This window comes from Bradysia coprophila, chromosome IV, assembly GCF_014529535.1.
Source record: "Bradysia coprophila strain Holo2 chromosome IV, BU_Bcop_v1, whole genome shotgun sequence".
NCBI classification, from domain to species: Eukaryota; Metazoa; Arthropoda; class Insecta; order Diptera; family Sciaridae; genus Bradysia; species Bradysia coprophila.
The window spans coordinates 4,072,501-4,360,858 of NC_050738.1; the positions used below are offsets into that span (position 1 = coordinate 4,072,501).

General features: G+C 35.2%; 20 protein-coding genes, 1 long non-coding RNA gene and 1 other non-coding gene across 48 annotated transcripts; 15 read left to right on the plus strand and 7 right to left on the minus strand.

Annotated features, from left to right (window-relative positions):
* The first annotated feature begins 8,615 nt into the window (after positions 1 to 8,615).
* LOC119085871 (putative sugar lactone lactonase YvrE) lies at positions 8,616 to 10,395 on the plus strand. Its single transcript, XM_037196381.1, has 4 exons — positions 8,616 to 8,745; positions 8,811 to 9,408; positions 9,834 to 9,963; positions 10,031 to 10,395. The coding sequence occupies exons 1-4, from the start codon at positions 8,701 to 8,703 to the stop codon at positions 10,251 to 10,253; spliced, it is 996 nt and encodes a 331-aa protein (XP_037052276.1). The 5' UTR covers positions 8,616 to 8,700; the 3' UTR covers positions 10,254 to 10,395.
* A 1,668-nt stretch (positions 10,396 to 12,063) lies between these two features.
* LOC119085872 lies at positions 12,064 to 22,341 on the plus strand. Its single transcript, XR_005089358.1, has 3 exons — positions 12,064 to 12,099; positions 17,334 to 17,336; positions 22,330 to 22,341. It is a non-coding gene; the product is annotated as an uncharacterized LOC119085872 (long non-coding RNA).
* A 16,202-nt stretch (positions 22,342 to 38,543) lies between these two features.
* LOC119065989 (glucose dehydrogenase [FAD, quinone]-like) lies at positions 38,544 to 40,928 on the plus strand. The gene is made up of 9 exons (XM_037168195.1): positions 38,544 to 38,634; positions 38,702 to 38,898; positions 38,966 to 39,164; positions 39,226 to 39,351; positions 39,412 to 39,536; positions 39,605 to 39,775; positions 39,894 to 40,338; positions 40,398 to 40,626; positions 40,682 to 40,928. Exons 1-9 carry the CDS (start codon positions 38,544 to 38,546, stop codon positions 40,830 to 40,832), a joined length of 1,734 nt encoding a protein of 577 aa, XP_037024090.1. The 3' UTR covers positions 40,833 to 40,928.
* Positions 40,929 to 44,693: 3,765 nt separating this feature from the next.
* On the plus strand, positions 44,694 to 46,747 carry LOC119085873 (1,5-anhydro-D-fructose reductase-like). The gene is made up of 5 exons (XM_037196382.1): positions 44,694 to 44,797; positions 44,876 to 44,986; positions 45,663 to 45,830; positions 45,896 to 46,447; positions 46,513 to 46,747. Exons 1-5 carry the CDS (start codon positions 44,765 to 44,767, stop codon positions 46,708 to 46,710), a joined length of 1,062 nt encoding a protein of 353 aa, XP_037052277.1. The 5' UTR covers positions 44,694 to 44,764; the 3' UTR covers positions 46,711 to 46,747.
* A 47,932-nt stretch (positions 46,748 to 94,679) lies between these two features.
* LOC119085874 lies at positions 94,680 to 101,308 on the minus strand. 3 transcript variants are annotated; one of them, XM_037196383.1, is made up of 4 exons: positions 100,998 to 101,308; positions 100,709 to 100,904; positions 95,217 to 95,273; positions 94,680 to 95,135 (listed from the first exon to the last, which is right to left on the minus strand). In XM_037196383.1, the coding sequence occupies exons 1-4, from the start codon at positions 101,199 to 101,201 to the stop codon at positions 94,861 to 94,863; spliced, it is 732 nt and encodes a 243-aa protein (XP_037052278.1). In that variant the 5' UTR covers positions 101,202 to 101,308; the 3' UTR covers positions 94,680 to 94,860. The 3 variants fall into 3 exon arrangements, with proteins under 3 accessions (XP_037052278.1, XP_037052281.1, XP_037052279.1); XM_037196386.1 differs by lacking the exons at positions 94,680 to 95,135; positions 95,217 to 95,273 and adding exons at positions 98,990 to 99,508; positions 99,584 to 99,625; XM_037196384.1 differs by lacking the exons at positions 94,680 to 95,135; positions 95,217 to 95,273 and adding exons at positions 99,800 to 100,201; positions 100,273 to 100,314.
* On the plus strand, positions 97,048 to 97,120 carry Trnav-gac. The gene has a single exon. It is a non-coding gene; the product is annotated as a tRNA-Val (tRNA).
* A 4,507-nt stretch (positions 101,309 to 105,815) lies between the features above and the next one.
* LOC119085876 (probable RNA methyltransferase CG11342) lies at positions 105,816 to 106,679 on the plus strand. Its single transcript, XM_037196388.1, has one exon. It carries the CDS (start codon positions 105,887 to 105,889, stop codon positions 106,646 to 106,648), a length of 762 nt encoding a protein of 253 aa, XP_037052283.1. The 5' UTR covers positions 105,816 to 105,886; the 3' UTR covers positions 106,649 to 106,679.
* A 439-nt stretch (positions 106,680 to 107,118) lies between these two features.
* On the minus strand, positions 107,119 to 108,872 carry LOC119085875 (nuclear fragile X mental retardation-interacting protein 1). The gene is made up of 2 exons (XM_037196387.1): positions 108,633 to 108,872; positions 107,119 to 108,576 (listed from the first exon to the last, which is right to left on the minus strand). Exons 1-2 carry the CDS (start codon positions 108,766 to 108,768, stop codon positions 107,144 to 107,146), a joined length of 1,569 nt encoding a protein of 522 aa, XP_037052282.1. The 5' UTR covers positions 108,769 to 108,872; the 3' UTR covers positions 107,119 to 107,143.
* A 6,762-nt stretch (positions 108,873 to 115,634) lies between these two features.
* Positions 115,635 to 116,645, plus strand: LOC119085877 (chromatin complexes subunit BAP18). 2 transcript variants are annotated; one of them, XM_037196389.1, is made up of 4 exons: positions 115,635 to 115,764; positions 115,882 to 115,973; positions 116,046 to 116,147; positions 116,232 to 116,645. In XM_037196389.1, exons 1-4 carry the CDS (start codon positions 115,747 to 115,749, stop codon positions 116,557 to 116,559), a joined length of 540 nt encoding a protein of 179 aa, XP_037052284.1. In that variant the 5' UTR covers positions 115,635 to 115,746; the 3' UTR covers positions 116,560 to 116,645. The 2 variants fall into 2 exon arrangements, with proteins under 2 accessions (XP_037052284.1, XP_037052285.1); XM_037196390.1 differs by lacking the exon at positions 116,046 to 116,147.
* On the minus strand, positions 116,633 to 117,319 carry LOC119085879 (mediator of RNA polymerase II transcription subunit 11). Its single transcript, XM_037196391.1, has 2 exons — positions 117,108 to 117,319; positions 116,633 to 117,047 (listed from the first exon to the last, which is right to left on the minus strand). The coding sequence occupies exons 1-2, from the start codon at positions 117,184 to 117,186 to the stop codon at positions 116,683 to 116,685; spliced, it is 444 nt and encodes a 147-aa protein (XP_037052286.1). The 5' UTR covers positions 117,187 to 117,319; the 3' UTR covers positions 116,633 to 116,682.
* A 5,339-nt stretch (positions 117,320 to 122,658) lies between these two features.
* Positions 122,659 to 129,158, plus strand: LOC119085882 (UDP-glucosyltransferase 2-like). Of its 2 annotated transcripts, XM_037196395.1 has the most exons (11): positions 122,659 to 122,817; positions 122,883 to 123,106; positions 123,182 to 123,347; positions 123,825 to 123,950; positions 127,694 to 127,816; positions 127,873 to 127,908; positions 127,966 to 128,017; positions 128,081 to 128,399; positions 128,459 to 128,487; positions 128,623 to 128,729; positions 128,784 to 129,158. In XM_037196395.1, exons 1-11 carry the CDS (start codon positions 122,705 to 122,707, stop codon positions 129,058 to 129,060), a joined length of 1,572 nt encoding a protein of 523 aa, XP_037052290.1. In that variant the 5' UTR covers positions 122,659 to 122,704; the 3' UTR covers positions 129,061 to 129,158. The 2 variants fall into 2 exon arrangements, with proteins under 2 accessions (XP_037052290.1, XP_037052291.1); XM_037196396.1 differs by lacking the exon at positions 127,694 to 127,816.
* A 2,752-nt stretch (positions 129,159 to 131,910) lies between these two features.
* On the plus strand, positions 131,911 to 135,676 carry LOC119085883. The gene is made up of 3 exons (XM_037196398.1): positions 131,911 to 132,134; positions 132,206 to 133,206; positions 135,434 to 135,676. Exons 1-2 carry the CDS (start codon positions 132,076 to 132,078, stop codon positions 133,188 to 133,190), a joined length of 1,044 nt encoding a protein of 347 aa, XP_037052293.1. The 5' UTR covers positions 131,911 to 132,075; the 3' UTR covers positions 133,191 to 133,206; positions 135,434 to 135,676.
* On the minus strand, positions 135,646 to 136,697 carry LOC119085885. Its single transcript, XM_037196401.1, has 2 exons — positions 135,835 to 136,697; positions 135,646 to 135,766 (listed from the first exon to the last, which is right to left on the minus strand). Exons 1-2 carry the CDS (start codon positions 136,512 to 136,514, stop codon positions 135,712 to 135,714), a joined length of 735 nt encoding a protein of 244 aa, XP_037052296.1. The 5' UTR covers positions 136,515 to 136,697; the 3' UTR covers positions 135,646 to 135,711.
* A 1,698-nt stretch (positions 136,698 to 138,395) lies between these two features.
* LOC119085884 lies at positions 138,396 to 139,545 on the plus strand. 2 transcript variants are annotated; one of them, XM_037196399.1, is made up of 2 exons: positions 138,396 to 139,093; positions 139,199 to 139,545. In XM_037196399.1, exons 1-2 carry the CDS (start codon positions 138,478 to 138,480, stop codon positions 139,480 to 139,482), a joined length of 900 nt encoding a protein of 299 aa, XP_037052294.1. In that variant the 5' UTR covers positions 138,396 to 138,477; the 3' UTR covers positions 139,483 to 139,545. The 2 variants fall into 2 exon arrangements, with proteins under 2 accessions (XP_037052294.1, XP_037052295.1); XM_037196400.1 differs by having other exon boundaries at positions 138,400 to 139,093; positions 139,287 to 139,536.
* A 3,735-nt stretch (positions 139,546 to 143,280) lies between these two features.
* LOC119085880 (rho guanine nucleotide exchange factor 7) lies at positions 143,281 to 158,860 on the minus strand. 3 transcript variants are annotated; one of them, XM_037196394.1, is made up of 10 exons: positions 158,591 to 158,850; positions 153,048 to 153,238; positions 152,835 to 152,982; positions 152,569 to 152,769; positions 152,313 to 152,511; positions 152,027 to 152,248; positions 151,725 to 151,967; positions 146,809 to 147,010; positions 146,543 to 146,746; positions 143,281 to 144,187 (listed from the first exon to the last, which is right to left on the minus strand). In XM_037196394.1, the coding sequence occupies exons 2-10, from the start codon at positions 153,223 to 153,225 to the stop codon at positions 143,511 to 143,513; spliced, it is 2,274 nt and encodes a 757-aa protein (XP_037052289.1). In that variant the 5' UTR covers positions 153,226 to 153,238; positions 158,591 to 158,850; the 3' UTR covers positions 143,281 to 143,510. The 3 variants fall into 3 exon arrangements, with proteins under 3 accessions (XP_037052289.1, XP_037052287.1, XP_037052288.1); XM_037196392.1 differs by lacking the exon at positions 143,281 to 144,187 and adding an exon at positions 149,725 to 151,588 and having other exon boundaries at positions 146,608 to 146,746; positions 158,591 to 158,860; XM_037196393.1 differs by lacking the exons at positions 143,281 to 144,187; positions 158,591 to 158,850 and adding exons at positions 149,725 to 151,588; positions 156,385 to 156,686 and having other exon boundaries at positions 146,608 to 146,746.
* Positions 158,861 to 160,218: 1,358 nt separating this feature from the next.
* LOC119085886 lies at positions 160,219 to 163,756 on the plus strand. Its single transcript, XM_037196402.1, has 12 exons — positions 160,219 to 160,487; positions 160,550 to 160,690; positions 160,756 to 161,029; positions 161,090 to 161,192; positions 161,633 to 161,773; positions 161,834 to 161,909; positions 161,968 to 162,155; positions 162,226 to 162,310; positions 162,370 to 162,429; positions 162,766 to 162,957; positions 163,025 to 163,323; positions 163,387 to 163,756. Exons 1-12 carry the CDS (start codon positions 160,365 to 160,367, stop codon positions 163,679 to 163,681), a joined length of 1,977 nt encoding a protein of 658 aa, XP_037052297.1. The 5' UTR covers positions 160,219 to 160,364; the 3' UTR covers positions 163,682 to 163,756.
* A 1,828-nt stretch (positions 163,757 to 165,584) lies between these two features.
* LOC119085887 (sodium/hydrogen exchanger 3) lies at positions 165,585 to 211,348 on the plus strand. Of its 19 annotated transcripts, none has more exons than XM_037196404.1 (24): positions 165,585 to 166,154; positions 184,179 to 184,857; positions 185,150 to 185,336; positions 189,624 to 189,686; positions 189,750 to 189,913; positions 189,970 to 190,006; positions 190,076 to 190,390; positions 190,713 to 190,851; positions 191,044 to 191,193; positions 191,297 to 191,364; positions 191,504 to 191,587; positions 192,739 to 193,073; positions 193,142 to 193,326; positions 194,311 to 194,446; positions 194,671 to 194,685; positions 196,971 to 197,027; positions 197,259 to 197,342; positions 198,495 to 198,651; positions 200,155 to 200,265; positions 202,348 to 202,542; positions 203,810 to 203,887; positions 203,959 to 204,126; positions 205,675 to 206,017; positions 208,400 to 208,687. In XM_037196404.1, exons 2-24 carry the CDS (start codon positions 184,357 to 184,359, stop codon positions 208,632 to 208,634), a joined length of 3,807 nt encoding a protein of 1,268 aa, XP_037052299.1. In that variant the 5' UTR covers positions 165,585 to 166,154; positions 184,179 to 184,356; the 3' UTR covers positions 208,635 to 208,687. The 19 variants fall into 19 exon arrangements, with proteins under 19 accessions (XP_037052299.1, XP_037052311.1, XP_037052298.1 ...); XM_037196416.1 differs by lacking the exons at positions 165,585 to 166,154; positions 208,400 to 208,687 and adding exons at positions 170,168 to 170,581; positions 210,083 to 211,348; XM_037196403.1 differs by lacking the exon at positions 165,585 to 166,154 and adding an exon at positions 170,168 to 170,581.
* Positions 211,349 to 216,285: 4,937 nt separating this feature from the next.
* On the minus strand, positions 216,286 to 241,103 carry LOC119085888. The gene is made up of 11 exons (XM_037196424.1): positions 240,351 to 241,103; positions 237,511 to 237,664; positions 236,473 to 237,066; positions 228,956 to 229,059; positions 221,633 to 221,886; positions 220,631 to 221,540; positions 220,432 to 220,553; positions 220,250 to 220,313; positions 218,489 to 218,665; positions 216,758 to 216,941; positions 216,286 to 216,698 (listed from the first exon to the last, which is right to left on the minus strand). The coding sequence occupies exons 1-11, from the start codon at positions 240,445 to 240,447 to the stop codon at positions 216,656 to 216,658; spliced, it is 2,703 nt and encodes a 900-aa protein (XP_037052319.1). The 5' UTR covers positions 240,448 to 241,103; the 3' UTR covers positions 216,286 to 216,655.
* A 6,126-nt stretch (positions 241,104 to 247,229) lies between these two features.
* Positions 247,230 to 249,590, plus strand: LOC119085889 (ran GTPase-activating protein). Its single transcript, XM_037196425.1, has 6 exons — positions 247,230 to 247,478; positions 247,543 to 247,865; positions 247,938 to 248,390; positions 248,452 to 248,559; positions 248,677 to 249,144; positions 249,222 to 249,590. Exons 1-6 carry the CDS (start codon positions 247,373 to 247,375, stop codon positions 249,543 to 249,545), a joined length of 1,782 nt encoding a protein of 593 aa, XP_037052320.1. The 5' UTR covers positions 247,230 to 247,372; the 3' UTR covers positions 249,546 to 249,590.
* Positions 249,591 to 249,678: 88 nt separating this feature from the next.
* LOC119085890 (cilia- and flagella-associated protein 299-like) lies at positions 249,679 to 251,917 on the plus strand. Of its 2 annotated transcripts, XR_005089359.1 has the most exons (5): positions 249,679 to 250,026; positions 250,868 to 251,045; positions 251,107 to 251,276; positions 251,342 to 251,634; positions 251,725 to 251,917. XR_005089359.1 is itself a non-coding variant. In XM_037196427.1 (4 exons), exons 1-4 carry the CDS (start codon positions 249,890 to 249,892, stop codon positions 251,565 to 251,567), a joined length of 711 nt encoding a protein of 236 aa, XP_037052322.1. In that variant the 5' UTR covers positions 249,679 to 249,889; the 3' UTR covers positions 251,568 to 251,717. The 2 variants fall into 2 exon arrangements, 1 of the variants encoding a protein (XP_037052322.1); XM_037196427.1 differs by lacking the exon at positions 251,725 to 251,917 and having other exon boundaries at positions 251,342 to 251,717.
* A 5,769-nt stretch (positions 251,918 to 257,686) lies between these two features.
* On the plus strand, positions 257,687 to 259,624 carry LOC119085891. The gene is made up of 4 exons (XM_037196428.1): positions 257,687 to 257,868; positions 257,931 to 259,103; positions 259,171 to 259,282; positions 259,338 to 259,624. Exons 1-2 carry the CDS (start codon positions 257,704 to 257,706, stop codon positions 258,810 to 258,812), a joined length of 1,047 nt encoding a protein of 348 aa, XP_037052323.1. The 5' UTR covers positions 257,687 to 257,703; the 3' UTR covers positions 258,813 to 259,103; positions 259,171 to 259,282; positions 259,338 to 259,624.
* A 10,766-nt stretch (positions 259,625 to 270,390) lies between these two features.
* LOC119085892 (cilia- and flagella-associated protein 299-like) lies at positions 270,391 to 271,995 on the minus strand. The gene is made up of 4 exons (XM_037196429.1): positions 271,618 to 271,995; positions 271,073 to 271,250; positions 270,847 to 271,016; positions 270,391 to 270,789 (listed from the first exon to the last, which is right to left on the minus strand). Exons 1-4 carry the CDS (start codon positions 271,752 to 271,754, stop codon positions 270,564 to 270,566), a joined length of 711 nt encoding a protein of 236 aa, XP_037052324.1. The 5' UTR covers positions 271,755 to 271,995; the 3' UTR covers positions 270,391 to 270,563.
* Positions 271,996 to 288,358: the final 16,363 nt, after the last annotated feature.

Here is a 288,358-nt window from a genome sequence, read left to right on the forward strand (position 1 = left end):
CTTCGAAAGAACCAGAAACGCAGATCAAAGGTTCTCTGCTCCCTGCTAGCCGGCCCTATTTCGACTACCTTTCAAGGGAACTTCACAGTCTTCAGAAATCGTTAAAAATGCGTTCTCCATCGAGAGTTAGTAGATCTTCATTTTAAAGCTCACAATACTCGAAGGCAATAAACTTAAGGCTGGCATAGTCACAAAAACAGATCAGGTGACTTCACCCCCCAACTCCGAGTTTTTTTTTAAGTTTTAGGAGTACACTACACGACTGAAATACAAATGACTTGCGTTTCTCTTTGTGAAATTGTCCTTAACCACTCGGTCAATGTTGCAAAATACTATGAACAAGTTTCAGGGGTAGACACTTTTGGATAAGAAAATGTCTGATAATTTTTGGACATCGACAATCGCGTTTCCAGGGCAAGTTTACTTCTTTTATATGAGGGGCTTTCTTGACAATGTTAGGTTGATTGATTGATTGATTGATTTATTTATTTAGCATTATGCTACTCAAATTACTCAAACATTAGTTGACAATGTTAGTTTGAGCTTTGTTGACAATGTTAGGTTAAAATTTGTTGAAAATGTTGGGTAAGTAAATAAAAATGATTTCCCAGATTTTCTAAAGATTTTCAACTTATTCTTTTCCGACTAACAAAGAATTTTCTATGTTTATGTAAGACCAAAATTTGCTAAAATTCCTTCTTTTCCATTATTATCAATTTCATCTGTTACTGACAATGTCGAGAAAAGAGTCGTGACATGCGTTTTCTTATAATAGGTGAAACGTAAACTATTGAAGTAAAAGATTTTTTATCAATCATTAGGCAATATACTTTGAACAAAAGAAGTACCAGATTTAACAATAAAACCGTTTTTGGAATCTTAAACGATCTCTTGCACCATTTTTTGAAAAATTATTCTAAGTTTTTCGACTAGTCACGTTTCCGCTACACGGTTAATTATTACATTTGGTGTGTCTCATAGTTTCTCTTACTCCACGGTCTGTCCTTAATGTAAGTATCTCGTTCTGTACAACCCCCAAATTTTTCACCACTTCAAGAAATCTCTGATTAGTCATTTCTTGTAATTTTTTATCTGCATAAAAAACCAAAAGAAAAGAAAAATCCAATCTCCCTTCACATTCATTCCATTGTAATAAATTCACAGTCTACTGAATTTCACAACAAATATTCATTACATCATCCCCACAAACAGTGAGCGAGAGCGTCCCAGGATAACGCATGTTATAATGTCTCAAAAAATCTATAATTAAACTCACACCGCTTATAAATGATACCGATTATGTTAATTACAAAAATACTCCACCAGTAATACAACGTTTGCCGGTGTGTAGCCATTGTTTCCACTAATTCATCTGGAAATATTTTCATGTTGGACCAATCAGGTTATTTTAATGCAATGTTGTTTTCCGTCTATATTTTTGCCTCCCTCTTGTTCTATTATCTTGCCTGTCCACCGACCCGCCAACTTCCATTTCCACCCACTAAACTCGAACCATTTTCGACGGTTATAAATTCAAATGAGCTGGAGGGTGTTTTGTTTGGGTGCTAGATATTTTCGGTATTAGAGAAAACACCATTCTCTCCATCCATTTACATTATATAAATAATATGCAAATTTTGAATTGTTATGGAGGTATAATAAGTGCTAAAGTCAGGCAATAATTTATGTTTATAATAAATAAAATAAAGTACCCGGGTCGGTTTTTGTGTATTTCATAATGTTTTAGATACCTCTATGTGTATAACAGAGTGTGTATTTGGATTGTGTTTATATACGAATACACATTTGTTATGTTCTATGTTATAGATAATGTCAGTGATCATTTTTATTAATGAAACACGTTAAACTCTAATGTATATAATTGGGAAATGAGTTTAGTTCATTTTAATAAATTAGGTAATTTATTTCGGAACACAATATATACCAGACGTGTGTTGTATTATTATACACTCCACACAGACATCGCAGCATTAAAACATTTTAGGGAAATAATTTCCTTGAAGAATTCTCTGCATATTTTTATTAATGTTCCCCGACATAAAAATAGACATTTTTCGCTTTACAATAAAATTTGTAACAAAGTGCAACCGAGAGTGAGTCAGTCCATGCCATCTCTGGGTAATAATTTATTTATTTGTCAGTTAACAATGCAAGGTTTAAATGATGTAATTAAAATGAAGGAATTTCAAAAATAAATTTGGGTGAATGCACTTTACTACAAAATATATCGAATTGGGGACATAACGAGCATAAATTCATAATTGGTTATATATATGCATCGCTTACACAAATCCCTGATTCAATTTCAGAAAAATTCACTTGATGTTACAGTTAGTTATAATGACTACATAGCTAGTGTTTGGTCATCCGCAAGTCATAAGCCATTACTAAAGAATTCTTTGTCAGGTGTCAAGGTGTCGCGAAGATACGAACGTGGATTAGGTGGTATAAGCTACCACTCCTTAACCCTATGTACCCGGGTGGTATACCTGTCATACCACTCGCATTTTTGCCAACATGCTGTGTTAACACAAAAACGTTTTCACGCTTCTTCAAAAAAATAATTTTATTCACAAATGAACCAGTATTGAAACAATTCTAAGAACCTACATTTAAATTGAGGTCGGATCTGACTACATCTGATTATTTAACCTTATAGAAACTGTAGACTTATTTCAATGTAATCAAAAAATCAGTCAAAAAACCCTTAAAGGGTAAATGTGACGCAAGTCTCTTATTTTACTTACAAAATAACTGATATCGCTGAGGGTGACGCATTGTGCGTCGTACGCAAAAGTTTTATCGACAAAAAATTGACTCAAAAAATTTGTGAAAGAAAATTTTACAAAAAGAAATTTGCGCCACAAGTGGCAGATGATTCGGTTTTCTTCCGTTTAAATTCTTTCAGTACATTTTTCAACCATTTTCCTAACAATACGTTCCTCAACATCTGCCACTTGTGACGCAAATTAATTTCTGGGCCCATAACCTATTGTCAAAGAATAAGTGAAACGATGTGTGTTCGATGATTCTACAAAGAGAAGTGAAACATTTATTCAATACTAAACAGTGATAGTACATTCGTTACTAATACACCCACAACATGTGGTCCTAGCTGTACAATAGTCCAGTTGTGCTGTACCTCTTTACAACACATTATTAGCCTATAACCAAAATTTCAGGAAAATCTATAGAAACGTTTAGGAGTTGCTGGATCCACTTTTTCATAGGAACTAACTAACGTAGGCGATTTGCATTATCTGAAAATTCGAGATTTTGCTTATTTTCATACAAACATCAATATTTCGAAGTTCAATATCTCGATCAATTTTAAAGCTGCAATAACGTGTGATAGCTCGTTGAACTCGTATGGATTCCTAGATATCCTACAGATATCCTAGTTTGGGGTCGTTGTAGTTAAGGGGGAGAAGTCAAAAAGTTGCTGTAAATATGCTCCGCCGTCCTCAAAAAATTGTTGTTAAAACATTTTTGGTGGTGGACCTGCGTCCTGCCCGCTTACTAACGTGCGGGCATTATCTGTTCCTATATTAGTTATACATTGTGTGCCACTCAGAAATTATTTGGATCAATAAAGATTTTAATTTAAAAAAAAAATTGTTCCTAATGTTTTATGCAAAATCTACTACATCATTCGTTCTGGCATACATTTTAGTATGTAAGACCAATTCAACCGAGTAGCTTTGCACATTTTTGTCGTAGTTGTTGATAACAGATGCTTCGATTTGATCGACCATGCATTGTTTTAGGGTGGGTCGTATTTTCATTTTGTTTTTATTTTAAAAGGCCTGGCCCCAGGCTGTACTTAGAATTGACCAAGGAATCCGAAATAGCAAAAAAAAAAATTCAAAAATTAATTTTTCCCTTGCCTCTAGCCTGATTTTGATTTTCGGGGTAGTAGCATGAAATTGCACACATTGTTGGCTGATATCTCGCGCATTTGGGAACAGAAGGCATTACTCCTAACTGTAGCTAATAGCTGAGGAGTCCAGCTATAAAATACCATAAGAACGTTGTTGACCTTCGCCTTCACTCGAGCAGAGTAACTCTGTCAGTGCTCCTGACTAAAACTTTTCGACAAAAAATTTCAACTTTATTTGCAAATAAAATCGACAAATCATGACATAATACGTCGTGTGAGGTATGTCTGAACAGGTAATCTCATAGAGAATCCATTGCAGAGAAGCTTGTTGAAAACGGTTTGAAAAAACTCACAGGAGCTCTGTTTTTGAAACCCAAATTTGGCAATTTTTTGTTAGAATGACTGACTGATCCCAGTAATTCATATTCTTGAAATATTTGCACGGTATCAAGTTTACATTAAACCTACGTTTCTTCTCATTCATTTTTTTTCCACCGTCACTAAACAATGCACGTAACAAATCACTCTAAACCATTTAATCGTTATGCCAGCAATTGTAGAGTTATCGTTGATAAAAATAAACAAAATTAACATAAAAATCTTTTACTTAACGCATCAAACAAAATCCTAAAATCCTAACCTACACCTATATGGGTGACAACACTATTGAAAGAAATTATACAACCAATTAGTTTATCTATTTTTAGAGCCCATGGCTCACTTTTCATGCATTTATTTGCTACATTCTACACAACATTATGAACAAAATAGTGACGATACTAACATGATATAATATACGAGATATACATATGTGTATAGAGATAGATAGATAGATAGATAGATAGATGCAGGCAAGCACGCCATATACTACACGGCATTCTGTTCACAATGAGTTACCGTATACTAAACAGTGCATATGGAAATGGATGGATACATTGTATACGACGCATTATACATATATGTATATAAATGCAACAAAAAAAAAGAACTGAAACCAGCGAGTAAATTATTATAATATCACCATCAGACGTAAAGCGGCTGTGAAAATATTTTTATTAGAATTATTGAAAATTTTATTTTTCGTGAAATTTTTGGTTGGTATTTTAATGGATCCTTTAAATAGACTTTGGGGAGAGATCGAGTAAATCACATCCATATAACATAATTTAACCGGTGATTTATTGGATTTTCCGATTTCATTGACATTGCGGTGGAACAATGTAATTTGAAGGGATCACAGTTGATTGGAATGGTTGAATAGGAAAAATTCATACGGGTACCAAACGAATCACAATTGAATGATAAAATCTGTTACTTCTGTTGTTGAAAGTAGCGTCTAGTTTTTGATTTATAAAATCTTTTACTTCGCTTAGTTTAACTACCATTTTTCTATATAATAAGACTGTACATAGACTGTACATTGTTTAGCAATTCTGAAACAAGATGACAGATTAGATGATTAGATTAGATTAGATGGGAGGGTGTAAGCCCAGCACCTAAGCCTCAGATGGGCCTGTTGTGCTATTGTACAAGTCTCTTGATCATATGGACTGTGATTTTACATCATATCTCTCCCGACTTAGATTGTTCACAAATCGACCGTGTGTTAACGTCCCATACGTTGTGAATTCTCCAAGCCGTGGGTGGTATGCGAATACCACAACCATCACTAATTGACCTGTACATTTTCCCAAAGATGGCGCTATCAACATTGTCATGTTGTAGCTCTTTCTACTATTGACATTATGTCGATATGGTTTCTTTTATGGAGAAAGCGAATGTTGGGTTTTTTGATATTTCCGACTTTGTTACGGTTACGGCTATTAGTTTTAGGTAATAGCAAGTGTCTAATCACCATAGGCCATGAGTTGCCTCTTCGTATAAATCGCCATGCCACCATGTGACTGAACTCGTTCTGGCGTTGCAGGTTGTAGCGTTTGAATGATTCGTATTTCGTCATATCCCTTGACATCCATACAACGTATCAATCAATAGATCTGTTAAACCTCGCGGTCATTTTGGAGTACAAGATAGTTTCTGTATCTTGGGATTGTACCACAGCAAATTTGTAAAAATTTGCTATGTGGTTTTGGGGTGTCAAATGAGAACCCGAAGCGTTTGTACCTTACCTGCACTAAAATTGACTGCCAGATGCCATACGGCAATGTGTCATTTTCGTACATTAATCGAGCACGTAATTTAGCATTAGCTTCTGGTAGAGTCGATTGTTAATCCGTAAACCGACGCCACGAAGCACATGTTAAATAACAAAGGAAATAACACAATTGTTGATATCGCACAATGAGGCGAGAACGACTTTATTGATCAAAGAGAAAATGACCTACGAGAACAACACTTTGACTTCGTTAATAAAACCTTTAAAATAATTTCACCATTTAAACATTACAGCAAAATAAAAACACCAAAGCCGTAAAAGTTGGCACAGAAATTAGACAAAATCGAAAATGAATTCACACACAGCCACACAAAAGAAACACTTTTAGAGAGCAACGCATAAACACGTCCGTTCTCTGTGACTGCCGTTGTCCAACCCAAAACAAGATGACAAGTAACAAACGAAAGGCTCGAACTGTTCGACTATTAATTTTAAAATATCATGCCAACACGTTAGTTAGCGGACGTAACGCAAGTCATCTACTACAAAAATTAATAAAAAATCTTAGGAACTAAAGAAAATATTCACACCAATCCTTGGATCCAATGACTCCCAAACTTGGATACTTCTATTTTGTGTTATAGCTGGACGAGCTATAACATGTCAAAATCGGTTAACGTTGGGCCGAGACATTGATTTTTTTTTGTTTTTTTGCATGAACTTAAATTTGCTACGATCGTGTTTAGTTAGTTAGTTTCCTGATCTCACTAGCTCCTAAACGTTTCCATTGATTTTCTTGAAATTTTCTTGGAATGTAGGTCTACGATGTCATCTGGACCAAAATTTCCATTTGGACGAAAAATAATCTATTCCGTGAAATTGGAGCTAGTGCTCATCCGTTTACCTACCAATTCTCCTCGTTGAAATTTGTTTTAAGGCCCGTCATTGGGAAATGACAGGACAGTTTCTCGAAAATGTACGTAAAATTTTATCACAAAAATTCACCGAAAAAATTCAAAGAAACTCACCTCTTATGCTTTCCATTGTATTCGGGCATAGTCTCTTATGGTGCCAAGGCATATTTGATCACTAAAACACTTTTTACTCGATGTAAAAACAAAAAGTTTTTTTTTGTTTTGTCGAGACAAAAACACAGAAAATATTTCGACACAACTGTGACACTCCGCTACTATAAGTACTAGAATTAATGTTTGCTGTGTTCACTTCGGCGGTAAAATATTTTCATTCAAAGAAGTGTCGGACGTTTAAAACCAATCATCAAACGGTTGACAAAGGGTAGCGTATACATTAATGCTCATCGACCATTTTTTAAAGCTTTACGAGAGCTCAGCGGACATTCTTTCAACGATGGGAGAGCATTTATTCAAAATGTAGCCTCTCGTAAGACTGCGCTGAACGTAAATAAATGTTCGTTCCTCTTTAGTAAGCTAAGAAGACTTTGCGAAGTCTAATTATGCCACCTCTTTGAATAAAAATATTGGCTGAGTTATAATAATTCTCCGCTGAGCTTTAACAAACCTCCGCTGAGCTCTAATAATTCTCCGCTAGGCTTCAGGAAGTGTCCGTTGGGCCTAAGCAAGTTGCAGGAAGGCTTAATGGAGCGAATAAAACACTCAGGGGAGATCTGCCAAAGCTAAGTGGAGTCTTATTAATTCATAGCAACAATTATTAGGTATCCGCTGTTGCTTACTGAGTGTTCGCTTAGCTTCATTGCCTTACTACAACGTGCTAAGGTCTGACGGACTCTTACTGAAGCCTAGCGGAGAATTATTAGATCTCATTAGAGGTTTGTCAAAGCTCAGCGGAGAATTATTAGAGCTCAGCGGAAGTTTGTTAAAGCTCAGCGGACTATTATTCGACCTCAGCCGATATTTTTATTCAAAGAGTTGGCATAATTAGACTCAGCGAAGTTTTGTTAGCTTACTAAAGAAGTGGCAGAGGTTACAATTTTAATAAATGTCTACCATCGTTGAAGTGTCGTTGAAGTGAACACAGCAAACATTCATTCTAGTCCTTATAATAGCGGAGTGTCACAGTTGTGTCGAAATATTTTCTGTGTTTTTGTCGCGACAAAACCAAAAACAAAATTTTGTTTTTGCATCGAGTAAAAAGTGTTTTAGTGTTTAAATATGCCTTGGGGACCTTAAGAGACGGTGCACGAATACAATGGAAAGCATCATGGGTGAGTTTCTTTGAATCTTTTCGGTGAATTTTTGTGATCAAATTTTCCATACATTTTCGGGAAACTGTCCTGTCATTTCCCAATGACGGGCCTTAACTAAGGAAAATTAATTGTTACAGTTAAAATAAATTTTTTTTTTTAATTTTAGGGGTTCTTTGAGACAAGAAGCTGAGCTTTCGAAAAAAAACTTTCAACAATAGCGCTTGTTATGCCGTTTTTCGGCGGCTAAAATTTGGCGGCACTCATGTCTGTGTCGAACCTCCAATTCCTCTTGGAGCAGGCACACAACATTTGCGTCACACAAAGTACAAATTAAAAATTACACATAGGCTGGTAGAACAATTGTCTAAATAAAGAGATACAATTTAAACAGTTCAGTTCAAAGCAGTTCAAAGCCACATCGCGACAAGTAATCGACTTAAAACATTCTGAATTTTGAAAAAACGCAATTAGTTGTCGACAGTCGTTTGTGTGTTTAACATGATTATATTAGCGATTTTAACAATTTTTTTCATTTTCGCTCAGGTATGTGTATTAACATCTCAGGCAATTCTTTGTGTATTGTCTTTTCGATTTTTTGTTTTCGTTAGGCCAACTCAAACCCCTCGGTATACATAAACGAAATTCCCGTCATACCGCCATTTAAAGTCGGCTTCGGTGGAGTTTGGGATCCTCGCGTCTCATCCACCTACTTTGTGGACCACTACTCAAATAACTGTTACCGTTATTCGTGGATCGAAGACCGTATGTACAAGGCCACCGTTGAAACAAACTTCACAATTTCCTTTTTATTTCCTTCGAGAGAGGCTGTTAACCAATTTCTCGTTGGAGCCGGTAACACGATCATTCTTGTCGAATGGGACGGCGCATCCGAGACGGCTAAGCTTGTGAAAGTTGTATGTGAAGTTGAAGCGAATACGGGAAATATTATGAATCATGCCGTTGCGAGTCAGTTCGGAGAACTTATTTTTGGTACGTTCGCACCAAAGTTGTGCGGGGCAAATGTTACACAAGGTGTGTACCAGCTCGAGCGGAACAAAAACCAGTCCGTTGTCAAAACGCTGTTTACGGACGTGAAAGTAACCAGTGGCGTAGCAATTGATGAGAAACTCAGCGTCTTATATCACTTGGACGGATGTTTGCAGGAGCTAACTGCTTACGATCGAAATGTTATTACAGGCGATTTGTGTAAGTTACTTATAAAGCTTATCAGTCAAAACTCCAATAAGGTTCTCTATACAAATGTTCAATAACAAATTGTGTATGCCTTACATGCCACACAATGACAGCTACCCACCTCAATAATCCAAAAGTCCAGAAGGGATCCCGAGGAAACGGCAAAAACTTGAAAATTCCTTGAATTCTTCGGTAGGCGGTGGAATCGTAACACTGTTAATTATACTGCAATTTGGCTATACAATAAAACTGACCCTTGCTCCAATAACACACGCTGAGTTGCCTCACGTGAATCCCAATGAGTCTGTGAAACTTTGCTAACACTCCTATTACAGACAAAAGCTAGCATACCATCTCATATCTACGAATATAGTCGTGTCGAACCGCATTACCACAAACAGTAAATTCGTTTGACCAAAAATAATAATTTCTTTCAGCCAATAAAAGAGTTGTCATTAAGTTTAATTTTCCGAGCTACACATTAATGGTTGGTCTAATCATTGACAGTGATGGTCACCTATACACTGGCCTCTATGGAGGATCGGCTTTAGTATGGATCAACACGAAGTAAGACTATACTAAAACGATAAATTAAACTCTTCTGAATTCCTTTAATCTGCTACGAAATTTGTAGAAGTCGCACTTATCGGCTAATCGAAACACCAACTCCATTCGTTGGTGATCCGGGATTTAGTGGACGAGACAACAATAAACTGACGGTGGCTACCGGAACCGCAACTCCTTACTTTTCGACAGGACAATTAAATATGACGATTGATACTCCGCTTGCTGGCAGTGTGTTGAGAATAAATGGGCTTGGAACTAGAAGCAGTGGAACGAGATTACCAGCAACGTAAACCGCATTTCGAATTTGTTGAACAAAAAAATTTTGCAAATGAAATCTTTGCTTGAAATGTATGTATAGTCACTAACAGTTTCACTAACGGTTGCAAACCAATTTATCCAGACCTGCTAGTCTGAGCATCCAATTTTGAGCATAACACTTTAACACTAGAAACAGGTTGTCTCACTCACCAAAAAAAATATGTTCAGCCCATCCTAAGACTTTCTTTTCCAAAATATTCTTAACGGTTTTTATTAGTCCTTTCCTCAATGTGTTCTCTCTGTAAGTTAGGTGTAGAAGTACTCCGAGGAATTTGACTTTTTCTGTCAGATGAGGTAAGGTAAGGTAGGTTCAACCGTTTATAAACGGAAACGGGAAGCGTATCACGATATAGTCGTTAAGTCTGTGACTTCGTTTGTCTTTTTGGTACAAAATCTTTTACTTCACTAGTTTTATAAAAAGGATTTTGCTGTTATAGAAGAAAACACTGACACATCGTTCATTTTTGTCGCTTTGGTCGATAACAAATGTCTGGTCGTTTCTAAAACTTGTATTTCCGTCTGCTTTAGTGTTCTTACAATCAAATAATCTCCTGCTCTTGCCGCAGTTTGATACTTTTCTCGCAGAACTGACGAACAAATTTCTACAATGAGTCGATCTAAAGTCTTAAAATGATAAAAAGACGAGATAAGGTTTTAAGAATGGATTTTACTCAGGAGGTCATTGCTTATTTTGTCATCGAATATCAAGTGAAATGACCGCCTGCCTGTTGTGTCTTAGTAGCTACAAATCATTTGCATGCAAAAAAGAAGCGTCAACAACATGAGTAGGCAATTCAAAGAAAAGCAACACGTTCTTGTATCGGTCCACCAAATTCTATTGATTTCAATGTTTACTCATATATTTACTACTTCTTACGTTATCATAAGGGATAAGAATTAAATTCAAAGAACTCTGCAGTGGAAACCAATTTAATTCGCAGTCTATCCTACAGTCAGATCAGTTAAACATAAAAAAAATGTTTTTGAAAATGATTTCAATTAGTCATAATGAAGAGATCAACTTTATTTCACAGTTTGAATCGATGAAATTAAGTTAAAGATTGAAACGGTCATGTAAATCCATGTGTGGTATTTAAAATACCAAGTGTTGAAATTGGTCATGTTCAATTCAATATGGTGAAAGAGCCCAGTAATAAACAAAGATTTTTTTTTCTCTCTACAAATTTTTTTTAGAAAAAAGAAACTCAGTTTTTCCATAGCTAAATATTTTTTTTTTTGTATTACCGTTCATATAGATATATTTATTGAGATCATTCATTTTTACAATGAAAAAAAAGTAAAATAATCAGTGAACCGATTGAAATTTTGTTGAGATTCGTATTCAATATTTTACAATTTTTTTTTCTTCCTATTTTTTTGAATAAAAAATGTGTTGTACGTAGTACGTATACACATTTTCGATTACACACAAAGTTATATTGACTTCAGTCGATAAAAACATTATAAAATTTGTTTATGAATTAAATGACCGGAAATTAAAAAATTCGTTACAGTTTTTGTGACGTAAAAATACTTTTATTAAAAGTTGGTTACATGAAGAAACAACGAGAAAAAATTATATTTTATTACTATTCATTGTGTATGGCCATATTCTAAGTTTATAACAATTACGGCTCAATTTATAGACAATTTTTTTTGATACAGCCGAAGATCAATCTGCTTTGAATTCTTCTATTCAATGTACGCAACTTTCTGAGCGAACGTACACAGCCAACAGACTGATGAATTGAAATAGCTACACAAAGCGATGCGAAAGAGACCTAATTCAAATCTGTCTATTGTTCTTCTGTCAAGTTTGTTCCTAAAAAAATGTTTGGCTGCAGTCAGCCTTTAGCCAGTCACATTCTGTATAAATATTTCGCAAGAATCGGAGTCAATCCCTCACCAATTTGCGGACTATGCATCGAATCAGAACAAACTTCTGACCATCTCTAGACGTGCACAAATCTCTCAACCTTCAGACAAACCAATGACGAAGAATTTTTTGCTACGATCTATTGGCCCTTTCGTAGTAATCAATGAAACTATTTCCTTTACTGTTGGAAATTAAATCAATATAAAAAAATAAACATTCAGATATTCATCTGTTATCAATAACGATGACAAAAATAATGACAAGCTCTGGGTAATACGAGCCTTTATATAGTAAAATGCATGTTAAAAAAAATTGAAGTAGAAGATTTTCAACAGATTAAAATTACTTTGATCAATGGAAGTTATAGACCCGAAAATAATACTGGTCATATGCTTGCCGTCTGTAACAGGTTAACTGTAGCTGCACATAGTGACACGGAAAGGACCTAATTTAAAGTTGTCTTCTGTTCTTCTGTCAAGTTTGAAAAGATAACAATAAAAATTTGAGTAGGACTCTTTGCAATCGGTCTAGTGTGTGTATAGTTTGAGTAACTGTTAGCTCAGATTGCCAGATAGTGCGTAGTAGTTGTACCACTGTGGTACTACCACACCAGAATCGTTTCCATTATCCACACCATTATCCTTTTTGAAAAATGTACTACAGCAATAACTACCACGAACGTGGTAAAATAAAAAATATATTTGGTTGCAGCAGTATGCCAGTCTCTGACCAACTGAGCAGTTTATGAAAGTTTTCGTAAACTGTTGCCTTTTCTCAGAGCTGATCAAACTGCCACATCTGGTGAAAATATAACACCAAAAATAAAATACGAAACACACAAATGTAGGCTACAATTTTATCTGAGAAATCAGGCCTTGTCTTTACCACTTATTCATTTATAAGGTTAAATATTGTGGATTTTTAGTTTTCTTCAGTAAGTATTCCAATTTATTTTGAATGCTCAAGAAATACAAGTAAAAAAAATTGATAAATTTTCGGAAATTTTAGTGAATTTAAGGAATTTAATTCACTTAAAATAGCCCCTGATGTGAAAGTGTAACCTAATCATCAGCCGATCTCAACTATTCCCGACATGCGCTTATAATGCTTAGGAACGATAAACTCATCGCTTTAAGATCATTAAATTTGTTACTTCTGTTGTTCAACGTATCGCCTAGTTTTTGATCAAAAATCTATTACTTCATTCGTGTTAACATTATTTTAACTATGTGAGACCTGATCCATTGCAATCGACAGCCGATGCTTAGCCCTTTCTATAAGGTTGTTTGTTCCATATTAATATTGAAAATATCTGAGTATGTAAAGTGGTAGCAAATGTGATAAAAAACTAACTCGGCCGTGGAAGGTTTTATTGTATTTATCCGTTCCATGTAATTGTTTCTATATATGTTAATCGATACACGCTGTACACATTTATTACGTAAATAAGTTCATTTCCTTATGTTTCGGTAAAGAATAACCATCATCGATTTTCATTTACCTTTCATGAAAATAAACTGAGTGCTTTATACGCCGGCTTACATCATTTTTTTTTACTTAAAACTTCTTTTTTCTGCATTTTGTTTTTAAAATAAATAACCTCATTCTCCATTATGTAATAGAAAACACAATATTCCCCCGAAGAAAATAAAACTCTCCAACGAAGCTACTAATTGCCTTTATAATCTTCGACCAATTATTATTACATCTCAAATATACTTATTCGCTCAAAAGATAAATGAAGTGCCGCTGGTGTTTATGCTACATTGGAATTGTAAACGGTTGATTAATAAAAATAATCAATTTCAACTAAAGGAGGAAAATTATTTTTCTGTATATTTTCTCTGGTTTATGAATTTGCAATCAATCTTTTCAAATTTTATTTTTTAAATATACATCTGGCAGGAAGTTTCATTTATAAATTTTCGAATTTGATGAAAACTTTATGATTTACACAACCAGTAAAAATATTTGGTAGCTTTTTTGATTTGAAAGGTTTAAGATTTGTTTTTCCAATTTTATACCTAACGGAATTTGGTTATAATAAAAGATGGCGGAAATTTATTTATTTTTTAATTAAAATGTAGGTTGGCCGATTTATCCACAAGTCGAGGCGAGAATATATTGATATTTGTAGAAGATCAATGAAAATCGTTTTTAGTAAGCTGCGTGGCAATACAAGTAAAAGGACCATTACAACACGCACGCACAACTGTAGACCCTCGTTAAAATCAAAGAAATCAAAGATTTTTTGCGCCTGCATAACTCTAGATACTAGAACTTACCCATTCAATGCCTACCATCGTTTCTTCTTTTCGAATTCCACCTAAATACTAATTTTGAACAAGTTCAAAAGTTGTCTATTGATGGGTATGGATATCTAATATTACAAATTAGTTTGGAAGGTATCGTTTGGCTGGTATACCAACTATGACATTTAGGTTGACATTTCAATCGAAAACAATTGGCAAAATGTACTTACTGACGGAATAAAACTTTTTTCATCAATCAGTCTGATATTAATATACTTAAATCGTCTCAGTTGTACATTTCTAGAAACGGCTGGCATAGCACCATATAATCATTAAATCTACTACTTCTTCTTCATCTGAAGTATTAATGATACAAAATCTACTACTTCTCACATTTTAACATATATTTTGCTGTAACAGGTCCTGCCGTCAACACATGCCTTAATATGGTGATTGAGTTTGATTTTACAATTTCCTATAAATCTACTTTCATCGCAATGTTCATGTATTTCCCTTATAAGATCATGATTGTTTCAGTTCGCCTTACACATTTTTCTTGTTTTTGCACTCGAATTTCATTTTGAAGTGATTTAATTTCAAGCTCTTCGCAATTGACCTTTATTGTTATCTAGATTTATCACTCTCAATTTAAATTCTTACGAAAGAAGTAGGAGTTTTTGCTCTGATTTGTAGTAAAACAATTCCTAAAAATCCAGCGGCCAGCATTTCATCGAATAAGTCTTTGACAAATTTATCAAAAAAATGTCCTATAATATGTTGCATACTGTTAATGTTAAGTCGTTTAGACAACCGCATTGATTTTTAAAACTTCTTCTCCACTCGGAACCCTATCGTCAAATAAAAAATGAAAACAAAACAACAAACCGTTTTCCCCTGGTACTGTACCAATACAACCGAATCGAATCAATCCGTTCACCAACACAAGGACAGTGAAAGGGGAAATTGTAGCGCTAAAATTGCACACATTTACACCGAAATTCTCTATTATTGAATGGGTCTTGCGCACAAATGAATCGGTGTATAGATTTCACATACTAAAGAAAATCTATACTCATTCCGAATGTGTAGTTTTTATATGGATATACATGACATGTGTTGAAATTAATCATACACACAATTATACGAGAAAGAGCACCTATAAATACAGCTGCTAGTTCAGATATATATACAAACATTTTTCATCAATTTTTGAGTTATAAGATTTTCTTATTTATATGTATATATAGCCATATTATTGATTTGTTTTCATTGTTTTCGTTTTTAGTTTTATATGTATAAACGGCATATCATCAACATATCATCAGAGTATATCGTTTGTTCACATCACACAAAAAAAACAGGGGATACATTTTAACTATATATTCTCTTGCTGTTTCGCACAGCACAAATATGATATAAGAAATGACGAACTTCAAAAAATATTATAGTAATATTCATGCTACACTCTTTGGTTTGACGATATGTATAAACAGGCGATATGTAATAAACAGGCGGGGCGTGTTATTATTATATTCATAAATATATTTTGAGTGGAAAATATTCATCGAAATATATTTTGTTATATGTGTCTCAAAAGGCGGAGCTATAAATAAATCTTTTATGCTCTAGAATTTATTATGATTTATGATTTGGAAGTTACATTTTGTGTATATGTTCGGTTTTTGTATTCAATAATTTATATGTTTTTGGGGTGGTTTTTTCTGAGGGGGTTTCGGGACAAGGAAAATTTCACTTATAATGAATAAATGGATTCTGCGCTGTCGACGATGGTGTATGGCATCATAAAGTGTGCTCTTATATATAGAGCATTTTCATATCATAAAAGGATATTTTCCAGGAAAATTGTATATAATAGTCGTTTTTGACATATAAAGGGATAAGGTGTGGCAGTACATAGAGAACGTTTTACCCAAAAAAAATAAAAGAAAAGAAAAAAATGTTCAGCTTTTATGAAATTTATAAATAAAATCTCACAGATTCGACGAGATTTTTGTTTCTTCTTCTCCTACATCTTATATTTTTAATACAACAGAATAAATTGAATCCTCTTTTATTGAGCACATGTATTTGGTAAGAAGATACCTTCGCACACTTAAAAATTACCCACCACATATTCATCTTAACATCTTTTAATTTAGTTGAACTGATACCTAGAGAGAGTAGACCGCACCATTTATTTTTACGGAAATTTATTGCTTCAATTTATAGTGTTTAGAAAAACCGAAAATGTGTGTAATTGAAGTTACAAAAGAAAAACAAATTATGTTTGTTTCGGAACATGGTGTCGGAAAAAAAAGAGAGCAACACACACATTACAATATTGAGTCATTTAATACGATTTACAAGACCAATTATATAATGTGTTGTGGTTGTCAACACGTTATCGGTTTAGTTGTAAAATATGTGAATGCTTTATAGTTTAGCTTGTACCGCTTTATGTTAAACAAAAAAAAACTTGGTGGTACTCTCTCTATACACTTTTTATATACTGCACAGATTGTATTTGGTGGAATTTATATTTTTCATCAATTTATTGCTAGCCTCAATAATTAGTTAGCAACGTTTCCGAAAGTTTTTCGTTCCTGACTGCTAGAGAATCGTTTAACATCGCATTCGTTTCAAATGTCAATCATTACTATAGAACTCCCGCTGCCAATAATTTCATTTTACGTTTTAGCTTAATTAAGGAGTGTTATGCACTAACCGCCACAAAAAGACATTTCGCAAATAATTTTTTTTCGGTTCATACATATCTCCACTCAATTGCTGATGATGAAGTAATAGATTTTCACGTTTCAGTTGGGAATTATTTATTGTATCAACTTTCGAAAAAAAACTTACAACGTTTAAAGATGACTACCGTCTTATGAAGTGAGTGATTAGTTAGCTACCGTTTAATAGAGGACGTTCGATAGACAATTTCGAAATAATCCCATGAGTGATTTACCCCTCGAGTTAATGATTGTCGTAACCAAAGTCTTAACTGGTATCGAATTATTTGAGGAGAATTTTTACCATGTAAAGCACTTGCGAATTTGTATGTCAGGAAAGAGTAAACAAAGATTCTTTGTTGATCAAATCAACATCTTGTAAAAAAACTCGAAGGTATTTGTCAGATTCCACTAGTGATAGAATTGAATGCGTAGAGCGAGGCGTAGAGACTACAATTATTTTCTACTTCGGTTCTCTTACCTCGAGTAAACTGCTCCAAACTTTATCGCTGAGTCTAGTGGAGTGACTCCAACAACAAATCGAAAGTACTCTTTACAAATGTTTAGTCATATGTTGCCGACAACGGCACCATAACCATAAGCGATGAGCGCTGATTATTGTTTTTCATATAGCAAAATGAATGTTAAAGCAAATGAAGTAAAAGATTTTGTATCAAACACAAAAAAAAGTAGCAGATCATATCGTGACACCATTGGCGCTTGTAAAAGGTTAAATTGACAACTTTTACCACAAAGGCCTTCTTCCAAAATGTACTTTTCTTACAATGACACTCGCTTCAGTTTTAGAGACTCAGTTTTTGAAATGACTTTTCACAATTACGAAAGTTAAACAACACGAATTTAACGGACGGGTCGCCGGCTGTCTGCAAAGCATATATTTAAAAAAATTATTTTTGAACTTTTTTTTGAACAACAAAAAATGAAATAATTTTTTCTGAATTTATGAAGCAGCAAAGTGTTTGCTCATAAATTTTGAAATAATACCAACAAAACAATAAAACCATGACCAATATATAAATCACACACAAAAAAAATGTTCTGTCACTCAGTACTTAACTTTTTGACAAACAAAAAATTAAAATATTTTCTGTTTTTATTCCCGGTATATATGATGTGACAATTTATATGAAAATTCTGTTCGAGAAAAATTAACGAAAATGTCTGAACGCTCCAACTGTGTCATGTGTGCCAAGAAAACGTCGTTATTGTCAGTTTTGATTATAACATTGTGTTTATAACACTTTATTTTATGGATTACTTTAATATTAGAGAGTTAATATTTAGTTTAAGTAATTTATGTTGATTTGTTCAGCTTTATGGGTAGAGGTCGGTACTCATTTCATTTTTTTCTCTCGATATTAATGTACGACAACAAATGTTCTTATGTTTTACAATCGAATAAAACGTTTCATTCAGTAAAATGGGGAACGGCCAGAAAGATATTTACAGTCATTCATTTGAAGCGGTGGTATAAAATTCACAAGAACACCACCTCGGACACCGCAGTAATTTGCTGTGAATAAAATCTGAATCTCAAGTAATTTATCCACGACCTGTGATACTGGGTCCAGTCCTATGTCCTAACTCCTATGGAAAATACGTGGTGGCAGAATACTTATTTCAGTATAAATCAATCAATCAATTTATTTAGTGTCTATGTCTAGCTAATATAAACGACAATACATCAAAAATATAAATAACATAATCACAGCAATAATATCATCAGGAACATAGGCTAAAATATAAAAATAGTCAGACATTCATCGAAAATAAATTAATAAATAAATAAATAAAACAAGCAAACTTTGTCGTAAAATCACAGGCAACTGTTATTGACAATGACGACAAAAGAAGCGATGAACTCTCGTTAGTGCATTCTTATATAGAAGAACGAATGGCGCAATTATTGAAGTAAAAGATTTTATGGAGAACACCGTGTGATACTTTGAACAAAGAAGCTAATAGATTTTATGATTTTTTTTTCGACACGTTTGTCCTTTATGAACGGATAAAAGTTAAGTAAATTGGAACGAGAAACCAAATATTAGCTGTGAAGTCCAAGCTTAAAAATATTCGAACAGCTAATTAAAACTAGAACCAACTGGAACAAATAGAGTAAATTTTGAAAAAATCAAATGAATTTAAACTAAATTTACTCTTTTAGTTTATGCGATTCGGAGCAAGGGTTGTCGATACCATTGAACATTTACTGATAGACGGGTGGTCATTGTTTTTTCCGCTGCTGCAACATTTTGGAAAATCTCAGATTTTATACTGAGTCATTAGACTTCAGGAGAATGAAAAAGCAACCTCTCTGTTAGATGAGAATCTGTTATCGACAGCGACTACAAAAATAAAAATCTTTTTTGAAAAAGTAAAATCATTAAAGCAGGCAAAATGTGCTTCTTTGAAAGGAAAAATTAATTTGTGGGTGAAAACTTAACCCACTTGGAGAAACCTGTGCAGAGCAGATATGAATCTATACAATCTGCAAATGGGATAAGTTATCACCCACTACGACTTCACTATACCCAGCGAGCTTTGTATTTCAATCACTATGCATCCTAGATTACGCTAGGCCAACCAGGTAAGTGGTAAAGGACAATCACACAAGGAGCTGACCCTCAATTGGCGTACAGTCCGACTAATTACAACATTTAGGTTCAGAGTACACATTAAAAAGATCCCCTGAGAGATTCACCAACATCATAGCAGTATTTTCGATGATGATTGCTGAATTGTAAATGGTGACGTGAAAAATCTCCAGGTGTATTTTCGTTGCAGCGGCGATAAGTTATCTCCCACAAACCAATTTTTAATTTAAAAGAAGCTCATTTTGCGTGTTGCAATAGTTTTACTTTTTCAAAAAAAGATTTTGATTCAGAGAAATCATCGAAAAACGAGGGCTACAAATTTGCAGAAGGTGTACCGCTCTTAAGAGGCATCGATGCTTTGTTGAAAAGGAAACATTTGGGTAAATACTGGATTTTAGTTTACTTTTGATGATATCTTTCCACCAGAATTCATTTTCAAACATGTACGACCGCAATAACAACCACGAATGTTTTAGATTTCAAAAGAAAATAGATTTGATTGTAGCAGTTTGACCAGTCCTGAGAAAACTGAGCAGTTTATGAAATTTCGGTAAACTGCTCACTTTTCAAAGCTATAGTCAAACCAAGGTAAATATATATTTACCTTGAGTCAAACGACTACAACCAAAACTAATTTTTATTATTAAAGCTAACATATTCCTGGTCGTTCTTGCGGTCGTACATTTAAAAAAAAGAATTCTGGTGAAAAGATATAATCAAAAAGGCAGTACGATACACGCAAATGTAGGCTACATTTTTAGCTAAGTACCGAAGTTTCTTAAAACGAAGTAATAGACTTGAGAATTATATTTGCTGGCTGTACAAAGTTAGGGTTCACTTCGCCAGCGGCAGCTAAACATTTTAATCAATATATCTCAATGTTTCCAAGGCGTGGTGAACTATCAGTAATTTAGATGCATATTGTGAAACACGTAACAAATAGACTCAGGAACGAATTCGGACTGCCATATGAAAGAAAAAACCAACCTCAAATATAAAGGCAATACACAACAGCAAACATAAATGTTATACATCCAACTAGCCAACCAATTTAAAGCATATCTTCTTCGTTCTTCCCTTGAAAATGCATTTTTATAATCGAAATTGATTAAATCGGATGATACAAAACAACCATTTTACGAAAAACAAAACACAAAAAAATAATAAATAATTTACAAGCCAAAGTTAAATTTTGTATATTTTTGCCACTAAAACATGATGTATATAAACGAGAGAGAGAGAGAGAGAGAAATAATAAAAAAAAATCGAGAACTGCATAAATACAATTTGGCAAACATATTTTATACTTAATCCATAAATAAAACCGAAAAACGTCAATTTTAATGAATACACCCTCGTTAATGGAATCAGATAAAATTTTATAAAATAAATATTTGTCGACCACAGTATATGAGAACAAATATCATCGGTTGTTGTTGTTTTGTTTATTTTTTTTGGTGGAAGTTGTTATTTCTACCTTGACATACTAATACAGTTTAGAATTTCGTTAAGTTGCATGCAGATTATCTGCGATCTAACAATTCATAAGAATACATGAAAGAGTTTTGTACTCTTGAACAATAAACTGAGACACTGAAATTGGTGCAGGCGAATACTAATGTTAATTCTAATATTCGCTTGTTCATCTGTTAACGACAGCAACAACAAAAATAACCAACGACTTCTTGTGTATTCGTCTTAATAACAGAATGTAATCTTTGAACTAAGGAAGTACAAGATTTAATGACATGCTCTTCGGTGAAAAATGGAACTGTTGTCATAACGAATAAGAACTTCATATTTCATTATTGTTTCATTTCATTTATTGTTTGAATTATCATTTAATCGTTAATTGAAACACAATGCATCGGCAGGAGTCGAATCATTAGAGTATCCAACGCACTTCAAGCAAAAGTGATACTCTAAATAGGGTACTGAAACTTGACAGTGCTTCATACAAAATTTTACACTGTAAAAAAAGTGGGGATAAAATTTCATACAAAAAGTACTCTATTTGGCAGCTGTCATAAATAGCACTTTTGCTTGAAGTGCGTTGGAGTATCACATCACGAATCAGTAAATCTACCAGTTCTGATGTGATGCTCAGCTTTCGAGTTAACCAAATATTGTGATGGCTTAGATATCTGTTGGTTAACTATTCAACAAATGTAGAAACATTGCACTCAGTATCTATAGAAGAATCAAAACCCATGTGTATATTTGGGACTTATGCAAAAAACTTTCATTTGTCTACACATGCGTATGTGCAAAAACCCGCTTTGCTATGTTCGCTTTATGGTAGCTTCACCATAGAACTGGCCACGAGTAAGGAAGTTTGGTGTTGAGTTCAAATTACATTTCAACTATGATTAGCTAGACTTTTTCGTGAGCAATTTGGTATAGTGTTCGATAGAGCACTGTATCGTGTACCACTGTCGGCATGGCCTGATGAGAAATGGTATTTTTGAACTGCATATTAATGCAAAACGTCGAAAGACGTATCAAATGTTCTCACATATCGAAACAGTGGTCGAAACGTCTTATCGCCCTCACTTGGAAGGGCTGACATTTAGGGTTTAGCAAAATGTCAGTATTCGGCACATTTCAAGTGAATGCGATCACTATCAGTTCTGTTGATTAGCGTTTGAGGAAATCTTGTACTTCATTTATGTGTATATTAATTCCGCTTACAAGACATTATTGTCTTTGTCGACCAGCTGGAGATGTTGCTGATTCTGCACAAGTTTTACGTTTAATAAATGTAGTACGGTAAACTAACATTTGGTGAAAGAAGAGGAAATTCCTTCTTTCGTAACATGTTTCTTAATGAATGTTATGTGCACTACTCACACACTGTTTCCAAACGCTTTACGTTTTGTATTTCCAACTTCACATGTAGACAGGAAAATTATCCCATTTTAACACTAGTCGGGTACATACAAGGATGAACTTCAGCAATGAAACTAGGCCCTTCAATACAGGCCCTAAGATTGGGGAATTCATTTGGGAATTTTGGGAATTTTTGGGAATTTTGGGAATTTTGGGAATTTTTGGGAATTTTGGGAATTTTTGGGAATTTTGGGAATTTTTGGGAATTTTGGGAATTTTGGGAATTTTTGAGAATTTTTGAGAATTTTGGGAATTAATTCCCCAATCTTAATGAGATATTTACTTTTTTCTTACTACAATCGCTAAACCGAACTGGTGTGCATACGTTATTTTGCACCAGCTGGTCACATACAATTCCAAATGGGACCAGCTGGTGCAAAATAACGCATGCACACCAGTTCGGTTTAGCGATTGTAGTTCAAACAAAATCACTTCTGTTGGTCATTATTATTATTTGCTGAAATAACCATAAACGACACGAAAATAAAGGGTGTAAACATCTTTAAGTTATAAGACCCGGAGCAAGTCTTAATCAGATTAGTCGATATTTTCTGAATTAAATTTCTTGTGACTTGTATGACTTGTGTGATTCGATATATTTTTACTAAACCAAAACCAATATCAGCAACCCTTTTTCACTGAAAGTAAAGATATGGTAGAGATATGAAAAAAAATCGAATTCTGATGTTGTTATCAGTGTTCGACCAATTGTGCTTATATACATGTGTTGCACCTTCACTAACATTTATAAGAAAGTCTTTAAGACTACATCCTAGAGAGGTCCCGCTCTGAAGATGATCGCACGCGAAAAAGAATTGCAACTGAGTTGCCAGACTAATAACGAACTAGTGACACCTCGAGTGACAGTCTGCGTTAATTTGCTGGTGAAACAATTTAATTTTATAACTATCGAATAATACTGAAATAACATACATCCGATGAAACTAAAATTTTGTTCGATCTAAAATTGGGTGGTTGGGTGGTCTCCGTTGCGATGCAAAAATTAAGATTTGCACAATTTAGTTTGGTTAATAATAATGTTGACCTAAAAAACGAGAAAGTAGCTATTTTTTCGCCTCATGCTTTTGTTTCGGGGAGAAAAACGTTAAATCAAACCTTACAGACATGAAAAACGTTGTGTTAGCCTCGGGGAGAAAATGGGAAATTCCAACACGGGCGAATTGCGGCCATCGCTTCGCTCAAGTCGAAAGCTTCGAATTAGTTGGAATTTCCTATTTTCTTCTCGTGGTTAACAAATAACTAGTTCAACCTTTTCAACCTTTTTCGATTTCATTTTTATCGCTCATGACAAAATATGATTTTCGCCTTCAGCTCTGTCTGGAAACTTCTCACACGCTAAAGAAGACTTTTAGTCATAGGTACGAAATGTACTATTTCAAATAAAAAAAGACGGGGATTAAGACGGTTGGAATGAAAAAAAAAACTACAATTTTCTCACCAATCATTAGGGCTCGCTGGTAAAGATACACTGAGTTCAATAAAAATCATAAGATTGGATTAATGTGAACAGAAATTGTGTAGCAATTTTTCGCAATCGAACTTCTTCGTTTGCATTTGTAAAAAATATTGAAAAAGCTTTGTTCTCTCTTTTGATTGAACGGCTGTGAGGGGTTGATAGGAAAACTCAATTTGTATAATTTTTCAACTAAAATCTTTCTTTTCCAAATTTCTTTATCTTGGGAACTATTTTAACAAGTGAGCAGTCTTTTTTAACAATTGACAGGTAAAATGCGAATCTTCAGTCTAATTTAATTTAAGACCAGTAAACTATTGACTGATCTATGTTTTTGACACACGATATAGAAAGAAGTGTACCTTAGTTATGCCAAAGGGCCTTGAGCGAGTTTAAGACGAATCGACACATAGCTAAACTATAGCCTAAATTTGTGCAAAAAATAGTAATTTATGCAACCTCGAAAAGAAGTTGCTCGCTTCGCTCGTTTCATAGCCACATCGTGTGACGAAAATTACCTCGTTTCGCAACATGTTGCATACAACATTTTCTGCAAACAGCTGCGAAAAGTGAACTTTCGAAATGCAAACTTGCCACAAATTTTTTTACAACAAAATTCGTAAATTTTTCAATTACTTTAATCATAGAAGCTCTGCTATTCAAGTAACCATTCACAGTCAATGTGTAAATAGAAAAATTCAGTATCGCGTTACTTGTGTATTAATTCGCACAATTTTGGTGAAAATTGTTTTTTTTTTAAAGTAATTTAGTGAATCTGTGCAATGAATCCGGTTCGGTTTTGTTGAAATTCTTAAAGCGACATTATAATGGTTCAGCAGATGATATTTACTTGGCAGCATAATAGTGATGAAAAGTAGTTTCTTTTAGTCACTTGTGATGAAAATTAAAGACACCAGGTAACCAGCGAAAAAAAGACCATGCATACGTTACCCAAATCGAGGCATTAGAAAGTTCACTTTTCGCAACAAGTGACGAAAAATAGGACCTTCCGTTCAAGGCTGCATACTTTGGGGACGTCACGCAGTTTGCCATTTTATTAGATAATACACACCACATCTGATGATTTTATGTACAGAAATTCACCACATCATCAAGACGACGAGAATCATCACAAAAGGTGAATTTTTGTATGAAATCGGTCATTTTATCATCAACTGTGGTGTGTATCCCGCGTATCTGCATCTGCGTGACCTCCCCAAAGTATACAGCCTTGCTTCCGTTGCCTTTATTGCGAAAAAAGTTGTATACAACTCTGAGATAAATGATTTTTTAGGCACACGATGTGTATTGTCACACTTGACCTGCGGTCTCGAGTGACAATCACATCATTGCCTAAAAAAGCATTTATCCCTCGATTGTATAAATTACTATTTCGCAGCGCCGTTACAGAAATTCCTATTTTTAAATATTGTGTTGATTAATTTTTTACAAAATGTTTTTTTTTTCTCATAAATTGGTTTTTGAATGCGAACCATCGATTTCCTATCAAAACTACGCATTATCTTGACGAATTCATAAAATTTAAGCACAGCCCCAAATTTAAATTATCGAAAAAAGTTGAACCACACCGTGGCTAACAATGACTTAAATATGCAGCATGTTTTAATCATCAATCCATAGGACATCGTGACAAAGGCAAATTAGCGCCATTCGAAAACTTAGTTCCTAAATCTTTCTATTCAAAGTATTAATTTTATTTATTTGCACTACAATTGCTAAAAGTTTCTTATATACAGAATGAGCAGAGCACCAGCTGAATACCACCAGCTGGTGTACAAACAAAAACACTTTGTATTGTATACAATTCAAAGACAACCTACACACAGTGCATTTTTACGTTAACGTCATCTACGCGCACATAACACGTATGAATGAAGTAAACACATTGTTAAGAATGTGTTTTGATTGTTTATCATACAATAAGTGTGTGTTAGTACATCCAGCTGGTGATATTCAGCTGGTGCTCATTCTGCATATATGAAACTTTTAACAATTGTACATATTCTCATTTTCTCAAAATGAGAGAAACGAAGAAAAAGATAATATGTAGCAAATAAGTGAAAATGGGAACATGAACACAATATTGTGCATGACAAACAGCCTGTAAATATTTTTCATTTTTACAGGCTGTACAGTAACCTAGAGTAGGTGATTTTTGTGAATTCTTGGGAATTTTGGGAATTTTTGGGAATTTTGGGAATTTTTGGGAATTTTTGGGAATTTTGGGAATTTTTGGGAACTTTGGGAATTTTGGGAATTAATTCCCCAATCTTAGGGCCTGACTTCAATAACCGATACAAAAGTGTTTCAGAAACGAAGGCGAAGCGATGTGCTCTGGGATGTCGAAACTAACGCAGTGATAGCAGATTTCGTTCTTGTGTCGGGCCGATAATGAGGGAGTTTTGAGATTTTTCTCGGGCTTTCGACCCATTACTTGAAAAATTTTTGAGTATCTGTTTTGGACGATTGATTTTAGGCAATTTCCCTAGTTGTAGCCCGAACGAAGTGAAAACAGATACACAAATAACTATTTTAGTTCCAAGTTTGCCTCGGGTAATTAGTTGCTGTGGATGCTTTTCTTGGTAAGCATTAAACAATACTTTAAAGTTGTGAAGTCTCGACTTCAAGTGTCCGAATTGTAACTACAAAACTTGTAATTATTAAAGAAACATCTACCTAATTTGGAACACCGAAGATTCTATTTCGGAATATGGCAAATTAAGACGTATTCCTAAATAGAACCTTTCCAATATTAGGCTACTTGCATACTATATAAAGCAATACGTTTTGAACGATTTATTGAAAATTCATCAATAAAGGAATAATTTCTGTGAGCACGACCCATACTGCAACGATTACTTCAATTTTTTTGTGTTTTAACGGTTCAACATCGGATATAATCCCAAACAAAGTCTTAATATTTATAAAAAAAATATATTCAAAGATATCCATCTGAAATTGGCATTACAAACGGATGAGATGTAAGCAGAAAAAAATTGCATTTCAACAACAAAAAATTTGGCTTAATTTAAACCACATCAACAATAGCAGTACGACATATTACTTAACAAAATGTGAAGTGATTCGGAAGAGATGAAAAAATACTGATTGGTTCCCGAAACTTAAAAAAAAGGGATGACAACCCTTAATAACACACAACGGCCGACAACCGAACCGACACAGTGTATTACACATTATTTTCATATAAACTAAATTTTGATTTCTATTTTTATAATTTTTATTAAGCCTTCAGACATGGATGGTAGGTCTATATATAAGGGATATTGGTGCATGTGTATGGCAAATTAAAACTTCCATTCCCATATTATGCTGTGGAAAAAATGACAAATCGTATGACAAATAAATGCAATGACAAAAAAACAGTTTTGTCACATTATAAAAGGACATATGTAATAATATTGAGTACAATGGAAAATATATTTTTTGTGCAAGGCTCTTAGCTCATTGGAGTGGAATTTTTTTTTTCTGATTGTTAAGTAGAAAAATAAATAATAAATGATATTAAATATTATAAATACGGGCACAATAGATAAGGTAAGCTACTTCAAATGTTCCGCAGGGGAATTTTTATTCCATTTGCAGTTACAATTTACAATAATATGTGACTCCAGATAATTTTGAGGGACAATTTTTCTCTGCTATTATATATGGAATATCATACAGCGGGTACGCAGCCAACTCAATAATAATAGCTCGGCTCTATTCCTCTGAAATAACAAGCAGTAATGACGCAAATTTGTATTGAGCCAAGGTATCCCTGTCGTTAGTACGTCATCAGCTTATGTCAAAGTAAAGTGAATTTTGTGATGATATGAATTAACTGTCACCAAGATGATAACAATTTATTCACAAATTATGTACAAAGAAATGCTAACTGTTCGCTATTGGAGAGGATTGACCCCAATTTTTAAGTTTTTTAAGTCGACGTTTCTTCCTGGCCAAAAATGAGCCGTCATCGTTTTAGGATGAAAAGTCGATAAAAACAATGTCTTGGCCAAAAAAATGTTACTAAGCTTTACAATTCACGATTACACTCCTTCTACCGGCTGTGTCGGTTCTGTTAGTATTTCTATGATGTAATCGTTACTGTAGCTACACATAGTGAAAGATACCTAATTCAAATTTTTCTTTTTTTTTCCTGTCAAACTTGACAGAAGAACAAAAGAAAATTAATTAATTAGGTCTCTTTCGCGTTTCAATATGTAGCTAGAGTTACTATACTTTGACAGAAGCCGGCGACACACTAATGGCGTGGATTATCATTGAGTTGGCTCCGTACGCTCACAACACTCTTTGTTTCCTATAAAATTGGCAAAATATTCGCTATAGGTTATCGTCAAAATATTTATTTAAAATAAAAATTGTTCAACTCAACAAAGCACAGAACACGACTACTGTCAATTTTATTCATGGAATTCGACGATAAAAGTTAAAAATATCCATTTTTATTAATAAAAAAAAGAGAACCGACCGAAAATCATCTGCCCAATAAAGCATGGTAATTGTATTTTTATTTATAAAAGACAGGCACAGCACAACAACATGTAATAACCAGAGCAATAACACATGTTTGTATAGTGGCCCCTATTAAAATATCTTTTTTTTGATTACTTTTTTTTGTCGTTTAATATCTCGTTTGTTTACGTTAAATTATTTTCACGTGAATGAGTATGTCCCTAGCAAATGGATTCATATTTTGTTGTGTGCATGTTTCGTATATATAATTCTTCAATAAAATAAGAGAAAAAAATACTAAAAATGGATTAAAAACTGATCAGAAAGTTTTTGTAGATGAAAGTATTAGAGTGATTGCGCAAATGATGTGACGAACGACAAAGCTGGGAGTTATACCATGTATTGATCTTAATTTATCTAATTCCGGACTTTGATAGCACCTAGTACAAAGTACGTTTACGACAAATTACCAATTTTTGGATGCGTTTCAGTAAAATAAATTTTCTTAAAAAAGAGCGTATGAACTTTGTATTTCCATACTATAGCTGTATCTTGGAAGGTAAATGCTTTTAATGTCTCATTGGAAATCGTGAGAACGCCATTCATTCACAAAACTCATCTGTTATCTACAATAAGTTATTGTCAATAACAGATACAATAACAACAAACATCAACGATTAGGCCTGACCAGTGATTTCTTATATACAGCAAGGTTTATGTTAAAACAAATGAAGTAGAAGATTTTGCAACAAAAACTAGGTGACACTTTAAGCAAAGAAGTCCTAAACTTAATGATTTTTTCGCAATTTTATTCCATTTTTGAAATATAAGTATCTAGAAAGTGTTTCATTATATGAATGTAACTTCGGCCACTGACTCGAGTAAAGTTATAAAAATGTTTCTTTATGTTTCTTTACTTACTAAACTTCTTCTTAAACTAAACTTTTCTCCATCAAAAGTATCATGCAATAATGACGTCAATACTTTTTAGTGCTGTCAGCGAATTTAAGCCATCGATAACTCGACAAAACTGCATGCTATGCAGTCAAATGTGTATCCTGCTCTCTAATTAGAGGCCCTTCTAAGGGATGGAGCACATATTTGACTTAATACAATGAATAACTGTCAACTTGTCGATGAATTCAATTTACTGGCAGCACTGAAAAATTTGAAAGTCAGTATTGAAGAAAATGTATTAATTAATTGTAATTTGCGAAAATGATTCATTTGGGGAATGTAAATATCATAAGCTTGTGACATTTGGCCCATATATTAAATGTCAAACGTTTACGAAATTGTCTTACTTACGAACTTTAGTAGAATTTGTCGCTTTGCGATAAAAATTAAATTCTCTTTTCGATTGCGCTTTAGGCTAGGCATTTGATTAGTCAAAAAAACACCTACAATATTTGTTAGAACACGTTAAGTGTTGCCCATGGTGCATGGGCCATGGAAACCCACAAACCCTTCCTAAGTTATCACGAAAACACTCGGATCATAATAGCACTAGAAGACCAAATTTTAAAATTATGATCATGAAAACGTAATGGAAAAGAAGTTACGTAGCTCGATTTCCTATGTTTGACTTCACTCGACATACAATCGGAGTATCTCGGTGGTCAACACTAAAGGTTTTTCATAATATCAATTCGAAATACAAACCGAAATACATTTTAATATTTATAATCTTGTCCTCAATTTGTTCAATGAAAAAAATTGTTTGATTTGGGTCGAATCGATGTAAGGAAAAGTTTACACGATACTAATACAACAAAATGTGAAATGTCCTTCTCAGGAACTGGTCAACAAACCTCTATACACCACAAATTCATCTATCAATAATATACCTAAATCTAAAACAAAAATCTAATAAAAGCTTTTGTCGAACAAGATATTTATTCCTTGAAAATGAATAAAAAATCAATATCGTTATGTGTATGTGTAGAATATGTCAAGACTAAATATGTGTCGTGTCGAGTCGATAATTCAGAACTCGTTTCTTTTTAATCAAAATTTAATCGAATGACATTCACAGTCTTTAGACTTTCGAACATAAATAATAATATGCAACGAAAAGATCATTGGATTGGACTATGTTTTAATTGCAATTGACATAACGGCATCGCCGGGTTTTTTTACGTTACGCGTTAGCAACGGACTAGAAGAACATTTAAGTACTACCCGAAAATCATTGCTAAACAATAGAAAAACTCAAATCAGAAAAATTCAAAAAAGCTCCCGAAACCACAAAGCCCAAAAACCTTCAACAGAAGGTTTAAACAATTCAAAGACAAACTTCAAGATCACTAGCAAAAGACCAACTGAAATGCCTCAAGAAATCATAAACTCAGGATAAATCATTCCCTAAAAATTTAAAAAAATTCTTTTAACATTAATAAAAACGGAATCAAAATAAAAATAAAATAAAAGCTAACAGCAAAAATCACCGGAAAATCAAAATAACAATAACCAGTGAAACAAACATAAACGAAAAACAAAAACGAAAACAATCATAAAAATAAAAGAGACAGAATAAAACTTAACTGAGTATTTCAACTCATCCCTTACCCTCAAACCATTTCACGTTAAGTGAGTCATGATAGAAAAGCTATCGAAACAGAAGCTGTTTCGGCATCAAGTTGTAGCAGTGGCCCAAGGTGAGCGTGGTCCGACCATCATCAGTTGATTATGCTACAACTTTTCGCAATACAGCCATGAAAACCTACAATTGAACTAGTAGCAGGGACAAAATTTCATGAATTATCATGAACGGCATGATAAAAGGAAAAGTAACATGAAACAAACCCATCGCAAACAACATTAATACACGTCAGCAAGTAAAATCATAACAAAATCAAAAAAATCAAATAATAGTGCTGTTGACCGGAGCACAATAAAAAACAAAAATAAAAATAAAAATAAAACAAAACTTTCGTCTCACAGATCACAAGAATCACTAAATACCTTGTTTTTCTCCATCTCGATTCGCTCACCGCAAGCTTCTTTGCTATTTAAACTACAGCGCACATAGTCTCGAGACAAAGCTTTCATGATTTTATTGATAGAAGGACAATTCCCGGTTAACAAAGATGATAAAAGAGAAACTTAACGGAAAACTACAAAGCAGCTACATCATCCGAAACACCAGAACCACGAAGAAATTCCAAGTCCAGAAAAATCCACCGTGATACTTCAGTGTTCCATCGATTATGGAACGACTTTAACACTTCATAAGCATCATTGAAGACATGATCAGGAAAACTCTGCACATGAAGGCCCAGCAAACTTGAAGATCGCATTAAATATCTCCTAACCGATTCTTTAACGTTGAGTCCATCCAGAGTTGACAAAATTACGTTGAACGGACAAACACTACAGTGTACCTTGAAGACCGAATTCTTTAAAGACGGATGCTCCAACGGGTCCTTAAGTCGCGAGAAGAGAACTCTCTTGTTATTGGCTGCTGGTGCGGGTGCCAACTTATACTTTAGGCCATCTTTTTGCATGGTTGCTTGTAGCGTAGAAAAAATCGGTGAAGAAAAACATAAGGACAAGCAATGTAACCATAATTCAGCTCATCGCCCCGATGATGCGGTGCAACATTCCAAGGGTTGAAATGAACACTTTCTATTATAAACAATTCAGGGTAACTGCTGTTGGTCACAACGGTAACGATAACTTCCCTAGCATAAGCAATGAACTCAGGAGACGTTAAGAAAAATGCTCTTTTGATCATTTCAAAAACAACATTCCTTTTGACGGACCAAGGATGGTACGAATGAAAATTAAGCGTCGAAAAACTGCTGAAATTCCTCTTTAGCCATCTAGTGGAGAGCGTTCCATTTTCATTACGTTTAACAGTGCAATCCAAAAAGTCCACCGCATTAGATCCATTTTCAACTGTTATTGTCAAATCCATTTTAGCATCATGAGAAATTTGATTCATGACAGCTAGAAAGGACAGCGCCGGGTTTTTTTACGTTACGATTTAGCAACGGACTAAATGCAACAGTAGACCTCACCCACAGCGTGAGGCTATTAGACTAAAAACATTGAAATGATTTTTGAAAAGACTTGAATGAACAAAATAACAGAGCTGAAATGCCTACAAAGAGGTACTGAAAGGAGCTGAAATGCCTATAAATTTAAGAAGCTGAAATGCCTTTAAATTTAAGCTACTTAAGCTGAAATGCCTACAAATAAACTCTTAAGAATTCAGAGTCAAAACGTTTAAATAAAAATAAAAACAAAAAGTTAAACAGGTAAACAAGAATTCACAGGTAAAATGTCTACAAATTCAGAGGCAAAACATCTACAAATTCAAAGGCAAAATGTCTACAAATCCAAAGGCAGAATTTCTACAAACCGAGAGAGCCAACAGTTAAAATTCTTACAAATTCAAAAACCAACAGAGCAAAAAAGCTCTTCCCTTACCCTCATGGATCACGTAACGTGAAAGTAATGAAGCCAAGACGCTGTTTCGACCTCAGGATTCAGTGGCGGTCTGAGGCTAGCGTGATCCAGCCATCATCAGTTGTTTCCACTGATCCCTTCCCAAGACAGCCTTGAGTTTGCAACGTTGAACGAGTTGCTGACAAACTCACTAAAAATTGCCATCTACTGATGGAAAGTTCGGAAATATGTGGGAAAACTGCTCAGAAAATCAACCCAAAAAACGCAGCGAAAACAAACATTCAAGTAAAAATCACAAATTCAGACAAAATCAAAACAATGAATTAAGCTCACGTATACACATGCCATAGGTCAGTCATCTCAATTCATTCTTCGTCAGCTGTTTCACAGCCATACACAGGAACCGCATACCGAAGACTTGTACCGCTCTATCAAATCTCCACTTTCACAGCAAACGCCCAAATGAGCCCTCATAAAAACACCAGAGCTGAACAACAATTATAAAAAAGTCTGGAAACACCACGATGAGCACTGATCGACCACCAAAACCGACGGAACTGCGTTGCTACTGACAACATGACAATTCATTTTCATAATGCACCTCCGATCAATCCAAAAGAATGCAGCTCAGTAATTTCATCGTCATCAACCACCCAATTGAGAATTGATCGTACATATGAATATGACGTCTGGAATTCAACTAGCCCCTTATACTGTTGATCGAAGATCTCGTGTAGATCAAACCGTTGCGTCCTTATCCAGGACGTTTGGAAATCAATAAACACTAAAAACCTCCACTGCTGAAAAAAGGCTACATGGGCAAATAGTCTCAGTAAGGTTTATAACAGATAGAAAGGGCAGCGCCGGGTTTTTTTACGTTACGAATTTTAATACTCGTATCCTGATTAGTGGATAGAATTTCGATAATTTTCCTCCGATGTGAAAAAGAAATTTCAATTGCGAATGGCTGACCGAAAAGAAAACACCGAGGACTTACGTTGAGGGTCATGCTAACACTTCTTTAAGTGTTAGTGAAGTGCTTAGGTGATCTTCTCTTTCGATTTTGTTTTCATTTGTTCATTTTGTTAGCATTAACAAACGTCTGGGGTCACCAGTGCGGGAAACGAAATGAAACAATCGGTTAGATCAATTACTGAATTTATTGATCGCGTAAATTGGTATCAGAGATGCTCACGTCGAGACATCCCGTCGATGACTTGATATAATATGAATGTGTGAATGATGACATGCGGTGTGAGTGATGAGCGATGTAAACGAACCGCCGCGAAGGAATCTCGAGCCGGTTTGGTAATTTTCCTTTCACGGAAGTAATATAGTGAATCACGCCGGCGCAAAATTCCTAGCATATGAAAGAAGTTTCGCGTCGTATGGACTCGAAATTTCTGGCAGCCGCTCTACCAGCGTTTACATAGTTCTGTCGTGACACTTATACAAAGAAGGTTTTTCAACCCAGCCACTGAGAATTCAATATGACAAGCGGAGGTCCGGAGTTGCACGTTAAAAAAAGAGTTGCAAATGAGTTGGAAATTGAGTGATTTGCCCTCGTTTGCAACTCGGTGATATTTTTAGGCACACGATGTGTATTATCCGAGGGGGGAAACTACGCGAACAAATCTTGTCCTATCTATTTGCTATTGGTGACTATTGGCTCACTATTTCCTTCTATTTACCCACTCCTTCTATTGGCGCACTTTTTCCTTCAAAAAGTTTCTGTAAATATATATGTTTCTAAGTAACTAAATTTTTTATTTTATTTTTTGTAGTATAGGACTTGCGTTGCGCCCGCTTACTAACGTGCGGGCATGATTAGCCTTCTTACGAGACCATAGGTCCATAGGAAATCAGATGAGCAAAATTTAGATTTAAAATATTCTGATAACGCCCACAATAAAACACTAATAATAGAGTCGACGATTGATATTAGATTCTAAAATTAAATGTCTTCGTTTCTTGCGTATCACACAGATTTTGTACTACAGTTAGTTCATTAATAAAGTACACACTTTGAAGTCTTTTTAAAATTATTAAATGTCAAATAGTAGAGGGTTTGATTAAATGGCGAATTAACAGTTTTGAAATTTGAATTGTTTTTTCGACGGTTAGAGGCTTTTGCATGTTGAGTTTCTCCATATTTTTTGCAAATAGCATTTTACAGGCACGGAAAAATGTAAATGTGGGATTAAAAGACTTAGTTTAATGCAAGGTTCTGAAAGAACCTTAATCAATATCATGGTCTAAGAAATTCCTACCATCAAAATATTAAATCTTTGATGAGTACGTTTGTAGTTGCCAGCGTGTTTCGAAGAGCATTCCTTAGGATCTCGACGCACTTATGTTGTCAAACAATCCGTTCACGAATGAACAACGGAAGCTTATTGTTAAACGGAGAGATATAAAAGGTGTATTCGTTAAAACAAGTCGGACAATTTTCTTGAAAAAGTCGGACAAAATCGGACATATTTTCGCTAAAAAGTCGGACTAAATCGGACATTTTCTAAGGAAAAGTACCTGTATTTTTTCAATAAAGTACAAAATCGGACAATTCCTCGTCGATAAATCGCAAAGTATACTGAAGCAAAGCACCCAGCAGGGTAATAGAGGTTTTTACACGTCAAATACCAATAATACCATTAGCAGCCTAAATGGTAATTTTGCAATGACATTATGAAAAAAAAGGTATGGAAATATTAGCTACTTTATTTTTTTCTATTACCCTGCGATTTGCGGTGATTTGACTGAAGGTAATGCAAATGCTCAGCGGATCACAAATTTTACGGAACCTAGGTTTCGGGTGAATATAAGATATAAGACGCGTTCTGTTGCTTGCGTGACGTTTGGAGTTTTTGTGTTGAGTATAAAGATGCAGCCTGGGGCCAACATTGTAAAAATTATGTTCACCCGAAAGTAGGGTTCCGTGAGTTTTTGTGGATTTGCATTAAGTACCTTCAGTATGTTTATATACTTTGGATAAATCGTACTTATAAATTGAATTTAGAGGCGTCGGGAATGAAGTTCATCTAAAAGATAAAAAACACCTCTAGCGAGTTTGCTTCTATTTTGGATTTCTGTCTAAACTTTATGGACATTTAGATGCATGTCACTTCCTGAAGTCTTATCACTCAATCATGGTTCAACAACCTCCCTGTCGTCCTACAACTTACAACTTAGATGTTATAAGTCAAAAGGAATATAAATAACTTATAAATTCGATTGTCTGTTGATTGTAAGTTAACGTATACAAAATTGTAAATATGTGAGTCAACCTCTATGGTACCTCTGAGGGATTCTTTTGAATAACAGCCTACCGAAATCGGACGCATTTTCCAGTGGACTCTTTTATGTATGCCTAGAAAGGTATTCGATCCTAGAAGCCAAAACCTCTTTCGAAAAAATTCTTCGAAGTTTGTGTGGCTGGTGAAAGGTGATCAAAAATCGAAAACTTGCACTTTTCTTACCAAAATTTCTCCAGTTGCACGAGCAGTACAGGGTTTATGTGGTTTGGATGCATCTACGATGAAATATGGACACTTAAACATTTCAACTTCTATTTCATCGTACATGCATCCAAACCACATAAGGACCCTATTTGGCCCAAAAGCACATAAAATTACCTTTCTGATGACACCCCACACGACACTGTACGGTTCGTGTAAATGGAGAATTTTCTGTAAGAACAGTGTAAGTCTTCGGTTGAAAACATAACCTGCACATATTTCAGTGGATGAATTTTAAAACCAATAAGTCCCTATTCGGATCAATAGTACGTGTGATTACCTTTCTAATGACACCCCAAACGACCCCGTACGGCTCGTGTAACTGGAGAAATTTTTGTAAGAAAAGTGCAAGTTTTCGATTTTTGATCACCTTTCACCAGCCACACAAGCTTCGAAGAATTTTTTTGAAAGTGGTTTTGGCTTCTAGGGTCGAAAACCTTTCTAGGCACATATAAAAGAGACCACTGAAAAATGCGTCCGATATCGGTAGGCTGTTTTTAAAAGAATCCCTCTCTATGTAGTCAACATAACAAGTGAATACAGTAATATATTTATTGCCTTAATTTTATAGTTACATGTACAATGCAATGACATATTTGTCAATGTGAAAATGTGTAAACAACTAAATGCGAGCGGAGCGAGCGAATTTTTTCGAGTTTGCATCAGAAGCATTTAATGTTACTAACAAATTTTATCTTGAAGAAAAAGTCTCATAAATTTTTATTTTTGAAGAGAAGTCGGACAAAGTTGGACAATTTTTAATGAAAAAGTCGGACAAGTCAGACAAATCGTACAAAGTCGGACAAATGTTGAAAAAGTCGGACAAATCGTACATGTGGGACGTCTGTTTATCACAGAGGTGCAAACAACGTTTTTCTCAAAAAAGCAACGAAAGTTTCACATTTCGTAACTGAGTTGAGAAAAACCTTTTTAGTTGAACGAAAACAAATAATTTTATTGATTGTTTCTGATCACATGAACTGAACAGAGTAGAAAATTTCTCCGAAATCGAATTTTTATATTTTATAGCGACAAGAAATTATTGACAATGAAACGCGACTAAATTATTTTATTTTTTTAATTAATTTTTCGTATCATTTGACTATGGATGTTTGAATTCGAAACCAACAGCAATGTTTTAATGTGCATCTTCTGCACACGCATATTTCTGTAATCTCTTTAATATATTTAGATGTTCACAAAAATATTTACACTAATTACAGTTTGTTCATGTCATTTTTACACAGTTTTAGACATGTCAGAGTTTTAAGTGTACCCAGTCAATTAAGTTCTTCCCAAATTATGAATTTTTGGCGAAAAATTTAAAATTTCTATCGCGAATTCAAATATTGCGCAATTTGGGAAGAACTTAATTGACTGGGTACATTAAAAACTCTGACATATTGACAATCTTTAGAAACTGTGTAAAAATGAAATGAACAAACTGTAATGTAATCGAATTTAAAAATCACGAAAGAACTGCAAAATAATTATAAAAGTAACATTCTCACATGAAAACAGAATCTAATTGACAAAAGTATAATGAAAGCACAAATAATACTACGCGACCAGCAATTCTGACATTTGAAATTTGGCTGCTCATTAACGTGCCATTGAAAAATGTAACCAGCAGCTTCAATTCAAATGCATTTTCATTCACGATTTTACTTTAAATTTCAAAAATAAATAAAAAGTATATTGTTTGTATGTCAAGAAAGAACACCCAAAATCAAAAGTGTCAGAACGACAGAAAAAAAAATCTAAATGCAAATTCACTATTTGACAGATTAAGTGTGACACGTCTTAAAAAGCAAAAACTGTAACATTGATTTTTGTACGAACTGTATGCGAAAAAATTTGTGCGTGGGGCGTTGGCTACTCGTGTCGAATCAGTCGACATTAGTTACTGGTCATAGTCAATTGAAATTGCATTCTCAGAATGAATCTTTTATTTTTCTTATTTGAATCCATTCCCTGGCTCATTCAATTTTATGCAGAAATGTATCAAGAAACCGATTTTAAAAATACAATGCTCGAGCTGGAAAATGAACACAATGTGCCAATTGTTAAAACTTATGATTTTATTGTTGGTAAGCACACACACTTCGTGGATCATTATTTAATTGGAAACCACAGCTAAATCTGCTTTTATTTTAGTTGGCGGTGGATCAGCAGGTAGTGTGTTAGCTGGAAGATTATCAGAAAGATTCGATGTACTACTTCTGGAAGCAGGCGGCACACCACCACCCGCTGTAGATGTTCCTCTATTCGCATCAGTCATCTCACAGAGTCCATCTATCAACTACGATTTCACGTCTGTTCCACAAACTAACGCATCTTTATGTCGCAACGGAGTAATATCGTTTGAGTTATATCACCCATTTTGTACGATGATGAAATGGTTCTCTGTAATTTCCTAAGATAATACGAAAAACCACTGGAAAAATGCTCGGTGGTTCTGGTTCACACAACGTCATGATACATTCAAGAGGTAGTCCAAAGGACTATGACAACTGGGCATCGCTATTAAATGATGACAGTTTCAACTATACAAATGTGCTCAAGTATTTTAGGAGAATGGAAACCTTCATTGGATATAAATTTGGGGATGAAGGCGATGGTAGTAGAGTTACGATAATAAGATTATTGGTTCAGCATAATCAATGTATTGATTCTAACAGAGTATTATGGGAACGATGGACCGATCGTAGTAGACACACACATCATCCCTATGCTTGATTTATGGCTACTGGCTGGACAGGAACTAGGATATCCTACTGGTGACTCAAACGGGTTCCAACGTGAAAGTTAGTTTGCATTGACTACGTGTTTAATTGACCTTGTTCACTCACATTAGCCGGTTAAAGGTTTTGCGCCCTTCAACATAGCAGTCAATAACGGGAGACGATCTAGTTCGTATGCAGAGTATATTCGACCGCATGAAGAGTTAAGGAGCACATTGACAGTGCATCGATATGCAAACGTTTCACAGGTATTCGTTTGAAGATCCTTCAGATTGTGAATCGTAAGTTTTTTTTTTAAAATGATTCGCTTGTGTAGATCTTGCTGAACGATAAAAGGGAAGCATATGGAGTGACTTACATACGGAACAGATTCCCACAAATGGCCCTTGCACGAAACGAAATTATTTTGAGTGCTGGTGCATTTTCCTCCCCCTTGCTGTTGATGAAATCGGGAATCGGTCCAGAGAGCATTTTAAATGAGGCAGAGGTAGGCGAATAGTCAAGACCTTGCGTATGAAGCTACGTAACTCATGTCTATTTTTACTAGTTATATGAGTCAATGAAGAGGTATTGAATCAACTCAAGCTTAAATGCTTTCATTTCAGATACCTGTGAAAGTGCCACTGGAAGCCGTAGGAAAACATTTACAAGACCACACCATGTTCCCGTTGTTCGGGTTTTCAACCAATGATTCGTCGGCTTTCCAAAAAATTGATTCTTCTGAAATCGAGAAAATTATGACAGATTTCCATAATGGAAAAGGACCTTTGACCACAACTGGAGTAGGCTGTCATTCTTTCATAGTGTCATCAAAAGCAGATCCGCACTGGCCTAATTTTAGAATCGATTTGACTGTGGGAATGTTGGCCCAATTGGCCGAAACAAAGCCCACTGTGGGATTTATCGTTGTTCTTAGTAGACCGAAAAGTATTGGCTCCTTAACGATGGACACAGACAAATATAGAGCAGGGATAAGAGACGATGAACAATTGGCTATAATCGATTACAACATACTGACGCATCCAGACGATATCGATGTGATCTTAGAAGGTAAATGATGGAATTTTTCCGTTAATTTGTTCAGTGTTATCATGCCAAGATTCCGGTAGGCATCCGATTGGTTTTCAATATTATCGAGACGCAAGCTTTCAGAAGCATCAACGTGACTTTTATCGGTCAGCCTGATCCTGCATGCAACCAATTTAAATTTTTATCTGACGATTACTGGAAGTGCAAAATTCAGCAAGATGGAAATAGCTGGACTCATATGGCTGGAACGTGTAGCCTAGGGCCTGACACCGGTCATTCCAACACATCTGTCGTGGACACGAAATTTAGGTTTGAAAATTTTGCTGGTAGTGAATGACCTAAGTCTGCTATAATATGAATTTAGGGTACGCGGTGTTTCTAATTTGAGAGTAATCGATGCTTCCGTTATTCCTGAAATTACCAACTCAAACGTAAATGCACCAATTATGATGTTGGCCGAGAAGGCAGCTGAAGAAATTATGAATTCCTATTCTGACCCGAATGGAACTGGATAACTGATCGACAACAGGCGATTATTGCTGTTATCCTTTATTGCTTTGTGTTTGACTTTCAACTATTAAAAATCAGGAACTACATTTCAGAATGAGGCTGAAGAGAATATTAATTTTGTTTTTGAACATTAGAAGCGCTGGAATCTTTGTTGAAAAGGAAAATATTTTACTCACTGCACCCCGACATGAGTCATAATGACTCAGTCATTACTTCACTGACGTGACCGTTAGAGCTCGGGCTTAGTGAGTAAAATAACTAACGTAACGTAACGAACGTAACTGGAACTATATTTTACCTCTTGTGGTTGCTGTACTAGTAAGAAGTATGCACTTCCGCTGTATGTGTACCAACAGCCCCTTGTCTATTCAATGCATGCCTTAAATTCAAATATGTACCAAAAAGCTTCAAAATTGCGCAAGTAATTATGCTAAGAAAACCAGATAAACCGCCAGAAAAAGTAACCTCGTACAGGCCGATCTCACTGCTACCCACAATCTCAAAAATATTCGAGAAGTTGCTGATAAAACGACTAAAACCTTTGGTGAAAATCCCCGATTTTCAATTCGGTTTTAGAAACAACCATTCAACAATTGAACAAATTCATAGACTCACTACTAAAATTGAGAGTGCATTCGAAAAAAAGGAGTACTGCCCGGCAGCATTCCTGGATGTATCACAGGCATTTGATAAAGTGTGGCACAAAGGACTCACATATAAAATGAGCACACTCTTTCCAGGCAACTACTGTCAACTGCTTGAATCATACCTATCGGAGAGAACGTTCAGAGTAAAAGACGAAGAAACCTATTCAAACTTCTATCCAATACTAGCAGGAGTACCACAAGGAAGTGTATTGGCACCTTTCTTATACACTATATATACTGCTGACATACCTGTAACCACAAACTCTTTCATTGGAACCTTCGCAGACGACACAGCGATCATGGCAACAGATACATCGCAGTCGGAGGCAGTTAAACATTTACAAAATGCTTTGGATAAAATAAATCAGTGGACCATCGATTGGAAAATAAAACTCAATGAGTCAAAATCTAATCACGTCACTTTCGCATTGCGTCACATAAACAGCAATCTCCGCATTTACCTCAATGGAATTCCCATTCCGCAGGCAGAGTCAGCTAAATATCTAGGATTAAACCTGGACAACAAACTAAACTGGAAACATCATGTGAAGCAAAAAGCTGAGCAAATCAAACACAAAACGAGACAAATGTACTGGTTAGTCGGATACAACTCTAAACTTAACCTGTATTGTAAAAGATTGATTTACAAATCAATTTTCGGACCTATCTGGATGTACGGCTCTACTCTTTGGGGCTGTGCTAAAAAATCAAACACAGATATCATCCAAACAAGTCAAAACAACTTTCTTCGCATGATCACCAACGCATATCGTTACGTGACAAACAAAGAAATTCACAAAGATTTAAAAATACAATGGGTTGCCGATGTAATTCGGGAAAACGCCATCAAACACGAAAAAAGACTGCTTCACCACACCAACGTAGAAGCCTATTACTAGATATAACAAATGAAATAAGGAGGCTGAAACGTGTTAAACCCCACGAACTGACATGAAGGATGAAAACAGCACACCGCATAGGGACTCGACCATTGGGTCGTAAAACCCACACAAGTCTTACTTTCTTCTAATTACGCAAGTAAAAGGAAGATAGTACAACTCAACCCTAGTAATAAATTAACAAATAGTTAAGATTGTACTGTTCATACCAATAAAGGTGTTTTTGAAAAAAAAAAAAGTCTATTGCAGTAAAATGTATATCACCAATAAACCAATACACACGCTATGTTCGACTCATAAACATGGTCCTTCGAATCCAGATGCAGAACTGGTTTGAAAGGAGAACATTAAGATCGATACGTTGACTAGCAAATAAAAGTGAATAAAACTTTTCCAGCCTAATGCCGCTGGCTTCCTACAAGTTCGATCTACCAATTGCACTGATAACTAACAGTTTCGTCGGAAAGTTGTTGTTGATCGTTTTGTCAGTAATTAGACAATTATTCTTACGCAATTCTACTCGACTAAATTTTATAGGATTTGGTTCAAGTAACCAAATAGCTAGAACAGTTTAGAATTTCCCAGCTGCAGATAATGATCAAGTCTTTCTTTCGGTGTACGAGAAATTTCCTATCTAATTGCCTTACGAAAGGTCAAAACATGATATTTGTAATTCTACAAATACATTAGAAATTAATGGAGAAAAAATCGTTCTGCATAATTCACGCACTATGCAGGTCCAACATGCAACAATGCCACTTCACATACATCATAATTTATATGGTGTTTAAGTAGAGCGAGATGGAAAATCAACTCGGGGTATGCTGTCATCAATAATACAAAAGAATCTGACAGAAGACCCGAGATGGAACAATAGGTTGTTATTTCGCCATCTCTCTCACTTAAACACTCTATAATTATTTGATGATTCGATTGTTTTCTTCCGCACAGATTAGAAGTATCAAATACAAAACAACAACAAAACCCACAAATTTTTGACCTATATTGACAAAAAATAAAGAAAGATGGCTACTGGCCGCACAGAATACAATTATAAGGAGCATCGGCATCCAAAATGCTGGTTTCCTCTTGGAATTTACATTTTCATAGAAAAGCGACCGCATCAAGAGTAACATTGACATTTTCGATTTTGAATTGAGCCAAAGGGAAATGGAAATTATCGACAGTCTCAACGCCAATAATCGTTTGGTGAGCTTCAATCATTCCATTCATGACAAAAACTACCCGTTTGGAATTGAAATTGAATTTTAAGTTTTTTATAATTGGAAATTGTGGAAATAGACCATGCCTTAAGAACCATACGTGTCTTGTAGCTTTTACAACCGTATTTATTCCATGGACGATTTTACAACCATTCGAGAAAGTTTAAGATGAAATTGGCGTAAGGTTAGTAATATTCAGCTTGAAAACAAATGATCGGTCTTCTTAACCTGAGTACGATACAATTAAATGCTTCTTCGTTGCTTTGTGTTACTTTGAAGTTTAATGTAATCTGGTAGAACGTTTTTAGCCCCGTACGAATTACTGGGGACTATTAGGATTAATATGCCGTTTGTAACACTCGGTCATAGATGACGAATCTGGATTTTTCTTTCGTCTGTACAAATAAGAAAAAAAAAATTGAAAAATTTCGCTAAAGAAAATGACATTGGTGAAATTCTATTATAGGAATTGACGATACCAATCAAGGAAAAGTTTATTGAAATCGGATCAGTGGACCTTGGAGCCATAGGAGTGAGTGAGAGGCTGCCCGAATCTAAGTGTTTTTTTTTGCATATAAATCGAGTAAATTTCATCCGATTTTCCTAATTTTTGTTTTACTTGAGACTTGCATACCGAATAGAATGTTGTTAAAAACGTTTTAAATTTGGGTCCATGTATTAATTAATTGCAGTCTAAGTCACATTTTGAAAATATTTCACGTTTCGTACTAGATTGTCGGACACACTAGGGTTACGGCTGTGGTATGATAACAAAGGTACTAGGGTTACAAATGCACTAGGGACGGACTAACTAAGGATACGGCCTCACTAGGGTTATGGACGCATTATGGGCTAAAGCCGCACTGCGATTGTGGACGAATCAGAATTACGGGTATGCTCAAAACAAACGAGACATTGAAAACGGAATGGTGTATTTTGTCGTGCGGGCTGACACGTCTACGCATCTGTGATACACATACTCTTACACATTACTAATACTTTTCTAAGATTCCAGTTTCTTAATTTTTTTTGTATTCAACTATCATGTAAGATTAATTACAAACAGAACCAGTAATTCAGTTTGAGTTTGTCCAGTGTATAACACAATCTAGAACCTTGTCAAGACTATTTGTATGAAGTCTGATAATTTGTTCAAAACTTAACAAAAATGTTTTATCTCAATTTGGCTGTGCTGTTGCTAGTATGTATAAGAAAAAAAAACTTTTGCGGATGAAGTCTTTAATATTGTTGCTAAACATTCATTGTTTTCATCTATTAGTGTGTCGGTGCAGTGACACTCTTCAAGGTTGAATCCAATCCAAAAGCCATTCCGACCATACGGTTGAGTGATGGTTACGAAATACCTGCAATTGGATTGGGTACAGCAAGAGTAAGTATAAAATTGCTATAGCAAATACGTGTTACAAATCAGAGTCTAAGAAAGAAAGTACGGAACTCGACTGAGGAAATAAACTTGACCATTTGCAACGCACCATGCAGACGCGTATCTAGATTACGGATACCACACTCGGACAGTGTGTCATACTTCGACTTACACTGATAGCAAAAATTGAAATCTTCATATATCTGTCACTTTCAGATACTTGTCATATCACGTTTTTTTTGGTGTTTGTGCATGGGGCGTTGCCATTTGCTGTCTACATTATGATAATGTTGCTATCATCATTCACCTAAACTTGTACTTGAAAAGTTTCGTGTTGTAAGCTGAAACAATTATTATCTATCAATTTCGGTCTGTCCAGACTGTGGAACATTAAAGTAGGGTGTGCATTTTTTGAGTATCTAGTGTTATAGTGAAGGCTGTGGACTGTAAAAAAATAAATATCTTGATTGATCTTCTAAGAATCTATTTAAACGTTTTACAGACGGCATCGCCAAATCTTCCTGTGACCTAAGTATTTCCGATACAATCTTTTACGCCATAAGTTTTGATATAGATTTTGCTGCACATGAACCAGTGCTGACAGTTGATTTGTAGTCGCTATTGGTAGCAAACGTACATCATGCGTTAATAATTTGTTACTGTTTCGTCTCTATTAATTTAGGCTAAAGAAAATGACTGCGAGCAAGCTGTCAAAGATGCCATTGATGCTGGATATCGTCACATAGACACAGCGTTTGTTTATGAAAATGAAAAAGAAGTTGGTAATGGAGTACGTGCAAAAATTGATGAAGGAGTGATCAAGAGGGAAGATATTTTCATCACTACAAAGGTATACTTTCTGTAGCTTCAAGTATTTTGTGGAATGCAAGTGAAAATTCCGTTTCCAATCTTCAGTTGTGGAATACATTCCACGATCCAGCCGACGTTCCACTTGCATTCCAGAAATCGTTTGATAATCTGAATCTGACTTACATCGATCTCTATCTACTGCACTGGCCGATGGCCAATGCCAAAATCAACAAAGACGGTTCGAACACACCACCAAAAGATATTGAGGATGTGAACATTCATCCAATGTTGGACAATGGAACGTATGTCGAAGCTGATATTGACTATTTGGATACATGGGGTGCCATGGAAAAGCTAATGGCCAATTATAAAATCCGTAGCATTGGCATTTCGAATTTCAACAGTCAACAGATCGACCGTTTATTGTCTGTGGCAACAATAAAACCAGTTGTGAATCAAGTGGAATGTCATGTTAATCTCAATCAGCATAAATTGCTAAAATTTTGTGCCTCACGTAATATCACCGTAACAGCGTATTCACCGCTGGGTCGACCGAATGACATGGGTCGAGCTAATGTAGCAAATAATTATCCGAAAGTATCCGAAATTGCAGCAGCTCATAACAAATTGCCGAATCAAGTTATCCTACGATATACGGTATGAATTTCAAGCGAACAGAAATTGTACGAGAATTCGTATTTATCTTCTTCGATATTTTTCAGTACCAAAATGGAGCCATTGTCATTCCGAAATCGACGAACAAAGACCGCATCAAGAGTAACATTGACATTTTCGATTTTGAATTGAGCCAAAGGGAAATGGAAATTATCGACAGTCTCAACACCAATGATCGTTTGATCAGCTTCAACGAATCCATTTATGATAAAAACTACCCGTTTGGAATTGAAATTGAATTTTAAAGTTTTTATAATTGGAAATTGTGGAAATAAACCATGGCCTAAGAACCATTTTTAACATTCAGAATTGTATGCAGACGGTAAGGACAAAGTATTTGCCTATGGTCATAGATGGCAAATCTGCAAAACAAATTTTTGTTCGTCCATATGTATGAGTACACGTGGTTTAGGTCGGTCGGCCATGCCTGAGCTGCCGCCTAAGTATTTTAAGGTTTTTCGAGTATATCTACGGAAGAATAAATTTTGTAAGTGTAAATGAAACGGAAAGTTATAGGTATTGACGATATCAATCGAGTAAAATTCATCCGATTTTGCTAGGTCACTCATTGAGTCACAGTAGAGAAATCATTAAGTCTTGTTATTGACGTCATATTTGTATAGCGCGTTTACGATACAATCTTATTTGGACAAATCATAGACAATTCTACCATAAAAAAGTGCTTCAAAAGTTCCGCACTACATGCTATCGAACATCCAATGAAAGCAGGGGGGTACTCACTCATTTATTTTATATAATCTTCTGATGTTTTTGAGATGTTCTCATCAATAGATTGAATATTTAGAAAACATCTTTGTCAATAATGTGAGTGATGGATTGAAGATTATACTGTGTTTTAGTTGGAAGTGGCAGCGCCCGGTTTTTTTACGTTACGCTTTAGCAACGGACTAGATGCAACAGTAGAACTCACCCACAGCGCGAAGCTATTAAAATAATCTAACTAAGTCATAAGAGAAAAATGATGAGAAACAGAACAGAGCTCTTCGCTCTACCCTTGCCCATGGGTCGCGTGCAGCGAAATTGCAGACAAAAATTACTGTTTCGACCTCAAGTGCTAACGGCGGTCAAAGACTAGAGAGGACTAGTCTTCTTCAGTCGTTTCCGTTAGACGCTTCCCGAGACAGTAGTAAATTTTCGGTTGAACAAGCGTTAGAAAATTTACGGAAAATTGCGGACCAAACTTGAATGCTACTTCGAAGGTCCCCAGAACGTAGCAAGAATCATAAAAATCCATTCAACATTCAAACAAACTCACCCTACCACATCCAAAAACATGAAAATTACACAAACACACGATCCTGACCTCATTCGACAGCTCACGTTTAGATTCATTCAGATTCACTCCTCCGCCATTCACTTCATGAACGCGTTTGAAATTTCGTTCGACCATCCTCAGTTCACCTTCATGCCCAGAAACAAATAAACACACTATTTACACTAACTTACACACTAATTTTCACACTAATCCTCATATCAACTTCCACAACACTTTCAGCACACAAAACAGAAACTAATCAAAGGATTGACACTACGACAAGATTGACACTACGAAAATTCACTGGCAACTCTGAATAAATTGAAAACAGTGCGTAGATCAAATCGTTGCGTCCTCATGCAGCACGTTTGGAATCACTAAAATAATTACCACAGAAAATTTAATTTTCCGTCCGTTGAAAATTATAATTTTCTTCGATTGAAAACTCAAGTAAATTGAAGATCCTGTGTAGATCAAATCGTTGCGTCCTCATGCAGGACGTTTGGAATCACGTATTTCCGAACTTTCCATCAGTAGATGGCAATTTTTAGTGAGTTTGTCAGCAACTCGTTCAACGTTGCAAACTCACGGCTGTCTTGGGAAGGGATCAGTGGAAACAACTGATGATGGCTGGATCACGCTAGCCTCAGACCGCCACTGAATCCCGAGGTCGAAACAGCGTCTTGGCTTCATTACTTTCACTTTACGTGATCCATGAGGGTAAGGGAAGAGCTTTCTTGCTCTGTTGGTTTTTGAATTTGTAAGAATTTTAACTGTTGACTCTTTCGATTTGTAGAAATTCTGCCTTTGGATTTGTAGATGTTTTGCCTTTGAATTTGTAGATGTTTCACCTTTGAATTTGTAGACATTTTGCCTGTGAATTCTTGTTTACCTGTTTCACTTTTTGTTTTTATTTTTATTTAAACGTTTTGACTGTGAATTCTTAAGAGTTTATTTGTAGGCATTTCAGCTTAAAGTTGCTTAAATTTACAGGCATTTCAGCTTCTTGGATTTGTAGGCATTACGCAACCCTTTTAGTACCTTAAATTTGTAGGCATTTCAGCTGTGTTAATTTGATTTTTCGAGTCTTCAAAGATCTTTTCAAAATTTTTTAGTCTAATAGCCTCGCGCTGTGGGTGAGTTCTACTGTTGCATTTAGTCCGTTGCTAAATCGTAACGTAAAAAAACCCGGCGCTGCCCTTTCTATCTATTTTCTGTGGTAATTATTTTAGTGATTCCAAACGTGCTGCATGAGGACGCAACGTTTTTGATCTACACAGGATCTTCAATTTACTTGAGTTTTCAATCGAAGAAAATTATAATTTTCAACGGATCGAAAATTAAATTTTCTGTGGTGGTTATTTTAGTGATTCCAAACGTCCTGTATGAGGACGCAACGTTTTGATCTACACAGGATCTTCAATTTACACAAGTTTCAATCGAAGAAAATTATAATTTTCAACGGATCGAAAATTAAATTTTCTGTGGTGATTGTTTTAGTGATTCCAAACATCCTGTATGAGGACGCAACGGTTTGATCTGTGCAGTGTTTTCAATTTATACGGGGTTGCCAGTGAATTTTCGTAGTGTCAGTCTTGTTGTAGTGTCAATCTTTCGATTTGTTTCTGTTTTGTGTGCTGAAAGTGTGGAAGTTGATGTGAGGATTAGTGTGTAAGTTAGTGTAAATAGTGTGTTTGTTTGTTCTGGGCATGAAGGCGAACTGAGGATGGTCGAACGAGATTTCAAACGCGTTCATGAAGTGAATGGCGGAATAATGAATCTGAATTAATCTGAACGTGAGCTGTCAAATGAGGTCAGGATCGTATGTTTATGTAATTTGCTTGTTTTTTGGATGTGGTAGGGTGAGTTTGTTTGAATTTTGAATGAATTTTTATGATTCTTGCTACGTTCTGGGGACCTTCAAAGTAGCATTCAAGTTTGATCCGCAATTTCCATCGGAAGATGGCATGATTACATTGTAAATTTTCTAACGCTTGTTCAACCGAAAATTTACTACTGTCTCGGGAAGAGTCTAACGGAAACGACTGATGAAGACTAGCCCTCTCTAGTCTTTGACCGCCGTGAGCACTTGAGGTCGAAACAGTATTTTTTGTCTGCAATTTCGCTGCACGCGACCCATGGGCAAGGGAAGAGTGAAGAGCTGTGTTCGATTTTTCGTTTTTTCTCTCATGACTTAATTAGATTATTTTAATAGCTTCGCGCTGTGGGTGAGTTCTACTGTTGCGTATAGTCGTTGCTAAAGCGTAACGTAAAAAAACCGGGCGCTGTCACTTCCGAATGCCACTTCCAAATGTAGACATTTTGCCTGTGAATTCTTGTTTACCTGTTTCACTTTTTGTTTTTATTTTTATTTAAACGTTTTGACTCTGAATTCTTAAGAGTTTATTTGTAGGCATTTCAGCTTAAGTAGCTTAAATTTATAGGCATTTCAGCTCCTTTCAGTACCTCTTTGTAGGCATTTCAGCTCTGTTATTTTGTTCATTCAAGTCTTTTCAAAAATCATTTCAATGTTTTTAGTCTAATAGCCTCGCGCTGTGGGTGAGGTCTACTGTTGCATTTAGTCCGTTGCTAGGCATGGGCGATAATGAAAATGATTATCGATAATTATCAATTAACGATAATCGATAATTATCGACTTTTTTTATCGAAAATTATCAAAAAAATATCGATAATCGATAATTATTGATATTTTGATAATTATCAAGATATCGATAATTCGATATATCGATATTTCGGTCCGAAAATCCGATATTTATCGATATATTCCGATATATCGGTATATTATCATGAATTTTCAGATAAATATCAAAATATCGATATTTCGATAATTATCGAATTTCGATATTTTGATAATTATCGATAATTATTAAATTATCGATAATATCAATCGAAAGAAATTATCGATAATCGATTAATCATATCGTTGAACGCCTCCCATCTCTATCCGTTGCTAAATCGTAACGTAAAAAAACCCGGCGCTGCCCTTTCTATCTTTCGTTTCATTTCAATCAGTGTCTATTATCTATTATAAATTGAAAAAAAAACGACAAATTAATCAGAAACAATGTATCGAGACTCAATATATATCCACGCCATGCCTTTGCCGTATAAAATGTGTTTGAGCCAACTATCAAAATATTTTGACTAAATAATTTCTATTTATATAAAAATATATCACTCCCAAAATGTTAATAGAACAATATAAAATAATTTAAGAGTGCCATTATGAAAGTTGAATCGATGCCAAAAATTCTTCTATTATAAATGCGAATCGGTCAATAACAATGATGAATGCTTGATATAAATAAATTTGAATCTCTATCCAAATCGTTATAGTGCATTCACTTAGTTAAGTTATATAGTCGTATTAAGATATTATTTAAAATAGCTGCTCTTTCTCACTCAAACACTCAGACAACAATAGTATAATAGGAGGAAAATCGTTGGCTGATAGCTTTAAATACAACCGACATTTTTGAAATGAAAAATCGAAGTCTCGTGAGTTATTTAGATTTTAAATTAATTGCAAGTGTTCGATGCATCAAAGTGATGAAAAAAAATAATTGCATATCGTCGTTGACATAAATTGCAGCTAATTATAAATATAGACCCAGACAATGAATCTCAATTGATATCATTATTGTAGTCGACATCAGTAGCTTTCCGTATCAGGGCTATAGGAGGAAATGTATTGAATCTCCAATCAGGTCAACTACAAGTTAAACATGAAGTAGATCTGTTGCAGCTTAGAGTAAAAACGATTTTTGACAAGCCGAAAACAAACAGGAGAATCCAAATGATGCCGTTTTGACAGTTGAAATAACCTTGGAACAGACCGGTTGACCTGTTCAGAGCTATTCGTGAAACGTTTCTATCTTTCTCGTTCTAACTACTTTGAATGATAATTGTCTCGATCGCACTTATGGAAATTAAAAGTCGCGGAGTTACATCAAACATTCTATTCTACAGGACTTTTCCGTAAATTTTGTAAACTTCGACTCAGCTCTATCTAACAATATTGTTGGATCGATAAGACGGTGACTTAGTAATTCATCAGTCGTAAATCGTCGAGCAAATAAATATTTGTCAACTTTATATTTGTTATCAATATCAAAATGTTTATTGAAAGCGCTGAAGTAAAAGATTTTCAGTCTGATTAAAATGTTTCAATTTGATAATACAGTCAAAGGCAGTCAATTTTCAGCATAAATTTGCTTCAGCTGTTTTTCAGCTGATCCACACATACAATCAAAACTGGTTTTCCTTGTTCATACGGTTGAAGCTGCTACACGCACGCGCATGATAGTGGTAAAACCGCATAAAGACGTATAAACGGTTGTGATTGTTTGTATGGATCAGCTGAAAAACAGCTGAAGCTAATTTATGCTGAAAATTGACTGCCTTCGACTGTAGATTTGAAATCATAATTATACTGATGAAATACTTGTCACAGGCTATCCTAGCTTCTGCTAACAATAAAAGATATTTGAATATTAACCTGTCACAGTCGGCAAGCATTTAAATAATTTTACTATCTGATCTAATACTTCATTTGATCGAAGATTTTCAGAAATTGATTTCAGAAATCTTTTACTTCATTTGTTTTGAACATGCTTTTTGCTATATAGGACCTCATTAGTCAGAGCTTGTAGTTTATTATTGCAGCTGTCGGTGTCGATAACAGATGACAGTCAGAAAGTCAGCATGTAGTGAAATCATTCTCATGCATTCATAGAAATGTTACCTTCACTTCACATGTTAGTACGACAGCAGGCAGTGTATTAAATATCAATTCAATAAAAATATTCAGTTTAACAATTACTTACTTCTACCATTGTTTAAAGAAAATGTCAATTTCGGAAAATGTATGCAAATTTTCCGATTTGTAACGTGGACACTTCACTTCCCAAATGTTTCGTAAATTTTCACTAATTGGAACAAATTAATACTTAGTTTGAACAAGATGTAATTTTTCTTCTTTTCATCAGAACTAGGTATGGAATAAATTATTTTATATTTTGGTGAATCTCCACTTACAAAACACGTTCTAATATTTTCCGAATTTTGTTACACAATTTTTAATATTCTTGAACAACATTCAACAATATTCTTGAACACAACGATCAACAGTTAACATTCACATTTTTTAATGCATACTGACTTTTTATCAGTCAATTTAAGTTCACCTAAATACTCGGATTCTTAGAAATAGTTTAGATTATGGAGAAATTAAAATATTATTTATAATAACATAACGACATCTAGGCCTTCTACGTTCATTGTTTTGCGAATAATAGTTATTTGCATCATATCAGAAGAGGAGAAAGTAATAAATATTATGACAAATCGGTCGAGGCTTGCCGAGACGGTTTGTCACAAAGTATATAAACATACTGAAGGTAATGCAAATGCTGAGCGGATCACAAATTTTACGGAACCCAAGTTTCGGGTGAATATAAGACTTGTTATGTTGCTTGCGTGACGATTGGAGTTTTAATGTTGGTAGAAATGTGTTGTTCTGCATACAATTTTTTGTGTTGAGTATAAAGATGCAACCTAACAAAGTGAATTTAACTGGTGGCCAACATTGTAAAAATTATATTCACCCGAAAGTAGGGTTCCGTGAGTTTTTGTGGATTTGCATTACCTTCAGTATGTTTATATACTTTGGGTTTGTCATACGTGCATATTCTTTTTTATCGCAAAAGCGAAAACGAGACAACAAGATATGCGAATGACACTTTGACAATTTACAGAAGTATAATGTTTGTTTATATATCCTAGGTGAATAACTTTTTAGGGGAATCACACCGCGTATGCGATAAAAAAAAATTTCGTATGAATTTTGTTGAATTGAGTCGAATCCGAGGCAGCAGACATACGAAACAGTATTTAAGGGAATTCACGAAGCTGAAATAAGCAGAAATATACGCTGTATATTCCGTATATCTTGTATATCTCGTATATTTCTGTATATTTCTGTATATCTCGCTTATTTTGACAACTGTCAACAGAAAAATAATTCAATTTCAACTCGACGGATTTTGCTCAAACAAACTGCCATTGCGTAGCGCGCGATCTCAGGAACCTGGAAACGTAATTAGTTTTTCAATCGGTCTAATATTTACCGAGCGATAAGACTTTGGAAAAGTTTTTTTTTGATACTGATCACATCATGATTTCAAAGTCTTATCGCTCGGTAAATATTAAACCGATTGAAAAACTAATTACGTTTCCAGGTTCCTGAGATCGCGCGCTAAGCAATGGCAGTTTGTTTGAGCAAAATCCATCGAGTTGAAATTGAATTATTTTTCTGTTGACAGTTGTCAAAATAAGCGAGATATACAGAAATATACGAGATATACAAGATATACGGAATATACAGCGTATATTTCTGCTTATTTCAGCTTCGTGAATTCCCTTATTATCTGTCTAGAACGATAATCTCGAGCTTATCCCTCTAGGGAGTTTTTGTTTATCTCGATATATCTGTTCTCGACAGATAAAATATGATATGCACCTATTGCCAGACTGTTATTTTGACGTGTAGGCATTATGACCCACGCCTTTGGCTAGGGCAATAATGTCCTACACGTCAAAATAGCAATCTTGGCAACAGGTGCATAATATATATTACATGACTAGGGAAAGTGTGATATTTGTTGATCCAAGGCGAAGCCGAGGTCAATAAACACACGAAAACGAGACTTTTCACTTTTTATCCCGAGTTATGTAATGGATTTAACATGCTACGGGCGTCGAAAGAAGTGCTTGAAACATGAAAAGTACGATTTTAGACGCAGGTAGCATGTAAATGATATTTTTCATTTTTAAGTGTCCACATGGAAAACCGATGCCATCAGCTCAAAGACAGGCCCGGACTGGCCATACGGTGAATTCGGGGGATTCCCCATGGGCCTTTTGGATTTTTGTATGAGAATTTTTAATTTTAAAATTGAGTTGCATGGAGCCCCCGATGGGCTTTTTCGATCCAGTTCGGTACTGCTCAAAGAGAGTGTATATAGAGAAAATAGAAGTTTCGAAGGTTCGAAAAACGTATACTTACCTCTTAAAAGACAATGGGTATACGTTTTTCGTACTTTTAAGAGACTTTTCCTTTCACCAAGGAGGATATTTAAAAAAAAATCCTTAAGAGGCATCGGTGCTTTACTGAAAAACATACATTAGGGCGATTTTTAAATACTTTCGATGATATCTTTCCATCAGAATCCGTTTTGAAAAATGTACGATCGAAATTCCGACCACGAATGTGGTAGCTTTCAACAGAAAATACTTTTGGTCGTAGCAGTTTGACCGACTCTGAGAAAAGTGAGCAGTTTATGAAAATTTCGTTAAACTGCTCACTTTTCTCAGAGCCTGGTCAAACGACTACAACCAAAACTAATTTTTATTTAAAGCTAACACATTCGTGGTCGGAATTGCGGTCGTACATTTTTGAAAGAGGATTTTTATGGAGAAATGAAATATAAGGCACACAAATGTAGGCTACAATTTTAGCTTAATACCAGTGCCTCTAAATAATCGATTTTAATTCAATGGGTTTGTCCAGCTCTTTTGAAGTATCTACACCCTCGCGTGATAAAATTTTTAGACTTTATGTAGAGTTAAAAATTTACAGTCTTGGATTTTCAGGTGTTACTTTGCCGAGATTTTAAACTTTTCATTAGATATTTCCATCTTAAGCTTCTATCAGTCCTATGTAATGTACGTACTGGATAGTTATTCATTTGTAATCCGCAGTGTCACAAAAAATATGCGAAACGCTCAAGTTGTTCGATCTTAAATTGCAAAAAATATTATTCTGACTGATGGAAACCTATAGGGAAAAGAATACAGCGTGTATGTGTTCAACTGTTCACTATTAATTTTCCTTATTATTCAAAATTTCAATAGATGTGGTGCGACTCTCAGTGATCGTTTCGTATTTATTGTATTGAATTAAATATTTGTTACAAACAGATCCCCATAATATACCGTATGATGAATGGAAATAAATATAATTCGTAAATAACACAAAACTACAACAAAATAAATATATTTTCATACTTTTTTTATATACAATTTAAATGTCAGTTTCCCTTTGCGGGTTCAACAGTTCAAATCAATTTCGATTCAAATGTAATTTCTCGATTTACAAGCTGTTTTAGTTGTCAGTCATTCAACGTCTGCGTGAAACGGAGTATTAAAAGTTATCGTAAAGACTTATAGGCATATTCATACACTGGATATGTATGTATATAAGTATATAATAGGAGGATATATCGCCGATGTGTAATACATATAATTTTCATCTCTATGCTTTTTAATGCTCTTGAGTATTTTATGAATATTTTATAGCATTCTGTGTTGTAGTAGCAATTTACATTTGACTCGGAATAATTGTACGAAGTGAAATAAGAGGTTTTTTTTTCGACAAACATTCAAACTTTTTGCGAGCATTGTCTGAATTAACTTAAAAATTATTGTTGACTGAAGAGTCTAAAGAAACGTGAAATTAGATCTACCAGGCTTCGTACATACGTTTTTGTACTAGTGACGGAAACTTCGATAAATTTTTCCACAGCGGTTACACGTTTGTGTATTCAGCGAGCACTAAAGTGGTAGCAAATGATGTAAACTGCAATGGTACGATGAAGAAACTGTATCCATTCTGTATGTCTTTTAGCTGCAAATGATCACTTTTACCAATTAAAGTTTTGATCAGCCTGTGCAATACGAGATGAAAGTGTGCATCGTCCACTTATATCACGATATCATTGAATCTGCTACTTCTATTTCTTAAACATTTTTCTGTAGCATCTATTTCTTCATTAGTTTTAACATAACTTTTGTTTTATAATATGGCACTAAACACGGCGCATTGCTTTTTCCGTTGTTATTAATAACAGATGAGTAGGGAAATCACTAACGAAATTTGACGATTTTTTGAACCACGGTCTTAAAGTGTCACATGCAAAATTGAATACAGTTTTAGGGGTTTCTCATTTCATCAAAATTTGTATACTAAATTAAAATCAAAACTAAGATCAATTGTCCAGAATAAGTACTATGTGTTCAACTATTAGCGGTAGTAATTTCTTTCGATTATGATTTCGATTCTACCGCTTTTCTAGAAGATTTCTCGAGATGGATATACGTGGCACTGTTGCGTCCGCATCTCCTAAATGGCCAGAATATTTGCTGTGTAGATTTGGAGGGAGTAATTCTTCAAATGTTCCCTTTACCAACCATATTTTGTTTATAGAAACAAACCAGACAGATGGAAAGACTATCGAAAACCCCATTCTGAAACATCAATATATTCGTTCATTCAGTTTATTTATTATTGACCTAATAAGAAAAGATTTTCCTAGACATTGTGTAGTCTCGACGACCTTCATAAAGCATAATACTGTTTGTAACCAACAATGTTAAACTTTATATAGAATATAGAAGCATCAGAAAGAAAACAACTTTGTGTTAACATCGGCTTATTATATTATTTTTTGTTCAAAAAACGAAGAAGGAAAAAACCAAAAAACCCACGCCATATACAGAAACCATAGCTCGACACAATACCACCGGCAAATCAATCTCGATCTAACGAGCGAGCGCATACTGTAACCATACTCACATGCATAAGTATCCACTGACTATAGAAGCCGATATTTTTCATTTTTTTTTATTTTGTGTATAAAACCTATACAAATATCCATAAGCACACCTGCATCTCATATGTTAAACAAAAATATAAAATAAAATCAAAAATTGTTATTTATGTATCCTTAAACGCTTTTAACACATTATAATAATCTTTTGTTTTTCGGAATTAATTCATTTGATTTTCAGTGATACCGGCAGAACCTTTTTCCCAAAAATATTTTTTAGTTCTACGTTGTTGTAGGGTAAAGTCGACAGAAATGATCACAGAATTGAAAACGATTGGGATTTATTTAGGACGAAATTTTACTTCGAATCTGGAATCTCAAATGTCAAAATTACCGAACGTAAACGTAAAAGTTGTATGATTGTGACACCAATGGACTTTTGTTTGTTGAGGCAGTTTTACATAATATGTAGCCCAAACCACAAATAGTCTGATCACACCATTCTTTACCCTAAAAATAACAGAACTCTTCCTTTTTGTCACCGAATCCAACGAATAATAATAAAATTGTGAGAATCGAAAAAGAAAATGATTAAAAATTGTCTTCAGAGTTTATTCATTCATGTATCAAAGTTATAGTTATAGTTAACGTGGGCTCAATGGACGTAGATTTATTACCACAAAACATGAATGGACTTAGAATCCGAGTCAAGCACTACGTTTGTTCATTATGAGTAAAATAACAACTATCAGGTTGTCATATATGAGGAAAATATTTAATTTTAGCTTTTTGTTGTCAAAGTAAATATTGATGGGCTGTTTATTTATGCATTTTTTATTCATTTTACTCTAACGCTTTCAACATAGCTCCGGTCTCAGCCTATCAATTAGGTGCGATGACAGTCTAGGTTAAGTGATTGTTTTAAATTGCCGGCTAGTTATTTGATAGTCGAAAGCATTTCTCATTTAACTCTGACATCACAAACTAGAATATTGTTGTTTGTTTACATGTTAAACACTATTGGCGATTTGCCTCTTCGAATTCTCGCTATGAAAAATGATTTTCAAAAAAAAAAACAATTGAATTAAAAATGAAGAGGGAAGAAAACGTCTATTTTCTATGCAGCGTTGCGAAATGGTTATTGTTTACCAAGGGGAGAAAATAGGACATCCCAACAAGAGCGAATTGCTCCTGTGAACTTTCGCTCTTGTTGAAATTTCCTATTTTCTCGTCTTGGAAAACAAATAACCATTCACAACGCAGGCAGGAAAATAGTCATTTTTCAACCTCAGCTTAACCTTCGGAATCTTTGGTGTGTAAAACAATGTGTTTACCTCGAGAAAAAGTAGTAAATGTCATTTTTTCGGGTTATTAACAAGAACCTCGAAATGAAATTGTCAACTTTTTCCGCTCGGTGAACAAACAACTACTTTATCCGTGCGTGGTGTGGATAGACGTTTTTATCCCCGAAACAAACACATCGACTTATGTCAATATATTTCTAAACCAAAACAAGTGACAGTTCCCAATAGAAAAAAAAACTCTCGTTCACCCCATGGAAACAAGAGTTGAAAAAAATAAAAAAATGTATCACCTGACCTAGCATCGAGAGAGCGTCACCAAAACGTCATCTTAAAAATAGGATTCTGCATGCCACACGGATGAAAAATTATATTGATCTATGCTCACGGTGGATGTGTTCTTGACTAAATTCCAAATCGTTAAATTTGGTACTCATTTGGTACTCATTGTAAATTAATTATTATTATACGAAACAATAAACGAAAATATACCATGTGGTATAACATTACTAATGTTCCCTGTTTATCTTTACATGAAACTGCCGTAGATGTAATGACAGATTACGAGGTGAGATTGACTCACTAACACAGACGAAAAAATAAACGATGACCCAAACGCTGTGTATAGAAAAAATACATGTTAAAAATAATGAAGTACAAGATTTTGACGGATTGTGTATCAATCTAATGAAACGTATGTACATGAACCAATGGAAGTAGTAGACTCCAGCTGATGATATATGCTCACTGTACGTAAAAGGCCAAGAATAAACGAAAAATAACAATATATTAATTGCTAATTGTAGTAAGACATCAATGTTAAAATAATAATTATTAAACAACGAAAAAAGTGAGAAACCACAATTTCATAACAGTTTCCGAAACGTAACATCCATTCAAAATCATAAAAACGTCTTTTATTATTCTTTTCTTCTACAAAACCATAAAAGAGGCTAATAATAAAAATTGTAAAATGTAGTTTATAGAAAATTTATTATTTTTTTCAAAAAAAAAATCCGAACTTTTTACTGTCGATAATTAATCAATTTTAATTAGTACTTTTATACATATTTATCTTGCATCAAATTTTAATGTGGTTTCTTCCAAAAAATTGAAAATATAATTTTTTATTATACACAAAGAATATAAAAAGTCTTTTTTTCTCTCCTTTCCGAACAAATATACATAATTTTATTGTGGCTGAATATTTGTTTTTGTGTGATGTAAAATTTAACGAACATCCTATTGAAGAATGTGATAAAATTGATTTCGTTCAGATAGGTGCTAATTAAATTAAAAAAATAAACCAATTAATATTTGGAGTTTGATGAAAATGATTTCATTGTCTATCGACCTTATATTAAATGCTTCAATTAACAGTATTTTCTTGTACCAAGACAGTAAAAGTGGATTTATTCAGAGCCAGTCGAAGAACAAACAACGTTTTGTACACACACTGATAAAAAAATTTCGTCAACATACGTCCAGTATGTATGAAATGGCTTGGAGACAGCTTCATTTCTGCCTTACTTCGGATATGTATATTCAAACGTCTTACATGTATACCGTACATGTTCGACGTATAAACATACTTGTGACACGAATAGTCACGAGCAGTATGTATTTGATTATACGTCGGATATGTACGACGTACATGTATATCGTACATGTTCGACATATAAACATACTAGTGACATACTAGTGACACTTTACTGAAAGTCATGGGTCTTACGGATGGTAAACACTAGAAAATGTTTGTCACAAGATGTTCACTACTATGATTGAAAATTGATGAATTTATGACCCAAAAATCGTAGATACATGAAAATGTCTGTCACACTTTGTTTATTTCTTTATAGCTTGAGAAATTCTCAACGGATTTCCAAAACCTTTTTTTTATTGGACGAGGAATGCAATTCCTGAGGCTAGCTTCGAAGAGAAACTTTAACGTAATTTCAACGAGTGTTAGCACGACAGCAGACAATATGACTTAAGCATCGCTCGTTTGAAAATCGAAGACATAGTTCGATTACTTTATTCTGAAAATTTGTTTTATTTTATTTTAGGATATTTCTGTAACAATTGCAAAAATCGATTGAGAAAATCAGTCAGTCAAGGGACCTGACCACCCAAAAGGTGGGGCCAAGTTTTTATAAAAATTCAATTTATCTATCTCAGGGTATGTGATAATTTCGCAAATGTTGAATTATTTATAAAAGTTGCTTCAAATGATAGCAAAAATTTAATGCGTAAATGGATTTTTTATGTAAATTAATTGACATAGTTTATGTTTCCTGATTTCCTGCCCGTGGAGCGACATTGTCATTTTCGTTTTAATATAAGTTTTTTTTTGTCGTAATCCATTTCTGAACAAGAGAAATATTCAAACTGTTTGTGTATATATTTATGACACGTTTTTTTTCTTCAGCTAAACAATTTCGACCTGAACCGAAAAATTGTAATTTTAATATTAATGTCCACATAAATACAATTTTTATTGAATAAATGCTCAATCGTGTCCCCGCAATGTCATAATATTTATGCTAATTTTCAAATAATTTTTGTTTAAAGCACATTTTTGTCATAATTTTCATGAAATATCACCAATTTCATGCTGACTTGAGCACAATAAATATTGAATTTATCAAAATAATATTAATATTATATTAGCGTATGAATAACATAATTGTCGGTTTGGCTTGGTATTACAGTTAAACGTATACAATGCGTCAATAAACCATTGGCACACCTGTCGTTCGGACCATTCATTCTTTTGTAGGTGGATATGTGGAATATTATAATGAAATGATCGAAATGTGTTGCTGCATTCAACAAAAAAAAATTCAAAAGTGAAAGGAAACCAATACGAGACTTTCGTTCTGGAAATCAAGAATATTTCCAGTTCCGGTTTTTGTTTTCCTAAATAGTCTGACTGAAATTGATACCATGAACAGAGGAAATCGGACTCTATCAACACTGTTGAACATTGATGCACAGCACTCCAGTTTGAAGCAGAAACGTAGAAATAATTTAGAGTCTTATGACTCCGCGTTTCTTTCATACAGACAGGAGAAACGTTTAGTTTATGTGAGTTAAAACCCTCATTCATGCAATTTTGTATGTGTAAAAATCGGAGTTTTCCGACACCTCACATAAAAGTGTTAATGCTTGCAGAGTGCTATGGTGATACACAATTTGAGACGGCTTTCTGATTGTTCTGATTGTAGTTTTTTGTACTCTTTTGTAGTTTTATATTTTTTCCAACTAGAATTTGTGAATGCGAAGTATTTCAACAGGAATAAGTAAACATAGGACCTTATCATACTCTCGTCATGTTGTCACGTCACTGTCATTTATCTAGAATAAAAACTACGATAAAGCAGGAATCGATACATGAGATGGACAATCGAGGCTTGCCGATAATCTTATAATATCACCTGCTGCTGTCAACAGAGACAATAGTAAGATATCACATCGCTCTTATGTCAGAATGATTGTTAAAACTAATGAAGTAAAAGATTTGAAACTATTGAAAATTCTGAGAAAAAGATTCGATAATTAAACTGATGATGTACGATAGTCGTCTGTAATTACACTTTGAAGCTGGTAACTGCCAGTTGAAGGAATTTCCGTAAAATTGCTAAAATTGCTAAGGTTCTCTATTAAAGTTATGAAAACTACAGTGTCAATAGAGACGGGGAATTATAAAATCCAACGTGTGCGATAATTTACCAGTATACGATTCGTATTGCATACAACGTTTTATTCAATGAAGAAAATCGAATAAGTACCGAAGATATTCTTCGTGTGATTTCGTGTGACGTGACTTTACAAATCCTTGCAAATCCTTTATCGCACTAGTGCGATAGAATCCATCATTCCACATTCAATATTGACCTCGCATAATTCACAGCGAGCGAATTGCAAGTAGAAATACTAATTATTAGTCACTCTGACCACCTTGTAGACACCTCAGTCGAGCCTCAATATTTATCATTACATTTATTAATCAAAATGTGAATATCCGAAAAGTATTTACCTGACTCATTAAATTTGGCACACACAAAAAAAAATGTCCAGCCTCTCCCAAGTGTGGTAACAGCGAAAAAAATCTGCATTTTTTTTCGTAATTTGATATTGTGAGAAAATTTTAACATTTTAATGCTATAATCAGTTCTGATAGCAATCATAAATAACGACAAAAATGGATAAAAAGAACCAAAACGAATATCGTCTCTACCTTATAGATTCTCACGAATATCATAACTCCTATAAATATTCTCCCGTGTCTCAACACATCTCATAACATAATAATCGTCAGCCACGGCCATTGATCGACCAAAATGATTAAATATCCATATATCCAAAGTGATATTTCTTTTTTGTTTTGTTTTAATATTAATTATGATTTAAAGACTCGTTTCATATTTTATCGTATGGCGTATAGTGTGTGGTGATGGTTTTTCTTGGAAACCTCAAAAACAAACAAATATATAAAATAAAAAATATTTGTGAGAAATATAAAAATTATTGAAGACATCGTAAATAATTGAATATAAAAACAAAGACCGGGGAGATATTTTAAATTGTTTATTAAAGATTTAATTAGGTAGTTTTTAACGATTTTTTTTTCTCTCCTTCATCTTCAGTTTTTATTAATAAATAACAAAATTATAAATATCTTTTATGGGACTAGCCAGTTTCAACTGAAATGCTTCTGATTTTTTTAGTCAAGAAAGAATATGAAAAGTTTTTGGTATTTTTTGGGCAGTAAACTGGTATTTTTTTGTGTTGCTGTTAAGGTTTGCCGAATTAAATGGACATAATTAATAATGGAAATTTATAATAATTTAACGAGCCAACTTAAATGGCAATAATGTTGTCATCATTAGTATGATGAGCAAAAAAGAAACGTTTGCAATGCTTAATGTTTGGAACATTAAATGCTTGCGTATTGCCTTTTCAGACTTTATGTCCATGTCCATTAAATGGATTACCTTCACAAGGTATATGTATTGTTCAAGAGAATGAAGCAAACGTTTTCAAATGAACCAACGACAAGGATTTTTATCAAGACTACGTAATATTACTATTGGAAACGAAGAGAGTAATATCCAAATCTATTTGGAAAATCTAATAATTTATCCTTGTTGTTTGAAATTCTCCTCAAATCGAGTCTTTTACTTGCCAGTCCGAGAGTTGTACAAAGCACGTGTCTATCACAATTTATTCAAATCGAGTCTTTTACTTGCCAGACTGGGAAGAAAAAACCTCTACTTGAATGAACTTTTGGACCGCCGCTAGTTCTCGAGGTCGAAACAGTTACTTTTTCTCAATTTATTCACGTAACGTAGGCATTGGACATTTTATTTTTAGTTTCGTTTTGGTATAGGCATTTCAGATGCGGGATAAAAATAGAGATCACCGATGAATGGTTAAAGTTCTGTCCCCTTGATGTTAAGAACAAATGCAGGAACGAGGGCATTTCTCGTTTTTCAGTTTCAGTTTTTTTTAATCTTTCTAAAGTATTCTTGTTTTCTATGGGTTGATGACGACAATTTGTGATAAACACATGTTCCGAGACATGTTCTGTACAACTCTTGGACTGACAAGTAAAAGACTCGATTTGAATGTGATAGACACATGTTTTGCATATCTCTTGGACTGGCAAGTATAAGACTCGATTTAAAATAGCACATTTCATAATTCTTTTGAGTAAAGGCAAATCATCTGTTGTCGACAACGACGACAAATATAAGCAATAAATAAGCTTTAGCAAGTGTCTCTTTATGTAGGAAATGCATCTTTAAACAATCGAAGTAAAAGATTTTTGTATCATTCATTTGACAAAGGACGATACTTCAGTTACACGAAGTAAAAGATTAAATTTCTCGTTGAATGGATTCTTATTTAAATTCTTCAAGTTGTGAGTTCCTAATCATCTCTTATTATATTATATTTCTCCGCAAAAAATAGCACCCAGGCTTTACGAAAAAAAATCAGAAGTTTAATACAATCGCATGCAGAGACATAAAGGTGTTATTTTCTGTTGTATTGTATCTAATCCTAAATAGGGATGCTACATTCTCTATCCTTCAATGTGTAAGGTTCGAGTAGAGGCTACGTGTTGTTTCCAACTAGGGTAAAACTACCAATACAAGTCCCTGCTACAATACGAGCCTTATCTTATATTTTGTTTCTTAGATTATACATTTAGAAAGAGCAAGTATATTACGGTTAACTGTCAATAACCACACACAATTTATTACTTCTATTGTTTATAAGTATTTTAATTTACTCGACGTAAAATCTTGTACTTCAATAGTTTAATCATACTATATAAAAGAACGTAAACCAGAAGTCATTGATAATTATAGTCGCCGTGGTCGGTAACAGATGATTATAAAATTGTAAATCGGATGTTTAACTGTAACGATATTGTATCGCAATGATCACAGAATCTTAAGAGGAATCTACACATGGTTAAATTGTTGCCTACATTTCGGGGCAAAATTATTATTATTTTAAAAAGAATGCGAGTCCAAAATTATCATCAAAATAATAATAATTTTGCCCCGAAATGTAGGCAACAATTTAGCCATGATTCGTCTTAAAGTCACTCTATCGAAATATCAGTTTTGACAATATTCATTACGAAATCTTGAGTTTAACTACCAAGATCAAAGTCACTTAATTCCTAATATCAGCTAAGATTTAAATAAAATTAGAATTTTAACAGGAAAATATGAATTCGATCAATACTCCAAATACAGAAATGCTAATTATACACAACACTAACTACAACTACTGAACAGTGTTCACGTGATTGAAAAATGTAAAACAAACGGCATGTTTCCAGGAGACATGTTATAATGCATTCTGCCTCATTATAAGAATATTGTCACATAGACATAAATTCAATTCGTTGAGTTTCTTTTCTGCAATTTTTTTTGTGTTTCTTTTCTTTTTCATATTATTTTTCAATCGAAATGAACGAAAAAGAAGTGATTATCAGCTCTTAACAATCTCGTATTTGTTGAATTTTGACTTCTGTTCTGTTCAACCAAAACATATTTAGTGATTTTCTATAAGTTTCAAGTTATTGGTTTAGTTATTCCTCCGGTATAATGTTTTGTATATGCGCGCGAGATCGCATAATAAAAATTTTTGAATATTTTTCAATGGGCCAACAAATCAAAGTGTCACTTACAAATACAAGCCGTGAGATCGAGCGGTGATTTTTGCCGAAAAATTTTTATATCGCAAATATTTATGAAAACGAAAAATATGTTTGGGCCGTTGTTTTATTGTATTAAAATAATAACAAAATTTGTAACTTGATGGTTTGGGATATTATATCGCGCTCTGAAAAGTCTTGTTTTGGCTGCAAAGATTTAATTTTTCGTATTTATTTTTATACATTTTATCCCACAAAACCTTTTGTCTTATTTTTCCAAACGACATTTCTTTTGGCCATGCGGTGCATTATATGGTGTGTATGTGGTATGTGTTCCTTTTTATATTCATCGTGTACGATATATAAATATATATCGGCATGCTCATTCCGTATAACCATAGTCCTACAATCGCGATGATGCTCAGGTGTTTGAAGCGAGAATAAGAAATATTTCGGTATACAATCACAAAAACATGTGCACAATTTTTCGCAAATATTTCTCGCTGAATTTATTACGGCATATTGGCATTTAGAAATAGTTATAAACCGAACCATGTGAAATTGGAAGTGATATGTGGATCGGGAAAAGACAAAAGCAAAAGAAAGAGAACCCGAAATTTATCATTCACACAAAACGAATTGTGTTGATTGGAAAAATTATTCTTTTTTAAATTTTACAATTTAGATGCGTGTCTGCGTACGGCACGTTTTACGTTTCGGTACAGGTCTTACCCCTTAACGTAATTACTGTAATGCATAAAATTCAGTAAAAAAATAATAAAATAAAATCGTACGCTCGATCACGTCTCGCAATGATATACAAACTCTCTGTAAAACTATTAATGAAAATTGTGTTAAATCCACTTGTTCTTCATTTCTCGCCTATAATATGCAAAATAGCAAAACGTTATGCCGAGATTTCGCCCAACTCCCATATGACTATAAATTTAAACATAAAGTCGTTTACCATCTTCATCTCCATATATTGAATAATGCCCATATATACATAAAAGCCTCTCCCGCTTCTGGTAATCTGAACGTTACATGTTCGCGTTATTCACGTTTATTCGCATATATATATATATATATACGTACACAATATATACATTCAATTCCATTTTCCCATCTACAGTGTACTGTTTGTACGTAAATACGCAATCACAATAACCTCTCTCTTTATGCCTATACCTAATGTTACGTTATGTGAGAAATGTATACCCGAAAAGCGGGTGAAATAATAATATAATAATCCTCTGAAATGGCTCTTTGACCCTTAAAATGAATCGTCTTTATCAAAAGCGATATTTACATATATGAATCGCATAACTTGATGCTGAACGCGGGGGTGTCATAATCCATGCGACACAAAAAAGTATTCAATTAGGTTTTAAATTGAAGCATTTTATTGCTACGTATGTTATGCATAGGGTAAGGGATTTACATTGTGTGTGGGACAATATTTTTTCTTTGAATGGCTTCCTTTAGTAGAGGGTTAATGTATGAAATTGATGATTCTTAAAAATGATTATGTTACCAATTTTCTTTAAATTCTTGGTGTACTTGGTGTGTTAGTTACTTTTTGATCATTTGCCGCAATTTCCTATATCACAAAAGATTCATCGACACTTCTTCAGATCTATCAGAGTAATATTTTCAATGTACTAGGCCGAGATCATGCACGGACTATTGATCTATTACTTCAATGTTGATATAATTTTCCAATTAACAATTTCTGATCTCTTAGCTACAGAGATGACAAAAGTAAATTACTTTGGGTAATAAAATGTATGTTAAAACCAATGAAGTACTAGACCTTGAAATAACTTTTATCAAACTAAATAACAGATTCGATAATTATACTAGTGATATGATAGTCTATAAAATGCTTAACCAAACACTCCGCTGATAAGCTGACAAAGACTGAAGTAAAATAACTTATATCAACTACAGACGATACGTAAAAGGAAGTAGCAGATTCAAGAGTTTATATGGCGACATATCTGTCATGTCTAAACTATTAATGCTAGAATCTGAATTCAGACTCATTAAGACAATCACATAAGCTTTGTTTTACTGGTGCACGAACAACTAGCGAAAATTGCTTGCTAATCTAGACATCTCTTGGTGTTTTCCTATTAATGCAAGTGACTCTCTTCTCATTTAAAGTTCTTCATAAAGTCTTTAAATTGGAACCAACGTCATTTAAATTTTCAGCATCTATTTCTTAAGCCTACACAAGTGCTACGTACAACGTATTTACTTTCATATTTCACAGCACATTTGAAATAAATACACGAAAAACCTTACCATTCATGCTCCTGTTTATGCTCAATTGAAAACATATTTTTCTTTGTCACGTGTGGCTTTCGTTCCAATATAAACAAAAGAAATATCTTCAAATCGTTTTGTTATTTTTAGACAGAATCAGAAGTTAATACTCGAAGATTTTGATATTAAATGATCTCTGGTTATAGATTGTAATGTGTATATGTCTTGCATTTTGTATCGATGACATGTTTATGATATTTTTAATATCTGCCACGTGTCTGCATTTACTTCATAATCATCAGCACAATATGCTTGCGTGTACCATTCTTATACTCACTTTTTAGCCCTCTGAGTCACAATGTTTATGTCTGATACATAATATTCCTCCCTCATTTTATAAAAATAATGTTTAACTTGCACACACATTTATTATTTCCTTTTCACTACGACTATAACGATGCGTATGATGTCAAATCATAATGTTTATGTTATTTTGGAAATTATGTTTTGTTATGATATGACACCCATTCGGAATAATATTTCCTCTCTCTTCAATAAATATATTAAAGAATGGAAAAGCAGTGAAAATATACAGTAAATGTGATGATGAATTGAAATACAACCGGATGCATTTTCCAAGGGAGTGACTTTGAACGGAATTCCGATGACTATACTCATTTTTCCAGATATAGCGGTTATTTGACTGTAATATGTCAGAAATTGATTTGTGGAGAACGTCTGGCAATTTTGTTCTTTTTTGATTTTCTTATTTGAAAAATAAGTCGAATCGGAATTTTGATGTTCAATTACTGCAGTCGGGACACGAAAGGGAATGTGGGTTTTCTACAGTTGGCGTCGTTGAAATTGAGGCATCAATTTGATTCAGCTGGTTCACTAACACAAACAAAACTGCTCTTTATACGGGTTAAATACTGTACCTTGAATTGAATTTCTTGAAAATTCTTGAAATTCTCGAAATGAATTTTCACAAACTTTAAGAATTTTAAATCTTCTAAAGTGTTCATTTCTTAATTTTGTCATCTTGTCGTTAGTAGATGTTTCAGTTACTAGTCTTTCTAGATTTTCACAAATATCGCAAATAAAACTTAAAACATAGTGACGACACTCCCCCGAAATCCTCGCGTTGAATATCCTGCTTAAAATCCACAAAATTTAATTAAACACAATTTTCCACTCAAAAGCAATATTACGTCAAGTTATGACTTACACCATGGAACATCAAATATCAATTTAATTTCATGAAGTTACACACAGTTACCCATATGTTAAGCATATTATTATAAGAATATAATTTTACGCATTATAATGTCGTTATCGTGTTATATGTATACCTTGTACAATGTAAACGCAACCCCTTTTTATTCAGTACTTGAGCATTATGTTCCACATTAGAATATTGCATGTAATGTTTTTGAGCATATCCAATAAGCAGTTATGGTTGTCATGTTACGACATCATTGAATTTATTTATTGTCACCCCCTACAAATATGGTCTAATTGATAAGTGCAATAATGCGAATTCTGTACAGTTGAAGACATATTGTTATTAATCATGAATAATTGATAATTTCAATTCAAATATTTCACTTAATTTATGTTAATTCTAAGCTCTTTTGGCATACTTCTTAATGTACATTTCGATCAATAGTAGATTACGAATACTTAAGGTTCAGTGATAGAAGCTACAGTAGGTACTATTTACTCGCTGCAACGATCTGAAATTATTTTAAAAAGCAACATTATTTACAATTGAACACATAGATTAGGAGATACTACCGCATGAAGTGGACACACATCTGAGGGTAGTCGGTATTTTAGCCCTTCTGTGATAAGGGAAATCTTTACTTGTGACTATAATGGGTATCAAAACTCTGGTTGGGTTAAGGTGATGATTTAAAAGTTGCGTCTATAAAAGTACTGCTTCTTGCATAAACACTGAATTGACAGGTGTCGAATTCGGAGACTTTAGTGATAGGAGCCACCGCTTAGGATGGTTTGCATTGTATGTTTTAAGTTAAAACTTTTAACTCATCAGCCTTGCGTGCTAGAAAGAGCGCCGTGATAAAGGTCAACTTACATTAAAGGGTTATGCCACATTTTGAATCTTTTACTTCAATAGTTGGTGCAAAGCATTTTGAGTTCATCGCTAATTTTTGTCAATAACACTCATGACTAGCAGTTTCTAAAATGATGGTCTCATTCTTTTTCAATACGCTACTGAAGCAGCACCACTTTTGTTGTCCATTGAGGATGATTATGAACGTACTTACGTGTAGAGCTAGATCTATACTTTACGAACAATAAATTGGAAAACGAATTTAATTTTCTTTTCTGCTTTTTTTTGTTCTCTCTGTATAATACGTATATATATGGCTAGCACCCCAAACAAATTGCAATCATAAATCACGACTTAATAAAAATCCAGCTTTTAATTTATATTTTTTTGCATGAAAATAAATCCACCTCTTACATGTTAAGAAACATTTTTCCGAACAAAAAGAAATTTATTGTTTTGCTTTGATTTAGTATTATTTGATGTGTTATAAATTTGCAGAATTGTTCCAACCATTTGGAGTGAGCTGCAGTTTTTTTGTGTGCATTCAAACTATAATCCTATTCGATTCTAGTTATTGGACGCGATTCGTTTTTTTTTAAAGTCAAAGGCTTATGGGGATACTATGTTAAACTAAGCTATATTGCTACGGACATTGTAGTATATGTAGTAGCACAGTTCATATGAAATTCCAAAATGGTAAAATTCAAACTAGTTATACTATACGCCACCAATCACTACGTATTGTTAGCTGGAAAAGACCCACATAAAAATGACAAACCCAACTAAGAAGGAGAGGGTGGCAAAATTTTCATTGATTTTTTTTTAATGCCAAAACATGTTGACTGACAAATCGAGACAATATTCTGAGCGTCTGAACGATGTTCATTAATTTTCATGCCTTTTCGTCGAATCTCTTGTTAAAAGGTATAATCCTTTCGGTAAATCATATCTGATAAAAAGCGTAAAAGTCAACGTTCGCTATATTTTATGTATCGTGGAAACTTATGTGTACTGTGTACTGTGCCGTATAAATGTGTAATACACATAAAGTGTAGGGTACCGTTTTATATGATTTTTTATAATGTTGTGTTAAAACTCGTGTACATATTTTCGACTCTGCGCCAAAAACCGTTACATGCTTTTCAGATTACAAAGCACCATTTTGTATAATTTTTCCATTAATTTTCTTTATCCCTTATGAAAGTTCTCACATCACCGAGTTGAATCTATTATATTACAGAAAACGTTTTTCAACGATAAAAATAAAATTTTCTCGTTTTCTCGTTTTGTTATTTATTAAATTTTGTGTTTCGCCTTTTTGCTTTTTTTTTTTTGGTGTGTTGGATGTATATACAGCGGGAGAGGAGAGATGTATTACATTTAACAGGAAAATTTGTTGGCTAGATAAAGTTTCGCTGGTGCTTATGTTTAGGATTAATATTTTATCTGATTGTTGATAACAGCCGTATAATACTTTACACGTTTCAAAGGTAGTACACACATGCAGAGGCGATGCAATTAAATGTGGTAAATATATGGAAATTGGAATTTCATATAATATTTCCAGAGAGAGACAGAGAAGGGGGGATGGGAAAGATCTCGGGGAAAACAGAATGGTTTATGTTTTGTATTTATTATTTTCTTCTGCCGTATAACGTCATAGGGTTGGGTATACATAAGACATGTTATAGTACCCATAATCCCTAATACGGATTGAAAGTCTACATATACGTATACGTATCTCGTCTCACTTATATATCAATGTATCAATACAATTTTTTATTTTGTTTCTCTTCCAATTTTATCGTAACAAAAATTTTCTCTGCCATAAAATCACATAAACATCCCTTGCATACTAAATATTTTATCTTATATTCTTGTAGGAGGGACCTAAAATAGTAATATCGAAACGCAAGAAGGATAAAAATATATAAAAAAAAACAATATCAATAAAAAGCATTACTATATAGAAACGAAAGACAACACGCCATGTTTATCTCCATAAAATAAAAATGAATAAAAACAACCGAAGTCGAAAGAAAAATGTCTTTTAATATAAAACCCTCCACTTTGTATTTCGATATCGTCTTTTCTTAAATTTTGCTATTTGTAGGCATTGAACGATAATCGCAAAAACAATACAATTTGATTTTATGGCTTTACTCTCACACCGAATGATTGGTAACGGGGAAAAAAGTAGTTGTGGAGTTGTGTAGATTTTCTATTCCTTTTCGGTTATTGGTTTGTCTGGATATTTATTGAAAATGGAAGACTTTTTGTTTTGGAGTCGATGATAACGTACTTAAGTATATAGAAATTATGGCCTCGTCAATAGCATTCGTGCAGATATACCTGAGTCGACAGTATTGTACTTACTTTTAAAGTGTATGAAAACTTATGTTATAAAAGCTCTTTGGTCGTACAATTACCGAAAGAGACAAACAATTATCATCTAGCTATTCAGCCAGGGTCTTCGAACTTATGACTGAACATAATGTGTTTTTGAAGGTGACTGCTCTGAAAATCAATTAAACTACCCTTTGTAACACCTTCACGTTAAAAATATCTGAAAACTTCATTACTTGTAAAAACTACTTCACGAGCGAAGTAAATTCGTCGTTAACAAAGGTTTTGCAAAAATAAAATACTCTGAGAATTTTCAATGATTTTCTGAGGACGTAGATACTATGACTTGCAAAGGATTTTCTTGACAAATCATACGGCTATTCATCTGTAATCGATAATGCCGACAAAAATAATGACAAGCTCTGGGTAATGTGGTATTGCATATAGTAAAATACTTTTAAAAAAAATGAAGTACAAGATTTGAAATCAACAAATTTAAAATACGTTGATCGATGGAAGTACTAGACCCAATAATAATACTGATCATATGTTTGCTGTCTGTAATAGGTTAACTCTTTCATGGGGCACATGGGATACATAAACAAATCTAATGGATTTTTAAGAATCCAAGTGGTGGTATAAGAATGAAAGAAGCTGACAACATCCCATGAAAGAGTTAATACTTGGAAATTTTATATCCCTGCAAAAGGATTTCGCTTGCTAATTACTCGTAGCATATCGCTCTATCATTTTCATTAAAAATATCCCATGTTCACGACCTTCACAAAGTAAAGTTGTTCAGCCCCACCGTGCTCTACTAATATCAATAAGGAAAATTCATGTGCACGATATATCAGGTATGGACATTTTCAAGCTCACCGTGAAATAACAAGTGAAGATGTACTTGAAGTACTTCTCATGAAGATTCCGAAATTCGCATGCCCGCGACATTTACATTTGTCAACCTCCTAAAAGATACGGTAACATCACTAATGCATATGTGATAAAAAAAACTGTAACCTAAGTTCCTAAAAACATTGGTCAGAGATTCGGTATCGCTGCTCTTCAAACACAATGACGATCTAGGCTACATCTTCTTCCTAAGTCTATGTAACATTTTTGAGGAAAATTACTAAAAACCATATTCATGTTATAGAACACGTCGTTCTGCCATTAGCTGTTTTGTATTGAATAAGTTGATATTATTTGGTTCATATGTCTCGATCTATCAATGGTAGAGAGGTTTATAAGGTATACAAAATACAATGGAAAAGTCATTGAACACTTATTGATATGTCTCACAGTTTTAGTTCTTATTGACTCTTCCATGAAACAGAACCGATTAAATATCATCGAAAACCTCAAACACATGCACTATCTATACAATCTAAGTTAAAGAAAAACTTTTCTTTTGATTTCAACCTCTCGAAAGAAATTCAATACAAGATTCGACTCATGATTGATAAATAATATCACGTTCTTTGAAGATTTTTGCTATCTCATCAGTAGTTTTTCTTGAAAATCTTCCAATTTCCTCCCCCAATCGAATAATATTACCCCAATTGATTGGTTGGTACTGCATATTTATTTATATACATAAAACATATTCAATGTATGTATGTACACTTATACGAACGTTAGATAGATAGATAGAAATGTGGTAAAACGAAATATTATGTGAAATTGTAGACTATGAAGTTAGGATCACGTATACATGACATGAGATTCTAACAATAAAATATATATTGGCCAAACGTGCACGATATAAATATTCTATATGACTGTTCACTGGAGCAGTATTCATATAGCATTGTGTATAAAGAAATGTATGTTTAAGTAGTCCTCCTTTTCTTGGTAGAATATTTCAATTCAATTCTTCTGCCTCATTCGAACATTTATTGTTGATTGCTTAGACTAATCATACCTAGGCATTAAATTTGTGGTCCCGACAGGAAATACGTATAATATTTTATAAAGTGTTTGCTTCGGACATTTAGCACAGTTTTAGCTGTGGTTATTGTTTTAGTGTCAAGTTAGTACAGTTGATCTGTGGGACGTCAATAAATTACCACACGTGCGTTACTGTTATATCCAAGTAAAAAATCTTATAGTGTAAGTTTTGGCTGTCAAATTAGCGTAAAACTTTTTACTACCTGTCCCATGCGAAAATTGATCATTACATAGCAATTTGCCCCCTGCGAAAAAGATCCATTACATGGTGGACTATTTTCGGTTATTTTTTTAGATTTTCTATATGGAATGCAACTTTTGCATGGGGCTGGGGCAGTTAGTCAACCAGAATACATTGGATGCTGATGCGTCCTTCTCTACTTCGGAAACAACTTTGTGATACTCACAACTTCTCTTATGTGTTTTTGATCGACTTTCTTCGACAACTGTTTTTCGACAAGTGTAGTTGTATACCTCGCACTTGTCGGAAAGACAGTTACCGAAGCTTGTTGCTCAAAAAGACACTTGTGAGTTCGATTCTATCACAAAATTGTTCCTTCATTAAATGAACTACTCTCGTAGCATCTAATGTCACCTGCTTTAAATGTGTCTACTAGAATGAACGAAATTGTTACCGCCTAGAAGTGTCAGTGAAAAACTTTATGTAAAATTGTACAAAATGTGAATCTCACCTTATACAAACTGGTGTCGGAACCACCTTAGACTGTCAATGCGTAGACGTAAGACTGAAGCTAAAAAGTAAATCGATATTACGTATGTATGACATACACAAAATACACCAACACATTGATACTTCGATCGAATGTCTAGCAAAATTTGAAAAGTAATCCATACGAATCAACGTTGGCGCCGATTTTCTGGTCCCACAAATTTATGGTACTTACGAACACGAATGAACATTTCGTATTTACTTTCGCTTCAGCGCTCGAACAAAATTTTTGTATGAAGAGCCAGTCTATAACTATTTAGTCTAAGGGAACCACATTTTATCGTACGAAATACCAGTATGATTAGTCTAAGGTTGATTGCTTATGGTCTGCCTCTATTATGCATAGATTTTCCAAATACTTTTTTTAATGTAATATTTTGCGTTTCGTTGCCGGTAAAATTCTATACAATTCCATTAGCTCCTTAGTCCTTAGGGCGAATAATGTACTGTGCACGTTCAACAGGTGACACTACTTTCTATGTTCAAATACTTAAATATCGGACATAAGTATGACATTTGAATCTTAAATCATGTCACGAATCATTATCGATGAAAGCCTCTGTGCAAGTACTTCCGCCGTTTGGACTCTCCATTTGCTTAAGCCAAAAGCAAAACTCCGTCCATTTGTTGAACGAACTGACCCGTAAATGGATAACTAAACGGTTTGACTACGTATTGGTATATTTAGTGCGTACATGCCTTTGTTGAATTCACATTTGAAAAATGATGAAGTAGTAGATCTTGTATCAATATCTAAGCGATGTTAAAAACAAATGATGAAACAGATGTAACGATTAAATGTATACACGAAACGCTTGTTATCTAGATATAAATACTGGTAGAGCTTTTATGGGATGATATTTGTTTTGTGTAGTCGATGTTTTTGATCAATTATCACTATTTTAATCGATACACCGTTGACTTGGAAAACATTTTCCGACAATATTCTTTTATAAACCACCTTCAGTAATGCCTTCGGCTGGCTCAACACAATACTTTTACAAGCAAATTTCTCCCGATTTTCATTTTCTGCAAAACTTTTTTCGCATCGTCGACTTTATTTAAACCAAACCAACATGCCGAAGAAGCGTACAGACTTATTTAAATATCCTAAACAAAACCAAACAATTCGAAAGGTACTCGAGTTTGAGATTGAGATCGCATACGAGAGTATGGCTTGGAGTGTATATGTGTATACGATATAAGCAATAAAACTATCAAAGTAGCTTCAAAAGGATAGCATTGACTATAACCAAGAATGACCATACTTGAGAACTAACTTGAGCTTCTGTATGTATTAAATCTTCTTTAGAGCAAAAGTTTTTTTTTTTATAGAATGCATGTTTGCTTAAGAGCCTCTGTAAACTTTATGGATGTGTTGTGAATTATCCTTTAGACAACTTGTTTGAAATTGAGTGTTTATTTTCTTCTGTTTGTTGGTTCAAAACCTACTTAAGCATTTTCAAACGTTCTTACGAAGTTGCTGTTTGAAAATTATTTTTTGAATTTTCTTTGTGATGGTAGTTGTAAATCCGCATACACAATAACATTCCCATTCGAAATATAGACGTAGAGAATGTGTGTGTATATTCCATTCCCTCTTGACATTTTCTTTGAGTTTTCAATTCAAAATGATTATTAAAAGCGAATTGCTAGCTGTCAGATTCAAATTCATATGGATCGGCAGACAAGCTATTTAAAACGCCCTTAGGCGAAAGATTTTTTTTTCTGTTATTCTGGAAATTTTCTTTACTTGTTTCTTGACAATTTAGTTATTTTTAAAACGAATACTGACAAACACAGTCACGTACGGTGCCATTTCATCTTTATTATGCATGAAGAAATTACAGAAGAAAAATTGAAGTTGTTGAACATGTCTAAGTTCCATGTTTGTTGTCATGTTTTCTTGGATGAAACACAACGAACATCGAATTTTGTTTTTGTCTTTTGTTGTATATTGCAATTCGGCTATATTGACACAAAAAATGTCTTTAATTATATTTAAAAATGAGAGAGTGGGTACCAAATCATTTTTCCTGGCCGTTAAGGGATGGTAACAAGAATTATTTTGAACATAAAATAATTGTGGTTGTACACAATACCTACGACTATGTACACAAAAAGTATGTTATGTACAAATCCCGTCATGATTTTTCAATTCAAACAATTGAATACGCGCCGAGGCAAAAAAAAATTGTTGTGGAAAAGTTCGAAGACCTATCGCGTGAACCAAGGACAACCCAATATTTATCTGAAAGTATTAGTGTAGCATTACAAAATTACAATGCTGGTTGCGTGATGGTGCTACCAGAATCAAAATCTCTGGACGAAATATTTTGACTATCATTCAAAAAAATATTTGTAAACATAGCGATAGTAATGTCCTTAACCTGGCCTTAACACCTTAAAGGCATTGTTCAACTACTTGAATAAAAGTTAGGAACAACGTCCTAACTAATAAGCAACCCTGTGAATGCCGCTCATAGTGTCTTACTGAATCAACTTCTTTCCATTGTGACTTCTGGTGTTAATTAGTCTGCTAGCGTCATTTCAAATGATAAGCTTAAGACAAGATATCGAAAAAATATTTGTGCAATTCACTTTCCACTTATTTATACAGGGCCGGATTAGCATTTACAGCGCCCTGGGCAACGAGCCTTGCAGCGCCGCATGAAAAATTTATTAAAGAAATTGTTTCGGAAACAATGTTTCCTACATTGTCAACCAAATCAAATAAAATGTTTTCAACATTTCCTCAAGAATATTATTTTCTAAGTAATGTGTAGTTAGAAATGGCGAGCGAGGCGAGGTGGCAAGCTTATGATAACATATAACCATATATGAATGAGAGATATATGATATAACCAGAGTTTTCGTGATTAATTCGCAAAACTTTCCTACAAACAAAAATCAAGTAAAGTTATAAAAAGGATTCGCTCGTATTTTTCGGGATTTTAAGTTTGAAGTTTGTAGAATGAATCCGAAACAATTTTTTCTTGAAATTCTTCTTGAAGAACAAATCAAATCAAACAAATTTATTTAGCAAATAGCTATTTTCAAATACAAAGTTCCATAATCACAGACATTGAAAAATGAACACTACATTTCAAATTTACATCACAATTCTATAGTTTCATTCAGGTGTTCTTTCAATTTACACTCGAATGTCCTCTCATTATTCTCACTTTTCACTTCCCTTGGAAGATCGTTAGAACATGAACGCGTTGTGAGGAAAAACCAAGAAAAAAACGTGAATTTTTGACACAATATTTGTGATACTGTTACAGTTTCATTATATTGCGAGATTTACTCTACTTGGTAAGGCAACGCACTGCTCCTAGCATGAACACTACTTTGACAAACGTCGAATTTGGAGGCTTTTGTGATGAGAGCTACCGCTTAAGATTGATTGTATTGTGTGTTTGAACTCACACAACTAAAACAAGTCACCTATCTTCACGAAAGAAACGCAGTGCCTACTGTGACTTCATCAGCCTCCAAATATTCCTTATGTTCATGCTAGGAGCAGTGCGTTGGGTAAGGTCATGATTCGGAAAAAACGACTTGCGTTGAAGCAATTTCAAGGATCTAGGACTCGGGATCCCAAAAGTATTGAAGTTTAGGGCACTCTAGAATGATCCTTTGTCTTCACCCTGAAAGTGTTAGATCTTGAAATTTAGGTAATTGGCCTTGGATTTCGACAAAAAAAATCGCGAATATATGCCATGAACAATTTTCAATGGGCGGAAACGGATTTGTTCTGCAGCTTTTCCAGCTGCTTTATTTGTTCCAAACTCCCGTTGTCCAGCGATCATGAGCAGGTTTCAGCTCATGAGGAATTTACAAAATTTTCGAAAATTCCTCATGAGCTAAAAGCTTTCCATCATCCGACTATCACCGGCGGCTGACGAAAATGAAGCAATGGAATGGTTATTGAAAATTATTTATAGTGTCTTCAGCCAGAAGCCTCAAAGTTCAACTTTTCTAAAGCAGGACCATCATAAAAACGCTTTAAATAACCAAATACGAACAGCCTTGGGTTAGTCGATGTGCGTGTATTATTCAAAAATATCAAGTTAGATGTATATATGCATTTCTTGTAGCTCACATTTACCCCAAGAATGTAATGTACAGACGCAAGCGAAGCGAGCGCGAATTTTTTTTAATATTCTTAAAACAGCAATACAACGAGAAAAAATCAAATTTTTTTTAATCGACGTTGATTTGTTCATGACTTATGTTGAACGTGAAATGATTACACTGTCGAAAAAATTTAATTTCTCAGCGCCTCTATTTTCCCAGCGCCCTGGGCCGGGCCCACTTTGCCCATGGGTTAATCCGGCTCTGTATTTATAGTAAATGACAAGCGACTGGATGAATTCATTTTGATAGAATCCATGTTTAACGAAATGTCGACATAAAATTGATCCGAACCGAACAATTCGACAACATCCAATAATATTGGAGCATTCGTAAGACATTCGATATATAGAATATTGATATTATACAATAAAAAGAAGACAACCCCTCTGTAAACCGAAAAAAAGAGGAAGAAAAAAAGTATAAAAATATATGACCATCATATTGAACTCCCAGACACGTGACGTGAATCCAAGAAAGTCTTAAAATAGATACAAAACTGAAATACAATATATATCTTTGATAGATATGGTATGGTATGGATATATACATTTTTCCGGAGCTCAATTTTATGATATTCTTTTTCGATCCAATCACTCTTTACTTTTATATATTTGAGTTTTGCCGTTCGTTTATTCCTTTTTTTTAAGAAAGGAATATATTTTTCATTGAAGGAAATTCAATAAGATTAGTGGTACTTTCAATTGATCCTCTTCTTAGTGCCCTAAATTTTCCATAATATCGGGCTGAATTCATGCTCCAATTTAATGTAAATAAATACTAAAGGTAATGCAAACTTCAATGGATTAAGGAATCTTCAACTTGAATTTCTTAAAAAAAAATAGTCAAAGTAGAAGTACAAGATTTGATAGAAACAAGACAAGATAACTGTAAACAAAATGTCATCAGCAGTTATTTGTTCAACGACGAAAGAAAAGATGGAAATTGCATTTTGAGGGTGTTGTTTGGGCTTAAGCATAGCGAGGTACTTTCTGCCCTAGGTAAGCGTTTTTCACGTTGTGAAAAAGATTTTCCACAGGTGCGGTGTGATTATTATCTTTAATCAAAGGGCCATGAGAAACTGATGTTGACCCTACGTCTGATTACAGTTCGGGAAAGAAAATATCTATTTTCTCCCCTCTTGTTTTGACAGTGTAGAAAATAGACATTTTCTTCACCGAACTGTCACCTTTGTTTCGAAATATGGCAGGTACTCACACCTCGCACATATGAAAATGTAAAATGTAAAAGGAAACAAATAAAGATCATTATTCGTTATAATGGCAACGCTTTTGCTAATTTTACTTAATTTACTACCTTTGAGGCACAGTTGCTGCTGGAATAGTTTAGGTTAATTACGAATTTACTCAGTACTGCACAGCAAACTCTTCATTGTCTTTTACTAAAGAATTCCATTTTGTTAGTAGGTTGTGCAGTGTCCTTCCATCTTGGCTTTTCACCTACAGTTTTTAGTCAATTTTCAAACATTTTTGCAGGGTAGCACCAAGAGTTTTGTATTATTAGGTTTGGATATGCAGAATTGTTCGATATTCTTTTATAGTGGTACAGTTGCTAGACCCGGACAAAAAGTCAATTTTATACCTTCAATGAAGGTCCTTCATTTATTTCTAGAGAACTTTATCGCTATACCATAGGGCAAGCAATTCATCAAACTCTGCCTTTTCCACACTCTCTCTCCGCATGCATGCATCACCTACAATTTATCAATAAAGTCTCCATTAAAGCAGTTTAAATTGAAATAATCTGCGTATCATGTAATTATAATAAACTTCATGTTCCCTAATTAATCATTTCCGATCGAATATTCATCTCCTCTGGATGGCTTTAATTCAAAACAAACACAAAAAGTTATATTCATGAACATCATGGAATAAGTACTTTTCTATAATATGCCCCCCATACCGTACACACACCAGTGGAATGGTAAAAAAAAAGTAGAAGAAACCGAAAAACCCCTAATGTTGTAAAATTCATTAATCAAATCATGCATTCAATGGAGTCGACTTCCCTCTTTTAAAAAGTTAAATTTGTCATGTATATTATTCAAATAAGAAAGTATACAGTAAATTTGATATTGCCAAGTTAAAATTATAGCATAGCTGTTAGTTATACTTATGCATATAGATTGGGGGTAATGATTAAGTGAGTTAAGGAAAATTATTTTTCCAGCATTATTTCGCTGTCGGGAGGCATATCTGAGAGGTATGGGAGAAAAATTTCTTTAATAAAAGGGATAAAAAATTGATTCGATTCATGTTGTCAGAAATGTTTGCCGATTTTTCTTTCGGAAACGGCAAGCGCACATAATGATCATTAGATCAGTTACTTCTTTTGTTGAAAATATTGCCCGAAGGTTGATGCCAAATCTTTTACTTCATTAATTTGAGCATGCAGTACATACCACATATAGCCACATTAATCGGAGCTTCTTTTTTATGTTAATAACAGATTTGCAATTTCTGAAAAGTTAAATCGTATCTGTGGAATGGTCTCAAATATTGAAATGTGTTCAAATTATATCGTTCACAATCTGTGTTTACTTTCATCGCATTCGAAAACTAATTTTAATTTTCCACCAACTTTCTCAACGTTTATAATGTAATATTTAGCGCAAATAATGGTAACCATAAAGCAATCAAAACTTTGGAAAGTAATTTCCGTTTCACGACAATTTTCCTCTATCCTACAAATTTTGAGATTAGTGGAAAATGCAGAAAATTAAATTATCGATAAACATGTTGTGCATTGTAGGAGCGAAAGGTTGGTATGTTCAACGTGAACGTACAAATATTCATTTATTATTATCCGTTGATTACGGGATGCGAAAATACAATAAAAAATGAACAGTTTGGTTTACTAAAGTATTTAAAATTAGTTTTTAGCTGCAATCCAGGCTTTAGAATTCTATTAACAACCGCCTTAATTTATGCCAAGATTCTCTGTAGTCAGATGGCTGAATATTGAGACAATAATCAATAAAGCATAGCACGTTGTACATTTGTATTGTACGATAGTTGATGTAACCTAATCACGTAATCGCTCATTCCCTAATATGAGGTAATAACAGATTGGTAAATGGTTCGAGGGTTTGAATCTTGAAGCATTATTTGATGTTCTTAGAGGTAGAGTGGACATATCTTAGAGTTTTAGAGCTGTGGCAGAATGAACCGTGAACAGTCAACGAACAAACTGTAGTCAGTTTGAACCTTTCAAAGACATGGAAGTTTAATTTGTTTGCTCATCTTAACGACGAGGTTTTGGCTTGTTTTGTCAAGCGAAGTGAATTTGGAAGTATTATGGTTACCTGGCTACTTACTAGTCATCTGATATTGATAGCCACGAATAAATAAGAAACCAAGTCCAGTGAAAGTGGTTTTATACAGCATGTTGAAACTTATGAAGTAAGAGATTCATTCACTAAACAGTAGAAAAGAAGTATCAGATTTGATCATTCCGTTCCACTTGACATTTGTAAATGGTTAACAATTTAAAAAAAAGGAATTTTCCAGAAACCTTGAAGATTTTAATCTACCGGGTTTTTCATTCCATTTCGGCTGTACATCGAGACGTAAATACGAGTGGCACAATCGACAACTATAAATCTAATAAAAACCTTGCAGAACTACACATTTTTCAATTCATAATAACAACCGTGCAATTAATAAATAACTTCCGAAAAGTTAGATTGTACAAATGTGATAATGAAATTGATTGAAAACGATTTAATTTTCAAATATCGGCATGAATATCAACTTTAAAGCGAAAAAGTTATTAATTTACCGTAGTTCCCATTATAGTTGCTGGATAATTTGATATTATGTGTCGACTCTTATACACCTACTACACCGTTGTTATACCATTATTATTATTTAGTGTTCTGAGCATGCAATATTAGGGATTCATTAGTTGACTGAAAGTAGATTATTAGCTAAGCTCCCCAGCCCCCCTTATTTCAATTAATATTGTTTGGTTGTTAAAAACATTTGTGTTTTGTGTGCTTCCAAAAGTTTTAATTGAGAACATGATGATTACACTTGAAGTAGATAGTGAGCATAGTTTGCGTGGTACGAGTTTAATATTGAAAGTTTTAAAATTTCATGAGATAATAATTTATGGTTTTTTAATTTGGAATTTAATAATCGTTAGACACGTTATGTTTCTTTTAGCTATGAAATTTGGCTTGTATAATCAAAGCGTTTAGGGTTTGTGTGCATATTGTTCTGTCTATAACGAGCATAACGAGGCTTTATTGATGACTTATGCAAACTCATAAGGTGATAGCAATTTCTACTTATTTAAACAGTGGTATTGCCTGTTCCAAATAATTAAGAAAACTACTCACATTTTGTAATATAAGTAGGAACCGCACATGGAATTCCTCCACACACAACCTAATACAAATGCTAATGCAATAATTAAATCTGTTCCCTCGTTGGTTTGAAGTGTCTGATATGACATCCTTTACTTTATTAATGTTGATTAGCAGGCAGATGATTAACTATTCATTGGCTTTTATGTGTTTAAACACAAAATCCATCACTGGTGTATCACTGGTTCAGAATCACAATCTCAATTGTAAATTTCGAAGATTATTGCATTTCATACGTACTTTCACGCTCACTTCACGGTTACCCGGAGGGTTACCCTCAAGAGAAAAAAAATTGTTTATTTTTCGAAGGAGAAGCTCAAATATAGTGGAACGGTGGGATTTGTAAAATTTTTAAAGAAATTTAAGAACCTTCTAAGGGGAAGGAGCAGTTCAGATGTAGTGGAACGGTTTTTCTGTGTTTTTTAAGGTCTAACAAGAATACTAATTTTGTGAGTACCCTTTCAAAAAATTTGTTCTCTCTTGAGACCCACACCTCAACAAACAAACAACCTGTCAGAAACGGCTAGTCATGTGTTATCGACAACGATCACACAAATAAATAACGAGCTCTGACCGCTGTTCTTTTAATTATATCAAAATGTTTTGTAAACTAAGGAAGTAAAAGATTACTCCAGTGATTTTTGAAGCCAATGAAGTAAAAGATTTAATCGTTATACTGGGAATATGTTTGTCGTTTAAAAAGGGTCTCTAACTTCTTTGTTAGTACGTTAATTCTCAATCCCATTCCCAAATTTTGATTTTGATAATTCCGAAAATAATTTTTTTTAGAAATATCATTAAAACGAACTCGGTCCAATTTATTGGCGAAAAGTTATTACAAGGCATTCTATCTCAATGTAGTTGCTCATTCCGGTGATAAACTACTAAAAACGTTTAACTACGAGAGAGTTCAGTATCAGAACTTTTCTCTATAGTTTTACAAATATGTCATTCGCCTTCGCAAATAAATTCTGTTAAGAGACAAGTTTGAGAAAAGTTGGATATTGCAAGTAAACTTAAAATGCAAGTTTGAAGCTACATTTTTAACTGGTTGAAATTCAGAATTTATTGACTATGCCACTATTATCTATGGTAATATTTTACGTTCTTAATGGTTTACTTAAACACTATCATACCATAAGTCCATGTAGTGTTTTATCATTACACTTTGCATTTTAGTTTATGTTACAGAATCAGTCCTGTAAGGGGTCGTGTTAGAAATTTTGGACGGATGTTTAATATTAGATGCCAAATTGAGCATTGAATAAAGAACCAAAGATCCCGTGAGCTGAAATATATTTAATAAAAAGACAGAATTTCCATCCATATATGGATTGTACATTTTTAACATAACGTACCGCCCTGGCACTCTTTCTTTTTTTTAAACCCATCCATAAAGATATATGTGTATAACCTTTAGGGTACAATTTTATATTTGCGACGTTGGATATTATTTTCTCCCCTTTTCTATTGGTCAATTTTCTATATACATACAGTGGACATGCACCTTACAACATCCCAGACATAAAGATTTATTGATTTTTTTATGGCATGACCCCATCTAGCAGATAGAATATATATTTTATATTTCGATATGTGTATTGTGGTTGGGTGAAATGTGGGTGGCATTGTAAAGAGAGTCTTATTGACTATATTTATGGCTTATTGCTCATAGAAAAATCGGGTTTCTTTATTGGAATTTTATGGGAAAATGTCCTTAGTGTTGCACATTTTCATAAAACTTAATTGGGTTTCGCCTTTGCGTTCGGGGGAATTGGATATAATTACAGTTTGGACATTAATTTGTTTCAAAAAATGTTTAATGAATTACACGAAGGGATATGAACCGAACATTTTCTCTCTACGCCACACATAAATTCTGTCAAAATCGTCAATATATAATCTGACCTAATACACAAGTGTGTGTCCTCGCACTCAAACCACACACAACAGAAACGAAGAAGAAAAAAAATATGTATCAACGATTCATCGTCTCATCGTAACAATAAGATTCTGCGCATGGTCGCATTAAATTATATCAGTGAGGGAAATGCGGGGAGGAAAAAAAACTTTGAAAATTTTTAGTTTTCTCTGGCTCTGTTTTTTTGTTGTTTATATATGAGATCCGGTCTTGTAAGTATATAAAATTCAAACGGTATGAGAATAAGCTTCGGTCGGTGCTATGAAAAAAATACATATTTCAAATATTGTGCAATGGAAAATTTCATATTTTCCAGATATGCGCCTCCCTTTTTCTTGTGTAATATTACGGAGAAAATTGTTATGATATTGGTTATCATTCTGGGGGATAGAAGATTGGTGGCCGCCTTTTTTTTATTATATGTGTATGAATATCGGAAATATGGTTGGGTGCTGTGAGTATATCAGTTTATGTGGCGCTTTATGTTTATGTGAATATGTTTTATGGTTTTCGTTTGATTAAAATTACAATCACCCCAGTCTTTTAATTGAATTATTAAGCTACATCCCCACTACGCTAAAGTGAGCATACGGAGAAGGGTTATTGGACTGTACTCCGTATACAGTTGATTGTATGGTAAATTGTATCAAGGCAGTTATACTCGCTGGTACTTCTTGTGAGACAGTGAGTTAATAAATTTTTTTTCTTGAAACCTACATTGTAATACAATGTAGAGTTGATGTTAAAAAAAATGGTAGAGCCGAAATACCACTAGTTTAAGCTTTGGCTTTAAATGGCAACAGTTACCCTGTGTAGACCTAATGCTTCTTTTCTCGTCGCTCAGAAAATTGAAATGAGAAGTTATAAAATGTAAGTTAAGTATACTCGCTTGCAAGCGTGATAAACCTTCTTGTTTACTCTAGTAGAAATGGTAAATTCTGTCCAAGCTCTTGTTGAAATTTACTATTTTCATCACTCGGTTAACAAATAACTTCTTATGCCCTAAAGTGACAACTTTTAGCGTATCGCCAGTATCCATCGCATCGCAATTTAATGAATGAATCTATTACTTCAATTGTTAAAATTTTTGCCTATGTTTGATACATAATAAATTACTTCATTGTTTTACCCCTTACTATATAAGATAACGCTATCTAGAGGTCCATCGCTCATTTTTGTCGTCGCTGTCGATAACAGATGACTAGACGTTTCTAAGAGGTTAAACCTCTGAGGTTTGGTTGTAAATCAAAATAGACGCAAACGGTAAGCGTACGACGGTATAATCATTAAATCTTTTACTTCTTTTTTGATGAAATCATTTTTGCTAAGTTCAGGCTACTTTACGAAATAGATGAATGTAGACTTTCTGAATAAACTATTTAAAAATAAGTTTACCGTGCAGCAGTGCACATAATCGATCAGATTTTGAGCGAATTATCGCATTATTGAGAGACGACAAATAATATAATTAATTACCAACATCCAATCGATATTGTGTAACCAATAAATAACCACTTTTATCACGGCTGTAATAAAAATAAAAATAATCTTTTAGACAAAGTACACACAATATATAAATACCCAGAGTTCATTTATAAATTATTATCTACTTGTGCCCGATGAATTTATTTCAGCTATAATCTAACAGCAAAATGCTTTTGGCACGAAATCAAACATTAATTAGTTCAACGGGAGTGGGAGAGAAATAATATAAGGATTTGTGGGTGGGAAGAATCATATAATATGTTGAAGGTGATGTTCGTATATAACCGTCAGATATGTGTATATGGATGTTTGTTTGGGTATTAAGCGATTCGTACACATTAAGAGAAAGGGTGGTGTATAAGGATTTAAGTTGTTTTACACAATACCAGCCGAAAATGGCAAATGTTCTCGGCGAATTTATACCAACCGGAGGGAGTTCTTGCTTCTCTTCTCGACATCTTGGTTATGTTAATTTATTTTATTTCGGAATTTATTTGAAAACATAATTATGAAGTTAAACACTAATGCAAACTACTAACTCAAAGTTAAGCAAATTGAGGTCAAACGTGGAGAAGTCTCACAGAACGGTTATTGTAGTGATAAGGTCAAAAAAAAATACGTATCAAGCTGAACACAAGGTTGAACAGCGAATTTTTTCCCGAACTAAAGACCCCCTTTGGAATTACCTTTGTCATGAAAAGTCACAAATTTCGGTCCAACAAAACAAATATATTGGACAACCGATTCAACCATCTTATACTCCTATTCAAACTCACCTCACCCGCACCATCCACATGTTGTCCATTTAACTCAAATTTATTGTATAATTTTCCTCCCTTTTGTGCCTTCACACTCTGCGAATTTCGAGATCCTGTTAGATTGGAGGCTATAGCAGAGATATGTTGTGTGTACACATTATACACAATACATATATACACAATCTATAAACGTAGTTCAATAATTCTATGAGCAATATGAGCATTCCAAACATTTATATGAATGTATGGTAGTCCGTGTGGCTATATACACACATGCATGTTATATAATATTTTGTCGATCGTAGCTTTAACTGTGTACATAAAACTGGACTTATGATAAGGCGATGGCCAGTTGATTATATATATATTTCGAAGGCGTTGCTAGGTTACCATACAACAGCGTTTGAACCCATCGGGGTCGAATCGCTATGAATGGGGAATATTTGTGGAGATATTTTTCGTGTGATAAATAACTTGACATCATAACACAATTACAATTATGAATTAGAGTCGTAGCTTTGGCCATTAAATCATCGTTCTGATAGACTCAATTAATTAAACGAAATTGAGTGTAGTGTCGACAGCCAATTTTATACTTATTTTGGCCTGAAGAGTGTATTTAAAGAATACGGTGATGATAAATCCTCAATTAAACATGTTTACTACTTGGTTAAAATATTGAAGTACAAGATTTGAAATCAACAGTCTGTATCACGTTAAATGTGCTGTACTTCTGTTGGCAATGAGTTTTCGACGCCAAATCTTGTACTTCATTTCGTTTCAACATATTTTGTTATAATAAGACTTATGTTGTCTATCTTACTAGAACTAAGCTCTCATTTCTTCATCGCTAACAGATGAGTAGTTTCCAGTTTCGGACATCTTTTCTTTCACATGGGTCAATTGTAAAAACAGTCTTATTTATGTGAGCGTTAGGCATTAAGTTTTATTATGTCCAAAAAGTAAAAGATATCTCACACATTAGACCTTCTAGTTTCGAAAGACTTTCTAGAAAATTCTCTGTCAGAAGTAGTAGAACAATTGAATGAGGTAGTACATTACTCTTGCAATCAATTGGAGTTTATTTATCAATATTTTTTTAAAGCAAGAAATCGTTGAAGAGAAATGTTCATATTGACAACCTGTGATTGCTTATACCCTATATACCGCTTGCCAACTCAGGAAATGGTTTTATGTCATTCAAAATATATCATGCCCTGCAATTTGATATGCCTACTCATAAGAATTTGTATTCCCTTTTTTTCGTCGAAAGATTGTTGAGTCTAAGGTAATTTGTATGAACATTTGTTTCATTTCTTGGCACTAAATGGATTTAAGCAGAAGCATTCTGTCTTGGGTTGCGTAATTTAACATTTGATTTAAGTATTTTTTCAACAGGTTGAAATAGAATCTTTTACTTCATTTGTTTTAACATCGACGATATAAGACTACGTTAGGTAGAGCAAGCGATTCCCGAATAGATTTTTTTGATTTTTGTATAAAGAGTTTCAATCTTTAGGCCTTTTACAAGTGAGTTGTATTCGTCGAGTGGTTTTTTCGAGCTATGGCTGTCGACAACATAATATATAAAAATTGTTACAAAAAATCTGCGTTCTATCGATCGTTAAAAATCTGATAGTTGGCATTGTATCATTGTTTACCTCGTATATTCGTCAACCTTATAAGTAATGATGACAAATTTTAAAGATGATAAATGTGCGCTTCACATAGCATGAACTTAATACCGTTCATAACACAATGACATAATAAATATATTTCTTTCTTGAAAGATGTCCTTTTATGCGGAAAATAAAGCCATTATTAAACGACATTATTCTTTTCCCATTATGAAAGAAAATATTATATTTTTGTCAAACATGTTATTATGATCGTCAATAATGGGATAATATTAAGTTTTACAGACGAAAAAAAATTATAAAAAAATATTTTTTACCTTTTACATTATTCTTGTGTATTTGCGGTTCAATACATCTGAATGTGACAAAAGATGAGAAATTAATACTTTTCGAGCGACAGTGAATTGGATAAGCGTGCATAATTGTACGGCTCTTATATAATCAGTTCTTTTTGTAAAAACATGCGACAAGTTTTGAGGGTATGTCTACTGAAAATTGTCTTCATTATTTCGATAATATCATTTTTGTTTGGTTCTATAACTATGTATATGAACGACGAGTACAGGTAAAATAGCTAGGTTCACAAACTAAGGTTTTATAATTGAAAATCCGTCTATCACATAATTTATTACGAATTTCGTAATTTTGCACGTAAAAATGGAATCGTAATCGAATTACGATTACGAACGACTGTGATTTCAACATGGAAAATTACGAAATTCGTAATAAATTGTGAGATAGATGATGATTAAAATCTCTCTCTATCTCTCTCTATCAGCTTCAGATGTTACAACTTAATTGGTTTGCACAATCATTTTGGAATAAAAGTGTAATCCAGGTATTTCGGTTGCAGAGGTCTACGGCTCAAATATGTTTCTGGTCATCATTTCATTTAAGGCCATCTGTATATTGCATTTAGCTATAATGCTGTTGTATTTAAATGATACAATACGGAGGTTGTAACAAAAATTGTTCATATACCAGTCGAAAAGCCTTGTATAAGTAGATGTACAAGACATTGTAAAAGGAAAATATTTTTGGTAGATTTGGTTTTTGACAATACTTTACGGGTATGACTTAAATTCAAATGTTGTGAGTCATAAAATTCGGATTTTTATTTTCTATATAACATAACACGACTAATGACTCTATATAGATACATCGAGCAGCTTCATATTACATAACTCCTCCTCAGTCAAATCCACATACATATTCAATTGTGTTTTGCTCACTGACTTACTTATTTACGTCACAACTTTATAACCAGGGAAAAATAAAATCCAAAGCTGAACACGTTCAACGAGAAGATAAGTTAATATCGCACACAAGGCAAAAGGCAAAAACATATTAAATTATTTCATCTCTCCTTCTCGTAATGATTACGTTTTCCCAAAACCAAAATATTTTCATATATGACGTATAATCACAACTAAATCTAGAGGAATTTAGCTTTCGGTTTTGAGATGAAGATGTGGGCGCGTGAAGCCATCAAATAACAAAACAATATCTCAAACAATATAAACCGAATACATCCTACGAAAACTTTATGTAAACACCGTCAAACACCAGCTCTTAAATAGATACGTTTTGTGTTTTAAGCAGAAGAAAATAGCGAAATGTCGAAATACCGCGCAAGCAAAAGGGTTAAATGGATGACTATTAAAGGGCATTTGAGCTGAAGGGTTTTATTGCAGAAGGCTTTTGTTTGGGGATATGTGTTGTATATATTTGTGTTAAATGTGTGTGCTGGTGAATGTATGTTTTTGTTGTGATTGCTGACGTCTAATACAATCTAGATAAGGTTTATGGGTATAAAACCGGATATTAAGTTTCACTAAATTTATCTTATGGGACATGACGTTAAAAGATAATTTCATTTAGATTTCGGTTACCGGGCTATTGGAAAAAGATTAACTGGAAATATTTTCCGATTTCGTGGTTGTTTTTGTTTATAGAATTGACTTACTTCCAGATAGTAAATCACTGCTTTTGACATTATCGGCGTTATCGAATATCCGAAATTGGTTTTCCACTCTCTTTATATAGAGGTGGTTGAAAGAAAATGTGATTTTTTCCTCCATTCCACTTCTAATTCATATTTGGTATTCATATTTACAAACATATCCCGAATTTACCTATTTGATGTTCAATTTAATTAGGAAAGTTCTTCGCACACGACTTTTTTCGGATATGTTTAAAACCAAGGAAAATTTTAACCTACTTCATTCCATACAACATTAGAATATATGTTAGGTATGCCACTAGGCCTGGGTGCTGCGGGAATTGGTCCACTTCGGAAATTTTGTATCTTTTGTATCTGACTATAATATGCTTGTCTGTCTGAGTCATTGAAAAATCTGCTCACAAAATGAAACGTAAATATTTCCAGACAACGTTCCTTTGTGTGGTCCCTTTACTTAAAATGGCTGTTAGCTAAAAATTTCGAATTTACAACACAATACTGAAATGGAAATTTCAAATTTTCAATCAAAATTATTTCCATCGCAACATTTTTTGATTGCATCGCTGCTGGTTACGTCTCAATTCAACATTTCTAAATTTCCAAATCGTTTGCGACCATAACGTATCCAGTCGAGACTACCACTTTATCACATAAACTCTATACAAACAAATTCATTCAAAATCAATCTAGTTACACATCAAATATCGCATTATACACGCGCATAAAGTATGCGCGTATGTTTTCATTGTAGTGTATTCGTGGACAGTTTTGTGGGCATTTTTATGATTTGCTGTTCATGCCCACAAATTTCAAAATTGAATACGAGCTAAAGTATTTACCGTAGTACAACCGAACTGGGGAAGATCGATAGAGCTCAAGAGTCTTCCCCGATCTTCCCCATAATAACATTCATAATTATTGGTTTTATACATATTTGCACTATCTAAACATACTTGTTCCCGTGATATATATCACGGGAACGATACCTTTTACTGAGTTCGTTCGCAATCAAAACCAATAATTATGAATGTTATTATGGGGAAGATCGGGGAAGACTCTTGAGCTCTATCGATCTTCCCCAGTTCGGTTGTACTACGGTAAATACTTTAGCTCGTATTCAATTTTGAAATTTGTGGGCATGAACAGCAAATCATAAAAATGCCCACAAAACTGTCCACGAATACACTACAATGAAAACATACGCGCATACTTTGTGCGCGTGTATAATGCGATATTTGATGTGTAACTAGATAGATTTTGAATGAATTTGTTTGTATAGAGTTTATGTGATAAAGTGGTAGTCTCGACTGGATACGTTATGGTCGCAAACGATTTGGAAATTTAGAAATGTTGAATTGAGACGTAACCAGCAGCGATGCAATCAAAAAATGTTGCGATGGAAATAATTGGAAAAACCCTGTAGGTGTGTACTCTTACATGCATGATAAGGTCCCGGTTATTTGGTCGTTAGTTAGTTCTTGGGAGATCATCTTGTCTTACTCCGTGGGGGAGCATAAGGCACCAACAAATTGCCTCCATCGCACACGATTCAGCGCCAAGGCTTTCACTTCGTTCCAAGTCTTTCCATGGTCCTTGGTACTTGGGAGATACATACGATATAATTTTCCAAAATGAAATTTTCTTTTACACATATTTTCAGAGTTCTTCAGACAAAAATAATAAAAACGAAAATCACTACTTCCTCGATTACTCACTCCTAATATCATCTAGCAGGTTCAAGCTTTCGGAAAATCATCCCTGTGCTAAGTCCTATCCAACACATAATACAAATATTTATTTGGGTTTTTAGCGCTTTTCACATGATATGTTCTTTACTTACAATATTTCCATGGTTAATAGAGGTGACATTGCGAATATTCTATGGTTATCTGCTTTTCGCCCAAAAATTAAACGAACACTACCTCTCAAGTTACATTGTGGATTACAGAAAGTTTTCCCTGGCGGAAATATAATTTGTTATGGACAGCAAAAAAAAATTAATTGATGAACTCTGGTGATCGTTGTCTTATAACCAAATAAAGGCGTGTTCAATCTAATGAAGTAAATGATGTGGTATCATTGCATTTGAAATACTTAGATCAAAAGAAGTACTAGACCTAATTATTGCAATAATCTACTCGCTATGTGTATGGTTAACCAAAAAGAAAAATTACGGCTGGCTTCAGCCGCAGCACTATCCTAGCATTATTATAGGAAATATTCGGAGTCTGATGAAATCACAGCAGGCAGGCTCTGCGTTTCTTATATACAGATAAATGACGTGTTTTGTACTCCCTATTTGACGCTTGTTAATTTAGTGTTAATGCTATTTGCAGTGCTATGCTTTAACATATTCTCTAGCATTCATTCAACCAGGTGAAAATAAATGTGAAATGTGTGTCGCCATGGCCTGATGAGAAATGGTATTTTTGAACTGCATATTAATGCAAAACGTCGAAAGACGTATTTAATTTTCTCACAGATCGAAACAGTGGTCGAAGAAAGGTCTTACTTGTTCAGACAATGTGCCTGTCCAATGGCACCAGGTTCGTTGTTGATGTGATGAATGCTTCGCATTCTGTGTTAACCAGTGTAATGATGATCGGTTCATCTTTGGTTTAACAAATTCAACAATATAGATACATCGCACCGTGTATCTATAAAAGAATCACCCACATTACATGAATACGTGCGAAGTTTAACACGTGTATATGTTCGATACTTGGTATGTCCAGCTTTGTGGTGGCTAACCACACACACTGGCCACGATTGGTTGAGTGTAGCACCGAATTGAAATTTCATTTCAATTATGATTCGCTAGACTTATTCGTGTGCAAATCGGTATAGTGTTCGATGGAGCACTGTATCGAGTACCACTGTCGCCATGGCCTGATGAGAAATGGTATTTTTGAACTGCATATTAATGCAAAACGTCGAAAGACTTATCAAATTTTCTCACAGATCGAAACAGTGGTGGAAAGGTCTTAAATGTGAAATAATTTTATTAAATGGAAAAATAGTTAAATGTTGAAACGGGAATGTATTGCCACGATATCCGTCAAGGATTTTTTGCTAGTTTAAAACCAAAAACATTTTAAGCCCACTTGAAAGAGTCCCGCAAATGACACCTTGTTTGAAGTACAAACAACTGACAATCTGATACGTTTATATCTAATTTATTTTATTTATCGAAGAAATTAATGTTATACTTAATAAATGTAACATAATTATGATTAAGAAATGCAGATAATTAAATCTAATTAACTAAATTATCGTCTAATCTAATACATTAAACGAGATCATTTCTCAATTTCGTTCGTCAACGAACTCTCTGCATTCGTTCATGACTATGACTGATAATAATTGGGATACTCAAAATTGTTACTCGAATAATATCGATAGGGATCAATAGTGGTCGGTTTTACAGTCGGCTTAATCGGTCGAAGAATGTAGGTGCTTCGTCGATTATCACCGCTAGTGTGCACTTGAAAAGTGGTTTCCTCGTGGCTATCATTCGAGTAGATTTTCTTCAACGCTAATATTCCCGCTATGGTAAGGGCGACCTTACTGATGATCAATGCTTTTCCAGCGATGATTCCGATTGATTTTAATGCCAGAGGACCTAAGTATCATTTTAGAAAATTTAATCGAGAATGATTTGGAAATAGTAATTATTAAATAATGGTAATGGTTTGATGAGTACCTGATATCCCAACGGCCGCTGCAACTGCCGCCATTAAGTATTTGTACATTTTTTTCCCTGAAAAAATGTATTTGATATAATAGAAATCATTCAGTGAGTATGTTTCACAACAAAATATGAGTAACATGGCACACACATACCCACGCCCAAAAGTACGATGGCACAGCCACAATTTACAAAAAAGTATTTATAAAAATTGGGAAAATGGGAAATCAAAGTTAATGTACAAATAATGGAACACACTTGTCATAATTGGTAGATTAAAAACATCCGCCTTACGTCCTGTGGCAACGATTTTGAAATACCTTAGTATACCTCATTTAAAATATTAAAGTTTGTCTTCAAACATAATGTGATAATCAATTTTTGTCTTTGCCTGAAGACTGTTCTGATATTTTATTCTTGTGAAAGCTCTACCTGTCACATACGGCTATTCATCTGTTATCGATCACGACGACAAGCTAATAATGACAAGCTCTGGGGTAATATGGTCCATAGTAAAATGCATGCCAAGAAAATTGAAGTACAAGATTTGAAATCAATCGATTAAAAATCTTTTGATCGATGTTAGTAGTAGACCCAATAATAATGCTGGTCATATGCTTCAGGTTATAACAGGTTAACCTTTAACCGTTCATTTGATGAACCGGATATATATCATGTTCCACGAGTGATTTCCCCTCGTTCAAATCCCAATTTATTACTTGCTTTATCCGCTACGCAAAAACAGATATTTAAAATTCTGCCACTCCAAACCACTCTTGTGACGTCGATTATGACCATTGGGACCAACTTCCAGTCACCTCTATATTATTGTATTGTCCAGTAAAACAAAAATGGACATCGAAGAAGCAATACGCCTTATCATAGCCATTTGGCTAATAATTTGACTTATTACGATTCAAGTAGTTTTCATATTTTGGATAGTAATTGGAGCGCGTGCGACGAATCGTAAGTGTTATTTTGTTTATTGTGTTCGTTTAATCTCGGAGCGATTATCATTAAACCATATTTCGGCAAAAATGTCACACAAAACGTTTTCAATCCTATTCTTTCTTTCCGCACACGTTATTATCATTGTCAGTATAGATTATGCAACGTGCGTAATGCTTGCTGGATGAATCCGATTGGAAAGGTTTTTTTTAATAAAAATATATTTGTGATGTTATGCTCCGGGAAGTGCGAGAATTCGGTAAAGTTTCCATTTTATGTGAAATTATTGAACTAAGAGAATTTAAGTAAGAATAAACGAGATTTAACAAAATCGAATAATTTCACATAAAGTGGAAATTTTACCGAATTTCCACACTGTTCCCTGTCGTTTCTAAACGCACATTCGCGTCCCTGAAGTTAGCACAAGATTTCTTTCTCAACTTTTTTTTAAATCTTGATACATCAAGATCTAATTTTGACTAATGGTTAGTTAAAGTAACTAGAACTAGTACAATAATTATCAGAAATCGTAAACGGTATTGGAATGAAATTGAGTTTGAAAAGAAAAATTTGGTTCACGGGTGGTGACCGAACCCACAATCTTCAACTTGCCGGGCTGATGCTCTACTGTAGACATCTTCTTTTCAAATCCAATTTTGAACCGTTCTTTCAAATTCTACGTCACAGTCACAGCTCGTATCGTGTCAACATCAATTCGATTCGAATTAATGCAGGAGACAGTAAATGTTCATATGTACGGAAAACGACAGCGTTACATGTTGAGTATGTGTGTGTTGAGGAAAGTTCGCCAATTGATCAGCGTGGTGTGCAACACATGATACGAGCTGTGACGTAGAATTTGAAAGAACGGTTGAAAACTCGATTTGAAAAGAAGATGTCCACGGTAGCTCAATGGTTAGAGCATCAGCCCGACAAGTTGAAGATTGTGGGTTCGGTCCCCACCCGTGAATCAAGATCTAACTTTGAATAATGTTGAGAGGGATTCTTTTGAAAATCCGCCTATCAAAATCGGACCCATTTCGTCTGGGATTACGTTACAACTAGCATGTTAGGTTCACAATAACCGTCATCAGATTTTGAAAATTTTTCTTGCAAATTTTTGCAAACATATATCAATCAATCTAATCAAACTAGGCATTACCCGAAATTACTTAAGCTCAGCTTTCTAACGAGCCCACTCTCACCCGAAACGATCATTTATAACGGTCAAGAAATTCGGATAAAAAACACTATTTTTCCAACTTCGGAGATCTTCCACCAGCAACCAGGTGTGGCTCGAGACTGTGTGAGGCCTGTTTTGAGGTCTACTGGCAAAGACCTTTCAGACAATGTATATCTATATATCCATCAAAGACGAAATAGGTCCGATCTTGATAGGTGGATTGCGGATCCGCTGACATCACATGATATTTATAGACACATTATACCCATTGTGACGGGATGGCTCAGTGGTTACGTACTAGCCTTCCACCAAAATGATCCGGGTTCGATTCCCGTGACAGACAAATTCCGCATGGAATTTTTCTAGCGATTATATCGCATTGGTAACGTCCTTAGTTCACTCAAGCTTCATAATTTGGGTAGTTGCGGTGTGTTTGGTGGCTGCAACGATGTACACACTGAATGAATCGTATGACGTAACCCAAATACGATGAATTTGTGTACATATGTCTAGCCTACATTAAGGCGAGATATCAATTTCGCACCTAACTTTCCTCAGATAGTAATTACATACTTCGAGGCGTGGTTCGGAAGTCACGTAAAGCCGGTGGTCCAGACTGAACTTGTTATTGGCTGTAAAAGGCTGTTAGAACGGTCTCAAAACCAACAAATAAATAAAAATAAATAAAAGCTATCGAACGAGCTATAACTCAATAGCCGAATATGTTGATATATCAAGATACTGAGGATCGAAAATGTTGAGAAAATCCGACATTTCAGTCTGTGGTTCTCCGTATCTTGATATATCAAGATTTTCGGCCACAGGCCTTCGTATCTTGATATATCAAAATACGGATAACCAATAACCACAGAGTAAAATGTTGGACCAACTTATCAAAATAAGTTCACATAAGTAACCGAGATATAAAACTTGAATTATGTGATCAAAAAAAAATAATTTGGAGAGGCGACTACGTTACCATACCATACCATACCGCACGTGCACAATTAGTTAAAAAATATTTCCAACGCATTTAATAAAATTCTAATCTTGCAACTTTGTGCAGACAGTACGAGAAACACAAGGTAAATGTAGAAAAGGCTCCTTTTCTGAATGCTTTCCGTTGTTTTTCTGGTAATATTGTTGAAGGATACGTCTTATTATTCATGATAGGCATATTCTGCACAATGTTGCTGGATCATATTGTGTTGGAAATATTTTGTAACTAATTGCACAATAAAAATAACGAGCGTATGGTATGGTAATAGTTACCATATAATGGTAACGTAGTCGTCTCTCTTAAGAATATCTTTCGCTGTATGTACAAAAACTATGGCGGCCTGAGTTTAGTGCTGATAATTTTCATTGGTAACGGTATAATCCGTAAAATCACAGACAAATAGATTTGAAAATTTCACCTGTAGCAGGTAACTTTGTCTCCAGGCAATTCACAACTTTATTTGTTGTATGATGCTACAGATGTACCAGATATTGTGGATTACCTGGTCACAAATTTACCTGCTATCGATAAACTAATTCTATCTACGAGCTTTGTTTTTAGATATATTATCGAATATAATCTATCATAAAACATTGACGGGAACTGACCTAATTATGTACATGAAACACGAAGGAAGTATAAGTACAACAAAATGTATAGTTCTAAATCCTTTATTGACCACCTTTCTAATAAACTTTACAAGCTAAATTTACTATCAATATTTGGTTGTGCTGTTCTATAGGTTTTCGTTTGGTCTTACAAAACATTTTTCACAAAACAATTCGGTAAAAACCTCATTTTTACATGCTAGCTACACTAATCTATAATTATAGGCTTGATGATGTGATGTGTAAAAAATAATTTAATTTTTAAACAAACATCAATTAACGGAACGGTATTTTTTGACAATAAATTATTTCTTAGTTTCGTAATAATGGTACGGGTCCATTCCATGTGCTTCAATATTTTTGACTGGTCTGACCAAGTACATACTACGACGGTTCTGTTCGTCATCAGCATGTACTTGAAAGCTTTTCTCTTCATGGTGATCGCTACTGAATAGTTTCTTCAACGCAATTATCCCGGCAATTGTTAGGGCAACTTTACTGATCACTAACGCTTTGCCCGCTATCGTGGCTAGAGCTTTTAGTCCTAATGGAGCGGCAATTCCCATGGCTACATTTTGAGAATAATTTTTAGGTTTTGTTTTAGGTTTCGTTTAATAAAACTTGCGCAATGATAAGATTTTACCTGTCAGGAAAGCGGCAAGAGCATATTTGTGAAGCTTTTTTTCTAGAACAAAAGCAGAGTTTTATTGTGTTTAGTGATCGCCTATTTTTTTTAAATATTTTGTAATTAAGCGATAATTTGTCAGAATTAAGCGAATGGTTTCTGCCACTGTTCCGATCTGAGAGACAGGTTTCAAAACCGGGGATTTTGCTGACATTACACATTTTAGATGGATCCTCGTTTAAAAACTCTTTATTGGTTTGATTAAATTAATTTTTATTAATTTGATTGTCATTTTATGAAAATTATTATAATTCATTTGAACATCAACATCGTGCGTGTATTTATGGAATAAATCACCCTACTGAATAATCGGTTGAGCTTGCATTGGATTGTCATAGTAATATGGATCGTAACCATTCGATGCAACGATCGGCTTATAATTATTCAAATAGGCATTTCTTCGATTATGTTCGCTAGCGTGTACTTGGATACTAGACTCATGATGGCTATCGCTTGAATAGATTTTCTTCAATGCAATTATCCCGGCAATGGTTAGGGCCACCTTGCTGATAATCAAAGCTTTTCCAGATATAAATGCTAACGCTTTTAATCCGAGCGGCCCGGCTATACCCATTGCTATGAGAATAATATTTGGTTTTCTTTAGATAAAAAGGTTCCGATTCATTGTAATAATTTGAAGGTTTTACCTGTTAGAAATGCCGCCATTGCGTACTCATGCAATTTTTTCTCTATGAAATGGTAAAAACGAAGGATCGGTTTAAAATATATATTCAGTTCAACTGGCAGTTTGAGCTTAATCAAGCTAATTTAATTGGTTAAAGGGAGTTAGTTGGGAGTTTGCGATTTGAAGCGTAAATAAATGGCACGACTAAATGAGGTGATTTTTTTTAGTTTAGGTGGACCATTGAATCTATAAAATCCTCAATTTTCTTAATTTTTTTTTTGGTTCAATTAAATGAAAAATCGGGCACTGTATCCCTTTTAAGCATCTCTAAAAGTAACTAAATAAAATCCAATTTACAATAGAAGCATAACCAAAGTGAAACAAACGTCGATTAATTATTGAAACCAATCTATTGGGAATAGCCCGAAACCATTGGTAAAGTAATTTCTCAAGCCTACCTTTCTTGTCGCGACTCTCGCTCATATCCAGTTTCAAAACGTGACTGCGCAAAAACTTATCCAATTTCGTCATCAGTTCCTTGTCAATGCCATTCAATTGATTCAACGATCGTTCATCCGCTATCGACGGAGTGTCCGCTTCGTCGGTGCTATTCTGTTTCTCCAGCATCACACCATCGAACAGTGTTATGGAATCCTGCGACATAATTCATTTTTTATATTAAAATAAACCATCACATCACTCTGGCGCATTATGTATTGATAGGAACTCAGTGGTCCTGGAACACACCTGATCGACTGCCTTGTTCAATGCAACTAATGCTTTCCCCTTTAAACAACCGGTAAAATCATCATTATCGTAACAGTCGTCGTACACTTTCTGTAACACCACAAAATCTGGACCCAGCCAACTGCTTCCACTACCTGCTGAAGCCGTCACACAAGTTACAATGGCAATAAGCACTGAACTTTTCACAAAACCGCATCGAATCATTTTTAACGAATAAATTAAACTTAAATTTAAACTAAATAGGTAAAACTAAACGGCGAATACGAATTCTCTCGCTGAACGAAGAAAAGAAATGTGAACGATCCGCTATCTCAATTAGAACTAAAGACAAATTGAAGATGCATCTGACTTATAAATGCCACTAAATGCTCTGCTTGCTATATTGGTAATCTAGTTAATACATTAATGCTGTGCATAAATTTGTGCATCACGTGTGTTCATATCCGCAAAACAATTGCTCCACAATCTGACTAACCAACATTTTTTCCACTTGAATATTTTATTTAATAATTTTTTGTGTTCGTTTTCGGAAAATGTATTCTACATCTATTGTTGTGCGTTGTTCATATTGAATTTATGATGGACCGATTATACTGCGATGGAGGCATGTTTATGTGATGATGGTGAAAGAAGTTACAAGTCAGACATACTATCCTACTGTTTGATTAAGCATCGTATTTTTCTAAATGGGCTAAGAATCGATAAACAACTAACTACCAGGGCGGTTTCATCTGTTGTCGACAGCTTAGCAAAAATCAACTATGAGATTTTTGATCAACCGGTCGAAAATATCAAAAGAAGTAGCAGATTCGGTAACTACTAGTGATGTATGTGCAAGGTTAAGACTATATATACCTTCGTATAGAATAGGTGATCATCAGTGATATCACAGCACTGCTCCTTAGCATGAACACTAAATTGACAAGTGTCAAATCTTTGGAGGCTTTAGTGATAAGAGCTACCACTTACGATTGTTTGTATTGTATGTTTTAATTCACATATACAATATACATATACAAAAGAAATGCAGTGCCTACTGTGATTTCATCAGCCTCCGAATATTTTGTATGTTCATGCTCGTGCAGGGCTGTGGTGATATTTATCAACCCGTTGAAAATACATTGAACAAAAGAAGTAGCAGATTCGGTAACTACTACTGATGTATTGAATAGGTGATTATCAGTGATATTCTCTCCTTCATATATCGTGATATTCTCATTTCATGAAGCACACACTCTGAATACTTCACTCCCTGTAACATTATTTTGTCTTCAAAATTGCATTCTATCGCACAAATTGCTCAATAAATGCTAGACTAGACTACCTTCTTGATTGACTCCTTATCGACATTCGATTTTCTATAATCTACTCCACGAAAATCGGTCTCACCCACATTAAAAGTTTTTTTAGACAAATGGAGAGCTGCTGTTAACTTTTAGACTAGGTCAAAATCGTTTTTGATGTCGTGTCGAATTTTCCACGATTCAAATTATGTACATTTCCTGATCCGCAAGTTCTAATTTCTTTAAACTTTTTTTTTTGTTGAGTTGAATCATCTCATTTATCATTCCCAACGTACGGTTCTCAGAGTTTACTGTAACTGGAAATTGAACTTATTCAGAAAATAATTGAAAAAAAAATTCTTGCAAGAGAAATGAGTGTTGAGAGTTTGAGCATTGCTAATGCAAGCAGAAGAAAAAATTGCATCAAACACATAACAACAAGTGCAACTATTCATGACATGAAAATAAATAAAATTGAAATTTGATTGAATAAATCATAAAGGCGTAAAGGCATGACGCTCATGATCATATAATAATAATAGGTTGATGATTTTATGGCCATTTATCGTGTTTGTTGGTTATTAAAAAAATATTTAATTTGGTTTGCTGATAATAATTTTCGAATTTTGTATCAGGGAAAATATTTGGTTGCGGTCAAATCTTTTGTAGGGCAAATTCACTTGTGAAAAAGCAAAATGTAGGTTTTCTACGGAAAATCAATTAAAATCAAATAAAGATTGGTCATTCGTTCAACATCTTAATTAAGATCTAGAAAATCAGACTTATTCTTTACACGATCACCAGTGAAAGCGAGGGAGAAAGTTTGCATTTCGTTTCAAAGAAAATGTTCCCTACCATGTCCGTGCTTCGGCTTCCGGAGGACTTCTTTTAATCGAAGAAACTAAATCCATTCTCAACAACGAGTTTAAATCTTCTAATGGGTCAACTGTGTCGCGGAGTAATTTGGATGTTCTGAAGGTTCTGAAGACACTCACGGAAATGGCTAGCACTTAAACTTGAACCTCGTTTTGAACATACCATAAAACAATTTAACTAGGTATTTAAAAGGGACCTGGCTGGCATCACTGAGGTAAATTTAAGTAAATTTACCACAGTGTTGCCAGCACATTTCCTTCCAAATGACCGCACTCGTTATAAACTCAGATCTGAATCTGTTTTTTCAGATGTTCGTTAGACCATCTACTACTAGATGTTATGTATGAAAATTGTGTTAGGATAGTAAAAGTAGGTAAAATGGTAAGCAGCTAGAATTGTGTAACTCGGTCACGAAAACCATGAACAAAATAAGTAACATTCGAAACGAAGTCACACTTCTTCTCAAGGCTTCGTATAAATCGTATAAAAATGAACTCGAAACATCGGAACAATTTCATTATTTTCGTGAACTTTAGTTTGAATTGCAATTAGAGCAAAACGTCATCACCATCCATCATGTGCAGACGGTTGTTTTTGTTAATATTAATCATTTCCTTTTGTACCATAATCAGTGCCGGTTGGGTCGAAGTGGAAAAAGATGAATTAAAGATAGCAGAACGAAAGATCGAAGCTCTGCTAAAACTACTTGGCAGCGAACGAGATATGGTAATAAAATTGACGAAACTGAAACGAGTACAGAAAAACGAATCCAAAGGGAACACTACGTGCCAACTTACTCTAATCGCCAATTTCTTGGGATGGGATCGGGATTGCGTGGCGACAATCGTCGATGTTGGTAATTATCAAAATTTGTATCTGAAATGCGGACCACTGTTCCAGTTTGACTTGAATCGGATTCTTTGATATGTTTTAATAAACGAAATTGTTCAACTCTCTAATAAGTCGAAACAATCATTGAATTAAAAAGCAAGAAGAATCGTCATCGTTGGATTCAGTAGCGTGACATCTCTTCAAAAACCTTATCACAATAGTTATTTATGTAACAAGAATCGTATGGAGGTATATTATCACACTAGATGACAGACATACAACGTTTTATGCAATGAAGAAAATCTAATAAATACCGATGGTAATCTTAGTGTGACTTCAGTAACATATTGCTTTTATCGTACTAGTGCGATAAAACCACTTGCAAATCCTTTATCGCACTTGTGCGATAAAATACGGTCATACGACATTGCACACAGGCGGCGTAAGTTACAAATATCATCACTGAATTGCATAAATAGTTCTTGTCGTGACTCATGCACACCCCATTTGGTGCAAGGCTGTAAACTTGGGGAGGTCACGCAGATCGCCATTTTATTAGATACGCGAGAACACACCACTTCTGATGATTTTACATGTAAAAATAATTCACCACATCATCAAGGAGACGATAATCATCACAGGAGGTGAATTTTTGTATGAAATCGGCCATTTTATCATCAACTGTGGTGTGTCACCCGCGTATCTGTATCTGCGTGACCTCCACAAAGTTTACAGCCTTGATTTGGTGCTCTTCCTAAGCTTAGGTTAACAGCCTACGGCCTAAAAATGAAACACTGTTTTTGGTATAGTGTAGTAGATAACGCAATTTTTCGTAGAAACGTTTACAAGTGTCATCAACTGCTTGGATCTCCCCCCAAAACACTATTGTATTCTAACAAGTAGAGCGATTAGAGGCATCAGAATTTATAATCCTGCGCCTCGTCTGGTATGAAGTGTTCTTAGGAGAGGTTGAAGCAGTTGATGTTTCGTAAAAGTTTGGACTTACATCGACTGCCTTCAGTATTACATGAAAAGCGAAAAGGTATTTGAAGTGACCTACGTTCATAGAGGAACGTTGAAAAAAATGTGTTTCAAAAAGGCCTTACCTATCAAAGCTCTCTATAAACGTCGCCTTCCGAGCGTTAACTTCCTATTTCACTTCAACGAGGACTTGTCACGATAAAGAACCAGGGAAATTTTGAATTTAGTTGGCTAATGGTTCTAACGAGGCACTTCAAGCAAAGGTGATCAAAGTCGACAGCTGCCAAACAGAGAACTATTTTGTATTTTTAAATGATTTTTTAGTGTTTTTCAGTAGTGTCAAGTTACGATACGCTATTTAGAGTACCACTGATGCTTGAAGTGCGTTGGTTCTAATCAAGAAATATTTTGCGAAATCAAAAATTTCTTACAATTTCTTAGAATTTCTCAAATATAAATCAGTCCATGATCCTCACCAAAATCTACTGACTTTGTTCTATTTGAACCGTCTCCACCGTCCATCGAAATCATAAACAGAAATTGTTACGCGTCGTCAGTTCGAATTCGTTCGTAGAATCCCGGTCAAATTTTGGTTATTTTTTTTGTGGGTCGCTGTCGTTGGCGTAGTCGGAGTAAACAAAACTGTCAAATAAAATCCATCATCACTCAGGGGCCGTTCATAAATTACGTAACGCAAGAGGGGGGAGGGGGGGGTATGAGGCAAGCGTTACGGTTCTAACAAAATTGGGTCAAACTTGACCCTTTTAGCGTTACAGACCCGGGGGGGGGGTCTGAAAAATGTTGATTTTTGCGTTACGTAATTTATGAACGGCCCCTCACTACCTCTCACTATTTCAAGAAATAAACAAACTTGAAAAACAGTTGGAACGTGTCCAGAAAAGAATATTGATTCTCAGGATGGATTGTGATAACAGTAAACCTAAGCCTAATGAGGACGAACAACACAAAGACGCCGGCTCAGCACAATACGGAAATTTCATCAACTATTATCAATTCAATTCAGCGGAGAAGCGTATAGATTTGCTACCTGATTCCATTTGGAAACGCAGTTCGTCTGGTTCTTCTCCTATCAACGACAACAGATATATCGTACTGGATATCGGATGCAATGCTGGTAACTTAACTCAAATCCTCTATGAATACCTGGTACAACACACCGGACAGAATGTACACATCCTAGGAATAGACATCGATCCCCTACTGATCGACCGATGCATACAACACAATCAGCACGGAGCTAATGTCAAATATGAATGTTGGAATATCATGGAACACAGCCGAGAAGACAGTCTCACCGATTACCTGAAGCAATTTGGCCGAACTCGCTTCGATGCAGTCTTTTCTCTGTCGTTGACAATGTGGATTCATCTCAACAATGGTGATTCTGGCCTGCAATCCTTTTTGGAGAAAATAAGCAATCTGGGAAACTTGCTGGTAGTGGAACCACAACCGTGGAAATGCTACTTAACCGCCATGAAGAGAATGCGTCGATCTGGGAAAACGTTCGAACGGTTCAAAGAGCTGACGGTGAGAAATGATGTGGAAGAATGGATTCAATCGACACTGGTAAGGGATGACGTGTTTAGAGTGATTTTTCAAACAACACCGACTCAGTGGAACCGAAAGATATGTTTTTATGAACGAATAAACGAAAGATAGCAGAGAATCGATCTGTGTGTCGCTAAATTTATTTCTTAGGATTTTCTATAAGATCCAGTGAGCCAGAAGTGGAAGGGATGCACGCACAGAGCCAGCGGTACAAAGTCTCGCCACTTCATCAAAAAAAACTAGAGAATTTTCTCAAGTGGTCGACATTATCGATGAATGGGTGAGTTTCACAACTGTAGAAAACAAGGAATGTTACATACGTTCGTCCGTACATCGATAAAATTGGAGTATGTGGATTGACTGTACGAAGATGAAAAAGATGTTCCAAGTCAGTCACATGGTCAGTCCATTTGCGATGGTTTCTGTAGTATGTCACTTGATGAGCAGAAAATTAAGTGTGAGAATTACACCAGTCAGAAACAAAAAAAAACGATGAAAATAGGTCGGGTGAGCCTAGAGTCTGCCCACTGGATCATCGTACTTTTTGGAGGGAAGTGGACACACGAAACAAAATCTTCAAATGCTTTTTACATTGATATCAATGATTTATTCAATAGTCGACGTAGCCACCGGCTTCTGACCAACTCCAAAAAAATTCTCTTTCACAACATGCCGTACACACTGCAACAAAACATTTCTCTCGTGTCGGATTTCGTTTTGAAGCAGTTTCTCCAGCATCGTATTCTGATTTCTGTATTTCTTCGACAGGTCCATAACAGTAGGCCTCTTCGACAGCCGCTTATCCAAGACTTTTGGCTTTGTTCTTCGATTAACAACTTTTGCGGCTTCTAGCGGTGGTAAAGAATCGACGTCCGATTCCATTTTTAGAATACGTTCTTCGCTAGGCAATTCATCCATGTCGTTGTCGTCGTCAACGGTCTGAACAGAGCTTTCGGGTAACTCAGGATCGCAGATCATGTCGTCGGCATTATCTTCATAGGACAAATCTTCTCTGCATTTATCCACAACAGAACTTTGTTCATTCGACACCACTTCGACTTCAGTGCTGCAAGTATCTGCAACAGAATCACTTTGTGACTTAACTGTCGATGTAAGTGTCGTGACTGGGCTATCCATATCGTCGGAGGATTCTTCATCTTCCGAAAATGATTCACTCGAGTTCGAGTCTGACTCGTACGCTCCCAGCAGACTAGATAGAGCATTTTTCGGTTGTACTTCCTTTCGTTTTTTATAGTTTTTCAGATGAGAAGTTCCTCGAAACATTGGAAGTCCATTGTTGCTGACGTCTTCGACGTTTTCGTTTTTATCACATTCACCAGCCGGCTCTTCAACAATTTTAACGACCTTTTTGTTAGGACGGCGACGTTTCTTCCTCCCTTCTCTGCCTTTCTTTTGCGAATTTGCTTCTCCCTTTGGTTCTGTTGCAGCACGATTTCCATCTGTTGTTGCCGCACGATTGCTATCTGTCGAATTATTGTTACATCGTCTACGATCTGACTGTCGACCAAATCTCGCCTTGGAATCGTTCAATTTCTCGCCTCGCTTATTTCTCTCCTCCTGCATCTGTTGTCGCAGTTCAACGTTTTCTTTTGTCGGATATCGTTTTCGACGTTCCTCCCTCCACTTCTGTATATCTTCTGGTGTATCCAGATTCTTCAAGCGCTCGTACAGTCCGGTGCTATGCTGCATGGTGATATGCTTGCTGACAATCATTTCATGTCCTTCGAACTTACATCCGTCGATGCCACATTTTTGATGTTGACTTTTATGTTCATGTAACAAGTCTAGCGAACGGAAGTCTCTGTCACAAGGTTCGCACCAAAATTCACGAGATCCTGGCGATCGTTGAGGTCCTCTCGGACGATTATCATTGTTGAAGTTATTCTGGTATCGTGGAACCGAGTCCTTCGGACGATTGTGGTTGTTAAACGTTTTGTGGTGGACAGCCGAACGGGGTTGTGAACGATTGACTTTAAAGTGTGCATATGAAGCTAGGTGCTTGGGAGGTATAGTTGTCCCTGCAAGAGAATAATCCCATAAGAGGATGATAACATGAAGCAAATTGAGACTGTACCTCGTGGACCAAACATTGGTGGTGGCTGTAAATGACTCGGTTGTAGCATACCTGCTGGCGAGAATGGACAAGGCAATTTCTTGGCAGGCATCGTTTCGGATTTACTTTGAGGCACAAGAAAATTGTTGTCTGTCATTGTGTGTTTGTCCTTTTTTTATTCAGAAATCAAACCTCAAAGCAAAACGCACATTTCAAAATAAAAAAAAATGTTTTTGACGTTTTGCTTGACAACAACAACAACAAGCATTCCGAATTTCGGACTAAATGTCCCAGTGGATTTTTTTAAGAATATCATGGCCGCACGGTTTATAAGCGGTCGTGACGCAAGTTCACTACCAAAAAAGTTAACTTTTTTTGGGGACGACGTTAGTAAGCGGTCGTGACGCAGGTCCACTACCAAAAACCTTAAAAAAAATCGGGGATGGTGGAGCATATTTACAGCGGTTTTTTTACTTCTTCCCACTGTCTCCAATGACCCTAAAACCTGGACATTTGAATTTTTTTTAAATCCGTTTATTATCCTAATCTAGGATATCCATATGAGTTATCACACGTGAAAAACGGTTAAGATTTATCCGAGATATTGAATTTCAAAATCTTGAATTTTGTTTGAAAATAAGCAAAATTTCGTATTTTCAGACAAATTCACTATGTTAGCTTAGTCAATGAACGTCAACACAAGGTACGGTCGAATGTCAAACTTTGCATGTAGCGGAGGTTTGTATGAACAGACCATACCTGGTTTATACTTTCATTGAGTTTAGTTAGTTAGAATCAATGAAAGTATACTCTATAGGTATGGTCTAATGTGAAAATTTGTATGAAGCGGAGGAAATAGCGATTTCATCTAAACAAACTCTCTCAATAAAAATCATTGAAAGGTGAGTTTTTATGCTATTTCCTCCTGTTTGTATGGACAGTCTTCATAGAAATTCCATATAAAAGACAATTTGTGTATGTGTTTGTGAGAAATTGTATAATCGTGAAATGATTTGTGTGTGAGAGGATGGTTGCGATGACGGATGGATGCTGGTGTGAGTGTTGGGAGTAGAAGACAGTGGCAATAATGAAGATGTTTGGCAGTTGGAATTTACTGTTTCAATTATGGATTTGGGATTATTTTAGGTTTAACGGGGCATTGAGCATTGGTTTCTTCGGCAAAGTCGCCGAGTTTTGGGAGTAGAAGACAAATGTCAGCCAGTTGAAATCTACTGTTTCAATTATGGATTTGGGCAAGGTAAATATAGGGAGGAGGTTATGCCATATGTCAGATGTGCGGTGACACGAAAGTTCGATACAAACGCCGCGCCATCTAATTCCTTCGTTGAAAGCAAAAAATGGAATAGAAAGTCGGGCCATAACAACGCACTCCAAGCAAAAGTGCTATTAATGACAGCTGCCAAATAGAGTACTATTTTGTATGAAATTTTATCCCCACTCTTTTTACAGTGTAAAATTTTGTATGAAGCACTGTCAAGTTTCAGTACCCTATTTAGAGTACCACTTTTGCTTGAAGTGCGTTGGCCATAACCAAAAAGATGTCATTGGCATCGAACTTATGTGCTAGGCCGCGCGTCTGAATGGCATTACCTCCTCACTATATTTACCTTGGTTTTGGGATTATCTTTGGTGTTACGGGACATAAAGTAATGGTCTCTTAGGCAAAGTCTCTGAGTTTTGGGAGTAGTTGCAGAAAAAAAAACTTCAATATGCGCAGAGTAAGTTGTGGAGATCATTTTTGCCCCTGGTAGTGTGGGCCACCAATGTCATATGGAGCACCGTTTGCGGGTCATTTTTTTGATATGTTAAAGTGGAACATTGTGGGTATTATTTTTACCCATGGATGTTGTGACAATTGCTATATTTACAACTGCCTAATACAGTTACTAAATATCAACGTTAAAATTTCCAAACAATAACTGATATCAGCCAAAAAACTCTAAAGGGTGAAAGTGACACAAGTCCTTGTGTCTACTTACAAAATAACTGATATTGCTGAGGATGACGCATTCTTTTCCTGTAAGTAAACGTTTTATCAACAATAAATGGACACAAAAAATTGGAGAAACAAAATTTTACACAAAAATTAATTGCGTCACAAAGTCACAAAGATGATTCTATCGTTTGAATTCCGTTCTTTCAGAACATATTTTAACAGTAGTTTCCTTAATGATGGAAAGGAAAAAAATATAAAACGAAACGGCTGTTGGTAACCAAAGCAACTCGCCGTAAGCATTTTTTTTCCCTAAAATTTTGGTGCATTAATCCAGAATTAGACTTTTGTGCAAAGTAGATAACGAACAGACTCTACTTACTACAATTTCATGTGAATGTTATTTTGATTGTAAAGTTGAAAAAATCGATGTGGAAACAAATGTTTTCGAGCCACTAGCTTTTAACATGTAAACAAGAAAATCGTGCCACCTGGCATTTCTCTTTACAGTGTTGCTTATTATTACATAAAGCAAAATTGATTTCTCGATTCATTAAAATAGTAGCTTCGTCATTATCATTCATCACCACAGCCAGACCAGGGGCTTTTTTAAGTGTGTATTGACGCTGTAAGTGCGTCTTAGAATTTAAATCTTAAGAGGCAGCGATACTTAGCTAAAATTGTAGCCTACATTTGTGTGCGTCATATTTCATTTTTGATAATGTCTTTCCATCAGAATCCTTTTTGAAAAAAGTACAATCGCAATTCCGACCACGAATGTGTTCAGCAAATACAATTGGTTGTAGTCGTTTCACCAGCTCTGAGAAAAGTGAGCAGTTTAACGAAATTTTCATAAACTTCTTACGTTTCTCAGAGCCGGTCAAACTGCTACAACTAAATTTTCAGTTGAGAGCTACCACTTTCATCGTCGAAATTGCAGTCGTATATTTTTGAAAATGAATTCTGGTGGAAAGATATCATCAAAAAAAAACCTAAAATCCAGTATTTAAAAAAAACGCACAAATGTATGCTTTTCGGCAAAGCACCGATGCCTCTTAAGGTAAATGTGTAATTACACACTTTTCAAATCTGGTATGTTACCTCTCACTTTTTAAGGAAAAATGTGTAATTTCTTAAAAAAGTTTTAAAAGAGCCACTGATAAAGCCGGATTGATTGTCCAACATAATTTCTAGGTTCGAAATGGATGCAGTCCAATATTTTGATAAAATTGTCTTACTGTTGTTAAAGCAAGTTTATAATTTACCAATTTACCATGTATACAACCCGTTTGTAATTTAATGAGTTCAAAATAAATTTGTTTGTATTTCCCAAATTTTAATGACTGATTATTATCCCTTCGCTAGAAGTAACCCACTAGCTTATCGGTAAAACATAATATTGTTGAATTTTACAACAGTGATTCAGTGGCGATATTGATGTGGTGAGTTGGATCGAGAATTTGAACGAGTCCTAAATAGCGCAGTTCTGTTATCTTTAATTGACTGTTCCAAAATTTGAGAAAGAATATCAAATGCATGACACACAGCTGGGGATCGATCCGGTGATCCAGAGGTTAACCCTATGCTATTACGCATTTGGGATCTGGCGAAAAAACAATTATTCGAAGCTTCAAAAATACTTCCGGGTTCCATTTTTCTGGCTTTGTGTGATAAGTTATCCCTTGACATTATTTGGAGGCGCTTGGATAAGCAATGACCTTTTAAATTCAACATTTCTGTTCACTCTGGGAACTATGGTGGCTGTTATTGAATTCAAGGGTTTTTATGTCTTTTTCAAACAGGATGACATATTGAACTTAATTGAAACTACTTGCACTCAGTCTGTCCCAAATAATGAGCGTTTGCTTCGCAAGATCAAGAACAAGTTGTATATTTCACAAAAATGTTCCCAAGTTTTCATCTTACTGGCAGTGGTGATTGGCTTGAATATCACTGTGCAGTCTTCACCACTGTTTTCTCACAATTTACCGTATACCATTTGGTTTCCGTGGGACTATAGAAATAGTCGTGCAGCACATTGGTTGGCGCATACGTTTCTGACTCTCAGTGAGGTGTTTGTAGTTCTTAATATTTGTCTGTCCACAATAATCTGGTGCATTTTAATCAACTGTGCGGTCACGTACGACATACTTGGATATCGTCTCCAAAGTATTGGCTCACTTTCGAAATTGGACAATCAAATTATTTCGGAAGCAAAGAACCCGCCACCGAGATCGAACAACAAAGCGATTTTGACAGTGACGAATCAAGATTTTTTTGTAATTGAACTAACCGAATGCATTACAATACACAAAATTTTAGAAGAGTGGGTAATTTAAGCTATAGAGGGTTATGATGAAAGAGAAAGAGATATTTTGACAAGTACCCCAAGGCAAGTTATAATAAACTGGTCTTCGGTCCTCTCACTCTCAAAGTACCACATTGAAAGAGAAGGAAAAACTTTGACAAGTACCCAAGACAAGTTATAATAACTAGTCTTCGGTTTTCTCGCTCTGATCATAACAGTCTATAAAAATGATATTTTGTGCCAAATAATCTTTTGTTCACCAGAAATGTAAACAGAACAGCAGATTTCTTCTCAGCCCTACTTTTCGTACAAATTGGGACCAGTGCTTTCGGCATTTGTGGTGCAGTCTATCTCATAGCAACTGTAAGTTTGAGCATGGCTTAACGTAACTACCGAGAATCAATTTCTAATTTATCCGAAACACGACTAGGACTCTTCATCAGAACTGTATTATATGTGCGTTGGCTTGCTTATCTATGCCATTCTTGACATATTTATCCTGACGTACTATGGGAATGAGATCAAAGTATCTAGCAGTAAACTCCAGTATTGCTTGTTTGAGTCGAATTGGATGGAACAATCGAAAGTTTCTAAGAGTTTAATCCTCATCCTAGGGGAAGTCCTAAAACGACAGCAAGTGATAATGGTAGCGAAATTGTATCCGCTAAGTTTGGAGACGTTTATTTCAGTAAGATTCGATCCGAGGACAAATTTGTGTTCTGCCTGGAAATTGTTTTAATTTTATTTTTGACCAGATTATGCGAGGCGCCTACAGCATGTTTAACATTTTGAATAGTACAAGTGCCAGAAAACCATGAAGTGACATTACATAAGTTTATACATTGCACAAAATTGAAATGCATACTGGCACTTTCACTTTGTCTGATTTAATTCACGTTCGCACGTTCGAACTATACCGATTGTGTACTGTACTTGTGTAGTCACTACACTGTAGTACAGAATGGCTTAAGTGTCCATTCCACTCAACAAAAAGCACTCCGTGAGAGAGCCGTAAAAGTGTGAACTGTCAAATTAACAAAAATTCAAAAAATTCAATTTTGTCTCTCACACGGAGTACTTTTTTGGTAAGAGGAAACTATACATTAAGTACTGTTTGACTAAAATTGAGTGAATAAAGTTATGCAAATAAAAAACAAAAGTAATTATGCGACGTTGTGCTTCACATCAGGCAGTCATGAGAAATATGGTTTCCAGTGGTCCTTTTCCAGTTATCTCTAGTCTAAGACGGGCGTGAGATTCTCCAGATGCCGCTTACTATCTGAACTGAACATCGCTCAGAACTCAGATACTAGAGCTTAATGTTACAGTATATGGTAGCAACTAACTCAACTGACGCTGCTCGGTACTAACAGTTGGATTAACTACAAAATCATTGAAACTTCTCACTGCACACAAAAGATTTGACACAAAAACTACCAACCAAATCTGCGTCACAAGGGACAGATGATTCGACTTTCGTTTTTCGGGCTTTTTTCTTGAAAGTAGCGTGCCATCGACGACGCAAATTTTGTTGGTAATGTTTGTGTTCAATCATTTGTGTTCACACGCAGAATGCGTCACGCCGGTCACGCCGTAAGTGCGGTCGAAATTCAAAATGGAAAGTGCGTAGGTCTTTCTAACATAGCGTCATTTTCATACTATGAAGCGTTGAAATGTATTTTTCGGTTCACATTTTCATCGAAATGTTCACTTAAAATTCAAATTTTAGGCACACTTACGGCGTGACCATTTGAATATTTCGTCTTTTACTTGCTACCCGTGTTATGGTCTAAGAATATAAGTTATAGGGAACAAGAACACATAGGGAACAAAAGTTTTTTACTTGGCATCAGAAGGTGACAAAAACACTTTTTTGAGAGACATAAAGTCAATTCGCAATCTTTGCCGGTTTCCACACTATAATTAGCAATTTCCAGGTGATTGAAGATCCTGCGTAGATCAAATATTGCGTCATGCGTAGCTCTTCTTCATTTTTGCCATTGAAAAAACTTTTGTCAGATATCTTGGAAGTGAAAGTGAAAGTTCTCACGTCACCTTTACTCTTCAAGCGTTGTTTTACTGATACTGTCATGATGAGAGAGAAGGAAATATGATTTGGATCAGTTATTTTAACTTGCCTTGGAGGATATGTCAAAAATGTGTGTGAAAATGTGCAGTGACAAGTACCCCAAGGCAAGTTATAAGTAACTGATCTTCTCTCTCTGATCATGACAGTCTATGAAAACGAAACCTCAATCTACTAGTCCTACCTTCACACATTAGGAAATGTTATAGACTCTTATCATCAGTGCGATAGTTCCCAAGACCAGTTTATTAAAACTTGCCTTGGGGTAATTGTCATTGCATATTTTCATATAACTTGCCTTGGGGTACTTATCAAAATATCTTCTTATCTTTCATCATAACTATCTATAGATCTAGATAGACATAACTATAATCATCTATAGAGTGTTAATGTCAATGTCAAAGAATGTCAAAAAGAGTGTTTACCAATTGAGCTCAGTTTACCAGTTAACTGGACTTTTACATACAAATTTTGATATATAACCCATCGATACCATTTAAGTTTCTGGTCATTCTGGAAATGCAGGGTGCAGCATATTGAAGTGTTTTGTAAACTTTTACACCTTACGGACTTTTTTTAAAACTTCACAAGAACTAATAGAACAATTCGCGCTGAGTATGCATCACCGTTAAAAACAAAAGTACCAGATTTGCGAACATTTTTCTGTTGGGATGACAGTTCAGATTTTAGTTCAATGACTTTCCATTTGAAGCAACGCAAAGTTTGTTTACGATTTTTATTAGCGAATTTCTAGTTGTAAACTGACGATTTTTCCGCATTAATTACCATGAACTCTGCAACCAAGGTGAGTTTGAAATTGCTTTTGATAATGGAGCACCTGAACTCCAGCATGCAGACTTCAAAGTCCAACGCTTGCTACTACCCCCTTCGTTCCAACAACTTTCCCTTACTCATTTTTTAGGTTGGCGAAATTTTCACACAAGCTGGGGCTGCATTCAATAAATTAGGAGAGCTGACCATGCAATTGCATCCCACCGCCGATTCGCCATCCGGGTAAGTTGGAAGCATTTATTTTTCACACATTGAAACCATTCGAACAAAGTTTTAATCAAACCAATAAATCAGGAGCAAATGGACAGATGAAGAAATCGAAATGCTTCGAGTGTCGATCGAGCGGTTCTGTGACGATTTAAACAAAATCAGTTTAAGAATAAAGGGCAGAACAGTGTAAGTACAGAATTCTTTTGGAATTTCTTCATCTGTTCCTTCTCACGTCGAACGTTTTAAACTGATGGTCCCGATCTGTTTCAGGTCACAAATACGACAAACGCTGAAGAAAAAGACATTTGAAGATGCCGGCATTCCGGTGAAACAGATTTCCGTTCAACCGCAACAGCAGCAGCAACAACAACAGCATCAGCAACCGCAACAAGTTGTAACCGCTCAAATCACTCAATTTCAGCAGATCCAATCCAATGACATCATCAAACAAGAGCCCGAGGACCAAGGACTGATGAAGAAATCCGCCGAGATGACATTGAATCGCTTGAATACGATACAAGACACCGAAGTCGATGTGGAAGGACTATCATCCGATGTGAAATTAGAGTTCGAGGCAACGGAAGAGGTGGCCGGATGAAATGAAATTGACTTTTCGTTTAACTGAAAACCGACCAACACAAAATGAAGACAAAATGTGAATAAAAAACCGATTTATCCAACGAATCGCAAACTGTTTCTCTCTAATCGCAAAAAAATATATTCAAATTATTCCACTGCCAGTGGTAGCCGGTGGTGTCGGTGCAGCGGTAGTATTATTCGCCGTACCATTTGTTCTGGCTGGTTGAGCATTTCTGTTTGCGGCCTGAAAGTATTTCGCTTTCGATTCTTCCAGTTCTCGGACTCGGGAGCGTGCATGATGGATTCGATGCCAGGCCATTTGCAGTGCACAAGCACTGGCATAACCGGAACCTTCATGCGGTTGTCCGGTGGATACTTGAGTTAAATAATTGATTTGATCGGATAGCTTTGACTCTACGGTGCTGAGTGACTTTAGGAATTGTTGTGTATGGTTTTCGGCGGCTTTCTGACTCGATTTCTCTTTACTGAGTTCGAGTAGACTTTGTCCTGCATCGGAAAAAGTTAAGTTGAGCACTGGACGTTTTTGGAAAATTTCGGCAGTCTTACCGGCACTTTGAAGACATAGAATGATTTCCTTTTCGATACCGTCCAGAGCCTGAATTTTTTCCAACGGACTATGAGCCATGTTTCCTTCTACTCTAGTTAGGACAATAAACGCCGACGATGAATGTCGAGAATTATTTTTGTTTTGTTATTTTTGCGTATGTAGGTGATGTGATGATGGAAGCTAAAAATTTGTTTTTGTTCTTCTTCTTTAATTCGACTCCTCTTTTGAGCTTCGGTTTTTCTCCACGTTCTGTCAAAGTTGTTGAAAAAATATATTTTAGCAGCGCGAAATTTCAACATAGAAGTTTATATAGACTTGAATTGAATGAAATTTGACCAAAAAATATTTAGGAAACATTTTAAAGTTGAAAGTTCGCATTTACTCAATAGATAGATTTATTTATCGCCAAATATTTCGTCCTCACATCTGGGACATCATCAATGGCTGAAAATGCATTAGCTTCAATCAGATCGACTAACTTAGAACTATGAGAAGACTATCGACACATTATCTTAAAAAATGAAAAACAGGCAATTCTCCTTATCAAAAGTTTCCGTTCGACATTGGAAGCTCTTTTCTCACTCGAACAAAAAAACCTGGGTGCAAGAATCTGGAAAAACATAGGAGTTTCAGTGAGTTTCAGTCACTGTTGGCTCATCCGTTTCGATTAAATTCGTCGTTTTAATGAAAAATGGAAAATGTAAAAATGGCTTTAGAATATGTTACAGTGAACGACATCTCAAATGTCTCACTGTCAAATTTTTCTGAGAATTTTATTGTGTCATTGCAAATTCACAATGACATTCTCTGAAAAAATGACAGTGAGACATTTGAGATGTCGTTCACTGTATTTTAAAAAAATTGACAAAGATACTTTTAGAGCGTTTTTGTCAATTTTTTAAAAATTAACTTCGACCCTACAAACACTTTCACATAAACTGAATATGCACGAACTTTTTTGTTAAAATTTCTTTCAAGCTCACCGTAGCACATTTATACTGAAATTTCCAAGGCTGTAAACTTTTAGGAAATCACCCCCAAAGTTTACAGCCTTGGAAATTTCACAGTAGCTGGAAAATTATGAGAAAATAATTTATTGTAACCGTGGATTTACATAGCAACGTAAAAGTGACAGATGCAATGTTTTTTAAATACTGCAGCCCGAAATTTCATTCATAAAATTAAAATTATGAATGAAATTTCGAGTTGCCGTATGAGAAAATTTTTGCATCTGTCACTTTTACGTTGCTATGTAAATCCACAGTAATGCACCACTAGATATTACCTCAATGATCGATGCTTCATCATTTTCCTTTCATGTTAGAGATGTGCGGGCCGCCCGAAATTCACCTACCCGACCCGGCCCAGCCCGGCCCGACCGGGCTTGGGTCCGGGTTTCAAAAATTAGTCGGGCTCGGGCGGGCTCGGGTTTCAAAAACAAAGGTTCGGGCTGGCCCGACTTTCTTCGACTTTCAAAAAAATGTGAAAACTTAAACAAAAATTTAAAGAAAAATTGCAATACAGTCCGAGCGTAAGCTTACTTTCAAGTGTTCTATAGATTTGTGAAACTAAATTATTAGAGAGTTTGCACAAATTACGTATAACTTATAAGTAAACTTATAAATCAGAATCAGAATAAGTCAGCTATAAGTTATAAGTCTTGGTCTTATAAGTAAACCATCTATAAAGTGAAAGTTATAAGTTCAGACGGTTATATAGGTCAAAAGTATGAAGTCGAAACTTATAGAGATAAGAAGACAGTGGATCATATAGAGCAATTAAACTTTAGGAACCAGCCTACAACGACGTCAACAATCCCAAAAATAAAGAAGTCAACTCACAAAATCATCTAAAATCCATCAAAATGTTGAAGTTCTTGGGCTGACAAGAGCTTACGTAAAAAATCTGAGACATACCATCGAAAATGATGGTCCTGACTCTGTTGGCAGTTACAGCTCTTCAGGATGAAGAGCTATCAAAGCTTCGGAAGTTTGGTCGGCAAGTTTATCCCTAAAGTCAGAAGAATTACACTGAGCAAATTATTTTTCTTCGTTACCTATTCCTAACTCTTCTCAGTCCAAGAACTTCAAGATTTTGATGGATTTTACATGATTTTTTGGGTTGACTTCTATATTTTTGGGATTATGGACGTCAGTGTCAGCTGGTTCCTAAAGTTTAATTACTCTTCTCATCTCTATAACTTTGGACTTTTATACCCTTTCTTGACCTATAAACTTATGAACGTATAACTTTCACCTTATAGGTGGTTGACTTATAACTTATGACTTATAGCCACCTGACTTATACCTTATAACTGACTCGCTTATAACTTATAAATTCGGATTATTAAGCTGACTTATAAGTCATACGTCATTTGCGCAAACTGTCTATTATAACGATAGGTAACCGAACGATTTCCACTTGTTAGGCGCGCCAATTTTAGGTTTTTTAGCTCATTAAAAAAAATACGGGCCGAGTCGGGCCGGGCCGGGCTTTGCTACAAATTAGGCTGACCATAAATTCACATTCCGAACAAAACATAACATCAAACACTGCGGTATATCAATCTAACCCATATTTGCATGTGAAATCGCAGGAATCTACTTTAATAACAATAATTTTTTTACGCATATGCTGTGGAAGAATGAAATTTTCATGTGTAGGGGCCGAAGACGAGGATTTTGCAGAAATTTTAACGGGTTTTCGGCGCTTTTTCTTTATCTTTGTATAAGTCAGGCACACCTCCTAGAATCTCCTAAAACTCCTAAAATTTTAAAAATGCTCATAAAATATCCTAAAACCAACGCACTGCTCCTAGCATGAACATAAGAAATATTTGGAGGCTGATGAAGTCACAGTAGGCACTGCGTTTCTTTCGTAAAGATAGATGACTAGTTTTCGTTGTATGAGTTAAAACACACAATACAATCAATCTTAAGCGGTAGCTCTCATCACAAAAGCCTCCAAATTGTACATTTGTCAAAGGAGTGTTCATGCTAGTAGCAGTGCGTTGCCTAAAACTCCTAACTTTGAGATTGTCGAGATCCCAACCTGTTACACACGACTGTCATCTGTCATTAACAACAATAGCAATAATAAACGATAAGCTCTGACTAATGAGGTCTTATATAGCAAAAAACATGCTCAAAACAAATAAAGTAAAAGATTTCTGAAAATATTCGATCAAATGAAGTAACAGTTTAAATAGTAAGACTGTTAATATGCTTGCCGTCTGTGACAGGTTGTGGACTGTTGATTTTAGGCACTTTCGCCTATAGATCATCTTCAAGATACGGTACTTTAAGATGTAACCTCATTTCAGTTTCGTTAAATGTTTCGTTCATTCATTCATTTGTATGAGATTTTGTTTAACGTGGATGGCATTTCCTAACGTGGATGGCATTTCCTAACGTGGATGGCATTTCCTAACGTGGATGGCATTTCCTAACGTGGATGGCATTTCCTAACGTGGATGGCATTTCCTAACGTGGATGGCATTTCCTAACGTGGATGGCATTTCCTAACGTGGATGGCATTTCAAACGACCTTGAAGATGATCTATAGAGGAAATTTCGAACAAAATTATGTAAAATATGTGGTCCCAGCATGAAATACGAAATGTTTATTAGTATGTGTTTGCCATCTTAATTAAGATGGCAAATTGAACTATCAAAAGCGTCAACGTAAAATTATCCGAAATGTGTATCTTATACAAACTGATGTTAGGACCACATTTTGTAGTACAAATTTTCTCTCTACGTATAATTACTCTTAGATTATTCATAACAATTGCATGAAATTCTGAGCAAAAAGTGATGTGAGTGGGAACGAAAAGTGATGTCACAAGAACGAAAAGTGATGTCACAAGTAGAGATGAGCGGGCCGCCCGAAATACATCGGCCCGACCCGACCCGACCCAAACCGATCGGGTCCGGGTCCGGGTTTTTTTAAAATTCATTCGGGCCGGGTCGGGTCGGGCTTTGAAAACAAAAATTCGGGCCGGCCCGACTTAGAAATACAAATTTAAAGTAAGCCAATAAAAGCCTATAAAGCATGAAACACTAACTTATTTTATTATTTTACTTCGCGTATAAGATTATTGCAAAGCTTTTATGCGTAGAAAATGATTTTTCATTAAATTTCTTATAGTAAAAAAAAGTCGGGTCACGTCGGGCCGATGATTTTTTCGGGTCGGGTTGGGTCGGGCCGCGAAGAGAAAAGTCTCGGGTCGGGTCGGGCTCGGGTTCAAAAAATTGGATCGGGCCGGGTCGGGTCGGGTATTGAAAAAACGTCGGCCCGCTCATCTCTAGTCACAAGAACGAAAAGTGAAAGAAAAGGTGAGAGAAAAAGCTGTTATTTTGGCTCTCTATCTGGTGAGATAATGTGACATTTTTGGTCTGCCTGAATAAAAAAGTCAATCAGAGTTTTAAAGTTAATTTTAACATTCTCTGAAGGTCATTGTCGTGTAAAAAAAAATCAAACAAAAGGTTGGTTAGTTCTACGGGTAGGAGTTCTAATAGCAAAAGTAGACCTTCCAATAATCCAATATATCGAGGGTAACATCACTAACTCTTATATCTCAAAAACTATTTTTTAAACCTGACATGGAGGACAAAAAATCAGAAATAATTGCAAGTTTCAGGGAAAAAACGTTTATGAAAATCAGTTGAGTAGTTCCTGACATATGGGAGTTATGCGTTTTAGTGTTGTTGCCCTCGATATGCTCGTGTAAAACTTCTTCCATTTGATGGAAAGCATTAACATTTTCATCAAAGGTCTGCTAGCACAGCTCTGCTACAGCAGTAAAAATATAGCGGAACTGAATAACAAATTCAGAGTGTTTTTAGCGTTACAATTTGGCAACGGGCTGAAGGTACATACATAACGCTCGGGGACGAGGACAAATTCGAATAAATCATCAAAAACTGCTTTTCAAACTTTAATTTCTTAATTGCTAAATGAACACAAGAAAAATGATGAAAACAAACAGAGAAGTCGATTCTCTTCCCTCCCACGGTTCACGTTAAGTGAATTCTGAGACAGAATTGCTGTTTCGACCTCAGGTGCTGCTAGTAATCCATATGCTTTCTGATGTAATAGTACTGAATGCAAACTTTGCTATCGTGGAAATATCGGATCACTCATAACAGAAATGCGATACAGTTTATAGTATGAGATGGGACGCGGAGTTGTTTCATCTTAAAAAGGTACCACATGACGAGTTGTTCTATCATAGATTGAAACGTCACCAACAAATTACTCGCCAATTATTCGTCATAAAAAAAGTAAAAACAAAAATAAATATGTAAACACGACGAGAAGTAACTATACAACTTTACAACATACACAAGGTTTCGCCAATTTTTTAACAAAAAGAACAGAAAATTAGAAGAAAAAAAAAATTAAAAGTCATGCAAGAACCATATAAGAGTATAGTAAAACAATTATTTTTCTCAATCACGCAATATTCAATCACATAATTTGAGATGAATTTAGCTACATTAAGAAGACAAATAATTTGAATAAAATATATCTGAAATCTGATTTTCATCAAACAACCAGCATATTTAGTATTGTATTAGCATCAGAATCTGCAATGTCTAAGTCAGTTCTTGTGCTTTATTTGATAGTTACGAGTATTGTTGTAACAATAAATGGTGCAAATATATTAGCATTGTTTGTCGTAGCTTCACCCAGCCATCATATATGGTACATACATCTAATTCAAATTATAGGCTGGCTGTTCTATCGTGCTATTAATAAATGATATTCAGGAACTCGGCATTAGTGAATGCCTTGGCAAGGAACGGACACAATGTGACTGTCTTATCAGTGGACAAAGATGCGGATCCACCCAAAAATGTTCACTACATTCACATGGAAGGGGTATATGATTACATGTACAAGGAAATTTATGTTGACTTAGTCGGTTTACATAACGAAACTACTATGCACTCCGTTCTGTCGTTATATGCGTTTGGTACCGTATCATGTATAGGTAAAATTATTATAAGTGAAAAGCGTCATTAACAGACGGAAACTCAATTGGAAAATATTTACGAGTGATCTTCAGGTGCATCAAGATCACAAGGACTTAAGGTGTTGCTGAATTATCCGGATTCGTTTAAGGTCGATCTGATCATTTACGATTACACATTGGGACCATGCGTTTTGGGATTTTTGCATAAATTTAATTATCCGCCTGTTGTTGGGGTGACTGCTTTTAATATTGCACCATGGTAATATTGCATTATATTTCACTTTGTCCAAGCTAAAAAAAAATGAATTTCTACAGTCGAAGTCTGTGAAATTTAGTCGTGAATTAGCTTCAGCTGGTCCATTCATACAAACGAAAATACTTAAACAAATAAAAGACGTTTAGCCAGTTTTGTTTGTATGAGTGGACCAACTGCAAAACAGATGAAGAAAATTTATGTCTAAAATCAACGCATTTCAAGCAAAAGTGCTTCGAGTGACAGCTGCCAAATAGAGTACTATTTTGTATGAAAATTTAATTGAGATTTTTTTACAGTGCAAAAATTTGTTTGATACACTGTCCAGTTTCAGTACTCTATTTAGAGTAGCACTCATGCTTGAAGTGCGTTGCTAAAATTTGACTGACGTTTCATGTATGAAGAAAAGCAAAAAAAAATCTGGATTTCCTTTTCCTTTGAATCAACAAAATTTTTATTTTTTTTTATTTAATTGACAACAAGCACGGTGGATGTTATTGGTGGACATACCCATTACGGTTATATTCCGTATTTGTCTCTAAACTACGATATGGACATGAATCTCTGGCAGAAGCTGCACAATTTGTGGATCTATGCGTATGATTACATGTAAGTAAATAACTTTACTACGTGCTCCATACGAAATTTGACCATTAAATAGCAGTTTGTCCCCTAATGATCTCGGAGTTATTACTACTATTTACCAGATAGCTTGGGTGAACCGATTTTCATTTTTTTTGTTTCCTTCGTTGGACGAATCAAATTCATGAGGTCTGTTTGACAGACAAAGTTGATCGAATGTTCTGGGAGTTTATTCCAGACAGAGTTTTCCCCTGAATATTTAGTGACCGAGATAACTACAGTAATTGTGAACCGATTTTCAAAAACTTTATTCCGATCGACGAAGAATGCAACTTTTTGATTGATGGTCACCTGCAACAGGCATTCTTTTTTCAAAATTTAATCACATAATAATATAACTAGACTCCACCCTTTCGGTCTTCAGCTGGTATAATGCATAGATGTTCTGTTTTACAAGAGAGTTTAGTTAAAAATGGCAATTATTTTTGATAAAAACTCACTTACCCACTTCCAGTGGTATTAACTCCGAATCTATGCCTTGAACTAAATTGTTGATTTTTACAATCGTCTAAAACTCATTGCAGCACGTTTGGGCTTTAGTCAAGTGCGAGTTGTCCAAAAAAGCCGTTTCGCTCATATTGAATGTAAAAAGCGATTTTATGGTTGATTATCGTAGATGGATCGACCAGTAACTCAAATCGCGATGTTACAAAGCTGGGATCTTCCTGGTTTGGTCTAGGGGGCCGACGTTGCCTAACACTTCTTTTCGCTCTATGAAATTTTGATTTTTGAAAATTTATTTAAAAATATAAAATGAAATATTTTTAACATGGTTCCATGGGCGAAATTATTCCGAATGGTGTCAATTTTATGTTAAAAATAATAAATATTATGCACGTATGACAAAGCGGTCGAGGCTTGCCGAGACGGCTTGTCATACGTGCATATTCTTTTTTATCGCATAAGCGAAAACGAGACAATAAGATATGCGAATGACACTTTGACAATTTACAGAAGTATAATGTTTGTTTATATATCCTCGGTGAATAATTTTTTCTGGGAATCACACCGCGTATGCGATAAAAAACATTAATTACTTTAAAAAAAGCATTTACCGGATTTTTTTGTATTGATGGGCGCCATCTTGAATTACAGCGCCACCTGCATACTTTTTCAAGCACTTATATTTTTCTCGTATGCAGAAAGGTTCAAGGAACACAAGATTTTTTTCCCACTCAATTCGGATCAAAATTCAATTTTAAAGAGCCGAAAGAAGTTTTAGCTGACGGCGGCTCCCTGGCCCAAACCAGGTCGATCCCAGCTTGGCAACATTGCGATTCGAGTTCGTGGCCGACCCACATACGATAATCAACCATAAAATCGATTTTTACATTCAATATGAGCGAAAGGACAACTCGCACCAGACTACTTATGGATTATCTGTTCTTAATTTAGATATTGGGGCTTGATAAGTTCATCAGTCAATAGTATCCATAATGTGTGTACTTCTTTGGCTGTAACACACGTTTTGCTATTTATAAAAGAGTACAAGCCTGAGTTCATTGCTTACTTTTGTTGTGTCGTTATGACTGTTTATTATGTTCATTAGATGTAATCATTGTTCGTCTCTGCTTAAAGTTACTCATTTCGATTGGCTGTAATACGAATCAACAAAGTAAATGTACAATTCAAACGCATGATTTTACGTTCATCACCACATCGTAAGCTACTCAATACAATGGGATGGTTGAAATTTTCAGAAAGACTGACAAAGTTTTATGTCGTTCGTATTCAAGCAAGGGCGAGGGGTAACCGACTGGCCAAAATGGTGGCAAATCAATTTCTAATTCCTGTCAATTCCGTTTAATTACCTCAATTACCGGACCAACTCGTCTAATTGCCGGATTCGCTCTATTTCCTTCAATTCCTTTCAATCTCGTTCAATTCCGTTCAATTCCTTTCAATTCCCTTTCAATTCCCTTTCAATTCCCTTTCAATTTCCTTTCAATACCCTTTCAATTTCTAAAGGTACTTCCTGTCAATTCCTTTTAATTGCTCTTAATTCCTTTCATTTCTTTAATTAACGGATTAACACCACTACTTGCCGGATTCGCCCTTCGATTCCTATAATTCCAATCAATTCCTTCAATTCCACGAATTTTCGAAATAATTGCTCGATATTTTCAAATAGATATAAACTTAAAGTCAAAGTTAAACCCTTAAGCATTTTGGAAAAAGAATCGTCAGACTATATCAAGAAAAAATTTGGAACAACTATGTTGTCCTACATTTGTGACTCATTTTGTTAGAATCTTTAATTTTTACTCATACTTTTAGAAGAGATTTTTCAATTTCAATTTAGATTGAACCGTCCAATTGACTGCAGTTTTGTTTAAAATGATTTCACATCGCAGATCATTGTTTATTTTAGATAAATAGTATTTTTCGTACCAAGTCAGGAAATGACGAAAAACTTTTGTGCCGACAACTGAAATACGACATATTTTGCCATGATTTTTCATTAAGAAATGTCAGTTTTTCCCGAACTATATATCGTGCAGGAATAGTTATTTACGTATATGTTGTGGACGGTATATTTTAGGCAATTTCGCGGATTGTAGCGCGAACGAAGTGAGGGCGACAAGCGAAAGTGCCTAAAATAAACCGTCCACAACAGATGCGTATACAACTTTTCATGCTGAGGGCCTAAGTTACGAGAAAAATTCCGTAATTTATGCCCAGTGCATGAAAAAAACTTTATTTCTTTACGATTTATGGTTTATGGTGAATGTGAAGTGTGTATGTTTTCAAGAAAGTTGCTGTGTTTTGTCTATTTCAGTTGTCCGATGCACAAAACGTTGTTCGTACCTCGACAGGAAATGGATTTGTTCAGCACACGTCAGCAAAGGCAAAAGCACTCAATTTTTTGTTTCGCTCAAGTGATCGACATCGTAAGATTTTAGGCTTTTGAAAAGTTGATGGAATAGATGATATTGTCGGTGATGCATTTTTTTTGTAAATTTGGTTTGAAACTGGAGCATTTCGCAACGGCAATGCCCCAGCCTAACATTCCCCCGACGAATATTCACTTGTTTGTTGCGGCTCAAACTCTTCTGTATCTGACTAACAAGAATCGTCCGAAGAAGAATCCTTCAGTGTGCATATTTTGAACATAAAAGGACGTTGGACCTGTTCTAAAATGGAACTGATCAACACTGTACACTGTTATTTATTGTGCGGGAGCTTTTAAAATTAAAACAAAAAGGAAATAATGTGGTTTTGAATTCGCTGGTCCTTCTTTCCGATAATCACACTTATCAGCATTTACTCTCATTTACTTTCAATTCCTTACAATTCCACATATTTCCAGTCAATTCCTATCAATTCCGATCAATTCCGATCAATTACTGCCAATTCCGATCAATTCCGGTCAATTCCATCAATTCCAATTATTTACCGGATATTCCGGCAATTCCTTTGAGGGTGTGTAGTCAATTTCCCGAGTCGGTTACCCCTCGAGCAAGGGTATGTGTAGGCTTCATAGTACATCCCTAATTTTAGAAGCCTACCGTAGACATCTTGCGAAAAGTAAAATATTCGACAAGGTCGGTTATTTTAACATGTTACAACTAACTCTCAGTGTGTTGGAAACCTATTTGAAACTTTGTAGATATTAAGATTTTAGACTAGTACAAAATTTTGCATAAAGATCCAAAAGACCTTATTTTACCGCTCTACCATATCGTTCTAAAAAAGTTACTCTTTTAAAGCCAAAGGAATTACTATTTTATGCCGTTCATTGATGAGATGTTAGCGAAAAACTTTGGACCAGATTACCCGGGAGGACGAGAACTGGAATCAAAGACCATATTGGCTCTAGTTAATTCCCATCCGTGAGTTTTGATGTCTGTTAGTTGTGTCTGATAACTTTAAATTGAGATTTTTTCAGATCCATCGACTTCCCCGAACCATTGCCTCCAAATGTGTAAGACAAGGATAATTTTACCCAATAACTAACTCCAAAATGAAATCAATATTTTAGTATTCCAGTCGGAGGTCTACAAATCCGTTCACCACCGAGACCATTGCCGAAAGTATGACTTTCTAAACAATTTTTTTTTATCTCTACTAACTCTTCACGCTTATTTCGGTGAAAGGAACTCATTGATTTCATCAATTCGTCAAAGAATGGATCCGTCCTATTTTCTCTAGGAACGAATGTTAAAAGTGAGAAACTCGGTGCAGATAAACAGAAGTTCATTCTCGAAGCGTTCTCACGCATGCCGCAGTACAACTTTTTGTGGAAATTTGAGGCCGATCCAAAAACGTTACCGGTCGATATTCCCAAAAATGTGCTCATTAAGTCATGGCTTCCGCAAAATGACATACTGGCTCATGACAACGTCAAGGCATTTATAACACACGCAGGTTCATTAAGCACGCATGAAGCTACGTGGTGGGGAAAGCCAATGGTCGGTAAGTGGCGAGTCATGGACTCTTGTACAACAATTAATGATTCAGAATTGATTTCCTAGGAATTCCGTTTTTTGTTGATCAACACAGGGTAAGAATTCAAATATTTACCAGAGATGGAATCTGATCAGAGTCTAGGACCTTAAGTTGTGCGTATACGTCAGATTTCGTCGCTGTAACTTCTACGAAATATAGAATTTTGCATAAAAGCAAAATCTAATTTCAGAATCTTCATAAATCAATAAAGGCTGGCGTCGCCGAACGTCTTCTACTCGAATCTTTAACCGCTGATAGACTCATTGAAAAAGTGACCAAAGTTATTGAAGAGCCGAGGTTTGCATAAACGACTTCTCTTCAAACAACTGACAAAATTTGGGAATGTTTTAGCTACACAACAAACATGCAAGCTCGATCACAGCGTTTCCGTGACCAACCAGAAAAACCTATCGAACGAGCTGTATGGTGGACTGAATACATACTACGTCATCCGAATCCCGAGCACCTACAATCACCAGTACCAAAATTAGGTTTTCTGCGGTCCAACTTGTTCGACATAGTTTTAGCTGCAGGATTCGTGTTATGCTTGGTAGTCGTGTTTATTGGTCGTGTGGCCTTGAAATGTTTCCAGAGTGAAAAAACGATTCGAAAGAGAAAATCAGAATAAAATTTTGCGTCTGGATTTTAAATTTCGTTCATGTGAATCGGTTTTCGAGGAAAAGTAGATAGATTAACGAAATACAGTCAGTGACAGTGCAATTTCAGCATGAATTTGCTTCAGCTGATCCACTCATACAATCAAAGCTGTTTGTGCTTGTTTATACGGTTGAAACTACTACACGCATGCGCGTGGCAGTGGTAAAACCGTATGAAACGTATAAATGGTTTTGATTGTTTGTGTAGATCAACTGAAGCAAATTCATTCTGAAATTTCACTGCCTCTGACTGTAAATAAAAATAAATTTCCATATAGGGCGTTCCATTTCGGATATAGTTCACTTTCATGCCGTGGGACATCATACAAAAAATGAGTTACGTGTTCACTTTCGGTATTTTTTATATGAAGATGCCGTGGGACAAACTTGAACTATCTCCGAAATGGAACACTCTATAAATAAAGAAGCCTAGATGAAATCTTTCTGGATTTTTTGATGTAAAACGTCAAACTAGTGTAGAGTTTGTACATTCAAGCCGAAGACGAGCTAGTAGACTACACTTGTCGAGAAGAGAGTTACCGAAACCTGTTGCTGAAAAACACACGAGTGAGTTTGCGAGTATCACAACGGTAATTGCCCCATTCGTAAATGAACTGAAAAATCCTTCTTGAAATAGATTATTTTCGCAAGGAAGCAAATTCACGCCGTAAGTGCGGTCGAAATTCAAAATGAAAAGTGCGGAAGTCTTTCTAACGTAGCGTCATTTTCATACAATGAAGCGTTGAAATGTATTTTTCGGTTCACTTTTTCATCGAATCGTTCACTTAAAATTCAAATTTTAGGCACACTTGGCGTGAATTGGCATCATTTCACGAAAATGACTCATCACCTCTATTGACATTTGTGGTAACCTTCATTTTCGCGAGGGCTCGTAATTAAGAGTTCACTACGTTCATTTAGGAATTTTAATTTTGACGATTGGGGAGTTTGTAGGCCAACATGAAAATGTTATGAACTCGAGTCAGACTCGGGCTGCCTGATGAAAAGTAGTTAAAATTATCCAAAAATATGTGTGACTTCAATCAAGTGTCTAAATCCTTCCTCTCTGGCTACTTATTAATGCTCTACGCAGAGTAACGGAAAGATTTGTTGATAAATTGAGATGTCTAGACCGACAACATCAACCTGTCGATAATCGGAAGTCTGATAACCTTTTTGAGTTACAATGGATTCTTTTTAAAAACAGCCTTCTGAAATCGGCCCCTTTTTTCAATGGACTTTTTTATATGTGCCTAGAAAGGTATTCGACCCTAGAAGCCAAAACCACTTTCAAAAAAATTCTCCGAAGCTTGTGTGGCTGGTGAAAGGTAATCAAAAACCGAAAACTTACAAAAATTTCTCCATTTACACAAGCCGTACAGGGTCGTGTGGGGTGTCATTCGAAAGGTAATCACATGGGCTATTGAGTCAAATACGGACTTATTGTGTTTAAAATTCATCGTCACTGAAATTTGTGCAGTTAAAGTTTTCAACCGAAGACCTACCCTATTCTTACAGAAATTTCTCGATGTACACAAAACGTACATGGTCGTGTGAGGTATCATTTGAAAGGTAATTGTATGTGTTTTTGGGCCAAATAGGGTCTTATGTGGTTTGAATGCATCTACGATGAAATAGAAGTTTAAATGTTTAAGTACCCATATTTCATCGTAGATGCATCCAAACCACATAAGACCCTGTTTGGCCCAAAAATTACCTTTCAAATGATACCTCACACGACCATATACGTTTCGTGCACCTCAAGAAATTCACACCGTAAGTGTGCCTAAGATTTGAATTTCAAGTGAACAATTTGATGAAAAAGTGAACCAAAAAGTAAATTTCAACGCTTCCTTGTATGAAAATGACGCTGCGTTAGAAAGTATTACGCACTTTCAATTTTGAATTTAGACCGCAATTACGGCGTCAATTTCTGTAAGAACAGTGTAAGTCTTCGGTTAAAAACTTTAATTGTACATAAAAAGTGCGGTTGAAATTCAATAACTTTCTCACGCAAGTCTTTCTAACGCAGCATCATTTTCATACAAAGAAGCGTTGAAATGTATTTTTCGGTTCACTTTTTCATCGACTCGTTCACTTGAAATTTTAATTTTAGGCATACTTACGGCGTGAATTCAGTGTGGATGAATTTTAAAACCAATAAGTCCCTATTCGGCTCAATAGTACATTTGATTACATTTCTAATGACGCCCCACACGACCCTGTACGGCTCGTGTAACTGGAGAAGTTTTTGTAAGAAAAGTGCAAGTTTTCGGTTTTTGATGACTTCTCGCTAGCCACTTAAGCTTCGAAGAATTTTTTGAATGTGGTTTTGGTTTCTAGGGTCGAAGTCCTTTCAAGGTACATAGAAAAAATTCCATTAAAAATACGTCCGATTTCGGTAGGTTGTTTTTCAAAAGAATCCCTCTAAGCTAAGGAGTCTGGTTCAGCTTCAGACCGTGTTCTTCCTAAAGAATATCTAAAGTATATCCATTCATTAGTAAGTGAGCTGGAAATTCAAGTTTGAAGGGACATGGGACAATTTACCTCAGCGTTCTGTCCATTCACGATTATCTATTTTTATTCACGCGATCATGATATTCTGATATCACAGAGCGTGAATGCATATCTATTTATCGGTTAATTTCCTAATAATCCTCTAATTCATTCACTCAAATTTATTTTTAGGATCAGATCACTTTTGAAGAAAAAGAAATGAAAACTATTTAAATGATTGCGCTCTGGGTCAGTACTTTTGCGACTAGTACACACGTTAGAGATGGTAGTAGATGAGCAATGTTTTGGAAGGTTTTGGAATGACAATATTGACATTGCTACAACACAAACTGTTGATTAGATGTGCAAAAATGTTGACGCTCCAGTAATTTTTATGTTAAAATTGCTCGTTAGACTAGATGTTTAGACTGTTAATCTTTGATTTAAATTTTAAGTTTTTGTTTCCGTTTTAATTAACGAAATCGCACAAAATGATTGATCTGGACAATGACGTGGACGACTATTTGATTCAATATTTTACACAGCTAAGGTGAATATACTACGAGCTTTGACGTGCGGAACACATCAGACGCTAAACATTTCCTTTTTTGTCAATTCTAGAGAAGACTACCCTCACATTGACGATTTGAATCTGATGCGACATGTGCATAAGCTGCACTTACTGCAAGTTACTCTGACTCTCGACGACTGTATCAAATCGGGTATTTGTTGCTTGGACTGTGGCCGATCGTTGGTATGGACTAGAGACACATCCGACGATACGGAGATGTTTTTCAAATGCATCCACTGCATACGTTCTCCGAATTTGCTGCGCCTCGACCTGAAAGAATCGGCCGAACAATTACTGAAGCTAATCGTTGCAGAAAATATTCAACTCGTCTCGTCAGCATTGTATTTGGTTCTGAATAGTAGCAGATATGTGAACCCCTTATCACCACCATCCGTACCAGACAATCCCGTTGACATATTGTGTGCGTACAAAGACAAATCGCCCAACGGATTCAAATTTGGTGGCGGAGAGTCGTCCATCGTCATAGCTGATTTGTATGAAATTCCAAACTGTCCCGAGTTTGCCGTTCTAATTGTGTCCGACACAGAAATGGTGCCTACGCGCTACTACTTACATGCGATGCACCTGAAGACTGAATGGACGAGAGAAAATAAGTTCACCGGCAAACACATATTCAATGAATTGGCCGAAGTCGGTAATATGATCATCAAACCCGGCAGTATATTGGTGTTGGGACCCGATCTACAATACTGGATCACCGAAGAAACGTATGCAAAGGAAAAACATAATTTAAAATTGGTAGTGCCGTTCGACGAACTGACAATACTGGACAGTTCGGATGAGACGATGGATGTTGCTCAGAATTTCAAGCAAATTCTGCGAGACGCTGTAGCCATTTGTGATAGTGTTCGTGAAATTTTCAAGCTGGACGTTCGCGACAAAAACAATAACGAGACGTTCTTACGCGAGAAATTGCAACTGTATCTGACATCGGCCATTTGGATGCGATTTTTTGATGTTACTCCGTTTAAGTGCTTCTTGTATCACTGTGTCAGTGAGGCACTATTCCAATAGCAGTGGAACAAATAATGTGAGTAAATTTCCGATTCTTTTCAGTTCAGAGCTTACATTCTCTGACACAATTTTGATTTCACATTTGACTCAACACTTTGATAGATCCACCAAGCTAAGAAACTAAATAGCAAAACGTCTTAGAGATGCTTCCACTGACAGACTGAAGCTAATGAAGAGAAAATTTCGTCAGTTCAAAAAGAGGTCTTTGCGGCCAAAAAATCCAAGAGAATCGTTCAAAACTTATGCTCGATTCGTGGCTCACTCTTACTAATAAAACAAAGTCTAATTAAATTCTAGAAAATTCTCAAAAATTCCTATGAATTGCGGGAAAATACCAGAAACCTAAAACCACCAAAAACCACCTTCGTGACTATTATTTTAATATTTTCGTAATTTTCTTTTAAATCCTTCCAGTGACAAGTTAACTTGTATTAGAGATGAACATGAAATGTATTTTATTTTATGTGGTGCTCCTGCTCCTGTATCATCAAAATGACTGTCTAGTATTCTATATCTTACGTAGACTTTCACTAACTTAATTAAAACAAGCAGAGCACTCGCCAATTTCCCTAAATTTTATCCTATTTTGTATCAAAAACTTTTAAAAAAATCCATTTGAGGAAATTGGACCATTTTTAGATGAATTTTGACGAAATTATTATTTTTAGCGCTTTATGCCTCAGCCAAATTTTTCTCTTTTCTAGAACTTGTAGTGACGACGAGAAATCACTTACCTACTTTTCCAACGAGCTCACGTCTAAATTGTTAAAAATTTAGATACTTTTTCAAAAAAATGAAAATCGTGATTTCAGGAAATAAAAGGTGGTTTTTTGGTACGTTCCCGCAACTCTGTTAAATCTTATAAAATACAAAATGTGACGGGTAAATGTGGGAATTTAATTCCGTTAAAATAGGTCATGAGTTAACAGCTGGCTCGTAACGTGAGCACAATATAAATGGAATCCACAAACAGTCATGAGGGATTCTTTTGAAAAGCCGCCTACCAAAATCGGACCCATTTCGCCTGGGATTGATATATACATGGTTTGAAAGGTCTTTGCCAGTAGACCTCAAAACAGGCCTCACACGATCTCTAGCCACACCTGGTTGCTGGTTGAACATCTCCGAAGTTGGTAAAATGGTGATTTTTATCCGAATTTTTTGGCCGTCATAAACGATCGTCCCGGGCGAGAGTGGGCTCGTTGGAAAGCTGAGTTCAAGTAGTTTCGGGTCATGCCTAGTTTAATTTAATTCATTGACATGTGTTTGCAAAAATCTGCAAGAAAAATTTTCAAAATCTGTGGGAACTTTAGACAGGTCTGGGCTGGTACTGATGACGCTTAATGGGAACCTAACATGCTAGTCGTAACATACATTGTCTAAGCTTTCCATTGATACCCCATTTGCAGTGCTGGTGATTGCCGACATAACAGAATTTTATGTTAGCACAACCGCTACTCGTAAAACTCGCCAGCAATCACCAGCACTGCAAATGGGGTATCAATGGAAAGCTTAAACAATGTATGTTACGACTAGCATGTTAGGTTCCCATTAAGCGTCATCAGTACCAGCCCAGACCTGTCTAAAGTTCACACAGATTTTGAAAATTTTTCTTGCAGATTTCTGCAAACTTATATCAATGAATTAAATTAAACTAGGCATGACCCGAAACTACTTGAACTCAGCTTTCCAACGAGCCCACTCTCGCCCGGGACGATCGTTTATGACGGCCAAAAAATTCGGATAAAAATCATCATTTTACCAACTTCGGAGATGTTCAACCAGCAACCAGGTGTGGCTAGAGACCGTGTGAGGCCTGTTTTGAGGTCTACTGGCAAAGACCTTTCAAACCATGTATATATCAATCCCAGGCGAAATGGATCCGATTTTGGTAGGCGGCTTTTCAAAAGAATCCCTCCATACGATTGGCCTTCGTGTCGTGAGTCAGGAATCTTGCGTAGCAATGATAGGAGAACATTTTGCATTTTACTGTTTTGGAAGTACACTTAATTTTCCTACATTAAACTTGGTGTAAACATTTATGCAAATTTGCAAGATTTCTGACCTTCGAACGAAATCAAATTATAAAGAAAATTGGTTCGGTTCGGAAAATCGGTAGAAAAACATTTTCAGTCGAATTTTTAGAGCTACACCATGAGTCTTTAAATAATCTAACTGAGACATACACTCCTGTAAGCATATATTCATCAGATGATAAGTAAATAATTTCGTTTCGTTAACAGATTGATAAACTCGACTATCAACAGACAGGACATCAAGTGCTGCAGCGAAATTCGTAAAATATTCAGTGGCAAAGTAAAAACTTAAAATTGAGAAGAAAAATGTGACAAAAGAACTAATGTGCCTTTTGAAAAAAATTAAAAAATTTCGAGCCAAATCCATGAAATAGTTTGTTAAGTTTGCTTGTAACACAGAGAACAAAGAGAAAATATAATTGAATTTTTGATGTATTTTTAATTGAAAAACTTGTTTAATAATTTAATATCAAAATGCTGCCTGCTCATTCCCGACTTCTCTTCAGGTATTCCAGTAGTGTTGCGATGCGTGATTTTACTCTAAGAAATGAAATATGAAATATTAACGAGGAAATGGTCAAAGAAATGCACAGTTAAAATGACCCTACTTATTCTTTCGCTTCATTGGAGCCTTGTGCGATGCTTGTCTGGTTCCTGGTGTCGCCGATGGCTGAACGGTTTTTGTTTCTTCCACCACAGGTGCAGCAGATGTTAATTTCAAATAGTCTTCATAGTTAATAACTTCAACTTTCAAGTCTTTCTTGTTTGTCGCTGATAGTTTATCGTTTACTGCATCAACATTATCTTCCGGTTTCAAATCGAGCACAACAGTTTCATTTTTAGTGGTCGTCGTCGGCGTCTTAATTATGTTATCAGCCGGAATATTGATCACCGGTTCGGTATTTTCATTGTTATCCTCATCTTCTTGACCACTAGCTGGCACCTCAAAATCGTACGGATGATAATCGTTTTCTACCTCATCAAGACCTTCATCATTGGCGCCTCCATTACCTGCAGCCAATTCCAATAAATAATTTGAAGCCAATAAACCGACGCTACTCATAGCATTGCTAGAAGGTCCCGGTAAAGCAATCACAACACCATCAATGTTCAGACGGTAATTTTCGGTTCCGTTTTGTCTTTCATCATAATGCAAATCATAATCAGAGTCCGCTTGCTCATCCGTATAATCGTCGAACAATAACGTACCCAACGGAGAGGTCACACCAATTTGAACCAATTGTGCACAGCAAACAAACAGTGCCAAGAATTGATTGAATTTACACATTTTGTTACAATGGAAAAAAAACGAATATTCTATTTAGCACTTGCAGCAGCTGATACTCTTTTGCTTCTTATTGCACTTAATTCCAAACGAATACAGAAAACAGTGATGGTTACGGTAAGTGTGATGTGCGGTTGATTTAAATGAGCTCGATCGACCAACATGTAGAAGATTCAAGTGATATGGGAACAAGACATTCACTTTTCGAAGAAAGAGGTGAAAAAAACATATCAACAATTCGGTTCGGATACAATCTTCTCTGCATATGTGAGGTCAATAACATTTGGTCGACTATCCATCGGAATCATGGTATTGCGTGATGGTGTATAGATAAAAACAGTACGACCAATTAATACCTTTCGTGACCTGTTTGAACGTTTACGGTACATTTTTGTCGTATCGATTCCTCTTTCTTGACTTGCTGCTGTTTATAAGTATTACCTCGGAAGAATTATTCACAAATTCATAATACAAAATATCAACACTCTATGCTTGTGATAGAAATGTAAATATTGCACTTGAGAATAATGCTGTCGTTGGTATGGAAGTTATTGACTTCTTGACCAACCTTGATTGCTGGTTTTCATAGATTTCGTTCAAAGATTTAATATTTTTTGTGAATCTTCAGTCATCAAAATTAAATCTTAAATAACACGAGACACACACGATCTGAGATGTTAGGACAATGATCTCCCCCCCTAGTATACCCCTAAATTGGGAGTGTAGAACATAGTCTTAATTTAGCTCGTGTTTCTCGAGCTATTTAAAAGATTCAATTGTGCACTGAACAAACGTTGCGTTATTTATGAATGATCCCATGGCAAAAGGCCTAGTTCAATCAGGCCTTAGCGACTATACAAAGAAGTTGCAACTGAAATTTTCATAGAGTCGAAACATATACTCAATTTCGCATAAAACACGAACCTTGCCTGGCCATAACATGATGTCATTAAAACCTGTAAGTTCAGGAATCACGTAAAATCCGAAACTTCCATTCTAATTATAATAACCACTCGAGGTCAAGTTCGAATACCATTATGTTTCAGGTCGATTCGGATCATATCAGGTTAATGACAAGCATGTTCTGACCACTTCAAAATTCGGAAATCATTTATTACCTAGATCTGTGCAGATCTTTGACCTATACCAAACTACTATTTCCTAAAATACTTTTTCAACCAAGAAGCTGTTTTTACGACAATCTGTTTTTGGTGTTTTTACTTTGGATAAAATTTTGACTAAAATTTCTGAGAAAATTTGAAATGAAGGGAAAAAGGTGTATCTCTTAGATAACTGAAAACGTTGAGGAGCGCAACGAATCTTGCTTACCTTTCACAGATGGTCAGCATATCACCGGTAAAACTATCAAATTCTAGTATTTTTTGTTGGTTCATAGAAAATCTTTTACTTCTTTTGTTTCAACATCGACTACAAAACTACTTAGCTTATTTTTATCATCATTATCGGTAACAGATGAAAACGGCGGTCTTCTGGAAGGGTCTCTAGTTTGTAAGTATTTCTTGTACGTAGAACTTCTATAACTAATTTGCACGAACCACCGATGTATAGAGAGTTAATTGCACTCGTCCACATGTATATGCATAGGAAATTTTATTGCAACGGAAGGCTACATCGAAAACATCTCTTTCTCATCTACTTCTTAATCTCTTTCTATTCGGAATAGACCACTCAAACACTCGGTGTCTTGTATGTTTCGTACATTGTACACACTCTTCACGTTTAGAATATGCATGGTCCATAATATTATACGTTCTCGTACATATTTATATAAAAGATTACAGCAAGAGAAAGAACAACAACAACGCACAATATACAATTTTGTATTGTGAAGAAAAAAAAGCAACAATTTACAGTAAATGATAGACTGCGATCTCAATCTGAACATTTTTGTTCAGTTAGCAATTGAACCTGACCGTGATAATACATAAAATTAATTTCTCATAAGATGTGGCAGCATTCGTTTGTAATTTTACTGGTGTGCATTGGACTTGGGAATTCGCTACCCACATCCATAGCCGACATCATCAACGAAGGTGAACAGCCAGTATCAGATTCAGCCAGCGAATTGCCACCGACTCCGGAAACGCCATTGGAGCCACAGTCACCCAATCGACGAGTAATTACTTATGATCAACGGCAAGAGGGAAAGTACAACATTCGAGCTGATTTGGAAAATTTCGTTATAATGGTCATACCATCGTCGCCATCATCTGCTTCAGCGCTATTAAATTTACTTAGTCGATCGAAGTTCAAGAAAACTCACGGAAAGAATAATCTGAAGCAGAAATTCTCGCATAAAGTACAGGGCAATGCAAAAGAAGACGTCAAGAAATTGGACTATCTCCCAGCAAGAGCTGATCATTCCGAACGATCGAATACAAGAATTATTGAGCATTTCATTGAAGGACGCACTCCCTACAAAGTGGACATTTCCAGCACCGGAGAGTACTTACACCCACAGGTTCAGGTCGTTCAGCCAAACTATGCTCGATCACTGCGGTCACCAGTAGTTGTACGATTAGAACCGGATGAACCAGTCGCATCGGTAGTCGCCGTTAAAGGTAATTCAATTCCCATACAAAATTCGGTGACGGTAAACGATCGGCAGAGTAAAACCCTATTCGAGGCTAATCAAAATGACGATTCTTCTAATACCAATTCCCTAGTAATTCTAACACCAAATCACAATGATTACAATAGTGAGTCGAACAGCGGATTTGTTGATCTGACTGACCCAAGTAATTCCTTTGACAGTTTAAATGTGGGCAATATTGATCAGTTCGCCGTTACAGCCGTAAACAATGAAGCCAACAGAGATGACGGAAGTAATAGTGGTATTGATGAAGATAGGGGTTGGGAGTTAACGTTGTTAGGTTCACAGGAACAGTGTGGACCCGATCGTAGACGTGATAGTTATGGGATTTGTCAATTTGTGCCACAAGATTATTAATTAAAGATTTGTAATTTATTTTCTGTTCTTTTTTTAATTAAATTAAATTAATTGTAAAAACGACGAAAGTGTTTTGTTTTTATTGCCTACAGCGAGAAAGTTGTACCATAAAGAAGAAACAAAAATAAAAACAAAAAATCGCAACTTCTGCTGCTTCCAGTGACCTAGAATCACGAATACAAGATGTTCTTCTTTTTTATAAAATTGACCTGCGATAATGTTAAAAACAGCGACTTGACACTGATACGAATCATGCATAAGATGTACGTTACGTTGTAGTATATACAATTCATCCGTTCTTTATTTATCACAATTCGTTATGAATGTGTCGTTAATGTTAATCGTTCTGTAGAAAAGTGTTCCGTTATTTGTTAACGGAATCAGTATATAGAAAAAAGAGTGACCTTCGGTGATTCATTTCAAATATAGCAGCATGATGTGGTTGAACCGAGGAACGTTATGTACTGTGTTGGTAATTTTGGTCTCCAGCGAATCGTTTCCTCATTTTACTTGATTTTGTTTCTACTTGTCGCAGGGACAATGACTAGAGAAGTATTTCACGGGCAATAGGAGGACCTCTGAGGATCTGTTTTTTTCCTTTTTCAAAAATTGGAGTTATTGAGAAGAAATGATTTCCTCGACTACTCCTGGGACCATTTTTCTGAGAGAAATCAGTCCAGAAGAGAAAATATTTACTCGGATTATTTCTCAAGGTGGAATGATGCTCGAGTTTATCGTGAACTCTTAACATTTATTCGAAGGCCACTGAAACACCTGTATCCAAAGTGAGGTGCGGAGCATGTTAAAGTGTTTTTCGGTAGAGTCTAGTAAACTGATGAAGAAAAGTTAGGGTACCAGGCTGAGATCCTGTACAATCAGTTTTGGCGGCAGCTAAATGTAAACATCCACCCTTTTCACACTTTTTGTTGAATATCAAGAGAGCCTGAAAGATAAAAGTTAGTTTCTTCGTATAAAAGACTTAATCGTTAATCCTCCACTTTGAGCCTTCTTATTTATTTTTAAAGAGTTTTCCGAAAACAAAATTTAACTGGGGCAAGCGAATCCCTAAATTCTGAACACGAATGGAGAAAACGAAATGTTTTTTCACAGGGCGATCCATAAAAAAATGGAACTTGGTCGAAAAGTCTTACTTTTATACACAATCTTCGACTTCGAGTTGTTTTCTTATTTTTCAATTATTTTTCTTACATTTTTTGAACAAACCTATCTTTCCTGACAAAGCTTCAATAATGCGAAGTTTTGAGTTGTCTTGTTTCGACAACAATTTGGTTTCGCTACGGTGTAGAAAAAGAGCCAGAACGAAGATGTTTCGTCGTAGTTAGTAATGAGAAATTATGATAAAATATGCGTATCGCTGTAAAGCTGAGGTCCTCCACATTCATAATAAGTAATAATTCCATTAGTGATGTCACAGCACTCATCAAAGTTCACCGAGGTTCTCTAGATTCTGAGAAATTTTCCGGAAGTCATATTTTCGGCCGTTTATCATCAAATGTTTCGAAAATTATATTTGCCCCAGAAGTACTCGACCTCAGATTTCCAACGAACCCACACACGCCCGTGTCCTCGCCACTTTACGGAAATGAAATCCGGACTACGAAAACCCATTTTTCGACTTTTGGCCACTTACAACCAGCCAGGTATGGAAGATCAAAAATATTTGAGACTGGTTAGGCACAAAGTCCCGGAAAAAATAGCGCCGATTTCGGTCAGTCGAAATTCAAAAGAATCCCTCAATACCTAAACTCCAGCATATATACTTATGGGCACATCAGTCCCCGGATATGTGCCAGGAGCCGGACATGTATTGTTGTTTCACTGATAAACTTTTTTTTAATGAATGAACGAACAATAGGTGTCCGATAAATTTTCGAAGACTTTTGCCACCCTATTCAAAACCATTTCTTGAATCTTTGAGGGAATGACATTCAATCTAAATTTTGGTTTATTTTGCTCTCCTGTTTATAGAAGCTTCTTAACTAAATCTCGTGACTTTGGTGCAATTGTATGATACAATAGGTCTGTGGTTGATTTTATCGTAATTATGACAGTTGCATAATAGTTTGACATTACGTAACGTTCTTAATACCACAATATAAAAAAACATAAATTAATTACGACAATATTCATTTTCTTGTTAGTTAGTAATGCTTTGAGTCTTATTTGATGAATGCTCACCACAAACTCGCAACGACGTAACGAATCAAAAATGCAAACAAAATTTTCTTTTTGACAATTTATTTAAAATAGATCTCCGTGATTAATGGCAGTTTATAATTAATTGTAAAAAATACTTAAAATTTTAAAATAAAAGAACTCTGTGTGTTAAAGCGAATAAAATACTTTTCAAAATTTTTGATAGAAAAATGTTAGCGTTAAAATAGGCACAAATATTACAAAAGAATTAAATCCGAAAAAAAAATAATACAAAAAAAATGGAGATGATGGGGAACGCATTTTCTAACGTCCTGCAGTAGTAATACAATTTAAAGCAAACTTAAAAAATAATTGGATTCTAAACAAATTTGATCATCAAAACGATTATTTGAAACAAATAAGGCACATCATTGAATCATTGACAGCCAAATTAAACATCTTTCCCATCCTAAATTTGTTCTCCCATTACGCGTCATAATTTTATGTCCTGGATTCGATTGATTTGAAATGAATTAAAAACGAAAAAAAATCTTTTTTGGCACAATTTCTAAAACTAAAACTTCTAATAATTAATTGCTACTGCCGCTAGGATTATTACTGATGCAAACACTCTCAAGATGTCCCATTAACATTTGCTGTAAATGACACCTTAGCGCTCGCTCTTCATTTATCTGCACTTTAGCCTGTGCCATGTCCTGTTGCAGCTGGCGCACGGTCACCCAAAGTTGTTTCAACGTCGGCGTCATATCCTCGTTCTCTAGGCCTGCAATTAGAACATTACCTATGGAAGTGTGGCCAAAATTAAAATATTGTTCTTGCTACAGGTATTAGTCAATTATTCGGGTATGTTTAGAGCCCGCGCATCGTGGGCATAATTTAGTGGAATCAATTTTTATAAAAGAAAGAGAAGAAAGAAGAGATTTATAGGAACCGACCATTTAAATCCGATTGTCTCTAAGCATTTCACTTTTGTTAACATATCAGAACAATATTACGACACGTACGTATGTGTATGTTTAGTAACGTTAATATCACATGTGGAATGAATAGAATGGATTGAAATTTTCGTTTTTTATAATTCTCTCTTTCTTTCCGAAAATTTTATGGATTTCGTTTCGAGAACTTTTATAATATTGAGACCCTTTAAAATATGGGCGCTGGGTTAGAGTGTATATGTTCTGTACAATGAGAAAACCGGCTGTTAATTTCCATATGTACATGTACAACGTTTCGTTTCGATGTCTTAGCTTATCACTTTCGAACTGAGGTAGTAAATATGGATACTATCCTCCTTGCTGCAACGATGGAAGAATTGATAACATTTTATGAATAGTCAGAATTTTAGTTTTTATTCATCAGAAGAATTCCGCTGACTATACAAAGATGGCTCGATTTCGAAACGTTCGTTATAAAAATAAACTTTTAACAATAATTGTAATTCAGTCACACTGAATGTTAATTTAATCTTAACTTCGTTACAGATGATGATTGCCATTCAAAATCAAAAAAGAAAAACATAGCAAATAATTTAATTGAATTAAATAGAAAATCAATTGAAGAAAATTCGTTATCTAAGAAGGCTCTAGGATGCTGTAGAGGGTGTTCCTATAAAATATTTTATTTTCAGTTACACTGATTCGATAAAAAATAGATTCGATTTTAAAGACTTGGCTGTGTGGTCTGACCATCGTTATTATTGTCACAACTCCACGACTCACACCACAAGTCACAACACTAACAACAGGAATATAAAATACAAAATATACTTCGGTCGGTGTGTTTATAACGCACTAAATTATCACATTTACTAAAATGAGTTTTCTTCTTCGTTCTTTTCACTTCCGTTTTTGTTAGTAATCAAAATTGTTCATTTTACGCCACTGTTTGAGCACGAAATTGCCACAGCACCAAGTGGCCGAATGCCGTGACGAAGATGCGGCACTCTCCTGCGGTCGCACATCATCTCTACCCGCTAGATGCGGTGTTGATCGTCGTAAAGGGCCAGTTTTCCGTTGTTCTTGCGGTGCAGATTCAAATGATCGATTCACACGACGATCGTACAGACCGCCTAAACCGCACCGTGGCGAATGCATCGAATCCGATTGTTTGACAATTTTTATGTTTGGATTCTTATGCTTACGAGCCGGTAACAATGGGGCCATGTAGCTGACATTCTCATAATTCGATGAGGTTTTACATTTCGGGAATTGGCTCATGAACGAGCGTTTGTTTTGCAATTTTTCATCGTGTGACCGCCATTCCGGCGAACATGTATTCGGTCCCAGTGAGTAACGGTACGATGTGTTTAACGATGATACCGATGCTGAGTACATGTTAAAATTGTTCGGACTCGCTTCGCGCCATATGTATGACGAATTGAGGCTACCGGATGATGTATTTTTCTGGTTATTTACAAATGAAGATGATGAGCACATGAATGGTAGTTGAGGATTCGATGTTGAGTGATACCGAGATGTTTTTAATTTTCCTCCTCGAATGGGCAGACATGGCGTCCATGGTTGTAGTACTGCGTTTATGTGTTGTGTAATTTTTTTTTTTTTTTTTTTTAAATTGTTGTGTTGTTGATGAAGCGACAGCAAATTGGTAATGCGTGTTCGGAAGAAAGGAAAAGAGATAAGAATGTCATTCGATAGAGGACTGAGGTTTCTTGTCGGATGCAATTGAAGAACATCGTCTTAATGAAGTTATTAAAATGGTCTGCGGAACGATTAACAGCAATCGAAAATACGTTTGATTTAATGCTACTTGATATGTTGAAAAAAACAACGAAATCCCTCATCGAAATTCTCAAACTATCGTTGCTGCTTGCCCTTTCGTTTACTGTAAGGTAACAGGAAAGAAACCAAGGTACACCAGGTCTGTGTTTCGAGATAATAAGGGTCAATGCGGACTCACTAAGCTTGTCCATATCAATATCAAAAATTCTACGAACAAAACTTTTACATCTACCATTGTCTCACTAACGTTTACCTCAAACCTGTCCTAAAATATGAGTAATGGTCAATTCTATAACATAAAATCATTTTGGACGTACGCAATATATAATGTTCCTTCAGACAAGATCTGTTGTTGATAAGCGGGGAGCTCTGACTGGCATTGTATATTGTATATAAAATGTGTGTTAAAGCTGATGAAATGAAAAAAAATTTATGATTTTAGGCGATACTTTAAACAAAAGAAGGAATAGATTGAAGTTTCAAATCGTCGTTTGTGAGTAGAAGTAGAAGTAAATATTTACAGTCGAACATTCCTAAAAAGATTTAAACCAAAGATTAATGAAAGGTGGAGCACAGGGCATATATTCACGAAAATATTTTCCCGAATTTTCTCAAGTTTTGACGATTTTCTGGAGCTTTTCGCAAAAATACATGAAAATGAATTGTGTCGTCTTTTCTACATCAGGCGAAAAACAAAACTCACTCGACATTATCAACTGTTCTGAGTGGCAATTATACCTCTGACATCAGAATAATTTTACTGTAATCATCAGGCAATCCCTTGCGTCCGTTGTTGTCGTTAAGATAAACTAACCATTGTTCGTCTCTTTAGAGAATTGGAAATTTTTTGTTTATCGTGCATATTTCTGAAAATTACAGAAAATTACAAAAAATTTCCTAAATTACCAACATTTTCTTTAATTTACCAAAAAAATTCTCAAAAGATTTTTGGTAAATTTCAGTAAATTTGAGTAGATTTAGGTAAATTTCAGCAATTTCCTGGAAATGCAGTAAATGAAATTTTCAATGATAAGCCCCTGACATATCCAATTGTTTTTAAATAGAAATCCTTCATTGAAAAACTTAATTCAAATCTTACAGAGGCATTGAAAATTCAGCATGTTTCAGCTGTTTTTCAGATGATCCACACAAACTGTTTGTCCTTGCTTATACTGTTGAAGATGCAACACGCAGCGCGTGGTAGTGGTGAAATCGTGTAGAGACATATAAACAGTTTTGATTGTGTGTGTAGATCAGCTGAAAAACAGTGGAAGCAAATTCATGCTGAAATTTCACTACCTCTAAGTGTACAACTGAATGAGAAGGCAAATGTTTTCAACACATTGCGGATCTTTCATAAAGTATGTCACGAAGTTTTTTCCTCCCGTCTTACAAAACATGTTTGGCCTGTTATGTAATAATGGAAGCTGACACTCTTTAGAAATAATACCTTGTTTGGTGTTATCAATTTCGTTTAAATTACTTGAACATCACCTTAAAAATCGATGCTATCAAAGCACTCACAGTGCGTTGATGCTATCGATTATGAGAAGGTTTTCTTTCAGATCCCTACTTTGACCATAATAACATTTCAATTGCATCCGAGTGAAAACCGAATTTTAATTTTTGTTACTTACTATTACGATGATCAAAAATGAACAAAAAAAAACGAAAATTAAAAATCTAAAAACCAAAAAGCAAATTAAAACCACAACACATTTTCTGGACGAAAATACAGAAAATATAATGCAGAGACAGTGGAGGGATTAAATTCGTATAAATGGTGAACCAATGTTGATGTATTAAAACGAAAGACAAAATATATTTTAGCAACTGATGAAAACCTCGGGGTTAAAACGATCCAGAAAACCTTATGGTGAATCCAATTTCCATAATTATAATTAAAAAAAACAATGGAGAGTTAGCGAATGGGTGACATAATAAAATGGTGATTGTTTGGTTGGTTGTTTCGTAAATTAAAAGTTAAAATTTAAAAAAATTCGTTTGATTAAACAAAAGGCATAAAAAATTATCTGAAAAAATGAACAATTTATTCAAGCAAAAAATGTTGTTTGTTAGGGTTGTACTAAAGTAAAAATGTAAAACAAAATAAAATAAAAAACAAAAATTTTGTAGCAACTGACCTGAATGCATCGTATTCCGCGAAGTATTTTGATATGCTGCACAATAAGCTTCGAACACTCGCAACACCAGCGCATCTTCTTCGTGGGTCGGTTGTGGCTTTCGTGAATAACTTGACAGGGCTCCGCTGGATGCTGAATTCGAGTTTGATGTTGATGGGCGCAAAGGTGGTGCTGGCCGTAAGTTGGTTATTTGCCAACAGCCGTCTTAAAATACATAAAAATCAATTCGTGATTCGGTCGGATACACTCATTCCATTCCGCGGTACCTTTAATGTTATTCCTTCCGTTTAACCCCACCGAAAGCGGGATTCTGTCTGGATGCACTGGATTCGGGTGCTTGTTGCTTTGGTGACTTTGGAATTGATTGTAGCTGAGATGATGATTGAACGATAGACTGCGTTTGTGTTGCGGTGGTGGTGGAGTTGTTACTTTGTTGGGTTGACTGGTTCCTAGGCCTTGAGGATGATTCTGTGTAAGAAAATTGAGTCGGATGAGAATTCGGCCGTGGGGTAGATGTATAATTGCTTATTTGTAATGATATATTCAACAACGACACAGATATACAGAGAGGAGCATTCAATGTACACAGAATCACAAAAGCGGTGTAGTCTTTTTCTATCTAAAATGAGGGTTAACAAGATGGCACAATCGCAGACCATTTTTTATTTCTGCTTTGAATTGATGTTGATGTGATTAGTCGATGAATATTTTTTATTTTGATTTTTAAGAAATTAGTAGCATCTTTTGGGGGTTCAGGCAAATGCGATGAAATTCGATTGAAGTGAGCAAAAGTGAAAAAAAAACTTTAATGTTCGTATACAAGCAGCTTAAATTAACAGCTATTCAGCAACAAAGATAAATAAATTTAAAAAAAAAATCAAAGCAACTGTTAAGCTCTACTAACGGAACCTAAACTTTGTGTTCTGTTTTCTCTTCCAGTTCAGTCTAATATTTAAAAGCTTTCATTCGGTCTAGAAAAGCTTGGATTCATAAGACAAAAACCGCGTTCCCAGGGCGGATTAAGATTTTCAGCGCCAGTAGTAAACATAATCTCAGTGCCAAATTTCCTATTTCAATTCCGTTTTTATAGTTCTGTACTAATACTACAGAACATTACTTCTTCTTAATGCCGAACACAGTATAACAAGAATATTTAAAAGAATGATTAAACATAGACCGTATGAACTAAGGTGTTCTTAATTAGTTTTGAATGAGAAGTGGAAGAATTGCGAGTGAAGCGAGCAAAACATAAGCTAACACCGACCCGTACGAAACACGTATTCTTATCAAAAGCCTTCAATGTGAAATTCTTCATCTCTCTTTCGTCGTCTCTGTCGTCCGGCGAGATTTTACAACGAAAATTTTACAAAAAAAAAAATGGAACACAAGTGGCAGATGATTAATGTCCTATGAGAGGTTTCCTCAGCATCTGCCACCTGTGACGCTTTTTTAATCTCATCGGTAAAATTCTCGTCGACATATTTTCTTTGTGAAAATTGATTACGTTGAGGCGCAGAATGCGTCACCAAAACTGATATCAAATATTTTGGAAGTTTAACATTTACAGGACTAACGTCACCTTTTCCTCTTTCGAGTTCTTTGTGGGATATCAGTTGTTTTGGAAGTTTTGGGTAACGCTTAGAGTTAAGCGAGCTCTACAAGAGTCACTTTATCCCAAGTCTCCATACCGTACAGTGGGCTTTTTTTAGTTCGGAATATTTTGAGACATTTTCGAGTCTTAACAGTCATCGATGTTCCCAGTCAATTAAGTTGTTTCAACTTATGATATATTGCGCTAAGTTATCATACACTGGCACGTCGATGACATTAAGAGGTTCCGAGCCTACGCTGAAATTGTAGCCTACATTTCTGCGTTTCGAAATTTTTGATCGCTGATATCTTTTTACGAGAGCCCTTTTTGAAAAATGTACGACCACATTTTCGAGTAAAAATATGTCAGCTTTGAATAAAAAATAAAATTGTCTGTGAAAGTTCCATGTGCTTTGAGAAAAGTGTACCTTTGATGCAAATTTGGGGCATCGGTACAGTTTTCTCAAAGCACATGGAACTTTCACAGACAATTTTATTTTTTATTCAAAGCTGACATATTTTTACTCGAAAATGTGGTCGTACATTTTTCAAAAAGGGCTCTCGTAAAAAGATATCAGCGATCAAAAATTTCGAAACGCAGAAATGTAGGCTACAATTTCAGCGTAGGCTCGGAACCTCTTAAAAACTCTGATAAGTGATCTAAAATTGTGTTTTCTTAAGGTGAACATGCAGTAGAACCGAAAATATATCTCAAAAATACGAAATTTCAAGAAGGGCGCCATTTTTTTGAAATGTAGAAAAAAAGTTATCTATCAGCCAAAGAAAATCCAAAGTAAATTCATTTGTTATCGACTGCAACGTGGACAGCAAAATATATGTTGAAACGAATGAAGTAAAAGATTTCATGGCAAAAAATAAACGACAATTTCAACAGAACAAGTAATAGATTCAAGTACAGCAGAATAGTTAAATGCAACTTGTTTTCTAATTTTGTAAATGTTTAAACGAAAATTTTGTTTAACAAATGAAAATCTAGATTTCAATTTTCTGCTTTTTTTGTAGATATTCTGATTGACTTGCGACCTAAATATTAAAACACAGATGCAAAACCACAACAACTCCCAATTCATTTGCATTTAACTTTGCTGCGAGTGTATACCGCAATACGGTTGCCGTTTCTAAAAGCTCAATAAACGCGATCAACGTATCGGTCTAGCATACATTGCATAATTCCTATAGTCATATACGGGTCTGCTTGAGTGGCTTTATTAATTCTAAATTAATTTAGAGATGAGTACTTCACTCGTGTTAGAATTGTCTATGCTGACTGGAGTTTGTTAACATTTTTAACTCAGAATTAATAGAGAAATTCCTTCATTACCAAAAAGGTCACATGTTCAAAATAACATTCCTACGCTCTAAACTGCGAATGATTCTTCAAATTAACAATGAAAAATTCAGGAAAATTAAAATTAATTTTAGCCATTGTTACGCGCACTGTTTATAAAGAAGTCAAACTGAGATAATTACATCGCTAATGTGTTGCTAGTGATGTAAGAAAGAGCTCAAACCGACTAAAAACAATAAAAAAACGAAAAACAAAAAAAAAACTCGCATTCCATTTCGCTTGCCTGAACCCCATCCATCTAATTGGCGAGGGGAGTGTTCAACTCGACGTTTCGACACAATCAAATCTCTCAGCATAGAGCTGGGCAATTTCTCCTTTTTCCACCAATGCGCATACAGTCCGGTCTTAAACACAGCCTCACAATTGCCATTGACATTGGAGCGATTCACGTCCACAGATCGTTCGGCGCTTTGACATCGCGTCTGTCGCTTAACCGTATCGCGGCTGGACGATAATTCAAACATATTTTCGAATCCCAGTGGATTGTTCATTTCATCTTTCGTTAAACTGGTGTCACCAAATTGACCGCTGTCGTGGTCATGTTCGACGAACGACATCGTTCCGTAACGACCGAAATTGTGGCTGGAATTGGAGTGACGCAATGCGGAACTGACATCGTGTAGAAATTCGGGTTCTGTGGCATTCTGTGGTGGATCTGGGGATGAGATCGTACAACTTCCAGCTACTCCAGAATCACTGGACCGTGGGCTAGGACATCTAGAGCTGGAACAACATGCACATTTCTTGCCTACTTCCGATTCATCTGGTTTCGGTAAGTTATATTTGAGTCGGAGGTATTGGTGGCTGATGCAACGCTTCAACGAATTGGATCGTCTGGGCGATTCGACTTTATCAACTGATTGGCGTGTTGAAGTTATCTTTTTGTCTGAATTGAGCAGGTGCTTGTTGAATGGCGACGCTTCCTTGGCTATACTCATTCGTTCACCGTTATCAAACATACTAGGCGGTCGAATGATGTCCCTTTTTAGTTGATTTAATGTCTCAGAGCCAGCACATTGTTGAAAATTGTACAGAAGTTCAACATTCAGTTTATCAGGAACTGGTACCATGGCTGGTAGATCTATAGAGCTGGAATGTGTTGTTGTTGATGCAGACGTTGGCGGACTTTCTTCCACCGGTTTATTAATCACAGCATTGCCTTGTTTGTATTGATATGATGGAATATACACCTCGGTCATATCAGAACTGTTGAATCTGTTACCGACAAACAAGGTAGGCATACTGTGACGCTCATCAACAATTAAACGTTTTTGTAGAGGATTGCTTATGATCAGTGAATCATCTAAATTGACTAGATCCTCACAAGCCATATGCCGGGCTTCGACGAAACGTTGTTCAAAATTAGGTTCGTCATCTGCTTCGGCTTTCTTTATGCCAATATTCAGATGAGCTGTAGATACGTGAACGACACTGTCTCTGGATGGTGTCTTCAAAACGACTTTCCTCACTGGCTTCGAATACATAGGCAGTGAGTCTCTAGTTTCTATTGTCTCTTTGATCTTCGGTGCCGTAAACACAAAACTTCCGTCCGAATCTCGATTTATCGAAACACTTGACTTTTGTCGCTTCAGGCACTCATCGAATATTTGCTTAGTACAGTCAACCGTATCACCGTAGTCGATAAATGTTTCGTAGTCAGTGTCTGCAGTTAGTGTTGACTTCTTGCCGGTTTGAAAGCGCATAAAACCGAATGAAGAAGCGCAGGACGATCCGGTAGACGATGCCAATTCGTCGTCGTCGGAATGATCGACTGCATCTTGTCGAGATATGCCACTCTTTTCCGAACCGTCCGTGGCCGATCTTTCAATCCGTCTCGTTCGGTGTCGCAATTTTACTTTGCTGCGGTCAGTGTTCCGTGTACTTTCTGTGTAGAGTAACATTTTGACGATATTTCGACGGATCAGGCCGTCCTTAACTAATTTTTTGAAGTGAGCCGTTAAATTCATGTACGGCGATGTTGACGGATAGTTGGAAGGGGGGAATGTCAGTTGATATGAACTTGTGCCAAGACTGTAACATACAGAGGCACGAGTGCAGTATCCTCGACTATCGAGTGTTGTTAGGCTCTGGTGGGAGAAATTATTTCTTGAGAACTTTTATGAATCGAATGATCATTTCGTCAGAGATTGTTTAGTCAGTCGCGATCCCCAAAAGCAACATTGTCTTCCATTAGCATACAGCCTACAGCAAAAGTAAACATACCTGTGACGGTGGCTGCGTAATGTTGACTGCTGATGTAGTGTTTCTCTTCATGTCGTCACTATTTTGCTGACGCACGGCGCCAGGATGAGCTGATATTAAGTCAACCCATTTGTTAGCCTCATTTGGACCTTGGCACACTGCCACAATTTTCTCGATCAATGGACCACTGACTTCGAAAGCATTTTTAATGGAATCCGCGTCCTCCAGTCGACTTACTGTGATGCCAGTTAATGGAAGTTTACCCTGAAGACAAAATTTGGATTAAAATAAAAATTAATTGCGGTCCGTAGTTGCTACCGTACCTCATAAATAAATGCACTCATTCGCTGGCTAACACTCAAAATAAGAAGCGTTTGTGGAAAAAGAACAAAGTATCGATCACGATGTTCAGGACCAACAGCTACACTACCCATATGAATTATGTCACCTAATGTGCTCAACTCCTGTCCCTGCCAACCTCTTACTGGTCCTGTAAGTACTTGAAGTTCTAACTCTTTTTGTCGCCGCGTGGCTGAACATACAGACTGTAAAGTTTGAACACAATTTTTATGAGAAATCTAAACAGAGAAACGTTTCACGTCCACCTACAGCAATGTCTTTATAAACCGCTACACTACGTTGTGTATTTCCTCGATCCGGATGACCACTTTCCATATGCCGTTCCAGTTCCTGTAGCATAGCCGAATATTTATCCAATCGACGAAACGCTTTCGACAGACCGGTTGTCAACACTAATAGACCTGGCTTTGCTGCTCCTCGCTCTTCCATAAACGTTTCCAGTTCATCTCTGAGAAAATCAACGGTAATTGACCGAACAAAACGGAACATATTCCACCGAACTCACTTATATTTGTCTAATATTACAATGGCACGCGGATGGGCTGCACAATACGCTTGGTGTACATTTTTCATTAACGTGGCTTTCGATAAAAATAATTTTCCAACGCGATCGTTGCAGTCTTCTAATGAAGTCAATAATTCTTCGTGAGTTTGTACGACCTCAACGAAATTAGACATGAGTTGAGCATATTCGTCACCAGTTAACCTAAACCCACACAAGAAATTAATTCCGATACGAACAGATGCCGGAAATGTCTGTGCAAAACTTACAACTGACTAGAGGCAAGTGGTTCCAAAAAATTTTCAAGTAAACCTCGTATTTCAGCCACATGCGCCTTTTCACTCTCCAGTAAATCATCCAAAACCACAGACCGATTCGCCTGTATATCTGGAACTGTTTCTGAGGGAACAGTCGGTGCTGTGCGAGTGAGACAATTTTTTTTTAGTTCAATTAATTTCAAAAGTTTCACCGTCAACACAAACCTTTATACTCTTTCACATAATTGCTCGGAAACCATCCGGTCATATCGCCCAATGTACCTTCCCACCAACCACCATCTTCGCACTGAGTGACTGTTATAATATCACCTTTCTTGAACTGGAGTTCGTCATTGTTTTGGCGTTGGAATGAGTACTCGGCTTGTACTGTGTACGGTTCCATAGTTTTTGTTTATCTGCGGAATGGTAGATGAAAACAATAAAATTTGGGAGTTGGTGAGTAGGATTCTTATTGAACAAAGTAGACGCTAACAGTGGGGGTAGTCTAGTTTTAATATGAGATAATTTACGTGTCGAACGGATCTTTAGACGAAATCGATTGCTTGATGGCAATGAAACGAAATCAAGCGATCAACCTAAATGAAGTTAATGGCTTCATTAAATCAAATTTATTTTATTTGAGATGCTTGGACAAGGTGCAGTATCGAACTAACATTTTCTCCCAGCTAGACAGCTATTTTTGAGGGAAACTTCTCATTATTTTCAATAAGCCCCTGTTTGACTTAAAATAAAAAGTCAAAAATTTAGATAAAAATTTGGAACAGGTCATTCCGTTTCTATATCTGCAATATACACGAATAAAGTCGCCGTCCGGTATCCACTTTTGTGAAATTGAAAACATCAAAAAAAGAAGAAAAATAACAAGATGTTTGACGAGTCATTCCGACACTAAACAAAATTCAATTTTTCATTTTTTTTTGTTTTTATTATTTATTTACAGCAGAAAACCTATTATTAGAATTCGCACCAATTCAAGCCAGCGGAAATGTCTCTTAGCGCTAACTCATTCATTACAATAAAAAACAGTTTTATGGTAATTAGAAACCTTCCCTTTCCGAATAGAACACAGACGATAAAAAAGACCGATGAACAGAAAGACAAATAAACCTCGCATTTGATTAATCTGATTAAAACAATTTAATCAATAGGCGCACAACCACCGCTTCATCTTCCTTAATCGATACGTGTATCTCCCAATACAGTACCTTTCGACTACATGACACCTAATGTACGTTGTGTGCACAGAAACTCTTTGAAAGAATGCGACGAAGACGAGCCCAACCTTCATCGACTATGCTAAAGTATGCAAAATATTGCCTTCAAATCGTTGCCAATTTTTTTTTCGTGAAGTTTTAGTATAAATTGTGTTTTATACAAAATAAAATCGAAAGTGTGACTACGATTACGTGATGAAAACATTCAGTTAAAACGAAGAGGAGAAGAAAAACAACGACACAACATTTTCGCGAATAGAAAATTCACAAATTTTTACAGATTAAGAATGTCTGGCTGGAAATTGTGAGGTGTTTTTCAATGAGCTGCTCTTGGAATGGACACCGAATTGCGATTGAAATTATGGAGGAATTAGGGAATAAATAATAACGTTGGCTATTGTGGGTGGTGGATGGAATGATAATTGTTAAAATATTGAAATGTTTTCGAACAACTCAAAAGTTTGTAAATATCGTCGATAATCGTTTTCGAATCAATTTGAATATTGTTATGATAATAAAGTCGTAGGGAAACAGATAGAACGGTCTGTTTATTGTAATTTAAACCAATATTTGTGTGTTGACATCTTGATTTTAATGTAAAACTTAATGTTACAATTTCTATCAGAGACACCGACCGTAGTTTCGCTTGATGAGGTCTTATCTGTGTATATGCTTTCAGTGGCAAAATTTAATAGAATACTTCAAGTATGGCTTTGCATTTAAGATAACGGCTTTGCATTTAAGATAACTACCCTTCAAATTGTGCGTTTAACTTTTATTTGGCAACTTAAGTTTCGGTCAACATACGACCATTATCAGACCATCAAATCACAATTGTTCGCAAACTATCATTAAAAAGCCAAATTGAAAAGATAGATGTCTTGAACGAATACCATTTGAAGTAGACCCAAAATTTACTAAGGTTCTACCATCGATCTTACTAGATGCTCAGTCTTACTGCCTTTAACTTCAATCAAAGACTCAAATCACCGCATCTTGGTTGGTTGTTAAAGTGCCCTTGCGTGCTTTAAGAAATCACGAATTTTTTTCGGTTTTTTCGGTTTCGGTAGACTTTTTCATCGTTTTTTGTTTAAGATCAAACTATCGCGCCCAGAGATGGTTACGTTACAACATTAACTTTCCGTGTGTTGGTTCTTTCGTTACCGTTGCCGAACGATCATTGACGACCGGCGTGGATGATTGACGACATTTATGAGTTAATTTCGAACTTTGTCTCTCAAATATTACTATATGTTATCAGTAGGTTTTTAAGCTGTCGATGAAATAAATAAATTAAATTAAAAAAATTTCGAATGGGCGCAAGACATCTTTAGTGCCGGTAGTCATCTGTTTTCGATAGCGACGACAAAAATAATCGATAATAGTCTCCAAGAGGAAGACTTTTTTATATATATCAAAGCATTGTAGTTAAACTAAAGAAGTACAAGATTTTATATCAAACATGTGATGATTAAAAGAAGTCATAGATTTACTGGTTATAATGGAGTTATGTTCAATGCCATGTAGTGCTAACCTATTTTTAACTGATTCAAGTTTCAGGCATTTCTCTTAAAATAACTAGAACAAAGTCGTAAAACGTTCACACACAAAAATTCGGTCAAAATTTGAACAGTCGTGTCACTGAAAACAAAATTGTGTTGAAATTTGTGAGACCCATTTCCCTTACTTCCGTAAAATCCGTTGAATAATCAACATGCCGCAAAATTGAACACAGTTTTGCGGTTCAATATATCATTCTATACTTTTAGACCGTTTTAAATTCGTTTGTGTAGAAAAACCGAAACGCGAACTCGTTGGGCAATAAAAATGATTTTAAGGAAATGCATGAAAATCATTTTCAAATTTCCTGTATGCCGTTTTTATTAGTCATTGCAATGCAACTAGAATAAACAAGAAAAAAAAGAACGAAATTCATTTCACGTTTACTCTACTTTCTACAAGTTCATTTTGATATGTGTGTTCGAAAATAGCGACTGTTATTACCACGACCGAAGAAACAACCGAAACATTTTAGACTCATATCTCAATAATTCACCTAATTAAATGTGCATTCTCATTTACTACACTATATATATGAAAACTATGTGTGTTTTTTTGTGTACACACATTAAAACGGCCAACATGTGCTGCAGGCATTTAAATCACTAATTTTATGGCGAACAGTTCGTTCGAAAATAAATAGACGAGAAGGTAATATCATCGTCAATGTGCTGAATGTTTTCATTTGAGTCTCGAAATTTAATTCTCTTGTTTTGTGCTTTGTAACAGATTGGTCATTACATTTCTTATGACTTTATTTTACTCACATTAATTATGTTGTTTTCAAAATTGATTTGTTTATTTAACCGATCGTCAGACGAATTCCCCAGTCATTGTTCACGATCCCCATAACAATAGGTATTTGCATTCGAAACTGATTTTTCACCGATTCGTTTTTTTTTTCTTTTCCTCACTCGTAGATCATGTGCACGTTTGCGCCCCAGGATAATAAAATATTTTATTTTTGAAAACAACAGACGAAAAAAACAACACAAATTTGAGCCGCTACTTCCACAAATTTATTTTAATCGCAAACGTTTTTTGTTGACCAGTAACCGTTGAACGAAAACTCAATCGACTAATGGCGTGTGCGCTAAAATATAAAAATAATAAAATAAGAGTGGTGGTAGCGCAGCACAGTCACGGTACATGTAGGTCTTGAATATCATTGGGGAAGCAATGTACGCAGTTCACGGAAATGAAACCGTTTCCAACGTGAAACAGGCGCAAAATATTATACGCGACAAAATTTGAAATGAATGAAATGCTCCTTGTTGCACAAATATGCATTGGCAATAACGACTAAATTGAAAACCTTTAAGTTGAATGGGTAAGACCGAACTATCACACAAAAGACGGTAAACTTACAACTAAACCAAATTTTGAAAGTAAACGGACCATCGCAGATGAAGAGTACTCAAAGTACTAACCTGAGACACAACCAGTCAGATGGATTAATGCGATCAAGCTCGGATCTACCGCATTGGATATAGGTTCGAGAATACAAGGAACGAGAAGAGTTAAGTGATTTTAATAACAAACTGATGATGACAAAACTCCCAACCTGACAAAAATCTAACATTCGAAGTTCATTCCTTCAACATACATCTAATACAAGACACGATATTCAGTTTACGAAAATAAAGATATCGTGCAATCCACGACCGCAGTAATTACTAATTGTAGTTAAACATAAGGAGCCAAGCAATTAACTTCTTGAAGAATTCCGCGTTTTCAAGAACAGTATACAAGGATGTCCAAATAAAATTACTTTGTCGTCGGAGAGTAAATGGTAAAATTTACAAGAAACCATCACTTCAGTGTTGGTCTCATGTTCTTACCTTCCGCTTCCATAGAAGCAGAGCAATTCATGCGATTGCTATTCTGTGCTTGTCTGTGAACGATAATGGTACCGGTGATACCGAAATTACCCTTACCGAATCGCCACTGGCCATTGGCCAGGTATAGGACACCTGTCACAATCGGATAGGTGAGTAAAAATTTCGCTGTCACGTTTATCAAAAATATTTGAATGAAAAGGAAGTTTTGACGGAGAAAATAATAACTGCAGGTGCAATGGATCCCTATTCTGCAGGGACTATTTTTGGGAAAATATTTTCCAATATTTTCTTGAATTTTCCACACATTCTCGTAAATTTTTCTTAAGTTTTTCGAAAAATATTTTTCGGTAAAATTCGGAAAAATTTAGTAAACCTCGGAAAAATGTTGGAAAATTCAGAAAAATGTTTTCCCAAAAATACCTAGTTCCTGCTATTTTGAATGCGACAATCTGTGTCTATTCTGAATGACTCTCTCAAACTTGGTAGGTAAGAAAGAAGGTACAGTCAATGTTTTCATACCTTTACAAATCATCTTACATTTTTGCCGCATAGTCATCGAAGTATAATCGGCAAAGTGAATTTATCATGGCACTCAGAAACGTTTTGGACTGCAGCCAATTTTCGATTCATAATAAAATCTATATCCATAGCGCCTATGCTTGCTCGAATATTTTAAATTAATTTTATATTTTTAAATAATATATTTTCCCCATAAAACTTTCGATTACGCAACAAAATATCCGTATAGTTCCACGGACAATAGTTGGTAAATAAATGGAAACATTCTTGACGATGTATGAAAATACGAAAAACCAATTTTCTTTAACCATCGGGAAATAATTCGTTTTCCATTAAATGCACTAGCATGTTATACTTAGAGGAAGATCAACAAACAGCGAGCGGTCGAAATGTTTACTTTTTCACATAATATGCAATAAGACAACAAATTGCATCGCATCTGAACTGTAGTAGAAACAGATACTCATTTTACTGATGACCGTGGAATGTTACAAATTCACAGACTTATAATCGGATAGGACGGATATTAAAAGAAGAACAACTTCTTTCCACCGGCTAGTCCATCAGCAAATTTTATTTTTAAAAGAAGTAAAAAACTAAGTCCATCACTCACCGAAGATCACAGCCTGTTCATATGCAACGAAATCTGATGAATTTTCCGATTCAATTTTTCGGTGTAATTTGCTGTGGTTCTTTTTCGATTTTATGGCACTTTTTTACATTTTACGGCATTCGTTCGACACAACACTTTTGCACTGTATTTAGCTTTTGATTAATCACTGAAAATGAGAATACTTTTGCACAGATGTTGACAGCATAGTCGTTAATATTACGAGGAAAATATGTTAAAGAAAAAAGAATAAATAAATTTCAGTTCATTCAGTTTTATGTTGGCAGGATTTGCTGTCAGCGTCTTCTTCTTAACAAAACGAATTTCATGATACACAACTTTTTGGTATTGACGCGACAAGAGCACGTTAACGTTAGTTTAATTTCAAATTTAAAGTTAATTTTCGCTACGTTCTGAAAGAACTGGTTAAGAAACCTTTGATTAGTTCACAAAGTATCCACATTTTCTACTGCCGCCTTTACGATCCATTTCTTCCCAATGTCTACAGTGGAAAAATTTGATTGTTAGAAATTGTTATGAGCAGACTTCTCGCATTTTAGAGCCAACGCTTATTGTTTTTTTTTTTTTTTTAATTTGATTTCCCTCATAGAGGTACACCCGAGAGATGGCATGGTGTTGCTGTCATTTTTAAACAAGCCTAAGATTAGCATCAGGTTACCATGTGACCACCTCTCGAGTTTAACTCTATGGTTTTACCCCAACATTATATAGTTTTGTTCCAAGGTCATACGAATTCACGCCGTAAGTGTGCCTAAAATTTGAATTTCAAGTGAACGAGTCGATGAAAAAGTGAACCGAAAAATACATTTCAACGCTTCCTTGTTGGAAAATGACGCTGCGTTAGAAAGACTTGCGTAAGAAAGATTTTGAATTTCGACCGCACTTACGGCGTGAATTGTCAAATCACGATAGTACAACTCAATATTTTAGAGTAAACAACCTCGATGAAGCTTCACCCCGCTTCATCGAGGCTGTTTATTTTAGAGATTTTCAAATGGGTGGTAAATGGTCACGCCAAATTGGGTCATTTTCGGTTATACCTCACAGTCCGAGGTTCTGAATCATAACCTCTGATCGTGAGGTATAACCAAAAATGACCCATTCTGGCGTGACTACGAAACATCAACACGAAAACTGACAAATGGCCAGAAATTGTTCCATAGGTTTCTTCCATCGTACGGTAAAAACGAATTTTGACAAACCGAAAACAACCGACCGTCATCCAAACATAACCGCAACTTAAACAAATTTGTTCGTTAAAAGTTCAAAGGGAGGTTGTGTTGGCCTATCTGTGGATGACGATTGACATTTTGAACCAATCGAAATTATGAAGACCAATCGGCCAGTGAAAATTAGTGCGTACAGTTACTTTGAACAAACCCAACAAACCTATGATGAGCTGATTAGATTTTCTAAGGCTTCTAACGAAAGGGAAGACTTTCTCATTTTTCACTATCTGAAGTATTTGTATGTACTTATTTGATAATGGAAATTGCTGACTTAAGTTGCATCCTTAATGGATGAATTGTAAAACGTTATTCTGCATACAAAGCTGTCATTGCTTCATTGCTCGTCTGTCGTTAGCTTAAAAACATTGAAAGCAAGAATCGCGTCTGTTATTTTGACATATTTTTTCTATAAATTATATCTAAAGGCGCGGAAGAAAAGACATGCCGGCATGTTTTGTGCCATCAAAGTATTTGTAAATAATTAATTTTGTGAAACTCAGTTTTTGTTAAATTTTCCATATGAAGAAATGGCCGGTACATTATTTATCGTCTGCATTCCGACAGGAGATAAAGAGGAAATATTGAGAAACAACAGCCCAAAATTGTTCATCAACAGAGAACTTGAACAATTTGTTCTACAGACTCAGAAGGTTACATTTTGTATTCTCCACTTTACGAGTAATTTCTTCAATGATTTCAAACCATAATAAAGGAAGGAACAGCCAACGAAGCGATATGTCTTGACATCGAGCAAGATGAGCATATTACCGCATCGAATGAGAGCTTCCACAAGATTAAAGCGTTGTCAAAAACGAAAAGCTGCGATGACATCGTTAGAGATGTAAACCACTTGGTAAGTATACCGGCAAATCGTTACCCGCACATTTGGTCTAAACGGATGACAAAATTTAATATTAGCATGTCGACGACACAAAATTAAAATCTCGACAATCTTTGGATGAAACCAGAACAAGGAGTTGCGAAAAGGCAAAGAAAAAGTCCCGGATTCACAATGAACCACAACTGCACATTCCCATTGAATCATCCATGGAATTGGTTTTAACTAAAATTTTGCAACTATTCCGAATCGATAATGCTGCATGGAATCAAAACAATGACATGTACAGCGTAACGTTTTCATTGTCGAGCGGTGGACAGCACGATCAAATCTTAAAATTGTTCAAACACTGGGGTATGTCAACCTGAACGGATCTTCGTAACTGAATAAATAAAAAAAGCGAAAATTTCTTAGGAATTGGCGAAAGACCAGGTTCATCTGTAGCTATGCTACCCTGTACTGTGATTCTACCTACAAAATCCAATGAAAAAGTGGAAGATGAAGTTTTCTCGGAAGAGTAAGTCTCGATTCTTATACATACCGAATCAAAGAAATTCCAGAAGTACAGAGAAGTGGGTGGTAGATCCATCTGAACTATGTTTCTGGCATGACCCTTGAAATTAGCTTCCATAATTGCATGTTTCAACCGATTTAATCCGTTCAAAATCCGATCAGATAAAATCAGAAGGTTGGATTGTAGTTCATTTCTGTAACGATTTAAATAGTTCTTCTCTTCCCAGTGACGGGAAGGTTGCAAAGAAGCTTTCCACATTATCAGAGACGGTACTTAAATCACCAATATAACTACAGAGTCCTTTACTTCTTTCGATATAGACTGAACATATAGACCAAAAATCTATTACTTCATTTGTTGTAACATTCATTTCCTATTGTCCACACAATCTGGAGCGGTCGAAGCTCAAATAAATTTAAATTTGTTTTCATTCATTCATCTAGATTGTTCGCCAAGGACTCCGGTATGTGGGACGGATTCGTGAATTCGGTGAATGCGAGAATGAATGTCGCCAAAATCGTTGACGAATTGCGGCAGAATGCAGCGTTGACCTTCGATTTCGTGGTTTTAATTGTCATCGCTGGGTATTCTTACGATTCCCACTCTTTATCACTAGAATCACATTTTAAGAAATTATCTTTCAGAATCATGGCTGCATTTGGCCTCATCGAAAACAGCATCATCTGCTTAACGTCCAGCATGCTAATTTCTCCACTAATGGTAAACTATTTCGTCCTACTCTCCAGTAAAATTACGAAATAAATTGCGCTTGTTGCAGGGTCCACTCATAGCCGCAACATTCTCAACGGTTATCAAAGACAGAAAGCTCATGAAATTCGGCGTCATAAACGGATTGGTTGGATTGTTTCTCGCTACTCTGGTCGGATTTTTGTTCGGTTTAATTGTGGGAAGTGTCGATGAACGATATGGCGTTGGTGATGGATTAGGACAGGAAATACTCTCTCGGTTAGTTGTAGAGTTACAAAAATTGATCTTTTGCATGTGAACATTAATTGCATATCTTCCACCGGCACAGATGTGAGATTCATTCGTTAGTAATTGGTGCGTTCACTGCCATCCCTTCGGGAGCTGCTGTTGCCATTGCTATTTTAGGCGAAAATGTAATTTCGGAGTTGGATGGAGTGAGATTCAAATAATGAAAAGAATTGCAAAATTTCAGATTGCTTCGTTGGTTGGAGTAGCTATATCTGCTTCATTACTTCCACCTGCCGTGAATGCAGTAGGTTATTTTTGAGAATTTTTAATTGATGAAAAGACTCTTGTTTTTGATAACGTTCGAAACAGACCAATTTTGACTGTCGTGAAGCTGAACCTGGTTTTATCCAAACTTCGTTGAATTTGTCAGGTTTCAGGTAAATTCAGGCCAGGTCAGAATAGATCACCATCAGATTCAAATCGAAACTGGTTAAGGTATTCTCGGGTCAGCTTCCACCTGTACCGACTCACGACTGACTGATTAAGCTTTTAAGACTCCTTCCGGGTCTAGAATAGAGAATACAATCCCAAATTCATGTAACTACCGGTTGTTTTGTTCATTTGTTTTACTTGTTCGAAGGGACTTTTATGGGCGCTGGCCTTGCTGTTTATGGTACACAGAGACAATGAAAAGATTTACAATTCAGTGATCAAATCGACGATGTACTCAGAAAATCAAGCTGTTGAGTTGGCTATTTTAGGAACAATTAGCATGGCAGTCACAGTGATCAATGTTATATGTATCTACGGTGCAGGCATTCTATTTCTGAAAGTAATTTCGCTCTGTGTTTGACAATATTTGGAAGGAAAACCTCAATTTTATCGCTAAATCGTTTTAGATTAAAGAAGTTGCGCCAATGGTTTCCAAGAATCAGCAGCAATTCTGGAAACACGATGTTAAAGTGGCTCGCGATTACAACAAAACTCTTGGCGCCGGCGAAGGAGTATCTCTAAAAGAAAAAGTCCTCGAGGACCTGGCTGAAATCCAAGGCAATAACATTAGGACATTGAACAGCGAACGATATTCGAATCAGCACACATGGTCGCCGATGATGAGAACAGGTGCGAGAACGTCACGGATGCCCATTCAGGAGCTTGAGAAACTTTACAGCAATCAAACGGATAATAAAGCCGCAAGGTCTGGTTATTGTCGACAGATTTAGCAGATCTTTGTTTACCAAAATTTAATCGATTTATTTAGACGACTCAATCGTGTCGGTGTCCTGGGCAAAAGTATGAGTATGAGTCCACCGCAGTATCAACCGCTGAGGAACGATATGGGAAATAATGAATTTCAATTTCCGAATTCTCTGCGAAATTCTGGTTTGTCGTCATCATCACAATGTGCATCGCAACAAATTCTAAGTAAATCTAAAAATAATTCTGAACCGAACGATATTGCACGTACATCGAACAGGGAGGCGATTCAACGTCAGACTAAGTCAAAATTTATTGTTACACGTGCAGTTGATCCGCTTAAGTTCGATGAAAATTAAATGCAAAATTGTACGCTGAACGGAAATGTAAAAAGGATTTTTTTTGTATGAAAATAAATAATTGAGAGAAACGTATGAATCGATGTTATTGAAATAATTTTCACTGTTAAGTTTTGCAGTGATGTTTTTCCGCATTTTCCCTGATTTACGCAAACAAAATTCCAGGGATATTGTAGGAGTGATTGTTGTGAACAGACAAACGATAGTGGCGTTTTATTTTACAATTTCTCCTTCAATATACCACCCACATCATCCGTCATCCGGCAATTGATTTCTTTTTATTGCGTAAATCAAGTCAAAAATCACACACCGTCACTTCAATGCCGAATGTGCACCTTCATACTACCAGCTTTTAGTGAAACGTATGAAAAAAGCTCCCACTACTCGCTCACCCATATAATGCACCTAATCCAAAACTTCAATGTTAGAACATTGAATGGCATTTTATGCTCATTATTTTCACAACAAAAGAGCTCTGACATGTGTTATACACATCAACATCAGAAGTACGTCGCATTTTCCAGGATCGCATGCGCCGCATCAGCTGATTGTTGTTTTGATGTGCTCCTCTTATACGCCTTTCGGTCGTTCATGGCCCGTGAATATGGGATTCATCAAAAAGAAAACGATTTTTCGGTAATTCTCCATTCAGCAGATGGGTAACGAAAATTTGTCTTCCTTCTGATATCGCGTTTAGATTGGAATTTTCTTTTGATAGCGCACATTGATACGAAATCTTTTACTTAATTAGTTGGATTGTACATCGCTATCCGTCGTCGTCAACACATGAAACAAAATAATCGTAAGATGTACCACATCTAGTCCTTCTGAAGTTGATATGAATGAAAAAATCTTAGTTCAATAAATTGATTATCGTTAAGATTAACGTTTTAGAAGAGGAAAGTATATCGTCATGCCAGCCATTTAATCTGTTACCTTTAATTGTTCAATCGTCTACAGAATCTACTACTTCATTCGTTCTAACATAGATATTAAATGGCTAGCACTACTGACAAATTTTTTAGATAGCAGCGGTATTAGCACGTAGGGGCACGTTGAAAGGCAACAGAAAAATAAAATTACTTTTGTCAGACGTTTATCGCTGAAGTTGATATATGGATATTCGAATATGAAAACTGTCGAATAATGCAAAGACACGCTTGGTTAATCATCAAAACCGAAAGAGGAGTAATGAACCCGAATGAACCATTACACAGACAAAACAATTATTATTATGCTAATGATGCACTAATGTACAACGAAATGTAGAGTGAAAACGATGTCATAATACATAAACTGCAACTTTGCATGTACACCAGCAACTGAGTACAAATGTGAGATTGAATCAGAGTTTTTAGTGTCATTAAATTTTATCTGAGAACAACACCCAGCTCTTACTCGTTCTTTTCTTGCCATATTTTCCGACACCAGGAGAAGGTGTCTGGGATAAGATTAACTCAATAATCTTCTTCTAGCGATTAAAAGATGAAAAGTCGAGTTTTAGTGTCGATTTTGTTAATCCGAGGCGAAGCCGAGGTTCATGAACAGACGAAAACTTGACTTTTGATTTTTATACCAAGTTATGTAATGGATTTTACATGCTAAGGTTGTAGAGGATGTAGGTTTTCAACTTGCAGTGCATCCGAATTTGTGCAGCACATTTCAATCAGCACTCCCTACGAGACACTAAATCAGGAATAGTTTCGACAAAAACATTCTCATCATTTCCAGCCCATCGTCAATAATTTCAATTCCGAATTCCATTTCCGAACAAAATTTCAATGAAAATATTTCATTTCCCCTCGAAGAAAATTCCACCAACATTTTTCAGTATCCCCATTTTTCATATGCGAGAAACCGAATAAAACCAGATTCAATAACATTTCCACTCTCCAGAAACGGTTTGCCGCGCCAACATCATGGCTGCCGATTTGTGTGCATTCCATACGATGTTCGCAATAGTTTTGATAGAAAAGACTTTCCATTCAAACCGATATTATCAATAAACTAAACAGTTTTTCGTGTTCATTTACAACGAATGTGTTTTTTGTGACCAGATCAATGATCAGTGTTAAATGAACTGAAACATTTTCTTTGTCGAATCGGAAAGAGTACAGAATAAAAAAACGAACGAAGAAAGAAAACACAGAAAATTTCATGAGTATACACATATTGATGCTGAAAAATGCTTTTGATGGAAAAACATTGAGAATGAAAAGTGATTATATAAGAAATGTATTTCGGGTGTTCTAATATACTAGGAAAATTGTAATGTTCTCTGTTCAATATTATTTCTCCGACTTATTTCTCTAGTGTATCTAACTATAGATAAATGTGCTGAATTGTGCTGGCGGTGAATTGGTTGTTTCTTTCGTGTGTGGAATAAATTTAACTAATCCAGAATGCATCGGATCAAACCGATTAGTGGCAAATTATCGCTACAAGTTGAAACGGAATGGCCCAATATTTCAAGGTACAATAAATTATTGATTTTATATCTTCAATACTGGTTACGGATATAACATGTTGGATGACTATGTTGTATGGATGTATGTACGTTCGACGGAAAACGAAATAAACTAACAAAAAGAACACGAAATTCAAAACTAGACCGCACGACGAATGTTTTGAAAAGGATTTACATCCAAAGATGGTTTCAATGTCTTTGGCAGACGACGACGGTTTTGGTTCTAATGCGCTCTGCCTGGGGATATAAAGGACAAAGCATACGCATTGAAGCGCATTCGAATGCAAATCTGAATAAATGAAATGAATTGTCGTTCCAAGCAAGGTTCCATGTAATTTACTTTATTCCGTGCAGCTCATTCACAGTAATAAAAACCGACTATGCTAATTAGCGAAATGTTTACATTCGGTTGGCTATTATAGCTATGGTTACATTTTATCGAATTTTCTTTGAATGTTTTTATCGGAGAGAACTTCAAACGAAAAAAACAAACTAATTAAGAGTCTCTTCCACTTAAAACATCTATATAAATAGAACGCCACACCAAAATGATGGTTGTTTGCTGGGTATTTTTAAGGGATTTATAATCCTCTTCTACGTGTGTCATGGCTATTTTTCTTTCTCGTTATCTAACCATATCAACATGTCCATATTTGAGTTTCCATCGCGCTAGTGTTCCACAGGAAAAAGGTCAAGGACACAGTCAATTATGTAAAGGGAAAGCAAAACTATTTTTCCATTAGAGTTAAGCGAATGAAAAATCGGTTGACTTTCAGACGAAACAGAATTTATTTATGAGACAGACTTATGACAATGTTTTATTTTGCAATTTTTGTTTTGAAAATTCAATTTTATTTTAATATTTTCGTGGTTCTTTTCTGTTGTGATTTTTTAGCATATTCATGAATCTCAAATCTCATATTGGAGGGCACACGTTTTCGCGATTAAATATTCACATTTTCCATGTTGTATGTGTGGCTGTACACTTTGAAAGTGTCGTGTAATTCTACTGCCACTGTTATTTATAATGAAAATTTTTAAATTGCTTTCTACTACAAACGTTTTAGGGTGTCCAATATTTTCTTTATTGAACGTGAGGGTGGATTATCGTAAATTTATGTGACGAAGGATGTTCTACATAAAGTTAAAAGAGAGTTTTTGTTGAATGTCAGTGGATTCAGAAGAAACTCATTGTCGAGTTTTAGGAACTTATTTCATCTTTTGAAGATTTTCTCGATATTTTTCGGATCTTTAATTGAACTTTCAGTGAATTTGATGATTTTCTTCAATTTTTTAAAAATTTGTTAAAAGTTTTCTGTTGAACGTTTCTCGAGTAATTAAAACAGTAAATCTACCCAATAAAGACATAAATCATCCAATCTACTACTTCTTTTGTTCAAAGCATTGTACGTTTTGGTACAAGATCTTTTACTTCATTAGTGTGGTTTCACACATTTTGCTGCATAAGACATAGACCTTAGACAACAGTATTCATTGCTTAGTTCTGATGCCCGAGTCGATAACAGATGATTTGTAGAATGTCATTTTTACTTAGTTAATCAGAGTTCAGAGTTTTTTGAATGAGCAACAACAAATGATGTCTTGGACAATGTTGATCCTGACTCTGTCAACAGTTGCGTTATAACCTATAACCACAGTGACTCGTTACGAAATATTCAGTCTTCGATTAAAAGGGAATTTGGAAAAGAAAAGAGGATCATATCCAATAACCTTTTCTTACTAGTTCTTAGCTACACCCGAGGAAAAGTGAAATGCAAAATATTTTCTGCTTTGAGAGTTGTTGTTGTTTGTAATTCGTCCCACATTTTAGTCTAACAAATGAAAATCTAGATTCAGTTGTTTGGTATTCCGTTACACATGCTGAAAATAAGAATCTAGGGTTCCGTTTGTTAAATGTTTATGTGGGAACTATTACAAAATAATCTAGAGTTTCGTTTGTTGAACGAAATTTTGGAAACAATAACATCCACTTTCAAATAAGAATTTCATATTTCCGCGAGTGCAAGTTCTCCTGACTCAACTTGAGATTCTTTTGATTTACTGTCTGTTTTGAATTGAAATTAATTGCTTTAACCACTGGCCTTAAATGGTTTGTTCTAGACACCCTATTTGAATGGTTATATTTTCAAGAAGCACCGAAAATTCGAATTTTTTTATTGGTTTACACTAAACATCGACATAGGTCGTCGCTTTGTTTGCATGGAACAAATTGTTATCGTTCCACCCACAAAATAAAACAAAAACAAAAATTGACGAACAGTGAAAACCCTAAATTTTCTTTCAATCGAAAAGATGATTAACAAAATATAAATTTCGGTTATTGAAAGTAATCAAATTTGAATATTCTTTAATCCGATGGGATGCTTTTATAAGCTCCTCTAATTTTCTCTTTAAGTTTTCTATAATAGAAAATTGCGTAGTCATGAATAAGAGACCATATAGCAGTACATGCCCTGGTATAGCAAATATAATGTAACAATGGTCCGGAATTTTATTTAAAGGAAGTTTTATGAGGATTACAATCTGTCAAGACGTAACCTTTGAGCGCAAAGATCTTATACTTAAAGGACTAGATAGAAGTGGATTAAGTTTAATCCGCTCTTCAAGAGTTCCCATTGTTGTTATTGGATATATGAGTGTATTGAAATTTACGACGGAATGTTATAAAATTTGTTGCGGTGTCGGTTCTTTTTGTTTCGATTTTACACATCTTGGAAAACGGTTCGGATTTTGTTCAAACGAATTAAAAAGCAGATATCAAGATTCGGTTCATTTTTTCGCAACGATTTACGTACGGTAACCATATCGCAAGTATTTTCAACAGGTTGACAGAAAATCTTTTACTTCATTCGTTTTGACATAAGCTTTTCTACGTAAATCCTATTCAGATAGAACTCATTGCTTATTAAATTTTGTTGTGACTGCTGATAACAGATGGTACACATGATATGTAAACTAGATGTATGACTAATCTCAATACTTACCAAACAGACAACATGCGACAGATCATATCGATGTCGATCAGCCCACTACTTTTTAATTTATTTTACAGGTGTTGATGTGCCATGTTCGATTTGGTAACGTTGCCTTGATTGTAAAATGATAAACCCTGTTCGACACGTTTAGTGCGCTAATACTGTCACAATCTCTTGCAAAAAATCGTCACCTAATTACCATGCAGTTCGCTTCAATGAGCTACAAAGCCAAAATCATTATTTTTCAATACAACTTTATGATGGGTACGAACAGTCGAATAATACCGCAAAAAATTTGGCATGTTTTTGAATTATTGTAACCTAAATAATAAATTTTGAGTGTTAGCTGTACACCTCTGCCAGATTATACACAAGATATTAACATTGGAATGTATCGTACAGTACGATTCGTACTTAAATGTGGCGACTGAGGATCAAAGACCGAAAAACAATAATTATAATTACGAATTGTGACAGGGTAGTATGTAGTAGTGTTGAATAATATAATTTCCGTGTTTGAGTCGGTGATCGAGACCGATTCATTTTTCGTGATTTATTGTCGTGATACCGGCTCTTTAAAATTTAAAAACATTTTCTGTCTTAAAACTATTCGCTCAAGAATACATTCATGCATTTTGTAATAATATGTTGCATGTACGTATTGCATACATCAAAGGTACATAGACCGGCAGATGTGAGCTATCATTTTTTTTCATTAAAACTAACAAATCAGATCCAAATCTCAATGGTAATCTCTTTTTTTTGATGAATAAATGAAAGAAAACGAATCGACAAAAGGAAATTTTTGCATTTTATTCAAACTAACGAAGCTAACAATACGTATGTCTGAGCCCGGCCCCATACTATATACGTATATATTTTCCTATATGACACACAAGCAACATATATGCACGTATCATATACACATCCAGTGAATGAACGTAACACTATAGAACTAACACAAAAAACATGTGTAAGAAAATTATTGATGATGTGGTTGGGTACCTAAACAAAGTCTTTTTCGATTTCAGTTAGTAGCGAAACGTTGTTTCATTCGTTTGGGTGCAGCTGGTTACGTATAATCAGCATAGTAATATCCGGCCTGTCGATTTACACGTTTTCAGCCTAATAACGTCATTCATTTGTTATAAGAATATCGTGGTTCTAAGTCGATTTGTATTGAACGAAATAAATTAACTGAAGCCGGCAGTGGTTTTCTTTTAGCCGAAAATTTTCCATCGCAAATCGGTTAATTTGGCTGTTGTGTTTTCTCGCCTGAATATTAAGTGTGGCATACCGTTGAATGTTTCGGTTGATTTTTTTATTAGAAATAAATGTTATTCGCCAAACACGTACAGAAAATGTGCGGTACACTTTGTTAAACATGCGAGTTTATTTACATTGATCGATTCGTGTAAACAACCTAAATCAAATTGGGTTAGTATCATTCGACTCATTCTACCAAAAAAAAAATTAGTATGAAGCGAAATGAGTGTTCAGTGTGTTGCTTGCTGATCCGGTCAGTGTATGAAATAAGATTGATTACGAAAATGCATTTCACCATATAATAATATTGGCATCCCAACAACAACGTTGTAGACCAATAAAAACCATTATTCTTAGTTGTGATGATAAATACATCCACTATTCATTCATGTAAGTTACTTATCACATCCATAAAACGGAAGACACTCGTGGTTATTGTAAAATGACAAAATATTCTCCAAACTAAGAAAGGAATTCTCTTGGCGTCGCTATTTTAATACGAATTAGCTAAGACGCTAGTGCTATAAAATTTTAATAGCGAAATAAAGTGAGTCATCCCGTTCCATTCGGATTTTTTGTGTTTCTTTTTTTTAGAAACATCACAACGAATCCGCAATATCATTGTGAAGAAAAATGTTCGCCGAATTAAAAGAACACAAAATGTTGATATAAGGCGAAAAAAGTGAAACAAAACATAAAAACAAATCAGAAATGTGGAATTCAATTTTTTTTGTAAATGTATATGACGACGCTTCTGCACTGATTCGTTTCCATTTCAGTAATAATTTCAACTTCAATAAAAAAAATTATTGTAATATCTTCAGACGGTTGCTTTTAACAGCTGGTTGATCCTAGGATATACTCACAAATTGCTTACCTGAGTTAAAGGTCAATGAACTCACAATACCATACTATGCATTTGTTGAGCAAGGGGAGAAAGTATTGACTACTTCTTCTTTGCACGAATTTACCAGTAGACTTCGTATTTTGTCGTCAGAGGCTCAGTTTGATCATGGAAATCAGTTTTAACCGTTGATGTAAACCTAGAACACACAGTGAACCAACGAAAAGAATTTTATTTGCAAAAAGAAAAATAAGAAAATTTAGGAAAACTTTGAAGGACTGCGGCTCTCAATGAATACTGAGAACTGAATACTGTACTCACACAGTATGTTACCACCTTGTTGTTCTTTGTTTTTTTTTTCAACGCACTTCAAACATGAGTGGTACTCTAAATATCATTTTAAGAAAAAATTGTCCTAGAGCTGATAATATGGATCTGTCCACGGCTGAGTAAAGTAAACCAGGCAGGAGCGCTTGATTTGACTAGGGACCTGAATAAGCTTTTAGCCTGATTTTTTGCGAATAAAAATTTTCAATTTATGTCAGTGTTCATTTGAGTTCATTATCATACACTGTATTAGGTCCCTTATTTGACGTTTTGAAAGTGAACCGCTCCTGCCTGGTTAAAATTTTTATTTCTGTACTTTGCGACGGCGTAATTCGGCCTCAACTTGGACCTTGCAATGTCCTTACATGCATATGTTCTATTGTTGGCTGAACGATGAAGGCCAAGGCTACCGACTAATATCAATCCGGATTGGAATGATCTCAAAAGTGTTCTCTCTATTCAATTTTCATAATTTCTTTAGGATAAACAAAAGGGAAGTCGTTGATGATTTTGTGAGAGCCAGTAGCGGAGTGACGTGGTACGAAGACTTTTTGTTCATCTAGGGCCTTGCTGGAACACTGTCAGCAAAACGTTGTTCGTTACTTATTGTTTTATAATCTTAAAACAGCTGAGTTGACTAATATGTCTTCCAAATATCATAACGTCCTTCAACCATGAAATGAACGATTTAAGCATAAATAATAATCTTACCAGCTGAGTCATGTCTTCCGCTGTCTCATCATTAAAAGAACATCATCGAGAATTTCGCATTTTGGCTTTGCAATCATGTTTCTTTTTGCAACAACATTAAACTTAGCTCAAATTAAGTTTTATCTTTTTAGTAGGTTTTATTCGTTCTATCTGTCCGCTCATTCCGGAATTCCACTTTACTTTCAATGGACGTCTTCTCCAATCAAAACTTTGTGCGTCTGCTTTGAAAGCTTTGATAGTTGTGTGGAACCAATGCTCTCTCTAGCAAACAAACTACTTATATTAAAGTGGTGAAAATGACAAATAGCCTTTGGAATTTACATGCAAATTACAGCGTGGTCAGTCAAAATATAGAGTAGTGTGAATGTGACACATAGAGTTGAGAGTTTGTTTGCTAGAGAGAGTATTGTTGGAACAAACAGTACTATTCATGAAGAGCGTAAAGACTTATATTTTGATCTGAGTTTATACCAATTTGTTTAATTATTTTGATTGTAATTGATTAACATACCAGTAACAGTAATGCCACTCGCAGCGTTTAAATGGCAAATAATGATAACGAAAAATATCTTTGGAGTCGGCAAATTAAAAGCCTAAAACCATTTTGTAGATTAAATATCATATTGTTTCATTGAAGTGTGCACACGAGTAGTGTGGAATGATTAGTAAAGGCTTCAACAATAAATTAATTTTCCGACAGAATGTGTCAACATTGCTATTGGTTGTATTTATAGTTTTGTGGCGCAGATTAAGATTTGTTTTTGTTTTAAATTAGAGACTTGCACTGAATGCACATTATATACATGTGAATATCAATTGGAATAATTTCAATGAAAAATAAATGGGTGACAAGAGCATTGATTCAATTATTTTAGTGCACTTTTGTGGAAAAAAGAGTCGTTAAAATATTTAATTTGACATTGCACATTTTTCAACTGCAATTGGACAAGTAAATTGATTGAATTTGAAAAGATTTTTTTTTGATACATCAAGGCTACATGAACTCAATCAAAACATAAATCTCTTGTCTGTGTATACAACAAAACTCATTTCTTTCCATTAAAATTACTGGACATTTCGATGCGATGGCTTATTGAGATTTATTTATCTTGACGAAGAGAGGAAAAAAAAACGTTTCTACCCAGACGAAGCAACATATCGATGTCGCGATTCATCTAATTTTTCACATCAAAATAAACACGTCTGGATTTGTTTGTTTCTTTTCTTTTCTACTTAATATCCAACTGAGAAATTATATAAGTTATTTTCGATAGCCATTGAGCACGCGCGATTTTTTTCGTTCTTTCTTCATCCTTCTTCGATATAATGCTTTTGTCATTCCATGCAACTGACTGATAAGACTGGAAAAAATAACGATCTCACAATATTATCGTTTAGAATATTTCTAGCACGACGACGTCGGCAGTCTTATGCATACAAAATTTAATGGAAAGTTTGTGTAAATAGAATGGGACAAACTTTTTGCATGTGGCGCAAAAATGAAATGATTTTGGAATCGAGAAAGTTTCACACAATCATTCCCTAGCCGATAATATTGTTGGAATTTTACTGCTACGAGTGGACTACTTTCCACAAAACTTAGATTTGAAAGAAGTTTCGGAAAACTCATCATAGTCATACTGACATTATCTGTTATATTGCATTGCTAGCACTAACTTAGCACCGCGGAAGATTTACTAATTCATTAGGTAGGAAACTGATGTCATGTGCGGTCAATATGGACTGTTGAGGGGCCTTCTTCTGATCCTAAGGAAACTCTGTCAGGCTGTACTTATCATTGAATGAAAATTTTTTAATTAACCTACCGTGGTGGTGACTTCTAGTCGTCTGTTTGAAATCAGGGTTTATGCGTAAGTATCTCCAACCATTCCACCGTGTTCGCGTACCAAACCAAATGTTTTGTTGCCTTAATGTGAACTGGTCGTTTTGTTTTGACAAGAAGAGCGTCGATGAAGCCACTTTTCTCGTGACTTTCGTGATTCTAATGGGAATGAATTTATTCATTCCTCAGACGTCGAAGAAAGTTAAGAGATCAGCTCAATCCTGGTTTACTCCAGATTGTAAGGTTGCAGTAGCCGACAAAGATACGGCGTATTTCGCTTATAAGGCGAGCCGCTCACCTCAAGATAGAGCCATCTATGTTAGGGCAAGGAATTTATGTAACGTGGTGCTCAGATCAGCGAAGTATCGCCATGAACAGAAGGTTAAGGAGAAGCTCTTGAACACGTACCATGATTCTAGGTCCTTTTGGTCCTTTGCAAAGAGTGTTAGTAATAACTTTGTGAAGTCTTCTACTCCTCCACTTATGGACTGCGAAGGTGATCCGATCATTGACGCGGAGTCTAAAGCGAATGCGTTTGTTAGGATTTTTGCCAAGAATTCTACTCTAGATGATACGGACCAAGCGCCGCCGGTTATGCGAGTAAGGTGTAGGATGAAAAGGATCTACTTTAGAGTTAGGGTGATTAGCCGAGTGATGAAAAGCCTCAACACGAAGAAGTCCTCTGGTCCTGACGGTATTCCCGCCACGGTTCTTAAGAACTGTAACTCTGTGCTTTCTCGGCCACTCGCTCGACTTTTTCATCTGTCTTACTCTTCGGGCGTTTACCCAGCTAACTGGAAGCTGAGAAATATTCAGCCGGTTTTCAAGAAGAAGGGAAACCGCTCTGATCCGAAAGACTATCGACCGATTGCGATAACTTCTGTGTTGGCAAAAGTTATGGAAAAGGTAATTAAGCAAAATTTAATGCTTTACCTAGAGACGAACAGGCTCATACACGATAGGCAATATGGTTTCAGATCGAAACGTTCAACGGGTGATATGATGGCATATCTTTCACAGATGTGGAGTCAGTCTCTTCACTCGTTTGGCGAGACTCAAGCGATTGCTCTCGATTTCTCAAAAGCCTTTGATCGAGTCTGGCATAGGAACATGCTCAGCAAATTAGCTGCTTTCGGAGTGGGTCCAGAGATGTGTTGCTGGATCGAGAGTTTTTTGAACAGTCGAAAGATCCAAGTTGTACTTGATGGAGTTACTTCCGATAGGCTGGAGATAAATGCAGGAGTCCCCCAAGGTTCGGTTCTTTCACCAATCTTGTTTCTGATTTACATCAATGACCTTTTGAACGCTACATCCAATCCCATTCATGGATTTGCTGATGACAGCACGCTACACCACTCGTATAAGTTCGATAAAGTGCCGAAGAAAGAGGATGTAGATGAGGCTCGCAAAGGTATGGTAGAGACATTGAGTTCCGACATTGGTGTTCTTAAGGAGTGGGTCCGAGCTAACAGAGTTGAGCTGAATTTAGGCAAGACTCAAAAATGTCGGTTCTCCCACAAGAGGACTGAGATGACGACGGCTCTGCCCACCATGACCGACGAATTTGAAGACACTTCAAGTCTAAGATTGCTCGGAACGAATGTTACCAGCAAGATGCTGTGGAATGAACACGTAGTGAATGTGACGAAGGCAGCGGCAAAGAGATTGGGATTTCTCAGGAGATGCAAAAGATTCTTCTCGTCCACAGAGCTTGTGACTATATACAAAGCTTATGTAAGGCCTCTAGTTGAATTCAACTCTCATCTCTGGGTTGGTGCTCCACCCTCAACGTTGGATCTTCTCGAAAGACTTCAAAGGAGAGCTATCCGATTGATCGGTGACGAAAGCGTTACAAATCCAATTGACACTCTCGAACATCGGCGCATCGTTGGTGCTATTTCGTTGTTCTACAGATACTATTACGGTGAATGTTCATCGGAGATATCGACGCTGATCCCGCCTATCCACAATTCGACTCTTGTCACTAGGCAATCAGCACGAGCACATCCCCATGTTGTCGCTTCTGAATTTTGCCGCACGGCAAAGTTCAAGGGAACTTTCTTCTCAGTTGCGATTCGTTTGTGGAATAGTCTTCCGGCTCATGTCTTCCCCCCGTATGTAATCCTCAACTTTTCAAGAATAATATTAATACCCATTACCGAGCATTTCCCCCAATTATTTAGGCTAGACCGTGTTGATGTGAACCATCAACATCAAAGGGATATATCCCTTGTGTTTGTGCTTGCATGTAAAAAAAAAAAATGAATGTGAATATAAATTTTCATCACGTAGATGACATTTTTCAAACAGACTGTCGTTAAGCTGTTCCATAGATCCGAACACTTACCTTTTGGTTCCGAAACCGTTCGGGAATGTTTGAATATTTATTTTTACCAATCTTACATCTACTGGATGCTATAACAGAATGAATCTTAAAACTAAGAGAACCTCCGTATACATAGATCAGGCAAATAATAAATTGGCTTAAGTAAATATCGAAATTACTAGGCCTAACCTTTTGGGAGGGTCAGGTCCATTGACTGACTGATATTTTCTCAATAGATTTTTGTAATTCTAACAATAATATCATAGATTAATCTAGCTCTAAGCAGATCTTTGTCAGACAAAGTTTGTCTTATTTTGTCATAAATTGTTCACTCCAAAGGAGTGAAAATTGAAAATCAATTTTCAGAGTAAACAAAGAGAACTTATTTCTACATTTTCAAACAAAAGATGCTTCAGTATTATTGTCGGCTAAATGACGCTGTAAAGACGACGTATTTTTTGCTTATCTCTTGAACAGAAATTAAACTCGTGTGAAGTTCACACTCGTTGATTTTTTACTAGCATAGACATCAAGAAATCACACATAAAAGTGTTTTCGGAATGAATCGCAGATTTTTTTCTCCAGCATTGCCCATTAACGAACATTAACCCTATTAATTTCAGTACTTCTCTAATAAAAAAGTTTTTGGAAAGCTATTTATAAAGACAGATAATCTGGTTAACCCCCACCAATTTCATTTTTAGCCGATTTTTTTTTTAAATCTGTAGAGGATTATTCAAGTTATCGTGCTATCAAGTGACGAGATGAAATTTTTTTTGGGAATATCCCTAAGATCACCCGTCTGTCATACCCCAATAACCCACCTTCGAACTTAATCTCAGGAATAAAAAAAAAGTTTTTAGAAATCCGTTAAGAATTACTCGATTTATTGAGTAATCAAGGAAAGAACAAAGTGTGACAAACATTTTCTGTATTTAAGGTTTTTGGCACAGCACTGCTACTAGCATGAACACTGAATTGACAAGTGTCAAATTTGGAGGCTTTAGTGATACGAGCTACCACTTAGGATTGTTTGTATTGTATGTTTTAACTCATACAACGAAAGCAAGTCTTCTATCTGTACAACAGAAACGCAGTGCCTTCTGTGATTTCATCAGTCTCCGAATATTTTCCATGTTCATGCTAGAAACAGGGCTTTGTTTTTGGTAGTACATTCATGTTTTTTTAATCATAGCAGTGAACATTGTGTGACAAACATTTTAGAATGTTTATCATCCGTAAGGTCCATGACTTTCAGTCAAGGGAATTATTTCAAAGAGATTTCATCAAAATCTTCTACTTCATTAGTTTTAACATATGTTTTGCTATAAAAGACAACGTTACACAGAACTTATCGCTTATTTTTGATTTTGTCATCGCTATCAAACACAGATGAATTTTAGGTTACGACATTGAGAATCGGCCTTGCACAAATGGCCCAATTGGTAAACGTAAAAGAACTATATTTCCACATTCTCACTGAGTGACGTAATATTCATATTTAGCCTGAATTTAGAATAGATGAAAAAGTTAATTTTGGCATTAATTCGTAGTACAAAGTTAAAAACTGAGATTTTTACCACAATTAGCAAGTCTTAAAAGTAATTGATTCACCAATTACCAAAAAGAGTCTTAAAAAAACCTACAGAGAACCACAAAATGTTGGTGGAAAATATTTTTAATTGAGAATCCAAACAAAACTCTTGTGAATTCCACACCTGTTTTATTACACTTATTGTATACAGCAAACGTTTTTACATAAACCTGTTGGTAACTGTGACGTTATCTGAAAGTTATATCTTTTAACCAAATAAGTTATTTTTGAGAGGCAAATACTTTTCATTTTACATATGATAACCTTGAACTAATAAATGAGTCACGTGAATGAAATCTAATCAATAAAAACGTATATATATGCAAGGCAACGATAAAGGGTTGGTAAATTGTGCTGTACGCAGATATCTCTTGTGACGAGATCGTTATACAACTTTATGCACTCAGAAATGGGTTAGATTTGACATAATTTTACCTTTGCGTTATTATAAAACAGTTGTCTTCTCAGACTACAGATTGTCAAAAGATAAAAATGTCTTAAATGAAATTACTTATCTCGGCTTGTTGGTCTTGTAACATTAAATTATTATTTTTTCTCTAAAAATAATAATTTTTTAATAGAATAACTTGCTCGTTATGAATGTACTCAAATCTAATTTTTTATTTTCATTGCCATTAAAATTTTTTCATTTACCTTGTTTGTTACATCAATCATATGACTGATGAATAAATTAGATTAATTTAACGATCTGAAAAGACCGGTGGCGTAAATAATAAACATTTTTGTTTCGGTAGATCCAGTCGATGCATTAATGAAAATTTGCGGAAAAATTAAAAAATTATAGTCCAGATGACCAGTTAATGGTTATTGAATTTTATCGCCGTCATTCACCATTGTCCATATAATACATAATTGCTTGTCATACAACTTGAATATCCGGTAGTAATTTGCGAAAACAAAGTAAATTGTTTTGTCATATTCTCTGCTCTCAATTCGTTCTGTTATTTTTAGCTTTAAAGCGAAACTAAATCTAGAGTGGATGATGATGTTGAAAGAATACGGAAAGGTGGTACTCTCTCGCATAAAAAATACGATATTTCACAGGTGTGGAATGTATACGTGCCGGCGTTTTTTATAATTAGACCAAGTGCACACGACTATTTTAATGCCTCATTTAAGCATAATGAGTTTAATAACGAAGATGATCTTTCGTCAAGGAAATGGTTTAAATATTTTATATCGCACGACATTGTTGTTAGCACTACGTTACGTTGAATCCATTAGGAGTATTCATTAGTTTCTTGGGATCCATATAATTATTGTCAACTTCTTACAGAAGTTGCTGTTGTCGATAACGAATTCAGGAAAAAATGACAAAAATGAAGTAAAAGATTTGAAATCAATCACTAAAAATACTTAGCTGAAATGAAGTAATAGATCCGACAGAAGATTTCCAATCAGTTTTTTCGTTAAAAATAGTTTACCAAGCTGTTTATGCAACATGAATAACAATGAAGTGAATCACTCCGAGCGATAATTTATTGTCTCCAGGTGCTTGTCTAGTAATTTCCCGTTAATTTCATCGCCACGCCACCTACAGTCACCAAGCTCTAGTTCTAATACCTTGCTAATTAACAAATAAAATATTTTTTGTGTTGAAAGATAATTACTTGGAGTTGGAGATAATAAATTACAACTCGGTTGGATTCCCTATCCGATAGTAAAATTGGTCATATGTTTATGAAAGGTTAAAAATGTCAAATATGGAATTTATGTTTGACCTGGCTAGCGCCTCTGACGTACTCTGTCTACTTTTATCGACTTTATCAATCGACTCTTGTTTGAAGACGACAAGTACCATGAGTTCTCGATGCCGAAATTATTTTACTCAATGTTCGAATTATTTCTTTTCCCAATAATTTGAGGACATTACTTCGAAATCATCAAAAAGCGAGAATTAATGTTGGTTTAATCAAATGAAATCGTTCTAACCGTATCATCACGAAACAAAAACAACAGAAAATAATGAAGACAAATTACAGAGTAATTTGTCAGCTGCAATTATTACATTTCAGGTTTCCCTGTACTTTCGGTAATTTTTGTCATTATCAAAGCTCTTCAACAGCTCTGTCTAGTACAGTAACGCCACATAAAACGATGCATAGAGATAGTATAATGTCACTCGAAACCAAAAAAAAAGTCAATTTCAATCATTACCATTACGAGCAAATATACCGTATCTCTTTATCTAATCGCCTAATTGTTGTTGCTAAAGTCGACAACATTTGTTTAATTAAATAAAATAAGTTGTTCGTTTGGAGGTAGACAAGACATATGAGGTAACAGCTACAAAACTATTAGAACAATTATCGATTAGAGTGAACCCAAAAAATCACTTTCAAAAATGAAAAAGAAAGTACTAAAGGAAATGGGCTCCATTGGAATTTTTAAAAGATTGATTTGTTCCTTCAACTATAAAAAGTAGATTACAGAAGTGCTTTTGTAAATGGCGTATAAAGTACGCGCGGTACCACCAAAATATCCGTTCATCCCCAAATTTTACTGTAACATTAAATATATACCGAACATATACCGAGCTTGTTAAGGTTTGAAACCTACATGACTGAAGGAAACCTTCGTTGGCCTGTAGAGGCGCAACAATTTTTTTTAGTACTTCATTCATTGCGATGTTGCTTCTGGTGAAAATCTTCACTCTGGCATTTCCATTAACTGTTACAGTAGTGAATTTATCGTGACATATCATCTGTTTTCGACAGTTACGACAGAACAAAACGGTGATCTCTAGGTAATGTTGTCTTATACCGTTTAACGAGATGTGCGTTAAACGAAATGAAGTAAAAGAGTCTGTTAAACAGACCGTATCCATCTGTGAAAAATACTTAAAAGATGTAACAGATTCGTCCAATGGTTTATTCTGATTATATGTTTATCGACTATGAACAGTCAATATTTTTTATTAAATTAGGAAAGGTCTTTCTTCGTGTTCCATCTAAGTGTATACATTAGGTCTTTCCTTTGTGGTGTCGTCATGTGTCGGGTTTTTCCAAAGTCGTACTTACCACAACACAACGGTTGTAAAAAGCAATAAATCAGACAAACAAACAAAAAATTACTGTGACTGTGATATTGATAAAGTTGAATTAATTATTTAATATAAAACTAAACAATATCGCGCGAACTCCACAATATTGATTGAAGAATATGTGTAACGAATACGTTTATTTAATTGAAGAAACTTTAATCTGGCACGGAATGCAAATACAACTTTTTCGCTACAATAATTAATAAGATGTCACATAAATTACATACGAACCGGCCTCAACTGGAATTCCTTTTGAATAATTGAAACCCGGAGCATCTTACGCCGTCAGTCTCATTTCTCATTTAATATTTATTGTCACACGAGATCAATTTACTCACCACAATTGTGTTGTTATTTGAATTTATAAAAAAATAATTTTTTTAATTTGTATTTTTAGAGCTGAGTAAATTTTTGTATTTTGTTTTCTAAAGAAAAATGTATGCCGGTTGTTCAACATGCAGTGATATAGATATGTGATGAGGATTTCACGATTTATTTTTAAGTTTTACCGTAAGTAAAAATCACACTAAAATGATTTTACGTGAAATATGCACAGATGAATGCCTTAGAATATAAATTTTAATTTGAATTTGAAATGCAAGGTGTCTCGTTTAAACGTTGAAGATTTATAACATTTTACAAACGTTTTACAATTGTTTTCAACTCTGTAGTTCTACTACTTTATTTAGATTTAATGATTTTCAAGAGTTTTTTTTATATGAAATCTTGTACTTCACCTTTTATATCATGCAGTCTGATATATACGAACACGATAATCAGATCTTTGTTGAAGATGAGAAGAACTATAACTTCCTCGACTCGTTCCGGTCCTCGGCAAGATTTCTTTAATCTGTGTCAGTCTATCCATCTCTTCTGTGTTCGCCGTCTCGTTCGGCGATGAGAAGAATACGTTGTCATTTATGACCTAACACGTGAGCTCTACAGGAACATTGACTAATTTTTCATTCGTTTCTAATAAATTTCCAATTAAACCACCGAGACAAGTCAAAGATTTTACTTGTTACAGCAATGTAAAAAACAATCACGAATTATTGTAATCGTTCTGAGAAAAAAAAATTGGAATGAGGGTTGGAATGTCAGTGTCTCTCACGATTCCTCCATTTCCGCGCATTCCAAAAATAAATATCTTGATGCTTAGTGTCAACTAGCAATTATTTCGCTGTTGATATAGATTTTTGTTCCTATGTTATTATCGTGCCCGCACGTTAGTAAACTGGCGTGACGCAGGTCCTCAACTACAAACGTTTCCACAAAAAAAAAATTAGCGACTAAGGAACACATTTACAGAAATTTTCTGACTTGCTTCTTGGCTCAATGACCACCAACTGCCACTTTGTGACGCAAATTTTTTTTTTTTTTATTTTCTTTATAAATTTTTTTGTGTCAATTTGCGTCTCCCACACAGCAATATCAATAGTTTTGTAAGTAGCCACAGGGACTTGCGTCACTTATACCCCTATAGGGTTTTTTGACTGAAAGATACTTTTGAGATTAAGAGGGCAAAATTCTAGCCTACATTTGTGCGCAAAAATCCCACTTGGAAATTACACATTTTGCAAGCGTTTCTCCAAGTGGGTAAAGTTATGACTTACAAACCAATTTTTGCTTTAAAAGTAACACATTCTTCCATGCTTTAATGATTTTACTACAATTGCTAAAAGTTTCTCATATGCAGAATGAGCACCAGCTGAATATCACCATCTGAATATCACCAGCTGGTGTACAAACAAAAACACTTTGTATTGTATACAATTCAAAGACAACCTACACACAGTGCATTTCTACGTTAACGTCATCTACGCGCACATAACACGTATGAATGAAGTAAACACATTGTTAAGAATGTGTTTTGATTGTTTATCATTCAATAAGTGTGTGTTAGTAGATCCAGCTGGTGATATTCAGCTGGTGCTCATTCTGCATATGAAAAATATTTACAGGCTGTATTTCAAAAAAAGATTTTCGTTCAGAGAAATCATCAAAAAGAAAATTTTTGCGCACAAATGTAGGCTAGAATTTTGCCAAGGGGTGAGCGCTCTTAAATCATCATTGAATTATCTGAGGTTGTGTGAATTTACAAAATTAGTTTACTGCGAAAGGGCAAGTCAATATAATCGGGAAAATATTTTCGCGAATTTTCGTGAGCTTTTGCGAATTTTCACAACTTTTCCCGATTTATTTTCGATTGTTGTGACTCACAAAAGTTCACGAAAATCGCGAAAACTCAAAAAAAATCGTGAAAGTTCACAAAAACATTTTTATGATTAAAGTCTCTCGATACAACCACATCGCATTTTCCCGTATAACTTGCTTCAAAACACACGTTACATAGTAACTAAACGTGATACGTTCCACGTATTTTTGGTAACAACCAAATTCTTCATCTGCCAATCAATTGTTTTTTGTTCGAATAGATTGGTTTCAAGATGAACCACAAAGTCACGTACATTAACAAACAAATGCCAGCTAAAGGGTCGTCCTATTTTCTCTTAAATAACGTAAGCGACTTCAATTTACGTAAATCTTTATCAAATGTTGACATCAATGGAACAGAATCAATTCCAATTTACCTTCAATGTTTATACTGCAGAAAATTGTGAATGGCATCGATACCTACGAATGGAGAACGGAATCGATCACGTGCTAGAAAATACTATATCTTCTTGCCTTGAATCGCACCAAGTGAATGAGAAACACGTGGTTTTATGTAAAATGGAAAAGATTTATAATTTTCTGTTGAAAACATATGAACGAAAAGTATATCTAGGCCGACGGCAAGAAACGTACGAATTCTATTAAAAAGCTATATGTTACGCGTTCAAATGTTTTGCTTAGAATTATTGCGTTGCTACACGACTCCCATTTTCATTTTTATGATGTACATACATACCAATACAATACAAAATATAAATAAACAGAACACCAACCTGCCTGCAAACAAGACCACAATCTAAAACGATTGTTTTTTGCCTTGTTGCATGCATATGGGATGAAGTAATAGGCTTCACTATCTTAAATCCATCTTCTTATCTTTTCAGCACGCATCACCTCTTATATGAAAACCAATGTCTGTTCATTCGATATCACTAGTTGAACACGAATCGCTCTAAACAGTGAGTCGACAAGAGTGTACCGGAAACTGTCAACGAACGAATGTAACAACACATCAGTGCTTGGACTTTCAACAACAACAACAACAAAAATACTCCACCCAAAATGCTTTGGTCATTCGTAACATCATCGCTAACAACCAAATTGAATATGAAGCCGAAGACACAGTCAATCGAACAGAAGACTGAAGTGTATTTAGCGAAACGGGCTTGTGATGGTTTGAATGTAGCATCGGCAACTGTTAGATGTAAGGCTACTAATTGTTTAAACGATGGTGCTATGAGTCGGGATTGGTGTGGTAGCGACGATTTTTCTACTTCATGCTGCGAAGCTTCGACACGTAATTACAACAATTCGTACAGTCAATTTAGAAATTTAACGTTTAAGTGTAGTAAATGGAAAGGTTTTTGTTACGGTCAGTGTCTTGACGATTTGTTTAATGTGATGGTTCGGTTCGTCAAAATGTGTGGCGATTTAGTGAATAATTGTAAACTATTTAGGGTTTTTGTGATGGTGGGACTATTGTTACTGTGCTGTGGAAAGACTTGTGCCCTACCGAATTTCGGTAGTGTAACCGCGGATGGTGTTACACGGAACACGAATGCTGTGAGTAAAAATTTATTTTTGATTTTTGTTGAGCAATACTTCTGAAATTAATGAAATAGTACAATAGTAGATTACGTACGTACGTACGTTAACATTAGGGAATAAACGAGCCGACGAGTCTGACTTCATCAATTTTTTTAAAATTAAATTTTCTTCACATTTTTGAATGTACAAGACAATGTCGGAGGTGCCCTACATGCCATTGCAAAATGTATATTTGTGTCTCCTTAAATATTACCATCCGCAAGACTCGACCAATTGAATTTTAATTCCGTTAAATCCATCTCAACAGATTCAAGAGGCTACTGTTTCGGCAACGGCAGAGACAACTAAATTCACAGAACAACAACATCCTCCTCCACCAACACCGACCATATACCAACCTGTAGATTTTCCGGTATCTAGTGTTGATTTTGAAAGAGTACAGACACCATTCATTATTGGTATTTGGATATTGTCGGCGAGTGTTGCCAAGATCGGTAAGTATCAATGTTTTATCACTACGTAAACCGGAAGAAATTGCTACGTCTAAGATTCTAAGTCGATGTTGAGTTGGCCCAAGGTCACAAGAAAAATCTTGAACTGTAACAATAGGCACATTGTGTTAAGCGAGATATCTGCCAAATGCAAGATGATGAGCTGACTCAACATTAGTATAGTTTCGACGGTTCGTAAATGTGAAATGTAGAACCAGCACTAGATAAACATCATACATATAGTGACAGCTATTTACATTAATTCGAAGAAGTTACTTACCTTCTTGCCAAGTCCGGGGCACCCATTCCCTATATGGGTAATTCCAGCTAATTTGAGACTTTTCGAAATATTTTCACCAATTGAAATGCGATTTCAGTAAACTTTTTTTTTCCCTTGAAAGCTGTTGACCAGACGCGTCGTTTAAGCCACATATTAGGTCGGTGGCCGAAAATCTCAGGGAGATACCATCATAAAAATGTATGCTTGTTTTTAGCAAATTTTTGAAAATTATAGTTTATTTCACGAAACCTGAGCCGATTTCACTAAACTTTTTTTTGCTGAAAGCTATTGCCAAGACGCGTAGCTTAACACCAATATGAGGTCATTGGCATAACGTCTCTGGGAGATATGACCAAAAAGTGTTTGTTTGCATTCGACTTTCCAAGATATTCTCAATAAATCTCAAATGATTTCTGTAAACTTGTTTCCCTGTAGAAACGAACGCTATAATTCCAGAATTGCACTAAATGACACGAAATTAATTTTTTTGAAGATTTTTGGTTCATTCTGCTTTGAAGTAAGGTAAAATCACTTCGACCCAAGCGTTGCCGAAATTACATTTTTTCACATAAAAACTGAAGATCGGTGTCATTCGGAAGCTACAGCATATAATAAACGAGAAAAATAACTTTGGCTCGATCAGGTTAGTTGGGTGAGTGAAGTAAGTGAAATCAGCTTCTTAGTGGTGATAAGTGTCATCCTCGAATTTTGACTCGTCGAGGTTATCTCGAAAAATTTTGTAACAACTTTTTTAAACGGTTTTGAGCCCAAGCTAATTTTTAATGACCCCCGAAAAATATCACTTTTATAGACATATCTCCCACAAATTTTGGGTTACCAACCTCATATTGGGCTTAAACTGCGCGTCTTGACAAGAGAAAAAAAGTTTACAGAATTCAGAAATTGGTGAAAATATTTCGAAAAGTCACAAACGTGTAACGCAACTAAACGCCGACTTCTTCGATCACACAAGTCACACTTCGCAGGCTAATCACAATTTTATAGTAAATCTTGAGTAAAAAACATGTGTCAATCTCAACCCACTTTAATAGATATATCATCTGTTATCGATAACGGCGACAGAAAGAAACGACACACTTTGACTAATGTAATCTTTTACATAGCAAAATGAATGTTAAAAGAATTGAAGTAAAAGATTCAAGATCTTGTAACCTTTCGGAACAAACGAAGTAGTAGACCCAGCAATAATACTGCTGATATTCTTGCCGTCTGTGAAAGGATGGTAGAGCCATTTAACTAATTTTCATTGTTTTGATTCGATGATATAAATTTTAATTAGGAAAATTTCAGCCCAGACAATATTGCATTTTAAGTGATCTATATTAGGCCGACTAAAATATTTTCAATAAAAAAAAACACAATTTCACACATACACATTAATTGACATTAAACTGAAAAGACATTAAAGACATTAGAGGCATTATTTGTCTTGACGAAATCTCGTCACATCTTCATTCAATAGATATATTGTTTTAAATTGCCTAATTGTTATTAAAATTCAGAGATGATAATAACAACAATTATTGTTGCTGTATCACCAAAACCAGTTTTAACGAGTGATAATAAAAAAATGTGAATCCATGAATAAACAAACCAGCATTTTTATGATCATACTGTGTATACACAATTCACTTCAGACTGTAACAATTCAATTCTTGTTTATCTCCACACACTCTTTTACGTAAGAATGGATCCGATTTTCATTCTTTTTTATTCGCCTAATCCAAACAAAATCAACTTTTGTGGCAGAATTTACTGGTTTTTCGCCTTCATCCGGATTGCTTGTTCAATTAATTATTACACATTATGATAATTATATCGCGGAGAATGGAAGGTATACATTATGATATGTTAACATGTTGTTTCATTCACTTAAAAAATACAACGATGTGTGAATTGAGACATTATTTATGGTCGGAATGATAAATGTTTTCTGTTAATAAAAGACCAACATTTACCGAAGTCAATTTGGTATTGTTTACGCTATTGCATAATAAGTAAGGTGTTATCATAGCAATACCTGATGCTATTTTCGGATTTTCCACTGAGATTTAATGATCAGGTCCAACGCTTTTTATTAGAAAATGATCAGCTTAGTTTGTCAACGTAGATTAGAATAATTTGTCACTCGGAAACAGCTTCATTAGTCCGGTTGAATCAAGAAATGTTTGCACGCTCGATCAAATTAAAAGTAAATTTTGAATAGAGCCTGTGACCTTTTTTACGTAATACAAAATTCAACTCATTTCCGAAACTTTTTATTTTCCCTGAAGCGAGTCACGTTGATATAATAAGTTAAATTTAGCAAAATGTTTTCACATCCTGCTTCGGTTTTTTTTTCCATCATTATTGTATCGAAATTTGAATCTTTCCGCGTCATTTTAATTTCTGCAGCAAAATTCTATTTAGTGCCTCCTCCCTCGGTATCTCGCCATGAATCTCACATTATACAAATAATTCGATTTGAATTGCGCGGTGTTTTGTAAAGTTAATTTTTGATTTTTATTTGAAAGGTGCCACTTAATGCGATAAGATTATTGTTTAATTATGAGCCATTTTATCAGCACATAAAACAAATATTTAGAATTCAATTACAGAAAATCTCAATCGTCGCAATCAAATATATTGCTATCTTTCGAGAATTACTCATTTGGGTAATTTCCCATAAGATGTTCCAATGGCGCTCAAAAAAGACATGGAATTTAAGTGATAGCCTCAAAAATGGATTTTGATATCCTCGAAAATAGATTATAAAACCAGAATTCCCGCATAAGCCCAATAGCGACTGTTGTCTATTAACACGAAAAAATCATTCAAGAACAGAGGACACGAAGTAGCTGAGTTACAACTTTGAAATTTTAGATTCGTTTGTAAATTTCGTCGTAGAGCGATCTCGCTACAAAAAATCTTTCAAAAAGGGTACGCGTCACGACCGATGCGTATCATGTTTGGTATCGTTGCAAAGCATTATCTTAGGGCTAAGCAACTGTACATATTTTGATTTAAAAAAATTACGTTAGAAGTGTTCCAGCAGTGCTCAAAGTTCGCCGACGGTAGCAAAAAAAAGATGGTCAAAAATTGGCCATTAGAGACCACATCTAAAAAGTCAGTTACTAGTGGTGGATAGGGATTGTAACCCTCTGTCCAGTGTCCATATCTACAATCCGAAACTTCCACGGTTGCTTCCTTTCGAAGATATCGTCCATTGAATATCGTGATTTTTCGACTACTTGGGGCTAAAACTGTCCAACCAGATGTTCCAATGTGATTTTTTTTTAATGAAAAGTCTTTGAATTAGTCCCGCTACCGATCCCAATATAAGTCAGAATTAACTGCTACTCTACCTGCCGTGGACGACACAGCTGCTGGTTCTCAGAAACGGCCCAGCCGTTCGGTCTGATTTTTTCCTGTGTGATGTTCTTGTCGACCACTGATGATTAATAATATAGAAAAAACATATTGGTGGTCGGCGTTCCCTATTTAATCTCGTTTCAAACCAATCGTGTATAGCAATCGCAGTTTGCTCACTGCGAATATGATCCATTACATAAAGATCTTTTTCGGTTCATTTTGAGTGAATTCTTTTGTGATAGTCAACTTTCGCATGGACAGGCACTAAATCGGAATCGGAACTAAACTCACGAAGGTGTTTTTAAGCAACTAGCTTCCGCAACTGTTTTTCGACAAGTGCAAGTGCATATCCGAGCCGAAAGAAAGGTATACAATTACACTAGTCTAAAACACAGTTACAGATGCTTGTTGATCACACACGGGTGAGTTTGTGAGCATCAAAAAATTGTTACCTCACAATGAACAATTTTCACAGCATCCAATCTAATTTGCTATTGTTGAAACCTTGTGATGTTTCAACAAAAGAAGTAAAAGATTTAAAATCGTCACGTACTTGCCGTTTGTGAAGCGAAAGCTCTCTGTAGACACTAAACACAACAGGATGTATTTCAAAGGCCTTCCTTTTACTATCTTTTCAGGCTTTCACAAAACACCAAAACTAAATAAAATTTTTCCGGAATCATGTCTATTGATCTTTCTCGGTAAGTTAATGTTTACTTCCATAAACATAAATTCACCTTCTCATTGGTCACTATTCTGTTCAGGTGGGCTGATCGGAGTAATTCTGCTGTTCGGAACTCGTTTGGATGTTTCACCGTTGACACCAAATACATTTTTCTTTTACATGCTTCCACCAATTATATTAGACGCCGGCTACTTTATGCCGAATCGAATGTTTTTTGATAATTTAGGCACGATTTTGCTGATGGTAAACAAATGCAATTTCGAATTGGTAACTTTAACCGATAAATGCCTTCTTTTTAGGCCATTGTTGGCACGATTTTTAATACTGCATGCATTGGTAAGGTCAATTCTTTTTTTAAATTACAAATTCGATATTATTTTCTATAAAATGCATTTCATTTTTAAGGTGCTTCCTTATGGGGATGCGGTTTGTTAGGTGTCTTTGGCGTGGAAACACCAATTTTGGATATTTTCCTATTTTCATCGCTAATTTCTGCCGTTGATCCTGTTGCTGTGCTAGCTGTTTTCGAGGAAATCCATGTTAATGAAATTCTGTACATTGTAGTGTTTGGCGAGTCGTTGCTGAACGATGCCGTTACGGTCGTATTGTATCATATGTCGGAAAAGTACAGTGAAATTGGAGTCGAAAATTTGAATGTAACACACGTTGCAAAAGGTGTGACGCAATTCTTTGTGGTAGCGCTTGGTGGCACATTGATAGGTATGTACATGTCGTGGTTTTCTTCAGTCGAAGTGGTATGATGTTTATTAAACCGTTAAAGTGACAGTCCTCTCAGTTTGACCTTCTATAAACGCTTAAGGAAAATCTTTTGCTATCGACAACAATACAAGAAATATGCGATGAAGTACTAGATTTTATCTCAAACACGTCTTTGCAATGCTTTTAACAAAAGAAGTAAAAGATTTAATGATTATACCATGTGCACTTATCGTTTCTAAAAGGTTTAGAGGATTTAACTTTGTAAATTGCTGACGATTTTCTCTTTGTATTTTAAATCAATTTTCTTTCTGTGAAATTTCAGGTGTAATTTGGGGTTTTCTAACCGGCCTTGTAACTAGGTATACCGATAATGTACGTGTTATCGAACCAATATTTATTTTCGTGATGGCTTATTTGGCCTATTTGAATGCGGAAATTTTCCATATGAGTGGCATTTTAGCGTGAGTATTCCAATAAACGGAAAAATTTCCATTCTAATTTGGCTATTAGCGTCGACAACTTTATTTGCCGACAAACAAACAGAAAAAAACAGCCAAAAATTTGTTGCTATAAATTCATTTTCGTACGCAAATGGAAATTTTATTTAAAAATACCAAGATGTGATGATGATCATAAATTATTTTAATTTGTAGTATAACATTTTGTGGCATAACAATGAAAAATTACGTCGAGGCGAATATATCACAAAAGTCACATACCACAATAAAGTATGCACTGAAAATGATTGCAAGTTCATCGGAAACGGTTATCTTTATGTTCCTGGGTGTAGCTACCATAAACAGGTAACATTATGACACATAAAACACTGGGAACGCACCTCAATTGGATTCATAAATCTATTGTTTTTAACTCTCTGTTATTTTGTGTGTGTTCCTTTCTTTTCAGTCATCATGATTGGAATACCTGGTTCGTTATTCTGACGATATTGTTCTGTTCGGTGTTTAGAGCGATTGGTTAGTGGACATATTATTTAGAGCAAACATTTTTTTTTTGCCATTGTGCCATTTAATTGATTTTTTTCCCTTCTATTATTCTCTCTTTCGTATATCTCTATCTATTATACCTAATGCTTGATTATTTTCCTTTCTTTAGGTGTTCTGATTCTAACGGCAATGGCAAACAAATTCCGAATAAATAAACTGTCGAATGTGGATCAGTTTGTTATGTCTTATGGAGGTGAGTTATTACATATGAGGCTTACTACTATATTAGTGGATATAAATAGATTTGGTTGTTTGTATTCGAATGAAGGACTTGGTATTTTGGAGTGGACGTTTTTTTTGTTATACTCATTTATATCGATTTGAGCATAGTCAAATCACATATAGCTTAGTAATAGAATATTCTATCAATTGGAGTAATAAATTACGACAGTTTACCATCTAATTTTCCATTTTAACACTGTTTCAAGGTCATGACGTACTATTTGACATAAGCAATATTCTACTACTATGCTAGGTGCGTTGGCATAGTCGTGTGATTTTAATTTTTTTTGACCTTTTGCTAAGATTTTCTTCGATACACGCTTACAGCAACAAATGATGCCAATCGAAGTTTAAATTATGACAAAAGTAGTCAACCGCACCCACCGTTTTTTTAAAAATGGGCATTGCTTCCAGTCCACAGTTAAAATCAGTCAGGATGCGAAACTTCTAATTACAAACCATTGCTGTTAACAACCAATAAGTGTATAACCGCTTGAATTGTTAGGGCTACTGTAGGACTACAAGGATTCAACATAAAGAATACACTTTTGGTTTCGGCTTCACTGGGTCAGTGCTCTGTTTCTCTGAGAACGAAGAACGTTTTTACTTAGAGTTGTGGCTTGCTGAAACAAAGCATTAAGTCTCACTGTACCACGTGTTAACATACATTTTACTGTCAGAACACATCACATATATCATCCATCCTATCGAAAACAAATATGCTTGATATCTGTTCGTCGATTCCATATCTTCAAGTGTTCCTGTTTCTGGTCACGCAGTAAAAGTTCCTTTTTTACTATCTCCAGTCTAGCTTACTAGGACATTTGGGGAGGATTTCCCAAACTATTCTATTTAAGTTAGTCATCTCTATTGGTTTACTCAATACAGGATCATTTGGGGGTGATGTGGTTTCTGAGCTTACAGCGTATTCGCAAATTTTGTAGTAACATACGACTTTGAAGTAGAAAAGTTGCGAACAAAACGTTTTTGCTTCGTCAAACCGCGAGATTTAAAATAAAGCCTTCGTTGTACTAAGTTCCTTGCCATTTTTGTACCTTTTTTTTTCAGCAAAGCGTGGATTTAGTGTCTCGTCAATTTATAATTTAAATTGTTTGTTATTAGGTCTTCGAGGTGCCGTCGCGTTCGCTTTAGTACTTTTGATCGACAAAGATCACGTCAAATTACAGCCAATGTTCGTGACAACAACAATAGCCGTCATCTACTTCACAGTCTTTGTGCAGGGAATCACCATCAAACCGTTGGTGAAAATCCTAAATGTTAAGAGAGCCGAAAAGAAAAAACCGTCGATGAACGAACGCATCCACGAACGGTTTATCGATCATTTGATGGCTGGCATCGAGGACATAGTTGGCAAAACGGGCAACTACAATGTCAGAGACAAGTTCAAGAGATTCGATAACAAATTCATTCGTCCGTTTCTTATCAGAGATTTATTGGTAAACTTCCAATATCCCAGCGAAGGATGTGAATTGTTGAAACGGAGTATTGCACTGTATCGTTTCAGGGTGCCGAGCCGAAAATTTTGGAAACTTATTCGAAATTGACGATGAAAGATGCTATGGACTATATGAGACGAAATCCGTCGACCATTGGTCAAATGTCTGGAACGGAATCGATGAGCGCATTGTTCCGCAATTATACGGGAGCGCTAAGTGGAAGGTGCAGTAATTCAGCAATCTTCCATCCTTGGTAAAATAATGTTAAACTAGAGCCCGCAACCATGGATGCTATCAGAATTTTTGTTTTTGGCGTTTTATGTTTATGGCTGCAAACGTTAAGTGCATTTTTTTGAGGTCCACATCCGATGGTCCCATCTTTTTCTTTTAGATAATCGAAAGCAAATGATAGTTTGGCCGTCCGTCAGCAACATGTTCTATTTAATGCTTAAAAGTTGGAACCAATCTTTTGGTTTCAATATAAATTTTGTAAATTTCCAACAAGCGTACATAATCACTTGCTCAACCTCCAGAGCGATATTTCGATTCCGCGCAACTAAATCGTTTTCGCACGTATTCCTTTTTCTTAATTTAAAATTTTAGAATTGCTTGCAAGTTTGTTTATTTTGAATAGAATAGACGAGCTTAATAGACGAAAATAGGGCTCTAGACTTTAACAGTTACTCAGACTTTTTTCAACGTTGAAACACGTTGGTGGCACGTTGAAGATTGTCTAAATTTAACGTAATTTAACGCATGATGAATCGAAATTCACTACAACAGAAGAACCAGTAGTAGCTCAACTAACTTTCACAAACTGGAGCCATATTATAATCTATCACTTCTTTTGTTTAAAGCCAGCGTGTGGCATTTTATGCAAAACCCCACGACATCAAGTGTTTTATCTTGAGTCATGATATTAGAAGAGAACAATACCGAGAGGTTATCGCTCTGTTTTTTCGTCGTTATCGATAGCAGATCGGTAAACAAATTCTTAAAATTCATCTAATGGTTTGTATTCTTTCTGGATACAAGGCGTTCTATAACTCCTAGAGGACAAGCTCTGATTCCGATTGTAGTGAATTTCGGTTATGCGTTGCACATTGTAGTGGAGTGAGTCCATTCGGTCCACTCCATTAAGCAGTGCTTTTTGTTTTAATTTTACTCTTTTTCAATAAATATTAAACAATGCGTTTCGATGAGGTGACAATAGTAATTTCGCATCTTATTTACACAGCCCGAGCTTCTCCAACTTGGAAAACTGTTCGAGGAATTTGGACATGCAAGAGCTCGATTATAATCCATCCAAAAAAGATCTTACCGATGCTAAAATACACCATTTGTTAGCCGAAGAATTGAAGCCGTACAGACGGGTAAGAATTCGACAATTTCGATTCCAAAAATGATTTGAATTTTTTCAATTTTATTGTTTATTTAATCGAAAGAGAGAAGAAAAAAATATGAAAATTAACGAAAATCAATTTTTTCCACAATTTTTTTTCATATTAAAAATCGCTTACACCTCCTCCCCACAATAAAAATAAAAAAAAATACAAAAAAATTCACATTTTTGTAACATTTTGGTAACTAATTCCAGACATCTGTAGCCATGGTATGGAAATTGATGTTGCATATTATTCGTTTTCTGTTTGATTTCGTTTACCGAGATTTTATTTTTTGTTTAACATTTTCATTAGAAACGTTCAGTTTGCAGTTTTTTTTTAAACACAAAGAAAATAACTGAAATTTTGTGTCAGTTCAGTAGTAGATTTACGATAGTTTCTTTGTTACAAATTACTAATCTTAAACTAGTATACTTCCATCGAATCTACAGACGAAAAAACTTTGATTGCTCGTCTGTATTTTGAAGTGAATTCTTAAATGTAAAAAATAACATTGTCCGATGTACTGTTACGCACCTTATTTTACGCACTTGAGCTCCTAGCACCGATATTTGAAACATTTGAAAATCGATTTTCTGTGTTACTCATGCACGTATTCGTTCACTATTGCTTATTTCGTGTTTCCATATTTTGAAAAAGGCAATCGCGACACAATTGATACCGCAAGTTTGTTCAAATTCAAATTTAAAAGTGTCAAACCCAAATGCAGTGTCGCATATGTCGCAACTCACTCAGTTCTCATATTAGTGTGTGTTGAAATTTTTTTTCTAATTCATTTGTTCATCCACTGATTCATCCAATGCACTTATGACGTGTACATATTCGCTGAATCTGTGACTGCTTTTTCTAAGGTTTTATAGGTTGATGCGAAATCTTTTACTTCGTTAGTTTTACAGTGAACGACATCTCAAATGTCTCACTGTCAAATTTTTCTGAGAATTTTATTGTGTCATTGCAAATTCACAATGACATTCTCTGAAAAAAATGACAGTGAGACATTTGAGATGTCGTTCACTGTAGCATAGGCTTTCAATAAAAATCACATTAACTAGAACTCTTCGTTTATTATTGTCGCTGCGGTCGATAACAGATACTCCGTCATTTGCAGTGTCAAATACACCTCATCTTGATCTTTTGGCTAATCATTTCCAAGTTCAAGGCTTTATTTTGTTAACATTCACCTCAGTCCGAGTATTCGCAAATGAGATTTCTTCAGATTATATAACAGCAAGACGAATAACTGTTGTTTTCATATATTTTAACGGGACTGAACTGTTTCTCATGTTTGTTCACGGAGCTCAAGTCTTCCGTTCGTGTTAATTAACTTACATTTATTACTGAACTTTAATTTAAGACTTATGTTGCTGAAAATGATGTTAACGAGCAGCAGTCGCTTCTATCTAGAATAACTAAAAACTGTAAACTTTGTTGTCATTCTTAGTATAGCACACAAAAATATGGTCATTCCCTATTTGTGGATCCTTCAAAGCATTTTTGTTATCTTGTTTATTTTTTATCCGAAACTATGTTGTGCTTCCGCATCCGCTGCAACTTTCTTATTTTTTGATCATGCGGGCGCCGGTAACCTTAATCTTGTTTAAAAAATTAATTATTGGAAATGCTAAAGGGGCTACTACCTCTAGATAAATGAGTGGTCATCTATAAATCTAGTCCTTCGCGAAAAGGAATGGAAAAGTTCTCATTTTCATATAAAATTTCATTTTTGTATGAAGAATGGAATAGTGGACTCAAGAATAAATTCGATAGAGGAAGTACGTGGGAACGCTTCCTTATAAAAAACTTTCGGCACTGCTTTTAACCTCTTAAAAATCTCCAAGAATGTATTTGTCGGTTTTAAATTATGACAGAATTAGAGTAATTGTTCTAAAATTAGAGTATTAGTTCGTACCTGCCTGGTGGCGAGTTGATGTTCTTTTGTTGTACTTGGTGGCTCACTGTCTTTCAGTCCGACGTAATTGTGACAAGTCAAGGGTTCGACGTAATAGTGACAAGTCAAGGGTTCGACGTAATAGTGATAGGTCAAGGTGATATTAATTAATAGAATTCTTGTTTAGCGTTTCGATTTCTTTTTCTTACGTACAAAACTACCAATCGAGTGCACGTCATTAAGGATTAATTCTATCAAGAAGATGTCGCTTCCATCTGTTTCAAATTAGAATAATTCGATTTTCGCAGACTACAAAACCATCGTCTGGATGCTCTGCAAACGAATTTCATTAGAATTTGACCCAAGGAGAACACATCAGATTTTCTCATCTTCATTCTTTCTTTCTTACTTTTCGGAATGAATATCTTAGAGCTTTTTCTAACGCTTTTCAAACTATTTTGTTGTAAAGTGCGTTGTCTTTGTTCTTTATTTTTTGTTGAACTTTAGCATATAAATTGACGAAATATCATTGTTCAACACAAAATCTGTACATTTTTACATAAAACTCACACTAAACAAACACTTTCTCTTCTAATATTATTTCAGCACCGACGCCTTAGTTATAGCCGGCACGCTGTAGATGATAGAGATTTAGCTACTCAGGTAAGCGTTCAATTCAGGTAAAATTTAAAAGAAAGATATTTGTTGTTGGATATCTAGCTTAGAAAAATTAAACAAAAATCCAAATTATATCGAACATGACTTACATACCAATCGGCAAAATCTTGAGACACACAAGCTCGTTTTGGTTTATTTTTGACTTTGCAGACTATTTTGTTTGGAGACGAATATAAATTGAAAAATCTAAACCGAATTATTGATTTTCCTTTGCAGCAAGTAAATTACAAAATGCACATGAATATTCGTCGTATGAATGACCGGAAGCACCATAAACGCAGTAAAAGAGGAAGTAGTAAGGTAATCTAATTGAAAATATTTATAGAGAGTTGCGGGAAAAGTTAAGACCAAAATATTGGTACCAGACGTTTGTTTTATTGTAATCAGATTATAAGAATTGATAGCTCATAAGTAGCTCAGGAGCTACTGCTTTGGAGAAATATGTCTCAGATAGCTCAACGGATTGTGACTCTTGATGATATTGTTGTTGTATAGATTGTCATGCAGAGACATGCAATTAATTTCAATAGTAACAAGTCAAGCCTCAATTTTGATGCTCTCTGTTTTGTGCTCAATCCCAATTAATTGTCTCAAGAAATTATCATGGCACATCTAAGCCCAATTTCTTATAACTGCCTTTGAAAAGTGGTAAAAGATGTAGAGAATGAAACAATAAAAGGTAAACATAAAAGCAATAACTGGGAATGAGACCCTGACACTGACAACGTTACGAAATAACATAGGGCTAAATTTTACTTTAGGGGACAAGTCACGATCGGTATTTCTTTTGTTCCAATAGATCGAGTATGAGCCGCTGATGTCATAAATGAGAGATTTAGGCTGCGGAAAGCAACTTCCATTTTTCCATTTTCCTTGTACAAAATAGGGGAGACATAACTTTTTGACTTGTAGAACTAAATTTTCCTTATACAAAATGACAAAATTAAAGTTGCTTTCCGCGGCCTAATTCTTTCATTTATGACATCAGTGGGTCATACTCGATCTATTGGAACAAAAGAAATACCGATCGCGACTTGTCCCCTAAAGTAAAATTTTGCCAAACATAGTTTTCAATTCACAGGTTTCAGGTTTCACAGACAAGAAAAATTTCAGATTTGTCTCCAGGTAACTTTTTCCGTTTGGAAAATAAATTTATCTGCGACTGGTATTAATGAGAAGAAAGATTACTGGCGAAAAATTAGCTGGGACAGTTGAAGTTAAAACAAATTGAAGTTCAAAACACTGAAAAGCTCTGATTTCCCTGACATTATGTGATAATCAAAGCAGAAGAAGCAACCAGTTGAATTTTTGTACGATACGATACGCTTACAAACGGTTAAGTAATAGTTACAACTTCCCGCAGCCCTCAATACGTTTTCACAATATGTTCATGTTTGTCGATGTTATTCGTCATAAAAAAGTTAAAATTAAAAATTTGATTTACCATTTCAGGAATCATCCAAAAACCACGTATCGTTCCCGGAAATGAAACAAAACGGTTCGGCATCGGCAAAGCAACTATCGCAGGGTACGATAACGCCATACTCATATCGCAATATTATTCGAAAACATTCACACAGTCTTAACAAGTATCGTAGATTAGAACTAGGTAATTTAATCCCACATCTATTATGGTTTTTCGTTTACGATTTTTTATTTGTGAAATTTTTTTTTTACTTCTTTGAAACAATTTCCAGCATGTTTTCAAATAAGTGTAAAACTGAAAAATTGATTTGATTTTTCCTGTTTTGTGAAGATATTCCATGCGACCATTTACTTCTACTTCCAAGAAGCACAAAAAAAAATTGAAAGAAAAATTCCTCTTTATGTTCTGATGGACCATAAAATTTGTAAATAATTCCATTTCCCACTTCATCATTGAGGCCATTTGCTTTTGACATTAAACGTTGTTTAGATACATAACACCGACCGATTTAAAATGTTTAAGGAAAGTGTGAAACTTCGTGGCGGATAATAAGTGTCGATTTTGAGTATATTTCACTCGTCATTTAACTGTTTCATTCATTCACTTCACTCATCACCTTCACATCAAAACACTCTTCCGATTATATACAACTCATCCACAACTGATCATCTTTTCCATTATTTTTGGTTGAATGTAGTCACAACAGCGTGTAGATAGACAATGTTTGTTAGACAATGTTATTGTATCGGGGATGGTGGAAAGCATATACATTCCTTGTATATGGATTCCACAATTTATGCACCGACGAGACAGACTCAAGATGGTGCTTCTTTTGATCAAAGCTCTCCATACTTGGTTGAGAAGAGCAATAACACAAAAGTTTACTGTAATTGTATTTCTCTCAGTAAATTATGTACCTCAGAGCTAATGAAGTGTTGGGGTTTTCTGTCCACTTTCTGCTTATGATGATGTTCTCGTGTCACTAAATCGGATACTTCTTTGTTAAAAATACTTTTTATATTTGACCAAAAAATCTCCTACTTCATTAGTTCCAAACATTACATTATCCACTATAAGAGAACGCTGGCATAGGTCGTCGGTTATTTCTACTGTAGCCTCGACTGTGGCTAACGATAACAGATGAATCACTGTTAATGAAATGTGAGGTTATAGGTGATCATGAACATTTTTGCCTTGTCGATGTCGGCAGTTTATATGAAAAAAGGTTGATATATACGAAAGAAAACTGAGTTCTTACTATCGAATGGTAGAAAGAGGAACCGATCACATTTTAATATTTCCGGAAACTAATTAGTCTGATATCTCTCTACTTATCGATAAAATACTTTCAAATTTTACTTCCAATGGATCTTGTCTATCGAAATTTTAGTAATTTTTGATCTACCACCACACACACCATACACTGTAGTTACTGAAATTCAATAACGAGAACATATTCGAAAATTGTAATTTGGAAAATTCCCTTGGAATGTGTATTGTGTGTACCTCTTAGTACCTAAACTAGAATACCATTGTTCACGTATTTTTATATATTAAATAACCTCCAATTCACCTCAGACATACCTTCATTTTTCATGCATTGATCGCTGACAATTGAGACCATTAAAATAATTTTTGTTTTTTCTTCTTCCTTTTTCCACTTAATTTTCCATTCGCCGAGAACAGATTACATCAATGAAGTACTGAACGAAGCACATGAGGACGAGGCAAAGGCAGCGGCTGGCAATCAAATCGACGACTGGGATGATGGTCTTACATTTACTGCCAAATATTCTCGTGAGTAACATTTTCTTCTTCTCCATTTCGATGACATATTTTATTTTGTGTTTGAACATCCAAGGAAATTACCATCTCACTAAAATCGAGTAAACTTTCATTTCCCGTCTGTCTATCTGATAATTACTAATTTACTTGGTGTATATAATTTGAAATTGTTTTCCGTTTCGCAACATTCAGCCTCACACTCAACTCATTCAACTCAATCCTGAATTGCTTTTTCGTTTGAAATTAAATTACATTTTTTTGTTTATGTTTTTTCATGGAGTGTACACACCCTATTCCACCTACAATTTAAACTTATTTAATTTATCTTGGTGTAAAATCCTTTAATTTCGCATTTTATTGTAAACTCGTAACGACTTTTAGTATTTGAGCCGCCGTAACCAACGCAACTGTATTACTCATCCTAATTACTTCAGTCGGCAGAAAATTCGTTCAAATTACTGACACGCCTTAAATTGTGGCAATATTGTCCCTCATTAACTTCAAGTGATTATTGAAGAAACTGTCTCGATTTTATGATTTTAAACGCCTAGCCAAGGCTTGTCAAATTCAATGATTTACTCAGAAAATACAATCGACTATACAACGATACTTAATCTAAATTTAACCTCTTCGCCTCTGAACGTGACGTCATTGGTTACAACTTTTGCTGAAAGCCACATCCTTGTGTTTGATGTAAAATCTTTAATTTCATTAATAAGGGATGTGACCCACCCCTAACTAAAGGTGTTATTATAAAGCTCATGAAAAGTAGTTGCTTTCGCACTAATTTATTTTACCGGAAACGGATACACATTTAAAGCAAAACGTTTCCGCTAAAACGTAATTTTTAAGATTACCGCCGTCATTTTATTTCTACTGGGTCATCTCTTCTGCAACTCACGTCCCACCAAACGACAATATTGTTGTTTGTTTACATGATTGGTCATAAATTTTTTTTCATAATTTTGGTTGCTTCGACGAATATTTTAAGTCAACCGATAAGTGAACTGTTAAAAACAACACAAGAAGCACATTTCCTCACAAAATCTGAATTAAATCACACCGAAATCACCGAAATTATGACATTTTCACAACAAACACTACATTTTTGTGTTGGCGATTTGACGTTTGAAAAACTATAATCATGTTCCGATGAACGACTTTTACGATGATTTTCTTCGTTAAACCATATTTGACTAAGTTCAAGGTGGATGTGATTTGGGTGTGAAATTGAGTGGGAAGTGCTATTTTCATAGATTTTCTTTTTGTAAAATCTTTTAAATGAGACAATATTTTGAGGATGCCCGATGTACGAGTTTCTTATTTTTCGTATTTCTATTGATATTTGACAAGAAATCGCGAATAAAATCGATAAGTCCCTCCCTTATTGAAACATTGCATTTTGTTATAAAAGAGACCATTAGCCAAGAGTTCGTCTCTTGTTCTTGTGACGTTGTCGATAACTGCTGAATAGAAAAAGTACAGAAAAATAATAGTCGATTGTGGCCAGACGGTTAATTAGACCATGTAATCCATGGTTCGATAGTAAAATTAAGATTTCTCCAGGACACAAAATACATTGCTACACATTTAATATAACACAAATTGGGGACTTTGGATAATCGTACAACAGGAAAATTAGAGAAATTATCCACCTTGTAGCTCTGTCTGTATCCCCTGTGAAAGTTAATTTGTCATGAAATATGTTTTAAAACAGTTGATGTTTTATCACTGGATATTCCGAAAGAATTTCTCAATTTAACGGTTATGGCTTGAAGCATGACCTTTAACAAGTATACCGACAAAATGAATTGTTTCTATAAGTAGTTTGTTCTTCCTCCTAATCAATCACACATATTTGTTCCTTTCCATACATTCGTAAATTTATCGGTGTCGTAAACAAAGACAAAAAACTAGAACAAAACTAAACGTCCGAGAAACTTGTTATATGATGCAGATCATGTCAGATCACTCTGACCATTTAGCATGAATATTAGTTTGTCTCTTTTATTTTAAACAGAAACAAAATATTTCAAAATCAACAAAATCAACATTTTTAATCCATCAAATCCAACATACAATCAAAATTTATAGCCGATTCGGATCGTGCCAATAACAATTCCTTAATAGCCCACATCTCAAGTTTACCGGGATTTGATGCATCTAAGGCACGTTTTGTTAAACAATACTCGACAAAATCAAGTCCGGAAAAGTCTGCTTTGGAAATTTTACCAACCGCAGCTGAATTAATGCTTCCCTGGCGTAGAGATCGTTCGTACCAAAGTTTGGGTACGTTTAATTAAAACAAAAAAAGAATTAAGCTCAACATGCGAGCATTTGATGGCTAAATTTTGTTATGTTTCATATAGTGAAAGAAGGACTTTATTTTAGAAATGAATTTTAGTTTTCTGTTAAAATGATGAGAACAAGTCGCAGTCGTTTTCTCAGCATTTTTGGAATGTTTCTTTTATTTCTATTTGTTACAATTTTCTTTTCATTTTTTCGTTCTTGTATGCTATGCTGTTTCTACAGTTGCATCGCCACGATATATTTTGTTCCGTCAACAATTCGGATGAACAGGAGAGAAGTAACATTTAATTACATTTATTCATCCATCCAGTTTCGTAAGTCTCACGAAAGCTTAAAGCTCGGCGTTTATTGACTCGCACGGTCGTATACGTAAATGTAATGACTTCTTCTTCTTTTGCTTCATCTTTCCTGTTTGTAATAAAATGGAAGATGAAGGTAGTGACATCAGATTGTTTTTTAAAAGTAATTTGAATTTGGAAGCAGCTCTTTCCTTCAAACGTAAGCTCGTATAATATGTGACATAAAATCTTGTACTTCATTATTGTTAACAGATGACCAGCCATTCATGTCAAAGTTTTTTTTACAACTTCACTGGCAGTAGTGGCCTCAAAATAAATTTAAAAAATGTGAAATGCTATGGCTAAGGTGCAAGGTTCCATTTTTTATTTTTTTCGTTTCTTTAGTACCGATGAGCTTTCTGATGTCAATTCGCGGAACCATGCCATAACAAAGCAAACAAAAATGTTTTCAATCAATAATGCACAATACCAATACTCTCTCTAGCAACCAAATTCTCAATTCTCTCTGTCAAATTCACACCTTATTTCTTTGTATTCTACAAACACTATTTTACATTTTCACTGACTACGCTGTAATTTACATGTAAATTCCAAAGGCTACTTGATTCTTTCACCACCTTATTAAACGTAGTTTGTTTGCTAGAGAGAGTATTGACAATACTCTTATCGCACTCAACGGCTTTAATGTAAAATTCATTTAATTTTTACCTTTCTTTGGAATTAAACGTTACTTCTCCTGTGTCCTTTTCGGTTTTAGAGGATCTGTTTGATTATTGCATTTTGTGTTAATTTTTCCTTTTGAATGTTAAATGTACAAATTCTTGAATGTACTTGCATGCGATTAATCTATAGAACTAACAACTAAACTAATATCAGTTACAACCAAGCTAGCAAATCTTCAAGCGTTGTAACTGTTTTGTGAAGATCGATTATTTACCTATTTTTAGTTGGCGAAAAATCGGATAACGTTCCTATTCCCGGAACTGAGGAAAATGTCAATAAAAGACTGTCACGAGATTCAGAAAGTAAGTAGCGATACTAATCTAATCGTTCGAATCCAGAACATTAATCTCGAACTACTTGTATTTGTAAAAAGGCGAAAATACTAGAGTAATGACACCAACAGCGATTGAGTCGCAGCTACCTTGGAAGCGTGATGATGAAGACGATGATAATGGTGGTGCATTAAAACAAAATGAGTTTCCTGCGTGGGCTTCAAATAAAGAGTATTTAGCGTATAATTCACCAAGTGCAACTTTCTTAGGTATGAGAGTCTTTTTTTATATTTTTCGGTTTAAATTGAAGTAAACGACACACCGAGCTTGGGCACATTATTGAACGTTCAAATTTTTTAGTATAGTTGAATGAAAATGTGCCCTAGTTATGTGCTTTCCACATCGACTATATTAAATAGTCGATCACGATGGCATCTCAAACGTTTACAGTTATATACAGAATACAATACATGATCCATTTTTCATTGAAATCATTTTAACAAAAAACAATTTATGGCTTTGTGGCATGATTGATGTGATTTATTATTTTTAATTTTAATTATTACTTATTCCCTTGGTCGAAATTACCAACAACAAGAAAACCTTTTGTCTACCATACTTCTTTGCGCTGCTGGAAAATCTCTGAAATGTGCTAGACAGATGTCCTAATTTTATTGAATTGTGACTCTTTGAATAAATAGAATTGTTATTCCTAACCCTATCGATGAGTAGTACAAATCGTCTTCGCTTTATACAAAATAGATAGTTACTTTAAACGACCCGAACATATATTCGAACGGCACATAGAAGCAAATATCAAAGTTGCAATTGCGTGTTTTCGACCAGTAGATTTACCAACAGAATAGTTACATAATTACACAATAATTCGTCTCGTACTCTGTTAGCGAACCTTTATTAAAATGTAAAACATTCCATTCACAAGCGGTTTTCATTTCGCTTATGACTCACTAAAGTTTTACGTAAGATTTTTATACAAATTGATTGATTTGATTGCCCAAGTCACCTGAGAAAATGCAATTTCCAGTTTTTTTCCCGAAGGTGAACGTTTTGCATCAAATGACCAAAAAATCATATCTTTTTTCAAGGATTTGTGAACATTTGCTTTACATGTTTTTATCGTGTTTCATGAAAAACAGAGTTTTCGCTTGACGCAAACATGAGAAATCTCTGTTCACATCGTGGAAAAATTTAAAATTCTAAATCAACAATTGACTCTTGTTGGAATTCCCTATTTTTCCCCCATCAGTAAGGAGCTATTTTCTTGTGGTAAATCAACTTCCTATACGTAGATATCTTATTTCTAAAAATTCGAATACTAGAACAGACTCAACCCCAACCGAAACTCTGATATATTCACCACAATAAAAGATGACATCAACTAACATGTTCAGTGTAGTTAGATATATAAATAGAAATTGCCACGAATTTGAAAGCACGAGATGCCATTATCGCACTAAACTAATAGTTTTGCGTGCAAGAATATTTTACTAATTAACCTAAAGATTGTGACTGGTGGAAAATCCTTTTTTTCGCATTTCTGACTGTCGGCTGAATTAGAAAATTGCATACGGTGCGCCATAACATTGCACTCAATATTGAATATCATGCCTAGTCACGTCACGTTAGCCATTGTCACTGTCACTAGCCGTAATTTATTTAGAATTTTTGTTTAAAATGAAAATGCAAAGTCTCGCTCATGTGATTGATTAGTAAACACTATTAGCTTGCACCTAACTAGCATTTGTTTTCACCTCCCCTATCTTCGTTATACAACACACAAACAAAACAAACAAAAGGTGGGCTATCTAAGCCTAGACCGGTTAAGTCTGTGATAGGTCTCTTCCGACGTGAAAGCTCCGGTTCCGGATCGTATGACGCTACCAGCGCTGGTTCCGATCCGACACTTGCTGGCCAATTATCGGTCGAATTGGGAACACCGAATTTCCGTGCACCAACGGCTCGGCCCGATCGTCGTTCAGCGTCGATATGTGGAGTTGCTCCCATCGCCGAAACCGAAACCGAAACAGATCCAACTGGTGCCTTACTCCTAGACTCAACACCTAGTCATATGGGTCCGTTTGCTGTGACGGCTAGCCATCGCCGAAACAATCGACGCGGCTCGCTGCTCGAAGTGACTGGGTAAGTTGTCATACACTAGACTTACATTCGTATGTTGTCACCATTCACGTTTTGGGAATCATGTCTTAGCATAATGAAATTGATAAAACATTTTTTGATGTGTTTAATAATGAAACTATAATAGCCAGCATGTGGGATGTGCATGTTTATCCACAAAATACGCTTATCCTTGCAGACTGATCGAGACCGGACGTCGAGCCAGTCACAAATAAAATTGACATAATACCAATTCAAGCGCATCAATTGCATAAAAATCGAATTTAGCTTGTCTATAATGCCTATCGTTATGAAAAAATATTATTTTGCTTTTTGGGTGATTTGATTTTACTTAATTTTTTTTTTTAATTAATTTTAATTTAAGAAAGCAAACGAAACTGAAGGACATTATCATTTGCTACCCAAGAGTGTCTGCCTTATTAGGCCAAAATGCAGTAAAAGATTTCCTTTAGTTTGAAGGGTTTTCCGATTCAGCTTTTCTGAAATATTGAATTTGACTCGACTCCAACAGCGCGGAAAAAATTTTCAACATTCATAAAAACCTTCATTTTTGCCTGATTCAGCAAGATTCATTCCTGTAAATATTTCTTTGTGAGAGTGGGAATTAAATTAGAAATGCTTTTGTACAAATACGCTTGTAACGACGAATCGAACATGAAGACAGTGATAATGAAAGAACAAATTTAGTAAATAATAGAGAGCAAGAGAAACTCGTTGAATTGAATATGCACGTACAGTTGTAACGCTTTTGAGACCTACTCTTAGAACCTTCAAGTAACAAAAGAATGATGCTGACGTTACGCAAATTAACGATAACTAGGTTCGCATTTAAAGATTCTTTTCATTTTGGAAGAATTGAAATTCCTTTGATCCACTACAGTATTTTCGAATAAACTTTTTACGACAGCCAAGGTACTTCCAACGTGTAAAAGGCCGAGGGGTGGATAAACGTAAATTTCGTTCGGACCTTGTTTTTTTTTAAATAAATTTTTTCTTGTTTTTTTCTGTTTTCTTTTGTTTTTAAACAAAAAAAAACATTATTCGTCCTTGTGTTTTTTTGATTTAAATTTTGTTTTTCTGTTTTTCTGTTTTTCTTTTGTTTTGTTTTGTTTTTCTTGTTCTCTTTTTGTGTTTAAACAAAACAAAACAATTTTCTTGTTTGTTTTTCTGTTTATTTTTCTGTTTTTTGTTGTTTTTTCTCGTTTTTCTTCTGTTTTTTTCTGTTTTTTTTTCTGTTTTTTATTGTTTCTTATGTTTTTTGTGGTTTTTCTTAGGTTTTGTTTTTGTTTTCGGTCGCTTCGAACCTTGTTTTTCATGTTTATCCACCCCTCGTAAAAGGCTCAAAGAATAGTTATTATCCTAACGAATACTACAAAGCGTTAAGAGCCGATAAAAAAGCTTTTTAGCATAAGTTAGGAACTACGTTTTTCCTAAATGATGTCGGAAATATGCGACAAGGTCACAATTCTTCCAAACTAATATCGGCCTCCTCAATATTCCGTGAAACAAAGAATGTAAGTTCTATCCTATGTGTAAATAGTTTCATCTACTTGTTCATCTAGCATAGACGCACCAGGCCACGGTTTTTCGTATACAGGTCTAAAAACGATCAAATACAGACTCTGTTGGCAAGATTTTTGGCAAACGTATTATTTGATGATATTTTCAACTGCAGAGTAGCTCTGCCAGATACGTTCATTTGAGAACGTTATTTATTAAATATTGCATAAGTGATTCAACAAATACTGTTTATAACGATTTGCGTTGTGTGTTTTAGTTGTAAGTCTTTTAGAAACGGCAAATCATCAATCTGTTACTTATTTTGTTCAAAGTACTATCTAGTGTTTGATAGGAAATCTTTTACTTCATCCGTTTTACCGCAACATTTTACTGTATAAAACCTACAGTGGACGTCAGTGAAATTCTAGATATGAATTCGCTTCAGTTGATTCTCAGTTGGTCGACTCATACAAACAAAACTCCTTCAATATTCATACGGTTTATATGGTATTTGGTATGACTATTCCACCCGTATAAGCATAGTAAAAGCAGTTTTAAATTCTCATACTTTCCTCGTTACATCCGATAACAGATGCCGTCTCCTTTTTCTCAAATATTGACTGTTTCACAGCATTTCTGATGATGTCCTTTCAGTTTCTGATTTAATTTTATTTTATTATTGTATTATCAACGGTGTTGTGTGCATGTTCGATGTTGCATGTTATTCAAGCTGCATACAACATTAGTATTTTGTAATTAAAAGCACAAATTATCTATACGTAACAATGCATGAACTTGATGTATAAATGTAAAGAAATTGACTAAAACGAAAATCTGTTAAACTAAAACACTTAACCGAAATCTTGAAACTCAAACACCAAATAGAGATACAATTCCGGAAGAAATGTATTCCAAATCCTTACCGGACCGAGAAAAATCATCGGCCAAAGGACGAACCGCACCATTGTTACCGAAATTAACACCACGTCAAAATCGTCATTACGCAACGCCACAGCAATCAACATCTTTACTATCGTTAAGTTCAACGGATGACGATGATGATGATGATGATGACGACGATGACGATGAGACGAACCGTGGCAATCGGGTGGATATTTAAAGAAGGAAAAGTAAAAAATAGTTATTTTACCGTTAGTCAGTTTTAATTTTAATGTTTTTTTTAAAAAAGAAAATGGAAAAGCGCTTACAATACCACAGGGTCCTTGTAGATAATCGCAACTATAAATTTTGTTGTTAAATCATTTACCACTGATTTTAGTAGAATTTCATATTCCAAACCAAACGATCTGCAACTCTGATAGTAGATCATCCCGAACAGAAGCATAGTCGAGGGGTGACTCACTTCTAGATGGATTAAATGGAATAAAAATTGGATTAAATGGATTAAATAGGAAAAAACTTAATTTTACCAAATACTTTAAAAGTCTTAAAAATGGTTGATTTTGATTGAACGACGTACTACAACTCATACTACAACGTTAAAAAGCGTAAAATTCTACTTTTAGAAGTTTTTGGTGTAAAGTGGAATAAATGGATTAAATGGATTAAATGGCTGTATGCCGGATATACATGGCTGTACTACTTATATTATAGCGTTACTTCTTATAGTCCTGAGACACATAATACAGCTGTGTGATTTATAATATGGGTACACCACTCATATTATTACGTTTAAATAAAAAAATGTTATTATTTTGCATGTTTTTTGCGGTCACCCACCTAAGTACTAACCGCGCCGATTGATGCTTAACCCGAGAAACTAACTGAAACCTATGCTACTGATGTGCTAACTTTACTTGTGCTATGACATGTTTTTATTTTGAAGCGTTGTTATTACAATATGGACTGTGTAGCTAGGGTAGGCGTACCTATCCTCGGACGATTAACTTTTTTTTCGACTTTGTGTAAATATTACAAAGTTACAAGCTTTTATTTTGGATAGTTTGTATTTTCATCAAAACACAAATTTAATTAAAATTCGTTTCATGTAAACTAATTAAATCATTTATTTCTGAATTATTTTGAATTAACACTTTCATTCGGCCGAACATGAAAATCCAATCGTCGGACACTTTTCTCTGATGCTCGGACACCTCTTCTTCAATGCTCGGACGCTAATTGAATTAAACAATTTTACGGATTTTTCTCAATAAAATAAGAAAAGTCAACTGTTAATCATTCAAATACACTAAAAATGAAGTGAAAACACTAAATTGAATAGATAAAACCATTTAAATTACAATTTACAAAGCATTTTTGAGTCCCACTATTTTGGTACCATTTTCGGTGTAATTAACATGGCATATGTTGAATTTGACACTTCATATGTTTTCCATATAGTCCGACTACTGAATCAAAACCAAATGTCCTGTTTGTATCAACCGGACACCCGAGAAATCGTAGAAATAATTGTTTTTAATCGTGTTTGTGTGAAAATAATATTAAATTGAACATTAATTAATCTCAAAAACAATAACACTGTGCAATATAAGTAATTTTCAACTAGAAAAAAGAATTGTTTTGATCACATCACAAACTATTTTTCAGGTAAAAAATTACACTTTTCTGTACGTGGTGCCACTGCTTCAATGATTAAAATTACACAGTATTCCTAGTGAATCCAATTTTACGATCAATCGATAGTGAAAACTGCAGATTACAACTGAAGGATAGTGATCCACAAGATTTTCGAGCTAGATGTTAATTAATTTACTTTTAATGTCAAAGTGTCCGAGCATTGAGGCGTGTCCGAGGACTACCCTATATTATTCGATCACAACGAAGTTTTTAACAAAACTTATGAAACATTTTACATTTGCTAGCATTTACCAATCAGCATTTTTAGCCATTTTATGGAACAACTTTGGTTGTCATGATTGTTTCGAAATAGAGAAAAACAACCAAATGGTTGGTAACTTAATTGTTTTGAAAGAAAGAAAAATCAACAAAATTTGTTCAAGTCTTTTTTGGACAACCGAAAAATTAAAAATTGAAAGAAAAACGACCGAAAATTTGACATAATTTTTCTGTGCTTCCAAATCGAAATCTTGAACACCGAGTGTTTTCAGTTCTTTGCAAAGGAAGCTAGCACATTTTTATTTTAAAAATTTAGGTTTAAGAAAATGTTGATACGCAAGTATAAAAAAATCACAATCAAAATGAAGCGGTAAACAAGTCGCGAAAAAAAAATTGAAAAGAAATATCAAAAGAATTTCCAACGAAGCTAGAGATTATGATTTTCAAAAGCCGCGTTCTCAGAAAAAGCTAGGAACCGACTAGGAACTGTCATCTTATGTATTCTTAGTGCCCGACGGTTTTCACGAATGTCAGTCACTTTTACTTCTACTTCACTAACTGTTCTTCATTTTTAACGAATACTATTTACTTCGACTCGCAAAACTCTCATGAGACTTTACAGAAAAAGCCAACATTTCTGCCACAGATCAAGAGGTATACGCAAAATACACCACCTATCAATCTACGGCCGAGGAGCACATTTTTAGCTCACTACGAGGAAGTGGTGTATTTACCAGTACATCGATCAAATCAACAAAAAGAACTACCAAAACACCTCGTTGGCTGGAGCTAGCCTCCATTTCCTTCAAAAAGTCAAGAAAAGATATGTACGAGACTTAGTCGCACTTACATAAGATTTGTTCCTTTCACATGAATATGAGTCCCATACAATTGCTCAATATGGGGCACACAGTTATATTTTTTAATAAAGCATACAGCTATATTATGCGTAATGTACCGATAATATGTGTTTCTAGTCCATATTATGGGTATACAGCTTATATTATAGGCACATTAACCATATCAAGCAAATATGGGCTCAGTTGCCATAATATTATGGATCTCTTACCTATATTATAAGGCATACAGTTACAATATCCGGCACACAGCAATTGTCGAAAAAACTTTTTTTCAGTGTAGTTTACAAATTTTTTAGGTGCCTAATTATTTCGGTAAAACTAAAAAAAAAATTTGGATTAAATGGATTTAATGGATTTAATGGATTAAATGGAAGTGAGTCACCCCTCGAGCATAGTATATATTTTTGTGAAACGTGCTCCGTAGCATCTTCAACCATTTAATGCTGAATGAAAAATTTTACGAAAATTTCGATATTTTCAAGAATTTTGATCATTTTCAAGAGTTTCCATGAGACTTGATAATTAATTTCACGATACTGTTAAATAGCCTGAATTTTCAGTCTATAGTTTACCTTGACTATGTGGTTAACAGAACAGCTATAGTAAAATAGCGTCCACTATTAGACTCTCCTAAACGACAGACTACAAGCAATCATATAGCCATAGCCAATATACTTCCTATACGTAAATTGCTGCAAAATCTTCTACTTCATTAGTTTAACATACATTTTATTATGCGTTAGCTAGAGCTAATCTCTTTTATTTGTCGTCGCTGTCCATTCAATTATTCCAGATAATATGGTTTTTGATGAGATATTATCAGCATGGACTTTAATAGTCCTTTAACCTTCTTTGAATAGACGTTATATAAGTTTGATGCAGTTCTACCCTCGAGTTTTGATCAGTTCCTTCTTAATTAACCTCTTTCAATTCCTAGAATCAAAATAAAAGCTGACACTTCTGACTAACGAGAATGATAGGCTGAGATTGCGTTGTACAATACAAAGGGTGGATTGATGATTGGTTTTATCAAAAAAACGAAGAAATCGGGTATTTTTGATTTTTTTTCTTTTAATACTAATTTATCAGTGGTAATGGATTACACACAGACAGACACACCGACATGATTTTAGTGATTTTTAGAGATTTTACTCGTATGCCAAAATAAATTTTAAAAATGATAAATGAAACAATTAAAAAAGATGGATAAACTCATGGTAAATAACGTTAAAACAATTTTTAAGTGCATTTGTTCACTCTCTTTTTTTTAAGTTAAATTTCACGTGTGTGTATGAATGTTACGTGCGCATACATTAATGCTGTTCTATTTGCAATTTTTGAATAAATATTTAAAAAAAATAAAATGAAAATGTTCAATTGTAGATGCAACAAGGTTTTAGTAGTTGGAACTTAAATGCAAATACTAAGTAAAACAAAAGTTAATTTAAGATAAACAGAAAAAATACCAGAAAATATTGTTACCATTACGAAAACCATTCATTTCGCAAAACGTTTCCATCTGGGACACACTGATGAGAAAATCATTTTTTATTTTGAACTTATATCTACACATTACTCATAGAGGTGTAGAGAAAGAGACCCTGAATCAGCGCCATCTGTGTATCTCTTTCGTAACTCTACACTGACAGTATTTTAGTAGATTATGCAACTACGGGATTTTTTCTGCAAGTGTGAAATTTGTAGCTTGAGGCGTAGACAAGGAATCACATGAGTCTGAAAAACATTTTTCCCCGAGTTGCAGATACTTTTTTATATGCTTGCGGAAGTTAAATATATACGTTTTCCCGCATAAGTAGCGGGAGATAACCTCAGCTCCCGCAAGCATATAAAATTTGTAAACCATCAGCGGCCGTTTTTATTTTACCTAGTCATTCCATTAATATGTTTTGTACTTACAGAAAGTACTTCAATTGGTTAAAATAATTTACGCTGTCTAGACACGCATTCAGATTTATTTTGAAACTATTGAGTTCTGACAACTTTTATTGTTAGGCGAGTAAAACAAAGAAGAACTAAAAAGCCAGCAGAATAAGTCCTAAACAACCGTTAAACTCAAGTCCTAAACAACCGTTAAACTCAAGTACTTAATACATCATAAAAACAAACAATAAATAGAATTATGTACTTAAATGAAATATATTTTTGTAACCGATAACCTTTTCGAATGAAACCAAATTTATTTTTACAAGTTTCGCTAAAATAGATTTAAAAACGAGGATAACACAAATGAAACAAAAGAAATTAAACTGAAAATGAAACACATCACTACTATTGTTCGACGATTATTTTCTACTTTTTTAAGAGCTGAATTACATACATACACTTGCCCGCGGATGAGGAAATTGGCTAACTACCTTACTTTTTAAAAATTTGAAATTTGAAAAAGGAAATATAGTGTTCCCTAACAGTAGTTACTAATTTTGGTTGGAGCTTACACTCTTCTCTAGTAATAGCAGATAGAAGAAACCCGATTAATTTAACGACCGACTTTCTAACCTTTTTGATGGTCGTGAAGATCGTAGACTAAACGTACGACGAGATACCCAAAAGAAATAATTCGGAAGCAGTTACTCAGTTTACTGTAGCATGAACCTCCGCTTATTAGTAAATTGTACTTTACCTCCCGCTAGCGGATGGAACACTTAGCACTTCCATTTTTATTGTTTTTCGTAGGTAGCTATTGAACCAATTCGTTTCTTTGTACAATTACCATAACATTCAAGGTAGAAAGCTCGAAGCAAGATTTTTTTTGCGGACGTTTCCCTTCACGGGCAAGTGTATATCATGACTCTTTTAGTGTTTAATAAACTGATTAATTAGCATTTAATTATCTGGCATTTCAATGATTTGCAACTGGAATAAAATCTTGAAGCATTTTTCCATTTAAATTTTTGTTTTTGCTTTTTGGAAATTTGTCACATTTCATTTTACCGAAGTAAATTTTCTTGTTCACAAAAAAAAGCATAGGGATATCTACGACACTAGTGCGTTATCGGCACCAGTCTAAGTATGGTGAGATGATAACTCACACTTACTACGCTCGATACATACTTTGACATAAGCCGGTGACGCACAAATGATGTAAATTATAGAGAATTGAAAGAACAAACAAAGAGAACATTAAATAATCGCCTTCATCGAAATACACTCAATAAGAAAAATTAGAGAACAGAAAATAAAGGAAAATAATTAACAACAAAGAAAATTAGGCTAAAAACAAAAAAATTTAAAAACAAAAGTGTAATAATCAATTAAGAAACAAGTTCTAAGAAAAAAAGGAAAAATTTTACTCGGAACGATAAACGATCCAGCAGAAGAAGTTACTTACGTTCGCCGAAGACAAAAAAAAATTAAATAAACAAAAATTGAATTAAATTAAAGTTTGTGCTGCCTACTTAAATAAAAATTGGAATTTAAAATATTCTGAGTGATGAGACAATGAAAATTAAGATATTTTCTTGGGAAATTATTGCACAAGGAAATTGTTTGGATATTGATATACTTAGAATAAAACTCTATTATAGACTAACAAGACAAAAAGTGTTACTGTATTGTATGTACTTACAATATATTTATTTAAATAAAGCATCATAGGCGAAATTAATAAAATAAAATTGTTTTCAATTTCGTTTATAATTCGCGTAAAACACAATTAGTTGTCGATTTTATATACAAACCTGCCTGATAGCCTCCGATTTCACTCACACATCATGATGTTCTAAAAATTAAAAATTTTAACGACCAAGGACATTTAATTTAAGGCCAGGTCAGGTCTAAACCTAAAATCAGACCAATCACATTTTCGGACAGTTCAAGAAAATCAGGATCTGTTTATAATTCTCGGACCATAGGTCAGATTGAATGAGGTGGATTCTTTTCCAGTTACCTGTACCGAACCTTAATTTAATTTAGTTTTCCAACTGCTTCAGACCAACCTCCTAGAAATGGCAAGAACATTTCCATATATTCAATCTGTTACATCTTTCGTTCAAAGTTTTGAGAGTTTTAAAAACAGATGGAAGAACCATGAACGAATTGTACAATTTACGTCGTATGGTATTGCAGATGTGCGAGCTTTGTTTGTTCGTTTATGCGGTGAGGTAGAACGATTAAACCAATGAAAAACAAAAAATTATTTCTTTTAAGAAACATCCTGCCGAAATCGTATCCAATTTCCAGATTAATCATTTCTATGTGCCTAGAATCCAAAACCACTTCTAACATGAAATTGCCGCGCAAATGTAGATAGTGGTAGGATACTTCAATTTCTCTTCGTCGAAGGATTGGCCTAATATGATATCATTGGAAGGCTGATACGGTTTTATTTGGGTTAAGACTCTTTCATTTTGAGATATAAGTAGTTTTCTAAGAATTTCTATGACTTCATCTCTTTCTCTTCCTCGACAAAGCATGTAAAATTGAATACTGTATGCTCAAGTTACAACTTAGATTTGCAATCATACAAGACATACATGGGCAGTGCCCATTGGTTACTACTACACTAGGTAATACACATTCGACGATTGAAACTCAATGACTCTAATCGAAATATCCTGAGCGATTACAGATGTTGACCATTTCGCAAACAGCTTGGTAATCATGAATACCATAAATCATTATTCATTATTCCTTCAAACGTGACTCTAAAATCATTTTTTTGTGATCTATTGTTAGAATTAGCAATTTGGTTTCAGAGTTTTTGAAGTGTCATTTACTATGTAAGATCGGTCTTGTCAAATCATTCAGTGTGTAACCTAAAAATAGAATTTTTCGACAAAATTTTCCCTTGGTTTTGAAAAGAATTTCTCTACTAAAAATGTTAATTTTCATCCGACGTCATGGACGTCATTTATGGATACTCGATATCTGGGATCTGACTTCTGTTCTACAATTTTCTACGGACACAAAATCTTGCAGCACAATGCTCGAACGTATTATACCATTGAGATTATTAAATGAAAAAATTATTTTGATTTTCTTTCAACTTTTTTTTAATTAAAGAAGCAACTTTGAAAAATATACAAAAAATTTCACGTACAACGCAAAAATATTCAAAAATTTTAGTATTTTTTCCCCCATTTCTGTTTTCCTAAATACATCTCTTCGTTTTAGCTTCATTTCTTTTTCCATCATCACTTTTTTCCAACGATATGACCTAACACTTTTGTTTTATTTCAAAGCAACATTTAGAACTTTTAGAGATCCAAGTGATTATTTTCTAGTTTTTATTTACTTTCGTTTACAAAAAATATAAATTGCGAGCAAAATAAATTTCATTTCTTTTCAAAAAATTTTAATTTTTTTTTTGGCTACGTAAATAGGTGCATTTGTTCTGTGTTTCAGATCTCTATAACTTACAGGATCGAGATATTTCTTTTGTTTGTTTTGTATATTTTATTTGAACTTGGAGAGTACAATTGATATTAACGGTTTCGGGGAGGAATTACAGCTGAGCCAATTCATGATCAAACTCAAGGCTTCGTTTTCTGAAAAGATTTTTTTTTGGTAAAATTTCATTGGGAAAATGAATATCCGATTTTCTTACCTTTGTCTGCAACGCATGATTGCCAGAAATACCAAGGCATTTACAATAAATAAGATAGCGATAACGGATGACGGAATGATAATGTTGTTCATCAAATCATCTTTTTCGGCCATTGTAACCTTGTGTTTCTTGTGATTAAATTGCGAGACGGTTATAACACCACTTTTGTGCACAGATGATTTTTCTAAAAACAGAAAACGAATTCAATTTTAATATATTGTCGTTATGCAGTGAAAGATTATGTTGAAATTTAACTGCCAGAGTTATTAGATTACATTATAGTGCCAGGAGACTAATGGATGACACTGAAATAGTTATTTGCGTATCTGTGGTAGACGGTAGATTTTAGCCAATTTCTCGAGGTGTATCCCGAACGAATTGAGAATTGACAAGAGAAAGTGCCTCAAATCAATGGTCCACAACAGATGCATATACAGCTTTTCACCTAAATTACGAGAAAAATTCCGAAATTTATGGCCAAGGAATGAAAACGTTTAGTCAAGAGTCCTAATCAATCGACACTGAAAAATAGGATTCATCGCTAACTATTACCTAGATGTTAAGGGATTCACTGGCCAAGCTGTAACACAAAACTTTTCTGGTGACTCACTGAATCTGATGCACATTTGGAATCCCTCACCTATAGGAGAAATGATGAAAGGCGAGTTTTTCTTAGGTGGTACTGGCTGAGCAAAAGGCTAGGTGGAACGTTTTACAAGAAGAAAATTTCAATATTTTATTCCTGAAAAATCGAATGGAAAGTTTTCCGCCATGAAGTACCACAGACTCAAGTTTTTCTGATTAATTAAATTGTCCTCAACTGCCTCTGTGACAATAGTCATAGCGCATGCTTAATGTGAATATTTGAATTTTTTACTGAAAGTTCTGCGTCTGGCGTACAAAACCCCTCGACTAACACGTCATGTACGACTCCGATGATTCAACAAAGTGTTGCAATATTGTTCGTTATCACCAACAACGACAAGCCAGTTTTCAGTGCTCGTTTGAAAGGTTTCGAAATGTTACAAAATATAATCTGCGTGTCCGAATATCAACAAAAACAAAATGCAAGAAAACCAGCAGACAGAAAAGAAAAAACAAAAATGAGGATCGGAATGTTGAGTTCAATTACCCACAATTATGTCTTGCTTTTGCATATTATATACAAATATCGAGTTCAAAAGATTTACAAGGAAATCGATTTCACATCGAAATTTACAATGAATGTGCAACGAGATATAAGTGTTTGTATTATAGACACACAAATCGAACACGTCTGGTCGAACTGAAATTAGTTCAAAAAAATGTTTTGGTGATTGCGATGCATTGATACGAATACGAGACACAATGGCATTGTAGTTCGTTATGCGTTGAATATATACGACTTCACAATCACGATCAATCAACGACTCTAGCTATGTTATTCATTTTAATTGATGAAATTTACACTGCGTAGAGTGGCTCGAATAAAAAAAAAATTGGTTGAACTCCACTATCTTCAGTGATTGCTGGCAGAGACTAATTACATTACATATATACACTTTATCACTGAGCACACCGAATTATCTTCAATTAATCAGTACAAACCAAAGTCAATCCAATTTATCTACAAAGAGCAACTGTATGAACGAATGCTGTAAATTTTACTGAATGAAACTGTTGCTCCAATTGATGTACGGTAACACCTCGCAAATGTAATTGATCATTTTCATTGAACTTAATTGAACTTACCGATACAATTTGGCAGCACTTTATCCCACGTGTGGCTCGACGTACAAATCAATTCACGACTGGAAACAGCTGTATCGGGGAAGACAAACGTTGGATCGCATATATATTTGGCTGAGTTTTCTGATTTGTGAACGAGGCGACCGTGTAATGGTGCTGAGGGGGTCAAACAACCTAATGCTAAATGGTAAAATAATGTTGGTTAGAAAGAGTGAGTTCGATTTGTGTTGATTAGAAAAAAACGAACACCGCTGTATGAGTGAGTTAGTTCTGTTCGCTGTTCATATGCTGTATATACAGCGTAAGTAACTATATTATTATGTAGATGTGTGTTCTTGAGCGGTTCTTATTGTGGTGTTCGTCTTAAAGTGGGTTTATAAAACCTTTTGTTTGCGATCCGATACCATCTTCAATGTAACTTATAGTGAAAATACTCAGAAAATATTTTATTTTTGTGTTGTCGTCAGGGTCGTTCTGCGCTTGTTACGAAAAATAAACCAAACAAACAAAAAACCCGCTGTATATTAACTGACCGTGAGGGAAAAATTTTGGTTTGATTTTTCATCATATCAAATTTTAGGGAGGTCCGATTGGTCATTTAAATCCTTTAGTGCTAAAGGAGACCTTTTTGTGAATATTTTTCATATAAGTGATTCTCTTCTAGGTAAGGGCAAGTGATAGGAATTCAGCTTTGTCTTACAGCAGGTTAAAGCTAGCTCACACTCATATCCACTAGCAATAAATCAATCTGTAAATCTATTACTTCTTTCGTTTAAACAGTCATGGAATGTTAACCAAAATAGTTATTTCATAACCGATTGTAGAAAATTGGATTTTCCAACAAGAACTCAAGTTGGAATTTCCTATTTTCTTTCAAATGTGAAGACATACGTGCGAGGTGTGACTAAGACTACTAGAAAACATCAATTGGTGGCTCCATTTTTCAAAACGAAAGTGACAGTTCGAGTGAGAAAATATCTTTTTTCTACCCTGTCAAAGCAAGAGAAAATAGACATTGAATCTCCGCATTGAAATCAGACAAAGTGTGATCAAGGCATTATTTTCTCACGGTTTTTTTAGTGGAGATATTAAGGCTAATCACCACACGCACATGAAAAATCTATCTTTGATTCATTTCTTTTGACATCCATTTTTACAAAGACAATACGAGTCAAACTCCATCGCTTTATTTTTTCTAACGAATGACATAGCCTTTATCAGATAATTACCTATTTAGGAAAGACTGCGGTAAAAAATGGATAACCTAAATGTTCACTGAACATTGCTCAGGTCAGGTTTCATTCAAACCTATCAGGTCGGGTTTTTGTGTTGCCTGCAAATTTCATGAAAATCTTTCAGTCGACCAGATTTAGGTCACAACAATGATAAAAGAGTGATTTAATGATAGGTTGTACTGTATACATTATCTTTTGAAAACGTTTACCCTCAGTCAGCAGCGAGTACTTTGGATAAATGGACTGTAGATTACAAAAATCAACACCGGAATAGCTCAGTAGAGTGGAGGTATGTTTGTAGAGAGTCTCAATAGTTTAGTATGTAGATTAAGCTTCATGGTTACGAACAATTTTTTTTAAAGAACAACAACTGCACACAATATACGGTACACTGTGCTATAAATTTGAATGTAACGCCTTTTAATGGATTGCAAAAGAAATAAATTACTCAAAATTTAACATCGCTATCCCTCGTCCGGTTATCTAATTTGCATATTTTTAATTAGAAAAGTATTCAACTCAAACGTACCTGTGTAGTGCAGCAGAACACCCCTCTTCGGGTACGCAACCTTTGACGTTGTATTCACACTGATCTATTTGTGGAAAAAAAATAGTTCCATCAGTCGCATGCAAATGAGGTCTTTTATCACATAATTCAAATGATCAAACAAGACAAAAATGCAAGAAGTGCAAGTAACGCTAGTAACATACCACAATGTGATTAGAATCGCTTAACACTTGAATCGGTCGAGCGTGTTCGCTGCAGCTGTTGAACAGCATTCTACCAATTTCCAAGTCAAATATTTGAATGAAATCTTTGCATATGAAATCGTCTGAAAGTACAAAAAATGTAAAATTCAATTTCCATTCATCAGAATGTCTCTAGGAACACTGCGATGCACGAGCTTACATCTCAAATTTATGTCCAAAATGGTAATGCGAACTCTTTGGCCAATGGGTGCGGATATCCTCCAACTGCAATTGGACTCGCCAATGTAAAATTTCGGATAACCAGTTGTTGCTAGGAAGCCCTGCAGCAGTGGCTGCCGGAAAAAGGATGTCTGATAGCTCGTATGATTTCTGATTATATTTTGTCGGAACACTGTACGGCCGTTATATTCAACCGCAAAGTCTTCATAACTATAATCGACTTCATCGTCATATGCACCCTTTGTCTCGTCCAGTACGTCGTTCGATTTTATCACAGAATTTTCTTTGTAGATTTTATTATGGTATGTTGTGGGTGGTGTCGATATCACTCTTTGGTCATGTTCAATGGGCCTTCTATCTATAGCTAAATTTCCCTTATTCACTTTGTCGGTGAATAACGGCGGGTGGGTTTGACTAGATTCATTTTTCAGTATAATTTCGTTCGAAATATCCTTGTCTAACGTATCGATGTCCTGTGGTATCGTTTCGTTCTCGTTCAGATTTTCTTCTCTACTGTTGGGTTGTTTATGAGTATAAAAAGTTTCATAAGTTATTGGGGATGTAACCGAAGTGGCAGTAATAGTAGTAGTGGTTGTTCGTTCAGTGGGTCTACTTGGAGGACTTAACATGGTTTCAATGGACGTGGAAAGTGTTCGATATTTATTCCAGTTGCTATTTTCATTTTGTAAAATATCATTTTCTGCTTCGTTATTCTCATCTAATTCGGCATGTGTCACTACTTCCGTAAACGGTTCATGCACCGTTGGAAAAGGCATTCTGTTATCTTCAATCTCGTTTTCGTCTTTTTTGAAATAAATTTCATTTCCGATTTTTCCAATATCGCTCGTGTCGTCTGCATTGCTGGGTAGAATTTTCAATATCCGAAAGTCCTAAAATATTGGAAAATGTGTCCGGTTCAGTATAAATGGATTTTTCACCCAGTTTTTATCGACAAAATAGAAAGCGGGAAATTTTCGGTTACCTGTGAATAGACACGCTGATTTTTTCGCCTCTTTTTGTCATTTTCATTGACTACAGATGAACCAACGGGACCCAGTGCATCGTTAGTTTCGCCTGATTTTAATATTTTCAAATGGTGGAAACTTTGATCGGTTTGTATGCGTGCCTGAGCTACAGGCTCACCCTTTCGTTCGTTCGGTTTTGTAAAATCATCGACGGGTTGTTTTTCAGGTCCAATCAGTAGATGTTCACCACAAAATTTGTTCAGTCGAAAATCTGAAAATAGAGACACCGCGCCATTTAGTGTCTACTTTAAATAGCTTCAATTTTGGGCGTCCAGAGTCAGAACGATGGAATGGTAATGAGTTTTACATCGATATCATTTGTGGACAGCCCTATCACAAATTGTATCAAACTGTCGATCGATGTGGCATGGTAAACGAGTGTGAATAAATGAACGAAAATCTATCAGAAATTCGTATTGTCATTCCCTATAATGTGAAAATGTTAACTGTTTTGTTATAGGAGATTGTTACTGACGATAGAGCAGTTTCGAATACGTCGAAACGTGATACACAGAATAACGTATAATTTAAAACGAGCGCCATGGAAAAAAGTAATTTTTCTTATTAAAATGTTAAAGCCGCAGAGGAAATTACATTTGTGGTGAAAGATCTCCAAAAGGTCACATAGTGTCGATGTGAGTGTGTCGAGACGAAATTATTATTCTGGTGCGACAAACAGATATTTTTACATTTCTTGTATAGCTTCATTGAATTCTACTTCTTGCATATATATTCAAAACACGGACACACGTTCCTGGTGGAGAATATATGTGCTAGTTCTTCGGCTGGATGAACAATTCAGTGGAAAATAGGTCAGCAACTTAAATACAGTGTTAAAGTTTTTCGCTAACATTCAGAATTTCATTGGTATACAATACCAACGCTTGTGAAAATTGCTCTGGGGTAAATCCACACTTTTCTCATTTAAAATTCTCACAACATAAGAGTGTTACGTTACCATTGTTGATTATATTTATATAAAAGTCACATTCATACACCAATGATTCATTAAATTTTAGTCGTTTGAGCTAACAAACTTTTTATTCGAAAGTTGAGAATATAAATGAAAACCGCAAAGTTCCTGTGGGATAATTTATCTCTGACATTCACTTTGATCAAATCTTTTGAAGATGATAAACGTTTTTTCAAGTCATTAAGACGTGGATTTGCTGCTTGACGTTGAGGTTTATTTAATTAAATTGACAAAATTACTAACTCGACCGTGCATTTTTGTATTAATAATTATTAATTAATAGGTTGAATGTCCCAGAGGTTGAACCGAACCTTACAACTGTTTGCAAAAATTCTAATTTTTTATTCACTCTTGATTAAGCGATATTTACTGACCAATTCGAAATATAGAAAACAATTCATACAAAATTGGTTAAGCAGGAACTATTTTACAGAAAAAATTTTCCCATAATTTTCCCGCATTTTTCTAAAAAAAATGAAAAAATGGGAAAATCAATGAAACAGAGAAATGATAACAGATGACGCTACTTCTGCCGAACCGGAACGATGGAAATAACACGTTGCTTCCGTCAAGCCTACCCGATGGCAGCAACGTGTTACTTCCGTCGAGCCGGTAACATGGCAGCAACGAGTTACTTTCGCCGAACCGGCTCGATGGAAGTAGCGCCATCTGCTATCATTTCTGTGCTTTTGAAACGTCATTGATGAGACAGCTTGTCCTGAACACTCTCACCTCAGACCCCTCAGACTCACTTCAATTTTGTTATTAAATTTCTTAGAACATGCTTTCAACCCTTAAGTATTCCCATAGGATGTCGTACCTTCTCAGTAAAGTGAGCAACAAGAATTGCATATATGTACTATCACCAGAGTCAGAAGTAATTGACAGTTTAGAATAGTATAGGACGCTCCCAGTCTGAAAGTTTTGATGATCCTCAAAGATGTAAAGATGTAAAGCCTTTCCTTTATTTCATATCCAAAAGTTACTTAATTTATCCGACTTTAAAACGCTCTACCATACCAACCTAACTGAATAAAAAGCCACCTGCATCTGTAACTGTTTACCTAGGAGTGAACAAGGCTTTTCACAACTTGTTGGTATTTATCCAAACATCAGTAATTACAGAAGCGTATTATTGCTGAAAGCAACACATTCGATGTAATTGAAATAGAACGTTTACTCTGTGTGGGACCTTAAATACAGTTGATAATATTTACATTTGCAATATCCGCTTTCTATGGGATAATTCAATTAAATGTTAAATTGCAACAGATGTAAAATGTGTTTGAAATGCTTCGAAAAACATTTCCAAACCGATATATCCAAAAACCGACCGAACCCATCAAACCGTTCAACCCCTCATTGCCAAAAACGCCATTCAAATAAAATTATTTTTATTATATTACGTTTTATATGTGTAGCCCTACATGTTTGTTCATAATATATATGTGGTTATCTGATGCATTATATGAATTAGGAATATTCACACATAAAAATTCAAATCACACACAAGTGTATGTACGTGCTAAATAACAGAAAGAAAAAAAAATCGATTGTTATATGGTTTGGAAATTGTATGGAAGTTTTTTTTTCCTGTTGAAAATAAGCCACCATTCAGCTGAATTCCGACATAAAAATAAACTGACATACAACTGATATTACAATAGGGTCGGAAACTACGAAGTTTTGTATCATATTACGTTTGGTAATGTACACTGATGTATAGACAACATGCAATCCGAATTGGGAATCCAGAGTTCCAACTTTTCTTTTTTTTATAAAATCGTTCGGTTTTTTATTCGATTAATTTTGTTTTACTATAGGAAACCATTTCTGGTAATGTATCGGGTCAGGTCGAGTCTAAAGTCAATGTTTTGTTTATTTTGTTTTGTTATTGAAATCTTTGCTGCTGAATGATGATGGGACAATTCAGATTTATCGAATATGAAATAAGCAACGCATCTAGCATGTCAGTTCAATATTGCTTATGTCAAATAGATTAATAAATTTGACAGTGTAACATGTAATTTTTCGTTAGTACACTGTTTCCTCGACTATATTAAGGTCATTGTGATATTTATAAACATGACTCTACTTGACATAAGTTATATTCTACTATGTTATGTCTGGTTGAGTAAGGCATTTTAATAGTGTAAGTTTATTCATGGACTACACCTAGCTCACATACGTACTTTTTAGGATGAATCCTTACTATAAAGATGTTATTTCCCAAGACGCTGAAATCAAAACAGTGGGAATCAGTTCTCTGAAAAGAGACAGATTACTGGAACAATACTGCTAAATTTCATTGGTGTGGAAGGAGATCTCTAAGAGAGGTGAGAGCCGAGAAATTGTTTTTACATCTTTTAGAAAGCATTACATCAAGTAAACTCAGGCTGAAAAGGCATTCGCTACCACCCACACATCAAATGTCGACGAAGTATAGTTATGATGAGAGTGCCCCGCGAGACTTGGTGAAGAGCGAAATGATACAAAATTATGCTCATTTTGACAAGCAACAAAAATTTATTGTTTAACCACTCTCATCATAACATTGGTATAGTAAATGAAATTTTATATAGTTTGACACAAGCCGACGTCGCACATTGTATACAGACAGCTGTCAAAATAGACATAAAATTGTAGAGTGCTATTTTGACAAGTGATCCATGTGTCAGTGTTTTGATACCATTTTGTCAAAGAGACGGAAGGAAAACAAATTGAACTCAGTGCTACAATATTCGACTAATTCAAAGTGAGAAATCAAAGAAAAAACCGATCAAGATGAAAATCGATCAATTTCCTGTCGAAATACTGATGAAAATTACGAAATATTTGCCAACGTATGAAGAAATCGCAAAAGTTAACAGGCGGTTTTATAGCGTCGTGCGTAGAGTAAATGATTCAAATATCTATTTACGGACTGATGAGTGGTTCCTTCAACGTGTCCTTTCGGATAATGCAGCGAGTTCTCAATGGCTCAAAAGCATCCTAACAACGAATCGACAGATATCAAAATTGGAAATTAAAGGACGAAAATATTTATCGGGCGAATTTACGGAACGCGAAATCTGCGGTATCATTTCTATTCTGGAAAAGTTTGCAGCAACTATGAAGGTATTAAGAATTTCATGTGTCACCATAGATGAGCTCAATTATCTGAAAATTTTGTCAATGATTCCGAACGTTGAACGTTTGGAGCTAATCGCTTGTTCGATTAGTGAAACCTCTACGACCTATCGACAACGACCTTCCAACGATGAGCTAAACTTAAAGAAGCTGAAATATCTGAAGATTGTATCATGCGACAAAGAGTTTGTTGATGTTTTCCATTGCCTTCCAGTCGGGGTCCTGAAAGAAGTGGAAGCAACTTGCCATTGGGATATTCTCGCCAGTATATTCGATCGACAATTGAAAATCAATACATTGAAAGTGGTATGGGTTCTAACAGACGAAGACGCAAGCAGCGTCACGATTGCACAGATTTTATCGAATCAACCCGAAATAACATCGCTATTCTTATCCGGTGTAACAGTTGATGAACAACTTATGGATGCCGTTGCAGACAATTCGGAATTGGAGGTACTCACAATCAATATGAGTTGGACGTCAATTTCATGTTTCGCAAAGATTTGGAAATTGAAAAAGTTAAAAGATTTAACAATAGAATGTTTTGATGACGAAATCGAAAGTACAGCCAAATTCGAAAAACTTGCTAATTCGGATAATACGTCAATTGAAAAGCTGAGCTTTTTGGGAAGCAGCAGAATGTCAAATCATCTTATCAGCGAATTGGCAAAATCTACACCGAATTTGAAGCATCTCAATATCCTACAACACAGCCTCAAGGCCAAAACGGAGGTGGACGCAATTATGAGACACTTCAATTTCGTTGAAGTTTTAAAACTCAGAATCTGGGATGAAGTACCAATAGTTGATCCTGGTAATTATTACAATCCAAAGCTAAGAGAGTTATCAATTTGGTTCTTAGCCGCATCTCATTTCTACGATCGAATGCCTAAATTAATCGCTTCCTTTCCAAATCTAACAAAATTGTCACTGAAAATACAATTGCCGCAATTTCCTCTCAATGTTAGACGGATTTTAAATGCGTTCCCAAAACTCAAATCGCTGAAAATTGAAGCAGCTTCTGATCTCTTTTCGACGCTCTGCGTGGGAGATTTGGATTACATAATCGATCAAAAGAACAATTTAGAATTCGTATCATTAGTAGGCGCGAGTAGAGCTGTGATAACCAGTCGCCTTTTAAAGAAATTGCGCACAAACTTTAATGTATATGCAAGTGGTAGAATTGTGAACATGGCAGTTGACCACTATACAATGAACCGTGAGTGTCGTTTCCCGTCCCGATTTATGTGGAAAAGACTTTAATTATTAACTTTGAATTTTATATACCTTCTATTCTGCTGAAAATAAAAAAATGATTCAAAATTTATTGTTTATAATAAGCCACCATCAGATGCTTGAGAGACACAACGGACTAATCAGAGAACAGCGACGTGCCGCATTTTCATTTCCCCAGCAGTGGTAGTATAGAGAAATGAAAATGAGTTTCATTGAATACACTTTTCTCCTCTCCTACGAGAAATCGTCAATGACTATCAATGCCTTACGTTTCTGTTTGTCTTAGAGGAGGGTTATATTCCACGTCTTCGGAAAGGATCATTTCAGTTTTATCTCCATGTGGTAACAGCATCAAAAAAAAAAAAAATTGCGAAAGTAACTGGAATACATTGTTGGTGGACAGTGGACATGGAAGACAGTTTTCGTTTTTGAGTCCATCAGAAAAATAACGACAAATGATTGGTCGGCATTTCAGCATAATCAACGGGAGTTACAAACTTGATCAAACCGTATCCTGCCATTTAACGATATTGGCAAGTTACCTTCTAACAAGTCGAACATAGTTTTCTCCAAAAAATACTTTTAATATTAATCATCATGGTTGGTATTGCTGACGATTAGTTTTCGCTTTCCTTCTTGGGCAAACATGTCTCGAAGCAACAAAACTAGTTTTATAACATTTTTCCCTGGAGTATAAGATAAATTGCTTAAATAACGTTTGTTTGCGCGACATGGTACCCTGGTTTAATAAATAATAAATTTTTTGAATTAAAAAAAAATTAGTCGATTCGTGTCCCTTAGATCTTCTCTAATCCAATTTATATAAAACAACTGCGACATTTAAAAGGGTATAACATTTACCTAAAGTTTCACCACAAACATTATGATTTATGCGCGCACTATAGAAACAGAGCCCATGGCTGTGTAAAAGACATGATAACAGCAATTTCATTCTATTCCCTCCAGTGTTTCGTAAATTTTATTGATATCTTTTGTTCATTTTGAAACTGCTTGACACAATAAACCTACATATCCAGCCATTTCGACTCCTCTATTCGTAAAACCGTGTTAAAAACACATTTCACACAGCCTACACACAATCGTGCCGTTTCAACATAATTTCAAATTAAAACCCAAATCGATAAGGTCCATCAATCAATAACTGTGTCAGTATCTTATCCACCACCGAAGAGCCTATATTTATGTTATGAATAGGGGGCTGAACTATGTACTCGACGTGCATTTATCTAGATTGAAGGTTATAATCATTGAATGGAATTTATGTGTCACTGTCGTCGTCGCAATCGTCACATTTTAATAAACGAAACAAACAGAGAAAAAAACCCACACATTGACTTAGTTAAAAGAAGCGGATGGGGTGCTTTTATGTGTCCCGTGGTCTTGTCTATTTATATCCTTACATATCAATAAAATGCACATTGCGTTTTAACACAGTCACTTTCGTTATTTCTATAGGAATAAATTATTATTGTTTCAATGTCACTATCGTTCAATAGCAAAGCGAGACCATTATAATAATAGTGAATGGTGAACTACCCCAATTGAAAACATCGTATGTGTGTAGAACATGTTATTATTCCAGATCATAGACGAATCGACTCTATACCATTTGAAAAGTGGAAACACACCAATGCGAACTACAGTAATAATGTGCAAGTTGCTAGAAAACTGACACGTGTTCGGTTTAATTTAATAAATTGCAAAGCGTGTTGTTATTTCCGTAAATTTGTCTGTTAAATTTTTATTTCATACATGAAACTCATCGACATCCCATACCAAGAAAGGAGCTGCAGTTGATATATATTTGTAAGTTATGATGATTTGACAGTTTTATGGCAATCAACATCAGAGGGTATGTATGCATGAATGGCACAATTGGGTGTTGATGAATGGAAGTCGTGATTTTTCATTTTGAACTTACCCTCCATACAAATGTATTTCAATCTGACGGTGCCACTGTCCCAGAGCATACTGAAGGGATGATCCATTGAAAATACAAAGCTGCAATGATTTTTGCCGGAACAACTGTAAATAGAGAGAAAAATGCTTGAGATTCGAAACTTATAAAAATTGTAGCGCAACCGAATTCAATATGAGTCGTTTATGGCTATTTATGCCAACTTTCGGCACCCTGGACTTTACTTAAATAGTCGAGGAATGTCTCCAAATAAATTTCTAAAAATCCAAAACTGATTTCTAGATTTTTAGAAATTTTTTTGGAGGTATTCGACGACTATTTAAGTAAAGTCCAGGGTGCCGAAAGTTGACAAGCCGCAATTATTTTGAATGTGTTAATTATTGTTCATAGTCACAGCACTGACAGTGCGTTGTCATAGTGGATTTTTCATATACTTTTATTCAACGTAAAAAGTAAGCCTGAGCAAAAACTTATTCTACGATATGCGTCGAGAATGGACCGATTTCTATAAAGTAAATTAACACCTTCCAACATTTGCATGCATTTGTATTTTTTGTCCGATGTAAAAAAAAACAGTAACGTTTCGAGCACTACAGTAGAACAATTTTTTGCTCAGATTTCAATTTTATATCGATAGAAAATTGAAGATCCGAAGATTTTTATTTTGAAGGACTAGACTTTGAGAAGTGATATAAAACAAATGGTACCTCTTAGAATACTGTAGCAGATTGTAGAACAATTGTTTGCTCAAAATGAAGAGTTGCGTCTATTAAAAATAAAAAAAACTCAAAGGAAGTATAGAACTGAACCAAGCACTAGAACATATTTTTAAACGGATATTTACCCTTTCTAATATGATCTATCACAAAACAAACAACATTTTTTGAACCGCCACAAATATAAATTTAATGAGAGCCTCTAATGTGACAAAAATTTTAAATTTTTAGTTCACTTTAAAATGTAGACAAGTATAGGTCATTTCAATCAGATTTATAGAAATTCGTACAAATAATTGTCAAATAGACCTTAGACGAATTATATAGACTGGAAATTACGAACAAAATTACGTAAAAATTGTGTCCCCGACATGAAAAACGAAATATTTGATAGTGTGAAAATTGGTGGGCAAATTAGCGAAAGGGTTTCTAAAGTTTTTGCTACACAAATCGTTTAAATTAAAAAAAATAATAAAATGTTGGAACGATTACCTTGGGGGTTGGAACCTTTCAGAGATGGAAGTGTACTCTAAGAAGAGTGATTTATTTCAATGGATTAAAATATTTGCAAAAAGCTTCCGTGAAAATATTTTCGAATTAGCACAATTTTGACACAATTCATAAAAAACACTTGGAACGTTGAGAAGTTTTTTCTTCTCCTCATATAAGCCCCACTCAAAAAAAAAACGTCTACACAATATTTTCACAGTAAATTAAAGATAAATTGTCCCGAATATTAAATAAAAACAAAAATTTAAATTCGCGATACTGGATTTTCAAAATACTAAACTGACAACTACCAAAAATGTCATCGCCTGCATGTTGGTGTAAAATTTTACGTAAAATCGTACGAAATATTCATCTTATACAAACTGATGTTGGGAAAATAATTTACCATTTCGTACGGTATGGTACGGTACCACTCTAGCCTAGAGTCTCTAGGTATGATTACTCTAAGAAATAAACAATTATATGAAACTTTTTGTTTCGAAACCAAAATACTGTCAACAACTAGAGCATGTGTGTCCAAAATATAGTAGACAGGCATCATCTTTTATAATGACAACATAGTAGAGCTGTGTACGCAGGCCCTTCTTGAAAAATCTGTTCTACACTTGGTTGTAGATCTTGTAGATGATATGGTTGCAAGCACGGCAGAGTAAAATAAACCAGGCAGGAGCGGTTCATTTTCGAAACGTCAAATAACCTAATACACGGGATGAAAATGAACTCAAATGAACACTGACATAAATTGAAAAATTTTATTCGCAAAATATCAAGGGCTACTAGATTATTCAGGTCCCTAGTCAAACAAGCGCTCCTCCCTGGTTAACTTTACTCTGTCGTGTTGCAAGAAATATTTTTTTTTAAGAAACTTCTAATCATTTGTTATTTACAAAGATGAACGACGAAAATAACTGATGAATATCAACTGGTGTTCTCTTTTATAGTAAAATGTTTGTTAAAACCATTGAACTAATAGATATCGTATCAAACACATACCGATAAGAAAACAAAAGAAGTAAAAGATTCTACTTGTTACAGCAATGTAAATGGTAACCACGTAAAGCTAAAAACAAAATGAAAAAGCTGAATCTTTATGTTGAATTTCATTGTACTGTTCAATAAGCTAAGAAAATGTTCCATCAGAGCATGTCATTGGCAGTTAACGTTAACGTTCTGCTGAATCGATTTCACCACAGTACAGTGTCACAATATCGACTATATCAACGATATTCATTTTCAAGAAATGTTTGTTCAATGAGCGGTCGAAGATTATAATAGTGGTTTATAGAAGAGGCTCTATGTGATGTAATGAATTCTTAAAATTGTAATATCAAAACAATCGGTTGCTTCTTGCACTTGAGGTATAATTAAATATTCAAAGACACGATACAATTAAATACAAAAAATAATTTATCCGAAATTCGTGTTCCGGAAGCCATTATACATAAGTACAACTCTGCTTTAAAATTTAATGGTTTACTAGCTAATCCACTGCAAACCATTTTATACATTTCTATAACCAGAATCAGTTTACGCTTAAGAATATATTTATTAATAAATCCAAACATGTTCCCGAAAAAAAAACACTTTTCCGTAATAAAAATTAATCGTGAATCGTATTATATGACATAATGCAATACACACACCATTCATTACTCGTAAAGGTATATATTTACATGGCACACAGAATATTAAAATTGGAAATAAACCGAAAAGACTCCAATTCATTTTGGTGAATCAAATTTTCCCACAACGACTGATGAATATATAGGAACCATTCCGGATCAAATGGTTACAGTGTGTTTTTTTTTACCATCGAAAAATTATGACCACAACCATTCCAAAAGATCAAAAATTATACTTCTCCCATCAAAATATTTTAATCTATTTTAAAATGTGTCTAAATCGGAACTATGCCAATCCTCTTCAATCGTAGACATTATTTATAGTCATGCGTTTACTACCAGAAGTTGATATGGATTTGGAAAACAGCAATTAAAAACTGAACTTTTTGTTGTTTAATTACAAACCGTAAATCTATAATTAAGTTTTGTTTACACAAGCTGGAACAGTATAAATTTACTACAATCTGTCATAGATCATATACATTGCGTCATATAGTGGCTGGCTGTGCGCGGTATAAATGTTTTGTGAATGATATGATGGATATTGAATACTTATACAATGTATACAAATTGAGGCAATGTTAAGTAGATGGTAACAATTTTGATGGTTGAAAAAATAAATCTTGTCATACGGATTTCATTATCATCACCAGGCGGGAAGTCCTTCAACACATCATCCATTTATTTCCCTATTATTACTATTATTAACATGTAAATCCAGACTTTTTATTCTTTGTAAAAATAGCAGGTTGGTACACTGTGATACAATCTAAACAATTACTCACAACGGAAAAGCTTCGGATTTTTATGAATTGAGTTTTAGTGTCGTTATACTCTCGTTACTATTTTATGGAGATTGCACAGCGTGAAGTAACTAACAATCTACAGAGGATTTGCTATTTTAATCTTTGTTTGAGTAGTGGGTGATTAATTTATGCCTAGCCTAATATTTAAATATTTAGTGAGGCTGTAATGTTCCAGAGTTCAAATAACTGTGTGTGTTTAAGTGGGTGTACTAAATTAAGAAAAGAAAAACATTCGGAACTATTATTATTACCGTTGGAAGGAATATCTAAATATTTGATTTATAGTAGTGACGTACAGAAGACGTATACAATAATTCATGGAAATAAATGTTTAATAAAATCAGCACAGTTTGTTTATACGTTTAACATTCGGTTCTATCTCAAATACACCGTGTGTATATGTATCAGTCTCTATGCTCAAAAATAAAAGTCGTAGAACCAATTCCTTTCAAATCTGGCCGTGTAAAATATTCCATAGATTTCAAACCGTGACTTTAGTATAAGGCTTAGGAGGGACTAACATACGCATATTATATCTAATTGGTCAACAATGCTAACAAGGAGGCTAAGATAGTCTTAGTGTTGGAAGGTGTGGACTGACTTCAGGATATTTCGGATAAGTCTTTTATCCGGACCTTCAATGAAACATGACTTTAACTTTCGGCTGTTTATTGTCCTTACTATTTGGTTTAGACTTTATTGGACCACTAGATAGAATTATATATCAAGTGCATATTCCAACACTATACAACACTACATTACGTATCTATGGGATAAATGGTCGAAATGTTGCTTAGCCTCCTATGTGAAATTGGAAGATGCGAGCCAACATCATAAAATTTTCCGTCATTTATAGAAATGTATTTTACATGCTACATGTGTCGAAAACCGTACTTTTCGTGTTTCAAGCACTACTTTCAACGCCCTCAGCATGTAAAATCCATTACATAACTCGGGATAAAAATGAAAAGTCTCGTTTTCGTGTGTTTATTGACCTCGGCTTCGCCTCGGATCAACAAAATTCACACGAAAACTCTACTTTTCATCTTTTTATCCCTAGTTATGTAATAGTACATTACTATACCAGTGAAGTAATTTGATATCTCGTATCCAGATGAGTAAAAGTATCCGAGCGCTTCAGCCCGAGGTACGTTTACTCATCGTGATACGAGATATCAAATTATTTCACGTGTAAAGTATGGCGTTTTACTTTACGAGCGAGGGTAAGGGTCTTCACCAGTGAGGGAAAGGCCACATTACCTCACTAGTAAAGTAAAATACTATTACTTCAAGCCTCGAGTTCTGTATCCGTGAAGTAAATTTTACTTCGCATTGTTAAGGAAATTATTTTTATTGTCTTTGTTTACCCGTGTTCCGTACCGGTAAAAATGATTCAAAATCTGAAGGTAAAATGTAAAGCTACTCTCACACACTTCATGCTGTACCCATCGAATCTATTATTACGTTGTACAATTTCTAAAATACCAAAAATTGTTTTTTTTTTTCGTAAGACGTGAATATATACGAAAATGACAATGACAGTGATTAATGGTCTATGACACAATTTCCCATTCACGTCGGGTTCAAGCAATTCGAATAAAATGTCCTCCTCGGTAATATAGATGTGAAATATGACAATTGCCGTAATTGAAAGGGAATTTGTTGCCGAATCGAAAGAAATAATTTCTTTCTGCTGCTTTGTACGCCATGTGATTGCGTCTGCAAATTTTCTTCACAAAGGATAACAAAGACTATTAAAAAGGGTCAGTGGAATGAGTTTCCGCAGTTGAACGAATCGTACACAACATTGAAAAACCATTTCGCTCATAAGAGTTGCATATTCTCTATGTTTCAGTTATTACAGCACACTATATTATCACGTCAACGTAATTGCTACCATCCATTACGAAACTTCCCTTTATGCATCGTGGTGGTTAAAAATTGCATTTTTCTTTTGGAACTTTCTTCTACAAACGACAAGCGATATGACCATGTTATTATTGGAAAGCAATTGAGGGCAAGTGGTATGCAAATAAGGTCAATTTACTCGAGGACTCATTTCATCATTTGCACCAATTGCACCCAAACATACAAGAATATTCATTGCAGGATGAATGTGCAATGCATGTCCGTCGTTAGTTTAAATATTGGGAGAAGAAATAGTCGATTATAAAATGCATTTTTCGCAACAAGTGAAGAAAAGTAGGACTTTCCGTTGCCTACGGCCTCGAGTGACAATCTACACATCTAGTGCCTGAAAAAGCATTTATTACTCGGTTGTATAAATAACTAAATTAATTCGGTTCAGTGCATCGGTATTTATGTCCGAAAAGAGTCGACTAAACATTGGTAACAAACAATTCAGTTGCAAAGCCTGTAAAGTAAAGTAAAAATGATCAGTGGTCAGTGGTAGATTTTATTGGATGCTCTACGTTATATATAGTATGTACCTGCTGCCAAGATTGTTATTTTGACGTGTAGGACATTATTGCCAGAGCCGAAGGCGTGGGCAATAATGCCTACACGCCAAAATAACAGTCTGGCAATAGGTGCATACCATATTTTATCTGTCGAGAGCAGATATATCGAGATAAGTAAAAACTCCCTTGAGAGATAAGCTCGAGATTATCGTTCTAGACAGATAATAGTAGATTATTCACCTCTGTCCACATGTTTATTTAGACACTTGGGGAGTTATTGCATGAGCCGAAGGCGAATGGTATAACCCCAAGTGTCTAAATAAACATTTGGACAGAGGTGAATACGCTATTTTATCTACCGACGGCGAAATAATAGCACTTTTTCACTGCTATTATTTCACCTAGGTAGATAAAAGATATTATATGTGCTGCATCGAATCGACATTTACCGCCAAAAAATATGTGAAGAGCTTTGGTGATACGATTGCATTCTATGGGATTGCAAGTTCCGAGCTAATTAATCCAATGCAAACGAATTCCAAGACTCGAAAAAAGAGTTAGATCCTAAAAGGGTGTTGTGAGAAGAAGCAAGTCCAGCGATTTTGATCATATTTGAATATTTTGGACCTCCCGAAAAACAGGCATGATCGTCAATATTCGAACCAAATCGAATTTATGGTTTGTCTAGTTAGCCCCTCCACTCTGGCCATAACTCTAGACCTATAGTGCTAGAACTGATTTTGCTTATTTAACTCAGTTTTCTACTTATTTTATATGAACGTTAACATACGGGATACATAATAATGCAAAACCCAGTGTCATTAAATTGATTTTGTTGTTTGACGATTAGACGGATATAAAATGGATTAAGGAGCCCATTAAAGCCGCCAAACTGCATACCTTACATTCACTTCAACATCATAAAATCGTTAATTCTCCAACATTTTATCAACATAATTAAGTTTGTGTATCACACGAGTGCTATAAGGCACAGGCGAACCGAGTTAATGTTGTTTTCTTTTCTCGAAGCGACACCGTTTAATATCGTTTACATCGGATCCGTATGGAAAATTATGTGCATTCAAACGACATAATGTCGACGGAAATTTTCTATTTTTACAAATCAGAAAAACAGAAAAGTTCTCCGTTGTTTGGTTTTTGTTTATAGGTATTATGCATGCGACACGAAAGTTCTGTTCCCAGTAATAATCACCGTGTAATTTGTTAGTTTATGCATGTTTACGAATATTTCGGATGCGTTACTGTTACGCTAATGATGTGAAGATGTGTGTCATTTAAAGAATCGGTTGATTTGAGTTTGAGTTGTTAGTTTTTCTTTGATTTTTCTTTTGTTATTCCACCCATCACCCACCTATTTTCTATCGCTAATTAGATGATGTGGCATTGTACGAAGAAAATTATTTCTAAGATCAAAAAGACACTCACCGATAATTCACAATTCTTCTGATGTTATGTTCATCGTCAGCGTCATTTTCAATGGACTGGTCCAATGAAAATTGGTCCAGTTGTGTTATTCTTCGTCGATGCTCTAAACAAATTGGCCGTTCACTCACACTTTTATATCTATCATACGGTGTATCACTATCATAATCATCATCGTCTGACGTCACTGTTATATTCATAGCACCAATTTCCGTTCTCTGATACACATCACTATCCACCACTAAGTCTAATTTATCACTGTTATTTTCATGCTGAGTCTGCTCATTAACATAAATTTCCCGTTTTTTTCGTATTCGTTTCGAAAATTCCATATAGTTCTCTTCGTCACCGGGCGGCGATAGGCCTCTTAAATATTCCAGAATTAACTCTTCAAGCGATGCTCTCAAGCTGTTCCGTTTCGATTTCAATTCAACGTAACTGTGATGCTTTAAGTCGGCAATTTTGTTTGTGGCCAACGAATCATTTAGAGCAGCTTCGATCTCTTTACTACGGCGCATCGTCTCCAGAAACTTTTTGCCCGCTTCCGTTTCGGCCATTTGATGGTCTATCAGGGGCGATGCGTAGGCGCGTGTCAGTCTGGAAAGTGTGGAAAGTAATTACATCAGGGGAACATTAAATCCGTACTGTTTGGGATGTTATTGACGGTTTACTTCAAGGAAGTGAAATTATTCAAAATGAAACCGTTTGGATCGGAAGGGAGATTTGTTCCACTACACTCCATTATGTCTGTCTCTGTCATGTGTGCCAAGTTTCTCTATCATTTTTATCGATACTGTTTGAACGCACGGAACACAATCTTATTAAATGACCGGAAAATGTTTACTTTATACAAGCAATTAATTTCCAGCAATAAAAAGGTTCTCATCGAGGTATTATACACCGTCAAAGTATACATAATATTCGATGAAAATATAAATGTCTCCAAGGCACGCGACATTTCGAATGCCATAACACAAAATAGCCCTCGTTAAAAAGCCACTACAAACACTGTCTGTATTTATGTAAATGTAATCTCCTTACCTTTTCAAGTCAATGTGGGCGCAGTTGTCCTCGCCATCTACTGTTTCTGTGCAGTTGGGGGTGAATGTTGCTTCTAATACTCCGATCGTTGAGTCCAAATGTGGACATGTGAGTCGAATTTCAGTGTCGTGACAACCCCATTCCTCGACGACTTCTGTAGACGCAGAAAAAAGAACACCGTACAATGTTAGGAAACCTTTTATAGCGATCGAAAGGGGAGAAAACATAAATTTATAGTTTTGTATTAACGTGTTGACAGGCTGACTATTGCCACAGCATAAACTGTTTTATATGCTGCAACCATTGTTCAATTTTGAATATCAACACGAAAATTGGAAATTGAACTTGATGAAAGAATGCAGTTTACATGTTACAATGTATACCGTATTGTGCACCACTTGCATCCGATTAAGAAATTATTTGGTTCGTTAACACAAAGTACAATGTCATCGTGTATCATAAATCACCATGCTGAACAACAGAAGTCTCACTTCAACGAGCGCATTTTATAGGAAGCATTTGAGGGTATGAATTGTTTTACTCGAATTGGAGTGGGTGTTCTTTAACCAGTGTAAATTACATATTGGTTCCGGATTAAAATTGATAGTCACCACACAAAATATGTGTGTGCGTTGCACTATATTGTTGTTGCTGTTATATTAAGTGAAGCTAACTGGAATGCACTTGCTTTGTGTTTCGGTATTCATAAATAGATTACAATTTAGAAATGAAATTAATTTAAAAGAGTGGTTCACTGTCTAAAGACGAAAGATGAAAACGAAAATATTTCTAAAAGCAACTTGAACAAGTTCTGCTTATGAGTAAGGTGTTGATTTATTTGGAAGAAACGAGAAACATGGGTGGACAGTCTCTCAAGTTAATTTATTTTATGGATAAAATAGAAGCAAAGGGAAAAAAATGTGACTTCTAGAACGAAGCGAACAGTAATGTCATTTGTTATCAACAGCAACGATACTATTAAACGATGAGCGCTGCTTCAAGTAATATAAGGAAAAATGACATGTTAAAACAATTGAAGTAAAGGATTTTCCCCGACCCATGGATCGTTTTTCCCAACTTTCAAAAACTTTCATTACCTTTATTAAGAAAAACGTTGTAGGCAATCCGTATCGAATCTGTTACTTCTTCTGATAAATGTGAAACCTATTGGGTGGGTCAGGTCCCTGGCTGTTTTTCTCTATCATTTTTTGCTTAAGACTTGATTTCTCCACATATGTACCAAAAAAGTACTCAGTGTGAAAGACAAAATTAAATTTGTTAATTTTTTGCTTTATTTACTTAACATCTCGTTCTTTCACGGAGTCTTTTTTGTTGAGTAGTCTTATCAAGTGTCGAGACAAGCATTCATTTGGGAATATCACAGAGAACGCCCGTCCGTTATAGTTCATCCTCGAATTTCACCCATTAACTTCGTTCCCTGTCTAATAAAAAAAGGGTATTTGGACACAAATGTTCATACATTTAAGGTTTTTGGCATTTTCAATAGTAGTGAACCATAGAGGTAGTTTACATTTTATATCAAACATTGAGTGTTTATCATTCGTAAGAACATAGCATGTATGTACAACCAAGAGGTGTAACAGATTTTCCAAGAAGGGCCTGCGTATACAACTACCCTACTATGTTGTCATTATAAAGGATGAGAGTTGCCGGTGTACTATATTTTGGACACACATGCTCTAGTTGTTGATAGTATTTTTTTGGTTTCGATAATTCAAAGTGTCATCTAATTGCTTATTTGACAATTAATTGTGAGAATTTCTATAAATCTGTTTGAAAAGACTTACTTGTCTACATTTTAAAGTGAACTAAAAATTTAAAATTTTTGCAGCTTTAAAGGCTCTCATTAAATTTATACTTGGGGCTGATTTAAAAATGTTATTCATTTTGTGGCAGATCGTATTAGAGAGGCTAAATAAACGTTAAAACCACGCACTTCAAGCATGACTGATCAAGGGATTTAGTACTTAACAGATTGATGCAAAATCTTTTACTTCATATGTTTCAACATAATTTTTTCAATATAAAACCGCTTCCATATAGAGGCCATGTTCGTTTTAGTCGCCAATGATGATAACAGATGATATAGCCGGTCCTAAAAGGCTGCTTTGTCTTTTAGAATGAATTCTAGAATCAAAGCACGGTTTATACACAGAAAGACTCGCATGAATGCTGACTATTTTCATATTAAAAAGTTTTGGAAAAAAGATTTTCTACCCTCTCCATTGTCAAATTTCTATCTGAAAAAAAATTGCAGCAATTTCTATTGTACGATCACTCAACCCCCACAAATACTTACATTTTGTTTTACCATTCGGTATAGATATTTACGAGCATAATAACGAAAATATTGAATTTGATAAGTCTCCCTTCATAAATACACCGAATAGAACTAAACGAAAAATCCTTACGCTTTTTACTGTAATAACATGTATAGAGGAAAACTGCTAGTGATGTTTCCATAGAACATTTTATGATATTTGATACCTGCTTCAAATCGTTCCGGAAGACCCATTCCACATTCACAACCTTTTGATTATAACCTAAGCTTTTGCGCACTTGAGACACCCAAATAAAATTTCGTTGGATGTGTGCATACGGAATGGGATTTTTTTCTTTCCTTTTTTCGGGTAAATATAGGCAAAGGGGAGCATTTCTTCGTGTTTTTTTTTCTATTCAACGCTTAGCAGTCGGTGATACAAATTTGTTGGATTTCGTTTATTATTCGTTGTTGGTGGTATAATAATGCCGGTGATGGCTTTGGGGTATATTTTTGTTTGAATCGGAATCTAAACAAAAGAAAATCTGTAATTGCTTACCGATCGGTGAAATGTATCCAAAGTTTATACAGCGTACGCAACGACAATTTATTATAACCAAAATTAACATACAAAGAGTTAAGGTTTTTGTTTCCATAGTTTCGAATTTTGAGTTCCCCTTAATTGTTAAATTAAAAATCAATAAATTAAATAAATATTTTCGGTGGCCTCAATTTTTGGTTTAACGGTTTTGGTTGAACTTAAATTTATATTTACAAAACTATACAATCCACTAAGATGCAAATGTTCCAATTTATTCCAATTGGGTATTATGTCATGTACAAGATATCACTTCATTGTCACATTTTACATGGAAAGTGAACCGTGAACATTTTCCACAAATATTCATTCTTTCATAAGAAAATTCGTCAATTTGCCACAAATTTTGCAATTAAATTTTTCCTCTCAAATTCTTCTTAAAGTGTCTAACCCTTCCAATCTTGCATAACACTTTCTCTGGTCCACTTTCAGCCAACAAACGTGTCGATAATTCTTATCGCGAAAAAAAATATTCGCACAAAATTCACTCATTGTCCCAATTATTATCCTGATCATTCGGTTGCATTTTATTTCACATTATGCAGAAATTTCATAAAATAATTTTCCATTCAATAAGTTTAATCCATCGTCACTCGGTCGGTAACTAGCATTTTTCTAACAAAAATTTTCTTTTTTCACCCAAAAAATCTTCCATCCACCACTCCAACGAAAAAAACCCGAACTATTCGAGCAAACATATAAACCCAACGACGTAGAAAAGTCGATATAAACTGAAAAGCGGATAGCACTTCTTCAGCTTGAAGACCATATTCCATAGTAAAAATTCAGTGCGCAGGAACCGTACTCTGAATTTCGTTTTAAAAGAGAATTCGCTAACAGCAGGTTGGTGTGCGATGAAATGTTCTCTTTTGTAAGAGAATAAACAATTCTCATGGATACTGTGGATATTACAGCCGCGTGGATAATACTGTTCAGCGTATGTAGCAGTGTGTATATTGCATTGACCCACTAATCCGTATATGTAAAGGACGAGGGTGAATAGTTTTGAAGAGCAAAATGGAATGATTATGTGTACGCAGTAGAATGGAAGTAGTACACCAGAGTATTTGTCCTCTAAAAACGAAAACGAACTCTTATGCAGAACGTGTGTTATTTGCTTTGAGATAGAAATTTTTTTGTACATCAAGATATGCGTGTGGTGTATACGCATTGAGGATGATAGGAAAGAATAATAATAAACATGGGAATTTTGAAGATTTCCTTGTTATTTTCGCTGTAGGGTAGACGCTTTTGAAGGGAGATTAAATTTTTATATCGAACGTTCTGTGTTTATAAACGACAGTTTGTTTATTTTCTGCATCATTATGGAAGATACGCAATAATTGGAGTTAGCGAATCAATTTCAAGTTTTGGTCGTTTTCTATTTTCGTCCTTGAGTCTCTTCTTCACGTAATACAAGAATCTAATTTATTTTTATAGTTTTGTTTTCGGCTATTAAATCATTTTTGTTACAATAAGAGTGGAATGGCATAATAAGCGTTGATGAGATTCAATTAGTTCGTAAGGCAAAAGCAGAGTTTATTAATGCTCTGGTGTTTTTGTAGTATTATCGAGTTGGGGAAATGTGGATTTTACATTAATTATCGTGATTTGGTACGACAGGCGATTTTCAACCTTATTCACCAAAGACTCTTTACCAAGGCGAATATTTAATTGGAACTCCTCAATATCCATTTCGAACGGTAGAAACTATTCGAGCCAGTTTCAAATCAGTTTACGTCAATTTAGATTTAGGACGATTAATATTGCTGCTTATGGCGTTCCAAATTGAAATCGTTCGAAATCAAGATACGAGGTATTTGATTTCGAACGATTTTAATTTGGAACACCATAAGCAGCAATGGTAATTGTTCTAAATCCAAATTGGCGTAAAATTTTGATTTGGAACTTGTTACCGTTCGAAATGGATAGTTATTTCCAATTTTTAATATTTGTCCTTATATTTTGTGAATAAGGTTGAAAATCGCCTGTCTTTCCAAATCACTATTAATATGTTTATTTAAAGAAAATTAACAAAGAAATTAAATTTAAGCGGAAGTCAATAAATTCAATCTATTGACTGTATTGTTAAAGCTCGATACAAAATCTTTTACTTCATGCGTCCTAACACAAACATTGCTATAATTAGAGAATAACACCAAGAGTTTATCGATAATTTTTGTCATTGTTGATGATAACAGATGAATAATATGAATAATAATGAATTAGGGACTTGTGTCTCGTTTAAAGTTCGTTTATTGAATGTGAATAACTTTTTTGTTCTGTATTTATAGACCGTTTCAAAGGATGAAAGGATGTTAATGACAACATAGTATGAAATAGAAATATTAATAGTAAGATTTTGAGAAGTTTGGATCTTTTTCAGATATTTATAGAAATAAAAAAAAATGGAAAACTGATTCCTTAAAATAGTCCCTGGGTTTCCAATAATAATCAATAATGAATTATCAAAAAAATCAATAACATTTCGAGAAAACGTTTCAGAAAGCGTTTCTCATATGTACGTCATTTATGAGAAACTAATGGTTGACGTGATTAGAAACTTTTATTTTAAATCTGTTGATAGTGCTCCCAGTTCCAGCTCAATAAGTACAGTAGAAAATCTAAAGAAAACCTTAGAATTACTTCAAAATCCATAAGTTGAGGAACTGGGACCACGTTTCCGTGTAATTATTAAACTCGGCTACGCCTCGAGTTACTGAAATTTACAGAAAACACAACTTTATATCGATGGTCATGATCATACGTCTATTTATTTGGTCTAATTGGTTTATGGATAGTAATAAACGGGAGATATAAAAATCAAAAAAGGAAATATAAAAATCAAAAAAGGAGATATAAAAATCAAAAAAGGAGATATAAAAAACAGAAATGGAGGTATAAAATTAAAAGTCGAAGATAAAATATTTGAAATTGCAGATAAATAATTAAAAACAGGAGATAATAAAATTAAATTTGGAGTCATACCGTCTCCTTTTTTGAATTTAATATCTTCATTTTAATTATTTTTTATCTCCATTTTTGTAATATCGTTATCTCCAATTTTTAATTTAAAATTTTCATTTTAATATATATTTATCTTCAAAATTAAATTTTTTATCTGTAAAATATATTCATTTATCTCCAAAACTAAATTTTTCATTTTCAGAATTTAGTTTTTTATCATCTTTTTTATTTTATTTATTTCCAAAATTAAATTTTTTAATTCCAAAATTTAGTGAAAATTATCTCAATTTTTGAATTTTATTACGTCATGTAATGTGCATACAAATTTTTGAAACTTGAGTCAGTTTTCATAGCAAGCGCTCTAATTGTGCAAAATTGTAGTGGCAGGCACAGTGCCGCATCCAGCATATTCAGCGCCCTGGACCATTTTGGTTTCTAGGGCCTCTTTTTATGAAACACCTTTTTAGTTTTCATGATGTAAAATAGATTGAGGAAATTGCTCTCGTCACTCCTTCGAGTCAGTCTTTCCAATGTCCATACAATCCGGAGGAAATAGCGATTTTATCTAAAAAATTCACCTCTCAATTAAAATCATTGAAAGGTGAGTTTGTTTATATGAAATTGCTATTTCCTACACTCCATAGAAATTTTGACATTAGACCATACCTGGGAAATTCCAGCGTAAGTCATGTTACCAAAACAGAATTTTGTCTCTTTTCAATGTACGAATATGCACCAAAGAAGATGCGAAAAAACACACCGTAAGTCATGTTACCAAATGTGAAAATGGATATTGTAGAGCGCTATCGCTACAATACAGTGGTGATGTTGTGAGAGTGAAAGAGAAAAATCACTGTCACAAAATACGTGGATTTACTCACCTATTGAGTATACTTTCATTGGTTTTTTACTGTACGATGAAGGAAACCTATAAACAGTTTTGTTTTTATATTTGGATTAGCTTAAAAACAGCTGAAGCAAATTCATCCTGAAATTGCATTATCTCTAACTGTATTGATACAATATAAAATTTCTAAGAATCTATACCTTAAAGTATTGGTTTTAGTAATAGTTGTTCGACTTTATAAAAAGCCTAAACTTTTAAAGTTTGACCCTCACCGCAAAATCTTACTTTTTTTTCTTTTTTCGTTTTTGTAAAAAAAAGTTGAAGATCGTTATCATTAGAGACGAATCTAGCACACATGAGTGGTAAATCGAAAAATCTTAAAAAATTAGCCTGCAGCGCTTCAAGTTGTTTACTTGAGTTAGAACAGTGGAACTATATATCTTAAGATGGATATTAAGGTGAATTGTGTTAACCCATTCACAAGGGTTTGTATCTGGATTTTGAACAACGACTCACATTTGTAACTATTTTATCTTCCTTGAGTTCGAAAACTAGAAAACAGCTGAAATGAAGTTGCAACCTTACAACTCTTCAATAACTAGTCTGCATCCCGTGGCACTTCGTGCCACGTCGCATCCTAGCAAGCTAGACCGGGCAGACACCTGTTATTGAGAAACACCTGTTCGAAAGCAACTCTACATTTGCTTAAAAGAGATATACGAAAATCGAGGGGGTGGTCAGTAACACACAATAGCTCAATAGCTTACACTTTGGTCCCTTCCACACAACCACTCTTTCAATACAGAATAATTCTTTGCCGAAGAAACTAACTCTGCATCTGCTCGAGGGAATGGTCACTAAAAGCTGACTTTGCTTTATGTAAAAAGGCCCTTTAAGGGTTTGTGACTAATAAACACTCCATCTGCCAGTCGCAGTAATGTCAGCAGATTTCTGCCCCGGAAAAATTATTAGACGAAGCGAGAGAAAAAAAATTAACACCTAAGTTACCGGCTCGCATTGCGGCCCTCCGCTGCGCTCCGGGGCAATGAGCCAGATCGCTCGGCGTGTTAAAACGTTTTTTATTTGCAATGAGTTACACAGACTAATTATTAGACGAAGCGAGAGAAAAAAAATTAACACCTAAGTTACCGACACCGTTCCGGCGCCCGGCTCGCATTGCGGCCCTCCGCTGCGCTCCGGGGCAATGGGCCGGATCGCTCGGCGTGTTAAAACGCTTTTTATTTGCAATGAGTTACACAGACTAATTATTAGACGAAGCGAGAGAAAAAAAATTAACACCTAAGTTACCGACACCGTTCCGGCGCCCGGCTCGCATTGCGGCCCTCCGCTTCGCTCCGGGGCAATGGGCCGGATCGCTCGGCGTGTTAAACACCTATTATCGAAAAACACCTCGTTCCCCGTAGACATTTTTCCGTTTCACGTACACATTTTTCCATTTCCCTTTGTTGAAAACCATCAATTTGGTGAAACCCGTACCCTTCTACACCCCACACCACAACCACTGTTTCAATACCGAACAACTTTGCCGAAGAGACCAACTTTCCATCTGCTTCACACAAAAAGTTAAAAAAATCGAGGGGGTGGTCACTATTACATAGAAGCGTACACTGTGGTGTGGTCACTTTCAGACAACAACTTTGCCGAAGAAACCAACTTTCCATCTGTCAAACCGCTCCACAATTGTAAACGCGTTAAATATTTATCTGCAATTTCGAATTTTTTATCTTCGATTTTTACTTCCATTTCTAATTTTTTTATCTCCATTTTTTGAATTTTATATCTCCACTTTGAATTTATTTTATCTCCATTTTATTAATTTCGGTATCTCCCTTTTTAAATTAAATATTTCCATTTTAATATATATTTATCTCCTCTTTTATGTTTTTTAACTTCATTTTCAATTAATTTATCTCTTTTAATATTTTAATTATTTCCAAAATTTAAATATTTATCTCCAAAACAAAATTATTATCTCCAAGATTGTATTTTCTATCTCGAAATTTGATTTTTATATCTCCTATATTAATTGTTTTTAACTCCTTTTATGAATTTCATATCTCACACTGTGAATTTTTTATCTCCAAAAATATTTCCCTTTTTGATTTTTTTATCTCCCGGTTTAATATAATCCATTGGTTTATAACGCGGCGCGAGATTACTAGCAACCAAAAATATTTTTAGACTTTAGCCAATTTTTTCCGCTATTTTGGATTCAAACGTCAAAAAATAAATTTTGGACTTTTTTCTTCTATAATTTGTCTTGATATCTCTTCCTGTTTACGGATGAAAAATCGTAGAAAAAAAGTGACAAATAATGGCCGCTCACGACTAAACGATTGAGTTGCTGTCGAGGCCTCACATCAGTTTAGAATCAGTAATCGATACGGAACAACCTACAATTATCGTTAGATCGATTAAGTCCACTATATCTAGAAGATGGTATAGCGAAATTACGAAGGACAGTGCGAAGCATGCGAATCATACTATGCGAGCGAGACGCTAAAAAACCTCTAAAGACTGAAAATACTTTCCAGAGATGTTGTTTTTGTCGATAAACGAAGAATACACTTTCCTGGAAAGCCACATTTCTAAAAAAAAACATATCTGTTTCCAAAACTTTGGAAAACATCCAATGACGCCTGGAGAAGTTCTTCCTGAAACTCCATACCAGCCTTGAAACACCTCTTCGATGTTACGAAAGATGTTATTGATATGTAAGGCGGTGCAAAGATATTTTTTAAGGACTTAAAAGACGTAGCGGAAGTCTACGTGTTTCAACTCAGAGAATGTGGCAGAAGGATCAAGAATAACACCTGAGCCTCTCAGGCTGAGAGTACTATTCTGTTATTCGGTTAATTATAAATATTTAAGTTTAGTGCAAGGTCCACTCATTTCAAGTCAATTCCGCCAAAAAACACATATCCGACAGAGCCATCTTATGTAGAGCATTTGCGGTAAAGTTTTCGTTAAAAATCGAACTGTCAAATTGTATTTCCCGCCTTCATGTCAATCAACCGTCAAACCAAAAAAACATAACCCTCGTTTCGCTGATCTTGCGTTGTTGTGTGTTTCGGCATCTATCGACTGATATTTATTTAATTAATTTATGTGAATTTACTGCTAGTGACAAAAGAATAACATTACCGAAATGTCGGGTTTCAATTTTAGTGACTTTGCCAATGCCTTGTCCGAAACAAAGTTGTCCGGAGTGAGTTTTGTTGGACAAGCAAAAAATTGGGGAACAGTTGCCGAAGGTAGGGACATGGAAAAACATTTCGTTTTATTGTGAAATTTAGAAATGTTTTCGTTGATTTGCAGCCAAAGATCTCATCGATGCTATAAACAAATGCCAAAAGCTTGACTATTTGAATCTTGAGGGCAATACACTTGGTGTTGATGCTGCAAATGGTATTGCTGATGCTTTGGCGAAACATCCAGAATTCAAGCAAGCATTGTGGAAAGATCTGTTCACCGGTCGCCTTAAAACCGAGATTCCACTAGCTCTTCGAAGTCTTGGAAATGGAATGATTACTGCTGGTGCTAATCTGGCAGTTTTAGATTGCAGTGACAATGCATTGGGACCGAACGGAATGACTGGTTTAGTGGATCTGTTGAAAAGTCGCACGTGCTTTTCATTGCAGGTACTTGCACATCGCTATCATAATCTGCATTCCTAAAATATTGAAGGGGAAATGTTCCATGTTTCGTGACAGGAATTGAAGCTGAACAATTGTGGATTGGGAATTGCTGGTGGTAAGATGTTAGCTCAAGCTCTCACCGAATGTCATGCGGCTAGCTTAACGGCTGGCACTCCATTGAAATTGAAAGTGTTCATTGCCGGTCGAAATCGGCTCGAAAACGATGGTGCTAAAGCTCTGGCCAAAATATTCGGAGTCATTCAGACCCTGGAAGAGGTGGCAATGCCTCAAAATGGAATCTATCATCCCGGCATCACTGCATTATCGGATGCGTTCAAACTGAATCCGGATCTGCGAATTCTAAATTTGAACGACAACACCATCACCGCAAAGGGTGCCAAACCGTTAGCCGATGCCATGGAATTAATGGAAAAATTGGAGGACGTAAATCTCGGCGATTGTTTGCTGAAGACGGCTGGTGCTATTTACATTGCAGAGGCGCTACAAGAGGGACACCAACATTTGGAGGTACGAGGGTTGAGTGAAATTTGAAACGACAAGAAATATCGGGGAAATATCTGTATTGCAGGTGCTCAATCTTGGCTTCAACGAAATCGGGCCAGACGGTGGGTTGGCCATTGCGGCTTCGCTCGAAAACAAGCTACACATTAAGGACGTTCAGCTTAACGGTAATCAAGTAGGTATCGAGTTACAGTTATCAGTGAACAGACCCACGACTGCGTAAATGACCGATGATCGCTGATCGTCGCACCAGCTCTGGTAATTTTACTCACTTCCTGCCTTCATTTCTTAGTTCGGCTCCGAATGTCGTGATCAAATTCTCGAATTCATGATGCAGTACGAGAGAAGCGATGCTCTTGGTGCGCTAGATGAGGACGATTCCGATGCTGAGGACGAAGTAGAAGAAGAAGAAGACGACGAATATGCCGACGAGGAAACCGAGGACGGCGAAGACTACGATGGAGAATATGTTGCGTCGGACGATGAGAACTATCAAAGCGGCATCAATTATTCGAACGTCAGCGAGGGCAACGACACATTTCACAGCAGCCGAAATGTTTCGCTTTTGTCACATCCCACCGACTCACCAGCACTCAACAATTTCAGTTTGAACAATTTGAATGATAGTGTGGCCTTCGTTGCTGAAGAGGGTCGACCGAATACGGTGGAAACATTTTGCAACACAACCGTTCCTACATTGGCCATGTTCAACGCATTGGAGGAAAATGATAAAGTCCTTGCGTTCAAAACATTTTTACATGTAAGTTGCAATGCGGTTCTCCTCGGTTCTCCTCGATAAACAAATGTTTCGAGTTCTGATCAATCTAATGTTTTCAGAGCATTCCCAAAGAAGATTACCTCGTTTACATGGTATTCTCGATCCTCAAATGCTCGACCATTTCAAAGGAATCCAATGATGCGCTAGAAGTCGCACAGGTGCTGTACAAAGAGTGCTTTGAGTATGCTGAGAAAACGAACCAGCTGAAACGAGTCACGAATTTCTTTTTATATCAATTGGGTCTACTGAAGCATGAAGACAAATCGTTCCATTTAATATTCAACGTCGATGCATGCCGGTCAGCTCTGCAGTATGCCATCAAACAGAATTCACTGCCATCGGAAATATCAAATACATTTCAAGTGTTTTTCAATAATTCCTAAGCGCAACAACATTCGCTTCGAATAAATTCATCTCTTGCTTTTAGATGGTTTTGTATTTTGTCTCGTTGAAGCCAATGCGAAGGAAGTCGTCATAAGGCAGTGGAAAAATGACTGGGCTGAGTACAGCCATACAAGAAACTGAGATCAACCGATGGTGTTCTCATCAGTTTCACATTTTGATATTTTTGACCTCAGTAGCAACAATATTTAGTGACAATACGGCGGTGGGTTCAGTTTGCTAACATTTTTATCTTCAACTATCTATCGCCACATTTTCAATCGTTTATCATCTTCCCAATATTTTGCAAATTATCAATTTTGGCTGAATCCTAAACACATCAAAAATGGATAAGTTTGACGAGAGAGAACTGCTGAACTACGACACATATGACGATTATTTGGATTCATTTGTGCAAAGCGACGACATGTTTTATCTGAGAAACAGTGAAATGGCTCGTATGGTCGCAGCGTTAGGATTAAGGTGAGAGCTACAAAAGTTTGCTGCAAAATCTTTTACTTCGTTAGCGTTAACATCGGTCAAACGTTCTCTGCTTATTTTTGTCGTCGCTGTGGATGAGCATGAAACGAAGTTATGTCGCTAGCTTATGTAGTAATAATTTGGGAGGTCATTCCATAATGCTGTTCCATAGCCCGCTTTGTCTTCACGGTAAACGGTATAAAATGATAGTTTTAACTTAGGTTAAATTCAGACTAACTCCGTTTTGGCTCCTTTTTGCCTGACAGATGTGTTTGAACAATAGAAAAGAGGAGAAAAAACAGAGTGACTGTGAATTCAGCCTTATCAGAGACAACAACGCACTACTCCGGAGACTCCAACGAACTAATTCAGGAACTACGTTGGAGACTCATATTTCAACTTTTCCGTCTTGTTTTCCGTAGTAACCTGTCTGGTCTCAAGATAAATTTCAAGGTTATTTGGTGTAAAGGTAAGATGCGACCAAGTTGAGGTGCATATTGAAATGCCTGTGTCATCTGAAATGCACAATTGGTATATCTTCCATAGCAGACTTCGCTTAACCGGTTAATTTTATTCTAAAGATATTTACCGTACAACATTCCTAACTTCTCAGAATATCAAATAAAGTCGCGAGTTCTCAGTTCTCAGGGTCGTACTGGCTCAAATAAAGGAAATTTTTGTAAAAGACAACCCTTCATTAACCTTCATTCATACAAAAATCAAAAAACGCCCTTCGGACATCGCTCGAATGCCTGTAGAGCCAGTCTGGGCCTGACAATTCTCCTTCTCGCTTGTGAGATTTTTAAACTATTTCTTAGTACAGTACAACAATCAATTTTCACAGATCATCGACTGAAGTTCTTACCAAAAAGCAATTCTACCACAAAAGAGAAATCGTTCGAGAGTCATTGTTCCCACGCCGCAAGCCTCACATTTTGTTCAGCTCTCATTGTCGTTCAGAAGATCCATTGCTGCTTGAATTGGCCGAACGAGAGCGCCCGAATCGAGTCGGAAAGATAACTGTTGGTGGTTCAGTGTGCACTTCAGTCGCAAAATGTCATAAACTGTGTGTCCACTTTTCAGACCATCATTTCGATAAAAGGTCGCCAATCGAATGGGGACGAAATATCTGGCTTTATTGATTACGAAGAAAGTCTCAGGAAGACCATATTGGAATTCGATGAAGATGCAACCGATTGGTATGAAATATTCAAGGAAAACAAACGAATTATGCCGACAATGAGTGATTTAGGGTTTGATGCTCAATCACAAATTAGGAAAAAGGTTCCCTAAAACTTTTTCAATCTTCCTCCGATAGATACTACAACTGGAGCTCGGGTTTTTCAGTTTTGAATGGCTCCAAAAACTTTAGGGCTATCGCTGATCCGAACCAAGGTTTGATTTTTGAAAGCAAAAACGATCGACGTCGCATTTCCACCGATCCATTGAAAAATCCTGGTCACAGCAGTACGAGAACGGTCGTTGAGAACAGCAATTACGATCACGTTATTTTGTTTGACCACGTCGTTAGGGCAAAACTATAGTTAGGGCATAGGGCATGCATGTCACATGAAACTAAATTATCTACGAATTTCCGATTGACTGCTGCCGGTGAGTATTCTTGAGTGAATGAAGTTTAGTGCGACAATTGATTGTAATAACAATAATTAACAAATAATAATTGATTTGATGGTCCGGTAGATATAGAAATTTGAAGTCTGGGATACTGATTTTCAATGCACTAATATGTTTGTTCGAAAAAACGTATCGAAATAATCAGCATTGGGAGTGTTGCAGCAATAATATAATCATCAAAATTCAAGCGAGTCAAATTGCAATGCTCAATAGAATCGATCCGAATAGGAGGGGTAGGTTTCATTAAAAAATATTTCAATCTCCATTTTCTGCATTTTTATTGTCTGTCGTGCATTAACCTTTCATTATCGGCATTAAGTGTTCAATTCTATAGTAAAACAAAATTCGTGGACTTCGAATAAAATAGGTGCGTGGAATAATTCATGTGTACCTAAGCCTCGGATGGGGCTTCTGTGCATCCTCACGGTTATCCATTTTTTTGTATTCATTAACTGAAGATGGAACTAAACTTCAGATAAAATTATTGTTAAGTATTAGTCTGATGCGAGCGGGGCACTGGCAGAGGAAAAGTTTTGTGCTTTCAGCGTCTCCACTGGGATATTTTAAGTTTTATGTTTACTGAATCATAAGGAAGGATTTTTTTGAAAAACAGACTACCGAAAGCGGACGCATTTTCCAGTGGACTTTTTATATATCGCGCCTTGAAAGGTATTCAACAATATCCGCCAAAATCACCTACAAAAAAATTCCTCGGCGCTGAAGTGGCTAATTGGAGGTGATCGAAAACCGAAAACATTGGAAAAGTGCATGTGCGTTTGGGGGGAAAAAGTCTTATTTCGTTTAAAATACTGAGCATATGAGGAGCTGAAAAAATGGATAAAAACTTGACTGTTTCGGTGAACTGTGAGCGGTACCTCTAGAGGCAACTAAAACATTAAAAAAAACTGTCTTCCCTGATTGCTACTGGTCTCAACTCTGCATTCTGCAATGACACCAAAATTGCATGGATGTACCTTCGGAGCGCAAATTTGTGACTCAGTTCCTCAAAAAATTCCGTGTACTTTCATGGTTTCGAAATCTTACGTAGTATCCTAGCAATGTTACGAGAACACTTTAGAATTTGAGAGAATACTACAAGTAGAGACTATTTCAGGCACAGTCATCTTGGAAAAAATGTGGTTGTTTTGCTTCAGATTTCTGCAGAACTTGATGATTTTGAATTCCGCGGAGAACATTTATAAAGATAAAATGTAAAGGATAACTCTGAAGCGAACAAATCGCAGATGAACAGATTCATCCAGATCTCCCTTTTTGTGAAAACACTAATGTTATCGATTTTATTGAGTTTACAGAAAAGCACGAAAAAAGTTTATTGTAACAATAGTCTTCAATTATTTAAAATTTTCTTAGCTCGCTCCGCTCGGGTTTGACATAATTAACTTGGTTTGACGAAAAGTTTTCCAACTATTATTAGTAAAAGCGAATCGTTAAAAAAAGTTTCTCTCTCGCTTCGCTCGCTTTCTACCACATTCATTTCTGTCTTTCATATGAGTATATGAGTTACTATTGAAAATGAGAATATTTCATCAACTGACGGGATGAATCAGTTAATTTTTTCACTATTACAGAGTCGTGGCTTGTGACGCCAGATGTAGTTGCTACAAATTTGACTGAGGTGGAACAAATAAAAGCATATCAAAATTATCTTTCATGAAAGTTTTGTTGTACTCTAATTTTGTGTGGGAGAACACTAGGAAATTGCTAGGAGAACACTTGTAAGATTGTAATTATCCAATTTGACCGTCATCGGGGAATTGTAATTACCACAAAAGAAAAAGGTTTCTGCCATAGCACTCGATAGTGCTATGTTTCTGCACATTGTTTCATTTTTTGCTATGAAGCGTGAAACTAACTTTTTTCCTGGTTTCGGTAACTTTAGCGGCAAAGTTCTGTAAAATTACCAGAAATTACCGGTGGTCTGAAGGCAAAAAATTTCCTTTATATTTATTTATTCCTTGCCCCAAGCGAAAATTGATTCTTACATATCAATTTGGCCCCTGCGAAAATGGTCGATTACATGAGGGATATTTGTGTGACACTACCGTCAAGGAATCTCTATTTTTGCGGGGTGCACAGTCATTCACGTAAAACGAGTTTTCGCGGGGTGCAGCCAGATGAAGGAGAATGCATCATCTGAAATATTTAATGCCTTCCAACAGAAAAAAAGAAAATAATCATTGATGTTTTGTGTTTTTGAACACAAATTTTCCAGTGGCGTGAGTTGAATGTCGCAAAAGCATTTGAATTATTTCGAAAAGAAAATCACAAAACTGAAAGTGTCAGCCATTTTTTGCTCCAGCAATAAATTCAATGTTTGTAATGAACACATGGCAAACACTTTTAGTTGCGTATTTTTCACTTATATTCGAGAACACTAAACACTTTGCTTATGTTAGACATTATTCACTTCACTTCACTGCAAAATTTTTGTTCTAAATAACGAAAACAACAAAATTAATGCATTATCCTGAAACGGAAAAACAATTCAGTGACAAGCCGACTGTTGTGACCGTTGTGACGTGTATTGAGATTACTGCTGTAACAATACCAACATTAGTGTTGTTTTCGGGATTTTTTTCTTCGTAGACGTGTGAGCCAATTTCGGAGGGTTCGGCGGTATACTAGATTCGTTGTTACTGCGTTAAGGAATTGATATGTAAGAATCAATTTTCGCTTGGATAAGCAATAAAATAGAATATAGTGCAAGCTGCTGCCATGATTCATTACTTGGGGAAACAATTTTGAAACTCGCAACTCACGCGTGTGTGTTTAAGCGCCAAGGTTTGAAAACTGTTATTTTGACAAGGGTAGAGTTTGCATATCCGAGCCGAAGGCGACACTTGCGACACTTGTGAGTTGCTCGTATCTCAAAATTGTTCCACCATGTAATGAATCATTTTCGCAGCATGCACTGTAGCCTACTATTCATACTTTTTATGCTCGATCGCCTAGCATATACGAGATGCTTTGAGTTGTATGGCTTCGTATTGCAGTCTTAGTTTTCAGGCATTGACAAAGTTATTCAAACAATGTTCAAATTAGTGTAACATTTTAGCCTAGAAAACAGTGGCGGATTAACGTTTCTAGCGCCCCTGGCAAATAAAAATCTAGCGCCAATTTTGTTTTGTTTTCGGGTGCTGTTTATAAAATTCCTGTTTTGTTAGACATTTTTGTCGCAAGAGTGAGAGGAGGTAGTACGGACAAGCGTTACTGAATCTTCACTGATGATAACAAGAAAAAAGAAAAGTCCATCATAAATACCGATTTATTTTTGTCTCACTGTACCGTTTAATCAGAATTGTTGTCGAAACCGTGGTTCGAATTATCGTAGTAAAATATGTTTGGAGCAAGTCGGAAAATCAACATTGTGTAAACAACAAAAAAGAGACTTATTTAGTTACTATTAATCAATCTTAAATTTAAAAAAAAAAATGAGTTTCAAGCTTCTCAAAAGTATTGATTTTTCAACTTGCTTCAAAAAACTCTAATTTTACCAAATTTCGGGTCACTGTAAAGATTTTAAATCGAACAAAGTTAAATTTTTTTCCTGATTCACAAGACAATGTAAGGTCACATGTTTTTTACAGCTCACTTTGAATTTCACAATGATCATGCAAAACGAAATTCAGAAAGCTTTGCGAGTTTCGTAAACCGTTGACACAAATTTTTAAACTTTTTTCATACCTTTATCGGACTCGTAATAGTTTAAAGTATTTTTTAAATTTCGAGCGCGGAAAAAAAATCGAAATTCGCTTTTTGGTGACCTTCAATACAAAATCTACTTTCAAAAACTCGTAAATTTCCACCTGAATTTGCAGGGCAAGCTTAGCTTATATTACCTCAAAATAAAAATCTGATGGGTGGTAATAACACTCCTAATAAAGTGTTGTTACAAAATATTAGGGTATGTGTTCATGATAAAAAAATCGAGGCTTTTGTTGAAATTTTTTTGTATTTTTATGTTTTAGTCAAAACACCTTTGAAGTGAATTTTTTTGGGCTCAAGTTTTGCGCAGGGCTTTTTAGAACCCTACGTCGTCAATATTACTTCTACCGTAATTTGCATAAGAAACTTAGTGCGAAAAAGATGCAAGATTTTGCGAGAGAATTTCATATATTTTCTCTCTCAAAATCTTGCATCTCTTTCGCACTAAGTTTCTTATGCAAATTACGGCAGACTTGAGAGTATAGGAATACGAAATATACAACATAAAATTGAGACTTGGAAATATTTGTAAAAATTTAGGTGACATACTGGCGGTAAAAAGTTTAAATGTCATTGGAAGAATGGACAAAATATTAAAATATTGACAACGAAATCATTCTAGAGCGATCTAAATTTGGCGCGATATTTTCGATTTAGCACATAATTTTTTCCAGCGCCCCTATTTTTCCAGCGCCCAGGACAAAGTCCCGAATTGCCCATGGGATAAGCCGCCACTGCTAGAAAATGTCTCAGAAACTCTCATGGAGAACATTATGTACTTATAAACAAAACTAAATTAAGTCGTAAACGCTCATAAAGTTTAAAGTTTACGATTCAATAACACTAACATTTTTGTTTCGAATTATTTTTTTTTAAACGAAACATCTGTGCGCACCCGAGTAAAAACAGTCGCAGCATACTGATGAGACTGATCATAATTAGTTAGTCTATTTTTGGGAAAACGTTTTCCAATATTTTCATAAATGGTTTTAAAATTATTTTCTGGAAAATTGGAAAATGTGGGAAAATATCTAACAAAAAATGTCTTGCTTTTTCTTGTATGTCATAAGCTATACCGAAATTCCCAGCATAATGGCGATATTCTGTTTTATCATTGAAGCGAAAACCACATAAAACACGTAGGGGACAAATTTTACTAACAGTTACAGTTCAATAGTGGCTCATAACAACCGCGACGAAAATTTGAAAAGTTTAGAGGGCCAGATAAATCGGCAACGGTAGTCTCTGTTTCAGTTATTCATACCAATCAGAGCCTATTTTTGAAAATTTCCAAAAACTGCGAACGTCCAAAAACCAAATTTTTCGACCATTTCGAACGGTTTTGGCAACTCCTGAACTCAGCCTTTCGGTTTAGCTGACTCTCAACATTTTGTTTGATTCTTGAAAATATCAGCTTTCAAATGAAGTCGAGCATGATTAATTTGAAAGATGATAGCGTCAGTTATCAAACAAAATCATTGTGAGCCGGCTAAAACACAAGGCTGAGCTCATTAGTTGCCAAAACCGTTTGAAATTATGTAAAAATTCAGTTTTTGAACGTTCGCAATTTTTGGAAATTTTTGGCAATTTTGGAAAAAATTTCCAAAAATAGACCCTGATACCAATTCTTAAAATCTTAGTACAATCAATTCTTTGATCGAGATAAACAGTTTTGCACGGGAGGGATAGATGCGAGATTATCGTTCTAGGCGGTTGAAATACTTTACAACCCTAGGGAAAATTCTTGAAATGACTTTAACCAGAGGACTAAGTTATTTAGTAAAAATTTGATTTTTTTTTTCATGTATGACATATGCCTAATTTGTATTGTATGATTTAACTCATGCAACAAAAACAAGATATAACTTTATGAAAGAAATGCAGTTCCTACTGTGATTTCATCAGTTTACAAATATTTTCTATGTTCATGCTAGAAGCCGAAGGACTCTGACTAGGTGTAGTTTTATGTCAGTGTTAATCGTTACGAATATACAGTCATTTGCACTCGGGATACGAATAGCTTCGATCTTATAATAAGAGCATTCTTCACTCCATTGATAAATAAGTACTTAATAAAAGGAAATAAGAAATAAAAATCGATAAGATTTACGAACATATCGCGGAATGTTCGAGAATGCATAAAGATTAAAACTAAATAAGAAATGCGAAACTGATTACGACGCACAAATCTATTCGAGATGGTTCGAGAATCCATGACTAACATAATAATTCGGGCTATTCGTCGACGTCTTGTTTAATATAACAGCACTATACACTATCGTCGTCAGTTAAATTATAACATCCACAGTGTTCGCAACAATGACATCATCCCAACAAAATAATAATTTCAAGCAGAAAGTGTTTTGTATGAACAACAATCCGCCCATAGAGGTTAGTGGGTTGGATCACTCGCTGATGAAATTTTCGTCAAAAATAAAACCTGATGAGGCTACTATTAAAACGCATCGTGGCTACGCGCAAAGAGTAAAGAATATTTCTTTTACAAATTCCTAAAGGAATTTTCAAAATATTTTTCATTTCAACAGATTGTTGAGGTCTTGAAAACCAACAGCAGTTACGACATCGACAGATTTATGTTCGCTGGAAGTTTTGGCAAGCGGACAAATGTTTTACAATCCGATGCCGATTGTGTTTTTTTCATTAATAACGAAAACCCACCTTACGACAAAGTAATTACAGAATTTTACGCGATTTGTAACAGACCGGAAGTGAAAAATTCGTTCAATTCCTACGTTGTCGAGATGAAGCGAAATTCAATCAACTTCAAAATCAACGGCCTTGAAATGGATGTGGTTATAGCCACCAACTTCGTAAACCACTTGAAGAAAGGCCAATCCTTGGCTCATGTTCAGCAAAAAGAAGTCTTGCAGCTGATCAAATTGAATCCAACCGAAAACTGTTACAAGTACAGCACTTCGTTAGCTGAGGCGACTGTTTATTTTATGAAAACTCGAGTTAGTTTCGCTAACGAAATGGCCCGCATTGCCAAATATTGGTTTAAATCTCTCGGAGATGAGTTTAAGAATATTTCTGGAGCAAGCACTTTCATCGAATTGGTTGCAGTGTATGCTGCAAGGAAAGGACGCCATGGCAACAGGAAATTCAATCCTTACTTGAAGTCGTTTATTCGATTCCTGGATAATCTGATGAATTTCGAACGACTCAATGTGTCGTTTAACAGATGTAACGCCATGTTCAAGGAACATCCACCCGGCGACAGTAAAGTGCCCCGTGTCATCGATCCGGTTGATCCATATAATAATTTCGCGAGTTACTGGCATGGAAGTACTAGCGAAATAGAAACTCTTAAAAATCACGCTGCTTCGACAATGGATCGATTGCATGATTTAGTGTTGAATTCACGGTGTGACAATGGAAGTGATGTGGTTGAAACTTTGTTTAATTAATTGTCGTCGTCGGACGATAAAAGGGCCGATTATGTCGGCTATGGTGTTGAAATAAGAATGAAGTCAGGATACTTAATTCTACGGTCTTAGGCAATCCTAGGCTATAGCAGGCTGCCAAAAGGGGAATAAATGCAAAATAATTGGTTTTGCTATTGCTTCCCAAGTCCTACTCCAACGTCCACGTCGTGGCTTGGCTGGAAATGCGACCAAACTACCAGTGATGCAACACAATTCATTTGGCTCGCAGCTAACTGGAGGGGGCGAAACTTTTCGGTCGAATATTCGATGCAGGTAAATTCGTAAAAATGCTCTTTTTCTAAAGGTAACGAGCAAGGTAACAAGCTAACAATGTTTCCAGAATTTTCGCATGATTTTTATCTGGGATGACCGTTGGATATCGTCATTTTAAATATTTTCAAGCACTCGACCGTTATTTTCAAAAAATTGGTACCAACTGAACGAAAATATTGGTAATTTGAATTATTTTTAACGCTCAACTAAAAGCTAATTAAGTTCGATTATTAGCATCCGATTTAAATTGGTGTGACCAGTGACCTACATATTTATGGTGGTTGACCGAAATTTGAGCGAATGTGATATATTCATTACACAAAGCATTCATCTACAACTTGGTATGCAACTGTATCGTTTAGCATGATGCTTTTAATTGTAATAGTCAACGATTTAAGACCGAGTGAATTCAGTTTTAAAAGTGAGACTCAGTGACAGGGCCTGATATTTGTAAACATTTTTGTGAAACTTTGTCAAACTTTGTGAAACTTTGACAATTTTGTGAAACTTTGACAATTTTGTGAAACTTTGACAATTTTGTGAAACTTTGACAATTTTGTGAAACTTTGACAATTTTGTGAAACATTTGACGAATATTAGACCCTGCTCAGTGACGCCAATTCGAAATTTTCTTTGAACGTTTTAAGTTTACATTCAGTTCAGAATCAATGTGCAAACTGATAAATTTGAATAAATTTTCAATCGAAATTTGTGAAGCTAAAACATTTTGTCGTTTGTGAAAGATTAAAGGGTTGTATACCCTAGAGGGCTCTCGGACTCCACTACTCCAGTCTACAGGTTTCCCCTCTAACATTGATTGAATTTCACAGATTTGAAGATTTGCAGATAAAAATGGCAGATCTTCTTTCAGCAGAACTTATATTAGTCGAAACGTATACTTTGGTGACCCAATTACGACCGGTATGATAAAGTTCGGAGTGTAGTTAAATTAAAATTATAATTCAAAAGGCAAAGTTTGAAAAGAATTCCTTTAGTCATACAAACCACCATACCACTTCAAACAAATTAAATCGGTAGAAATGCAATCACAGTTTTCAAATACACTGAAATGAAATGTCTCGTCTTGGGCGTAAAAAGTGAGAAAAGAAATTACTTTTGATAACAGGAAAAAAACCACCTTTAGTTGCGGTACAATGAAACAAATTACACCTTTGAACGCAAAGCGAGGTATAAATATAGAAGAGAAAAGTGCTTGACTGTGCCCCTGAGCCGAGATATTGTAAAGTTATAATCTACGACACCTCATCTAAAATGTAGCGAAATACTTTTTCGTTTCACGCAATTTGTTTTGTTAGTCTGATGTAAACCATTGGTATAAATACAGATTCTTTTAGTAGAGGGGAAATTGGCTTCAAAGAATATTCAAGTAGAACACAAACAAAATATAAACTCGAAGAGACCTGAATGGGTTTTTCTTGACAATCGTTTACGCGACGATATTTATGAAAATTGGTTAGGTAGATCTAGGAGATATCATAACATCAAAGTGTTGCTTCAGAACATGTTTGGCTGATCTCACTTTAATTGAGTTTTGTGTTTAGTTATTCAGAAGAGTTCGTTTGTAACAGTCCGAGAAAAACGGTAATTTCATATTTTTACGTGCGTCAAAAACCGTACTTTCGACGCCTGACGTGTGAATTTTGTTGATCCGAGGTGTGGCCGAGATTATTAAACACACAAAAACGAGACTTTTTGTCTTTTTTTCCCGAGTTATGGAATGGATTTTACATGCTGAGGGCGTCGCATGTAGCATGTAAAATACTATTTCATGCTTGAGAGACATTAACATTAAAAAGGACACCGCTGCTCATATTTCATTTAATTTATGTTTAAAAGTGTAAAATTTTCTATGACAGGATAGACTACAGTTTTACCACCATAATTGCCCTAGTTTGTTTCCTAGATAGGGACAAAAGGGACCTATGCAAGATCGATTGAGAATGGAACAAGTTTCTTTTTTGAGACATATAATAAGTGCTTGCAATCGAACTTCTTCAACACACCAATTGCAAATGTTACAACGTGAACTGAAAGCGTATAACTTCGTACCGACCGACCATGTAATATAAATAAGCGTCTCATCTCGCTCCTCTTGTTCTATGTACACCAACCTGAATGTTTACGTTTCACTATATCACGTGGACTTACTATGTAGAATCATCTCTTGGGTAATTCTCTCTGTGTCTCTGGATGAGAAATAGCGTTTGAGTGAAAAATGCCGAAAAATACTCTTGCACGTGTTTCGAATTATTTTGTATGGTGTAAAAACGCGCTCAATACCAGGCTCAATAGTGTATAATACAATTGCGTGATTGAATTCATTAGGCAGAGAGTAAAGGTGAAATTAATTATCGTTCTTTTGCAACATATCTTAGGCGAAGTTGGAAATGAAGTGATGGAGATAATTACAAGATTTTTTTGTGTTGTTCTATCTTTGTCTATTGGTAGTAGCATAATATGTATTCCTTTGTTCGAAGAACATTGGAAGGCATTTTTTTCGAATGTAAAACAAATGGATAGTCACCATATTAAGGATATTTTGACTGCACTGTGTGTACACAACAGTCAACCGAGTTTTCGAATTAAACAATAGCCATAAAGTAAATATTTTCACCGTCGGCTATTCATTGCCAACAACGACAAAAACTAGTTACAATCTATGACAAAGGGTTCGTGCAAAATTCTGCCGTAATTCGGAAGAAAAACGATTTCCAATGAAATAATTACGACAGCAATGTCATCCACATTATTTTCTTGATTTTTGACTCACTCTTCTTTACATTCCTTTAATTACAACATCGCTTGTCTCGTTATCTCGAACTACCTCAAATGTGTGGGTCATTGGAGGCACGGATTTAATGTGTAATTACACAGCTCTGCTACGCTAGTAGCAGTGCTGTGGTAATTATAATATGGCCAACTAATTGTTAAAAAAATGAAGTAATAGATTTCGTATCAATTCTTTGAAACTTGTTAGATCAAAAGAAGTAATAGAACCGAGCTGATACGCTTACCAACTGTGGAAGGAGACAATCTTTTTGTAATGTAAGTGAAATTGGTTCAATGTCCAAAGTTCGGACACAAAGCAAATGGTGGAGAATTAATGTTTTATCTTAGACACTAAATTGGTGAAATATTCTTAGTGGTGAAATTATTAGTTTCTAAGATTTGGTTGTTTAACAATTGGACACGTCCAGAATTACGTCTAGCAGCTGCTATAGATTTCAATTTCAAATCGTCCGTAGAGTTACGCCTTGTTGTGGTGGTAATTTTAGGTTTTTTATAAAAACTTTGGAAGAATTCTGTTTCGGCGGCCCTAAGCCCTTTTTTCTTCCACTTAAATTCCTCAAAAACCGTCCTCGATATCGATTCGCTTAAACTGATCGAGTATTGAAGACAATCGAACGCATTTACTCTCAACTGCACTGGAACAACCAAATAAATAAAAAGAACTTGTGCACACAAAATACCAGATTTTCTGTAAATAAAGTGCATGATAAATAGAATAATCTCAAAAAACAATTGAATCAATTTGTTATTTCGTTAAGTAGTATTTGCTTTACAGCTCCAGTGAACAAGAACTAAAATTTATATGCAGCACACAGCAGCAATGCTAGTCAGTGCTTTTTAAGTTTGTCTTTTGAATTATCGTTGGAAGTGGAAGAAAGAAAGAGTACGAAAATCGAATATTTTTCCGATTTACCATACAAAATTCGAAGATGCTATTCGCAGTTAGTGCGAATAGTGTTTCATGTGGACTAATCGCAGTATACTGCGAATAGTGTTTCATGTAGACTAATCGCAGTATACTGTGAATAGTGTTTCATGTAGACTAATCGCAGTAGACTGCGAATAGTGTTTCATGAAGACTATTCGCAGTAAATTTTTCTTAAAAATTTGAGTATGGATTGAGAAATAAGGTATATTTTATAACGTAAATAGCTCATTGGGACCGTGATAGTCCTTGATAGCTACAAAATTCACTCATATTGAAAGTACCTCTATGATAGTATGTTTGAATTTGGCTACGAAATTGATGCAAAAAATAAGAATATCTTTACCAGAGTCATCCGAAATGCAAACCGTTCAAACTAGAGTAAGAACTAGAAAATGCAAAAAAAATGATCTGCAGCACGGAATTCAACAAAACGTAGGATTTTTCGTACTCGATCCGAATCGACTATTAAGAGCAATCACCTATAGGCCAAACGTAAAGACCGAAATTGTATTACTTTTAAGTAGTATAGGCTGAGTTTTCACTTAAAAACAAATTTTTTATTTAAAGTAATACAATTTATTGCATTCGCAGTATGCTTTGACAGAAAAATTATTTGCCTAGAGTTATAAGTTAGACGTTATTCATTAGCTGTCAACACGATGAATGTTGTTGTCTCGTTTTTGCTCATGCAATAAAGCATTGTATCTCATTTGGAGTAGGATTCTCGCTGAAGCTCGAAAATCCAACTCCAAACGAGTTAATATACTATTAATCCGTTATGTTGGTCCTACTTTTAAAAAAAAATATTTAAGAAATTAACGAAAAACAAATATTTTTTCGCACAAATGCAGGTTACAAATTTGCCTGCTGGTGATTGCTCTTAACTCTATTTTTATTTTATATCTTCAAAATATCGATAGGTAAATATTTATTGAAATCGACTCTGGAAATTCATAATGATCGTGTCCAACTAGAGAAATCGGAAATCTGTTATATTTCCATTTGATCAAATCTTGATGAGTCATCCAATTGATCGAAGAGGAAATATATTAATCGAATATTTGATTGGAACGTCTGTAAACCAGATAAAATTGTTGGCGAAGGGTATCAAATTGTAGCTAAAGGAGACCGAATCAAGGAAAAGCCTAAGTAACTGACAATCTCTTTAATTGACTATCGGGTAAATTGAATAGAACGAAATGGAAATTTATGGTATATGATTCTTTCGAAGAGTTCACCCCTCGTACGGATGGCTATAGATAGATGACGTTTGTTGCTATTTCTGATCAATGAAATTCTGTTTAAAATCGTTCAATTCACTTCAAACTCATGCTTTAACATCTGTTAATAAGTGATCTTAGACATGTGTCCCAGTGATTCCGATAGTGGTTCGCTAATCGTTCTTCAACCCTATATTTGTTTATCCGAAACAAAAAATTTGAACAATTCATACTGCAATTTTCTGCTCGAAATCTTAAGTTGTTATCAAATTACATATAAAGCACTATTCGCAGTTGGACGGAGTGACTTAACAGAAACGTTGTATGATTTTGCGCCGCGCAAAATCATACAACGTTTCTGTTAAGTCACTCCGTCCAACTGCGAATAGTGTTTCATGGGGACTATCCGCAGTCCACTGCGATTAGTCTCCATGAAACACTATTCGCAGTATACTGCGATTAGTCTCCATGAAACACTATTCGCACTTTCTGCGATTAGTCTCCATGAAACACTATTCGCAGTAGACTGCGAATAGAGTCGGCCTACAAAATTCGATGGCGTAGGATTGGGGGTGCTATTTATACAGACGATTCGTTCTATTTCATATTTACCGTGCAACACAAACAAATCGAGATACCAAACGGCATTAATCATGCATATATATGAAACTCATTATTACATGGAAGATATTTGAGAATTAAAATTATTGTTCATTGTTCATCAACTACAGGTGAGAAAAGTTAGTTGTTTAACAATTAACACTCTGCTATTTAATGCTTACATGTTCCCCTAATTAATTGAATTCAATTTCCTCTATCGCCATATCCATACACACAAAGGGCTTAGTAGTTAAAACATAAAATTGACTATATTTCGGTTATATTATTGCTGACAATGCCGCGTAATTTTAATGTGGAAGAGAAAATCTGTACCGGAGGTATACATCGAAATTCAATGAATATTCAGATATACAAGCAGCTTTAATGTTTTACATAATAGATATCAAAATTAGCGGTAAAATGTGATGAGAACACTTTCTACGTACACGAAAGTATCTTCCAGGCATTTTAGAACTATTCACCTTTTATTGCTGCCATCGTAGAACGCTATTTGGAAACCCAATGAAAGCTGTGGGAATAAAATCATCAGCACTAATTTGTGGATGTATAAAGAAGAGAAGATAGTTTATGTTTTGTTTAGTAGTACTTTACAATTGAGGGGCCATGTCTCCGTCAACCACTCAATCTTTTCATTTGTAACTTATTGCTGCAGTACCTGAGACAAAAGAAAATCTCTTTCGACATGTAGCACATGTTTTTGCCGTGACATTAATTTGGGAATCAAAGGTGTCAGAACAAACAATTTTTTTGTCTTTAGTAGTGTAGAGGGATTCTTTTGAAAAATAGCGTAGGCTCGTGTAACTGGAGAAATTTTTGTAAGAAAAATAAAGTTTTCGGCTTTTGATCACCTTTCACCAGCCACTCAAGCTTCGAAGAAAGAATTTTTTTGAAAGTGGTTTTGTCTTCTTGGTGGGTCGAGGTCAAAGTCCTTTCTAGGTACATATAAAAAAATCCCCTAAAAATTGGTCCAATTTCGGTAGGCTGTTTTTCAAAAAAATCTATCGAAAGAATAGATGCCTTATGAATATGAAGGATTGATGTGCACAATAGTACCAATACCCGAACTAGAAATTTTCGGTGGTTGACTTTCAGATTCCTTCCAATTAATGAGATAGAAGATTTAGATATTGGTATGTTGTAAATCGGCTAAGCATCTGTTATCAACTGTAACGACAGAAAAAATCGATTTTCTGCGGCTAATGCGGTCTTATTATGTATCAAAATAAATGTTAAATATATTGAAGTAATAGATTTGGTATCAAGTGCTAAGAGATACGTTGAACGAAATGGGTATAACAGATTCTATAGACGTAAAAACACTAACTATCACAAAGAAGATAAAATTGTTTCAATTAGTCTGACCTTTTTTTTAAGTGGTGAATCATTGTAGTTTGTTTTCTCGTTTTAAATTCGCTTCTCTTTATCTTTTCACACGTGAACTATTTTGCATCTGTAGTAAATTGTACGCTGAATTCGCTATTTTTACTGGTAATTACCTTCTACTGTTAAACCTTAACTTTAATTATGCTGATTAAAACACACAAAATCTGAAAATCGCATTTGTTTACCAGCTGTTTTTTTTCTGCAACGTACTAGCCGTTGAACAACCGACTCGTAACGTTAACCATATCCGGATATTACGTTAAAAATTCCAAAAGATTTTCTCCCTTTAAACATCAAATCTGCAGTTTCAATAATAAACTTTCCCAAGAGCAAATCAGTTGAGTAAACTTTGATTTAAATATATTAAGGTAAGTAGAGCTAGGGTAAGAAAAACGAGCGAAATAAAAAAAAGAAAAGAAAAATAACCTCTTCCCTGTCTGTAAACGGCATAATGTTATTAAACCACCGCTTTTTTGCCTTTTAATAGAAAATTGAATCGTTTGAAATTCATGTTAAATAGACGGTATATAACGAAAGACAGAGATGTTACTTTCGAATTCGTTCCCGTCTAACTTTTTCCCGGCTATTTATGATGAATAATATTATTATGAATATAAATATCATAGTCGCATATATACCATATTTGTACATACACACATTTGTATTTATACACAGTTAAACGTGTCTGCTTCTGCCTCGAATCCATACATAAATTCCATTTACCAAACATTGCCTCAATTTCACGTGTAATAGAACAGGATATACTATATATGTATGTATGCTTTACGACGGCAAAAGATTGGATATATTATAGACAGATAAATGGTGGGAAATTTCATATAATAATGTGATATAATATGGGAGAAACAACCCCAGGCACCGAACTTTCTATACTTATAAAACACAAAACATCATTGTCAATTTTGGATACAATTTTTTTTATTATTATCTTGCCATCGGCTTTGTGTGATAATTCATATAATCTTTTAAAAAGAAAAGACGGAAAATTCGATAACAATAAAAGAATTGAATTATGAGAATAAAATTTGAATCGAAATCAATCGAAGAAATATAAATTCATAATAAACTCATCTTTTCATTCGTAGTAATATTTGATGAAAGTGATGAAAGTAAGTTGTTGTGCTATGTTGCGATAAACCGTAAAATCTTTTATAAATGGCAAGTGGATCACGACATAGAATCTAAAAACACTAAAATCTAGAACCGTTAGCGAGAAGGGAAGTTGTTATTGAGTCGGATGAAAACCTAGCAATTGGAAAACATTGACAAGGGATAGTTCCGGTTAACGAAAAATGCTAGAGAAGCCAAAACTGGAGGGTGCTATTTAAAGAATGTAAGTAGGTCCTCTTATCCTTTCGCAAACGGCAAGCAAATCCCCTTCGGGTCGGGCTGTAACACCCCACTTATCAAATACACAACTTGGAACCTATACTATTACTTCATTAGTTTTAACATACATTTTGATACAAGCTCACAATACTATAGTTCGTCGCTTATACTTCGCTGTCATTAACAGATGAAATATGAGCTTACAAACCAGGATTGATAATTGTTGAAAGGTGTGAAACTAATTTGGTGTTATCTGGAAGAAGGACGATATATTTGTGAACAGTAATGTAGAATTTTGGATAAAAGTATGAGACAGATTACTTCGTTGTTTTACAATTGATCGTGTTACTTTGATTCTCCAACAATAATTTGGCTACAGTGTCTAAAAAATATATGAAACAGTCACATTGCAGTTCGGTCCAAAGTTCTGAACCTTGGTTCGGTCGTCAAAATTTTGTGGTTGAAACTAATTCATTATGTCATTATGACTTGACGCAGTCTAACCCAAAAAAAATAGTGGTAGATGTTCAGGAGCAGACCTACAAGAAAATCTATCTACCACATACGACGCAGATTTTTTTTGGTAAAATTTTTGCTGTTTTCAGTCACATTTTTTTTGGTAAAAATTATTTGGCAGATGATGAGTAAAACTAAGCCAGTTTGTTTGAACTAATTGGGTGTACAATTTAATTTTTGTGTAACGAAGCTGAAAGCGTCAACTCTAGCGATATCATTCATTTTAGAAATTGTACTACAAAGACTGCGTCACATTTTCTCGTAGAGATTTTGTTGGGATTAATATTGGCGTTCAAACCTATCTCGCTCTAGCTTAGTTAGTAACTAACGTAATTGCTTTAAACTTTGTATTTTGCTTCGTATTTTTGGCCATACGTAATCTACTATTTCATGGAAGGAAAGCGTATCCACAGTAATAAATGTTTTGTCTCTTTCTCTCAAATGTATTTTTTCTTATGCTGACAGTATAATTATCCAGTCTTTCGTCCTTTATTATACACAGACGAAAATCTTTTACTTCATTAGCTGTTACACAAGAGTTGTTATGTACGATGTATTGTGCAATCGCAGTAAAAAAAGCATGCTGTGTTGCCTCCCGTTTACTTGACAGATCGTTTTTAACAATATGCGTAAATTATGTAAACCGAGACAAAACTGAATGTTCTTTTTTTGACTGCGTGGGGACCTTAAGCAACGGCTTACTATACTGTCGATAACACATAGTCGTCCACACAGCCCACAATGTTGTTGTTAACCTGTTACAGACGGCAAGCATATGACCAGAATTATTATCGGGTCTATTACTTCTAACGATCAAAGTATTTTCAATCGGTTGATTTCAAATCTTGTACTTCAATTTTTTAACATGTATTTTGCTATAAAAATGAGCTTGTCATTATTTTTGTCGTCGTCATCGATAACAGATGAATAGCCGTATGTGACAGGAAAATTATTTGACTGGAAAATTTCACTAAAAATATCAAATTTGGAGGAAAAAACATAGCTAACGCCGATTAATGTGAAACTCTTTATTTCTCTTACTTCATTTTCTTCTCTGCTGAAAAACTATTCTTCCTTTTAAATCACTTACATTATCTACTCTTTGCCTTGTTATCATATACAATTAAATTGCCGGAGGCAATATAGACAGCCCCGTACGAAGTCAAATTTCATAAATTCCTATTTAAACAGCTATATACCGCTATATTTACCTATATTTCACTGTAAATAAACATTTCACAGAGGAATATGCTATTATATAGCTCTATATGCCTGTATATAGCTCAATATAGCTGTATATAGGTATATATAGATGTCCATATATGGAATCCCTGAAACACCCCACACATATAACAAATTATTTTTATGTTAACAGAAACTCTCTAAGCATCATTTTCCCCACTTTATATCACTTTTAATAAAATCCAATATGGCCGCCGGCAGCCATTTTGTTAGGAGACCGGAAATAGTACAGACGCTTTACAATCGTTAATACCTTTCAAACAAAAAAAAAATCATGAAATTTGGTCAAAATTTACTCGAGATATTGACAAAATACTCCACGTTCACTGTACGGCCGAGTAGCCAGATAAGAGCTCACTCCAAGAGACCTAGCTCACGCTCCGGAGAACATAATTTCATAAATTTTTTTTCCCTGATTGGTACGGTCAATACCTATCTATTAAAGCTAAAACAGACGAAATATGTTCAAATGTGGCCGACCTACAAGCAAAAACTGCTTGCCGCCCTGTGCCTGTTCCACACCAAGGGGTCTAACTCACAAGTCGGTCATCCGATTTCCATAAACTTTTTTTTGTCGATCGGTATTGTAAATATCTTTCATTCGATGTATCATTTACGAGTATAGCGTTTAAATGTCCGGAGATATCTTCGAAAAACCGTAAAGCACTTATTGGGCCCCAGCTCAGGAGGGGTCGATCCAAAATCACTCATCTTCGAACTTAGCCTGTCTTTTGACATTACCAAACGGGGAAAAAAAGAATTTTCAAAATCGGATGCGTTTTACTCAAGTTATCGTGCAGACAGACAGACGGACGGACGGACGGACGGACAGACGGACATTTTCTTGCTGATTTGGCATCTCTGGACAACCACAATAGGTTTCCCCTTACTCAGGGAGTCCAATTCGACGTGTTACAAACGTATGCGTAAACCTATAAGACCCCAGTACTTCGTACGGGTCTAAAAACGAAAGAACATCCTAAAATATGTTGCGAATTTAGTATAAATACTAATCATCATCATCTGAGAGGTTATTTGATTTTATGGCTAATTAATATCGAATTTAATACTCCCAACCACATTGCTCTCTGAATCGCATTCAGTAATTATTCGGATAGCGACAACAAACTTTATTTCGAAATTATTAAATCATTCTGTACCATCATCATTCAAACGAAGTACAACAATGTTAGATTTGAATGCTTGTATGGGCCATCAAAAGAAAACTTTCTGTTTGAGAAATTTAGGAAATTCATATTTACAAATTGTGGGTGAAATTCATTCAGTTACATCATGAGATAATTATAAATCCTTTACAAAATATCCAATAAAATTTGACAAACAACAAACACAGTTAACGACGCGAGTCTATAGCTTTGTTTGTGAAAATTAAGGTCTATTTCTAACGACATGGTCGAACAGTACAACATAAGCATAATTTGGAGTGTCAATTTTTGTTCTTGTTGTTCCTCTGGAACATTCCGCCAATGGATCCATTAAAATGCGATGTCTATCGTTTCGACTCTCAAAAATTAATCCCAAATGTGGATCTGTGATTGCCTTAAAATGTTTGCTATCGTTCATACAACTGTAGCCAGTACTCCAATTGAAATAACTAGGACCAATCGAATAAGTCTACCGCATTAAGTCGACATATTTGCAGCATACAAACCCCAAATCATGTTTCGTCGGCCATACTCGTTTCGAATAATTGAAAACGGCATACCAATCAATACGAGCATCTTCGACCGATTCCATGCATTTCGTCAAACTCTCCGCAAAGTCAATGAAACCTGAGATTTCCTCACCATTTGGCTTACGGTGTCTCATCGATATAATAGTCTAAATTTTGGGACATTTTACAGCATCATTCAGGACCAAAAATTTACCGCACAAACCGTCATCATCCCGACTCGATTCGAACGTTCGCGCAACGATAGCTCTTGCAAAAATTCATCGTTTTTGTGGTAATGTGCACTATATAAAATATGAGGCTTCCTCGAAGGGAAAATTGATTCATAAACGGCTTCTCTTTGCGTTAAAAATGCTTGTCGGGTTAAGATTGCCGTGGATGTTCTGTAAATGTTTACCGTTCAACATGAGACAGCAATAACATAGGTTGGTGAAATAACTAAAATTAAATTTAAGCCACAAAACCGAATAAAATGACTTCAGGATTTCGTGTTGTTCGCATAACAACACACAGAACGGAACACAAATTCTTATCACGTAATACATTCATTCAACTCTAGAATAAAATCTTTTAGGTCAACAGACTCAACTCAAAATAATAAAAATTTACTTTAGCAATGCTGCACCTTTTAATAACGCACCCGATGCTCGTTGTAAAAATGAAAGCTGTCCAAAGCATTATCACATATTGTGCAGAAGCACAACATTGCATTTTATCCAACAAACAAACAAACAGAAAACATAAACCAACCTGTAACCTAATGCAGCGTTCGTTCGAGCAAAATCTCGATTTCTTAAGTAAAATATATCGTCTGTGACGATAAATGAGTCCAAATACTCTTCATAAGTATCGTAAGCCAATAGTTTTCTATCGTCGAATGCATCCATGTTTTACTATCCGTTTTATGTTTTATTCGTTCAATTGATTTATAAGAAGCTTTCCAGAAGTGGAAAGAAAAGCGAATTCACTGCAATTTTCACAGAGAATAATTGCACAGATTTGTGTGGATCAACTTGTTGGATGTTGTATGTGTAGTTTTTGCAATTTGGATGTTTATTTGTATTTTTAGACTAAAATACACTTATAATTTATCTGAACAGATTTTATGAATTTATTTGTTTTTCAATGACGACATCGATTACTTTGATTAGGAAAGACGTGTACATTCGTGAGGACACGATATAGCTTTTCGGGTTGGTTTTGGTAATTATTAGTGAGTATCTAACCATGGTTAGATACTCACTAATAATTACCAAAACCACTGCAGTGACAATGAGTAGCAGCACCTTAAAATTGCGAATACTACAATCGCTTTGAAGGAGGGCCTATTTTAGTGATCGATTCTCGTAATTCTTGAAAATTCTCGAATTTCATGAACACTTTTCATCCAATAATTTCGAGAACTTTCACAGTCACTTTAACCTGTCACAGACGGCAAGCATATTAACAGTCTTACTATTTAAACTATCACAGATCCAAGTTTTTGTCAACAAATGTCTAAGACGAATTCTGAAGATCCACGGCAGAGTAAAATAAACCAGGCAGGAGCGGTTCATTTTCGAAGCGTCAAATAAGGGACCTAATACACTGGATGAAAATGAACTCAAATGAACACTGACATAAATTGAAAAATTTAGAAGTGGAATTGGATAGGACACATTCTTCGTAGATCCAGTGAATACATAGCGAAAGCTGCGCTAGATTAGAATCCACAGGGAAACAGGAAGAGGGGTCGTCCAAAGATTGCGTGGAAAAGGACAATCATCGAAGAAGCCAAGGACCAAGGAAAGACTTGGAGCGAAGTGAAAGCCTTAGCGCTGAATCGTTTGGGAGGGAGGCAATTTGTTGGTGCCTTATGCTTCCCGCTGAGTAAGACAAGATGATGATGATTTAAAATATTACTTCAATTGATCGAATATTTTCAGAAATTGATTTCAGAAATCTTTTACTTCATTTGTTTTGAACATGTTTTTGCTGTATGAAACCTCATTGGTAAACTTGTCGAATCAGCTGTTATCGCTACAGCCAGATTTTTCAAAATATTGAGTTGAATTGACGAATATAATCGTAGGTAACCTTGAACTTGCTCCGGACTTTAAACCGTTCATAAAAGTAATTATGATGAAAAATATCAGTTAAGTTTGTTGTAACTGTAAACAGGAATTTTCACTGGCTGAACGAACACGATTTAATCCACATATATCGGTTTTCATAAAAATATTGAGTAGGTTATGTCTCTATGGATGAAGTTTGACTGTAATTCGACATTTCCTATGTCATTGGAACAGACCTACAGCAGGACCAATGATATAATAGTTATTTATGCAATTGAGGGACACATAAACATTGAAACGTTTATAGTGCTTATTGTACTGTTGATCTGAGTCGAAGGCGAGCTCAATAATATAGGAATCTTCTAGCTTCAAGGAACTATTTTTGTCGAAAAAGAGAAGTAAAGTTTTGTCATCGTGAATTAAATTCAACTTTATAAACCTTAAGTTATTGAGTATTTACTTTCAATAGGATTTTCCAACTGGTAAACACAACACATTCTTTTATGTCATTAATCGATTTGGAGTTGATCAAACAACAATAAATTTTCGAATTCTAGATTACGTTTCACTTTCCTTCTACGACACCCGCTATGTGCAATTATTAGAAAAAATAGGGAATAAATTCCCAGCGAAGAACGAGCGCCACAAACAGATTCTGTATTCATGAATGAATGTCACACCCGCAAGGCATACTTTATAAGCGAAGAGAGTAGATTTATTACAGGGCTTCCTAAACAATACTCTCCCATACTTAATTCGAATGGTTGTTTGATTCATGTTCATTTATAGAGGGTGAGGGGTGTTATAGACAGTCGTTCAATATTTAACCTAATTAACTTACAACTGGTAAATTCATGAATTAACCTAGTAAATTACAATAGCTCCGCCTGTTCACAATTAACAGTAAATTTAACTGTTAACACGCTGGAAAAATTGATGATAAGTCTTTTGGAACCTATTTATCGGTTCTTTAGGTGACACATTTTTTGTATTCTTCAGGACTTCATTCTTTGCGAACTACTTTTTGTTCACTCTACTTCTTTTTGCTAGATTTATGAAAGAGTTGCTTATTCTACGATTAAATGGGTTCCTTAGCGTGACCTGATATCGAGCTAAATAGCATAGTACGGATCTTATAAAAATGAATCAATTCATATTTTCTTCGAGAACGTTCATAAATTAAAGTCGAATCATTATAATTTCATCGATTCTATTCATTTAATTCATTTTTAAATAATTGTTTCTTTCAAAGAAATCATTTAGAAAACATTACAGAATAGACATGTGCATTTGAACGGATTACCCGCAGGTCTACCCCGAGTAAACAGGTCTAATGCGCATGTGTAGGCTTTTATAATGTAATGTTTTCTAAATGATTTCTTTGATAACTACAATTATTTGAAAATGAATTTAATGAATAGAATCGATCAAATTATAATGCTTCGACTTTACATAAATCAAAAATAAGAATTTTTAAGAAAGTCACGCAAAATGTATGAGAATTGCCACAAAATAAATATGGACCGTCATGCAGGCCTTATATCCTCTCTTGTGTTACGTAATTTATGAACGACACCTTACTTCAAAAGTAAATTATAAAATTTTTCGTTAGCTACAAAAGTTTCAGATACAAATCGAACGTCCTGAGGAAACTAGAAATGACAAACAGTTCCGTTCTTTTTCTTTCATGCTAATGACATTCCTCATTTTCAGTTATGAGAATATATTTTTCTCTCGGCTCGGCATAGTTATACCATTTTTCTCTTCTTTACAATCATGACTGGATGGCGTTCAATGAAAAGTTATTTAACCGTGATTGCTTTGAAGATGCAAATCATAAGTTCTGCAGTGTTCTTTTATATTAATAGTCTGAAATATTCGACTAGGTTGTGAAGTCGAATTTATTATAATTTTATGCAACTCAGTGACGAAAAGTAAATCTTTCTCATTGTGAAAAATATGTCATGAAGTCGGCTGTAAATGCTTTTTTATTCTTCGAGGCCGAAAGTAAGGGAATTTCGGAATTTTTCTCGTGGTTCATGTAGCGAAATTGTCTGAAGTCAATTGTCAAAGACAGATACGTAAATATTTTGTCAAACCCGGACTCAAGTGACAATCCACAGGTAATCACATTGTCATAAAATCCATTACGTATCAAATCTGCTCCCTTTTCCGATCTACTAATTAAATACTGATCTATACAAGAAAATCTATTACTTCATCAGTTTTAACAACAATTTTGTTATATAAGACAACATCATACATGCATCGTTGCTTCACATCGTTCGTCCGTTCAAACGATAAAAAAGTATTAAAGTTTTTTCTTTTAGATTATATAGCATTTGCTACAAGACATCCACAGGTCTCGGATGATTCGAACCATAGTTTGAGTAGAATGATTCCATTTGAACACATTAATCCCAACTTTTTTTTTTATTTAGAAAGGTTTTATGAACTACTTCTAGTTTAAACAACTAGTTGCAACTGAACCATGACATTTTAGATATATCTTTTGAAATATGAGATTTTTATAATATTTTCCATTTCAACTCAAAGTACGACTGCAAAACATTGGAAATGAGAGTAAATTTTCGAAAACAATTTTTTTTGTGACGGCAGGATTATCCGAATAGGTATACAATCGTAAGCCATAAATAATACAATTTTTCGTCTGATACATGGAGGTAAGGTCAGAGACAGTACTTTATTTTTGTAACAACGAATAGTAGTCGATTTAGTAGCATCATCACCGAAAAAATAATAATTTTAATTCTGGTAATTCCGACCAGATCAACAAAAATCCGATGCATTTGTAAAAAAAGTTTTATTGTCAATCTAGAACTGGTTTGCAAATTGTATATCTAATCTACACCATAGCAATTTCCTCTATTATCTGAGTACTTACCGAGGTACTTACCTATAAATTTATTTTATACCAACAACAACGGAAAATGTATATATTCCGACAAAACATCTGCTAACTAATAAAATATTTATTTATTTGATTATAACTCTATTAAACTGTTTTATTGCCGTTTTATTGGATTAAAATGGAATTGAATGTTTTGCCGTTAAAGTACACAATTGTTGATTGGAGGATTTTTTATTTATTTATACATAGACTTAGCAACATTACCCTATCTATTGTAGACTGGCAATAATTTCGATTCTTTTTATTTTCGTATAACAGAAGCAGAAGACGGATTTTATTTTTCTCTACCACAAGCATTAGTGGATAGGATGTACTTTACGCAAGTACATTTACGTTCTTTTTTCTCGAATAAATTATTCTGGTACATACCATCCATAATCGGATGAGATAAGATAATGCGAAAAAGCAAACTTTTGCTTTCATTTTTTTTTACTTTTATTTTAATAAAATTCATTGATCTACTGCCGTCTACTGCTGTGTGGTTTTTTTATGCGGTTGAAATTTGATACTGAGTATTGATTGGGTTTGTGTTTTGAATATTTAATGTGAACTTTGAGGAAAAGGCGAGTATTATCCAAAAGCACTAAATAACATACTCACACTACACGTCGTTACAAAAAGAAAACCGACAAATTGACTTTTCATTTTTAGCCAGAAAAAGTAACAGATTTAAGATTCAACTCTGTATTGCACATTCGATTCAAAAATACATTTATGCAAAACAGCTTTGGAACAGATTTTTTTCCCGAATTTTGCAGTTAGAGAGATTTGTTCCCTTTTTTCTCTTTAAAACAAAATTGATTTATTTTTCAATATAGAAATAAATCCGGAACACAAAGCTCTTGGGTGTAACTATGTAGCGTGTTGTTCAACTTTCTCCACTCAATGAAAATGTATTTTGAATATCAATTTTTGCAATATTTACCCCATTTCGGACTGGCTTATTTTTTGCTTTTCTTTTTCATGAAACCTTTAGGTTACAGTGAGAATGTTATGGAACGAATAAAATTCGTTCGCACGGTTTGAAGGTACACTAAAATGATAGGTCGCACCGATTCTGTTTCATAATTTCAATTAGGTAGTAAATAACATTAGAGCTCCATATTTCGTGAAGCCTTGAATTGGATTTACGATCAAAATTGTAATTTTGTTGTCAGTTATGAAATAATGAACAGAGTCTAGGGTTAGGTCAATGTACTAACCTTTCAAAAACGGCAACCGTATCGCGTTATATTCGTTAAATCTGCTACTTCTTTTGTTTGAAATACTTATTTTCATGCTTCGGGGCCGAAAATGATGGCAATTTTTCGAATTTTCTCGGGTTTCCGGCCCTCTGCATGAAAACTCACATGTGCACCTGTTTGGGACGGTTGATTTAAGGCACTTTCGCTTGTAGACCTCACTTCGTTCGGCCTACAATCCGCGAAATTGCCTTAAATCAATCGTCCAAAACAGGTACACAAATGACTATGCCCGTTGTGTTTGATATTGGATCTTGTACTTCATTTGTTATAACACACATTTTTTCATTACACCAACTACGAAAGTTGTAATTTTCGCTTCCCGAATGAGATGTGAAAGTATAAAAATTCAACTCTCAGTTAGCCACGACATCACAAGAGGTGCGAAAATACTTTCGCCTCCCAACAGAGGAGCGAAAGTACTTTCGCCCCTCAAACGAGGATGTGAAAGTAAATGACAGCAACAACATGCGTTCCGTCTGGTGCCTTCGGCCACGGGCTGCAAACTTCGCACACGGTTGAATTTTTTTACTTTCGTCACTTGTGATCCAAATAACCATTCTATGTAAGGCCATCTAATGCCATTTGGAGCTATTCGCATATTTTTGTCAGTAGCGCATCCCTGATGATGGGCACTCGAACGAGCACTATTACCCATATTTTGTAAAAGTCAGCATGTATATGCTGCATGAGTTACAGGGGAAAAGACTTATCACATGGCTTACTGGCTCCTCCTGTGAGACCTGTATGTTTTTATGGTAGGAATTTGCTTTACTACACCAAAGATAGTTCAAAATGTTTATGTCTTTCTAATGCAATAATGCCGTATTTTCTGTGCTCGAACAAAAAACATTAAAAAAAAACAAACTGTGTTATGTACCCCAGGTAAAACGCGAAAAACAAAGAAAAAAGAGATTGAATCGTCATTACTTTTAGAGTTCAACCATCGAATAAATAGTTCAGCAGTAAAGCTACAAGTTGGAAAATTGAATTTGCGTTATTTCCCTTAAAATTTAAGATTTCCAACGTTGAATGTTGTTGCTCTACTGCCATAGAAAGATGAAGTTGAAGATGAAGATGAAGATGAAGATGAAGACGTGTGTTTCGCTCTAACACAAAAGCTATTGTTCTGCTGACTTTCTGCTAATTTTTCACTGGGCTATTATAAACCAAATAAACCAAATTTTCGTCATTTTTACAATCGTTTAGTAATAATTATGATGCACTAAACGGAATTTCATCGAATCGAGTATTTCTACTTCGTCAACGGTGGTTTTAGCTGCATGAATTTCATCATATCATTGTTGCGTCATCGGTGTTCACATCTATACCCGGCATTGTTCTTCAAAGTTGTTGCGGAAACAATGAATCTCAATTCATTCAATGACGTCGCTAACCACATTGCCAACGAAAATGACAAATTAACCGGCAAAATAGTATCCGGACTAAAGACCGAGCTGTCGTTTATACGAAAGGAGCTGAAAAATGACATCAATTCACTGTCGAATAATTTCCAAGATGCGGTGCAACGAGTTGAATCTGAACAATCATCGCAACTTGGACGGATCTCACACCTGGAGGACACAGTGGCCCGTCTCCAACGGATTAACGAATTGGTCGTCTCCGGGATACCTGTGGTGGAAAACGAATGCTGTGCAGCAGTCATTAAGAAGATTGCTGCAGCTGTTCACTGCACAATTGGAACGTTACGCGCATTTCGCTTATACAAAACTGGTCAAAATAACCTCAAAAAACGCCTCCGTAATAACAGCAACGCAAACCCGCCGATTATCATGGTGAAATTTGCATCGACTATGGAAAAGAGCGACTTCTTCAGAGCGTACCTCTCACGTAAAGATCTAAGCCTTAAGGACATCGGATTTTCATCCACTCAGCGCATTTACGTGAAAGAAAACCTGACACCGTCCAACCACAATATTTTCCAAGAATGTGAAAGTGCAAAGAGAACTGGCCTAGTAAGCAAGCTGTTTACCAGAGATGGAGTCTGCTATGTTGCCCTTCAACCTAATGGCAAACCGACTATGGTACACTCAATTGACGCCCTCCATGATTTGATCGGCGGTAGTAATGCAATTGCTCGACCTAAAAGACCCAACGACGTGGGTGGTCATGATAAACCTGCGGTAACTAAGAGGAAAACCAAAAAGCGCAGATTGGATCCAACGTGTCGATCGAACGCAATTCCGCAACAGTCGATGGAATGTGAGTCAAATGGAAATCGTAATTCCTGGGCAGCACTTCAAGCAGCAACAGAACAATTCGATTCGGAATCATTACAGTCGACAATGGATACAACTGCAACAACTACAACCGCTACCACCGACTGATTTTTTCGATTAGTCATCGTCATGCATTCCACCGTTAGTTAATTTCGCTTGGTCATCGTTATGCTCGATTCAAAGACAAGTATACTGAATTATATCTCATTTCTCATTGTTTTATCTGTCATAAACTTAATTTTCACATTTTCATTACCATTTTTGTCAAGCTTCTGATTACTAAAACGAGGATAGGATTTTGGCTGAATTTTGAAGGTCTTTTCTTTCTATTTGTACACGATAACAAACACGGAAAGTATACGATTAAACATCGCATCATCCACATTACTTTTGGACACTGTCATTGACGTAAGTACCACTGATTTCATTCATTCATCATATCATCACTGTCATACATCATTTGAATCATTCACTGCGGGTTCCTCTGCATCACCTCTATCGTTTTTGAAAATGGCAATGACCCAAAGTGTGAGACCTAACCCTGCGGAGATTCCAATCGCGATACAGAATGTAGTACTTAAATCGGCATTCCCAGCGACTAGTCCTACTCTGAATGTTGCTCATCTCAACCCAGACGGTCTTCGTCCAAAGATTGATGAGTTTCGGGAGGTCATTAAGGGAGCAAATCTGCACTGTGTTGCTATATCGGAGACCCACTTCAAGTCTTATATGTCAGACAAGTCGGTCGAGCTGCGAGGTTTTGTACTTCACCGAAATGACAGGGAACTTCGCCGGTATGGAGGAGTGGCACTCTATGTGAAGAAAAGTGTTGCTTCGAAAGTAGTTCTAAAAAGTGTTAGCCGAATAGGGACACTTGAGTACCTCTTTGTCGAACTAAGTTGCGTGTCGCATAAGGTACTGTTCGGCGTGATGTACAAGCCGCCTGGGATCGATGACATTGATGTGTTCGAAGACATCATGCAAGATCTGAGTTCCAGGTATTCGAATGTTATAGTTGCGGGGGATTTTAATGAGGACTTGATTTCTCGTTCAGCCAAGACGATTAGGTACATTGATGCGGTCCGTTCATTGTCAATGGAACTGGTTTCGACGGAACCTACACATTTTTCGAAGACTTCTTCTACGTGCATTGACCACTTTCTGACTAACTCTATTAGTGATGTTGCTCGTTTCTCTCAGGTTAGTCTGGGGGGAATTTCTAAACATGACATGATTTTCATGTCAGTACAATGTGATATGTCGTGCATTGACTCTGGGGTCACATTGAGGCGTAGGATTCATCGTATTGACGGTGAGAAGTTGGTTTCAGATGCGATGTCAGTTGACTGGACCAGTATCATGATGAGTAACGATGTCGATGAATCAGTGAGTAACCTCGAAGTAGAGCTGCTGCGTCTGCTGAACTTTCATGCTCCTTTAGAACCGATGCAAGCACGAGAGTCTTCAGCACCGTGGTTCTGCTATGACGTTAGCAAGGCACTGATTGACAGGGATTTAGCATATGAAGCATGGAAACGTCATAGGACCGACGGTAACTTTGTTCATTTTAAAAGACTGAGGAATGCAGCCTCACAGATCATCCGACTAGCTAAGCGTCGCTACTACACGCGTAAGTTCGGGTCTTTGATACCTACGACGAAACTGTGGAGCAGCTTACGTGGGTTGGGTCTTTTAAGGGGCTCTGGTGATGCCGTGGCCCCGTATACGCCAGAGGAATTCAACGTCCATTTCACTCAAGGCATTTATTCAGACTTCCCAGTTTTTATTAATTTGTCGAATACCCCACGGCTATTGACCGGGAACTCCGCAACGTCCCGTAGACAGTTTTCTTTTCGTAACGTTACCAGCCATGAAGTATGCAAGGCCATTGTTAGCATTAAATCAAATTCTGAGGGCCTCGACGGCATCCCGATTTCATTTATCAAACTAATCCTACCAGCTGTTCTGCCAGTGATTACGACCATTTTCAATGCAGCATTAACTAAATCTGTATTTCCGAAGTCATGGAAGCTGTCTAAGGTCTTGCCGAGGCATAAGAATACGCGTGATAAACAATTGCGGGACTACCGCCCGATTAGTATACTTCCGGCGTTGTCTAAGGCTTTAGAGAAGCTTATGAAGGGTCAAATGAATGAGTACATAGCTGAATTTGGACTGTTACATAGATTTCAGTCTGGGTTTCGCTCAAACCATGGTACTGCTACGGCCTTACTGAAGATTACGGATGATATAAGGGTGGATCTTGACGGTGGATTAGCCACGGTCCTCTTGTTACTCGACTTTTCTAAGGCCTTCGATACAGTTAGGCACGGTCTTTTGCTTAATAAACTTGACCAAAATCTGACGTTCTCCTCTTCTGCACTTAATTTCATTTGGAGCTACCTGAGTAATAGGCAGCAGAAGGTAATGATTAATGGATGCAGCTCCAGCTTCTCGGACATATTGGTCGGGCTCCCGCAAGGCTCGGTTCTCGGTCCGTTACTTTTTTCAGTGTTTATAAACGATCTTCCAGCGACAGTAAAGTTTTCCCGTGTGCACCTTTTCGCCGATGATGTACAACTCTACTTGTCTGTGCGTAAGGAAAATGTCAGGGAAGACGTGAATAACCTCAACGCTGATCTTAGGGCTATTTCGTTCTGGGCGGGAGCAAACGGTCTGGTACTTAATGCTAGTAAAACGCAGGCAATCAGGATCTGCACTGGGAATTGGTCGTCAACTATCCCTCAGGTGGAGCTGAATGGGACTCACATCGGCTATAGTGACACGGTCAAGGATCTAGGGATTCTGATTGATAATCTGATGAACTGGCGAGCTCATGCCCTTTCGGTCTCGTCGAAAGTCTTTGCTGGACTCCGATGCTTATGGCCTCATGCTGGCTACCTTCCTAGATCCGTCAAGCTGACTCTAGTCAAGTCTCTTCTGATGCCTCATTTCACGTACTGCTCGCAAGTCATGGGAAGGTTGCAGGCTTTGACGAAGAAGGTTCTAGAGAAGGCATTTAAGGGTTGCATTAGGTTCGTTTGTGGCTTGGGCCGTTATGACTCCACCGCAGCAGCCAGCAATGTGCTTCTTGGCTGCGACTTGTTCTCATATTTCGATTTCTTATCATGCGTGCTAATGCATAAGACATTACTCCTTAAAGAGCCTCGTTACCTGTATGAACGCATAACCCCCACCTCAAATACGCGAACTTTTAATCTGGTTATGCCGAGAGTGAGAGGAGACATAATGTCGCGGTCTTTTTTCGCGGGTGGGGTCTCGACTTATAACTCATTGCCACCGAATATTAAAAAAATTAAATCGTTAACTGGCTTTAAGGTTGCATGCAGGGACCATTTTTGTGTCTAAGATTCATGTGTTGTACCCATTTCGTTATTTCATCGTTTCAGTGACTGAGTTATTTGCCTACGTCCACGAATAATGTGTCGATGCTTGTATGTGATTCTATTGTAGCTCTTTCCCAACTGTGTTTATTATTATTTGACTTAAGCGGTTTGTTATCGTACTTTGGCTAGATTTACTGCCTGTAGTTATGAACTTGCAGTCCGAATTTTTCCTTATATTTAATTATTAATCTTGCGTTGATTGACATCCTACTGTAATATGTACTAAAAAAGGCTCACAGGCCTTACTCATATTATGACATAAATAAATAAACTAACTAACTAACTACTTAAGTTAACTTCATTGGATTTAGCGACCTGATTCTATACCGTAAACTATCTAAACATAAAGAACTGTTACAAGATTACACAAATTATATTTGAATTAAAATCGAGTGGCATTAACCTTTCCCAACTATGTAATTTGGTAAACTTATAAGTGTCTTGAATAATTTGTTGACGAGTTTATGTCAAGGGTTCTAATTTATGTACATCCATGATTATCATTATCATAATCCAGCCATCTCTTGTCGAACAAACCAATAAATCAAATTAAACTCTAATTTATATACACATGGCGAACGAGTGAATTTGAAACTCAAAAAAAAAATGTTGTCATATAGCGTCCAGCCGAAAGGACTATTGGCCTGATCATAAAAATCCTTTTATACACACCGACCGTGCACAGAGCTTTTCAACACATTCAATGCGACATATTTCTGTGTGACATTTTTGCCTTAACTTTGTCGCATAAACGCAGAGAAAAAAAAGAAAAAAAAAGAACTTTCCTTCGGCAGCACGTAACAATCCAATGTTTTCATGTCAATAAACATTAAGTTCGTTTAAGATGTGGTTGACGGTTTTTGAATCATTCTGCTTTCGGTGAAAGGTTATATCTTTTTTTGTGCTGAGAATGAGAACTCAAGGAGTGGATTACGTTGGTTATATATATTTTTATGGATTTTTGGAGCATCGAATAGCAATGTCATTACCACATTGACACCTTCATTTACTTTTGTGGTTTTTATTTGTTTGCTTGAATGGATATGTACTTTATTGTTGACATTAGTAGGGAATTGGAAATTGGGATTTTACTGTAAATTATTTGGAACATGGAGGAAACATGAAATTAATCGATGTAAGGGCATGTGTGCGTGGAGCTTATACGCTATATGCGTACAGTAATGAGTTACAATATCTTCTATTCTGTTTTCAAACAAACTCCCTATACCAGTTTATATTTCAATAGCGAGTTTAACTTACAAACAAACCTCAATTTCAGATCGGTTAATATGAGGAATTCTTCCGGTTCTTTAGGTTTCATCGAATACGCTCTTTAGCAAGTAAACTCATTCAAAACATCGATTTAGGGGGCAAAATGAGTTTGTGAAGCTACGCTTCTTTGTAAGGATTATTTTAAATAGAGAAAGAAGCAGAGATTCAGAAACGTCTTTAGCACCTTAATAACTGCAATTGGGGTACCAGAGAGAGTATGTCTCATAATTGAATAATTTCACAGCAAGAGTATGCCAGATAAGAACAGTTAGATCTGCTACTTCTGTTGTTTAAGTTACACTTTCCTATTCATCTCTTATCATCGTCACTGTCTGTAACAAATGCCTTTCCCCCTAGATTTGAATTGAAAGTTCAATATACAGACCTTGATGGTCCTCGTGTCTTCAACTCATCTAGGGTGTTTATACACCAGACAAAATTTGGTTTCTTCTTTGAATACTTATTTGCGGGAACATACTTAGACTATCTTATTACACGATATTTTGATACTGGTTTTACTAAAACTTATTTCTACGGAAATATGCTTGTCAGCGAACGACTTATCGAATTGTGTTGACTGGGACATGACTATCTGCACAAGTATCGAAATGGCAAATCAAGTACCACCACGTAACCAAGTATGTAAGGGAGAAAGAAGTAAACAAACTTAACTTAACGTACTAGTGTTGACACAAATCATTGAAGTAATTTTCATTTTCCTGATGAAAAAATTTTTCACTGCACACGATTCGTCCTCCTTCAATCACATGTGCTCAAATATTTAACTTAAACAAATTCTAAGAAATAAATATGAAATTTGTACGTCGAGTGTAGATTGAAAATTGATTCATTTTAAAAATAGATTGGAAATCAAAAGATTGTGACAATATATAACGGTTCTCGTTCAGTCGTCGCTGCATTTTTTTTTGTCGACACCGTGAGCTTTGAGTGAGAAATTTAACCTTATTTTCAGAAATGAATGGAAAGTGTGTTACGCTATGTATACACATTACATTATGTTGGTAGATCTATACTCTGAACATTTCTATTTTATTCTTGCAAGGATGCCATTGAAAGGATTCTTCTAAAAAAAATATTTGGCGTTCGATAGTTGAATTAAAAACCTTTATTGTATTAGTCCCAGGTACTCAGGTAATTCCGTTTGCACGTCGTCAGCTAAAATCACCTTTACCTCTTCTTCTTCATCGACAAATTCAGTTTTTTTTCGGTTCTCCTTTTCGACATTTTGTAATTGGGAATTTTGATGATCCAGAATGACAAGAGAATTGTAAATAGATTTACAATACCGTAACAGACAATGTGATGATTTCTCAAATTGTACTCCAATTTTGGGATGAACCGTAACCATAATGATTAAAAACCCCGAATGAACCACTCAAGAAATCAATTGCAAAATAATTTTTAGCATCACGCAGACTTGTCATTATGTTTGAAATCAAGTGAATGAGTGCCTTGTCATTAATACCCTTATGTCTTGCTGTTTAGTTTGAGAGAGTTTCGAACTTTTCATCGACAGAAAGAAGGTAAGATCTACGTAGGGACGAATCGGTTTAAGAAATGTTGAGTTTTTCTTCGCGAATCCCAATTTATCAATCTTTGCGAAATTTGTACACAAAGGCATCAAAGTTTGTTTAAGTCAAAACCAAATTAATGTACCCTGTCATACGACTGGGTCAATTTCTCGTCTGGTAAACTTTTTTCTTTCGTAAAACAAATTTTCCCAAATCAATTTGGTCGTTGAAGTTATATAAATTAAAATTTGATGATATTTCGAAGCACAAGGTGGTGTGAGGGATGTACTTGTAGTACATTGACTGTTGATATTGCTGTTTATCGATTTTAACTTGATTTACATATTTTCACCAAAAGTCAACATAATTAACATCTGATAGAGTGTTTGTAAGTCGTAAGCTTTTTATCAAACGGAAAAAAACCTTTTAACAGATAACAAGAATCTTAAAAATGTAGCCGTTGATGGATCTTAAATGTAGCTGAGATTATAAATAAATTGGCGCATTTTCTTGGAGCCAATACATACAGTACAACGGTTCACAATACGGTTGTTTTGGTTCTTCAAATTGAGAATTGTTATCGTTTTAATGTTTTTATGTTCCGTTCTTCGAATGATTTATTTTACGCTTTTCCACATAGTTTCACTCTCAGCTATGTAAATTTGCTAAGCCACAACTTTGTACAAAGTTTTCAGACATTAAAATTGTATGGGATATGAGTGAGTACAACGGTACCGTTAAGTTCTTCGCAAGTTTCATTTCTCATTTAATCTGGTTCTAACAGTCAAATTAATAATTATGTGGAAACTCTGCAGAGTTAAGCCCTCGAGGAGCCGTAATTTACGAGTACTAATTAATCTGAAGAAATTCATTTTGGAGAAAATTTGTTACAGGACGGGACTCGTAGCTACTCAGAGCTTATACCTCCGAAGAATTGTTCCTCACGCAGGCAGCTTCAGGTGGTAACTTTCGAATGGTGGTAGTTCATGTAAATAATTCACAGGGTTGCTATGAACCTTATTGCTGGGTCAGATATCCCATAAAAAAATTCGGATCGGCCCAGAAATTTATATGCCAGATACTGAGAGAGTTATAGTGAACAATTAGGTGCTGATATGTTGTTATCGCCTCTGAGACGTGTCTGATTTAACTCATTTTTTTTTTTTTATAACGATACCTTGTTTACCCTGGATACGTGTTGTCTTTCGGTTTTAAAAGACCCAATTACAACAATTACAATTTAATAAGAACGAAGCTCTCCTTCTTATAAAAGGATTTAAAATTGCCATTCAATGCCTGAATTTATTTGCGTTGAACAGCTACTCAGTGACGGTGTAATAAACTTACGTAAAACGATATTTTTATACATACCCGAAATTGTCGAAATTAATTTCACGAACCAAACGACATTCTAAGCTCCTACGTAGCTGCTGGAAAAGTTTAAAATGAAATATTCGAATGGGCTAACGCAACGCTGCGCTGCTGATGATATTATCAAACCAAATTGCTTACGAAACCGAAATACTATTCCATAAGATTTGTAATGCTTTTGTTTGCACATTACTGGATATGATTCTGTTTTCTTGTGTAAATGAAATCCCCACATACAACAGAGGGATTAATTTCCATTGTTCACAATTTATTTGGCTGTGTGTTATTTTGTAACCTCTTTATGGTTAGACAACAAACAATTCGGGAATTTTACGTGATAATTAGCAGAGTCAGCATTAAAAAAACGGATTATTAGGGAGACGAACGTGTTCTTCATTTCCGGTTTTTGAGAAAAAAGAGAGAATTTCTCTACACGTATTTTCATGGCCGAAAACTGTGTGCTGTGTGTACAAAGCATTTTTAAATTTATGCAACTACAATTGTTAAAAGTTTCCTATGTGCAGAATGAGCACCAGCTGGATATACTAACACACACTTATTGTATGATAAACAATCAAAACTCATTCTTCTCAATGTGTTTAGTTCATTCATGCGTGTTATGTGCGCGGATAGATGCCGTTAACGTAGAAATGCACTGTGTGTAGGTTGTCTTTGAATTGTTTACAATACAAAGTGTTTTTGTTTGTACACCAGCTGGTGATATTCAGCTGGTGCTTATTCTGCACATAGGAAAGTTTTAGCAATTGTAGTGGCGAAAAGTAGTCGTTTTTGTCACTAAAACTTCTTTATGCATAATTTCAATGGTATGTTGATCACTAGTGACAAAAAGCTGTATATAATTCTTTTTGTCACGAATTCGTTCATAAAGTATGTCACGCATTCGAAAGAGGGGCAAGATATGGATAAAAATATGATAGAAAGAGATGCAAATAGTCGTCACGCGTAACATACTTTATGAATGATCCGATAGTGATAAAAATGACTTCTATGTACGTACGATTCTTATTGCATCAATAACTACTAACAGCGTTTTTCATTTTAAAAATAAATAAATTCTTAGACGAAAAAGCTACGCACAATATTGCAAATACTCAAAGAGTACACATTTGCTTTCACAGTAGACCACTCTGTGAATTCCTGTGGGAGATCTGCTGCATAGGAATTCTGAATGTGATCGACGAAGAAACAAAAACCAAGTTCCTATGTTCCAAGTTCCAAGTTCCAAGTTTCCTATGAAGGCTGTGAAACTAATGTAATCACATCAAGCTGATCACGTGATCCCAGAAATAGTGATTTAATCCCGAAAGGCATTACAATTTCATTCTAGTTTAGTAGGTACTTCAAATATAGTGATCGTTTCAGCTTATAGATTAAGATTACAGAGGGCAACAATCTTGAAGAGTTTAAAAACATTTAATCTT

Bases quoted from the DNA above. Each gene is read 5' to 3' on its own strand.
- LOC119085884 (XM_037196399.1), top strand. From the start codon at position 138,478: ATGTGGCAGCATTCGTTTGTAATTTTACTGGTGTGCATTGGACTTGGG. The intron at 139,094-139,198 runs GTAATTCAATTC...CCAATTCCCTAG, and splicing joins ATCGGTAGTCGCCGTTAAAG to TAATTCTAACACCAAATCAC.
- LOC119085880 (XM_037196392.1), bottom strand. From the start codon at position 153,225: ATGGAACCGTACACAGTACAAGCCGAGTACTCATTCCAACGCCAAAAC. The intron at 152,512-152,568 runs GTGAGTTCGGTG...TGATTTTCTCAG, and splicing joins GTAATATTAGACAAATATAA to AGATGAACTGGAAACGTTTA. The intron at 152,249-152,312 runs GTAGGTGGACGT...CAAACTTTACAG, and splicing joins CGGTTTATAAAGACATTGCT to TCTGTATGTTCAGCCACGCG.
- LOC119085879 (XM_037196391.1), bottom strand. From the start codon at position 117,186: ATGGCTCATAGTCCGTTGGAAAAAATTCAGGCTCTGGACGGTATCGAA. The intron at 117,048-117,107 runs GTAAGACTGCCG...TTTCCGATGCAG, and splicing joins TCTATGTCTTCAAAGTGCCG to GACAAAGTCTACTCGAACTC.
- LOC119085874 (XM_037196383.1), bottom strand. From the start codon at position 101,201: ATGATTCGATGCGGTTTTGTGAAAAGTTCAGTGCTTATTGCCATTGTA. The intron at 100,905-100,997 runs GTGTGTTCCAGG...ATTATGTCGCAG, and splicing joins TGAACAAGGCAGTCGATCAG to GATTCCATAACACTGTTCGA. The intron at 95,274-100,708 runs GTAGGCTTGAGA...ACATTTTTTCAG, and splicing joins CGAGAGTCGCGACAAGAAAG to GGAAAAAAATGTACAAATAC.
- LOC119085877 (XM_037196389.1), top strand. The intron at 115,974-116,045 runs GTAAGTTGGAAG...CCAATAAATCAG, and splicing joins ACCGCCGATTCGCCATCCGG to GAGCAAATGGACAGATGAAG. The intron at 116,148-116,231 runs GTAAGTACAGAA...GATCTGTTTCAG, and splicing joins AGAATAAAGGGCAGAACAGT to GTCACAAATACGACAAACGC.
- LOC119085885 (XM_037196401.1), bottom strand. From the start codon at position 136,514: ATGTGTAAATTCAATCAATTCTTGGCACTGTTTGTTTGCTGTGCACAA. The intron at 135,767-135,834 runs GTAGGGTCATTT...TTCATTTCTTAG, and splicing joins CCAATGAAGCGAAAGAATAA to AGTAAAATCACGCATCGCAA.
- LOC119085890 (XM_037196427.1), top strand. From the start codon at position 249,890: ATGGATAAGTTTGACGAGAGAGAACTGCTGAACTACGACACATATGAC. The intron at 250,027-250,867 runs GTGAGAGCTACA...CAATTTTCACAG, and splicing joins GTCGCAGCGTTAGGATTAAG to ATCATCGACTGAAGTTCTTA. The intron at 251,046-251,106 runs GTTGGTGGTTCA...TCCACTTTTCAG, and splicing joins ATCGAGTCGGAAAGATAACT to ACCATCATTTCGATAAAAGG.
- LOC119085873 (XM_037196382.1), top strand. From the start codon at position 44,765: ATGTTTTATCTCAATTTGGCTGTGCTGTTGCTA. The intron at 44,798-44,875 runs GTATGTATAAGA...TTCATCTATTAG, and splicing joins ATTTGGCTGTGCTGTTGCTA to TGTGTCGGTGCAGTGACACT. The intron at 46,448-46,512 runs GTATGAATTTCA...GATATTTTTCAG, and splicing joins AAGTTATCCTACGATATACG to TACCAAAATGGAGCCATTGT.
- LOC119085889 (XM_037196425.1), top strand. From the start codon at position 247,373: ATGTCGGGTTTCAATTTTAGTGACTTTGCCAATGCCTTGTCCGAAACA. The intron at 248,391-248,451 runs GTACGAGGGTTG...TCTGTATTGCAG, and splicing joins AGGGACACCAACATTTGGAG to GTGCTCAATCTTGGCTTCAA. The intron at 249,145-249,221 runs GTAAGTTGCAAT...TAATGTTTTCAG, and splicing joins CGTTCAAAACATTTTTACAT to AGCATTCCCAAAGAAGATTA.
- LOC119085892 (XM_037196429.1), bottom strand. From the start codon at position 271,754: ATGGATGCATTCGACGATAGAAAACTATTGGCTTACGATACTTATGAA. The intron at 271,251-271,617 runs GTTGGTTTATGT...AAACATTTACAG, and splicing joins AACGCTGCATTAGGTTACAG to AACATCCACGGCAATCTTAA. The intron at 270,790-270,846 runs GTTTGTATGCTG...GATTGGTCCTAG, and splicing joins CCGACGAAACATGATTTGGG to TTATTTCAATTGGAGTACTG.
- LOC119065989 (XM_037168195.1), top strand. From the start codon at position 38,544: ATGTATCAAGAAACCGATTTTAAAAATACAATGCTCGAGCTGGAAAAT. The intron at 38,899-38,965 runs GTAATATCGTTT...TAATTTCCTAAG, and splicing joins CATCTTTATGTCGCAACGGA to ATAATACGAAAAACCACTGG. The intron at 39,352-39,411 runs GTTAGTTTGCAT...AGCCGGTTAAAG, and splicing joins AAACGGGTTCCAACGTGAAA to GTTTTGCGCCCTTCAACATA.
- LOC119085886 (XM_037196402.1), top strand. From the start codon at position 160,365: ATGGCCGGTACATTATTTATCGTCTGCATTCCGACAGGAGATAAAGAG. The intron at 160,488-160,549 runs GTTACATTTTGT...ACCATAATAAAG, and splicing joins TTGTTCTACAGACTCAGAAG to GAAGGAACAGCCAACGAAGC. The intron at 162,430-162,765 runs GTAGGTTATTTT...ACTTGTTCGAAG, and splicing joins TTCCACCTGCCGTGAATGCA to GGACTTTTATGGGCGCTGGC.
- LOC119085883 (XM_037196398.1), top strand. From the start codon at position 132,076: ATGATTGATCTGGACAATGACGTGGACGACTATTTGATTCAATATTTT. The intron at 132,135-132,205 runs GTGAATATACTA...TGTCAATTCTAG, and splicing joins CAATATTTTACACAGCTAAG to AGAAGACTACCCTCACATTG.
- LOC119085887 (XM_037196404.1), top strand. From the start codon at position 184,357: ATGCTTTGGTCATTCGTAACATCATCGCTAACAACCAAATTGAATATG. The intron at 184,858-185,149 runs GTGAGTAAAAAT...CCATCTCAACAG, and splicing joins TTACACGGAACACGAATGCT to ATTCAAGAGGCTACTGTTTC. The intron at 198,652-200,154 runs GTAATTTAATCC...CGCCGAGAACAG, and splicing joins GTATCGTAGATTAGAACTAG to ATTACATCAATGAAGTACTG.
- LOC119085882 (XM_037196395.1), top strand. From the start codon at position 122,705: ATGTCTAAGTCAGTTCTTGTGCTTTATTTGATAGTTACGAGTATTGTT. The intron at 123,107-123,181 runs GTAAAATTATTA...AGTGATCTTCAG, and splicing joins TGGTACCGTATCATGTATAG to GTGCATCAAGATCACAAGGA. The intron at 127,817-127,872 runs GTGAGTTTTGAT...AGATTTTTTCAG, and splicing joins GCTCTAGTTAATTCCCATCC to ATCCATCGACTTCCCCGAAC.
- LOC119085888 (XM_037196424.1), bottom strand. From the start codon at position 240,447: ATGGAAACAAAAACCTTAACTCTTTGTATGTTAATTTTGGTTATAATA. The intron at 237,067-237,510 runs GTAAGGAGATTA...CACACTTTCCAG, and splicing joins GCCCACATTGACTTGAAAAG to ACTGACACGCGCCTACGCAT. The intron at 216,699-216,757 runs GTAAGAAAATCG...AAATCTTTTCAG, and splicing joins ATCATGCGTTGCAGACAAAG to AAAACGAAGCCTTGAGTTTG.
- LOC119085876 (XM_037196388.1), top strand. From the start codon at position 105,887: ATGGATTGTGATAACAGTAAACCTAAGCCTAATGAGGACGAACAACAC.
- LOC119085875 (XM_037196387.1), bottom strand. From the start codon at position 108,768: ATGACAGACAACAATTTTCTTGTGCCTCAAAGTAAATCCGAAACGATG. The intron at 108,577-108,632 runs GTACAGTCTCAA...ATTCTCTTGCAG, and splicing joins ACCAATGTTTGGTCCACGAG to GGACAACTATACCTCCCAAG.
- LOC119085871 (XM_037196381.1), top strand. From the start codon at position 8,701: ATGATTATATTAGCGATTTTAACAATTTTTTTCATTTTCGCTCAG. The intron at 8,746-8,810 runs GTATGTGTATTA...TGTTTTCGTTAG, and splicing joins TTTTTTTCATTTTCGCTCAG to GCCAACTCAAACCCCTCGGT. The intron at 9,409-9,833 runs GTAAGTTACTTA...AATTTCTTTCAG, and splicing joins TGTTATTACAGGCGATTTGT to CCAATAAAAGAGTTGTCATT.
- LOC119085891 (XM_037196428.1), top strand. From the start codon at position 257,704: ATGACATCATCCCAACAAAATAATAATTTCAAGCAGAAAGTGTTTTGT. The intron at 257,869-257,930 runs GTAAAGAATATT...TCATTTCAACAG, and splicing joins ATCGTGGCTACGCGCAAAGA to ATTGTTGAGGTCTTGAAAAC.